Below are 288,358 nucleotides of genomic sequence, written 5' to 3'. Positions count from 1 at the left end.
GCACGCAGTTGTACAGCTGCAACCCAACTAAGATTTGAATTGCTGTTTGAAGTAAAAACTCACCAGTCTGAAGCAATGGTGATAGAAACCTTGTATGAAACTCATAACTGCCTCATGATAATGATGTAATAAAGGATAATGATAAATACTACATGTATCTCAATCATGCTCAGCAACGTCTGTTTTCTGCTCACACATCGCAACTCAAGGTGTATGTATTTAAGCGCAATTCTTGGAGGAATTTATAGTACAAAATAAATATTTCTTTGTATATTGGGCAAATCTGATTTTAAATAGCGAACTGTATGTTCAGGAAATCTAAAAAGTAAATCACAAATTTATTTATTGATTAAATCAATTTAAAAGAACAATTCAATTTAGAACTCCATTGGATACCTTGAATTTTTAACTACTAAAACTGGACACTGTTTGAAAAATCTAATTAAATGTTATTATATTCTTTGAAAATCTTATTTTGATGGTGATATAGTATTATAGTTGTAGTGAAACATATATATATACACATATATATATACATATATATATATACATATATAAACTGGACACTGTTTGAAAAATCTAATTAAATGTTATTATATTCTTTTAAAATCTTATTTTGATGGTGATATAGTATTATAGTTGTAGTGAAACATATATATATACACATATATATATACATATATATATACATATATATATACACATATATATACATATATATATACATATATATATACATATATATATATATATACATATATATATATATACACACTAGTTTATGACATTTTCATATAATATTTACATGAAAAACTGTTTGATTTACGATATGGTTGTTTTGTGAACTTATATAAAATAATATGAAGCTTTTGCACGTAGAAGAACTTTAGTTATATGCATCGAGAACCTTATTTCTGAAAAATAGCGTAAATGAAAAAATGAATTAGACTGCAGTATTTTTATTTATTATTACCTTATTTGTGTTTTAGTTAAATTATCTTTTACTTTGCAAAATGTAAAAGAGAGTTCATAACATTATATTGTATAATTAAGAATAAAATGTATATAAGTTTTTTTTTTAAAGAATAGTATTTTGTTATATATTTTTATTGATGTAACGTTTGCGGTAATAATTATTATAATAAAGTCATTCCCTTTAGAAAAGCTACACCTTGATATCAATTGACACAAATAATTAGAGTAGGAACAATGTATTATATATTTTAACCTAACTTATATAACAATTATAGTTGACAAAATTATTGAAGTTCTTCTGTGGATTATAACAAGGTGCTTTTTATGTGCAATTAGACGGTTTTATATGAAGAAATCTGTTGTTTATTTGGTTCCATTGGATTTAATGAATCTCTATATTATTGTATACAGTAGTATCCCATCTTTTGGACACCCCTAAGGGGACACTTTCCCACAAAACTACTACAAGAAGTTTTAATATAATTATACGGCCATTGTATTTTGTTATGTTGATTAAATTGTAGTAAGTATTTTTTTAGTATTTATGATTTTAAATCGTATCCTTTAAGCTCTGTCTACACTATCAAACTAGTTTGACAAAAAAAGGTGCTATGTGCCAAACTATGGTAGTGTGATGATGTCATATTACTACCATTTTTTGTCACATAAAGTTTGATAGTGTAGACAGAGTTTTAGTCTTGTCTTGTTTGATTTTCAAATACAGAATCCTACTAAAAGAACCAAACAAATTGTCCACAGCAGGGGTGTCCTCTGAATAGGTTAAAACATCATTTCCACAGCCCCACGAACGTTTCATTGTAAACTTTCACAGTGCCCCCCCCCCCCCCTTCCCCCGAATAGGGTTGGATGTCCCAAATGATAGGGTTCTACTGTGTTATTTATGTGCCATTTTGTGTTTTACATTATTATTTAGATTTTGTCTAATATTTTATCTAGTATATTGGATATAATCGAATTGTACTTTTTAGTTTTTACAGAATGTGCAATTAAATAACAATAACAAATTTGACGAAAGTAACAAACTATACACAGAATACTATATAGAAACAAAAGATGTTGTTCTCCAATAATATGTTCTCGTTTCTAATACACCCAACCAATTTCCTGAAAGTTTTTTTATGTAACTTATATTTGGATTTAGAAAATGATGATTTGTTTATGGAACGCCAGATGACATCACCTGATAAAAGGTGTATTTTATCTTTCTTTTTTTTTTAATTAGGAAACCCACACATTTCATTACTTCTGAAAGCAAAATGATGTATGCTATTTACTTTCTGTTTGCATTATGTATATTTTTTGTTCACAATATTTATTATAATGGAAGAAAAATATAAAGATTCGGGTTTTAAATATAAAGTGTTTTGACTAACCAGTAGTATTCGTAATTATTTCGTACTATACGTAATTACTGCAATTGTCTTTGTGGTGATGCGCGTCTGTGGAGGCTGTGGCCGCGACAATGGCGTTGTTAATGATTATAATACCAAAATTATGTTGGTCATATGAAGCTATGTCATTGGCAAGGAGGAGTTTAATTACATAAAATTGCAATGATAAGTTATATGTTATAACTCATCCCTGTAGTCTCACTGTACCTGTGTGTATTATTCTTTGATGTCGTTCCTGTTTTTGTTGAGGTGTTTGTGGGGAAGGTGGCGTATACGATGACGACATGCAGAAGGTTATGAGACTAAAAAACAATATTATGCAAGTACTACTTATTTATTGTCACCATTGGCGGTAAAGTGACGTAAACAATGACGCAATCAATTTGAAACAATTGTTTGGGTTTTTTTATTTAAAAAAATTGTTGTTTATTTAAAAAAAGTCAAACTAGCTAATAAATAAAGATACCTGCCCAGAGCGGGTACCAACCTTATCCCTCTCCCGCCATATTGAATCTAAAAATGATAGGTAAGTCTTATTTATAGTAGGCCTATAAAAACTTCTGTATTTTTTCCATCCATGTGACGTGTATGGATTATACATTTTCTGAAACAGTGCATTAACCGGGTGTTTACTATAATCCCAGACAATCATTACCAATCAAATTGATACCCTAAACAAAACGAATACACTTGCGTGCATACACGATTTATAATTGCTTCCGGATTGGCTGAAAGTTTCACGGTAACGTTCGTTAACTACGGAGCGCCATAATTAGCAATTCTGTGCATGAAACAATAAGCAGTCGGATCTATAAAAGAAATCTTAATGTAACGTTGTTGAGCACGCGTTTAATTTATTAAAACTCTTGATACTCGTATGATAGGTAAACTTTGTTCTGTTATAGCAGATTTTTTAAACCTTTTTGAACAATTCACTCTGGAGAATCAAACATCCGATCCCGAGTCAATATATGGCGACTTATACGGACCTTTAGTTTACTCTTTATGTTAATGTTTCCTATATATTGGTAATTTCTATCGTCTCTTGTGAATTAATTATTAATGCCTTGTTGAAAATAGGATTTGGCTTGTATCATAAAGGTTTTCGTAAAATAGACCTATTAACCCGTGTGAAATTCTCAACTTGATTGTTCTAATATAATGCTACTTTAAGAATTATGAATTATTAAAGGTGATCAAAAAATGGTTGAATAGACAGAACTTTAAAACAATTATCTTTCTCATAAGTAAAATAATGTACTGTGTAATTGTTAATAATGAAATAATAATAATGAATGTTGAGTTGAATAGTGACAATAGTAGGCCTATTCAATAAGGTGGAGCCGTGTAAATCAATATTCTGCTATTTAACGAATACATATTATAAATGGGGTACTTTTAAAAAGGCATGCCTTCCAATTTTGGGCGCGGAGTTGAAACGTTATACAGGTATATACGATAGGGTGCATATTTGAGTTGGTTTTCGAATGTACACAACCCACTTGAAACTTTAAATTAGAACTATTACATAGTATAGCACGTTTACCGTGCAATAGGACTACTATTGAGCGGAACTGATAGGAAGTTAACCAATCAAATACCAAATATCATGCGTTATCAAATTTATACAACCTATTATTGTAAGGACAGTAGAGGTTGAAAAAGATAGCACCATACTCTGAATACCCTTTCGTTATTTAAGGGTTAACACACTGAATTGAATGACTGTTCACTTTCCATCAAATACAAAGTACACTCGGATGTATTTATTCAATTCAATTTGTCCAGCTACTCTGCTTTGTGCTACTTTCTTTGAACTTTAGAGTCTAAAAACTATTGTTAAATATTTAATAATTGGTTTGTAATACTAAAGAACTTTTATGTTGCAGAATTTATAACATAAATGTAGTTGGTATTAGACTAAAATAAAGTTTACAAACCTCGACAGTAGGTACAAAATAATCCGACATTTTGTGGGCCAGTTCGTTCGGGTAAACCAAATTTAGCGATAACTAACCGACTTACCCGGGTAAACAGGGACTTTTAGAATGAATGAACGTGCACACGGCGGCCACGTCCACATGGGTCGTAGTCGACTGTTCTCGTCGACAGATATATGAACATTTACATTAAGTTGACGTTGACGTGCCAGTGAACGTATGACGTAATGACATCCACTAGTACTCATGTCAGAGGACGAACGTCAAAATGCCACTGAACAAGTGCTCCAATTTGCCAGTCGACGTACCAGTTGCCTAGCGCATGCGCCGATCATAAAAATGACGTAATACGGTAGCAGTCGACATACCGTAGTCGATGTAAAATCTAAAAGTCCCTAATAAGGTCTGAATGAGCTCATGGGTGTATATGCTGTAAATGAATTGAGTAAGATGAGATCAGAATCCAAACTGTTCATCATGGTTATTACGCATCTCACACATATCCCGTGCAGGTATACCACACCAAACTGTTCATCATGGTTATTACGCATTTCACACATATCCCGTGCAGGTATACCACAAACAGATTTCTCACCACATCAACATTCATATATCCTTCTTGGAAGGAAATTATCTAATATCACGATACTAGTTTTAGTTGAACCATAAAACCACCAATTATATAGGATAATGGTAATTGTTTGTTTGATTAAAAACAAACAATTACCATTGTGACAAGTGTCCGCTCCATCACATGTCCCTCAAGTGAAACAAAAACTAGACTTATATGCACGCCTATAGACAAACATCACATTTGTAGTATCTCCTCTTTACCCTCACGCTGTCAACGGATTACCACGCCAGTTTTTGGTTAAGTAAAATCGTGTTAACTCCTTCCTCATCTCCTTCTTTATTTTGTTTTCAGTTACGATTTTGAGACATGTGTATTTGGCCCTTTCACAGTATCCCAATGTTCCTTTTTGTATGTTTTCCTTTCACGTGTATGTTGCAACGATGACTTGTTATTCATATTAAATAACTTTATAACCAATACTGGTTTATTTCTATTTCTTTTTCTCTGTTTTTGTTTATCGGGCTCACATGTGTCAAAAGGCCCATATAGACAAACACCACATTTGTATTTTACAGATTTAACTTAAAAGTATGTATTAAGACATTTTTAATATGGCCCTGTTTCTGCTGCCAACTAAATACCGTATATTATACGGTATTTTTTGAATACCGTATATATACGGTATATTTTTGGCAGCAGAAACTGCGCTCATAAAAAATATACCGTATTTTGTATACCGTATTTTCCCCACAAAATTTGTGGATAAAATACGGTATTTACAAATTTATACCGTATTTTTTGTACCCGTTTCTGCTGCCAATAAAAAATACCGTATTTTTTTTTTTACATGACAAAAGGTCAACATTCGTGTTTTTATTTCTGTCGCTGTCAGCTGCTTTACACACGTGTATAGATATATTCGGCGAAAATGTGGAGCGAAGACGTCACAATTTTACTAAATAAATGTGTGTGGGGAAGCTAAAATTTCTGGCCAACTAAAAGGTAATAAAAGGGACAACCACATTTATAAAGACATTTCTAAAAAAATAAAGCAGGAGTAATGGAATAGACTGGTCTCCAAAGCAAGTAAACTCAAAGCTGAAGAGCCTGCGAAAGCAGTACAACATTGCAAAATACAATAACTCGGGGAGGGAACGAATTAATTGTCCCCATTACGATGCTTTCTGTGCTCTCACAACATCTCTATCACTAGGGCTAGGCTGTTGAAAGTGAAACGTAAAACTTCCTTTATTGCGACTTTTAATTATCGATCAAATAAATGAATGGCAATTGGGGTAAAAAAGATGAAATTTAACACGACCACCCAAGAAGTATTGTTAGCAGAAACGGGGTACTAAAAAATACGGTATAAAAAATACCGTATTTTATACCGTATTTTTATACCGTATTTTGAGCAGTTGCAGCAGAAACAGGCCCTAAGATTCACTTTTAAACATAACAATTTAAGCCTGTCTTTAGACTACTGTAGGCCTATATTATTTCCACTTTATGGGAACTTTCTCAAGTTTTGTGTCAGCATCAGGTTTGATAATCATTCTTGATGATTTCATTATGTGACTTTTCAAACGTTCGTGCCGACTTTAGTCCACTCTGGACTTCTGATGACCTTATTGTATATGGCGGAAGGATATAGTCAGATCGGGATCCAACAGACCAGCCGATTGACTTCACCCTTTTCCTATGTCTTCATTGTTTTATTTGCTGCAACCGGAGCCAACGAACAATATTATAGTTATTAACCAACAATCAGAAGACACTTATTCGAAATCCATCTGCAGTCATATCACTTTTTTTAATTGTAAGACTGTCAAAAACATGACATAGTAGTCCAACAGTTGAGGTTCACACTTAATGTGATTTACCACAACATGAACTTCATTAACTTAGGCTATTTCTTTCTTCTTTTTTTTTAATGCGGCTGACATCTTGGTAATTGTAGTACCGCCCGGCGTGCGCAAATGATTGAATATCACGTTCAGAAAGTTTGATGTTTGAATTTCCAGTAGACCTACCATGTATTCTGTTACACATGGAACCCTCCATTGCATTTTCTTGCGAACAAAATTCGTATTAATCGAATAAAGAGTAAATATGACAACTGGAACATATCTACGATGTCATTTAATGTATTTTTGCGCGACTAGAAAGAGTTTGCTATGCGCATGCGTATTCTTATTCCCATGTACTTTTTAAGATGCGAAAAAAATGCACAGCCAATCAGATCTCTTGAAATCACGCGGAAAACTGAATTATGCGATTATAAATATAGAATTATGTTTGAAAATACTGTATACATTTGGAAAGCAGACAAATGATCTGTCAAAAGATACGTCACACATTGAAAGAAATTACCGGAACATTACCTTGAACTTTGACATAGCAAAAAGTTGGTAAGTGAAATGAAGAATGTACGCCCTACATAGATATCTCACAGATTTCAACGTACATCCATGCATAGATCAATCACAAAAAGGCAAAGATTAATTATTTTAATAATTTCTTGATCCATCGTATTCGCGTAATATAGGCCCTACCTAATTCATTCCATCTTGCCTACAACTCCCCTCACCTAAATTTAACAGTAATGGGATTCAGTGTAACTTCTATAACCTCTCAACCCTTCCTAAATTATCAACGCCACATTATCAATATAAATATCAATATGAATAGGATAATCCGATCTTATTAATACAATGCATCATGTTTTAAGAAATAGATAGTCTCGATGCTAAAGATAATAATAAACATATTAAATTAATTGTTTTAATTATGGTAATTTTTTGTTTTACGTACATGCCTTTAGTCCAGATTATGATTTTTGTGATGACAACAGGTGTTTTTCGAGCACAAGTTGCTATATTCACGGAACGTCCCGCCCACTTTATATAAGCAATTGGTCTAGCACCAAAATGCTTCCAGTTGTCGGTTGATGCCCTCTCGGACCTCCAGTAAGGCACTTCCCTGCGTGTACTATCTAAGTACACTCGCTCGCGGTTTGCCCTTTCTATTCGACAGGATAATTCTATAACTGGTTCTGTGATTTTATACTTAATAATGCAGTGTTTTGTTTTATTAGGAGTCTTGTGCCTGTTTGCTCTGAGCGCAGCCGAGCCATGGCCTTATACTTATGGTGCAGTACAGGGTATGTAAATGTTAAACATTTTTTTCTGATTCTTAGTTTTTTCAATCTCGTACCGGAAAAAAGTTTATCATGAAAACTACATATCCGGAACGATATTTATTAACATGTATATACAGGATTTCATAATTCAGAAATAAGTTACAAATGCTTTTTAATGTGGTCCTGTTTAAAACTATATCGGACGACATAATTATTGTTTACTATGATTTCAATGTACAATATTACATATCTGATTTTTTTTAATCGTTTATAGAGGTGTATTGTCTCGCATTCCCATTTTTAAATTCATTCCTTTATATTGTCTTATTTTTAACAATAATTAAATATTTCCGGTTCCATTATTGCACGTACATTCAACAAGTCAACATAATTTTCCAGAAGTCGTTTAGTTATACTATACAGTACGTAGTCGCTAAATTCACAAATACTGTATGCATAATTGGTATCAGTAGTAGGAGGTAATGTTTGTATTGGCTTTAATGTAATAAAATCAGTAGGAAAACAAAGACGTGTGGTTTGCTAGATGAATCAACGGCCACTTGTAACCACATAATCAAACTTTTAATGACATCATCAAATTTGTAATCACATCATCGAACTTGTAATCTCATAAATCATTACTCCTAATTTATTTGATGTTAAAAACACAAAAGTTACCTCTTAACTAAACCTTTTTCACAACTGCCTTGTCACTAGCCTTGTGGCGGCTAGCAAGGACAATACTCATAGAAAAATGATTAAACAAACTGCAATGTTTCCTATAGGTATAGGAAACTATTGTGGTAGATTTGCGATCAATGGGACTTTATGTATGATTGATAAACTACTGAGAAACAAACGAGAAAATCAAACTAGTTTGACAAAGTTTTACAAGAAAGTGCGAAGTGCCCAAATATGGTAGTGATATGACATCATCATGTCCATATATGGGCACATCACTTTTTGGGAAGCAACAAATGAGGAAACGTCTACATCCAAACGTCACTTGTTTTAAGGTTGTGGCTAAAAAAACTACATAAGAGTTCGTTCATAACAATATTATTCGTAATTGGCTGAGAGTTTTTAAAAACACCTATACATTTTATAGATGTTTTTTTATTTCTCGTCTAACTACCATATCTACAAATTATTATTTAAATGGCATGCAGTAAAGAAATGATGTTTCACTACTCGGCAAAAGTAAATTGCTTATGGAAAGCGGTTTCTGTGGGTTTCTTGAATTATGCAAAATCAATTTGATCGTTCGATAAACATCTATCTATCTTTTCAATTACGACAATTTCAAAAGTAGGCCTACACTAAGCCACTTCCCTTACAGAACCCATGTTATTCCTACTTTATCAACACAAAAATGTGGTTTATTCATTTATATTTTAATGTAATTTCACATACACAGGCCTACTTTTATTGGTACAGTATAGTTCTTTGTGTTATGGCATTTGAGTTCTTCACGACGAACTGTGAATATATCTTGTCTTATAATGGGTTAATAGCACATATCAACTTAATGACATGATAACATGTCGGGTGACAGGTGTTCGTGTTACTCCTTTAAGGTGTTCCCAGGCTTCCATTTGTCCGGATTCTTGACAGTGAAAATGTTCTTATTTCTCGTACAGTTTGAGTATTTTCCGCCATTTCCAATCGTTGATTAAGCCTACCGCGACTACTACAGTACTAGCCTAACTATCATTATTATCATCGTCATTATTGTCGTCATAATCTTGTCTTAAATAACAACAATATTACTACGTCACAATTGATATCAGGAAGAACATCTTAGCAACATTACACCTTAAATACTTTGATTACCTGTTTAAGAATCTTTACTTTAGCCTATTGGAATGTAACTTAATATATACGTTCTACAAGCTAAACGTCTTGTGGAGTGTTGAACAACGGTATAATTGTGGATATGAAATTACGTAATTTCGTGGAAATTTCTTCAAATTTATTCCCAGTGAGTTTGACTACCTTGTCCTACATCCTCGTTACAACGAGAGATAGTTATAATAATTCAATTTGAAATTAGTGTTGACAGTATTATAAAATACCTTTTAATGTGGAAGATACTTCCAGCTAGGCTCCTGTTTGCAGTGAATTACATTACTGCTGAGTGACTGCCGTGCTAGCTGAATAAAACAATGGTACCCAGTATTCCAAGTCCATGTACAACTTGATGTATGCCTACACTAGACGTAGTTTATTCTTTAAAGATGCACTCTTTTCATAAAATTCAAAAGGTTAATTTTTTTTTTCAATAGTCTTTTAGCTTTAACATTTTCATTTTTTGTTGTCAATCTTGTATTCGTAAAATTGTATGGCATTTAAAAATCAGATTCAATCTTTTGGCAAAGTACCCTTTAGGTTTTTTATACCTCAAAATAAAACCAAACCCAAAAGTTCGTTCTTTACAGACATTTTAAAATTCTTCAATTTTGTATAAGTAGGGGGAGAATAGTTATTAGTTTGCTCTTCTCAGGTTATATAGAATAACCAAATATATATAGGCCTACAACAATGATTCGTTGTAATAAAAGTTGAGAACGTCGATTGCACATATGTAAGCTTGTATATGCGAGACATTGGCTTACATTTGAATATTAACAAACTTATGTGAGATTGTGAAATTTTGATGTAGGACTGGACTTCTTTTCATAAAAATCTCTTAGATATTTACCGCATAATAATTACAATTTTTGTTATCCCAATTATGACGTGACAATGTCTGTACCAAACAGTAATCCTATCTTATGATATATAATACAATATCCAGGGTGGCCTTATGTCTTAGTTTAAGTTTTCCTTGAGGATTGCCTGTAAAACTATGGGAAGCTAAATACGGGTCCTTGAGTTGGCTAGAAGATCAACTGTGGCTTAAAGCCCGGCCAAGGCTCTTCCAGTTATATAGTTATTAAACAGATGTTCCCTGGTGTCCAAACTCTTATTATTGCCTATAAATGAAAACAAATATCGGTATCTCAAATACACATATAATTATTTAATATCTCCGTCCAACCAATTTCAACTGACCCTAACCTCCAATGGTTACTATTTATATGATAGCGCATGCGCCATTTCTTAGTTATCGTCTGCGCGCCCCTGATTTTCGATGCCACGTCTTCGATAGGCTGCAAAGCTCAATGGGTCTTTGATCTCATATAGTCATATTAAACTTTACTTGTTTCCGGGATCAGATTCAAATCCCTAAATTCGCTGTAATTGCCTCCGTTGTTCTGCTGTTTAAATCTCGGCACAGTAGTTTAATTCCTTCTTGTTTTGTATTGTATTGTCTGATTCATTTCATTCAGCAGCTGTTTGTTACTTTTTTTAAAGTAAAATGGTTCTGTGACCGAGTTTTACTCAATTAATACAGCTAAATTAATATAAAGACTGCCCAAATAAGAATCTGGGTGCTATTTACAACCCGCAATATGTCCTTATTATATAATTTAATTTACTCTAATATTTCATTGCGCTTGGTGAGAAATTTCTATTAATTTAACATTATTATTTTTTTTATGCCTATTAGAGTTTAAAATATACTGTAAGTGTATTATAATTATGTTTGTGTAAAAAAAAGTTATATCTTCATAGAATATAAGCAAAGAAAAAACATATTAATGAAAACGTTACATATAAAATTATTATATTGTAAAAGATATTTACAAAACTATGCATTTTTATACAAGAAATAAAAGTGGGCGAACTCCCCACAAAAAAGAAAAAAATTCATTGCGCTCATTCAAGTTCCGCTGTCTAGTTTTGTAATTTAAAGCCAGATGAAATTCACATTTAGACCTACAGTACCTAGGTTTTTTATTTGCATAAAAACAAAATGTTGGCCAATCATAAATTTACTTTTATCATTTTCCAAAATGGCCATATACCACTTTTACCTAAATGGCCATACCACTTTTACCTAAAATGCACCTAAACTGCCCCTTTTTTCAGAAATGTACCAAAACGGTATAATAACGTTTCATTAAACTAACGTTAAATTATATATGAGAATTAATGACGTTTATTTATGTTGTTTGTAGATTGTGCAAGTGCATCTGTTTGTGAGTCCGATGGATCGCCCGTTTGCGGCACAAATCAGGTGACATACGATAATTACTGTGAATTACTAAAAGCCGTATGTGAAGAACCCCGAGTCAATCAGTATGTCACTGTACGATATGAAGGAACCTGTGGATGTAAGTAGGTTTAGGCCCCATTCTTTTCTACTTTGTGTTTGTGCGCCAGACAGTGTCAAATTTACGGTTGTTAGTCGCGTGCAAACGCGACTCTATAGCTCACTATGTCGGTCGGTTGGTCGGTCGTTTGGTCGGTTGCTCGGTAAACACTAACTCAAGTTTGCGCACGCGACTGCAGCCAAGTATATGGCCTTGTTAATCTATAAACCAATGGCGTGAAGTGTACACCAATGTATTATGTAGTTAGCGTAATGCCAACTTTTTCCCCACTTGTATGCAACGCAGGGCGTAAGCGCAACTCTGAGTAATTTAACCAATCCCGTTGCGATGGATAATGCTTTATCGTGCCGTCAAATTACTTACGTCTTGCGCTACATCCTAGTGGATTGTTATCAATCACCAACTGATGTGTATCATCCAAACTGTTGCTTTTGGTCAACTCCCTTGCACGCTATTGGTCAGTTTCGTCCAAGCTGGTAGGCACTGCACTGCTGGCTGCCGTGGGTCCGTGGAAGGCCTAATCCGAATTTCCTTTTTTTAAGGACGATAAATACCCTTATCTTTGCTTTATTTTCTGATGTTGCATAATGTTTTTCCTCAATTCACCAACCGCTCCAAGATCAATCAAAACCACTGCTTAGTGCGTTTCTAGAAAATGTCCAATATTTTTATGAACGGACGACTGGTGTGCATTGACTGATACTGGTATCTAGTTCTGAAAGCGTTATAACATTTTTACAGCTATATAAATTTATTATTGCTAAGAAAAAATACGAACTGTTGATGTTATGGGCAATAATACACTAATAATTCTGATAATATTTTTCAAACAATATCTTTTGTTTTATAGATCCCCGATCTTGTCTATGGGAAGGACAGGAATATGGCTATGGTCGGGCAGTTGAAGGCAACTGTGGAAACATGTGGTAAGTTAACACATTGATAATATTCTTTTACGGTTATTGATGATAGAGATGACGCGGTGTTATGGGGGAAAATTCGGATGCGGATTGTAATTCATCGAAAAATTCATGAAATCAGACAATAAAAATGAAATAGTCATGATGACAGTGTTGATGATTCAACTAATGACAATTGTTACAATCTTAACGAAAGAAACCTGTCAATTTAATTTTCAGTATCTGCCAAGGAGGACGAAATCGTTGGTATTGTAACCCATGTCGTAAGTAGATACGTTTTGATACAGTAGGCCTACTAACTTTTAATTCGTCTATCCAATTGTATTATTATACAATCGACCTGTTTGACAATATGGTATAGAGAGGAAGCATGAGAATTAAATAAACAATTTCAGTAATAATATTTGTGAAAATATTACGGTAGAGACCCCCCCCCCCCCCAGGGGTGTCCCAGAGGAATGGTTCTACTCTATACTGTTATTTGGTATCATAAATGCCGCCCTCATTTTTCAATATAGGCTGCTCTTAAATAATAGTAGAATAGTATATGAATAGTAGTTTAATGTATAAATAAGTTTAAATATTTCAAATAATGTTGTCTTTACAGCCGACCCACGTGATTCCAACTGTGCTGCCCCAAGAAGTTGTCCCGACTACGGTGTATATTGCAACTTTTTGAGACCAATAGACCCTAATGGTTGCCAAGCACCAAACTGCGAGTGTATGGCCTATGAAATTTACCTATACCTCTACCACTTACAAATCTGGTTCGACCAGTTTAAGCCCAGAGAGGATGAAAGTGGCGCTAGTGGGGAAGGCTCCGGATCTGGAGCTGACTTGGAAACTCTTTTCGCCGAAGCCAAGTTTAGTCCATCTTTCTTGCCAAAAAGTATCAACAAACGTGATCTAGAAGCCGATCTTCGAAGGATGATGAAAGATCTCTTTTAAATTCTTCCTAAATTACAAATTATTTTTTTCAGTTACAACTTTTTTTCATTCCATTTTGGGTAATACGGGATATTCATTTGAGAAGCCGCATACTGTTATTTGGGAAGATCGACATGACGCAATCAATTTTTAAAAATAGATATTTACAAATGTCTGCTGTACATTGTTAAATAATTGTCAAATTTAAATGTAAATGAAATATGATATTCCGAGACATCATTCACAAACGACGGCCGTCGTACGTAGGTACGTAAGCCTACGTGTTGTTGACACCCTTACCTCAGTTCTAGATGAACTGTCAATTTTGTACATATGTTTTTCTATTAATACCGCACTTTTAAAAAAAACATGATTATCCGGCTATTAGAACTATATTTTATTAGAATAATTAAGAACAATCTATGTAATTCAATATGAAATATTCTGTTATGAATAGTTTGATCAGGAATCGAATCGTTTCAAATGACGCTATGAGAACAGAAAGATGGTGAGTTAGATCTGAAAGGATTAGGTTTCTTTAGAAAAGTTATAATAAATGTTAAATGTATCCATTCCAATATCCCTGTAGGTTATAACGTAAGTTTATTTAGTAGAAGACTGTGGCTGATTCTCGTAACTTTGAGTGTCTCTGCGCTCTATGTTTAACACATGGCTCTCTCACTGAGAAAGATCATTCACTATAGCTTGGTACCCACTTGGATGTAACGCAACGACGTAGGCGCAATGCAAGTGAGTTGCCTAATCACAAGCGATAGTTCGGATGGGCCATTGCGTCGTGATTCGCCGTGTGCTCACTTGCGTTGTGCGTCCTAGTGGTAACCAAACTTAAAGAGCGTCGCTTGGGGCAAGCTTTCGTTTCGGGCAGTGGCGTAACTGCTATGAGCGTTCACTGGCTAAACCCATGGATCTTATAGGGGTCCCTCAGCAGTGTCCAGATGCATTAAAATGTGTCGAAAAAAAGGCTAAAAACACCCGAGGCCTCCAGCGTTGGAGGGCCACTTGAGGTTCCTAAGCCAGGGGCCTCAGGCCTCTGCGTTACGCCACTGGTTTTGGGACGGTAGACGACGGAGACGGGTAACATCATGACGAGGGGTGGAACGTGCATTATCGTCTCCAGCGTCTACCTCGAAACGAAACCTCGCCACTTACGTTACGTCACGTCACGTCACACAGACGATTAAGAGTCATGCTTTACTGTAGATAGTATTTCTTTTTTTTTAAATGCCAATATAATAATTTTCTACAAACGGATATACATTTCATATTTTTCTATATTCAACATTAATCCTCATAGTTTTTGTCTTCAGTTATATCTTTATTTTATTTTTTAAAAGCATCGACTTGCGTGCGCTAAGTTCTTACTTGAACGAGTTCAATTCAATTTTGATGTTTATAATAAATAAAATAACACGTTCCCAACTTGTATATATAATGTATGAATTATTTCTACGATTTACATATTGAATTTTGTGAAGGTTGTTAGGTAAAGCGAATGCATCACAATTCCTGATAATGGGTTCATTGCAGGTGCGTTATTTTTTTTTTCAAAATCAGTATTGTTATGAATTTTCATGACATTGTTTAAAACTTAAGAGTAGTCATGACGCGTGTAGTGATATGTTATGACAGAAATGAGGCGAATCGTGGCATTTAAAACACAGATTTGTGGAGATGACAATTGTAGAAAACCCGCGTGCCTCAGTGATATGTTACTAATGATGCGATCACACCAACTAAAGTAGGTTTCCGGAAAGAAAATAATTTGACCAATCACAATAAAATGGATCATCAAAAATTACTGCCATCGCTTGTGATTGATCAAGTTTACTTGTGATGAGCACACGTCGTACTAGCCAGGGGAGTTTTGACTTAGTATTAGTAAAAAGATACATATTTTGGCACATATGGCGTTTTATACGTATACCATGTAAACTCCTGTATTTTAGACAAACATCGAAAAGCTTCGAAATAAGTACACACTTCGGGCAAGTCTAACGTCGTGCTTGTTTTGCGTCCTTAGTTGAAAGTGGAAAGATATACAGTACAACAAAACTCTAAAAACCTTTGTTTTGTTTTGATCATTTTGTATTTATTCAAATTATTTAGAAATCAGTAATTTTTGCTTTGGCGTTACTTTATGGTGCCAACCTCTTTTAGTATCCCTCCCTAAATGATGATTCCTTGCCAGTTTTTGAAGGCTTTTGGTGGTTTAATTTATCACATCAGCTGAAGACGAATACTTAGGCTTACTCGTTTTAGAGAACCTTAGAAATGGAGGGTGAGGTAGGCAACAGATCATTTGTTATATACAACTTATTCAGTGCTTTCTACATTCAAACTCTACTTCCAAGTGCTTAGAAGGGCCTCGTTGGCAAGGAATGTTGAAAATACTATCATGGGCCTTTATCCAACAACTGTGTTTTCCATTGCAATTACTCTTAGCTACGCTAAGTGCGTTAGTGGCGCTACACTCATTTCTGAGAGTTAAGCCGAAGCGAGTTTGTTGTACTGGGTTTCTGCATCCTTGCTGGTTGTTGCGTCCATAGAATGCTGACAGGATGTTGATAGTGGTGCCAGATGGGCAACGGATGTCCACTTGCTTGTTTTCACAAGCAAACACTAAGTAAACAAAGAATACAAAAATACTCATGGTATAAGGTGCTTTCACACTTGAAAGCTCACGCCTGGAAGTTTATTGGACTAGGCTAGATAAGCGTTAAATTGGAATAAAGTGCATCGTAAAACGGTTTAAAACTCCGTCTACACTATTATACTAGTTTGACAAAAAACGTGTGATGTGCCCAAATATGGTAGTGATGTGCTCATTATTATAAACATCGTTTATTTGCGCTATATAAATCTATCTATTATTAAATATGGTAGTAAAATCATCTTGTCCATATATTGGCACATCATCATTTTTTTTTGTCAAATAAAGTTTGATAGCCATGGTGGAAGTAAGCCTTTTCCTTCGTTATTTAACTTAACACAGCTGAGGGGACATTATTTGTTTTGAGATGACTACCTAATTCGTAAATTCATGTATGAATACTATATTTATTCGAGTAAACGCCCCGTAATTGAACTTACCGATTGTTCCTCTGACGCATCTGTATTCAACTTGCAGAGCAGACGATCCACGGCAGTTCCTGTCGAAGATGTTGTTCTTTGCTTTCACCCAACAGTTTCGCTTTCCTTGACACTGGTTCCTTACTACATCAAATGATCGTCTGGCTGAGCAAATTGGTTTCCATGGATCGAAGCTGTTGGTACACAGACTACCAAAGTTGGCGCCATAAATAGCATAGAGAACGTTTATCGTTTTACCAGCACCACAACGGATATCTATTTGCTTTCCTTCACAAGCCCCGACTACAAAATAAATAAAAACATAAATTATAGTATGTACTTTAAAATATTATGTACGACAAGCGTAACGCAACAAAGTTAATTGAGAAGAAGCGACGCAACCAACACAGATATCCCGCTGGAAATGCTCGGTAGGCCTACGTTTGTGTGGCTAACAGTTCGGATCTTGCATGTAATATGCCTGTTCCAATAATGCAAAGTGTTATAGTATAGCTCAAATGTCTACCAGGAGCTTTAATTTAGCTAAACAACTATAACTTGTGGCACGTATCCAGTTAAAATAGGGAGGTCTGTAAAGTGCCTGAAAATTTTGAAATGAAAGGAAACACTTACCGATTTCATAATCTACGCATGCGTAGTGAATAGTGAGCGATTTAAAGACTCCAACACATGGATCTCCAAAAACAGAATTTTTAGCTTTTACCCAGCAGTCCTTCTTGCCTTGGCACTCTTTGCGCACAACTTGTAGAGACTTTGCAGACTCGCATCCCCGAGTAGGTTTGCCATAGACGTGTGGGCTTCCACAATCTCCACCTATTGGTGATCCGTAGCGAGCATACAAAATATTAATTTCTTTATTTCCACAGCGAATATCAATCTGTTGATGTTCACACTTTGTTACTGAAAAGAGAGTTTTAAAATAAGTGTAATGATTATATTAATTGTTTGGCATGTCATGTACTAAGTAACAGGTGCGTATGTTTTATGTGCACATTTACAAGTGTTTGGAAGGATCAGTTACTGCACTAGTGGCTAATCTGGATCTGTAATCAGAAATTACTGTAGGCCTATGCATGCGCGCGCACTCAATCATTCATTTGTTCAGTATTTTATTCAATAAAAAGATTAGTATTCGTTCGTACGTGCATTTTTTTGCGTAGGGGATTATTCACCATTTTCCATATAAACGACGACGCTTGTAAGTTATATGTGTTTTCACGTATGATACAGTATTGCAAAAGGCATAAATAAAAAGAATGGACATAATGTACGTGACGGTTTGTTTGTTTGTTGTTTGATTGTTTGTTGTTTATTTGCCTCGTAAAAATACAAATAATAGATAAGGCTTCCGCAGAGGGAAACTGTACTTTGTAAATGTGAATAACACATGCAGAGAACTAGACAGTTGTGTGAAGTTGTTTCAGCTGAACTCCAAAACGGTGAGTATAATTTATTTGAAAATTATGTTTTAGGCCTATAAACCAAGTTAGGAAGTGTTTACCAATTCTAACTTTAACCTCCCATTGCATGCAATAGGCTAACAATAGCACTCCCGTCAACTGACATGCATGCCCAGCATTGTTATTTTTCAGAGCATATGTTTAGTTATAGTTAATTGTTTGGTTTTACAAAATTGAATCATATTGAATTATAACGATTCACTATTACGAGATAACAAATTTTCACCCAAGTAACTTCGGCAGCCTATTTACTACCATTTGAACACTGAGGTTGTTCTGATATCAAACCTCGAAAAAGAAGCACATCTCGAATAAAAAAACCTTTGCCCATCCAGGAGACCCAAACAATTAAGAAGCACATGGGCTTCTTTTCGAGGTTTTACGGTATATGCAAGTTCAATTGATCCTCAATTCTAAACCATAGTATGTTTATGGTTACAATTATTTTAGCTATTCTAATAATACAATTAATATATAGCAGTACCTTTTACCACTGAACGAGGAGTGCCTGTGGCGTGTGCAGCAACGATGAAGCAACAGAGGAGGATAATAGATTTCAAAGCCATATTCTAAAATCAATAATAGATGAAAATAAATAATATAAATGACAGCATCCATGTATTTACGACATAATGTGAGCATCATTCCATTAATGCTCGTAAAACTATAAATCATAAAAGTCAAAATATACAGTAAAGAAAGAAAATAAAAATATATTTACCAATGTTGGTATATTTACCAAGAACGTGGATGAATCGTTGAACTTAAGTAACGATCGTCTGATAACTGGTGCTCCTTTTATATCAAAACGAAGGCAATCAACCTATTTTTTCTATAATTTTATTTTCATCGAGTAGTTAGAAGTTATTGTTTTATTTATGAAACATATGCTTTAAGTGCCCATTAGATTTCAACTTGACCAATATTGTGTTTTGTATAGCACGCCTCCTGTATCTCTTCCATTATAGGATATGGTCAAGAGCAAGTGTGCGTATTGTTGTTATAATTTTCACGAGAAAGTACTTTATTATCATTTATCGTTTCTATAATAATCCAAGATTATTAATACAAAGAAATGACGATTTACACTGTAAGTGTCAATGTTGCAAAACTGCAAGTCACATTGTGGTATCATTTTCTAAAAAGCTTTGATTTTTAATTACAATTGGTCATATTTTTTGCCCAATTCTGACGTAATTTGTACTTTATACTAAGTACATTGATAATACGTGCGAACAAATTAGCAAGTAATTCTCTAGATTACAAGTCTGGCGTCCATACCTCTAGGCCACTAAGCTTGCTCTGATAGTTGGGGTTAGAGTAGGGCAAAACATCTGACCAATTACTCAACACCCTGACGCAAATCTACTCCACAGTAGTTACAAATAATTACAATTTTAATCATACAAACAAATTTAAAATGTGGCAACGTGAGGTTGATATAAATGCTTTCTCACAGTTCTAGTTAGTCTGGGTTTTGACTTAATAGTAGTAAAAGGATAATTATTTTGTCATATATTGCGTTTCATACGTATACTACTTGAGCTTGTGAAGTATTTCAGACAAAAATCTAAATAAAAAAATAAAAAATAAAACAATGTACTACCATTTAGGGCCTCAATGAACTATATACTACAGCACTTTTTTTCACTGTGACGTCACTGACAATTTTCCGAATAATTTCAAGTTAATAATAACATCTAGAGTGATTAGCTGACTTGTTTTGGTTTGTGCATTTTATTGTCAATCATTCCGATTAAATATTTACTGAAGTGACGACGTATTGTTGCATTCAACATTTATTGCACGTTTTTATCTTTTAAGAGTATGAATTAGCCTCAGAGATTATTATCAATACTACACTAGTTACAGTCAAGTAATTTCATACGCAACAGTGTTCACTTTTACATTATGGATATTTGTCAGCCTACATGTTCAGAATCATTTTGCTCTCATCTTTATTTACTCATCTTTTCCAATGGAAATATTTTTATCCGTGACACCATTAAAAGATATATGATTAAAGCTCCGTTCACACTGAGCCGGAATTGCTGTGACCGGATGGAACATCATGAAAATGTGTGACGTGTTTAATAATAGAATCGTTCACACTAACGCATTCCAGATTTCATACAAAGGTGTAATAATGTTTGATCGTAAGACGTAACGTACTGTAGTTTTAACGCAAGCGCGTTCACACGCTAGATAAAGTCGGTTTTCCACTTACTTATTCTCACTAACCGATTTACTAATGCGCATGCGTATTATCATTTAGTTTTTGTAACGTACGGATAAAAATGTTCCCTTAATAGTCCATTGAATAGGTGTGTTTCTCTAAATCTACTCTGTCTACACTATCAAACTAATTTGACAAAACAAACTGTGATGAGCCCAAATATGGTTAGTGATATGACGTCATCGTGTCCATATATGGGCCTATCACATTTTCTTTGTCACAGAAAGATTGTGTAGATAGAGCTTTGGAAAAACTTTTTTAAATATTCTAAACAATTTCCATAATAATATCATGCGTTTTATTCGATGTATCTTTTTATTTTATTTATATGACGTTATATCTCAATTGACATCATGGTTCATCAACCTGTTTGGTAACAACATGAAACACTGATTTATTCGATTATACAACATTTCTAATTGTGTTAGCACCTTAGCATACTTCATTTTTCATAATAACAAATCAAATACGACAATACAAATAAAGAAATGATCAATGCCGTACGGTAAATGTATATTGATCGCTGTTTATAATTACATTTTGTATTGTGTTGAGATACAAAAGGTAAATAATTGACTTCGGTTAAGTTGATAAGTATGTGTTCTCGGTCTTAGAATGCCTCTATTAGAAAGGTAATCGACCCGCGGTATTTAGTAATAGCATTAGCCTTTAGTGTTGTTTACAACCCAATCATCCTAATTTTTGAAGTATTACAATAGGTATAAATCAGCAGTACGTCATCCATAATTCAGTAAGAATGTTTTTGTGACTCAACCAAAATTCCTTCTAGAAATAGAACCTTTTTTTATCTATATATATAAATTATGGTTAATTCTGACATAGGCGAGCACAAGGGAAAAATTTCGGGACAAATCTCTACCTTGGATACCTACCTGATCTATCTCAGAGGATACCGTGAAATGTAAATTTGATAACATTAGTTTTCACCTATTACGATAATTTCTATATTTCTATCGAGCGACTATGAGTTCACTCTCTAGTATTTTAAATTTTGCTATAAGTTAAAATGTATTAACATGTGTGTGGGTCATTGCTACATTATTAGGGTTAAGCTACATACTTCCGCCTCCTAAACCAACCCACCCCGACACCTAATACTACTGTCATTAGGGGAGTGATTGGCATAACACCACCGCCCCCAATATTGAAATTACATCTTAAACCCCGCACCAAACGCTACCAAATCATCGTGTGATTTAAAAAAAAGGAAAGGTCAAAACATTCACTTCCGGTTGATTGAATGTATGACGTGCTTACTATTAACTTAATCTTGATTAAGAATAAGAATAATTTCTATAATCAATTTGCTTGTAAAATTCAATGACCTTATCTTTTTCTAGAATATAATTTACAAGTAAGGATGTATTATTTATATCCCTGTGGTTACTCTGGACGTGTTTCCAACGTGTTGCCAGAGTGACAACGACAACACCACGCTTGAACGGTCGACGTTTTTAGGAACTCTTCCGTGATTAACGCACAGATTTAGACAACGCGCGCAATAATGTTCTCCACCTTTAAGAAATAGAAAATTCAATTAACGTGTCCAGGTTGTATCAATATCTTACTAATTTGAACACGTGGAATTATTATAATTTTTTTTGTTTGAAACTTGTTAGCTAACACCTCGTACATGTAACCGGTGATATTTAATGGATTTCAATATACTTCGTCTTTCATTTATGCAACATCGTCATTTGCATGCAGACGCGTTTTGTGACATTTCATGTATTGGTAAGTTATACGTCCGTTTTTTGATTATTTCTATAATTATTATATGTTAAGTAACATTATTTAACGGTCTTGTAACGCGGTCTTCAATTTTACTTGTTGCTATTTTGATATAAATTTCTTCCTAACTTTTAGAACCAGTAACTCTAAACTGGTATAGTCTTACCTTTGCGTTTAAATTTGATAACACCAGTTATTTACTTATTTTTATAGGTAACTACTACAGTATTTGTAATAAAAATAGCATTTCCCGTTTTTGTAATATTGATTTTTCTTTTGATATATCCTTTTTTCATGTCTCTAAAGATGTATTGTCCCCAAAAACATGAAAAATAAAGATTAATGAAATCAGACTTTGAATAGATTAATTTGATTAAAATTACAAAATAATAAATAAAAAACAGGGAAAAATAATGTTTTCACTTATAAAATGACAAAACAAATGGCTGAATCCGATCGAAAACCCATTGGCTAGCAGCCAATTTGACTTCTTTTTTTCGATTCAATTTTTGGTCAAAGTAACTAACTATTTGGTGACATTAAAAAGGCAAATTAAGAAAAAAAAATTTTTCAGGGGGACAATACATCTTTAAGTTTGCTTATAATGTTGGTAAATATCCTATCTTTATAACATTTGGTGGCATGAGAAAAAGTTCTGTAGCACCACTTTTAAAAAGTTACCGCTGTTGTTGCAAAGATTTACATTTATAATCAACCATTTTACACCCCGGAGCTACTTTTTAACTTCTCAAATAAGATGAGTTTTTGTCTAGATTGACTAGATAGTGGGTATTCTAAAATGTATACGTAGTATTCTATATTGATTGAACTACATTGGAAATATCTAAAATTTCTATTTAAAAATAATATTTGCGTCGACTAACCCCGGCGCTGACAACAATTTAGAATTCTCACTTTTAGTCGGTTTACCATAATATTTATTTTTACCTTATTACGTTATTTTACAAAAAAAGAGTAATATTAGTCCAGTACTATAACAAAGCATACCGTACAGCTTTATCAGCTTGTAAAATTTAATATAAAATTTGCAAGAGCAATATAAAAGTAATATCAATATAAATTAATCATGAGGCTTATAAAAATGACAATGAATATAATTGGAAACGAATCGAGAAACGAAGTAAATGCAACCATGACAGACTTAGTACACTAACCTTCCCTGTTGACGAGTCAGCGCTTTAACTTTCCAATCGGTAGACCTGGTTCGAATCCCAGCGCGGTCTTTTGTTATTTTTGTTCATGATAGTAAGATATTATTATTATTTAGAAGGTTAGACTAATATGTATGTGTTGTTGGTTCGAATCCTAGCGCGGTCGTTTCGCTTTTTCATATAGTAAGCTATTATTATTTAGAAGGTTAGATTAATATGTATGTGTTGTTGGTTCGAATCCCAGCGCGGTCATTTCGCTTTTTCATATAGTAAGTTATTATTATTTTATAGAAGGTTATGTTAAATTAACATGTATGTGCTATGGTATGGTCCTGTTGCAGTCAGCAGACACGATACAGCATTATGTGTATGATCGATAGACATAATGCCGTACTAGAATCATGTGACTGATTAAGAAAGTACTTATTCGTTTTAATCAATGCCATAATAATTCTAGAAACAATTCAAAGGTTTATATTGATTGAATTTTTATAATGGTTATCTTTACAGGTGTTACTAAGACACCTATGTTATATCTATTATCATAACAATGTTTTTACTTGCGCCCATCAATAGATTTGCAGATGTCTTGCATCGTATAATTACAGCCAATGTACTTCCAAAAAATTCGAGTTTTTAATTATTTATGTTTTCGTCAAAACACATACTAATGTATACAGACGTCACTCATTTCTCGTTTTCCATCGGTATTAATTATTTTTACAAATGGCTTATTAAGCTCGATTGGACTCGACTTGTCCGTCAATAGAGGCACTATAGACTCTTTTTATACCGTTTTTGTTGCATAACATTGTTTTAATATTAATGCTAATGGTTATAGCGACTAGGCCTATATCCAGTGAGCAAAATATTACTTAAAATTACTGTCCGTCAGACGTATAACAGTCAACTTGGCGGTTTTGCAAATAATTGTAAATAAAAAATAAATAATGATTTTGGAACACACTATGAGTGTATAATTGTAGATTTAAGAACAAACCCCACTTTAATATGTGCATTCTGCGACAGGATATGTTCACGAAATGATATTTGCAATAACACAACTTTCCTATAACTACTTTAGGCAACATATTGGTTCAAAACATTTTACCGTTTTCAAACACATTAACTGTATGTATTCTACTAATATAATAATGCGTGACATAATTACGTATAATATTAACACGAACTGATGCTCAAGGCCTTAAACACGATATCTATGATTACGCTATGCGCCGTAGTACGCATAACAAATGATCGGTAAGTGGGCGCCTTGTATATTTGGAACGTGCGCAATAAAGTTTAGAACTTAACTTTAGCTATTTAGATTTAAAAAAAAAACAACTACAGTATTTAGAATGACGAAGAAGATTAAGTTCTCTTTTCGGATTCCTTTTAAGATTAGTTTTCTGTAAGATGAAAAAACGGTTAGTCTCGTCTGAGCTTGATATACGACAAATACTTAGAAGAAATGTTGGATGTAGTAATTTTGAAGACTAGCTCTCGAATTCGTTACTCTAAACTCGCTACCACATCATGTAAATAAGCAATAAATTTTATTTGATAGCAACCTTAAATTTTTGAAATAGAAAAAAGCGTTAATTGACATAGCGGTACGGAGAATGTTCAATGTACAAGAAAAAACTTAGATTACGTTTAAACTGTCTACAATTGGTTCTTTAAATGTTGCGGTTTAAACAAAAATATCATCATTTATTATAATTGTATACTGTTATACGATTGTTGAAGTTTCGAGTGTTAGCGTGTTTTCTCATTGTGTTACTTTTGATATATAAATTATTTTCTGAAACATAGTTAATCAAGTCAATACAATCATTACAGTTTCGCAGTATTAATATACATAAACCGTGGTTCAGTAATATCTATTCAAACGAGTGAACATATAGTAATTCCATCGTCTGTCCTACATTATAATCATCATGATACAATAATATTTATTGTTTAAGCTTGTATATATAATTATATCAGACGATAAATAATTAATGATTATTGTACGGTTTATCACGTGCTTCAGGATTCTTCATTAAACAGCAGTACGGGTAACAGCAAATTGAATCTGCTTTTTTTTCAAACCGCAACTGTTAGTGTAGACTAGATTTTAATAATTGCAATACAGATCTCTTAATTAATGGAATAAATGCACAAATAATTAAATGATGGTGTAAAGTGTTTGGTTCTTTCTATAATCTGCCGATTAGCCTAGTCTACACTAGCAAACTCCGAGTTTCAAAGTTTGTTATAGAGTGTAGACCAGTTGGGCAAACTATAAAACAAGTCTCTAACCTGACCAAACTCTGGGTTTGGCAAGATAAGTTTACTAATTCTTTGTGTCAACTACACCTACGCGAGCAAACTTGAAAAAACTCTGGATTTGTCAAGATAAATTTACTAATTCGTGGTGTTAACTACACCTTCACTTAGCAAACTTGACCAAACTTCAAGTTTGGTAAGATACATTTTCCAATTCGTGGTGTCAACTACATCTACACTAGCAAACTTGACCAACTCTACTCTGGGTTTAGCAAGATACTTTTTCCAATTCCTGGTGTCAACTACACCTACACTAGCAAATCTTGCAAACTTTTATTGACAAATAATCTCTTATAAACTATTTAATACTGTGATATATTACATGATTTTGGTGAGTCTGTTGTGTGTGTTTTTCTGTATACGCCCCATAAATAAATAATTCTATCTAGCTAAACGTAACATATCAAAGGAAGTTGCTGATCAAAGGTTTATAGAGTAAATGTAAAATTAAATTGTTGTTTATAAACATACGAACGTACGAGTAAAATGATTTTGTGAGTGGACGTAATGTCATAACAATTTTCTAATCATATTTAATTTGCATGCAAACTGGTATTTCAAGGTAAACCTTAGTTCCGGATCATCTTTTTTGTGATTAAGTTGATCTGTTATTAAATTATAATGTGATTTAGTCTCTGAATTATTCAGTATTAATTTTCAATATGAATGAACCTTTTTTTGGAATTGTTTTTTTATCAAATTATTAAATTTATTTATTGACAGAATCTGATATCCACCCGCTTTCCAAAATGTTTTAATATCATTTTTTTTTTACATAATTACATGTAAGTTAATATTTGATAAAAAATAAATTGAATATGCCATTTTAATGTTGCATATTAGTAATTCACTTTGACCAAAAATTGGACAAATACATTTTTACATACAAAACTGTAATTTAAAGCCAAAATAAATGTCAAATTGACTGCTAGCCAATGACTTCTTGTTCGTTTTTCATGTTTTTGTGAGACAATACAACTTCATTTATATAGTATATGATACTATGTGATACATGTGAAGAACAAATATTCCTATGATACTGGAGAAATATAGATAAGTACAATGAGTCGGGTGATATTAATGGGTTTAATAAATTATATTTTATTTTATTTACATATTAGATAGTGAAAATGTGGAAGAATACGATGGTAGTATCAAACGCATTAAAGTATGTTCTTTTTAGCTTATTGGTTGTACTGTGTTCAACAATGAATTCTGTGAGTACAGTTTATTTTGAATTTATTATTATGGCCTATAAAAACCAAAACGTTCGATAGAAACATCAATATCAACCTATAAACGATTCTATTTTTTCATTACATGTTTTATTTTTTAGGATGGCGAAGGAACAAACACCCTTTCGAGTGAGTAATGTATTAATAATAACCATTTTAATTAAATGTATGAGTAGGGCCTAATCATTTTGCGTCAGGGTAATAAAAAAAAGGCAGACTTGTTAAATACGCAGCTCCCGTTTACGAATGGAAATTGCTCGAACCCATCCCTATCCCTGGTATCATACCGAATGACCACTATACGCTCATTCTTGAGTAACATGCTTGGGACACGAGCCATCGGGTACTATAAGGTAATAACTGTTCTATTTAAAGAAACAATCTATGTTTTGTTTACCAATTAAAATAAAGCACGAATGACGTCATATCATTTTCTTCTTAACCTACTAAAACATATGGCACTTAAACTTAAGTGAGTTCATTATATACAAGGCTACGTGTGTTACAAAAAAAACTTAAAACCTTATTTCTAGTATTATTATGCGTAATAATTTTTTAAATATTATACAGATTCATTATAGAATAGAACCTGTACAAAGGCGATACATTGGGTCATAAAGTGTTTCCTTCGGGTTCATTATTGAAATACAAATTTTAAAAAGTAGTCCATTTAAAAATTAGCCGATTTAATACAGAGTACAGTAGGCTTAGATATATTTACCCCGGGTGAGTTGGCTTTACCCACCAAAGTTAGCGATAACTGTGAGTACCCTATGAAATTAGGTCTACAGATGTGGACATCGAAATGACCATTAATTTGTCATTGGCAGAAATTAAAATCGAAGATTCTATGACCAAGAAAGAAGATTATCTTAACAAAATATACATACGAACATGGAGTGCTCGCCCACGACCAATAGGAAAACGGACACTAGTACTTTACGGTCAGGTAGGCCTATATGTTATACAGTTTGCTTCCACCAGAGAAAATACTTTCCCCCACTTCAACATATAAGTAGTAGGCATAAGCATGGAAAGAGGTTATTATCTCTATATGACTAGATTCATTAGTCTGCATTTTACTTAGTTTCGACTTCAAAATCAACATCAACATTCTTAATGTTAGTTTTCTGTTTTCTACTTTTTTTTTGTTTTCTTTATTTCTGTGTATCCTGTCTTTTGTTCGTCACACATGAGCACTCGTCCGACTTAAGTTTCAAACAAACTTTTCACTCTTATAGGAGATTTTTTGAAATTTATTACAATACGTTTTCATCATGATTTTTAGTATTTTTCCAAAGAAGAAAATAATGTTATTTTCGACCGTTTGGTTCAATACAATGTGAGGCTTAATAAGCACCTCTATTAATGTAGTTGGTATATATAGTTACATAAGTATGCTAACTATGTCATTGTCTTCCAATTCTTGAAAGAGAAACGACTACAACTTTTAACGTGAATTGTTATTATTTTTCCATTTTGTAGCGTAGCTCACAAAGTAGATCTGATTTTCCAGGTAAGTTTTAAGTAATAATTAAATTGGTTAGAAATAAGAACTAAAAGAACATAGAATAAATAACATGAAATAAAAGAACATGAATAAAAGAACATGGAATAAAAGAACATAAAAAATAAATAACATGATGAAATAAAAAGAACATGAAATAAAATAACATGAAATAGCAAGAATATGACATAAGGAAAAATGAAATAAATAACATAAAATAAATGAACATAAAATAAATGAACATAAAATAAAAGAACATGGAATAAAAGAACATAAAAAATAAATAACATGATGAAATAAAAAGAACATGAAATAAAATAACATGAAATAGCAAGAATATGACATAAGGAAAAATGAAATAAATAACATAAAATAAATGAACATAAAATAAATGAACATAAAATAAATGAACATGAAATAAAAAAACATGAAATAAAAGAACATGAAATAAAAAGAACATGAAATAAAAGAATGGGAAATAAAAGAACAAAATAAAAGATCATGAAATAAATGAACATAAAATAAATGAACATGAAATAAAAAGAACATGAAATAAAAAGAACATGAAATAAAAAGAACATAAAATAAAAGAACATGAACTAACGAACTTGGTCCAGAATGAAATTATAAAATTAGAAACATTACAAATATAACTATGTTTAATTATTCAACGTAACGCTTACTATACAGGTTAAATGGGGTTAATGTATTCACCAATATACCGATGGGATATCAAATTATGAATCTATCAGCGTTGGATGGTAAATTAATGAGCTACTAACTTATTATTCACCATTCTGATTGCTTATGTTATTGGATTACAATCGAAAAATCAAACACACAAATCACAATTATGCTCAATTAAAGATTTAATCCTCCGTTAAATAAAAAAGACATAAGAAATTGATAATAAGTAAAGAACCTTAACGATAAGATGTAGGGCTGCTGTCACCCGGGCCTCGCAAGATGGTTCAGTAGAGGCAGATTACTTGGGCTTGAGCGACAACAAATGCTAATCTTGCAAATAAACATGAAGAAAAATAATTATATTACCGTAGAAGATTTTACCAAAGTCAATAACTGTAGGATATTATACAATGTAAACAACACTTTACAATATTAAATTTTAAAACTTGTATTAAATTAATTCGCTGCGTCCGTTTTGAGGGCTGGAAGCTGTAGGGCCATTCAAAAAGGCAGCGCTGCAGTAATAATAAGGTTTGCGAACGTGGATTAGTCACCAGCCTAGCATTGCACATTAATGTTTACACAATGCTGAAGATGCAATATTACCATTGAATATCACCATTAAATATCACTTTTCACGTGATACTTAATTCACTTGGGTATCTTATAATCAATTTTATTTATTATGAAAAAGTTTATATTTTATTGTTTTACTATTATGTTATATTTCTTTTTATTATTTATTTATTATTTTACTTTACAGTGAACGTCATAAATACAGTTTAACGAGATAATAGAATGTATAAAATATTTATAGTATAAAGTTATGGTATAATTATGTTTTTAGTTCATATTAATAATTTCCTTCAATTAAGAATTAACAAGAGCGTGCTGAGTTATACTATACAAAACATCTTATGATTCAAACCAATTAGCCTATTATATATTTATTATATCGACATTGTATTGTGTTTGCGATAATCATGATGATGTAAATGTAGACACAGTTCGTGTCTGTAAACCTGAAAGTGGGAGTTAATATCGAACACGAACTTCACAGTGAACTATTAAAACTAATCCAATAATTATTAAAATCTATATTAAATGATTATACCGTCATTTAGTATTGTATATTTTACAATAATGTACGATTATCTCGCAAAGGCCTGTTATTGCGCGAATGAACTACTCCCAAAATGCACAACATTTTAAATAGCATACACCCTGTATTGCAAAACACATGAAGCATTCCAGGTGTAAGCCTCGAATTTTGCTCCAAAAAGTAGACATGAGCATCTGCCATTTCAACTAATTTACATACTATAGGCCATACGCCTAATTTATAATAATTCATCATCAAACAAACAGCAATATGTGCACCTTTATTGAATTTCATTAATGAGGTGATGTATACTTTTTCATATTGGTATATTAATTTATTATTATATATTAATTAAAGAAAAGGGCAATGCTGTGTTTATCAGTAGCTGATCTCAGCGGAGATATGAGCAAAATAAGCAAGAAGGTAAATCAAAATGATAAAGTAAAACTGTCAGAAAGTTTCGGATAACACTACTCATTCGCCAGGGCAAGGATTTTTTTATTTTAATTTTATTCATTTCGGCAATAAACATAAAATAATAATTACAAAAAAATAGAAATATATATCCCTGGCTCCCTTTGTCATATTCCTTTTATTCCTGTCCACCCAGGCAGCACTTGCCAGCTTTATACTATGACGTTATCCAAATTCCTTCACTTGCACTGATGAAGGGCTAGTGTTGCCCGAAAGCTCTGTTAACTTTTCTGGCTGTTTACTTTATCGTTTTGATTTAGCTTTTCGCTTTTTATTTTTGTATCCCCATTGAGATCCAGCCACTGATACCCACAGCATTGTCATTTTTTTCAGTAATTTGCCTTTGAATTTATATATATATATATATATATATATATATATATATATATATATGATTTATATATATATATATATATATATATATATATATATATATATATATATATATATATATATATATAAATCATACTGTAAATTATAGAAACAGTGCTCATATTTGGAACATGATCTCATAATCGCGTCGAGCATAGCTCATTGGCGAAAGTTCCGTATTTTTTAGTTGTATGAAAAAATGTCTCTGGCAGGATTCGAACCTGCAACCTCTCGCTTACAGGGCGAGTATCATACCACTAGACCACAGAGCCATGTATGGTATTATCACAGATTTTTACCCACCAGATACATTCTCTCATACAACAAATGCCCTCACAATCAGTGGAGGCTTAACAAGTCAGAATAAATTCCAACTTTAATTCGCAACGGTTTTTTAAATAATATTGTGTATATGTAAATCAATGATGTTGCGTAGCACTGTGTAAATTATATATAAATCATGAGAAATGAGATCATGTTCCAAATATGAGCACTGTTTCTATAATTTACAGTATGATTTATATATAATTTACACAGTGCTACGCAACATCATTGATTTATATATATATATATATATACACGGCTTCGTGTCTTGTACTTTATATATATATATATAAATATATAAATATATATATATATATATATATATATATATATATATATATATATATATATATATATATATATATATATATATATATATATATATATATATATATATATATACGAAGTACAAGACACGAAGCCGAGGAGAGACAAAAGCATTAAACAAAACGCTGTCACCGGTAAGGTGTGTCTCTTCAACACAAACATGACAAATAACAAGAATATATACTAAAATAAAACATTTCACAAGATACAAAAAAAAAGGATTTAAAAAGTTAAAAAGTTTCTCTCCGACATTTAAAATATAGTTACTATGATATTTATATAACAATATTTATTTAAATTTATTTGAATAAACGCCTCCCTCGAATAAACGTAGCCCCTCCCCATTAGAACATCATTTGAATAACCCAATAACACATTTCCGTTTGTAGTAGAATAGGCCTTATCATTGATTGACATGATCTACAATTTACCAAGCATTTTAATACATTTTTTACTGTATTTTCACTTCTCGATATTAATTGTGTTGTATTTTTTAAAATCTATGGGGTATTTATTTGATTATACATGTTAACACCAAAAAACAATAAACGCCTCCCCCAAATCAACGCCTCACTCGAATAAATGCCCCTAAAAACACTCGTGTTTATTCGAATAAATACGGTAATTAAATTGAAAGAGTGTCTCTATTTAAATTTCAGGAGAGGATAAAGGTGAAAGTGTGTTATTTGACAAAAACCCGCGAAGAATTCCACTGGAACATTTTCTAAAATCGCCCTTCAATGACGAGGTAAGTTTTTATTCAATCAATCAATGTTGAACTATATATTGTATTAAAACAAGGCCATATACATGGCTGCAGTCGCATGCTCAAATTTGAGTTAATGTTTACCGACCGACCGACCAACCGACCGACATAGTGAGCTGTAGAATCGCGACAAAAACGACCGATTCAGTGAGGACTCTTCATAACATGCGGATTTTCTACGCTACAGTAGCATGACATGATGTAACAATCGAGTTGTTCTGGAAAAGGGGTCTTAAGTAAGATTACGTTTCGTTTATTTGAATTAATGACGTTGTTAAGAATTGGTGAGAATATTGTACTTCGACACGCATGCGTCAAATGTGATGTGTGTTATTAACTGCCGAATATTCACTATTACTAGAATTTACTAAAACAATACATGTTCGTCATTTCTAGGATAGAATTCTGGATTCAAATATGAATGTATTTGGTAAGCAATTAATTTACATTTATTCCAATATAATATCTTTGAACATGGAGGTATAGAAGCATGCATGTTAAATATTAAAATATCCACACACTTATTCTTGGCAACAAAACTACCAGAAAGATAAATCGTAAAGTACAGGCGGTAGATGGAGACATTTAAATTTTTGGGAACAGTCCATGCAGAATTTTTTAAATAAATGAAATGAAAGCCCTCAACGTTGTGACATATGTAATCATTGTATCCAGTTGTCTCAAGATCATGCATAGTTAAATTAAATAAATACATTTAATTAAATAACCATGCCTTTATATTCTACAAAAAATGATCTCATTTCTATATTTATCATGACCAAACAACTTGGATGTTATCTCCCGCGGTAACTTTAAATATCGTCTTATTTTTTTAACTAGGAGGACAATCGAATCAACCACAAAGTGACGATTCCGAGCCATCAGATCATTTAGAGTGGCCGGATGTGTTATCAAAAGGCGCCAATCTGATTCAAGCAAGACCACTTGACCATTTGGATCCTACTAGGAGACTGTCCGTAGTAGACTCCGATAGGAATATTTTAGATGGATTTAACAAACGCGTCTGGACGGCACGAAGACCACCATCCTGGACACGTGCATTGAAAACCGGTAAGTTGATTATAATACAAAGTGACACTTGTGTCTAGTCATTGTTCCTTTTATGTAGTCTAGGTTCTAGGCCGAAATTAGTAAAAGAAAAATATTTTGGCACATATGGCGTTTCATACGTATAATACATGAGCTCGTATTCAGACAAAAATTCAAACGCCGACTGGTGGACAAACATTAATGTGGCATACATTACTTTTAGCTTTTTTATTCTTTTACTTTTAATTGATTTACAGCATTTTGGAATGCTATTTAGTATTTTGTTGATTTGTTTTCGACTTTAAATGTGAATAGACAAAGCGATCGTTTTGATTTTTACCCTCTAAAACTAGTTTTTTGCTCAAGTATAGTTTATAAAACGCTGCATGTGCCAAAATATTTTTCTTTTGCACAAATATTAAGCCGAATCGCCGTCTATACAACCAAGTAAAGTTTTAGCGAAACCAACCCAATTGAAAAGCTTGAGATATGCTTTGTATTTGTTATTAAATTGATAAACAAGACCAGAATATTACAATGATGTCTCCACACTTTCAAACTTTATGTGACAACAAAATGTGATGTGCCCATATATGGACATGATGACGTCATATCACTACCGGTACCATATTTTTGCCCATCACACTTTTTTTTTAAACTAGAAAAACAGAGACCGAGCTTAAACAGTAGTGTTATTATTATTATTATTATTATTTCATAATATTGTTTTCAATTCAGAAACCATTCAAGGACGAAAAGGACAAGAAGGAACACGACGTACCAAAATATCAGGTATGTAATATTAAAATTAATACGAACACATTACAAAGACATTATCTTGACATTGCGCCCTCTGTGATAAACCTTAAAAGAAACTTTTATATAAACTATAGTCAAGGTTTAATAGACTTGTTATATCCAGACCCAATTAAGCACTCCTTAAACAAATATCTTGGTGGTTGTATAAACGAACAATTATAAAGATATTATCTTGACATTGCGCCCTCTGTGATAAACCTTGAAAGAAACTTATACTGTTTCTAAGTTTTATCCTAAGTTGTATCCAGACCCATTAAGCACTCCTTACAATGAGTGACCGGGAAGCGAACATTTTGTTTTTAAAAACGTTCTGTAAAAATTCTAGAATAGGTTATGCCAACGATTTTCTGCGCCCAGTTCTATGGCTGAATGGTATACTATACTGAAGTTCGAAACCCATCATACTGTTTTTTATTTGTTTATATTTCAGAGAAATATTTAGTTTATATGTTCATATAACGTTTGCGGTACACCACGCATATATTTATTCTGAAGAGAACTGTTAAGTTTCTCGACGTTTCGATCAACAAGCTTTGATCAAAACATAAATGACCGAAACGTCGAGAAACGCAACATTTCTAAAACTATAGGCTATACGTGGTGTACTGCAAACGTTATTATCAAGATATTGATTTCGCCATGCAAACCTTCAAACAATATATAAAGGTTATGTTCAGTTATAAGCATATATTTTGCAATGTTTCGAATTTTCAGAGAACATCTTTGGGAACAAAATTAGGTGACCGCGGGAGAGCTTCTTGTAAAAAAAGAACTATACATTTTTAATAATCGGCCTATTGTTTTTCAGAAGTTCTTATGAGATTACGGCAGCTTGGAGTGTTATCATGGACATAGTATTTACAGCATTACAAATATGTCTACTACTGCAATATTTTTTATTTTAAGACATCTATAATATTATAAAAAATAATGTATTGTTTTTTCTTCATGGTTAATTATTATAAAATTATTATAAATATTTTGTATTTTCAATTGTATAATGTTTAGATTAGCATATATTTAAATGGTCATTATTAGGCTTAAAGGTGTATTGTCCCCTGAAAAAATAATTATCAAAATTTTGTTGTTGAATATGCCATTTTAATGTCACATAATAGTTATTCACTTGGACCAAAAATTAGATTTAAAAAAAATGATTTACCTGAAAAACCGTAATTTAAAGCATAGTCAAATTGGCTGCCAGCCAATGAATTTATTTTGTCATTTTATAAGGGAAAACATTCTTTTTCGTTTTTATTCTACGGAAGTAACTTTATTAAAACTACAAAATAACCTATTTAAAGTCTGATTTAATTAATCTTCATTTTCATATTTTTAGGGACAATACATCTTTAAACCGAAACAAAAATTTATTATTTGAATCGGCTACTGTGTTGCACCCTCACTCTTGTGTTTTTAATTTGCAAGGCGTAAACCATCTTAATCCTTACTTAATGTTCCTTATTTGCATATCCATGGGTTTAATTATTTAGGTTAGATATTCACACTTTTACACGCATAAGTTACTTCCAATATTTAATACCCGCTGGCGTTCCATAGAGTATAAAAAAAGTGCTGTAACTGTTCTCAATGAACCAGCTAAGATGGAAACTACCGGAAGTGCCTGGCAAATAACAGCACTAAGAACATTATGATTAGATAAAGTAGCTGAACAATAAGCCGAGATAAAAGTAGTCCTAATCTTGATTATTTATGTGAGTTGATTAAATGATTTAGTTAATACACGTATTTGTTATGAAATAAAATAGTACGGTATAAAGTCTCTGCTCCTTAATACATATTTAAATAAGTACATATAAATATATAAAGAATATGTATTGGTTATATTACAATATAAGATAGAGTCTCTACAAACTTGATTCATTAACTATTGGGTATTCGTTTAGTTTATGTTTGTAAAATTGTACATTTTAAAGAAAGTTGTATTATTTTAAGATTATTGCAAAAACCAAGTTGTGTTACTGTTTGTGTTACTTCGTTGTAAATGTTAATGCTTCTGCTTTATAGACTCACCGTAACCAGTCGAAAAAATAAAAGGGTAGACATTTCAAAATATATATTAAGTTAACATGCGTAGAACATGTGCTGTGCGTCTGCGCATGTCAAATTATGATATAGTAACCAGTTATGTCGAAAAATAAAAGTGTAGACATTGGCCAATTTTAGGAAAAAATGAATTTAAAAAGTTCGTATTGAGGTAACATGCGCAGCACATATTCTGTGCGCTTGCGCATGTCAAACTGTGATATAGTAACTAGTTATAGCAAGAAAATAAGGGTTGTAATTTTTCGTAAGAATCTCTGTAAGGGATTTTTTTCCAAAAATGGACAATTATCGACTTCTTAAAAATATATATTGAGGTAAAATGCGTAGAACATGTTATGTGCGTTCTTGCATGTCACATTATGATAGAGTAACCAGTTATGTAGAGAAAAAAATGGTCAACATTTGGTTATTTTCCGTAAAAATTCCTGTACTAAAGTACAGGTTTTTTTTCGAAAATTAAAAAAATATCGACTTTTCTAAATATTTATTGAAATAATATGCGCATAACACATTATGTGATAATGATATTATTGTAACCAGTTATATCAAAAAATAAAACGGTCGAAATTTTGTTATTTTTCCATAAATATCACTGTACTGCAGTACAGGATTTTTTCGAAAATTGACAAAATATCGACTTTTCAAAATATATATTATTGAGGTAACATGCGCAGACGCACATAACGTGTTCTACGTATGTTACCTCAATAATATATATTTTGACATGCGCAGACGCACATAACGTGTTCTACGCATGTCAAATTATGATATAGTAAATTTGGTATTGAAGTATGAGATAATAACCAGTTATGTCAACAAATATTTGTAAAAACCACTATAGGCCTACTAGTACAGGAATATTTTCGAAAAAAATGACAAACTATTTTTAAAATATTTAAAAATCAATTATTATGCGATAATATTGCCATATATGCGCATATTATTGCGTTACCATTACCTTATAATGTCATAGTAACTAATTATGTAGATAAGTAAAAGGGTCGAAATTTTTCAAATTTTTGGATAAAAAATGCTTATAGTGATTTGAAAATGTCAATTATTATGCGATAATATTGCTCTATAATGCGCATATATTTCTGTTTATCATATTTAATAAGGTTGATCCATCCAGCAATTGCTGATCATTAGGGACCCTCAGAGGTTCACACGACAAACATATACACAAGATGCTTTACATAAACAAAGTCTTATTACAAGTCTTTGGGAGTGGAGTTGTAATTTTGTCCTTAGAAAAATCCTGACATGTGACGGGACTTGAACCCAGGACCATTGGAGTGATAGCCAAGCATCATAACCACCAAGCCACAACTCCACTATTATCGAGAGGCATACTAACAAGTTTTATCGGAAAATAAAAAATAATCCCTTTTTACAGTAGGCCTACAAGAATTTTTGTATGTTTTGAGTATTTTGTTTTTACTTCACTTGGTAGCCTATACTGCTTAGCTTCTTTGTCTGTTGTCTCTAGTCTTGTATGTTCAGAATGTTGGCGCTAAAATTATCTTACAATAATGTTGCTTAAATTGTGATTACAAATATATTCCAGTTAACAAACACTTTTTTTGCCAATATGTCACTGTTCATTAATTCTAAATAATGCTATTTATAGTTTATTCATTTAAATGTTATTAAACAGAATTCACATGTTGTGGTGATTCTTAAATCTTGTTTCACAAAAATAATATGTTCATAAATGACTATTATTTACATTTAATCTTTCTATTTATATCATTTTAACCTATCAATAGGGAGGTTTCGCAACCTTACGAATACGATAACGACAACGGATACGTCACGCACACGTATTCGTTTTCGTAAGCCAGTAAAAATCTGTTTCGCATGGCAACGAAATATCGAGGCGCGTCCAAAATATGACTGCGGTAAATTTGAGCGAAGCGCAGTGCACGTGTTGCTTGGTGCTTTGCTGCCTAGGCCTAGCGTAACATCAAAGCGAGTGAAGACTTTAAAAACTGCTATTTATCTAAATTGACCTGGCATTTTAGTAAATTACTTTAGTAAATGACTTTCAATAAGGGTATAATTATATTATAGTCATGAATCATTCCTGATTCAAATGAAAAATGTGCAAAATAGATCAAAAACTATACTCGTTTTGTAGTTACGAATATGACTGGTGATTTACGAAAAGTTTCACAAATGTGTGACGTATCCGTTTTCGTTATCGTATTCGTAAGGTTGCGAAACCTCCCTATTATCTATGAAACACATAATCAATTCTGAATGGAGTAAACTTCAGTCTATGGAACGCCAACTTGTACTAAATCGTCTGAAGATGTATATTCAATGGTGACTTATATGTAATTTAAACTTACTCGCTAATCTAGTTGCAATTGGTTTGCCCTATCGTTCAGTTATTATTTAGGTATTCTAGATATTTTCAGGGCATTTTCTCGTTTCTTGACATAATACAGCCCCGTAGTTGATTGATCGACAAGTGCAATTTTAGTTTAGTCCGTATCAAGACATTAAACTATTCTATTTCAAGTGATACGTAGGCCTACTCATTTGAGCCCATTAAATGTTCATAAAAGAAAATACGGCACTACAATAACCATTTAGGCCTAGGCCTATTAAAACAAGAAATGTGATATGCGCAGAATGTCTTTAAAACCTGTTTTTCACTAGACGAATATTATAGTCAAATGGTTGTTTCTTTTTTCGATGGAATCATGAACACGCATGCACATTAAACCCTTCGATCTTGGAGAGTAAATTCGCCTAGTGAGAAAACAGGTTTAATATAGCTGTTTTTTTAATTATATCATAACAATGTGTAGTGACCTAAACTTGTGTTCTGTTTAAATAAAGTAAAACCTAATCTTAATTTTGATATGCATATCTTGATAAACTTCAGTAAAAAATAAGATCACGTAGACATATACATTTAAAAAGTGAAATGTTTCTTGTGTTTACAACTAAAAATATGAAGTAGACAGCGTTTATTCGTAATCTTTTTTACCAAATGGAAAAGATGGACGCAGATTTGTTCTTCCACCACCGCCGCCTCCACTGGTGCTTCTTGTTTTGCTGCCTGAGGAAGGTCGTTTAAATTGCACACCACGTGACCCCAAAGCGCGCTTTCCAAATGGTAGTATACGCAAGCACGCGTTGTGTGAACACGAGCTTGTCTGTTTTGGTTTTTTCTTGATACGAAGACATCGATCTCCAGGACAGTTACCTCGTTTTGACACATCAGTTCCGTCACTGCTTCTAGTCGTTTCGTATTCCATATCGTCTTCAGTAACTGCAACATTCGACTCAGACGGCGAGTCATTGCCTTCGTATGGTTTCATCTGTAAAGCCTCGTTAGCTAGTAAATCCTCTGCAGCTGCTTTTATTATATAGGCCAGCACATGCTTCTCTCTTAAATTGTGTAAAAATAACGCACGGTCGAATCCTTGTTGAAAAATATCGTTTTCTAAATCTGTAAAAAAAAAAGAAACCTGTAATAATGTAATTTTCTTCGTCTGACGATAAAAATGACAGCCTATAAGGAGACTGATGGATCAGGATGAACTCTTAATCATCTTATTGAATGTCTCCACTCGTATTATCGATTAATATGTGATATACATTCATTGAGAAAATGGTTTAATTTGGGAAGTGTAAAATAAAGGTAGGCTAACATCTTCTATGCAAAAGTTATCAAACTATAACGATCAATACCTTATTAACATTGAATTAAGAAGAAAAGTTTCTGCAAACTTTTTCACGAAGTAATCTAATGCAATTACGAAAGTCTGTCGACAGATTTTATACAATGTAGTTATTTTTATGTAACAAAATTTGCCAAATCAATTGCGCTACCTGGGTTCCTCAGTGCTGTTGGTGTTTCGTCTGTGAGAACTGTACATGGCCATAATAATGCCAAGCATAGAATAACTAACTGCATGATTTATTTGTTTACAAATCTGCAAGATAAAATAGGACAGTGATGTGATGCACCTCGTTCTAGTACGATGTCATGCCTAACAACAGAAAACAGTGAGGAAGCTTCAAGTAAAGTAACAGGGTAATCGAGACAATGGCATGATACAAGAGTTATGATACTGTACGATAACCTTGTGTCTTCGTATACAAGATCCAGCAATTTGTTATTGTTCAGTATCAAAATTGATATGTGTTTACATTGCAACAATTATGGCAAACGTTGGAAGACATTTGGAATAATTAGAATAATGCTTAGACTGAGTTTTGACTTAATATTAGTAACAAGATAAATATTTTGGCACATATGGCGTTTCATATGTATACTAATTGAGCTTGTAAACTTGTATTTATATGTATATCGAAACTTCGACTGGTGAACTAACATAAATAAGACAATAAGTACAGACTTAGGGCAAGTCTATAGAACGCGGTGCACAATTAGGCCTATAGTGGATGGCCGTGCTAAACGGTCAATAATTTGACAAGTGTAATGTCAAGAGAGCTGTCACTTACTAGATAGGCCTACATCTCAACTGACTATCGCAAGTCAGTTAGACACAAGTATATTATGTATTAAATAACATAGAAGCAGGTGGCTGATCATCGACTGATTTCTCTCACAATCATCCAAAATTAAATGAACCTAACAATTGTCGAAACATTTATTAATTTTTGCTAATCGAATCTGATCACAATTATTTTCAGATGACGTATGTTTTAATATTGCTAAATTACCATTTCTTTGGCCACCTGAGACGTTTACAAGAACGAGTTATCGAACTCATCACTTAACTAATTATGTTCTGTTGACGAATGAACAATTCTAGATAAATTGATAACGCTAAATTCCTATTTAGATTGTTTTGATTTCAAAGAATCTATAAAAATATTTTGAATAGCACAGTCTACAATAATGCGAAGCCGCAAATATATGCACTATGTATTGTGTGAAACTTATTTAACGGTCATTAAGCTCTGTCTACACTATCAAACTAGTTTTACCCCCAAAAAAGTGTGACGTGCCCAAATATGGTAGTGCTAATTGACGTCATAGTGGCACATCTCTTTTTTTTTGTCTGATAATGTAGACAGAGCTTTGGTAGACATATTAATAATACTTATATTGGTAGGCTTCTGTTTTTTAATGTTATCTAAACGCTAGTAAAGGCCAACGTACACAGACGAATTACGGTAAAGGTAAGTGGAAAACCACATAGCTGTCCCACATAGAATCAATATCTATCCTAAATGGAAAGCGCCCGTCCGCTCCGCGTTCTATGTTAATGGTCATTAGAAATAACATAGATTTTATATTTGAATTACCGTTACCGCTCGTCTGTGTAAATTAATCTTAACGATAGGCCTATAAATAATTTATATAGATTGAACGATTTTTAATAATATATGGATGCCTTTAGAAAACTGTGTTCTGTGGACTAAAATATTTCCTTTGAATAAAAGTATGCAATGCAATGCAAACGTTCAATGGATGTTATCAAAGAACTTATAACACAAGAATCTCCTGTTCTTCAATTTGCATTCAAAACACAGTATCGGAAGTACAGGGTTAAAAGGTCAAACTGGGCGACGCCATTTCACAGCATGGAGCAGCTCCCCCTCCAAACTAGGAAGTCAATTACTTTTACCCCCCCCCCTCCCCCTAGAGTATTAGCAGATCCTCTCTATGATTTTGACTTTCTAATTTGATGCGGGCGCCCTACTCCTCAGTCAATTACTCTATCCCCCCCCCCCCCCTAGAGCATTAGCAGATCCCCTCTATGATTTTGACTTTCTAATTTGATGCGGGCGCCCTACTCCATCCCACAATGCCTTTCGAAATTGTTACGCGCTTCGGACGAACAGGAGATTCTTGTGTTATAAGTTCTTTGATGTTATTGTATTGTGATAGTCCTACACATTCTTGTTTACAATCACGACATTGCTGCCCGCTATAAACAAATTATTGACCATTTAACTTTGATGCACATAGCTTAATTCATCATTCAATTTATCAAGGAGATAAATCAAATTCGTCGAGTTGTTTCTTTTCATTTATTAACTCCATTATCCTATTTGGCTTGTAATTATTATTGTTATACGATGATTCCACCATTTCAATTTCAATGCGTTCGATTTGGATTGTTTGGTTACATATTATTACTTTAGATCATGATAGATTTATTTGATATTTTAAGTTTTAAGTGATATGAGTTTCAACTTAAGCTCTGTCTAAACTATCAAACTTTAACTGACCAAACAATGTGATGTGTCCATGGACATGATGACATCATATCACCATATTTGTCAAACTAGCTTTAGAAAAGTTATTCTAAAGCGTGGTTCCCACTAGCGACGCAACGCAAGGACGTAACGCAACGCAAGTGAATTGACCAATCACAAGCGATGGCTTATTCGCTTGTGATTGCTAACTGTCTATAACTTCGCTTGTCGTTGGTTAAAACGCTTGCGTTGCGTTTACGTCCTTGCGTTACGTTCTAGTGGGAACCAAGCTTTAATGACAATTGTTGGTCACAACAGGTCAAGAAGTTACTCGTTTCTACTGAATTTGGTTATAGCTGTAGAAAAGTTGAAAGAATATTGAAATTGAAAAACAAAAATGTATTCCAAAGTATAGTTTACATCATAAGTTAAGGTTCTTTTCTCTTTATAAAAAAAAAATATGTTTAAGTTATCATTTGACTAATACCATTAATTTTAATCAAAGAAAATTATTGACTAAGTTACGTTTAGAGATAGAGCATGAAATTGAAAAGGAAATATGGGAAGGCTTAGAAGAGAACGTGTAAAGTATGTAAAAATAATATTGTTGAGGATGAATTTCATTTTATTTTATACATTTCATAATGATTTAAGAAACAAATTTATTCCAAGATTTATACATGTTTATCCTTCTATACTAGCTGTGTTTATAACTTTCAAACACAAACTTTACTTATAAGTTAGGAAAGTACGTTTACTTTGCTTTGAGAGAAGAAATAATTCTTTTAGGTTTTGGTCTATTAGTTGCTGTATTAGGGCCATATAAATGAATTGAATAAATTCCATGAAACGGAAAGAAGAAAAGCACATAATATTGATATCAGAATATTTGTTACAATTGTTATCTGTTTATGCGATTATTACTAAGTGCTTTTTAAAAATTTATTTAGTCAAAAAACAAAATATAAATGACAAACGGACAAAAGATAAAGATGATTTCGTAAGAGAAGACCGGAAAAAGTCATACATGATATTTTTCCATTCAAGTTAGTTTCTTTTGAATTTACGACGTGTATATACACCGAAGTATAGTATAAAGAGTGAAGATTGTCACTTGGGAATCTTAACAGCGTCACACATTGTAGAGAACGGTAAAACATCAACCAGTTTTAAAATGTGATACATAGATGCTATTCTTATTAGACTTGACAAAACTCAAACTAACAGTAACCCATGTGGAGAAGTTGTATGAGAGCAGACAAGAAACTGAAATTCATGTTTGTTATCGCTAGACATGATACAGTATCATGTTGATATTAGATATGAACCTCATTCCACAAAATGTATATCCCAAACATTTTTTGTAATGGTTTATAAATATGAGTGTATTGAATATTTTGCCCGGTGAAAAGTCAGTAAAATTTAATACATACAACATTTAGAAAAGTCATAAAGAGAAATATTTCACGGTTTACAGTAGAAATTATGAAAGTATATCGTGTGTGATGTTTTTTATACATTATATTTCTTAACTGCATTACGTTTAATATATGAAATAGAATATTCGAAATAGCATAATTTGCATTACAAAAATAACTAAATTGTAGAAAAAGAATAAGACAATGAAACATTAAACGGTTGCTTTGATTACGAGATACTTGTGTATAACATTGTTAAAATGTATTTCTACCAAAAAGAGTACCAACTTCGTAATTGTGATAAAAGAAGATTCATCAATATTTATTACTGAAAGGTTTAATCAACAAATTAAATACAATGCAAAATTATATAATCGCAAATTTACTTAAACTACAACACCGGTATTTTTGGATATAATCCTAATTTCATTTGTATTTCAAACAAAACATTTTACAATTATTTAATTGCACAGTAAAGGCTTTACAATTATAAATAATGTACTAAAATCAGTGAGGTAATGAAGAGGCATCAACCCGCTTGACTAAAATCGATAATTATGCATTTTGTACGCGCGCGTAAATTACAACATTTTGAAGCGGCATTAAAACAATATCACTTACCTAATAATGAATGTATAGAAATATGAAAAAGTTGAATCCAAATAAAAGATGTTCAGTTTGGTTAAAAGATTCCACCAGTGACTGCAGGTAGCAAATGAGCATTGCTTTTATTACACCACAGGTGCACATGCGCAGTATGAATCATCATTATCATCATCAATACGATGAGCAGCGGTGCTCTCTGCGGCGGTGGTGTGATATCTTTAATAGAGGAAATCATACAGGCTGGCTGCAAGCTATTTTTCGATAATTGTGGTATCAACCGTTTTAATGTTTGAATACGTCAACTGATTACGTTTGTCTTAATAATTCTGTGAAATTGACCAATATGATTATATACAATAATGTGTCAAAAAATCAATTTTGTTGTGAATTAAAGTAAGTTTGACACTAACTAAGAAAGTTAGGACTCGTAAATAGTACTGCTACCATGTCATTGTATTTAAGGTTATTATTGTTATCAACCAATCGACCCATCATTTTATGTAGCGAGGACCACTCGCGACCGACAAACGAAGTAAACGAAATTATTGTTGAAAAAATAACTCGACTTACAACGTTCACTCGCGAGTCTCTACACGAATATTAGATCCCTAGTAATCAATCAATCATCGACATTTTTATTCTATAATCAATATAAAAACATATACAAATACAATACAAATAATATGATAATGGAATGGGATACAAAATAAGCACAAGTGCTTTAAGCATATAACCCTAACAAAACAGATGAAACATTATTTTGTACAAACAAGAAAAGAACAACCCAAAATAACATAATGTGATTTACTTAACCTAAATATTTCTATTGTTATAATGTTGCTTTAATCTCTGTTTAAACAAACTTAGAGTGGGGGATTGTTTTATATAATCTGTTAAATTATTCCAAATATGTGTTCCTTTGTAGGAAATACATTGCTGTCCGACTTTGGTGCGTTTTAGTTGTGGTAATCAAACAATAATTCAATCGATTGATTGATTGATTAATTATCTACCAATCAGTTGGTTGGTTAACAATACAAATCGATTAATAAGTTGATTGATCAGTTGTTTTCTTTATCTGACATTAAACTGATTATTAGAAATCTGGCGAGGAATCCAGTCTTCTATTAAAACAATTCTCATCAACAAACGTCACACAGGATCTAATAATGAAAAAATACGCTATGTTAATCTTCAAAAATGAAGATCAGAATGCGCAAGCTTGGGGGGGGGGGGGGGGGAAGCGGCACCCAAGTATGTCCTTAACTGAAAAAAAACAAACATTCTCTCAAGGCAAGAAACTTTTGTGTTGATATATTATACATTTAAAAAGACGATTAGCACACAAGTGCCCACGCATGCGATGTACGACGTACGTGTACGTTAAGCCAGCACCTGGTTTGTATTAAGCAATAATATAAAATACTAGTCTTTAAAATACCTGTCATAATATAAGCAATTTAAAGTGTTGAATTGTTTCCTCGTTGACCCATATCTATAAGTACAGTTCCTGTTTGCTCCTCTCTTTGAGAGCCTAGTCGTTCAGCAACACCGCCAAGGGGCTAGGAAGCGACGAACAATCCCAATTCTATATTCATGTCTATTTTAGAAAGCCCATCATTTATACAGGTGACAAGATACAAGTATATAATACGTCGATGGCGCAGCGTTTACGTGAGGTCTGTATCAGTGAGCCGCGAGTTACTTTGCTTTCTAAAGAAGTTAGCTTACAAGTTAATTTATCAAAATCAATTGGCAGCGCAGACAGATAAATAAAACAGTTAATGTCATTTTGTTATTATCTTTCCTTATTATGTCTTGAAGAGAATTATACAACATTCAAACATTTTCTACACATGTTTAACAACCTTTGATTTGATGATTAAATGTGTTAGTACTGTAAGTTGTTGATTTGCCGACGCATCGTCGCCATTAATTTCAATTACGACGTGACGTAAAGTTGACGCATACGTAATTGTCAGAACTTAAACGCGTAGGCCTACGCCATGCCAACGTTCTTTTTCTTGTTGGTTTAACATATGCTGCGTCTGATTCATACAGATGCGGAGTTATATCTAAATTAACGACACGGAAAAATAAAAGAGATAAACGATAAAGCAAGCACTTCCGTGTCGGAGTAACTCTGATATGATTCTAATCCGTCCAATGCCTATAGTACGTATGAACACAACTTAAACTTGGTTCTCACTAGCGACGCGACGCAATGCACGGACGTATTGCAACGTAAGTGATTTGACCAATCACAATCGATGGATTATTTGAACAGTGGCTTGTCATTGGTCAACTCGCTTGCGTTGCGCGTACGTCTTTGCGTTGCGTCTTTGTGGGAACCACGCTTTAAATAGCTACCGTAGCTCTACAAATCGCATAGGTAATTATAATCGGTCTAAATTTTCATCATAATGAAGCATTCCTTTTCTTCCAAAGATTATACTTAATTTGAAAATACCATGATCCAGTAAACTCACTGTTGATATGAAAAATTATTTTTACTTTTATAACGGTGAATTACATTCATTATATTAAATTGTACTGAATTAGCTCCACGGTATAATAATAATACGCATTTACAGTATTAAGCTATAAATCTAAGATATTTCCTGAAACATGGATATATTAATGATATTAATATTATACGTCTTAATAAGCAGCTGCCAACAGATTGATCGGAGGAGGAAAGAGGAGGATTCGATCATTTCACACCTGCGTGTTTGTGAAGATCTTGTTAGGTCATCACACGGGTGACGCGGCGGAGACTTTTCGATAGTCAACGCACGGCGAAAACATACGAACATTTGCGCATGTCTACAAATAATCAGTGCTGTGTGACAAAACAAAACAATCTGACGCACGTCCTAGTAGTAGTAGACGCAACGCCAATGCACCGCAAGTAATTTGATCTCACGACGCGCGATGGACAATCCAACTGTCGCTTGTGATTGGTCGTCGCACTTACGTTGCGCCAACGTTATTAGGTTACATTAGTGGCGGCGCGGCGGAGACGAATTCATTATGATCATTTGAGCATATCTACGCCAAGTTATGATTAATTTACTTACGCTTTCCATAGGTTGTTTTCATTATTTCGTCTGTTTAAACTTGGACGCAACGAAACGACGTAAGTGAGTTGATTGGTCAAAAATACTTGCGGTGCGCTACTAACATTATTGTATGAAATAATTTTCTTCATTGCTATTTTATTTTGTGCGTGTTTTTTCCGTTCTTCATTTGATATTGATAGTTTGGGAGACAGTTTATATATTATATTTTCTCCGTGTAACAGAATATTCCTATTTCTTCCCTCGATCGCAGCCGTTCATAATACATTTTTGATAACTTGCGCGCGATAAACGTGGGCATCAATGCTAATTATTGTCGTTATAACAGCTTCCTTTTATCGTGTATTGATTGTTCACCAGGTGACTGCAAACTCAGCTGGTTAATCCGAAGAAAGATGATTGGATTTTCATTTTGTATTTTCTTAAATTTCAATTACACTATTGTCACCAGTCGTTAGAAACTAATTTACGGCAACGTTGCAGCTATACGCTAAACGGCGTTTAATGTTTTCTAATTCTTTAAAGAGCCGTTGACTCATTGTCACTCATGGTGCAATGTATTTGATGTTTTTGTTTTAATGATGATGATGATGATGATGATGATTAACCGGGAAAAGGTGTAGCCAATTATTGGTCATGTATCTTTGAGTGGTCTATTACTATACTGTTCCATGGACTAAAAATAGTATTTAGTCCATGATATTCATAAGCCGATAATCTACCATTAACCTTACCACCAGGCGCCATTATAATACATATATAAATATATGTGTTGCTATGATACAGTATTGGAAAACTCATGTTATGTGGAGATACAGTAAATCATAATGACGTCACCCTACTGCCTAACTGAAGTGAGTGAAAAAGTACTGTATTGTGAGATTTTTTCTTTTTAAATACTAACATCCTTTAATTTATTTTTAGCGAAGTTGTTAAATTTAGGTGGGTTATTGTTCAGCATGAAAAGCTACTGAAAGTGTGTACAGTACCATATCAATTCGGCAATTATTAACTCCCTGGGAAAAAGGCTTAGTCTAAATTCGTTTTAAGTCTTCCCTGTCACCTCAGGGAAGAGAATTTCACACTTCCTTGGCAAACTGGACTGCATTTAAGTGGTTAACATCAGCGCGAAAGATTTAGAAGTATAATATTATTATGCGCGATAAAAATTTTGTAAATTTAGATGGAGCCAATATATTGGATCTGTATGATGTTTTATTTTGGTATATTAATTGGAATATCGGTTCATTTTATTATTAGATCGAATAGTTTCAATTTGATTCAAATTGGATCAATTGTTTAAAATAAATTCAATTCATTTTAAGTTTAATTATAGTTTATAGTAAGAAAATATTTACGAAAAACAATGAAATAATCTGACCACAAAATCACCATTTCGATGCTTTTGCATATAAGCAGTTCAGATTGAGTGCTTTGTGTTTAAGTTATCAAAAATTGAGTATGACGCAGACAATTTCGTGCGAAAGTAAATAGCAACACTTTGCAATTTGCCGACTTACGTCAGAAGACAAAGCATTATAAAAAAAAATGGTTCAATCAAGTAAGGTGTCTTAACTTATAAATCTATAATACGAGAAGTTGTGGACATATTTATTTCCTGAACAAAGATGGATTGTACTGTGTGATCATTGTTCTAAAGATAATAGTAATTATTGATGATGAATCAAACGTATTAATAACAAATAATATGATTTTCTAAAATAGCGCATTTGTAAAATCATAGTTGGACTTAAGATACCAAAACAATGGTCCAAATTAAGAGACAAAAATAGGCTTATTGTAATTTTATTAATTATTATTAATATTGTTGTATTCGCCCCAAGGGTCTATGTATATAATAAATGTCCTAGTCCCTGTTCCTAGGAAGGAAGGAAAGAAAGAAGAAAGAAAGAAAGAAAAGGAAAGAAAGGACATTATTAATAATTCATGTTTCGATTTACTGTATATGACCATTTTCAAGAATCTAATGAGCATGACTCATCTATTTCCATATTCCATTTCTAATTATTTACAAAAGGATAACCAAATGCATTGAGATGTATAGTTTTATTTTATACACTAAAGACCTTCGAAAATATCATTTTATTTTACATACACGTAAACAATTCCATCATGGACGAATATAACGAGATGCATTATTGCAATTTTTACAAAGAAATCTTCCTCAATAAGGAAGATTAGATTAAAATTACTTTTGCTATACAGAAAACGAGTCGAAACATTACAAAAAAAAAAGATTTTATTGGATCGTTTAAGTATCACCAAATGAATAACAACTGTCTTACAAATAAAATAGAATTATGGTAAATAAATTTAAAATGACCTTTTGAAGATCAACAGAATTATGATTCATAAAAAATATATTCATTTTATTATCACATAAACGTATAAAATATGCATTCAACAGCACTGTGTAATTTTATAGTACGTTGTTTTCTATTTTTCCACTAATATGCAATATTGTTATAGACAAAGGGAAAACTTCACAAGAACTTTGAAACGAACTAAGAAAAACTCTACCAAAAAAGAGAGTCAAACCTAGTACCGTTTTCAGGTCGACCCGAGTTTCGATTTAGGTCAGCCGGGTATCGATTCAGGAAACCTCGAGTATCGACTCAAAGTCACTACGAGTATCTGTTCAGGGTCGCCCCGGGTATCGGTCAGCAGTTCTGAGTATCGCTTCTGGTCACCCGAGTATCGATTAAGGTCAGCTTGGATCGCTACGAGTATCGGTTCAGGTCACCCCGAGTATCGAATCGGGTCACCCCGAGTATCTGTTCAGGCCGCACAGAATATCGGGTCAGGCCGCCCTGAGTATCGCTACTGGACGCTCCGAGCTACACATTCAGGTCCCCCCGAGTATCGAGTTAGGTTGACACGAGTCTCGATTCAGGTCGCTCTCCGAGTATCGAGTTAGGTCAGCCGGGTATCGATTCAGGACAACTCGAGTATCGATTCAAAGTCACTACGAGTATCAGTTCAGGTCGCCACGAGTATCGGGTAAGGTCGATATGAGTTTCCATTCAGGTCACCCGAGTTTCAGGTAACCTCGAGTATCAAACTCAATCGCTTCTGGTCGCTACGAGTATCAGTTTAGGTCGATCCTAGTGTCAATTCAGGTCACCTCGAGTATCGATTCGGGTTGCTCCGAGTATCGCTTCGGGTTGCTCCGAGTATCGGTTCGGGTTCCTGAAATCATTTAATGTTGAAATTACTACTAAGCTGTGTATACTATTATATTTGGTGCAATTACGGTCCAACATTAAAAAGAACATTTTAAAGATTTTATTCTATAATGGGATAAAGCACGTTGTTTTTGGAACTCTTTTTCCAAATTTGCCGCTAAGTAGTACTTATGACCAGCAAAGTTGCAACAACACCATCCCACGCCTTTACAAAAGGCAGATTTTATTACTTTTTCCAAATGTGTTGGCGTTACATTTAAATGTATGTATACTTTCCTGTGATTGGCCAGAAATGTAACGTCTCTGATTGGTTAATAGTTTCAATACTACCAAATTATAGTCACTAATAAAAGTTTGAAAAAAAAAAATTTTCGTCACTTAAAAAGGTAAACGTCAAATGAAATACTCCGGAGAGCAGGACAGTTGTAAATATATGTATGACATCAGTAACTGAATACCGTCAATAACATTGTTAGAATGAAAAAATATGAAAAATTCAAAAAAAATAGGAATATATTTCAAAACAAATCGATGCTTAGGCCTACATTATTATTTGCGATTTGATGGAGTGAACCATTATGGACAAAAGCTTTAAATTTCTGGTTTAAATCCGATGGCATGCATTTTAGTTGTTACCGTAGCTTAAATCGCAAGACCTTCTGTACGGGCCTCGTTGTAAGAGTTTGTATAGGCCTACACTATGTGCTATTCGTGTCCTTTAAACGGATTACCAGCTATTAAGACATCAATTAATTACAATACGCCCAAAGGGATATCTTAAAAATAAGACAAGAACAAATAATATAAGAGAATATAATTCGAAAATAAACTATTCATAAATGTGAAGTGCCCAGTGATGAAATTACTTGATTAGGGCAGTAATAACTCAATTAACGACGTAACAGAATGAATTAATACTTAATGTAAATACTATGTGTATATAACGACATTGTCACACTTACATCATAATACTTGTGTATTTTATCACTTTATAAAGAGCGTCACTTTCGTCAACATCGATGTGACGTCAACGTAATCAACTGATTGTATAACGTTCACCTGCTTGCTGTTCCGCCTACACTTTAGAATACTATACCTGTACAGCATTCAACACTCGGTGAAACCTTTGCTTCCATTATCGGAAACTATACCTGTACAGAATTCAACACTCGGTGAAACCTTTGCTTCCATTATCGGAAACTATACCTGTACAGAATTCAACACTCAGTGAAACCTTGCTTCCATTATCGGAAACTATTCCTGTACAGAATTCAACACTCAGTGAAACCTTTGCTTCCATTATCGGAAACTATACCTGTACAGAATTCAACACTCAGTGAAACTTTTGCTTCCATTATCGGAAACTATACCTGTACAGAATTCAACACTTTTGTTTCCATTATCGGAAACTATGCGCTTTTACGATTAGTTCCACTGAAACGTGTCATATTGCAAACAGTTGGCCGTTTACTTGTTTTATTTATATGTATCTTGGTTGATATTATGGAGTTATTGTAGTAATTAAGGTTTGGGCATCTTTCAAATCCGGGTAGAGAGCTAAAGGCCAATTTACACAGACGAGCGGTAACGGCAATACAAATATAGAATCAAATGTTATTCCTTATGACCATTTACACCCAACGCGGAGCGGACGGGCGGTTTCCGCTCAGGATAGTTACCGATTCTACGCGGGAACAGCTACGCGGTTTTCCGCTAAAGCTTGGTTCCCACTAGAACGTAACGCAAGGACGTAAACGCAACGCAAGCGTTTTAACCAATGACAAGCGAAGTTATAGACCGTTAGCAATCACAAGCGAATAAGCCATCGCTTGTGATTGGTCAATTCACTTGCGTTGCGTTACGTCCTTGTGTTGCGTCGCTAGTGGGAACCACGCTTTACCGTTACCTCTCGTTTGTGTAAATTGGCCTTAACTCGTTGAAAGTGTTGGTAATAATGAAAACACAATACGTTCGTATATAGAACAAAAAACTACAGTACAATACATTAGTGATTGTAATTAAAAACTAAAATGAGAAATAAAATACTTTATTTTACAAGTATCATTATACACTGTAGTGTCTACATACAAATCAACTTCAACCCTGCTTATGGTAATACAATGTGATCAGATATCTAAGAAAATTAAGGCTGTGAGAAATAATAATTCTATTTCATGATAGACTCAGTTAGTAGGACCAGCTGTAATGGTTTTAGCTATGTAGTATACAGAAATCAATTGTAATTTGGATTTAACCAAAAAAAAGATACAAAATAATTCTCTTTCAGAACACGACATGTTGACAAATGCATCCCAATACAAACATATATCTATAATTAAAGATAACCTCTTTCCTCAAATAATGACGTTTTATGACCTTTTTATTTGCTTACGAATATAAACCCATTACAGTCCGTCCTCTGTGGAACCCAAACCTAGTTTGAACTAAGCAAAGAAACAGTTTTTATTAATTTATAACTTTCCTGTATTTTTCCAACACATATCTATGGTACATTATTGCATTTGAGTTTCCTGTGAATTTTCCTGATATTTTTAGGAGCAGGGGGTCACCTTCTCATTCCGCCAGACATTTTTTTAGCTTGCCACAAATTAAACTTGCTAAACGCCCTTTCCAATAAAGCATCTAAATGTAGAGTAAGCTATAAAGAAACATAAAAATATTTTTATTAGAAATTAAACATTAAAAAACAAAATTTAAATTATATATTAGTTTATTTTAGTTACCATTTTTTTTTCTTATTTTGAGTTTAATAAGCCTACTAAAAGTTTACATTATGTTTCATTTAATTTTCTTATAATACTGTCTAAAGCTCTGTTTACACTATCAAACTTTTTTGACAAAAAAATGTGATGTGCCCAAAATATGGTAGTGATATACTTAAATATGGTAGTGATATGACATCATCAGGTCCATATATGGGCACATCACATTTTTTTGTCACATAAAGTTTGATAGTGTAGACAGAGCTTAATAAATTACATTTTACATAATTACATATTTTCATATACAATATGACCCTTCCATTGATCCCTCCCCTTAATTTCAAGAGAAACTGTCCAATAACATGAACGAGAGAAAATATATGTACACTAATACCAACACATATTCAGGGGACACCTCTATTAAAGGAACACTTTTTTGTGTCCTAATGGTGTCTCCTTCATGTATTGGCTTTTATACTTTTCCTATATCATTATTTAAATAATGTAAAAAAGGTATAAATAGAAAGGATTCAAAATTCCGAATATGTTTCAGTAATTGGTGAAATCACATTATTACAAAAGAGCCACAGCAATAACTGATATTTTGAGGCGTTACATTTATAGAAAAATTTGAATGGCAATAAAACAGAATGTTCAACCAAATAACACACAAAGTAGATGTTTCCCTTTGGGATTACTAAAACCACAGGAACAAAACGAAAAGCCGCATGGCATCGGAAACCACTTACGTTTCCACCAATATGTTGTCTTGCCAAATCTATTTTAAACGGTTTTAATTTTTTCTCTTTGAATTGTTCCAAATTGGCTTTCATGCGGCATAGCCGGTCTTCTAACGTTTTATTGGTAACCGGGAAACAAGCCCAGAAGTGTCGTAGAAGCTCTGAGAGGCTGGTGTACAGACGTTTCATCTCTCGTTGGATGTCTTGAGTGTAGAGAGCTAAAAATTAATTTTTGTTAATAGCTACATAATAATTATAATACCACATTTCTATAGAGCCCTTTCTATGAATAATCATACTCAAAAGCGCTTTACATAACACATTATTACCCTGGTAATTTTAAGGATCAAACACATTTGGAAACATACTCCCACAATGCAGTTAGTAATCAGCGCAAAGTTGTGTCCTGATCTAACCGGGTACCCATTTAATACACCTGGGTAGATAAAGGCAAATGTAAGTAAAGTGTCATGGATACAAGCAATGCGGCGAGAGTTGGATTCGAACCAAAATCTCACGATCAGTAATCCAGCATCCAACACACTGCGCCACACGCCCTCACATAAATCTTAATCAAGGGTACTGTTACAATAAGCCGTTATTTGAGTTTTTCAATAAAAAAAAATACCATAGAATGAAACGAGGTCATCCGGCAAAAATAAGTAAAACAATTTTTCAATAATAGTAACATACAATGCAATGGTTTCTGTGCGCTGGATGCCATTAACAGGCCTCCTGGGGTCAGCTCACTCATAACTGAACTTGACAAATTGCTTGGAACAACCTGCAAATAAGAATAACAACAACAGAATATATCGTAAATCAAGTAATTTTACTTTTACAAATTTTTACAGATTAAAATTTATTGTAATTTATTTATTTTTATTCTGAAAAGACAACATTTCGTTTTACGGTTGATAAAATGAAAAATCTCATGAGATAAAAAAGGTGATGTCCAAACAATATTATTATTATTTAATATAAAAATATAATTTTAAACATAAAACCAAAATAATTGCAAATAAATTAGGTAAAGCCCTTATATAAAAAAAATTAAATGACATGATTAAATTTATTTTCTTTTCTACATTCTTTTTCCCAGTCAGGTGGAAGCTTCAATTTCAACAGATTTCTTTCCAAGTAAACTTTAAAAATTGAATCGTTTAAAATATTTGTTAAAATAAATTTCTAATTTTATTAGCAAAAAAAGTTAATAATACAACGATCCCTTTGCAGATCATAATGAAGCTATAATGGGATTGAGTGCAAGTAATGTGATTTCATATTTTTTGGGCTTTTCTATATTTTTTATCATTGGAAAAAATGTTAAAATTAAATAAAAAATTCCAGCTTAAGATACTATCTTTAAAGACCTTTATGTAAGAATTGTGTACAGCTCTCAGGACAATTAAACACTATAATAATTTCCAGTACAAGCATTTAAATGTTTATCTTAAAATGGTGACAGATATTGTACCCTAGTGGAGCCTATAAATGTTGGATGAACACATCACAATGAAGATAAACTATTCATTAGAGTATTATGCATAAAGTGTAGATACTCCCAACTGACTGTAATAGCCACACATTACGTAAGGTTGAATGACAGGGCCAGAGAAAATGTTAAGTGCTTTAAGCTATTCAACGTGGAATGCAATAAATAAATTGAATATCATTAATGTCTATATTGGATGAAAGTAGAGAGCCGATAGGAAAGGCTGAAGAATTTAGGTGTATCAGTTATATAGCTATAAATAATATCATTGTTATTCAATTTTTGTCTATTGCCCTGGGTGAAATGCTACTACATTATAAGCTATGCTGTCTACTTTCTCAAAACTAGACATAGTAGAGAGCTTTTGATTTGCGATACACTACAGTTTTTGTGCTGTCGGTCAACTCCTAAATATAGAATCTGCCAAAACTGTCCAGATGAATCAAGCGAGGAAGCACCCCAAGACCACACCAACACCCCTGTCCCAAAATCAGCTCTTTTTCCAAGTTACAAAACGTCCCATATTCTTTTAATTTCTATTCAAAACAATAAAATAAAAGAAATTGGGTGGATTCAGAGGTGGTGCCTGGGTGGATTCAGGGGTGGTGCCTGGGTGGATTCAGAGGTGGTGCCTGGGTGGATTCAAAAGTGGTGCCTGGGTGGATTCAGAGGTGGTGCCTGGGTGGATTCAGAGGTGGTGCCTGGGTGGATTCAGAAGTGGTGCCTGGGTGGATTCATAGGTGGTGCCTGGGTGGATTCATAGGTGGTGCCTGGGTGGATTCAGGGGTGGTGCCTGGGTGGATTCAGAGGTGGTGCCTGGGTGGATGCAGAGGTGGTGCCTGGGTGAATTCAGAGGTAATACCTGGGTGGGTTCGGAGGTGGTGTCTGGGTGGATTCAGAGGTGGTGCTTGGGTGGATTCAGAGGTGGTGTCTGTGTGGATTCAGAGGTGGTGCCTGGGTGGAATCAGAGTTGGTCCCAGTCAGCTCAGTCCCTCTTTTGAAAGGGCTTTTAAGAAATGTTTTAAGGAGCAGAAATAACATGTTTCCTTTTCTTCAGTTCAGTTCTTCAGTTTTCTATAAAAAAAAACCGTTCATGCTAAATGCACTACCCATTGAAATCCGAAACTCAACATCTGACCACAAAAATCTGTTATGGCTAGACACTGTCGGAGTGTTTCAACATTTTCCCACTTTAATGCTCCTATTTTTGTAATAAATATGTTTATATTTATATATATTTTTATCATAATTATTAGTCTGTTTATTTTCTTTTTTGTGAATCTTCTCTTTTTCTTGTTTGTATTGTTATCGTATTAGTATTGCGGCCCTCATGTCAGCCTAGGTTGTTTTGAATCAACAAACAAAATTTAACAAAAAAAATTTTGTTTTGAACAGCCCTTTTCTCAGATCCTATATCCACAGTTGATCTGAATTCAAAGCAATACTTACTCCAATTAAATTAGACCTGAGAGGCATCGCCATTTCAGCTTGCATAGCGGATGTTGCTTGAACAACATCGTCTGTAGTCTCATAACTAACATTAGTAAGTGGCATAGGTCCATGATAATACCGCTCCGTCCTTTCAAGACGTAATGATACAGGGCGCGCTGATTCTTGCGTAGATAAGTCCTCGTAGGTTGTGGAAGCTTTTAATCGGATGCGTTTAACAGCCGACTGATCTGTAGTGGAATTATTTTTGAAATGATTTGGTTCATTGCTATTGTCTTTTGATTTATCTTTATTGGTTTGTTTTGCTAAAATGGACGTTTCAGATCTGTAGGAACAAAAAGAAACAGAATAGAAAAACATATATATAAATATACCATAGAAAAAAAATTACATAAATGTATCTTCAGATCACCAGAGTAAAATGCCTAAAATCAAAGGATTCTAATGAAATACACAAAAAAATGCATTACATACATACATACATTTTACAAAAGTATTGTTTACTATAATAATAATAATAATAATCTAGGCTTATATAGCACATTCTGCAAAGCCTGCGCTTAACAGTAAAACTAGAAATTGCAAAGTGCAAATTAGTGCTGAAAATAGATTTATATAACATAGTTTTGATGGTACAGGACACAAAACAACGTCTATATTAGAACGCTTCTCATTGGACAACAAAAGACCTCCCATGAACTATGCAGTGTACAATCGTACAATCGTACAATCGTACAACCGTAGGTCCAGTGTACACAACTTGCTCGTGGGCACTTTAAAGAACCTAGTACATCTTTCGAGACGAGTAGGGGGTTACCCCGGTGTATTAGTACATCACAGCCACTGATCACCAACTGGGCCCTCTGGGAGACCAGTCTTTGACTGAAGAGGTTACCCAGTATAAATATATATTTCAATCAATCAATCAATCAATCATCGCCTGCAATAATTAATTTCACCGGCATAGAGCAAAAGCTGTAAACTTGGCCTAGGTCGTCTTAAGCCAACTTTTTTTAGACACACCATGACCTTTCGGATCTGACAAGAAATGAAGTGTAACAGGAGCTGAAATTGCTGTCCAGAATATGAATGGCTGCTACACAAATGGCAGAAAATTTTGAGTAAAAAAGTCAAGTTTTGACAAAAATTCGGGTCAAATTGTTTACCATTTCCATTATAGAAATAAAATATAAGCAAAATAGAGATATAGGTAGCTTACTCTGTGACGCTTAGTACCCTGGTGCTGTGGTGGTTGAACCTTTTGATGAGGGCGGCATCTACAGATGTGCTTGTTGAGGGTTGCTTATCGACTGAACTTCCATAGCCCTGAAACAATAATAAAGTATTATGATCACTGAATAGACTCGAGTGAGTCAAATGGTCGAGCAGTAAAGGCAGGGGTGCCATTTACCGTACAAAAGAGTCAACAATATTGGCATGGGTTCGAGGCCAACTCACTCCTAATGCTGGTGGTGGAAGAGAAACCTTGTTCCACTGTACAGTGTACAGTTAAAAGAACCAAATTCATCATTCGAAATGAGTAGCGGGTTACACCGGTGGATGGAATTCACAAAATAACCCCTGTATCAGGAGGATTACCACATATCTGATAGGACAGTGATTAATTTACTATTGGTAATCCTTGGCCACATAAAAGACATAAAATAAAATATGAACAAAATAATTTAAATAAAAATAATACAAATTTTTAAAATAGCAATATTTCACTTACAGGCACATGTGTTATATCTTCCATTCTATCAATATTCAATAACGGGTCATTTATCTGATGCTCTATGTCATGTTGCATCTCTAAAATAAAATGGTTAAAAGTTGTGTTTTAATTCTGAGGTCCTGGCTTCAAATCCCCTGCCTTTTAGAAGAATTTGGGTGCTAGCTAGCCTGTAATTTGATTGTCACAATGTAAATGTCATTTAACTGAATATCAACTGACATTCATTTGTCCAGCTGGAAGGGAATTACCCTCTATAAATAAAGTTGAGATAAAATAAATAAAACAAACCTCTTTCATCACTCTTAGCACATTCAGCAAACAAATCTTTGCTTCCTGTGTTAATCCGATCACGGTGGAAATAATGTGATTGAAAGAACCGCTTCCAGAACTCAACTTCACTGATCTCACCTGGAACCTTCTCCATGTGTGTCTTTTTGACTATCGAAAAAAAAAAAAATCAAAAAATTATCTACAAAACAACTAGTAATATCATTTGATTTATATTATACAGATATTGACTGCTTAGAGGTTAAATATAAAATTTGACATCCCCGAGGGAATGATATTAAGTTTGAGGGAATATATATTTCCCGAAGCGCCAGCTGAGGGAAATATATATTCCCCGAGAACTTAATATCATTCCCGAGGGGATGTCAAATCTTATATTTAACCGATATAAAAGGCAATATCTGTTATATTATATAGCCAAGAACAAGTCTGCTGGGTTGGGTGAAGCTAGGCTAGGCCTCCTATAGTATTTGTATTGTATTTAAACAAGCCTGCCTAGACACCTTACCTTGCGAAGAATAATATACAGATAATTACTAATTAATGATTCCTTGGCAATAAAATATTCACTTAGGCCTAGGTCGTTTAAATTAACAGAAGAATTTCCATCAATAAGCCTATTAAAAATAATAATATTATAATCAGGTAGGCCGAATAAACAATTCGTCTTCTTCTCGATCTTCGAGGAGCCGAATCACCGGATGTTCAGCGCGTACTACTTACTAGGTTACTACCGTGAGTATTGACCAATCACAAACGGTGTTTCATCACATTTAGGGTGGACTTATAACAAATGAGGGCGCTATGTATGCATAGTTTAAATAGTTTAGAAGATTAATTTCTTCAAGCAACTTCCGTGGCGCAACGGTTGAAGCGTTGTCTTGCGATGGAGTGACAATTCCACCCGAGTTCAAGATCGAGTTGATGACTTTTGTTTATTTATCGGCAACGCGAGTGTTGGCACACGAAAATTACACAGTCAATATCATCGTACTCGAGAATCTATATGTTTAATGACAGGGGACACGATAATTACGCGAAAATTACACAGTCAATATCATCGTTCTCGAGGATATATACGATTTACGATCCTCGCAGCGGTAGTCATGTGATGCAGTTTCAACCAATCACGTTAGCGTATTTACATAGGCTATGTAATATTAATATATATATACTATTTATTTAATAAAGTAGGACCATTATTTATGGGACAACTTTGTGATCCAACAAAGTGGCTGTATAGTGTTGACAAATATAGGAGTGTCCCCTGAATAGAGACATTTGCCGTAGTGTTAGAACAGGTGTAGTGTTTGACATATAAAGGGGTGTCCCTTGAATAGTGGTGTTTTCCGTAGTGTTAGAATAGGTGTATTGTTGACACATATAGGGGTTTCCCCTGAATAGGGGCTTGACGTAGTGTTAAAACAGGTGTAGTGTTTGACATATAAAGGGGTGTCCCCCTGAATAGAGGTGTTTTCCGTAGTGTTAGAATAGGTGTATTGTTGACACATATAGGGGTGTCCCCTGAATAGAGACATTTACCGTAGTGTTAGAATAGGTGTATTGTTGACACATATAGGGGTGTCCTCTGAATAGAGACATTTGCCGTAGTGTTAGAATAGGTGTATTGTTGACACATATAGGGGTGTCCTCTGAATAGAGACATTTGCCGTAGTGTTAGAACAGGTGTAGTGTTTGACATATAAAGGGGTGTCCCCCTGAATAGAGGTGTTTTCCGTAGTGTTAGAACAGGTGTAGTGTTGACACATATAGGGGTGTCCCCTGAATAGGGGCTTGACGTAGTGTTAGAACATATATTTCCTCTTGTTCATCTTAAATGAAAGTATCCACTAGGTGTCCCAAAAGAGGGGTTATTACTAACTCTATTTTTATAAATGAAACATAAACTGTTCTATGGAATCTCACCAGCTGGGTATGTTTTGAAGATAGCCTGAATGTCATCCACTGTTAGATTATATTTCACCCCATTGCATCCATCCGCCTGTGGTTTGATGTCAGCTAAGAACGCTGCTGATACACCAACTTGTTGGTTATTTTTCATTCCTTCAACTTGCTACAATAACAACAAAATTGTTCAACTGTTTTATATATAATACCTTATTTATTTTATTATTATTATTATTAATATTTCTTTATACTGGGTAGCCTCTTCAGTCAAAGACTGTTCTCTCAGAGGTCCCAGTGGCTGTGTGTGACAGTGGCTGTGTGTGTACTAGTACACCGGGGTAACCTTTTATTCATCTTGGAAGTGCATATGGGCTAGATGTGTACACTGGACCTACGGTTTATATAGTAGTCCTTATCCAACTATTTTTGGGTGTATGGTAAACAGGAAAATTGATTGAACACAGCTAGAAAACAACTTGGACAAATGATGTAATGCGTAATTTACGCCCTAGGTTGCTTCCTATCAATGTAAATGAACCTACTTCTTTTCTTGATGACCAAAACTCTTCAGCGGTTATCACGCCACTTACTACTAAATCTTTGTATAGATTATATAGTTTAGGGTCTTCTTTTAGCATTCTATGGAATAAATGATCAAGATTTATTTTTTTTTACCTTACAAAAATGTGCATAAAAAACAACAAAAAGAGAATAAACAAAAGATAAATTTTTTTCTTAAATTTCTGTTGAAAAGAATTTTTTAAATTTCATAAAGCTCTCTCTACACTATCAAACTTGATGTCACAAAAAATGTGATGTGCCAATAATATGGACATGATGATGTTATTTCACTACAATATTTGGACATATCCCTGCCATATTTGGACATAACCCTGCCATATTTGGACATATCACTGCCATATTTGGACATATCACTGTGATATTTGGGCATATCATACTTTTGTCATATAGATAGTGTAGACAGATCTTAAGACCTAATTAAAATTGTTCTACCAACCTGTTTTTCTCTTCTAATTCTTTATTTGTTTTATTCTTAAACTTTGGTAGAATTTGTTGAAGTAACTCTTTGACTGAATTTCGATCTTGTAGCTGTGCACTTTGACCTTCTCGGTTGTTGAACAGAAACGTGGCCGCCTTGTCATCATGCAGTACTATCTGTAACTGAATCTTGGGCTTGCCTTCTGGGCTTATCTTTTGCTCTGTGAAACAAAAAAGCATTAAAGTATATTTTTCATATATAAATTTAAAAATCAGACATTTTAGAATAGAACTATTGAAATAAAGGGCACACATGAAAAGCGTTTTGGGGTTAAAGTTTAGGGTTGAGCTTTATGTCGTGTTATGGTTAAGGATATAAGGTTATCAAGCTTTGGTTTCATCAATAACACTGAAAAACAGTTTGAAATTTTATGCTCAATTTGAATTGAGTATTTTGAATTGTGAAAAACTGCGCATAACAATATAGGTTCAATATAAATTTGTTGATGCAAAAATGTGCACAAAAAAAACAAAAAGAATAATATAAATAATAATAAATTAATTTCCTAAAGCTCTGCCTACACTATTAAACTTTATGTGACAAAAAATGTGATGTGCCTATATATGGACATGATGATGTCATTAAAAAAAAATGACCATAATTTTAAAAGTAAATGATGTTAAAAAGAGAAAAAACATGTCATGCAGAATGTTGAGACTTACGGCGTATATCTGCATAGAGGTAGCTGATAGCAAAATGATCAGCATGTTGGCCTTGCCATGCTAATCGTTCTGCCATTAAATAAAGACTTCCGTCAGTTTTCTTGTGTTTCACTTGACCGACAATCAACAGTACATCTTCAGATGATGTCATCCTATTATGTGACAGATAGAATAACCATTCCGTTTACATCCAAATAATAATGATATGTAGGGTCTAATTATTTATTTAAAGATGTATTGTCACTCAAAAAAATTAAGATTAATGATGCATTTTCCCCAAAAAACTTGAATAATAAAGATAAAAAATTAGACTTTCAATATTATTTTGTATTTTTAAGTTAATCACTGTCATAGAAGAAAACGGAAATGTTTTCACTTATAAAATGACAAAATAAATGGTGAAATTCAACCAAAAACCTATTGTATTGACTGGCAGCCAATTTGACTATTTTTCGCTTTAAATTACAGTTTTTTAGGTAAAGATTTTCTTTTTGGTCCAATTTTTGGTCAAATTGGATAATATAACTATTAGGCCTAGGAGTAGGTGAGATTAAAATGGCATGTTAAAAAAAAATGTAAGCCTAGCTAGGCCTAGGTCTATCTATATAAGTAGGCTATATCATTCTGTATTAATATTTTACTAAAACATATTTGCAAAACAAAAATGTGCAATAAATATTATTTTAACATAATATTAAAAATTAGCTAAAACTAAAATTAAGTTCAGGCTAATTAATATATGGCACAAACCTTGATCGTTTTACTACCTAGGTCTATCGTATAGGCCTAAAAGGAGAACGGAACAAGTTGAATCGGGCAGGGGGAGTAAGTGAGATGGAAACTTGAAAGCAACACTCACTACCACAACGAGTAGGGCCTAGCCTAGCAAGGCTGGCCTAAAAGTAGTATTATTTAACAGGGTTGTATCGCCCTTTATCTGATGAAATACTTAACGCATAGCAAGGTAACATTGATAGTCTGTAATTATGTTTTGAATAATAAATGCAACCTAGGATATTTCAATCACTAAGCCTTCCTTCCTGATCGATTTTCGTCACACAACTTTTATGAGCGCTGACATGTTTTTTTTTTCTTCATCTAGTCTTTCAATTCCAGGCCACATGCATTTCCATTTTCATTGTCTGGTGGTTTAAAAGGCTAGACCCTTTCTCAACAAAATATTCCCAACAACCACTAAACTCTATATTTATTTCAAAAATAAATATTTGTGTATATAGATAAATAATAATTTTAGTATTTTGATTTAAACTTAAATAAATAGTATGATAATTTGTTTATATCTAATTGTATATTTATGTAAAATGAGAGAGGTATATAAGAGCGTAAGCCGTCGCTATGGCAATGGACATCAATAATAAGCATCGACTTAAAGTCCTTACACAGAGGGAACAACAAGTTATAATAAAGGAGTAGAGAACTAGGAAAAGTAATCGCAATAATCTTTTAGTTTTAAGGAGGCCTAAATTTTTAATGGCTTCAACGACTCTTCCATCTCTCGAGGGTAAGTTATGTAACTTAATCGTGTATTATCGAGGCTGGTTTTGTTGTTTCAATTAATTAAATAACTATAGTAACTACACAAAAATAAGCTATAGTCTAGGCCTTCCAGTAGCCTGTAGGCATAGAGGCCTACAACACTAAATTATTGTGTAGTTTTAGTAGTCCACTAAATATTCCTACTGGTATGTTTTGAGAAAAATGTTGTTATTTTATATAATTATTTTTATCTTAAAATATTTTACAATATGAACACAAATATTATTTAAATAAATATCTAAAATTTTAAAATATCTAATAATATTTGTCATATAAAAAAGGACTTTTTTTTCTTTTAATCAACAGCTCTTCTTGGAAGAGAAAAGAAAAGCAATGTATCATTTGGAACTACTCAACAAAGACCACTGTTCCCTGGAAATTTACCACCGAACCGTATGGGGGCTGAATTAGGGTTAGAAGAAGCACCACATCGGGCGCCAGGGACTTATGACAATGCAGAGGTAACAACCAGTCATTTTAACATAATGGAATTTGCGCTATATAAATGAAAAAATATTATTAGATGTTTATGATTGTCCTCTCCGTTTATGATTGTCCTCTTGCTGCTTTGTTTAAGTTGAATAACCAACTCGTACTCGCAGCAAGTGTTTGCTTCACGTTCCTTGTGGTCGTGTTGAATGCACAAAACGAGGTATCTTTCAGCGGTTACCTAACACATTTAATAGGTTACTTGTTACTTGTTTGGATATTGATTTATTTTATGATAGTTTAAATGTATTTTAGGGTAAAATTGTTAAATCTCTTTAATGCTGTAATCTCTGTTTATGTTTGTGTTGTTTATTTGAATACATTTTATAGTTTATTATGTTTAGATTCAACCTGTTAGTGGCGGTTTCATCGCTGTTGGTTGACAACTGAATAAAAAAAACAAAAAAAAAACAAAAAAACCATCTAAACCTTTAAGGTTATAGGACCTCAGTCCTCAGTTTGTCTACCCTCTTCTTTTTATTTTGTATTTATATATGCATTTATTTATATTTTTGGAGGAAAATAAAAATATAATAATAATTATATAAATGTTGATACATTTTTTACATTATTTTTAATTAAATGTAGAAAAGATTCAAGATGATAGACACATATAAATAAATACATTGTAGACAAAAAATTACTGAAAATTGGTAACATTGTATCTTATTCTCCACAGAAAACTACATTCCTGTATGAAATTGATAAACAAGTAACAAGTAAACAAGGGTATTCAATGGGTGCAAGGACAAATCCAAGGTTTAATAAAGAATTTCAGGTAAGAAATTAATTAAACATGTAAATAAGTAACTATTTGGGTGTTAATGTGTATATCACTATCAGGGGGTTTACGAAATTGGCAACAAAATAGTGGGTGGGATAATATTTGAATTGCAATTGACCAAAGTATTCAATAGTCTAAATAAATGGGTGGGATTATACCGGGGATTATACTCAAACACAGGATTATTGCTTACACTAATGCCACCTAAACAAAAAGAATATACTATCGTTTTATATTTTATTTATCTGTGTTTCTTTGAAAGTTGTTTTTTAAAAAAATGATTTTATTTATATGTTTTAGACTGTCACACCTTGTCCAACAACTTATCAGAAGTCGACCACCTTGCCAAGGACGTTCAAGCCAGCTTTCAAGTCATTCCATGTTGGTGGTGACAGGTTTTTTCGCAAGCAAATAGACCCAGAATTAACACCTGGGTAAGATAAATATACCATACTTACTGTTTGTTTAAAGCTCTGTCTACTCCTATCAAACTAGTTTGACAAAAAAAGTGTGATGTGCCAAAATATGTTAGTGATATCATCACATCATCATGTCCATATATAGGCAAATCACAATTTTTTGTCACATAAAGTTTGTTAGTGTAGACCATGAGCTTAAAATATTGTTTTGATGCTATTCATAAAAGAAACAATAAATGTCCTTGACATTTGAGGTTAAGAAATGAACAGTAACCCTATCAACGTTCAAAATATGATTGGATAAGCATGGACATGATAAGGTGTTTAAAAAGGCTCGCCTAGAAACCAGTGTAAGAGAACTTCAGTCCTAATCATTAATTGCTAAGGTTTACATTATAAATATACTTGTTTTTTCAGAGCTGGAACGTACGAACATGACGTTCCAAAAAACAGGAAAGTAGCTTATCACGGGACATTTGGCGGACCTCAACATCTCAAAATTCAACCAGATGACTCGATATTACTGCCAGAGCACTGTAAAGGAACTACAACAAAGAGTCGTTTAATGTCGTATAAAGATAAACGAAAATTCGCAATACGTGAAGCATATTTAAGTCTATACTATTAATTTAATTTGTCATCTTGTAAATAATGTGTATACTTTGGTGATGATACGAACAATGTATTGTAATCATGATTATGAATAAAGTATCAATACCCAAAGATTTAATATGCAGTATTTTAGTTTTTTCTCTATAAATTAGAACTAACTAAATTTCTGCCATATACAATACAAAGAAAAAGACAAAACAAAATATAAAAGGCAAGGAAAGACCAAACAGGTGCTAAACACCTATGCTAGTTGGTCAACCCAGAACAGTGCACAGAAATAAACAAAATAATTACATTTTACAATTAAAGCATTTACAAGAAAGCGACCAACTACAAACATTTTTAACATCAAAATTATTTTTAAAATAAGTACAGGTATTGAAATAATTTAATAATTTGGTTTTAAAAGTATTAACAGATATATCTAAGTTCCAAATTTCACCGGATAAGTTATTACAAATTCTGGTAACACATGGGATATGATTAAAAAGAAGATTCTGTTCTGCAGCGACGAATATCAAAACGAGTGCCAACAGAAGGGCTACGAGTAACACGTTAAATAAATTGTCAGTTTTACCAGTAATCTGTAAAACTAACCACCAAAGTCCAATTCCGCTAACTAATATCATTCTTATATAGCGCTTCACATTATTACTCCGGTCATTTTTTTGGATAAAACATGTATGGAACACTCTCATAATGTTGTTTTTGTATCAGCGAAGTTTTGTTTTGACCTTACCAGGTACACATTTGTATACCTGGACGGAGAGAGGCAAGGATACAAGCAATGCATAATCAGTAGTCCAACACCACACTGTTAAATTTTGTTAAAACTAACAAATAAGTACCCATGGCATTAAAATTATTTACCATTTTTTAATTTAAGTGATGAACAATGTTAAACATAAAAATGAAGAAACATATAGAAATATTGTTAACATTGTGCTAAGCAAATTTATTTGATAAATAAAAAACGTAGCATCAGTCGCTAGAACTTATAAAATTAAAATCACAAAATGATTTACTTGCATAACATCATTTACTAAACGCAATTTCCCAACCCGCCCCAGATACTTATCCTATATAGTACAATATATTGCATGTTTGTATAAAGTTTGTTTCACAATATAAGCATTAAAACTAAACTGTTGCTAGCATAATAAAAATGTTATAAGGTATCCCTCAAAAAACAAACTATTTTTGACATGAGACTTAAATTCCTGTATAAAGTACTGTGTAAACACCAGCCTTTAATTATAGACCACATGGGCACTGGTATTTTTACTTGTGAAAATAATGTTTGGTCTTTGCTTGTCCACATCTATAATTTTTGTACTAACTAACCTCCTGGCCAAACAAGCCATCTATCCTTTGGCATTTGGTTGAATAAAACATAATAAAAATGTCCGTCAGAAATCAATTTCTTAGAAAAATTTGTTTTAGAAAATGTTATCCACGATATTCGAACATGTATTGTTTTTCATAATAATTTGCATTTTTTCTCCTACTCTACACTCAAAAAATAAATTTCATGCAATCATCTATGTAATCTATGATACTTTTTACTAAATATGAACTAAACATAAAAATTAAAAACTGCATAATTTGGCAACTGTAACAAAAATATTAATGTAAGCTTTATACATGCACTGTAATAGCTGTTATTGGTTTTATCATAAAATCATATAAATATCAAATGTACAAAAATACAATTTTTTTAAGCTAAACTAACTCTAGTTAAAAATCACAAAACAATCGGTCCTAGAATAACAAATTACCGATACAAAATAATCAGTATTTTGTGAATAAAGTGGGATAAATAAATAAACAAAAACCTGAGAATTCTCCCACAAATACAATCATTTTACGGGGATGTTACTACATTTTTGTTTGTTTATCTCTACACAGAAAAAGCTAACTTATTTGACTAAAACACATCATAACATATAATTAAACTAATTATCAACAATTGTAAAATAATAGCACCACAAAAAATAAAAGATTTAGTGTTTGACATAATTTAAAACTCATCGTGCTTGATAAGAGCTTCTCCAAAATCTGTGACTTGGCTGCCGACAAAAAGATCATACTGATCCATAATTTCTTGTTTGGTCAGTTTCTTATCCTGGAAATAAACAAAAGTAAACCAATAAATGCACTGATTATGTTTAAATAATGAGAGTGAAGACTGTTAAACTATTGAGTTTATTCTATAAAGCTTGGTTCCCACTAGAACGTAACGCAAGGACGTAAACGCAACGCAAGCGTTTTAACCAATGACAAGCGAAGTTATAGACCGTTAGCAATCACAAGCGAACAAGCGTTGCGTTACGTCCTTGTGTTGCGTCGCTAGTGGGAACCACGCTTAAGTATGCAGTAAAAACATGTATGGGGTTGTACAGTATAGTTCCAACATACAGTATATTGTGCAAAACCATTCCAAAACCAGGGCCATAGCCAGCAAGAGGCAGACGAGGCACTCAATTTTCACCACCCACCCCAAATCCACAGCACAGATCGTCATATTTAGGCTATATGCATTATCATTCATATAACCTTGTTTATAATTATATTCAAAGTAAATTTGCCTTGTCTGTTTTTAACCTCTCACTGTGGCCTTGAAAGCCAAAGCTAAATAGAACTTCTGCCAACTGACTACAAGTATGGTCGTCTGTCTTTAATTTTACACCCTTCAGATGGAGTGTTAAGCCTTTGGTCTTAGATTCATAAAGTACATTGGCAGATCCAGGATTTCGAAATAGGGCCTAACAATTGTTAAAAGTGTCTTGCCTTCGCATTGAAATTATCTAAATTTAGTGAAGGAAGTGGTGGGGTGGGGGGTTGGATGTCTGCCTATGAAGTGTGCATAACATACTCAAAAAGAAAAAGACAAGACAACAATAAGCATTGTCGTAGCCACGAGAATTAATTAGTGCGGTGGTCACAACGAGAGGGAACAAGCACTTGTGTGAGCCACAGGGTTGTGAAGGGCCTTAGAGTTAAAAAGTGGTCAGTTGGAAACTGTACCAACCGTACTGGTAGCTACGGCCTGGAGAAAATTTTCTACACTGGTGATGAATAAATGACTTACATTATCTTTGTCTGACTCATGTACTAAATGCCTTGCTTCTGCTTCAGCATGGTCGTAGTCTCTGGGCATAATCCAGTCACCAACTTCGGCCCTGTCCATGATTCCATCGTTGTTCTTGTCACGGTACTCTCCAAATTGTTCACGTTCTGTCTTTACCCAATCTGGTTCGTCTTCTCCGTTTTGAGACACAAACATATCGCCTGTAGGTCATAAAATATATTAATGTGTTTTTACACCACAAAATAAAAAGCTCTGTCTACACTATCAAACTAGTTTGACAAAAAAAGTGTAATGTGCTCAAATATGGTGGTGATATGCCAAAATATGGTAATGATATGACATCATCATGTCCATGGGCACATCACATTTTTTTGTCACATAAAGTTTGATAGTGTAGACAGAGCTTTAAGCTAAAATGAAGAGTCCTTGAGGCATTGGTGACCATTTGTACCTGGCTGCTTAAAATAATCTGTAGCAGAGCATTTATCAGGGAAGAAATGAAAGTCTTACCAATATATTCTTCAAGCGAGACATATCCATCATTGTCTTTATCAATATCGTCCATTGTCTCATCAATGACAACATCTCGCATGTGATCAAACTCCTCAGGATGAAGGAATGCAGAAAACTCTTCTTTGTTTAAGCTTCCGTCCCTACTGGTATCAGCGCCAACCCATCTCCTTTTGTCTCTTTTGATCATTTCTCTGAAGTCAATCTGCTCGGCTTCATCAAGTTTCAATAGTTCTTCCTCTGTTAAAAGTAAAACAATCTTTGTCAATACTACACAGAATACATGTTTATTATATACATCAACATTTTCATTTTTTACACTTTTTTACACAGCGCATAGAGACTATTTGTATTTTGCCCTATATAATTATAAATTTAAAACCATTACATTTTCTATATAGGAAAAGGTGTACTGAAGTATTTCCTCTGTTAATTATAATTAATCTATTTATATCAATTCTTAAAAAACGAAACACAGAATTGATACAGTATGTCTTAAGTTGGCAGAGGCTGTCCATTTGAGGATCACATGACTTTACTGTAGAACATGTAATTATCCAGTAACACAACTTTACCTAAAAAGTGGAAAACTTTGAGTTTACCAGGTAAAAGGCCTAATAATAGTAATAAACACATTTAAATAATTTAAGCTTTAAAATTAATTGTTCTTACCAGGTAAGCCACTGTATGATGTTTTGTTATATTCATCAAATGTAATTATATCATCGCCATCTACATTGTGGCCTGCCCATTGTGCGTCAACATCTTTAAATACATATGATTTCTGAAATAAAATGATAATTGAATAATAATTAATACCTGTCATAATATTATGTATCTGATTTCCTGTGGTTAGATAAAGGATGTTTCAGACTAGGTCTGCTTAATTTATGAGTCAATCAGAATAGTATAATTTTGGTGGGAAACTTTTGGAGGCAACATTTGGTCCTCCTCAGAAGCCCCTAATTTGCATGTCAAGTATAAGTAGTAAAATGTTATAGATATAAGAGGAGAAGAGAATATAAGATGATAGTAGAAAGCAATAGAGAAGAAAGGTCTATTCTGATAGAAAGTTGTATTAATTCTGAGTTACAAGAAATACAAGTTTTGTATGTGGAATCATTTTGGCAGTCAGTGTACGGTCTCGTAGATTTAATACGCCAGAGAAAGCATATGCTCGGAACCGACTATATAAAACCCACTACAATACCGTACTAGTGAGTGGCAAAGCGGTTAAGACAGTGGAAGGAACCGTAATATCTATCCATAACATCAGTAAGGGTTTGAGCCTTTACCCACTCCATGGTTAAACGAGTCTTCTCGTTCTGTAAACCGTAGGTCCAGTGTACACATATGGCCCATGTGCATTTTAAAGAACCTAGTACATTTTTTGAGAGTAGGGGGTTACCACGGTGTACTAGTATACACACAGCCACTGTCACACACAGACACTTATCATAACTCATCATGAGGGCCCCTTGATTGTCAGCATATGCTGATTAGGGTCACCCTCTATAAATAAGGTTAGATAAAAATAATCACATGTTTATTCATTCATTGAATATAATATGAAAAGGACCTAACAAATAAATCTACAGTTTGGTTCACACTAGGATGCAACACACCCATGATAAAATTCCTGTTTAATTATAATTTAAATATTTTACCTGTTGTTTTTCAATCCATATTTTCAATTCTTGGACATCCAACTTGCCATCACCATCATTATCAATTTTTTCAACAATTTTACTGAAGTGAAAACGATGTATACTGATAAAATTAGCAACTTTATGATTATAGTAATAAATAAATTATAAATTTTAATATTTTATATCAATCTGGTTTTACCTTTAATATTTATTATTATAGTTTTTTTTTGTATGTAATATTATAATTCTTAAATAAATTGAAATTCTTTTTGAAAAACCAATTCTTTATTATGTTTAAAAACAAATATATTACCATTTTTTTTTAGTCTATAATACATAACTGTACTGTAAAATTTAATTCAACTATTTTACTGTAGGTAGTTTTTCACACAAGATTATCTTTGTGTTATCAGTTCAAATTTGTTTTGAATTCATATTTCATTTCATAAAAAATATATAATTAATTATTACAAGTGGATGCTTGCATAAATTACATAAATAACCAGTCTCTTTTTGTGTCATATTAAGGTACTTTACTCAACTGCCTTACTGTGACTTAGATTAGATTGCTAGTATCAGTTCACATTTGTTTTGAATTCCTATTAATATTTAATTTCATTAAAAAATGTATGATTAATAAAAAAGATGTGACAGTGTATGCTTGCATAAATTAACTAAATAAATTCTCTTTCTGTTTTTAGTGGAGGATCTAGGATTTTGAAATAGGGAAGGGGGGGGGGGGGCGGGCTGGTCGCCTAAAAAATGGTGAAATGATGGCCTGAGGTTAATTTGATGTCCTATCTTTTGCATTACAACAATTTGTGAAAAATTAGCCCCCCCCCCCCCGCCCCCCCTGGATCCACCCCTGGTTTTATAAAGCTTTATTTTGCAGACAATGGATGAGAGATTGTCATTCCATCATTAAAGATTCTGTAGCATGGAGACTATAAAATTACCTTTTTCCCACAAACTTTATACCTCTATAGTGTGCAATATTATAATTTTGAAATTTTAACTCATTTATTTAAGATTATTTACTATAATTTTATCTTTTTCTTATTATACACAATTGTATTACCAGTACCTTCTGCTTGTGCAGAAATTAAACTACCTTCTACTGTTTCCTCAGCAGCCAACGTGGCAAAATCTTTAAGGCATTAAAAGTGACCTGCCACGGGAAATTAGATCACTGTGTAACCATAGCAACAATAGTTTGATTGGTTGATACAATAGGTGGGTGTAGACGTTTATTATTACTGAATACTGTACTTTCCTCACAGCAAACCATTGATGCAATTAAAATTATTTTATACCATTTAAATAAAAAATAGCTTGCACTGTGAAAGAGTTAAGTCTACAGTATCAAACTTAGTTTGACAAAAAAAGTGTGATGTGCCCAAATATCGTAGTGACATCATGTCCATATATGGGTACATCATATTTTTTGTCACAGAAAGTTTGATACAGTAGTGTAGACAGTACAGAGCTTTAGTGCTCTGTAATTATTTTTTTTCTGGCTCTTTTATTTTATGAACTTGATACCCACAGTATTGACATTTTTATATCTCCTCCATTGAGATACACAGCCACTGATACCCATAGTATTGACATTTTTTCAGCAATTTGCCTTTTGAATAATTATAAAATAATATATTTATATAATATTTTCTGTTGATTGTTCAGCGCTTGTTATTATTATACAGTTCAGTTGTATATTTCAGCTTTTGTTTATGGTTTAACATGCATTATATGAAAATGCAGAATCAGGTAGCATATGTTTTCCATGCAGAATAACTTGTCTGTCTAATTATGTAAATTAGTTACAATTCATTTACATACTTATTATATTGTTTTTTTTATTTAAATTCATGAATGCTATAATAAATCTATTATTATAGATTGTATATCCATGCAACAATATTTAAATGTGGAGAAAGTGTACAAGATTATTAATTAATTTCTTGGTGTCAAAATTATTTAACTTCATTCCTAAGTAGAAATTATGAACAAATGAAATTAATGATTAGTGATGAATATGAATGAATGTAGAACTTTGATTGTTTAAATACCCATAAACAATAAACAAATGTATCTTTATGAAGTTAAAGAGTGCAATCAACATTGTTGATTATTATAATGCTTTCATTCATTAAGTACACAAAGAAATAATAATAATAATAATAAATACATTTGGTTGGTTAATGTGATAAATAATGCTATTAAGATATGACATGCTACAGTATAATATCAATTATTATTAGTAATATTAATACTAGTTATTATTAATATTTATTAGTCTAGTAGTAAACATACCCAAGTCTGGCTTTGCTTTCTTCTGGGCTGAGATCTTCGAATGTTCTTGCCTCTTCTTCTCCTAAAAATGCATCGTGATCATAATCATTATTGTGACCATCACCATCAAAATGATCTTCATGACTTAATTTAGGGTCTTTAACACGTTCTTTACCATGATTGTCTGCAGGCTTGGCTGAAACCATCCAAACTAGAAGGCAGGCTAGGCTGAGGTGGATGATCCTCTTCATCTTTCTTGATTGTAGTAAAGAAGGAGGACAAATCGATCGAGCCAACTTGATTGAGATGTCAATTATTTTGCTCTCTGAGGTGAGCCTGCAGAAACTGTATCTGTCAACGAATTTGAGGAAGTCTTTACACTATTGGAATATTGTTTAAGATTGTTACAGAACAACTGCCAGTATATACCTTCTTGGCTATTTATTTTCACAGTCTAATTTTATAATATAGGAATTAGATAAACATCGTACTTACCAATTTCTGTATACGTGTGTGTGTATACTTCGTGTCAATGTGCCAGCGTGGAAAAATAATTGACTAATCACAAGAGATAAGCTGAGCCACGTGTAAACTGATAGCAAATCAGCTGCAAGGTTCTACAATTCTTGTTGTTCTAGACGAACAGAAACCAAATGTATATATAAAAAATGTTTTTATTGGTCAGATATTGGAGGGTTGACAGCGGAGTGTACTCAAGCGTTTTGATTGGTCTATTCTAGCCACGTTTCAATCTCCCAGGGAGTTGTGTAATCAATCTTTTGCAGGCGCGGGAGGAAATTATAAAAGAAAAACTTGGGTCTTGTAATAATAGTTGAATTGATTGATGATATATGTATACTTCCGGTATTACTTTATTATTACGAATAAAAAGCAGACCTTTGTTCCATCGGATAGATCAAAAGAACAATTAGATATGAACTTAAATAATGTTTTAAGAATATTGTATGTATATGGATGTATCGTCCCCCCAACAAAAACATGAAGCAAGTTATTTACTTCTCTGTGGAAGAAAGAATCAATAAATATTTTCACTCATAAGAAGACAAAAGAAACGGTTAATTTAAACCAAAAACCATTGTCTGACAGACAATTTAGGTATTTTTTTATTTCAATTACTGTACATTTGTTTCATTTCGATCCAGTTTTTGGTCAAAGTGAATATAACTATTATGTGACATTAAAATGGCATATTCAACAAAACAATTTTTTTTAAATATTTTTTTAGGGGGATATATATCTTACTATTAGAATAATATAGGCCTACTCCCGATCCGGGCCTCTATAATAGGCCTATAAGATTTCAGACATGATCATAATTATTTCCCCTACCTATCATATGTAGCCTAGTGATGTAGTTTTGTTCTCTATTATACCAGCGAGTAACTCACCAATTACAGGATGGGTCAAATATGGAGCTATCATTACCACCATGGATATGTCAGGGCCAAAACCATGTTTTATGCAACTTTATCTTTTATAAAAGTCCGAGAGGATTTGAAAAAAACATTCATAGAGGCCTATTCATTTTTGTCTTCACCAAATTTCCCATATTTGCCAATGGTACATGGTATCAAAACGGAAAATAAAAGACCATGTTGTAAGTTGTACATTGATTAAATATTTGTTTGTACATTATTAAAATATTATCGAAATATTAATTATTATTATAATAATAATAATAATAATAATAATAATAATAATAATAAATTTAATTTATAAAGCGCTTCATAATGACAGAAACAAACTCTAAGCGCTGTACATAAAACATAAACATCAGCTTAACCTAAAACAATCAATACTACGCTCGCGCTAAGGTCAAATTTTCGTTCGCCAAAATGGCGAAAGGTTTTGAAAAACATTAGCCAAATTGAAAATCCTTTAGCCAAATTTAAAAAACCATAAAAATTCGCAAAAATGTTTATTAAATAAATAATGCATGTATTTGTTATTTTACTTCTTTTACATTTATATTATTATTATTTATCCCAATGAAGCTGATTTTCGTTACCGCGATTTTAACACGTTCGTGAAATTTCAAAAAGTGACGTGTCTTTGAAGTTAAAAATATACTATTTCTTATGAACCCATGAGAATAAAAATTATATGCCTGGAAAGATCTTGTTTAAGGGATTATTTTTATATATTTTTAATCTATGTTTATTAAATATTTTAATAGAAAACACGAGTTAAAAATGAGGTACAAAAGCCGGCGAGCCGAAATCTGCGCGCTAAAAATAACTTTGGAAAACACCTACCCATTTTCGCACCCGATCGCACGAGGTCCATAATAGGTGGTGGAGTAATTTTTGTTGCATGTTATCAGGCTTTAAATACTCTTTATTTTGATATGTAAATCGGTTATTATTATTATGTACATCCGCCTCATATGTCAATTTTAACGATAACAATTTTTTAGCCTTTCTCATCAAAATCTGGCTAATTTAGTAATGAATTAAAGCTAATTTATATTTCTGTTTGATAAACCACATCGTTTTATTTGACTTTGCGTGGACCTGGTGCGAAGAAGCCAACAAGACCAACCACTGAAAAAAATAATCCCTACCATAAATATCAGTGTTTACCATTTTCCTTACGGGGGATTCAGTTCTCCGCTTATTACTAAATTACCGTCGCCTAGGTATTAGCGCGTTAATTAATGATTGGATAACCCCCGCACAGTGGACTGTTCCATTTTCTGAACTAGTATTCGCCGCACACGAGGCATGTCGAAAAATGTCGCCTCTCATCATGGAATACTTGCTTCGAAACGTCAATTTTACCGATTTATTAAATTATTTAATAAGTGGAATATTTATCAATCTATTATATAAAACAAGTACGTTAGGAAGAAATGTACCACAGAAATTTAAGAAACTTTGAATTTGCTATGCAGCGGCCGTAACCCATTCTATGTAGGCGGCCGAAACGCGCTTTGGCCAGGGTTGCCGTTGTAGTATACGTTGTTTCTTAGCTATTAAGCGCAACTTTCGGTTAGAATAATCGAAAGGGAAATAAAATTAAACATGTTAACATTATACTATTGAGGTAATTACTTTGTTAAATTTAAAATTCCCCTTTTTAAATAACAGAACAGCCTCGTTTACGGAAGTATTCGTCCACATGTTTCTGTTTACATTTTCTTCTCGAAGTTCATTTTCTACGTCGAAGAATAGGGACTTCCCCTTTTATTCGCTCATCATCACGTCGACGACGATCGACCGGCCACGAACCAATCACATTAACTGTGTGTCATTAAAACGTCATCGAGGCACGCTCTGCGCATGTTTAAACAGAACTAAAAAAATGAACACGGCGATCGTGACGTCGTCACATAAAATGCTGTTGTGGTAAAAAGTGTACCCGAGTCAGAAAGTACCGAAGTGTGGCGAATTCTCGCTTCCATAAGAAGTCACGCCGACCAGGCTAGGCCTAGGCTTGGAAATGTATTTTCGCCAATTTGGCGAACGAGGCAATAATTATTTTCGCCAAATGGAGACTCCAGTCGCCATTGGCGAATTGGCGAGCGGTTAGCGCGAGCCTAGCAATACCAATAATTTAAAACTTTACACAATAAAAAAAAGACATATTATTATTATGTACTATTAGTATAGGCCATAATATAATGTTGTTATTATGATTTAATTAATGATTTTCCACCACTTTACTAGGTAGGCCCCTAATAGTTTCCGAGTTACTTCTTTTTGGAGTTAAGTGTGTTATTTATTAGCTATAGATTTTATGAGCATTTACAAGATAATTCCGAAAAAAAAGAAAAGAAGATTCCATGCGATTCTATTTTCTCGTGTTCTGTGAAGCATAACATAATTAAACCTATACTCTGACCTTTCGTTTTGCTCCTCCTATTGGTTGATTGATTCCCGGTTTTCCCAATTACAGATTTTAAACCGCTCGTTTATGAACAAATCTGTCGCGAAGGATACTGTAATTTGTCGGTTATTTATGTTTTTTTAGATAACATAGGTTTGTATGATTATAGATTATAATTTACCGATAACTGTTTTATGAAAATATGAGCTATATTTTAAAGTAATAACTGATAAATAGGTAGCAATGTGTTATTTTGTCAATTCATTTCCTTTATCGAGGCTTTAGAGGCCTAACTAGGCCTCGTGTTTCCCCTTTGTTCGTGTTGTTTTTGTCTTCTTGTGCTAGCCGGCGGCGAGTGATGGTGGTTGTGTGCTCTGTAAGATGTCCTGTACAGTTGTGTATAGGCCTAGGCCTAGTTAGGCTAGCCTACGCATCGGCATTATTATATTTATATATAACCTCCTATTCAGTCTCTCAGATTTGGTGGGCCTACAATAAGCTATATAATAAGTTTAAGCTTTATAATTTAAACTGAAAAATAAAGTTTAGTATTAATGAGGTTTAACACACACACACAGCAGAGCAGTACTGTTTAATGCAATATTTTTTAATTATATAGGCTATAGGCCTACAAGGCCTATATGCCATGCTAACTGGCTAACTAGGATTTTATGATTCTAGCCTGGCTAGTCACTAGTGTAGAAAGAACAAAATAATAAGAATATTAATTCAATTAGAGTTGGTATAATTTCCTACTTTAATTACTACAGACAGTAAGTATCATAAACAGTTTATTTCTTTTTATAGACAATATATCAATTCATAATGCCAATATCAGATTTAGGAGGATGGATGTTACCATCACAACCATGTTTCCAAGTGTATGGTACAAAGAGGAAAAACACAGAAAACGAAGATGAAATGACAGCAGTAGTACAACCAGAACCATTGGTAGGATTTGGTGATGTCATAATAAGTTGGTATTTAAAAAAAACAATGTATAGCTATAATAACATGATTGCCCAATTGACCCAAAGCAAATGTTTATTTAAACAAATTCTAATTCAATTAAAAATTAGTAAATTTATTGAATAAATTCTACTCTAATATTATTTAGATTATATTTGTCCAGCTGAAAGCCAGGATTACCATATATACTGTATATATATAAATCCAAAGGCAAATTACTGAACAAATGACAATGCTGTGTGTATCAGTGGCTGGATCTCAATGGAGATACAAAAAAAAAAGTGAAAAGCGATAAAGTAAAACATTAGCAGAGCTTTCGGGCAACACTAGCCCTTCATAAGTGCAAGATATATATATATATATTACTTTATCGTTTTGATTACTTTTTGCTTGTTTTATTTCTATCTCCAATTGAGATCCAGCCACTGATATCCACAAAATTGTCATTTTGTTAGTAATTTTCCCTTGGATTTTTATTTGATATATAATTCATTTCTATTATTACTGTATTCATAAATTATAAATTATGTTTTAAAATTGCAGGTGTTTCCATTTGCTAAAAGAAGGTGCTTTTTACCAAACCAAAATCAACAGGAAGTAAATACAGACACGTCATTCACAAATAACCTAGAAATGATGGATAATACAGTAGATATGGAAGCAACTTCAATAGAACATCAACAACCAAGTTTTCAACAATTTGAAATGTGTCCACAAAAAAAATTAGAATCTCAGGAATTTGGACGACAAAGAGAACTTCTCATCAAACGTACAGAAAAGTTAGAAGAACAACTGAAATTTATACAAGTACGACTTCCTTGTTTATAACTACAACGTTCATGTTTAGTTTATTTTCTTCACTTCAACTTTAGTTACTAGTAATTTATTGCAAGGCAATCTAACAACATAATGCTGAGCTCTGGAGATCAAAGGGTTTATCTGTGGCTGTGACACGATTAGATCATCCACAACCTTTAACAGACACGCCATGGAGGATATGTACATAGTACAGTATTGTTGGTATTTGTCGCAGCCAGACATAAGATCAAAGGACTGTTACGAGTTCCTATCTTGGCAAGGCGAGCTTAGTGTCCTGTTAGATTATCTTGGTTTTGTTATCGCAGTATGTATTTGAATGTCATTTTACTATTATTGTTAGTATTACAATCTCTCCAGGGGCCAGGCTGTTACTCTTTTTGTCATACTGTATTTTGTTGTACAATTTGTGTTATGATGACTTTAAAAATCAGTATAGCGCCCTCTATTCTGTCATGAAGAAATCGATAGTATTACAGTACTACTGCATTAAACTGTCTATCAATTTCCAACATAAAGTAAAATAAAACAATTACTTATTATACTTTAATATAATAGTAATCTACTTACTTGATTGAAAAGGCTAAATTATTCATACCATTTTTTTTGCAGGAACAAGAGGTAGAGAGTAATGATTATTGGGCGGCACCATCTGATAGTCAACTTACAATGCAAGATGAATTAGAACAAGCCAGGATACAGATGGAATCAGACTTTGCCCCTGACCCATATCAGTATAGCCAAGCTGGACCAGATACACTGCCAATGATGGGGTAAGGGCGATCTATCTCATTGTCTTAAAACCCTTTAGGGCACAACGTTTTTAAGAAAAGCACATTATAGTATACAGTGTTTTTTTTTTTAATTTATAGGATAGAATGAGTAATTATTAAAACTGTTTGAGAAATGAATTATGTTATGATTGGTACTATAATCTAACTTTTACATTTTTTTCAATTTTGCAATTTTATTTTATCAACCATCATCACTTGCAATATAATTTATGCAATAGTTTATGTTTTTTTGTTTTTTTAAATCACTTGTTATTTTGTTATGTATATGTTACAAAAATGATACAAAATTTAAAAAAACAAAAAAACTTTTACATATTTATTTTATAGTTTTGATACCTTCACATAAATATTCTAAATTGTTTTTTTTTTAGATATGATGTTAGAACCAAAGTACGGTGCTACTGCAAACCAACGTGGGAGGGCGTCATGAATCAAAACTGCTACATTTGATGATATTTCAAAGTATTAAATTATTTGTTTATTGTTGCGAGCCTTTTATGTGGAGCCAGAGAGTTCCCCTTTTTGAAATGTAGAAAATTGTTTGCTCTGAGTCTATCACACAAAGGCAATCTAATAACAGGACGTTGAGCTCCGGAGATAAAAAGGGTTTTCTGTGGCTGCGACACAATCAGTTCCCACTCCCATAACGGATACTGCGCATCACAGAGAGCAAGTACTGTTGCTATTTGTCGCATGCCAGATCAAAGGACTGTTACAAGTTCCTATCTTGGCAAGGTGGGCGCACTAACTGTTGTTAGATTGCCTTGATCACACGTCAGAAATGATAATGCGTGTGTGCTCTGTTGCATGTGAGTGCAATTGTCTCAGTTCAATATTCTGTAATTACTTTGGCTACCTCAATTACAACACATTACTTTGATTGTGTGTGTAGAACAAAATTACTTTATCTGTTAAAAAATGTAAAGAATAAATACTGTAAGTGTAAAGAGATTGAATGTTTAAAAGAAGTCAGTTGGAATGACACTGTATTACATAATGTATCTATGGTATTCTGGACACATAGGTACAGTATTGAGTACAATTGTAATTTGTAAAAAAAAAAAGAAAAAACATGTCGGATACTATTATATAATTCCATATTGTGAAAAAAAAAATACATTTACATATTATGATAATTTTTTTTTTCAATTTTATGGTGTTTTTTTACAAAATATTTTGTATGACTATTAACACATTGCTGCATAATTTCATTCATAAAGAATTTTAAAACTCTCAGAGGTCATCGTAAAAACAACAGCCTGAGATATATTTTCTGCTGTTAAAGATGTATTGTCCCCCAAAAACATTTAAAAAAAATTAAGATTAATTAAATCAAACTTTGAATAGGTTATTTTGTAGTTTTCATAAATTTCTGTAAAAAATAATGTTTTCTCATCTAAAATGACAAAATAAATGGTCAAACCCTTTGGCTGGCAGCCAATTTGAACAATTTTTTTGCTTTAAATTACAGTTTTTTCAGGTAAATAATTTTTTTTCAATCCAATTTTTTTTTTGTGAATAACTATCATGTGACATTTACATAGCATATTTAAAAAAAAAAAAATGTAAAAATAATTTTTCAGGGGGACAATACTTCTTTAAAAAAATATTTTCAAATAATTATTTTATAAGACATTACTAGTTTGTATAACTGTAAAGAGTTATTGGTTAGGTCTCATTATTCTTACCTTGATTTACGTTTAAGAAATACAAAAGAATTGTGATTATGTTTTCCCTTAGGTTATAAACCTATTTTATGTTATGTATTTAAGATGTGATTATATGTTTTATTTTGAAACTAAAATGTGATTTAGTTAATATAAAACCATAAAAGTAATTTCATACGTGCTCAACAATGCAAAGAGAAAAAAATGATTAATGTTATACTAATTCATGTTATTAGACTTAAATTACAAGCATTGGAACGGTTTCCATAAGGTGGTGTTAACTCAGTTTTATAATTATTAATGTGTGTGTGTGTTATTATAATATTCATTATTGTTATGATTTATTGTTGATTCTGTTAAATGATTGTGTGTTTTAGTTATTATAGCAGATGACTGCTTGTAAATACATTTTTTTATTTCAAATATCACGCATGTTTGTTTGTTCTAAGCAATGATATTTTGTTTGTTTTGTTATTTTTAGTACTGTATTACTTAGAATGGTTTTGTGTTTATTTTTAGCTACAGCATACATTGCTGGACAACGCCTGTAGTCTTGTCATACCTTTTTTTTTTTGTATTTTTAGATGATTTAGACATATTTTGTACATATAATTTGATCTGGGGTGTTATGTTTTGGAGTAGGTGGGAATGACCATTGTATGACTGTAGCAAGGCAATCTAACAACCGGACACTGAACTCGCCTTCCCAAGATAGGAACAGTTTTTTGATCTTATGTCTGGCTGTGACAAATACTAACAGTTTTCTCCGCGGCGCGCTTGGAAACTGATCGTATCGCAGCCACATATAACCCCTTTGATCTCCGGAGCTCAGCGTCCTGTTAGATTGCCTTGATTGTAGTGAGAAGCGTTGTAGTTGTGTATCGAATACAGTGAGGGTTCGACGGCCACTGTATTTAGTGAGGTTGTGTGTTACTCTATGGTTGTAAAAAGTGATAAAATACGAATAAAAAGGGAAAGCTATTGCTTCTGGAAAGTAAACTGGCATATTGTTTTCTGTCTTTTTTAACAAATTTCTAACTTACTCAAACAAATTGAGGTTTGAAAACATGATTTTAAAATTGAACATTTTAATTAAATAACGGAATGTAACATTTGAAGGAACACTATTTCATAAAATGGAAACTTAAAATAAAAATAATTATAAATTCAGAATAAAAATATGAAATGATGCTTGCATACATTGTTAATTCAAGGAATGTAAAATTGAAATACTGTATATAAAAACATTAATTCAACAAAATAATAGAGAAACTTGACTTGTGACTTGATCATATAAATGTGTTCAATTTAAACTAGACCTACATAGCAAGTATGAATTTAATTTGCACAATTGTCATAATATTTACTTTACAGGAGAACCTTGTTTTATATAAGTATAATATTATGTACTTTAATTATTTGTTTACCTTTCTAAAGCTGGTAATAAAAAATGAGAATAATTTATTTAAAAAATATTTACGAGAGGATCGTCCGAACTGTCGCCTTGTGATTTTCGTCGTTGCGCTACGTCCAAATAGGAACCAGGCTTTTAAATAATTTGACCAATCATGACTTGATGGATCATCAAAACTGTCGCTTGTGATTGGTCAACTCACGTTGCGCTTACGGCGTTGCTGATTTGCGTCCAAGTAATAACCAAGCTTTAGCTCAGTCAACAACACTATCAAACTTTATGGGATAAAAATGTGATGTGCCCATATGGACATAATGGCGTCATCACTACCATATGGGTACATCACATTCTTGTTTTTGTCAAACTAGTTTGATAGTGTACACAGAGTTTGTTTTTGTCGAACTAGTTTGATAGTGTACACAGAGTTTAAGGATAAACATAACCATCATCAATTTACTACGTTAGAACAGAGAGTTGTATAAAAAGACCTTTGACAGCATTGTTGCTTTAACTCACTCTATATACAAACTTCATTATTAAATAATCGAATACTGGATAATCTAATAAAGGATTTAAAGTTAAGCTAAATGTTATAGTGCCTGTGGCGATACGTAATGTTATGATTGAATGAATTTCACGTTAAGCTCAAGAGCGTGAGCTAATTCAATGTTAATTGCTTTTAGATACGCATGGTTTGGCATAATAATTACCTGATTCTCCATAAACCTGACTCGTAATAAGATAATATTCGGTATTTATCAATATTTGTTTTGGATTTCTTAGTAGAGTGCAAATTACATTTTCAAATCAAATAAAATGTTAATAAATTGAAATGTAAAAAGAGAAAAATATTGATCATAAAAAATGTATTGAAAATTAAAAAAAAAAACACTAAATATTATTTCAATATTACAATTACCACTTTTGCCTTTCTTTGGTTTTATCATCTAATTCGATATTTTATATTTAAATATCTACAATCCAAATAAAGCTCGTACTAATAACATCTAAGGCCTATTTCTGATCTTAAGTAAGCTAGCTATTATTAAAAACAAGTCTATAAGTTAAGCCTATCCGAAAAAAAAGAGAAACTCGCCAAACGAAGATACTGCAGTCTGTTGAAACTGTATCTCTATACCATGGAGAAAAATGTTTATTCCATGGCCCTGCTTATTATACTTAGGGCAAACGCAAAAAGATACAGCGATATTTTCTTCAACAAAATAGGACGGTCGTCGTATGAATAGAGATACACACGGAAAATGATATTAAACAACAAAGAAATCCTTCTTTTCATACTCCCGTGTAATTTTGTCATAAGCGTAAGTGCTCCAGTCACATTGTGCATTACAATCATATTTGTCTTGGCAGTCTATTTGCCTGGCATGAGGGTTAACATTAGCCGCAAAATACCAATCGTGGAACGCCTCTTGAGGAGACTGATCGTTAAATACTGCTTTATTCCATTTATGGTCACATTGAGACTGATCTTCCACAAAGCAAGACGTCACATACATGCCGTCTTTCTTTGACGCCTGTACTGGTGAAATGAGGTTAATGAATTCGCTTTGATATCGATTGATATTCGCCTGCTCTGCCTTGCATTTGGACGGATGACATCTTGTGTTTAGAATGTACCACAGAGACCAGGCGTTATGCATCGAATCGAGAATGAATATCTTTGATTTTATGTGAGGGTAGACGAACTCTGGGAAGAAGCATTGCCACTGTGCTTCACTTTGAACCTTTGACGCAAGACAAGCCTTGTTAAGTGATCCTGTGAAAACATAAAGGTTTTATAATGTTGTCATAAAATAAAATAAAAATAGTCTTTGTGGTTATGCCAGGCTTTCAAGGTCCCGGATTGTAACTCATCAGTCGGACTAATTCCACTCTACTCCTTTAGGCTCAAATAAGACTAATATAGTTTATAAGCATAATAGTAATATTTGCCATCCTGTAATTAGCGAATTTCTTTGTTGGATGCGTATGACATTTTTAAAAAGACCTAATTCGTCACTTGATTGACTATTCTATTTTCCTTTGTTTAAATTGCAAACATAGTTTTAGTAGGCCTATTGCTGGACCCAGGCTCTGGATCCACCTCCATTTGAACAAACATCATTATTGAGCACATGTAAATCACTATTCAAAACTCACATTTTCTGATATTATAGGCCTATTAATCGAACGATTGATTGATTGATGGCGTAACCTAATTACTTGAATTATGGAAAAACTTTAAAATATTTCTTTTAGTATTATTGACGCACTTTCGAAAGATTTTGCTAATTAAGATGTTTTAAAAAATGAATATTTATATTATGTTTAATTGGATAAAACAACAGCATCGGTTTAACGAGAGGTCGTGCACGTAACTGCTGTAAGCCCTAACTATGATGCATTACTTGGTAAGGTAATCTTGCTGAAAATGTTGATGAAACGAGCCAATTCAGTAACATAACTATGTCTATGACGTATTGCCTGACGTGCTAGCCGAGTAAATTAGTAATTCCAAATAGCCGACGTACAAATCGAAAAGTTGTTTCCCTTAAAGATGTATCATCCCCCAAAAACATGATTAATTAAATCAGACTTTGAATAGGTTATTTTGTATTTAATAAAGTTAATCACTTCCGTAGAAAAAGAACGAAAAATAAATCATGTTTACACTTATAAAATGAAAAAAAATAATGGCTGGCAGCCAATTTGACTATTTTTTGCTTTAAATTACAATTTTTTTCAGGTAAATATTTTTTTTCGATACAATTTTTTGGTCAAAATGGATAAATATTATGTGACATTAAAATTGCATATTCAACAAAACATTTTTAAAGAATTGTTTTTTTGAGGAGGACAATACATCTTTAAGCTTGGCCTAATTACCTGTTAAAACTTGATGTAAATTGTAAACTCGTTGTAAAGAAACCATAAAGTTCTGGTAGTTTGATGTGTTACGTATCATTGGTAGGAATCCACCATCTGCAAGAGCATGGAACTTAACACTCGGGTCGAACATGTTCCGAACGTGATCCGAATGGGCAAATACTGCTAAGCCGCCACCTAATATAAATAATATGATAATATAATGGTAATAATATTTAAAATAATTACATTTTGAATAAGAAATGACATGCATAATGATAAATAAATCAATATGAAAATTAAATTCAGTATGGAATAATTAAAATTTCAGGTCCTATTCTCCGAGATTATTATTTATTTCGAAATTGAATTAACCGATCCAAAATTCTATAAAAGCAGACACAGTGGAAGGATGGAATATTACACCACACGACGATAATGCATTTTTCTTTATATTGCTGTTGATTTAATTATTCTTAATTAAATTAATTCAACATTCAAATAAAAGATTATCTAGTGGTAGGTTATGCCATGGTTGCATTGGTTAGGCCTAGCCATTAAAACATAGCCATAGAGCATGCAACGGTTATATTTTGTCAATCGGATGGACAAAGTACAATATTATCTGGTTTAAGCTCTGTCCACACTATAAAACTAGTTTGACAAAAAAACGTATGATGTGCCCATGTTAATGATATGCTTAAATATGGTAGTGATATGACATTATCATATCCATATATTGGCACTTCACATTTGTTTGTCACATAAAGTTTGATAGTGTAGACAGAGCTTAATATAGTATCAATAGCAATAATAATTGCCGGAATTCATTTCTAGTATAGGTAAAAACACAACTGCAACATCATGGTAGTATGTTTCCAGGCGGGTTTGATACAAACAAGTGGTAATTGAAGCGCTAAGAGGCTTATAAGATCGACGTACTATTATTATTATTATTATTATTATTAGTGGGAGAACACTGATACAGGTATTAATTATAAAATAAATTACTTGATGCACCGCCGAATATCACCCTTGTTGCCGAGTCAAGACCTTCCGTGTCCTTCAGGTGCTTCATTACAGTATCTAGTATCCTTATTCCTCGTAAGTACAAGTTCTTATTTTTGTAATTTACTGGAAATGATAGATTGCCTAAGGAAAAAATACATATTGTGTTAGTGAAGGTAAAGCATAAGTGACAAAGATTAGTGATAGGATATGATGACACGTACTGTTATATTCATAAATCAGAATATAATAAATCAAACGCTCAGAAACTAAGCGAAATACAAATTCAGAGAGCTATTTAATATTTTGTTGACGACTTAAGCTCTGTCTACGCTAGTCTACAAACTAGTTTGACAAAAAAAGTGTGATTTGCCCAAATACGGTAAGTAATATGTTTAAATAATAATGGTAGTGATATGACATCATCATGTCCATATATGGGCACATCGCATTTTTTGTCTACACTATCAAACTAGTTCGACAAAAAAGTGGGATGTGCTCAATATCGTAATGATATGCCAAAATATGGTAGTGCTAAGATATCACCATGTCCATATATGGCCCCATCACATTTTTTGTCTACACTACCAAACTAGTTCGACAAAAAAGTGTGATGTACTCAAATATGGTAGTGGTATGCCATATGATATGTGGTATGGTAGGGCTAAAATATCATCATGTCCATATTTGGCCGCATCACATTTCTGGTCACATAAAGTATGATAGTACAGACAGAACTTTAGAAAAATATCAACACGGGGCAGGTTTCAAAAAGTCTTCCCAGAATACCCTGTGTGTTGGATACGGGCAGTAATAGCAAACATTTGGAAAACCAGGAAAAAGTGAAATTAATTTCACCCTTCCCTGGGAAAACAAATCCGTACAAACGCTTTCTCTTATGAGATACAGATAACTCGAGATTTTATTAAGCTTTTTTAACGTCAGCAATATATCGATATTTATGGAAATCAATAAGCATGGTCTGTTGGTTAAGGCCTATAGTTTAAAAGCAACCAGGATAAAAAACAGTGGACGATGTCGTGCTAACAAACATCAGCAACAACCATCATTGTAAGTGTACTTGGAACATTCTTACAAACTAATAGGAAAGTACTATTAGACTGCACTTACCAGAAAATGAACCACCATCACAATATTTTATCAATACAGCATTCCAGTTGTAAAAATCTGGATTTACAAGTCTATCATTCGACAGTATACCGTTAAAGTCCACTTTATCAGGACCGTAGGTAGTGGAGCCTAATGTAGTGAGACTTCTTTCATAGCAGTCTGTAACATTCCAACACCAGTCACCACCTTCTAAAATGATCACCCACGATTTTTCGTCTTCTTCTCCAGCTGAAATTAGATGATAGCATATTAACTAATACCCTTTCACACCAAAAGAAAAACTCCGGAGACACTCCCGAGTTGACGCCCCGGTGTTTTTGGTGTAAGGGGTGTTAGGTACAATTGTCTGGTCAATAGACAAACGAATTTAGATAAAGGTTCTTTTGCTCACGGATGATCTAAGGTTCTAAAGCAGGTAGAGGTGTAGGTCTACCCTTGAAAGTACATTTATCATGGTGTTAACATGGATATTTGAGTGTCTCTTATAGGAGCGCTCCTAATACTTTAGCAGGGAAGAATGAATTTAATTGAATATCATTTCACTCTTTCCTGTTTAATAGTATTATTTTTATTTCATTGGCCGTTGAAAGTTATGTACTTTAATTATTTTCTTTATCATTCTCTGTGTGTTTTATGGAGTCTCGAAATTCAATATTTTAACATGTTAGGACTGCTTTTAATAAAACATTTTTAAAAACATTAACAGAAACATTTTCATGGTTAAACCATCGTGTCCAGCAGAACAGCTCTCTAATTATAATGATGTAAATAGAGACATCAGTTGTCAAGAGAAGAGTGGACGGACGCAAACACTAATAAATCATGGTCAATTAGAAGTCAGCTAATTAAAACGAACGTCACTTAGTTTATTAAGAGTACTATCCATCAATATTGGATAAGTACACTTGCTATCTTATGGAATTCTTGTACAAGTTCAGTTACAAAGTGATGGGTGTGATATCTCAAGATCATGTACAAACTGACAATTGTAATCAGATGAGACAATGTGAGAAAACCGTGAGAGGTATAAATTTCGCCAAAATGATTATAATTGGCAATAACTGAAGAATTAAGATGAAAAAGATGAATTAATTGGGAGGTTTCAATTTGCGACAAACTTGAAATTAAGAACGAATACGTCATTTATTTTATTCAACCCTATTTATAGAGGGTGACCCTGAACAGTGTATGCTGACAATCAAGGGGCCCTCATGATGAGTTATGACAATTGTATGTGTGTGACAGTGGCTGTATATAGTATGCCTACACCGGGGAAAACCCCCTACTCGTCTCGAAAGATATACTAGGTTCTTTAAAGTGCACATGAGCTAGATTTGTACACTGGACCGACGGTTTATAGTCTTTATCCTCTAGAAGTCTTGTTCTACCATCACCCCAGCGCAGTTCTGTCCGGGCGTGACCAACGGCACAATAGGTCATATGTCCTGTCGCAAATTAAAAGCTTCCTAACGTAATAATGAGTAGGCTTAATACCTTTTCTTATATAGTAACCAGGCGGAGATCCATCAAGACAGAAAGCACCTCGACGATTGGCCACTTCCATCGGCAACGTCACCAGCTCCCCGTGCTTCTCGACGTCACTTATTGCGTATATCCACAACACGAACCAGATTACCCAGCAGACAATGATCGCAGTGGCCATAGTATACGGGCTGCAGAAACATCTTCGACATCTAAACTTCATCTTCTTATTCCTTAGTGACTTCGCTGCGTTTTTATTCCTATCTAGTTTTACATAGCCTTCCTCAACAGCACGGATATGTGGAGCCATGCCTTCACAATCTAAAAGGTAGCCTATTAGTTTCTGTCACCTGTAAAGATCATTAAATATGAGCGTTATTCATAAGCATTTTCCAATATTTGTCATTGTAAATTGCACCCATGTAGCCTGTACATGGCCATTGTATTATTGCATTGTGAATTGCCTATTATAGCTTTTGTTACGAGCAATAACCATTTTCATATAATTATCCTTAATCTTCTTATCTTTTCATCATCGATTTATTATAGTGTTAACATCAATACAACGTGAATTGGTTTTGTGGTGATAGTTTAGACACTGATAATGATACAAAACATTGGCATGATAATTATGATAATCTTTATCAGCCTATACTTCAATATAATAAATAACCGATCCTCGGTACTGTAAAACAGTATCACAGGCACATTCTGTGATACAGTGCATGTATCACATGAGTAGCCTGTATCATATGCCATACGCCTAACCTAACCATAAAATTAATACATGCACCATATATGATAATGTTACACTGATTACAGAATTTGGCTGAATATACGGTAACATGATGTCATTATGGAGATACAGCAGGGGTCTCTGTACGGCGAATCGGGTGTTCATTAACGATATAAAAATGATTATTATAATTACAGTATTATCATCCATTTTTGTCTAGGTGAAGAGGGAAGATACTTTATATTCCTCCCCTGAGTTTATAGACTCTCTACCCAGACAAGGACACGAACAGAATAAAACAACAATAACCACTTTTTCATAAGTACGTTTTTTTAAAAATCAATTTTTATCCTCATTTTATTGCAATCTATATATTTTAACTAATTGTATTTTTAAAAATGTAAATAAATGTAATTGTGGTTTCTTTTTAACATCAAAATAATCTTAGCCTATGTATATACTGTTTAAAAGATATGTATTTTTTAGCAATGTACCTTATAAATAAGAGAAATATATAAATGTGCATATATATATTATTATATTTATAACAGAGAACTATAAGCTTATAGGTCAAGTTCAATATTGAATATCGAAACGTGGCAGGCTGAAGGCGCTTGACCTTTGACAAGATCGCCTAAATTTTTAATATATTAACTTTACAATACTTAGTATTGTATATTCTGGTACAGCCGCTCCATAATCTCTTTGCTTTTCTTCCTTATATCTATATTTTTTAATTTATACTAACAAATATCTTTTTTATTAATATAATAATAATAATATATCAAAAATTTATTAAATAATATTCATCGCATAATATGCAATCTACGATAATTTAATTAATTGATATAACAAATTTATTAAATACATAACATCATTGGAATAAAAAGAACAAATCACATATCTACACATAATCATAACATCGTATACTCTATCTCTAACAATTTATTCAATCTTCTATCGACTAAAGCCGAAGTATAGTCGTTATCTCGGGACCGTTCTATGGCCACCACCAGGTAGGCTTACTTCATTAAGGCTTCTATGAATGGATGTACTGGTTGGGAGCAGGAACGCTAGTAGACCAAACCCAGTACCGTTTTGATTACGATCAATCGGGAAATTACCTCATGACGTAATAGGGACGAACCCACACAAGACAAAAAAAGTATATTATACAGTAGTTTTCTTATATTCGTAAAAATAGATAAATATGAGATAAAATAAATTATGTGGACGTGATTTGTAACAATATAAACAATTATCTGTAAACAGGAAAATGAAATCTTAAATTAAATATTGCCGTTTTTTTTCTATCAAGCTTCATTCGTACAAATAGACAGATTGGTAATAAACATTATTCAAACAATAAACATAATTTGTGATAAGCTATAGGTAATAAAAACATGAAAGCCGATATAGAATTGTATGTACGTGATTTGTAAGCAATATAGAGAATCTGTAAACGAGATGTCCTTTTAGACTTACAACTTCATGATTGCTGAACAAATTATTCTCATGAGTTTGGTAATTGGTCTACGTGTTTTTACATTATTTGGAGTGCAATTATATAATGTAGTCTATAACCAGGTGCGTGTAGAATAGCGGTATTAAGTCACGGCTGTGATTGTAATATTTAGTTTTTACTCTAATATACTCCTTACTCAGCGTGTTTACATTCTCAGTGTGGACATGCAGTAAAGGAGTATAATCTATGGATGTCGAGAAAACGAAAATTGTTTTTAATATACCAAAATAATATCATACTGAGTTTTATGAAATTAATATGATATCAAGGGAGTTATAAAATGATGCATATTCAAAATGTAATTTTGATTTTAGATTATATGGTTGTTTGGTAAATTTACACAGTGAAAAATCAATATAACATTTGACAATATCATATTAATTTTTTGTTTACACATTATTTGACGATTTCTTAAATAGGAAGAAATGATAGTGTTAATAACACACATTGTTTATGTATGTCGACGGATGGGGGAGGGGGACTGTGTTGGCTATATACCATCTGTTAAAAATAATATAATAATCAAATAATAATTTACATATTTTTACATATTCTTACTTCCCAGGACTTGTCAATGCTTGGTTGGCACTGCGCTAAAGACGCATCGCAAGGACGTAAATGGTTTGACCAATCACGAGCGACGGATTATTCGAAATGGCGCTTGTCAATTGGTCAACTAACTTGCATTGCGTCTATACGTAATTGCGTTACGTCTCCGGGAACCAATCGTTTATACTGTTTATAGGGTAATTTTTCTCATTTATTGGACAATAAATATAAATAAATTACTATCATTAAACTAAAGGAAACGAGAGATGATATACGTCAGTATTTGTCTATTTGTGTAACGAAACAGGTGTACTTACTGCAGTAATGTACATTTAAACAGTGAATAATCTTGTATGACGCTATAGTAAGAATATTAATTGTGGTAAGGCACTGTTTAGAACTGTAAACATATGCATATTTGAGACAGACTGGCTATACGGTATTAAGATTGGTATAAATGTACTCACTTTAAGACTTCTACTCTAATAATAGTTTTATATAATACATACTATACATAAATAATAACTGTAATATTTTTGTATAATAGTGAACAATGAACAAGACAGTATCACTACAGCATGAAATCGATGTCTTTTTACATGCGGACATACACATCCTTGCTAAAAAACGGTGGCGAACACAAAGTAAAGCCCTGTCTACACTATCAATGTTTAGGTGACCAAAACATGAGATGTGCGCATATATGGACATGATGATGTCATATCACTACCATATTTGGGTATATCACTACCATATTTGGGCACATCATACTTTTTAGTTTAATAGTGTAGACAGAGCTTGTAGACTGATGATGAAACGTTGTATAATAGGAGAATTTATAGTACCATATAAGTACAATGCATCGAATAATATTATTCTAGTATAAACTATAGTGATATTGCGATTTTGCCTGATAACACCTGAAGGCTCGCAAGTCATTAACTGAACAAAAATGCCATAGATTGCAATCTCGCTATAAAATTAAGTTATGGTTTGATTTCTGACGATTGTAATGTTCATCTAGAATGTTTACATGTTATGAAGCCCAGACTGAAAAACCTCAATTAACCTTTTACGAACAAAGAAAATGTATTCTTAAGCCCTGTCTACACTATCAAACTAGTTTGGAAAAAAAAGTGTATGTATTCAAATATGGTGGTGATATGCCCAAATATGGTAGTGATATGCCATCATAATGTCCATATATGGGCACATCACATTTTTTGTCAGTGCAGACAAGGCTTTATAATTACTGTTTTGTTTTGATTCTTTTTCTATCCCGGTGATAATTATTACTTATACTTTTATTATAAATGAGAGGAGATTATGCCTACTAGATCATCTGATTACAGTCGTCGATTGGAAGAGCTATGATAATCACAATTAAAAATATAATTTGGTTACTTGGTATTTGGTTTCACACCAAATCTGGTTTTTTTTTTATTCCAGAAGAGTTGACACACTCATCAGGTGAAATAGAAAACTTGATTATAATGTATTTGTATAATTGAAGAAAAAATTGTTTAAATGCATCCAAAATGTCAGATCTCTGATCCATCCAACATGCTGATCATTATGGACCCTCAAACAATACAAACAGTAAATACAAAATAAACTATAAAAATACAAAATTAACAAATATATAAAAAATATATATATGTGGTCTAACGGTTAGGACATCTGCATATCAAGCAGGCGGTCCGAGTTCGAGTCTCGGTTGGGGCGACTTTTTCTCATTCTCACAGATTTCCTCATCTTTATCGTTTCAAATTAATTAATTAAATTTCAGTATATTACCGGGCGGTTTAGAATTAATGTTCTATGCCTATATATATATATGCCTAAATATACATAGTAGGCTATCAGAGAGAGAGAAAGAAAGATGTATTTTGTCAAAAGAGATTTAAAGGAGAAGAAATTGTAAGAGTTACGAATTCTTATGGGTAGAGAGTATTAAAGAAAGATTTTAAGACGCTCAAGGAGCTGTAGTGCTAGTGCTATGTTTGTTGATAACCATGTTCCCTCCTTCTATGAGTACATTCGGAAATCAATTTTTTGTTTCAAAACAAAAATTGAAAAAAGCTGTAATACTTTAATTACATGTATTTTTTCTCGTATTCTAAAAGATTAAAAGTTGCATAGAAAATGGATAGAACTTTTGTATATATAATCTCATGTATACTTTTACGTGTGTTAACTAGTATCAGTATAGCCATAATAATGTGTTGTTTTTAAACTATAGTAATCAATAATATAATAATGTCTACAGTCTACATCCAATAAATCCCAAAACATAATCCACATGTATTTTAAGAGGCACTATATGTCAACAAATAATTATTAGTCCTCTCTCCATGACGGTTGTCACATAATGCTTTGTATTATTTTTTATTGTATTTATATGTTTCATATGGACAGTTTGTCTGAAATAAAGTTGAATTGAATTGAAACTACAGTAAAAGAAAGTTTAAAGATTTCAAGGTAAGGACGAGGGATAAGAAGATCTCCTTTAGTAATTTGCCTAGTGTTGGAAGTAACTTAAGTTAACAGCTGACAGATAGTAAGTGGAGCAGAGTTAAATGTTCAACCATTTTTGTCTAATTATATAGATTGAGGTTTCACCAATGTGAAAATACAAACAATTATAAAAGCTGGTTCAGACGTACTTTCACAACATGCTGTAGGCCTATCACACGTGTACTGTTCTAATAATATGATAAGAACCTATACTGCTATATTGCATTATTGATATTGTAATATCAAATGTACCGACCGACACTTTATGAATATTAATAACATGCATGCTTTACAATAAAGATAATATAATAAACTGCCTAGAGACACTTGTACTGTACTAAAACAAGCAGTGAATTAATTCCCAGATCCTCAAACAATTTTTAATTAAGAGGCAAATTTAAATATTGTTGCAAGTTCTTAATTATTATTATTAATCAAACAAACGCATGCGGTAGGCCAATTTAATCATTTAGTTGTGTAAAATATTAAAAAATATTCGACCCAATTTGTTGGGAAATTTGACATGCAAAGAAGAGAGACGTGTAATCTAAGATAGGATGGCAAAGGGTTATTTGAAAGGTGATTGGTGATTGGTCAATAACCAGATAGAGACTTAATGACGATAATTAAGACTTCATAATTCAGTCTACTAATCTATAATGTATAGCATGCCTTGTCTACACTATCAAACTTTATGTGACAACAAATCTGATGTGCCCTTATATGGACATGATGATGTCATCCTTTCAACATTACTTCATTTTGTATTAAAGGATGTTATGATGATGATCAGATTCTCATATTACGTGTACATACTATCAGCTGAATAACCCCAAGACACTTTCCAATGTCGGTTAAGTATCCCCCAAGATACTCAAATCAAATACGGTTAAGTCTCGCACTGTCAACACTGTAATCGTGTACATCTACATTAGGTAATATACATATTTATATAAAGGTAAACGAAAAGATGTTATTATCTAATACGGTATGATATCATTAAAGGAGGTATATATAATGTACATATTTATGTTGTTTTATATCGTTATCGAGTCATATAAGGTAAAATAATGCAAAACACCGCAGGACGCGCACGTACAAAAGTCGTGTATGTTTTATCAACGTCTGACTCGCGTGTCAAACGTTTTTTGACGATATATCAATTTAATCAACATACAACATTCAAATATATATAATGCATTAGTTGGCCCGTTTGACTGTTAAATTAAACATACATAATTTTGTTTAAAACAACTGGTGAATATAAATAATTAGTTATAAAAATTAAAAATACATCTTGCATATAATACATGTAAATATAGTTAACCTTTATGTTTATGCTCACCTTTCAGTACGGTATTTAATTCCAGTGGTGTCGGTGCTCCATAACAATCTGTATTGAAATAATTAGTCAGTTTATGTCGGGCACGGGAGTATAATAAATCCGTTTTGCATATGAAAGCCAGGAACACAATAGGTTTAGATGAGCTGATGACAGATGGTTAGATTTATACAAAAACCTGTTCACTGTTTGTACTCAAAAAGTCTGCTGCATCACCCAATCGATATTCAATCACTTACGCGCGCCTCTCATGTTCCGAAGTGATTGATCAACACAAGATGCACAGCTCGAAAGATCGATAAATTGAATGACGTCATTAATAGATAGCGCAGAAAGTCGAATTACTATATTGCTTTTTAACGACGCATAAAAGTGTCGATTAGGTGTTTACCGTCGTGTAACATCCAGAGCCTATATGGTCTGACTTTTATCTTGCCGACAGAAAAGTAAGACGCGCGCTGGAGCAATTTCAATGACTACTCATACATCTTCATATGCTCATATTAGGTCACTCGTAAGGTTTTCTTTTTATTATTTGTTGAGCATGCGTAAACGGATAATCTGGATAGATTACAACGTTATATATCTGTCAAGTGTACGCATTTTCGACATGTAGCTAACAATCTACAAATTACTACGAGGTATTAGGGAAATTGCAATTTTAAACGATGCATGCAATTTAAAATGCAAGTATATGTTAGAGAATGTCTCTTAGGTCGTTCATTCATTTATTCATCCACGTACCCATCTATACTTTTACACACACGCGCGCCATCCACGTACCCATCTATACTTTTACACACACACGCGCCGCCTATTTATAAGGCAATCCCACCTCTCTGCCAGTCACTAAATAATCCAGAGATATGTATCTATTAATATTATCATTTCGTCACCCATCTCCGTGCATTGGATCATCTACCCATTCTTCTTTCTTTGATTTCGTTGATTCTATGTTTGTCTGTCTACCCGTCTGTTTCTAAATGTCCATCCATTCTAACTCGCATCCATCATCCCGGCCAATACATTTCTTTATTATTCACATTTATTCTATTCTCTGTCCAACTGTTTACAAATATAATCAGTTTGTCTGTCTGTCCCTCATCCATAAAACTGGTCCTTTCTTATAAGACATGGTAGATATATTCAAGAACCTAGACGATTTTTTTAAGTAGTTTTTCTCCGTGCATTAAAGGATAGGCCGATACGTTTTCCATTGATTAAGTGTACCGTAAAAATCGACTCTTTCTTACAATTATCATTTAACACGTCGGTTAATAAAATGTTAAGTGGTTTTATATTTTGTGTAATTGATTCATTTTCCGGCTGATTTAGCTCCTAAACGCCTTAATCAATCGATTACTCTGGGATCACCGGCGGTCGATCGAGAAGTAGCCTAGCTGCACGTGTTGGTATGTTTGCTGCCCCATGAGTAAAAACGATTCATTTGTAATCGTTGTGAAAATCATAAAGAATTTTGCCATGAATAAATAATCATATGCAGCTGCAATACATTGAAGAACCTCATCGCACGAGTTCAGTTTTAGATATTATGGAGTCTTAATTCTAGAACTTAATGTCTCGAAACGAAATTGGTATTGATTATACGTAGCTTCTATAATAAACAAAGATGGAAATGGTTTAAGTGATTTTGACAAAGAATCATTAATCAAAACAAAAGGGTTGGTATATTCTATCTACTCGATTTGATATCCTTAAAACTTTCTTTTATCGCCTTCAGGCTACCCAACCCAAAGTTCAATTGATTTGATATCCTCAAAACCTCGCCTCCAGGCTATATAACCAAATATTAAATCACCCAAAAAATTCATCTTTCATATATTTGGGCCAATTTAAAGGTGTGTGGAAAACGAGGGTATCTTACAGACGGATCCGGGATTTTGAAATAAGGGTGGGGGCCTAAAAGTAGCGAAATGAAGTTCTGAATTTAATGTCCCATCTTTTGCATTACAACTTGTGAAATTTAGAGGGGAAATCCGCCCCGGCCCCTCTAAATGCGCCCATGTCTTATAAGGAATTCATAAGTTGGTTTTCATAATCTAGTTTTCTAGACACCTCGATTTATTTTAACCTCAGATTTTCGTTTAAAGCCAGGCCTGACGTAGGCCTATAATCAGCTTATTGATGGGAAGTGTTTCTTCTTTCCTTTCAATCGATTCTTTACATCTAATACACACACCACGCATCTTTCAATATGTTTTAATATCTTTTTAATTTATTTCACTATCATGTGAATTACATCTGTGCTGGTATTTTGCGAGAAGCTAATGAAGCATCGTTTCGTAGGCGGATATTTATTTAATGTTTCCTATATCACGTACGTGATATATCAATGATATTTCTGTAACGAATGCTTATTAGTATTTGTAAAGATATATACAGTATACTGTAGGCTTATATGATTATACATACACGAAATACGTACATATGATGAAATACAGATCGTTAGGCCTAATATTTTTAGGGAACCGCAGTGACGTCAAATGATCTAATCGATGCTCAACGCATTGTTTAGGGCTATGTTCACAAACACATAGAAAGTGTACCCTATATTATTAGGTCACCTTTGGGACCCACCAAAATGTCCCATAAATAAGGATGTCCCCAGAATAGGGGTTGACTATAGCGTTAAAAAAAAATTCATTCGTTTCATGGGAAACTCTTACTTCTAATCGTGGTATCCTCTTAATAGGAGTGTCCAAAATTACGAGTTCTACTGTCTTTTACATTTTTTAATATATGCATATACTGTACATGTATATTAAGTGTAGGGCTATAAATTATGTTAGTTGCGCGGATTTGAAAACTTGTTTTAATTTATGCTTATGCCTGAAAAAGAAAACAAAATAAAACTGTGTATGTATTTTTAAAGTACTTTTACTGATAAATACTGTACATAACGCTTTCAGTAAAAACAAATTAACAATTTTTGTAAACATTTTTTTACATTAATATAAAAGGTTCAAACATTATCATAAAAAAATCAGATTTTTAGTAACACAAGCATCTTATATGTACACTCTTTCAAAGATAAAGATTTCTTTTATCTTATTATCTTCTTATCATATTATGTATACTGTACATGTAGGCCTACAGTATAATTACACTCTCTCAAGTATCCATGACATGAAAGCTAATAGAGGTATGAAAACAAGACTTGGCAGTTCATCAATTTGAATCTTCAGCCTAAAATGAGAAGTAAAAACAAAATAGTGTAAAAAATCCTAAAAATCAACATATCAGGACAGGCGTTGATGGTATTTGGATAAGATAAGCAAGCTTAGTCTGATATTAATGCACTTGTCAATTGTATGACCCACTATACGACCCCCGGGAGAGGTGTGTCATTTGTCCGATGTCCGTCATACCTTATGAATGACACACCTGTGCGTTAAAAATATGACTTACCTTTAGGTGACCATGAAACACCCATTTTGACACACCCATTTTGACGCACTGTGACCATGTTGTTTATGATATGGAGGGTGGTAAAGTGACGGACATTGACACACCATTGTTCATTGACTGCGTCAATAATTATTTGTAAATGACGCACCCATGACGCACCTCTCCCGGGGGTCGTATAGTGGGTCGTATAGTGGGTCATACAATTGGCAAGTGCATAATGATTAATATAATGAGGAGAAAGATAATATGATGATGATGAATGATGATGATGACATACATGAGGACAATATTCATGAGGAAGATAAAATTGATAATGATAATTGATGATAAGGAAGAATGAACATGATATTGATGATGACAATGATGATTTTAAATATATTTCTAAAATATCATTTTCCCCAGATTCATTTTTTGTTGTAAAACTATTAAATACACACTATAAAATCAACATTTATATTAAAATAATTAAATACTGGTATGTAGATAACTCATATATGCTTACTCGAATACTGTTAACTTCTCTCCTTAATTCTGTTATTACAGCAGCCAATGCTTCTGGGTTTACTCCCTGTTCACAAAGCCTAACGCAAATTGACAGTGTTTCTGCATCTAAACCAGTGTTAAGTAGGTTAGACATCTCCTGTAAACCTAAAAGAATAAAACGTAATGTTCATCAATTCACAGATACCTCCCACCCACTCTATCACACTTTCTTACCCATTCTTTTTTCAACTTCCTTTCACTCGGCCTACAGTAGTCTAGGCCTAGCATACCATTCTTGAGGCAACACCAAGCCGGACAAAACAGCGACCGATCCTCATTAGGCTAGCTGTCTAGGCCTAGCCAGGGCCTAGTAGTGCCGTGAATCTAGCTCTAACACACTAACCGAATATTTTGTTACAATAGACTTAATAAAGTGTTACTTTTTATTTTGACTTTAAAATCTTACACACTTACAATCCATTGCCTGGCGTGATGAATCAAAATTTACGTCTTTTTTATCCGCCATATTTCGGTGTCTAAATAGACGTCTTTAGTAAATTTCATCAACATAATAATATTCTTGATATTGTACCATTGTTATTTTAATCTTTTTTTAATACTCAAAATACTAAAAAAATAAATATTTACACCATTATATTTTGTTAGTACATAGTCTAATCATTTATGCTAAATCTTAAATTATTAATAAATAATCAAAAGACATTTTGCTAATGTCAACCTAATATCGTCTTTTGATTGGTTCGTCAATCAGTTTTGGCCTACTGCTGTATTTTTGGCGACATTTTTAAATGTGGTTAACAAAGTTTACCGCCACAAACCTTGTCCCTAATTAAACTTATTTTAATGGTATTGCGTATATGTATGTAGGTAAGTATATAGGATATAAAATGTTTTTAGGCCTAGCTAGTAGGCCTATCAAAATCATTCAATCATTATTGTATTGTTGCTAGCCCGAGATAGGGCCTGGGGATATAGTACTAGGCCTAGGCCTAACTAGGCCTATTAGTAGTCTGGATGTACCACCATGGTCTAATGAAGTTCGTTTAGTAGTAGGCCTAGGCTAGGTATAGTATTAGTAAGTAGGAAGAAGGTCTAGCTGTACTTCAGAGTGTCCTATGATGAGTATGATAGGCCTAGAACTGTTGTAGTAGCGGTGTCAGATGAAATCGGCCGTGCTTGAAATCGGTCGCGTTTGAAATCGGTCACGATAAAATCAACATCCGGTATTTTGTATGGAGCACCGCTAGATACGCTTTTTATCATAATAGCTACGTTTGATATCTGTCGTGTTTTATTTTGGGCTAATTTGTATTGTAGTAGATACATTTTTTATGAAAACGCTAATTATGTTTTTTAGTTAATTTTGAATAGCAGACGCGCCTATTGCATATTTTTTAATCACAGTTAATTACGAAACTCATTCTATACCTGCAAGTGGATACCAGCTCAATGAGGTTTATGCAATAAAGGAAGATGATGCATGATGATGATTTTTGCATTCGATATCCGCCACTCTGACGTGAGCATGGTTGTAGAATACTAATAATAAAATATATAGATAATATGCCGTTATAAATCAATCTCCCGGCCCTACAGTAGGACTGATGTACAATGATAGATGTGAGAATAATAATGTAGGCCTATGGATAATAAAGGTGGACACGATTCTCAAAGAGGTAATCTGCACTGATATTTAAACATTAACATTTAGATTTACGAACGGCGTATGGATGTGAGACACTGAGTTTTATTTACTTAATTATTTACATTAAATGATTATTATAAATGAAGAAATAAAAGATATTCAAATTAAAATCTCTAGTATCGCCGACGTATACACGAAAACATGTGCAGGAGGCCTATAGACGTTTCAAACGTATGGTTATTAGTAATAGACGTCATCTTTACCTGGTCATGGACAACGATCGTACATGTTTTGTCCATGATTTGACACACTAACAAGTGCATGTTTTTTAAAATGGGGAAACCCCGTCTGCAAAATGACGTATTGTTAGAGGAAACAGGTGCACGATCATAAAAGACGCATCACCGACATGGCTTATTCGAGGGTTTATGTCAGTAACTCGCCTTTTAACCATCCGCATATATTGATCCTTTTACTAAAAACTATTTTAAACAATAGAAATAAAAATATACACGTGATTTGCCTCAACAATAATCATTAGCCCTACACTTAATATTATCCTACATAATGTATATAAATAAAATAGAAATAAAAATAAGGTGATTGAATAGTAGGCTATGTTGTTAATGTTAACGACATGGATATGATAATCTGCCACAGTATGCATAAGTATAAAAATGGATACGCTGGCTTTACGGGCTATACTGTACATTGTAAAAATTATTGTTTTAAAATAAATTGTTCACTTTTACGTAATTTTTTGCATAATAAAAGACAGACGTATATAATATATTAATTACTTACAGTACATATAAATAGAGGTAAATTATTATATGCCTAATATAATATTTAAACATGTTTAGAAATGGCCATTTTGAAAAGACACAGTCCTTCTTCGAGACCTGTGAAACCAAATAAAAAATATCCACATAAATATTAATAATGAATAAAGTAAAGAAAATGAATATCCCGCTAGCATGCATCCCACTCCATACAAAATAGCGCGACCAATTTCAAACGCGACCGATATCATCAAAAGTATACTGTAGCTCTAGTGGCGCGCCATACAAAATACCAGAAGTTGATTTTATCGCGACCGATTTCAAACGCGACCGATTTCAGACGCGATCGATTTCATCGTAAACTGTTGTAGCTGCCACCACCACCATATTATTATTATACAGTAGATATCGTCTAGTCTACCTGCCATATAATATACCAGATTATATGCCCGGGCCTAGGCTAGTAGTAATATATATAGGGCCTAGGGGAGCTGAGTCTCACATTTTATAATTACGGTATTATGTGACAATAAAGTATATCTATCTATGTCTATGTCTATATAATTTTAAACAAGTATTAAATACATACAGTAATGTTATTCAACTCAGCTGTTTATTTTTAACTTTTATTAGTCTAAAATAAGTACCAACGTCCGTCCTATCCTAGATAGCTAAGTACTGTACTATCAGACAGTTGAATAAACACTTTTCTTTTTACAGCAGAACAGAGTTAAGAAATGACCACTTAATAACCATGGATGAAAATAGTGTATCTTGTTCAGATGTGTCAATCAACCCTTTTGAAGCTGAGAGCACTGATAGCCTTCACTTGTCCAAGTTTAGTCCATCTATTTTCAAAATAAAAACACCGTCATCTACAAAGGTAACAAACTTCAAATTGAATAAGAAAGAATGTTTGAGAAAACAATTTAATAAAGAGTTTAAAAACCTGTAGATTACTAAGTAAAATTCAAACTGATTTTCCTACTGTATTAAGGCTGTGTTTCCGCAGCCAAAGATTAACTGATAATTAACCCATAATAATTAACTAATAATAATTAACCAATAAACTGCCTGTGGAAACAGGGTTTAACCGATTGCGATCGAGACGAATTAACCGATAATTATCTGATTCAAATCGGATATTTATTGGATAAATGAATTGATTTTTAACCTTTGACCTGAGGACAAATTGTTGTGTTATGATTGGGCACTTGGTTGTTTGGTAATGACTGATTATGTGCACATTATTTTAAAATGAATTACCTGATTGGTTAAAACATTAAACAATAATTTTTATTTTGGCTACAGAAACACAGCCTTAGTCGCACGTACATTAATAAAAATAGTGAGAGTTTGAAATGTCTGTTCGATTACTGTATGTAACAATATATTTTTCAATTTATTTATTTCATCATAAAAGTACAAAACATAAAAATACAGAAAAGAAGAGTTCAAAATCCTAATGAGGTGTTAATACCAAAAAGCAAAAATAAATCAATGTCAATTGGCTCACCAAAATGGAAAATGAAAAGAGATATACAATATAATTAAACTACAGTACAATAAAATGATTAATAAATAATTTTAAATTGCTGATTTGTTTATGGATTTTAATTCTAAAATCATGGTGACATTTCTTTAATAAAATATATATATATATATAACCTGCACTGATGAAGGGCTAGTGTTGCCCGAAAGCTCTGCTAACTTTTCTGGCTGTTTTACTTTATCGTTTTGATTTAGCTTTTCGCTTTTTTTTTGTATCTCCATTGAGATCCAGCCACTAACACCCCACAGCATTGTCATTTTTTTCAGTAATTTGCCTTTTGGATTTATATATATAATAACCTGATATATTTTCTATTAAAGAAATCACCCAAGTTTCGGTGGTCAATCGATCAACTGGCTATTTTGAAACCAGCTGACATAGATGAAACCCCACAGCAGGACACAAACCTAGATCAAGACACTGAACAACGTCTTCAGCAGGCTATTGACCAGGTATATTACACCACCATGCTTTATACTTGATTGAGTGGTACAGTACCAGGCCCTGCTTGCTTGAGTGACTCTCGCCTAAGCATAACTACTGTATATGGGGTCTTTCTCGAGACAAGAAACTTGTTTTCTTCTAGAGAAGACCCCAAATGATGGCTTATTACTATGTTTTCATTTATGTACACACCTATAATTATATTATACTGTATAATGCCATTGTTGAATAAATAAATGTTTTTTTTTAACTTGATATACAAAAGCAAAACAGAGGATTTACGCAAACTGTATTGGCTAAATTCACTTTAGGATCTACAGTAAACTAGCATGTACTGTGCATAAGTATATTTTTTGGAATTGAGAGGAACAATATGATTGTAAAAACAAAACAGAGGGCTTCCACCTTAAAAACATACTACTGTTGTTACTACATTCTATTTTTAACAATAAAACGCATTGTCTTAGTTTTTCAGTCAGAAACAAGTAGCTCCTTCGCCTTGGTCTTCTGGCAAACTTGTAAAACATGTTACGTTTTCACCACATCCACCAAGTACAAACTGTAAGTATACAACTCAAAATATTTAAAGACATTACCCCAGATTGTACTTATACAATGTCTGTTAAATTGTGAAGAGGTATAAAATAGATACCTCCATTGTTAAGCTAGCATACTGTTATACATTACAATAGTTTGCATTGATTCTATTTTTAGATTATGAATCAGCTGACAACTCTGGTGCTTCGTCATGTGACACATCCTTTACCAATAACAAACCAAATATGGTTGATGGTATGTCTTTCAAAAGTTATTAAATCATTTTATCCTTCTAAAAATATTTAATATACTACCTGTACTAATAATATAATGTAAACTATACACTTTTTTTAGATGCATTACTGTTATGAATTTTCAGTATTTAACATGTAACATTATTTTAGATCTAACAGATTTTACTACTTGAATACAGTTCAGCAAGTGTATTTGGTTTAATATATTAATCTTAATTATGATTATACTTTTATTGTTTTCTTTTTTTAACCTTTGCCAATAGCATCTTCTCAAACTTGCTTAACACTGCCGTTGGATTTTGATCTACATGCATTGCTTTGTAAGTAAATATTAACAATTTACAAGTTATTGGTTTACTGACACTGAATATATATTCTCACACTGAAGTATAAAACCAGTGCGCCTTTGCACAAGTAAGACCAAATTGTCTAAAAAGTGATAGATAATGTAGGTCTAACAAACCTCACAAGTCTCCATATTACAAGTGATTTCTAGTATCCCACTGGTGCAATTTCTCCCAGTTGTTTAGGATATGAAAAGAAAAACAACAAAATGCGATAGTCCATAAATTTACCATAACATACTAGTAGTAGGCCCATTTTGGTTGATTAAATATGTATTGTCCCTTGAAACACAAAAAATGAAGGTCAAAATATTCTAAATTTAAATTGGCCACATGAAAGTAATATTAAAGTTATTCACTTTAAGTTGAAAATTTGAGCCAAAAACAACAAGTTTACGTAATTAACAGGTAAATTAATTTGATTACATTTCGTCTGGAAAATCGTCGCGAGCGAAAGTAAACAAAGATTTCAAACCACGAATATGCATTATGCATGATGCTAATTAGGATTGTTTACAACTCGTCACGATTGAGAAGGTGTTTTCACACAGATCGCGAGAAAGTTTTATGATTATGCATACAGTGTAGCCAAACAAGCGCGTTGCATTATGAGATATGATTTGATTGAAAAAACGTCTGTATTTCAGTTAAATGATTTTTTTTTTTTCAACTTATTTTTGCTGAAAAGTTAATAACTGTTATGATACTTTTAAAGGACCCACCTTTTTTCGAAATATTAAAACAAATATTTTTTGGGGAATTAGTCAAAGGGACAATACATCTTTAAAAGGCAACTTTTTTGGCAATTCATTTGCCACCTTTACGTATATAACAAACATACATAGCTTATTTAAAAAATGTCCATTGTTTTCCTAAGCTGATGCCTAAGGTTTTGTTAATAGCACCCTCTATTTTTCCATGCATATTTAGCAAAAGTTATAATGCCCTGAAACTCAAAACTTTATTTTGCTTTTAGATCAGCAGCACATATTTGTAAAAGAGAGTGCATTCAAATTTATTATATTAAAACAATAAATTAAACTTAATATTAAAATTACGAAATGAATGGTAATTAATTATTTGACTACACTTTTAAAAAGTCTTCCATTATATTTTTTTTACATTTTGGTATACCTCCAATGCTAATTAAACTGATTTTCTCCTGAAGATGGTCGGATAGCATAACAACCAAATTGCCAATAAATTCTCAACCATACCTACCATTATTAGTTATTCAGACTAAATATACATTTTAGTTGTCTCAAAGGTTCAAAATTCTTTCATCAGGCATTTTAGAAAACCAGAAATGTTAGGTATTTTGTTTATGCCCCACGTCTCTCGTGAACGACAATGTCAATTAGTTTTACATTCATCTGAATAACGGATGAAACTAAGCCAGGACTGTTTAAAGCACCTTGATTGGTCCTAACATTGATCATTGATCTCATCCCACCTTGACTAGAGGAAAGGCATGGGCCAATACATCTGAGGCAGATACTACGCCATCACACTCACACATACTCGTGTATTATTGTTGTTACAGTGCGCCACCTTGCGCCCTATCGAGAGACATTGTTTTCACTTAGCAGTGGCGGATCTAGGATCTGACGAGGGGGGGTGGCCACGAAAGTGGCAAACGAGGTGCTACGCACCGAGCGGGGTAGGGTTCCGGAGGGGGTGTCCCCCTCCCGAGGCTCCGAAAATTTTTGAAAAAATAGATGCTTACACACTGTTTAATAGGCTAGAGAAACTGTTTCCATCACACTTAATAACAAATATTACATAATGTAAATTTAAATACATCCTTCCTAAATACTGTACGGATCTTTTTCGACGAACTAATAATAAACTTTGATCGAAAAACCTTCAAACAAAATGAACATTTGGTAATGCGGTACTCCGAAAATGCCTCGATAGAGAGTGCATGTGTTGTGTGTACCGTGTTTTGGTGGTCTGTTAACCTCAGAGATATATACCCTACAGCCGGGTGAATAACTCAATGTAATTTGGTATACAATGATCGCAGTAATCGCCGTGTCTATAACACAAATAAAAAAACGCCAAATACGCCACATACTTTTTTCGGCCGTCCCGCCGTGTACATACAAGACATTTCATGTTTATTTTATGCCTATAAAATAATAAAAGAACACCATGTTTCTCGTTTATTTTTATCGTTTATACTGCATACCATAATATTATACAAAAAACTTTCATGCGCGAGAAAAAAGTTCCCGATATTACACTCCACTCAGGGGTGTAAATATACCACGCTAACGCTTGTGCACACACGGACCACCAGGGCGGCGGAAATTAACTGCAATGGAAAATGGTGTATTTTGGAGAGTGATGACGTCAGCATTAAAACGAGGAGCGAGCTTGACAACGTGACGCTGGTAGTTTTAGGAGTGCGTGTGTTTTGAAAGTGGGTACTTTCCGAAGATTGTAAATCGTGTTTTCTTTTTAAACTCTTGAATTCATAATAGTAATTGAACTCTTAGCTCTTTCACTGTGTAGGCCTATTTACACACAACTATTAATGCTAACCCTAGCTCTAGTAGGGCCTAGCTAGGCCTAGTACTCTTCTTAATTAAAAGATTAATCCACGTCTAGCGACGGTCAATCGCGATTAGGTTGCATCTTTTTTTTTTTTTTTTGAGAATTAAGGGGGGTGGCTAGCCACCCTATTCACCCCCCCTAGATCCGCCACTGCTTAGTATTAGTTGGTTCGTGTTATACTATATAGGCCTAGTGTCGGTTGATATTATATTTGTTTATATTAACGTGTTCATAATACATAAAATTGATGAGTCTTTATTGCCGCTAGATGAAGAGGCTGACATCAGTCAGCAGCGCTGGTTCCAAATGCCTAATGGAACCCATGCTCCATTCAGCACCAAATATTCCCAGATGGTCTCCCATAAGCTCTAACCAGGCCCAACGCTGCTTAACTTCGGTGATCTGACAAGAACCGATGTTTCAACAGGGTAAAGCCATAACCCAATCATAAATAACATGTATTTTTTATTAGGTTATATGCATTATCATGTAATATAACTACATTGTTTATTATTGTTCTCAGCTTCCTTCTACAGTTACCAACAAGGCAGCATGAATGAGATTTTATCAACGTCATCCCTCCGTCGTAAATTGTTTTTACCAGCAGGTTCAACGACTTCTGAATCTAGTCCTAGTATGAACTATATCCAGTCCAGCCAATGTGAGAGTGCCGTGTTTCCTGAAAAATTGTTATCGCTTTCGCCAATCAATTCAGTTAAACAGAGAGCTACAGCTCCCGGTCGAGAGACACCAAACACACCTGCTTCAGCTAAGGTAAGATTTTAGAATTGTTCATTTTTTTTACTGTATAGCATAACAATTAAAAAATATATTTTCATATTAATAAAGATTGTAGCTTTAAACATTAAAAAAAAATGTTATTGGAAGTTTGAAAAAAAGATTCAATGACAGAAAAATTTTAATCTTTCGTACAAAATATATTTTCATTGCTGTGTAAAACGACGGCGATTTTCCACAAACTATGCGCTGAAACATTTGTGGCTTGAAAAAAAAATATGATGATATGTCAAAAGCGCCTTGCGCAGCTTACAACAAGAAGTAAAATGTCGAGATAATATTTATTGTGTTTGATGTTAGCCTACATGGTTATGTGTTAGGCCTATGTGGTTTGAGGAGCTTGCCGAAAATTATCGTAAACATACCAAATGCAATTGATGCGGTGTGTAGTAATATAATAATACCACATTTCTATAGCGCCCTTTTCATGAGTAATCATGCTCAAAGGCGCTTTACATAGCATTGTTACCGGGCCATTTTTTTTTTATTAAACATGTATGTTATACTCCCATTACTCGGCGCAAGTGTCTTGATCTAACCGATAACCATTTTATACACCTGGGAGGAGAGAGGCAAATGTAAGTAAATTACCTTGCCTAAGGATACAAGCAATGCGGTGAGAGTTGGATTCGAACCACGACCTCACGGTCAGTGATCCAGGAACTGGGCTGAATTTTGGTGGATCATCAGCATGCACTTAATACCTTCCAAATAAATTATAATGCAATTTCCAGGGAAGCACAGGTACATATTCTTAAAGCCCCATTCCCTACGTTTTTTAGATCTAATTTAAGATCACAAACTATATTTAATGTAAAAATAATACTATATGGTCCTATTGCGATAACTTTTTTCGTCTTTAAAACGGTTAAAAATGTGAAAAATAAGTCGATTCTAATAATTATAGCGGCCCGCTATAAATCCCAAAATGCATTGCGCGCGGATTGATATTTTTGTTTTTCACCTGTAATTCGCCCACTTTTCGATCGATCGTGAGGCCAAAACAAATGGAAGACTCCTAACTTTTCAGCGAAAATACCGGGTTTTCCCCAATTTGTATCAACGGAGTCTGGCAAAAATAGAAAGACAATTAATGCAGCAACTATACAACGTCAGGCTAGGTATATAGCTCGCGTACGATGTTCGTACGTTACCGATGTTTACCAGCTAGGCCTACAAAACTAAGCCTAGCTAGGCTAGGCCTAAGACCGTCCACGAGAGGTCGATCGCCGCGAGCTACTTAGGTAGTGCATTGTTTCTCACTTTTTATCATAATTTACCATAAAACGTACATTTAAGACAAGGAATGACATGGTTTAATGTTTTTAAAGTGATATATATGTATTATTTTCCAAAAAACGTCCAAAATTGCAGGGAAGGGGTCTTTAAAAATTGTTCTTACCTCATACTATTTTATTACGTTGGTCCAGCTGGATTTGCTTCCGGGAACCGGATTTTAGGCCACAAAATAAAAAAGCTAAAACCTCTTTTGAGTATTAGTGCCTAGTCGCACATGGTCATGTCACATTTATGCAGCCAAATTACTTTCTTATAAAATTGTTCATGTTTCATTTTAAAAAAAATGATGATGTATACAGTAGAACCTCCATTTTACGTACGGTACGGGACCGAAAGGCGTACGTAAAACAAAGGATTCGTAAAATCAAGGTTGACCTTAAATTGACCCCAAATACGTAGAGACCGTAGCTATAAAGGCTACCCTGTTTGTCTACTTTACTGAACAGCATGCAGGTTGTCACTAGCTAGGCCTTGCCTAGACTATTCAGGCCAGGCTAGCAGGCCTAGCAAGATGTGAGGCCTAAGAAAAGTACAGTACTGTACAGTATATACAGGCTGTGAGATGTTTAAATAAAGTGTGAGATGTTTAAATAAAGTGTAAAATATCAATGTTCTTTTATTTTCTATCAATAAAAACAGTCGCTGCTTAAATGCACGTGCGTAGCTTGTCTCAAACACACAGCAGAATTCCTCTCACACACGTACACACACACAGCCACAGCTTTGTTGTGCTTTGTTGTTGTTAAATTGCGCCCTCAATGTAAGAAAATGATGACGTCATCGGTTATTTTAAGCGTACGTAAAATCAAGGGAACGTAAAATCAGGGTACGTAAAACACAGGTTCTACTGTATCCTACTTTATATCATTTTTTATCAATTATTTCCATGTTTAAAACCATTAAAAATAAGTACCTATTTTCATATAATAATATCGAATTCTCAACAATTTTGAATTGTAGAGATAGATAGATATGGAATGGATATGTATTGGTAACCTGACTGTCCAATAGAACTATTAGTCATGAAATTATTCTGCCTATTCAACTCATAAATATTCACTATTTTTAATAACTACTGTTCTAAAGTAATTTTTTTTTTATTAATTGCCTGCTTCAAACTTGAATCGAATGTGTCAGATTTTGGAATAAAGCAACAGTTTTACAATCACGCATTAGTCAGTAATATCACATGATGTTCTGACTGATTGAGTTACAGTATGACTTGTTAGAACATATATTATACATGTCTTTAACAATTAAATTATAGTGCAGATTAAAGGGGGATTCTGGGTTTAAAATTGCTTTTAAATATCGTTTATTTATTAAATACAAAATATTATAACAATATAGACATGTCAGAATGAAGAAGTAATAACGAGAAATTAAAAAAATTAAATTTCATATACATTTTAGGGTAAATTCATGGAAAGTCTGTTTTTCAGCAGCTTAGGGAAGCTCATTAATATTCATGAGATATTCACAAAATCACGTCATCAGTGGATTCCAAACTCGCGACGTCAAGCTTCTTGTACGTTGTGTTCTCTCTCCCCTGTCAAACGACGACCACCCGATCATTGTGAAATACATTTTTTGTAGATTTTCTGAGCTGGGCCTAAAGTGTAGCATATATTTATTTGACATTTAATGAAATACAAAATTTAGTACAGATTACGGAGTAGTACAGATCGTATATCGGCTTCACGTACTAGGCTAGGCCTAGCCTAAATCATTTCATTCATAGGTGAGAGCCATTTCTGACTAGGGATTCCATGCCACGATGGCTACGTTAAAACATTGGGGCCATTATGGGCCTAGCTAGCCTACTACTAAACGATTGGCCCATAAATAACAAAACTCAGTGGATTCCAAACCCATCCTATCAACCAAACTCCTAAACAATCTAAACTTAAAACGTTCTACAAAATCGGTTGTAAATATTGAGGCAAAACAAAGGTCCGATCGCCGTCCGCACGTATAGTGTCCCGATCGTCTAATTAATAAGTAGGCCTAAAAAAATAGGCCTAGGCCTAGTTTACTCTCCAAAAAAGCGGATACTGCATCAAGCAAGTAGACCTCCTAGCCGATCCGGCCCAGTTAAAAATTGAGCTAGCTAGTGTTGTAGTAGACCCTATGCGAATTGATACTACCAGGCCTTTTACTATATAGGCTACACTTGTTAAAATTAGCAATACTTATGTTTATACAAATATTCTAACTCTCTCATTCGAGCTATATTATCTATACCATTCCGGTAAGTCGAGTCGACCTTCAATCAAATACTGTACATCGTTCATGTTGTGATTATAGACGGGGTATACTCGACCCGACCAGTTTGGTATTGTATACTGTATCTGCTTATCACGTGACGATGCCAGGCATGGGGCAGAGAGAGCACGTGTATCGTCGTCTCGCTCTCCTCCTCGCTCAGCAGGAATGTATACGTTACGCTTCATTGATTTTGAAGGCTTTCCCTAAGTCAGTGCGAAAATCGGCAAACGTAAAGTGCAAACCTATCTAATTTTTCACTGTTTTGATGGATTTTCATAGAAAATTGACTTTATAAATGGAAAGACCAACTAAAATTACATCAGATAAGTATAATTTTACAAAAGTAATTGATATGGTTAATGATAACGAGTCGTCGGAAGATTGACCATTTCACGAATTTCCTATTCTGTAACCACAGTGTGATTTTGCCGTAGCTGCACTTGTAATCTGGCCTGATTTCACAGCCCTCGTTCTGCTTCACTGGGCGCTTATATAAATTGAAACTTTTACCGTTCAAGAGACAAACAAATATATTTTACATTTTTTACTATTCATTTTAAACCCGGAACCCCCCTTTAAATGAAAAATGTTCATGCTGCTTGTTATGTTACAGTATATTAATAATAATAAAAAAGTTTAGTTTAGTTTAGTACAATGACATTGTTGTTAAACAATCCAGTTGAATTCAACTAAAAGTAAAAGCAAATACTTCAAACAGTAAAACAACACAGTAAAATAGTACATTTTGGAAATACGTTTTAACTTTTAATATGACTAAACTAAGTCTGACTTTAGTCAAACAACTAAGTGTGGTGTTTTCATAACTAAGAATGCCTTGCATCAATGACTTTATAAAGGTCATTACACAAAGCAATATTTATATATAGCTGTAATGGAAAATCTAACATAGTTAAAAAAAAAACAAGCATTTAAGGAGTGGTAAAATCAGTTGTGATTATCATGAAAACTTTCTATAAATAATTGGTATTCACTTTGCCTTTTTGGTTATGGAGTTGTTTATTATCTTCGGTTTGTATGCTATTGTAGCAATTATTCAACATCAGGATCCGTATCAAGTGTTTCAGATTGCTGTAATTTGTACATTTCGCATCTGGCTTTTGGAAATGTTATTAGATACGAGTATAGGTGTGTATGTACTGTGGATCGGAGCTTGGGCAATAGAATTTATTCAAACAACAACGTGTGGTGTTTCCATAACAAAGAATGCCAAGCATCATTAATGATTTGAAAGAAGTCATCAATGAATCAATATGTATCAGATATCTATACAGTATCTGCAATGGAAAATCCAACATAGGCCTAGTTCCATAATCAATGTCTCTAGGGTAATTGCTGTAAACAAACAAGAATTTAAGAAGTGGTAAAACCGGTCATGAAAACTAAATTTTCTAATGATAATTGGTATTCATTTTGTCATTTTGATTATGGAGTTATTAAGATTATTAATGATCTTTGGTTTTTCTGCTATTGGAAGAATTATTCAACATCAGGATCCGTATCAAGTGTTTCAGATTGCTGTAATTAATACATTTAGCTTCTGGCTTTGTAAAATGTTATTAGAAACAACTTTTGGTGTGTATGTACTATGGATCGGAGCTTGGGCAATAGAATTTATCATACATAAATGGAAAAGTAATTTTGATATTGGCCCAATAAGCATTTCGTTTGCTGTTTTTATATTTAACTATTACCGACGTGACCAATTGGAAACTATATTATTTGAATGGATCATCTTGTCAATTCTACTTATCTTAAACATAGAGCCACAATTTTACCTAACACAGTGTATGATTGCACTTTTAGTTTTCATCTATCAATCCATTTGGGAGTCTGTACTATGTATTGAACTTTTTTTAATAGACATTTTTTTTAATTATTGGAGAATTAATTATTATATTCAACCATTGAGGTTTAAGATTGCTGTTTATATCCTCCGTTACCGATGTAACTCATTATGGGAAGCTATAGGATGGATTGTACTTTTAGCAATAGAATTTATATTTATGAGAGCCGAGGATATTAAATCAATTAGAAAACGTGTAGATGGAATTGCAGATATGTTACTTAAATGCGTAATGTCAACTCAACACCTTGACATTGCTAGAAATAGAATTCAACAGAAACAATGTGATGCTGTTTATCAACAATTACCATGGATATCACGTCATGTATATTTAGTAGGAAGTTTCTTTGAATCGATGCCTAAAGAAGTTTGTGCAGATATAGATTTAATGTATAATTATACTCAGTATCCAGTTGTATTGTGGCCATTTGAAATAGAAAGGATGTATCACAAAGGTGGTTATGTAATAGCTGAGCAGAATCCAAATGAACCAGTTTATTTAAAGCTTAAAGTAAACAGTAACAGACCTTTGCATGAGTCTTTAATAAATACTGTTAAGGATGGATATATAGTGAACAATGATTTCATAGAGACTAGCAAACTTACTGGATTAGATCCTTCTTCTTCTTTTCGAAGACATGGTCCTTCACTGAAAGTATTGTGTAGTAATTCCAAACCTAGTGAAATTACATTCAGTTTGCAATGCCAGTCATGGCCGTTGTTTTCTCAAGAATTTTTCACAAGAAAAAGACTAAATAACTGGCCATCAAGTGGGGTATTAAAAAAGGTTTCTGATCTTGATCTTCTGGTTGTTGGAGTTGGACACCCATGTACCGCATCAAAAGAAATTGAATGGAGATTGTCATTTTCTGTTGCAGAAAAAGAACTCTGTTTTGAACTTAGTAAACCATATTCAATGTGCATATGTGCCCTTAGAGCAATAAGAAAAAGGCATCTTGACTTGTATAGTGAATCTGATTCTCCAACACCATTCTGTTCTTACTTTATTAAGACGGCTTGCTTCTGGATGTGTGAGACAGTTCCTCCTAAAGGTCATAGTACTATGGACTTGATCAGGAAGACGCTTGATTGGCTGATAGATTGCTTTCAACAAAAATGCCTTCCTCATTATTTTATTCCTGAACAAAATTTAATTGGACATTTATCAAAGGAACGTTGTGAAGATGTGATAGTCTTTTTAAAGAAAGTTAAAGAAGATATTTGGTGTAAAGTTATGTCAAGTATTGCTATTGATAATGATCCCTTTATGGATACTTTCCTGGAAAAGGACATCTCAACGACCAATAGTAATGACTTTACAAGAATTGAGTCTAAATTGCTACACAACCAATTTGCATTGAAGGATATTAAAAAAATGACGGTCAAAACAACTTATTACATAAACAGAAAAGTAAATATAGTTTTAACTACATTACGTTTTCCAATCTTGCAATTGGCTGAATTAGAGAATCATGAATTTCTTTCATTAGAAACACAGAAACTAGATGACATATTATTTTCAATCTCATCATGTATTGACGAGTTAGTACCAAAAGGCTACAGCATCATTTTTAAACATCATTTGTATTGTACATTAGGGGATGAATATACAATGTTGTTAGCAGCATTTCAGCCTAATGCCTCTAATAATCTTGATAATCACCTCCATTGGCCATTATGCTATTATATATTAGGATCAGAGATGGTGTGCCCTAATTGGTGTTGTACCAACTACAAATGTATAAGTACCCAAATTAATGTGATTAAATGTTATTACTTAATGGGTAAACATGAACAAGTGAAAGAGATGCTAGCAAATTTTGAACCAGTACTTGATGAAATAAAAAGAGACAGGCATATGTTATGTAGGTTGAAAAAAATATGGGTTACAAAAGCATTCTCTGGTACTACTGGTTGGTCCATTGATGAGGATATATCTGAATTTCTCAACTTACAACAATTACATAATGAATTTTGGATAAACCCAATATTTTTTATATGTTATATAAAAGCAAAAATTTTGCTTGAGAATGAAGACATTGAAAGGAGATTTGCAAATTTAGATGACATGAAATTTTGTTTAGATATATGTTTTGGCATGCGTGAACAAGAAGTGACACAGTCATTGATTGATGTTGTAGAAATTAAATTCCGTTAAACCAGCAATTAAAGGTGCACAGACCGTCACAAGTTTTCTCAATTATGTGAGCATCTAACTAGACAATTAAAAACAATTCGATAATAAAAAGTTACATACATCAAAATTATTGAATGGATCATCATTTGTTACAGGTGTGTGGTCAAAACAGTTTAATTGTTTGATGATGTGTAACCAATTGTCTTGTCTTTTTTAGTGTCTAGTTGTTTCCAAAGATACCACATTGTTTTTATACCATTTCAGTGTATTAAACAAATTATATGTATCAGTGATTACATTTAATTAAGTGAAAAGCTAAGGGTGGAGATGTTTTCAGTATTTCAAGCATCAATGATTTTAAAAGGGAATATCAGTGGCCCTGTTTCTGCTGCCAAATAAATACCGTATTTAATACGGTATTTTTTGAATACCGTATATATATGGTATTTTTTTGGCAGCGGAAATGGCGCTCATAAAAAAATACCGTATTTTGTATACCGTATTTTCCCCACCAAATTTGTTGATAAAATATGGTATTTTCAAATATATACCGTATTTTCTGTAACCATTTCTGCTGCCAATAAAAAATACTTGAAAAAAAATTGAAAGTGAGGCGTAGAACTTTGTGTATTGCGACTTTTAATTATCGACCAAATAAATGAATGGAAATTTGGGTAAAAAGAATGAATTTTGAGCAGTTGCAGCAGAAACAGGCCCAATGTGGTAATAGTTTATTTTATTTTATTTTATTTCGTTTTCTTTCAGTAGGGTAGCCCTCTAAGTAATAAAATAAAACTGCTCTTCCGAGGGGCCCTACGGCACATTTAAACAAAATTTGAAAACAACTTAAACTAAACTTAAACTAAACTTCAATGCATGTTCTCATTATTATTATAACTTTTATACCATATTTAAATATATTTCACTGCAACCATCCTAGACCACCGGCAACAATAAATGAATCTTAACAAGTGATTTAAAACGGTTATAATTGTTTTGTTTTCTTAATTCATAAGGTAGGCCATTCCAGAGTGAACTTCCATAATAAACAAAACTACGTTTGTATATTTCGAGGTTACAGTACATCTGGGCAAATACAACAGATTATTTTCATAGTTTCTGGTTTGAATATTGTGTACACTACTAATATATTGCAAAACATCACATAAGTATGAAGGTACAGATTCTTGTAAACATCTAAATATTGTACAAATTGTATGATATTCAATTCTTGTCTTAATTGTTAGCCAACCTAAATCATAATGCATTTGTCTAACAGGATTTCGAATATCAGCACCTAGTATTAATCGTGCAGTTCTATTTTGTACCCTTTGCAATTTTAAAATATGGGCGTTTGAACCAGTACCCCAGAGTGTTGAACAATAGTCAATATGTGATAAAAATAGAGCATTGTATAATCTTTTAATAATTTTAGGAGATGTAAAACTTTTCAATCTATAAAATAGGTGTAGAATTTTTGATAGTTTTGCACATATAGAATCAATATTTACTTTCCATGAAAGTTGTTCATCAAATGTAAGTCCCAAATATTTAAACGTTTCAACTTTCTCAATCGGAATGTTGTCAACAATTACTGTTTCATCTGTTGTTTTATTAACACGTGCATTAGTACCAAAAAGCATGTATTTGGTTTTATCAATGTTTAGAGTTAATTTATGTATATCTAACCATTGTTTTACATTTTCCAACTGTTCAGTTAAAACTGTTGTAAGCTCTTCATTTGATTTACATGCATAAAAAAGCGCAGTGTCGTCTGCATAGAGGACTGTTTTACAAATCCCATCAACACTATAATGTAAGTCATTTATGTATAAAATAAACAACAAAGGGCCAAGAATTGAGCCTTTTGGTACCCCATAGTTGACATTTAAAATTTCAGATTTTTTCCCATTAAAATTAACAAATTGTTTGATTTTTTAAATAATTACTGAACCATGCAAGCTCAGTGTTTATCATTCCGAAGGTGCATAATTTACGTAATAAAATACCGTGGTCTACTGTATCAAACGCCTTTTTTAGATCAAGAAAAATTGCTCCAGTTACCAAGCCATTATCAATATTTTTATATATATAATTGCATACATCTATCAGTGTAGTAGAAGTTGAATGTAACGACCTAAAACCAGATTGATTTTTACATAATAAATTAAACTCATTTATATGATTCATAACTTGATTATGGATGCATCTTTCAAAAACTTTCATAACAATAGGTATAACAGATATTGGACGGTAGTTGTTAAGTTCATGTTTACATCCTCCTTTATGAAGCGGAGTAACCTTAGCACATTTCCATTCACTTGGAATAACACCAGATCTTAATGACCAGTTAAACAAAAAGGCAAGACTTTGAGAAATTTGTGAAGATGCAATTTTAAGTAACCTAGCGGAAATCCCATCAATTCCAGTAGCTTTTCCAATTTCTAACTTTTCCAACAAAGCTTCAATTTCATTTCCATTAATATCTTTAAAGTTGAAACGTTGTTGAAATTGTGATAACGATTTAACGGTAATATCGTTTTGGTTGTCATTAAAATGTGATGCAAGTTCATTAGAAATTGAACAAAAATATGTATTAAAATGATTAGCAATATCAGTTGGATTGTTTATTTCATTACCGTTTACATTGAGGGTTGTTTTAGTTTGTTTCTTTTTATTGGGTAAAAAGTCTTTCATGGTTTTCCATAATGTTTTAGTGTCATTAACACATTGACTGCCAAGGCATTTTCCGTAATTTCTGTCCCAGTGCCAAGTCCCGTTTATTGAGTGTGAGGGCGCCATCGTATCAACCATATTCAATGCATGAGGGAATAAACACAAACAAACATATGACATTTATTTTTAGATTATCGTTTACGTACATCATTCATAAACTGCCATGCGATAATTCCTGTTCCAATCACCACTGCCAGCGATTCTACATACAATACAAAAGTGCTACGATTTTGACGTAGTATTACGTCTTGGCAAGTAGCGACACGCAATTTTTGACGTATAAATACGCCGTGGCAGTGAACGTGTTAACATTATCCTTTAATTTATTTTTTATATTTATAGTCGCGTTTTAGTGATTTAGACAAATTATTTTATTTATTTCTTGCCTTTTTGTAAGAATTCCAATCATCTATGTTCTTAGTTTTTTCGGCTTTTTGTTTTAAATAATCACGGTCACGAGAAAGGGAAACAAATTCGTCTGTAAGCCATGGAATATCTGTTCCGTTCCTCCTGACCGTCACCATAGGAGCATGAATATCACAAATATCAGTAAAAATGTGTTTCCAAATGTCCCAAGCCTCGTTAGCGTCCTCGGACGCCTCACAAATACTCCACGGAGCAGATGCAAGATCAGAAATAAACAACTCTTCGTTAAATTTCCGGAAGGTTCTCGTATGTAAAATACGCGGGGGCAATTTTATATTAATTTTTTTACGTATTGCATATATCAATGAGTGATCGCTAATTCCAATTGGTACAACTCCAGTTTTGGTTATAAAGTCATCCCTATTTGAAAAAATTAAATCAATACAACTACTACTGTTTTCCATTACGCGCGTTGGAGTTTTAATATACTGGTTTAATTGGAAAATTTGGTGGAGGGTTTTAATGTTCCGAGAATGCTGTTTATCAAATATATTCCAATTTAAGTCACCAACAAAAATAATCTCTCTTATACTATCTAGGATAAAAGATATTTGATCATGCATTATATCAACAAATCCAGTACACGAATTTGGTGGTCTATAAACATTACCTATAACGAACGGTTTAGTGTTAACCGGCTTAATTTTTATCCATACCGATTCAATTGTATTTTCACCAAAATCAATGACATCAAAATCAACATTTTCATTTACATAGATAGCCACCCCACCTCTGTGTCTATTTCTGTCTGTTCTAACTAATAGGTATCCTGGGATTGCAAGTTCACTATTATGTATGTTTTGATCTAGCCAGGTTTCACTAATTCCTAAAACATGGAAACGGCATTCCGAAAGTAAACTCTGAACATGGTCCACCTTATTATAGAGACTTCTGACATTTAAATGACCAATTTTAAAACCCTTTGTACAATTAATCTCGCATAATTTGCATAGTATGCCAAAAGCAGGATAAACAATAGAGTCGTTACGTAATTCAGCGTCGTCTACGTCGTTGTCTAAAAGGCTTCCCGTACTATGTTCGTTTAACAATTGAATTGGTTGAAATGGTTTATTACATGCGTTACAAATAAAATCTAAAATCATCTTATCTACATAAAATACAATACAAATTTAGGACATTTAAAATACTCTTACACATTACCTTTTACATTTAGGTAATTGTTTAAGATCGGAAGTTCTGGATAAAACAACTTTCTCGTTACTGCCAGTGATTATGGTATGTATGCGACCATCTTGTGTCCAAACTGCAGATACCACTGATGCATAGTTTTGCTTTACAGTACGTAGTAAACTTGATCTTTTGCTCGTAAGGTTTTCATGAATGTAGATATGGCTCCCCTTTAATTTTTTCTTTGCTCTATATACTTCATTTCTAACATTATACGAACTAAACTTTACTATTATTCCTCTTGCTCTTCCGTTTTTCTTAACTTTTGGCCCCAATCTATGACTCCTTTCTATGCATGTTTTATCTACTTCTACGCTTAGCTTTTTCTTAAACAAATCCAAAACAATATTGTCTGTTATCTCACCTTGTTTCTCTTCTATTCCTTGAATAATCAAACAGTTCCTTCTTGAATATTGTTCTGCTTCATCAAGCTCATTTTGTAAGTTCTCTACCTGTTGTTCTACTTTGCTGAGACGATCTTTAGTATCGTCAAGTTCGAAACGTATTGCTTCAATTGCTGCATCTGTTACAATTTGTGTAATGCTTTCAATCAGCTGGTGTTTAACAATGCTCGCAATTTTCTCGGCTAGGTCATTGAAAATACTCGTATTTCCTTTAATTATATTGGAGATTTCATTTTGTACAGTAATAGTAAGCGGTTCCACATCAATGATAGGTGCTGTATCAGTGTTCAGTTCGCAACACTCCTTACCGCTGTCCTTTTTACCACCTTTCCTTGTATTCTTTCCGGCCATGATGGTGTATTAATACGTACATATACAGCAGAAAAACACCGGCAAATAAATGCTAGGCTACAGGAGTGCCCTAACACAACAACTGTCCTGCGGGAAATTTGAACTGTCACCGCGTAGTGAGGCTGAAAATGTAGTGAGGCTAGAGAGAGCTTTAGTTAGTTAATAAAAATATTATTCATTTACTTTCTCTAATCTCCATTTTCAGTCTTGTTATATTCTGCTTATCCTATAATGAATATTTTAATTTTAATAGAAATGTGATAATTTTCATTGGTGATAGCTCAATTATTAAAATGTAGATTATTATTCAAATTAAAATCAGTGTTTTAAATTACTTTTCAATTTATAGACAAATGACAATGGGAGGAGACCCCGGGGTATCTTCCCCCCCCCCCCGGGGGTTGTTGTTATTTTAGCGAAACATATAAAGAATTATGAAAATAAATAACAACAAATTGCGTCAGGTCTAGGCCTAACCTTGTACCACCGGGGAGTCGCCGTTATTATTCGCGAAAACAAAAAAACGCTTACGAAATGAATAGCAATAGATCGCGTCAGGCTTAGGCCCTAGCCAAGGCTTATTAGATAGATGCCCCAAAATCTGAATTCCACAAAAACAGGCGCTTCCTTATTTAGGCCTAATCCCTAATCAAATACTGTAGATAAATTATTAGCCTAGACCTTACTACTTGTTGCTCGATATAATGTTCGTGTTCTTTTGCGCGAGAGTTTTTTAGCGTATTCGCGAATTCCGGATTTTTCGTTTCACAACTGTGCGGCAAGCATGTAGTGCATGGCCGGCAAGAACAGACACGTGTTTATGGGTTAACTGAAGTTCAGCAACCTGAAGTTATCCCAGGGACGTGTAATTATTGTAGCATGCTCGGCGATCATAAACGAACGAACTTGCCCGGTCTCACTGAACCATGCGCATGTTTTTAAATTTTTTTTAATAGTTCGTAGAGTACAAAAATGTAAAACTAGTAACATAATATAATTAAAGCAGGGTGACAAAACATTCAGCAATTAAAAATGATTTTGTTTGGGTCTATGTAGTTGTACATTTTTAATTACTGCGTACTTGTTTGTATTTTTAATCTGTGCAAAATAAAACGCTTGAATGGTCGCTATGTGAACTTTAAACTTGTAGTTGTACACTGTGCTGTGTAGCACGTTGTTCGCCATGACTCACAAGCTGTAACAATGAATACCAGGGCTGGGTAGGCCTGGTATTGTGTTACAAATAAAGTAACGTACGTAACCACGGAAACATTTGCTGTAGTCTTTTGTCTTTATCTATATGAGGCTAGCTTGTCTGTTATTAACGATGTGCTAGGTAAAATGTTTTAGTACAAATTTTAGTTCGGCCTAGGCCTAATATAAATATCGTAATGATTAATAAATAATAGTGGTGGTCGGCAGCCTGTAAATCCTGGTCGGAAATGTTGAGTGCTGGTCGGGGCCGACCAGCGTGGTGACATCCCTGAATTGAGTTTGAACAATACCATGAAAGCCCCAGTGGTGTAATGGTTAGGACATCTGCATATCAAGCAGGCGGTCCGAGTTCAAGTCTCGGTTGGGGAGACTTTTTCTCATTCTCACAGATTTCCTCATCTTTATCGTTTAAAATTAATTTATTAAATTTCAGTATATCACTGGGCGGTTTAGAATTAATGTTCTTTGCCTGATTTGTTTATATACATAAATATATATATACTTTTGTACTGTCGGTTCCAAAATTTCAAATGAAGTTTATAACATAGCGCGAATTAGCTTGAGCACCACAGCTTACAACAAAGACTGAAATGTTGAGATGATGAATGGTGTTTGATGTTAGCCTATTGTTATGAGTTAGGCCTAATCTTGCTGAAAATGATCGTAAACTTACCAAACACAATTGATGTGGGGCTAAAATTACGGTGACGTGCGAAACCCTGAACTGTGCTGTATTTCGGTGGATCATCAGCGCGCAAGTTTACCTTCCAAATCTACAGGTCCATATTCTTAAAATTTTTCTTACCTCATCCTCACCATGGTGGGCTGAGGCGGTAGACTATTTTGTTATGTTGATCCAGCTAAACTGGATTTTAGGACGCGAAATAAAATGTTTGCAGAACATGTAGAACATCTTTTTTAGTTTTTTAGTTTTAGTCGGACATGGGCTTGTCACATTTGTGCAGCTAAGTTTCCAAAGTACTTTCTTAAATTTGTCGTATCATTTAAAAAAAAATGTTTCTACATGTTACTGTATGCTACTTTATTAATTTTTACCAACTATATTTCCATGTTTAAAACCATTACAAATAGTACTATTTTCATATAATGATAATATCGCATTCTTAATAATTTACAATTTGTAGATAGATACCTGTATGGAATGGAAGTGTATTGTTAGCCTGACTGTCCCATGAAATTATTCTGCCCATTCAACTCATAAATATTCATTATTTGTAACTACTGTACTATTATAAAGTAAATTTTTTTTATTAATTGCCTGCTTCAATCTTCTTGAATTGAATGTGTCAGATTTTGGAGTAGCGCAGCAGACAGCACACACTACAGGTTTGTTTTTCAATCACGCATTAGTCAGTCAGCACACTATCATGTCGTACAAAGTTCTGACTGATTGAGTGATGTACTACATGACTTGTTAGAAACACATTCTGTATAGCATTCATTTGTGGTTACAACATACATTATCCATGTCTTAAATTATAGTGTAGATTAAATGAAACATGTTCATGTTGCTTGTTATATTAATAATATAAAAAAAACACAGTACAGATTTTTATAAAACTCAAAGAAAATAAATAAACGACACAGAAAAATAGTACATTTTGGAAAAGGGTTTTGAAATATAATATGTCTTTTATTCTGACTTTATTCAAACAACAACGTGTGGTGTTTCCATAACAAAGAATGCCAAGCATCATTAATGATTTTAAAGAAGTCATCAATGAATCAATATGTATATCTATACAGTATCTGCAATGGAAAATCCAACATAGTTCCATAATCAATGTCTCTAGGGTAATTGCTGTAAACAAACAAGAATTTAAGAAGTGGTAAAACCGGTCATGATTATCACGAAAACTAAATTTTCTAATGATAATTGGTATTCATTTTGTCATTTTGATTATGGAGTTATTAAGATTATTAATGATCTTTGGTTTTTCTGCTATTGGAAGAATGGTTCAACGTCAGGATCCGTATCAAGTGTTTCAGATTGCTGTAATTAATACATTTAGCTTCTGGCTTTGTAAAATGTTATTAGAAACAACTTTTGGTGTGTATGTACTATGGATCGGAGCTTGGGCAATAGAATTTATCATACCTAAATGGAAAAGTAATTTTGATATTGGCCCAATAAGCATTTCGATTGCTGTTTTTATATTTAACTATTACCGACGTGACCCATTGGAAACTATAGTATTTGAATGGATCATCTTGTCAATTCTACTTATCTTAAACAGAGAGCCAAAATTTTACCAAACACAGTGTATGATTGCACTTTTAGTTCTCATCTATCAACCGTTTTCGGAGTCTTTACTATGTATTGAAATTATTTTAATAGACTGTTTCTTAAATTATTGGAGAATTAATTATCATATTCAACCATTGAGGTTTAAGATTGCTGTTTATATCCTCTATTATCAATGTAACTCATTATGGGAAGCTATAATATGGATTGTACTTTTGGCAATAGAATTTATATTTATGAGACATGAGGATAATAAATCAGTTAGAAAATGTGTAGATAAAGTTGCAAATATGTTACTTGAATACGTAATGTCAACTCAACACCTTGACATTGCTAGAAATAGACTTAAACAGAAACAATTTGATGCTGTTTATCAACAATTACCTTGGATATCACGTCATGTATATTTAGTAGGAAGTTACTTTGAATCAATGCCTGCAGAAGTTTGTGCAGATATAGATTTTATGTGTAATTATACTCGCTCTCCAGTTGTATTGTGGCCATTTGAACTAGAAAGGATGTATCATAAAGGTGGTTATGTAATAGCTGAGCAGAATCTAAAAGAACCAGTTTATTTGAAGCTTATAGTAAGTAGCAACAGACCTTTACATAAATCTTTGATAAATACTGTTAAGGATGGATATGTAGTGAACAATGATTTCATAGAGGCTACCAAACTTACTGGATTTGATCCTTCTTCTTCTTTTCGAAGACATGGTCCTTCAATGAAAGTATTGTGTAGTAATTCCAAACCTCAAGATTATACATTCAGTTTGGAATGTCAGTCATGGCCCTGGTTTTCTCAAGAATTTTTTAAAAGAAAAAGACAATATAATTGGCCATCAAGTGGGGTATTAAAAAAGATTTCTGATCTTGATCTTCTGGTTGTTGGAGTTGGACACTCACGCACCGCATCAAAAGAAATTGAATGGAGATTGTCATTTTCTGTAGCAGAAAAAGAACTCTGTTTTTAACTTAGTAAACCATATTTAATGTGCATATGTGCCCTTAGAGCAATAAGAAAAAGGCATCTTGACTTGTATAGTGAATCTGATCGACCAACACCATTCTGTTCTTACTTTATCAAGACAGCTTGCTTCTGGATGTGTGAGACAGTTCCTTCGAAAGGTCATAGCGCTATGGACTTGATAAGGAAGACGCTTGATTGGCTGATAGATTGCTTTCAACAAAAACACCTTTCTCATTATTTCATTCTGCAACAAAATTTAATTGGACATTTATCAAAGGAACGTTGTGAAGATGTGATAGTCTTTTTAAAGAAAGTTAAAGAAGATATTTGGTGTAGAGTTATATCAAGTATTGCTATTGATAATGATCCCTTTATGAGTACTTTCCTGGAAAAGGACATCTCAATGACCAATAGTAGTGATTTTACAAGAGTTGAGTCTAAATTGCTACACAACCCATTTGCACTTGGGGATATTAAAAAAATGGCGGTCAAAGCAACTTATTACATAAATAAGAAAGCAAATACAGTTTTAACTTTACATTTTTCAATCTTGAAATTGGCTGAATTCCATAATTATTATTTTTTGAATGAATTTCTTTCATTAGAAACACAGACACTAGATGACATATTGTTTTCAATCTCATCATGTATTGATGAGTTAGTGCCAAAAGGCTACAGCATCATTTTTAATCATCATTTGTATTGTATGTTAGGGGATGAATATACAGTGTTGTTGGCAGCATTACAGCCTAATGCCTGTCATAATCTTGATAATCACCTCCATAAGCCATTAGCTTATTATATATCAGGATCAAATCTTGTGTACCCTGATGGTTGGACTGACCACAGATGCATAGGTGAACAAATTAATAGGATTAAATATTATTACTTAATGGGTAAACATGAAAAAGTGAAAGAGATGCTGGCAAATTTTGAACCAGTACTTGATGAAATAAAAAGAGACGCGGATATGTTATGTAGGTTGAGAAAAATATGGGTTGCAAAAGCATTCTCTGATGCTACTGGTTGGTCTATTGATGAGGATATATCTGAACTTCTCAACTTACATAATGAATTTTGGATAAACCCAATATTTTTTGTATGTTATATAAAAGCCAAAATTTTGCTTGAGAATGAAAACATTGATAGGAGATTTGCAAATGTAGATGACATGAAATTTTGTTTAGATATGTGTGTTGATGTGATGCTTGAACAAGAAGTGACACAGTCATTGATTGAAATTGTAGAAAGTAAATTAAATTAGACAAAGCCATAATATTGTCTCAAACCTAATCTAATAAGTTGTGGCGCAGTGTGTTAGGCATTGGACTCCTGATCACAGGATCAAGAGTCTGAGACCAATTTTCGTCGCATAACTGCATTCCGTTAAACTAGCAAGTTTTAAATTGCTAGTTTAACGGAATGCAGTTATGCACAGACCGACACAGGTTTTCTCAATTATGTGAGCAACTAACTAGACAGTTAGAAACCATTTGATGAAAAAATGGTACATAAACTGTACATCAAAATAATTTAATAAATATTATCATTTTTTACTGGTCAAAACAGTTTAAACTGGTTTATGACGTGTAACCAAAAATGGTGAGCAACTTGGCCCATTTTAGAGGTTTTAGTGTCTAGTTGTTTGCAAAGATAACACATTGTTATGATACCATTTCAGTGTATTAAACAAATTATATGTATCAGTGATTACATACAATTAAGGGTGGAGATGTTTTCAGTATTTCAAGCATCAATGATTTTAAAAGGGAATATCAATGTGGTAATCAATGTAAAAATTATTCATTTACTTTCTCTCATCTCCATTTTCAGTCTTGTTATATTCTGCTTATCCTATAATGAATATTTTACTTTTAATAGAAATGTGATAATTTTCATTGGTGATAGCTCAATTATTAAATGTAGATTATTATTCAAATTGAAATCAGTGTTTAATTACTTTTCAATTTATAGACAAATGACAAATACTGTATTTTTTTTCTAATTTTTGAGAATTAAACAAAAGATGTGAAAAATGTGTGTTAATATTTTTCTCTTTAATAGATTAATTAAAAGTAAAAGTCTGTTTGATACATAAAATACAATCAAATCATATAAAATTTTAAAAAAAAACACATTTTTTTCTCTAGAAGTCTGTATTTTAATAAACAGACTTCTGGAAAAAACACATTTATTTAAATATCTTAAATACTCTAGGGGTCGGACTGGACTTTTTATAGCCAAACAACACTAGTGTACTAGGATACCAGTGTACTACTACCTGTATTCATATACAATGAATTCCATGCATCATTGATTTCAAAAGAGTTAGCAATGAGGTTAACAGGAAATTATAAAGTTGTATTGTAAAATCCACAGTTCCATCCATATTATACCTGTCTATAAAACAAACTAGCATTTTGGAAGTTGTGCCAAATACATTTAGATTGTGAAAAATTCATATTAACATTTATCTTATCAGGGGTACCCCAGGGGTCAGTTCTTGGCCCTCTTTTGTTTCTATTGTATGTGAGTGATCTTGAATATGGTATAGAATCTTCAATTTTTCAATTTGCAGATGACAATACCATTTCAAGACCTATTCATGAATTAGAAGACTGTATAAAGTTACAGAGTGATTTAAATAAGATTTATGAATGGTCAGTTTTAAATAAACTACCATTAAATGCATCAAAATGTGCAGCAATTAGTTTATCCAGGTGTAAAGATCCCATCATATTTGCTTACGATATCAATTCCGATTCAACGGAAAGAGTCCATGAATTCAAACTACTTGGTGTATATATCAACAGTAAATTAACATGCCACTCTCATGTAGATTTTGTTTGTAGTAAGGCAAGCAAACTTCTTGGTTTTGTTTCAAGATGTAGTAAAGCAATGTCTTGGATGGCAATGCTAAATCTTTACAAAGCACTAATACTACCTGTTGTGACTTACTGTTGTTGTATGTGGGCACCTACTGAAATATCTCATATGTATAGACTTGAAAGGGTTCAGAGAAAGGCCACTAGAATAATTATGTACAGAAAAGAAGGAAATTGGGACACTTCATATTTATATAGGTTAAAGACCCTAAATATTTTAAGTATTGAAGATATGTTTAAAGTGTATAGACTCACATTAGGTTTTAAAATAATGCATGGCCTCTGTCCATCATCCTTTAATGAGTTTGTGAGATCAAGTGAGAGGTGTGAAGGGCGGTTAATACATTGGAAGGCAAAGACCAATACATTTTTAAATTTATCATTTTCCCTAGATTATGGGAGCAACTTCCCAATGAAATTAAACAATGTGCTACAATTTCAGACTTTAAAGCCCAACTCATCAAACATTTGATCTCAAAATATTAAGTTGTAATTGTTTATATTGTTTATTCAATGCAGCTTATTTTTAATTGGTGTATCTCATTATAACTTTGCTTTGTTTTATTTTGACTTAATTTGTGCTACTTAGTTTTGTTATTGTATTTTATAAGTAATGATGGAGTAAGAGCAGTTTTCTGTTTGGGCTCATGCCTATTACTTGCTCCTGGCAAGATGAATTGTAAAATGTACTTTATGAACTTTTGCCGAATAAATATTATTATTATTATCTTCCCTTTGTATTGCCTTTGTGAATATGTTTACTATAATTGAAGCAGTTTCTGCTGTTTGTAGAATTCTTCAAAACAAGTATGCTTATGCACTGTTTAAGGTTACTGTTGATATACTTCTATTCTACCTATGCAAAACATTATTGGAAACAACTACAGGTGTATATGTACTATTTATTGGACCTTGGATAATAGAATGTCTCTTAAACTTGAAATGTGTTGATAAATATAACCAAGACAATGTAGATGAAGTTGCGAATGAGCTTCTTAACCGGACAATGGCTTCTCAATTTCTTGACGTTGCTTACAATCGAATAGAACAGAAAATATTGGATGTTGCTTTCAGACAACAGTTATCATGGCTGCCACATCAACAGTATAATGTAGGGAGTAGATTTGAAGCAATGCCGGCAACATTTTGTGGAGATCAAGATATAATGTTAATTTCTAACAATACTCCAATTGTGCTGTGGCAGTTTGAACCAGAAAGGATGCATCATGAAGGTGGTTATGTAATAGCTGAGCTGAATCCAAATGAACCAGTTTATTTAAAGCTTAAAGTAAACAGTAACATACCTTTGCATGCGTCCTTAATCAATATTGTTGATGATGAGGGGTATATAGTGACCAATGAGATTATAAAGGCTGGCAGATTCAATCCAGTTAATGCCTCTACTACACCTAGAAGACATGGACCTTCAATGGAAGTATCCTATAATGATACCTATACGCAAGATGTGACATGCTGTTTGAAATGCCAGTCATGGCCGTTGTTTTCTGAAGAATTTTTCACAAGAAAAAGACTAAATAACTGGCCATCAAGTGAGTTATTAAGAAAGATTTCTGATCTTAATATTCTGGTCGTGGGTGTTGGTCATCCAAATAGCTCGTCAAAAGAAATTGAATGGAGATTGTCATTTTCTCTAGCTGAAAGAGAACTTTGTTTTGAACTTTGTGAACCATATGCCATGTGCATGTGTGCTCTTAAAGCAATAAAGAACAGGCATCTTGATTTATACAGTGAATCTGATACACCAACACCATTCTGTTCTTACTTCATCAAGACTGCTTGCTTCTGGATGTGTGAGATGATTTCTTCTAAAGGTCATAGCACTATGTACTTGATCAGGAAGACGCTTGATTGGCTAATATATTGCTACCAACATAAGTACATTCCTCATTATTTTATTCCTCAACAAAACTTAATTGGACATTTACCAAAAGATCGCTGTGAAGATGTGATAGTTCTATTGAAGGCAGTTAAAAGAGATCTTTGGTGTAAAGTTATGTCTGGTATAGCAGTTATGGATACATCCTTTGTGGATACTTGTCTGCAGATACTGAACCTCCCAAAGACCAATAGTTTTACAGACTATACAAGAATGGAAAGTACCTTACTAAAGAACCCATTTGCACTTGATGCTATAGACAAATTGCTACTGAAGACAAAGGATGTTTATGTTGAAGAACAATTAAATCGTTTAACTACATTACATTTTTCAGCATTTGATTTAATTCTACTAGCATGTATGTCGAATCTTGGATTTCATCCAATTGAAGCACTAAAACTCAAACTAGATGATATACTTTTATCAGTGTTAGCATGTATTGATGAGTTAGTACCAAAAGGCTACAGGAGCGTTTTTAAACATCATTTTTATTGTACATTAGGTGATGAATATACAATGTTGTTGGCAGCATTTCAGCACATTATCTCTTATGAACATTTTGCTAATTATTGCCAAAAGCCATTAGAATATTATACATTAGGATCAAACCTTGTGTACCCTGATGGATGGACTGACCACAATTGTGTAGGTACCCAAATTAATGTGATTAAATATTATTACTTAATGAGTAAACAGGAAAAATTGATGGAGATGCTGGCCAAGTTTGAACCAGTACTTGATGAAATAAAAAGAGACAAAGATCTATTGAATAAACTTAGAAAAATATCAATAGATCGTACAATATATTTGGACACTACTGCTTGGGCTATTGACGAGGATGTATGTAAACTTGTTAAGAGTTCTCGTACACTGTTTAGCATGAATCCAATAATTTTTATATTTTATATAAAAGCAAAAATATTTCTTGAGGATGGAAACATTGAACATGCATCTGCAAATTTAAATGAAATGAAGTTTTGTTTAATAGGAATCAATGACGTTATTGACGATAAAGTTACACAGTCATTAATTGGAATCGTGGAAACTAAACTAAAAAACAAAGCAATATTGTAAACAGTATCTCCCAACTTGTGAGAATTAAAGTATACTGTCTCAACTCTGTCTACACTATCAAACTAGTTTGACAAAATTCCCAAATATCGTAGTGATAATATGCCCAAATATTGTGTCAATATATGGGCACATCACATTTTTTGTGACATAAAGTTTGATACTGTAGACAGTACTACTGTATGTGCGTAATATTTATTTAAGAAAAAAATGTGATTTTAATAAATTGCAAAAAAAATAAATGAAATAATTTTGTAATTATTTTTGTGTTGTTTGGTGGGCAAAAGGTTCGTCTAGTACTGGGTATACGCAGTGAAAGGGTTTATTGCTATTTATTTTGCTTATCCTTACTCATGTAATAATGAGGATTTGTTGTTTTAGACTTGAGATGATCCAAATCATTGTTACAGTAGCTAGTATGTTGTTAGTAATTCTTTCCAGTCAGATTATTAATCTGATAGTTTATTTACCTTGATGCATGGAGATAATATTAAAGCACTAAAGTTCATTGCAAAAGTATTATAGTATATATAAACAAAATCTTTTTCAGAATGTGTTATTTACAAAATTTGTACCAATTGTTTATTCTGGTATTTTTGATAAAAGACTGTAGTGTTTGCAACATATAGAAACAAAATAGAATAGAACATTCTGGAAGTATGTTGTAATCTACTAGTCAGTCAGACTTTGTACCAGGTAAAACTCAATGATTTACAAAGGGCATATTAATAATGCCATACTTGTATATAGCTGTTTTAATATCTACAATATTGGTACAAAATTAGTTTATATTGGAAGAATTTGGCGAGGAGTTGTTGCTTTGAAAAATCCAAATTTGTATTTATAACTGCCATTCCCATTGTTTTGCATTTTTGTAGGATGTTGTTTTCAATAATTGAAGTAAAAAATATGTTTATGCAGAGTTTAATAATGGTATTACCAAGTATTGTTGTACTTTTGACACTAGGAATTATCGTTAAACACAGATTTATCAGACATGTGGTGAATATATCAAACCAAGAAGACGTTGATCAAATTGCAATTAAGCTTCTTAGAAGCTTTATGTCAACTCGGTATATTAGCATTGCTTACAGTAGAATTCAACAGAAATTATAAGATGTTGGTTTTAGAAATTTTTGTCAGTTGCCAGTTCAACTGTATTAAGTGGGAAGTATGTTTGAAGCAATGCCTAAAAGAGTTTGTGGAGATCAAGATATCATGTGCAGTGGTGGAAATACTTCCATTGTGTTGTGGCAATTTGAACCAGAAAGGATGTATCATAATGGTGGTTATGTAATAGCTGAGCAGAATCCAATGAACCAGTTTATTTGAAGCCTAAAATAAAACAGCAACAACCTTGAGTCATTCATATCCTTATTAGATACTGCTGGTAATGGGTATTTAGAGATCAATGATTTTATAAATCTGTTTAAACATGATTCAATAAAACAAATGAGAAGACATGGTCCTTCGTTTGAACTGTCCTATAGTAATTCTAGACGTGTGCAAGATGTGACATTATGTTTGAAATGCCAGTCATGGCCGTTGTCTACCATGGATTTTTTCACAAGAAAAAGACGAAGTAACTGGCCATCAAGTGAGTTATTAAGGAAAATTTCTGATCTTGAACTTCTTGTTATTGGTATAGGACACCCAAGTACTGCATCAAAAGATACTGAATGGCGATTATCATTTTCTCTAGCTGAAAGTGAACTCTGTTTTGAACTTTGTGAACCATATGCCAGGTGCATGTGTGCTCTTAAAGCCATAAAAAAACATCTTCATTTGTACAGTGAATCTGATCCACCAACACCATTCTGTTCTTACTTCATCAAGACAGCTTGCTTTTGGATGTGTGAGACAGTTCCTTCTAAAGGTCATAGCACTGGACTTAATCAGGAAGACACTTGATTGGCTGATACGTTGCTATCAACAGAAATACCTTCCTCATTATTTCATTCCTCCAAAAAATATAATTGGACATTTATCAAAGGAACGCAGTGAAGATGTGATAGTTTTATTAAAGGATTTTCAAAAAGGTCTTTGGAGTAGAGTAATGTCAAGTGTTATTGCAGTTTTTGATCAAAGGTTTTCCTTTATGGATACTTTACTCAAGATGCTGAACCTGCCAAAGAATAATAGTTTTAGTGACTATACAAGTCTAGAGTCTACCCTACTAAAGAACCCATCTGCACTTGATGCTATTAAGATATTTCTGCAAACCTTAACTAATGATTTTGACACTGAGTGTCAATTATATAATTTAACTTTATTAGAATTTTTTTGTGGATTTAATGTAGAAGGAATTGTATTTGAGGAATCTATATTTTATAACTTTGTTTCACTTAGCCTCCAACTAGATGATATACTTTTTTTCAATCTTAGCATGTATTGACGAGTTAGTTCCAAAAGGTTACAGAATCAGTTTTATACATAATTTATGTTGCTGTTTAGGTGATCAATATACAGAATTATTATCAATAATACAGCACACTTTTCTTGTTGGTTTACATGCTTATTTTCTGCATAAGCCATTAGCTTATTATACATTAGGATCAAACCTTGTGTACCCTGATGGTTGGACTGACCACAAATGTGTAGGTACCCAAATTAATGTCATTAAATAATATTATTGGGTAAACAGGAAACATTTTTGGAGATGCTGACAAAGTTTCAACCAGTACTTGATGAAATAAAAAGAGACAAGGATGTGTTTTAGACTGAGAAAAGTACTTGTAACACAAATACGATTTGATGGTATTGATAAGGATATATCTGAACTTGTCAACAATTTACATCAACCATTTGTTATAAACCCTATAGTTTTCATATTGTATATACAAGCAAAAATAATGCTTAAGGACAGAAACATTGAAAGTGCATTTGCAAATTTAAATGACATGAAGTTTATTTTAAATTTCATTTATGACGATAGTGTGGAAAAAGATAGGACACAGTGGTTAATTGAAATTGTGGAAAATAAACTAAACAATGCCATATTGTAGATACCGTACTGTACCAAAAAAAAATTGACAACAGAGATAAATTTTTTCAAAGTATCATTCTTCTCATGTTTCAATACTATTTATGTTATGTTTTGCTTATCCTTATGTGAATCAACTTATATGTATTATGTACAGTATATTACAAAATCATCATTAAAAATAAATCACAACATGTTTTGATCGTAGCCTATTGTTGGGTGAATAAGACATGAGTGAACAAATAGGAGTCAACAAGATATCACACTAAAAGGATACAGAATTAAAATACAAACAAAACATATCAACCTCATCTGCCTCATTAACATGTATACAAGGAATGGTATACAATAACAAAAAGTACAAGAATACTCAGTTAAATATATTACTGTATTACAATAAATTATGAAGGATTTAAAATGTACATTATACCTTGCAATGTGAAAGTTCAAATCTTAACACCAGAAAAAGTGATATTATTTAATATACTGTATTTATTTGAATAAACGCCCCGCTTTGAATAAATTGCCTCTCCTCGAATAAACTATACCCAGCCCCTTCACCCCCCACCCCATTAAACATCATTTTCTTGTCACTAGTGCAGCTCAGGTTTTGAAATATGTACCGCAGGACTGGCACAATATATAAGCTGAGCCAGTTTAGTGGAACACGCTTGTTATTAATAAAATAAAAAAAGACCACAGTACAATTTTGTTATAAAACAATCCATTATAATTAAAACTGAAAGCAAATAAATAAATGACACAGAAAAATAGCACGTTTTAAAAATTATGTGTATGTATTATTACGACTTTAGTGAAACGACTAAGTGTGGTGTTTCCGTATTAAACAAAGAATGCATCAATGGTTTTAAAGAAGTCATCAACGAAACTATATATATAGCTGCAATGGAAAATCCAACATAGTTCCATAATCAATGTTTCTATGGTAATTAGTATAAACAAGCATTTAGGGAGTGGCAAAATCAGTCTTGGTTATCACAAACAACTTCAATTTTCTGAAAATAATTGTGCATTTTTTTAGTATGGAGTTATTGAAATTATTAGTGATCTTCAGTTTTTTTGTTATTGAAGGAATTATTCAACATGAGAATGCGTATCAAGTGTTTAAATTGTATGTATTTTATACAATTCACTTCTGGCTTTGTGAAATGTTATTAGATACGATAGGTGTGTATGTACTATGGATTGGAGCCCGGGCATTAGAATTTTTCATACATAAATGGAAAATTAATTTTCATATTGGCCCAATAAGCATTTCGATTGCTGTTTTTATATTTAACTTTTACCTACGTGACCAATCGGAGACTATATTATTTGAATGGATCATCTTGTCAATAACATTGCTCTTAAACGTAGAGCCAAATTTTCGCCTAACACAGTGTATGATTGCACTTTTAGTTTTCATTTATCGATCGTATTCGGAGTCTTTACTATGGATTGTACTTTTTTTAATTGAATATTTCTTAGATTGTTGGAAAATTGATTGTCATATTCATCCACTACGATTTGAGATTGCTATTTTTATCCTTTTCTACCGATGTAACTCATTATGGGAAGCTATAGGATGGATTGTACTTTTGGCAATAGAATTTATATTTATGAGAGCTGAGGATATTAAATCAATTAGAAAACGTGTAGATGAAGTTGCAAATATGTTACTTGAATGCGTAATGTCAACTCAACACCTTGACATTGCTAGAAATAGACTTAAACAGAAACAATTTGATGCTGTTTATCAACAATTACCTTGGATATCACGTCATGTATATTTAGTAGGAAGTTACTTTGAATCAATGCCTAAAGAAGTTTGTGCAGATATAGATTTTATGTGTAATTATACTCGCTATCCAGTTGTATTGTGGCCATTTGAAATAGAAAGGATGTATCATCTAGGTGGTTATGTAATAGCTGAGCAGAATCTAAAAGAACCAGTTTATTTAAAGCTTAACGTAAACAGTAACAGACCTTTGCATGAGTCTTTAATAAATACTGTTAAGGATGGATATTTAGTGAACAATGATTTCATAGAGGCTACCAAACTTACTGGATTCGATCCTTTTTCTTCTTTTCGAAGACATGGTCCTTCAATGAAAGTATTGTGTAGTAATTCCAAACCTCAAGATTATACATTCTGCTTGAAATGCCAGTCATGGCCCTGGTTTTCTCAAGAATTTTTTAAAAGAAAAAGACAATATAATTGGCCATCAAGTGGGGTATTAAAAACGATTTCTGATCTTGATCTTCTGGTTGTTGGAGTTGGAGACCCACGCACCGCATCAAAAGAAATTGAATGGAGATTGTCATTTTCTGTAGCAGAAAAAGAACTCTGTTTTGAACTTAGTAAACCATATTTAATGTGCATATGTGCCCTTAGAGCAATAAGAAAAAGACATCTTGACTTGTATAGTGAATATGATCGACCAACACCATTCTGTTCTTACTTTATTAAGACAGCTTGCTTCTGGATGTGTGAGACAGCTCCTTCTAAAGGTCATAGCACTATGGACTTGATAAGGAAGACGCTTGATTGGCTGATAGATTGCTTTCAACAAAAACACCTTCCTCATTATTTCATTCCGCAACAAAATTTAATTGGACATTTATCAAAGGAACGTTGTGAAGATGTGATAGTCTTTTTAAAGAAAGTTAAAGAAGATATTTGGTGTAGAGTTATATCAAGTATTGCTATTGATAATGATCCCTTTATGAGTACTTTCCTGGAAAAGGACATCTCAACAACCAATAGTAGTGATTTTACAAGACTTGAGTCTAAATTGCTAAAGAACCAATTTGCATTTAAGGATATTATAAAAATGACGGAGAAAGTAAATGGTTACATAAGCATGAAAGTAAATACAGTTTTAACTACATTACGTTTTCCAATCTTGCAATTGGTTGAATTAAAGGATTATGAATTTCTTTCATTAGAAACACAGAAACTAGATGACATATTATTTTCAATCTCATCATGTATTGATGAGTTAGTGCCAAAAGGCTACAGCATCATTTTTAATCATCATTTGTATTGTACGTTAGGGGATGGATATACAATGTTGTTAGCAGCATTACAGCCTAATGCCTGTCATAATCTTGATAATCACCTCCATAAGCCATTAGCTTATTATATATTAGGATCAAACCTTGTGTACCCTGATGGTTGGACTGACCAAAGATGCATAGGTGAACAAATTAATAGGATTAAATATTATTACTTAATGGGTAAACATGAAAAAGTGAAAGAGATGCTGGCAAATTTTGAACCAGTACTTGATGAAATAAAAAGAGACAGGCATATGTTATGTAGGTTGAGAAAAATATGGGTTGCAAAAGAATTCTCTGATACTACTGGTTGGTTCATTGATGAAGATATATCTGAATTTCTCAACTTACACAATGAATTTTGTATAAACCCAATATTTTTTATATGTTATATAAAAGCAACAATTTTGCTTGAGAATGAAGACATTGAAAGGAGATTTGCAAATTTAGATGACATGAAATTTTGTTTAGATGTATGTTTTTCGATGAGGGAACGAGAAGTGACACAGTCATTGATTGAAGTTGTACAAGGTAAATTAAGTTAGACAAAGCTGAAACCTAATCTAATGGGTGTGGCTCAGTGTGTTAGGCTGATCACAGGATCCAACAGGATCCAACACCATCACGCTAATGGTGAGCAACTTAGCCCATTTTAGAGGTTTTAGTATCTAGTTGTTTCCAAAGATTCTTCTATGTTTTGATACCATTTCAGTGTATTAAACAAATTATATATTGTAACAGTGAAAAGCTAAGGGTGGAGATGTTTTCAGTATTTCAAGCATCATTGATTTTAAAAGGGAATGTCAATGTGGTAATAGTTAATACAAATATTATTCATGTTTACTTTCTTTATAATAATGAGTATTTTACTTTTAATAATTTTCATTGGTGAGATATACTGTAGCTTAATTATTTAAACTTAGATTATTATTCAAATTAAAATCAGTGTTTAATTACTTTTCAATTTGTAGGATAAATGACAAATACTGTTTTTTTTTCTAATTTGGAGAATTAAACAAAAGATATGTGAAAAATGTGTGTTAATATTTTTCTCTTTAAATAGATTAATTAAAAGTAAAAGTCTGTTTGATACATAAAATACAATTAAATAATAAAAAAATTAAACAAGAAATATTACACAAAACGCTGCTTGGCATTGAACTGAATACCATCTAGAGACAACGTGACTTCATGGCGGTACAAGTGAGAAATTCTTCTCAGTCTGTTGATTCGCGTCAACCAATCATAGAGCGAGAATCCAAAATCATTCAACCGTGAGCCCTCATAGGCTCTCTTTTCCAGAAATTTTTTGGGTCCAGCAGCTGGGATCTATAAATTAAAGTCGAGTTTACAAAGTTGCAAAACTGTCGGCCTTAGATACTATAACTGCTGCTTGCTTTAGCTTCTGAATTAGTAGTCCTCATGAGACGTAGCTGGCTAGAGCAGCAGCGTGAAAAAAACAGATTTTTTTCACTAAAAGTCTGTATTTTAATATAGACTTCTGGAAAATACAAATTTCTTTAAATATCTTAAAGCTCAGGTACAGGCATGAAATTTAAATATAATATCTGGTTAATTGTACATAAATCAAATATTTGTAAAATATAATATCGGAGATCTGAGTTTTCTAGACGCCCCTTCCATCTAGATGATATACTTTTTTCAATCTTAGCATGTTAGTTCCAAAAGGTTACAGAATCATTTTTATACATAATTTATGTTGTTGTTTAGGTGATGGATATACAGAATTATTAGCAATAATACAGCACACTTTTCTTGTTGGTTTACATGCTTATTTTCTGCATAAACCACTAGCTTATTATACATTAGGATCAAACCTTGTGTACCCTGATGGATGGACTGACCACAAATGTGTAGGTACACAAATTAATGTCATTAAATATTATTATTTAATGGGTAAACAGGAAACATTTTTGGAGATGCTGACAAAGTTTCAACCAGTACTTGATGAAATAAAAAGAGACAAGGATGTGTTTTAGACTGAGAAAAGTACTTGTAACACAAATACGATTTGATGGTATTGATAAGGATATATCTGAACTTGTCAACAATTTACATCAACCATTTGTTATAAACCCTGTAGTTTTCATATTGTATACAAGCAAAAATAATGCTTAGGATAGAAACATTGAAAGTGCATTTGCAAATTTAAATGACATTAAGATTATTTGAAATTTCATTTATGACGATAGTGTGGAAAAAGATAGGACACAGTCGTTAATTGAAATTGTGGAAAATAAACTAAACAATGCCATATTGTAGATACTGTACCAAAAAAATTGACAACAGAGATAAATTTTTTCAAAGTATCATTCTTCTCATGTTTCAATACTGTTTAATTATGTTATGTTTTGCCTATCCTCATGTAAATCATATAGATAAGAGATAATTATTTTAATTGATGTTTTATTGGGGAGGTGTTCCGGGCGTTTATTCAAATAAATACCATCCTAATTGGTATAATTAATACATTATTCCGTGACACAGTGGCCTAAGAAGGAAGACGTTTTAGACGACTTGCAACATGGACAGAAGTCCTGACGGGACACAGATAGCGCACAGTATACATAAAGTCCTGGCAGCTTACTCAACAACTCGGCTATCGGGGTTTCATTCAATTTCAAAACAAAAGCTCTTATCATCAATTCTCTCGATGTAATGTAATTTTATACAATTATTTCCCACAATTTACTCCTATGTTTCATAAATGTATTTAATTTGATCTTTATGTACTACTATACCTTCACACGCGCGGTCCGAAAATAAACAAAAAACCAAAATGGCTATCGCCACCAAGCACCAACGGCCAACTTAGTTGAAACAGGTAGTTGAAACCAACACCTTACCGTGAACCCGGAAATTACTTCTACCGCGCGTAGAGTTAAAATTTACCGATTGAAATCAGAAAATTTCTTATAAAACCCTTTATAATATCTTCCTAAGATAGAAATATGGAACAATAGCGTCGATGTGAAAACCAATGTTATCAAATCTATGTTTCGCGGTACATCTGAGATAGATAAGGTAGGTATCCAAGGCGGAGATTTGTACCGAAGTTTTTGCATTGTGCTCGCCTATGTCAGAATTAACCATAATTTATATATAGATTATAAAATCATCATTAAAAATAAATTACAATCTGTTTTGATCGTAGCCTATTGTTGGGTGAATAAGACATGAGTGAACAAATAGGAGTCAACATTATTAAAATACAAACAAAAACATATCAACATCTGCCTCATTGGCATGTACACTAGGAATGGTATACAGTAACAAAAAGTACAAGAATGCTCAGTTAAATATATTAATACTGTATTACAATAAATTATGAAGGATTTAAAATGTACATTATACCTTGTGTAATGTGAAAGTTCAAATCTTAACACCAGAAATAGTGATATTATTTAATATACTGTATTTATTCGAATAAATGCCCCGCTTTAAATAAATTCCCCCTCCTCGAATAAACTTGCCCAGCACCCCCCTCCCCCCACATTGAATATCATTTGAATGAACGCAGCCCACATAGAACATCATTTCCAATACCTAGACCCCACCCCCTGTCTTGAATAAATAAATCTTTTCAGTGCAGCTCAGGTTTCGAAATGATATGTACCGCAGGACACAATAAGATGAGACAGTTATGTGGGACATGGTACACTGATTATGAACACAAAAGAGTGCACAAACTCAACGAGTGTGCTATGCATATACTGCATATGGGGCGAATAGTTTTTGTCATTCCACAGATTTTCTCAGATAGTTTCATATTAATTAATTTAATTAAACTGAACAGTTTAGAATTAATGTTCTGTCCCTGTTGTATATAAATTTGTCTCAAAACTGTTTAGACAGGCATTCTAGTATGCATTATAAATACAATTTACTGTAGATCAGTTTGGCAGACATTTTTAATTTTGATGGCAATCTTGGATTTTGAGTCGCATACTGAATTAATATGTGATCAGGAGGGTATATTTACTCTAAAATGTTTGTAAAGGTTATTTAATAGGCATTATAAATACAGTTTATATCAATTTGGCAGCCATAAAAATTCTGATGGCAATCTGTGGCTGCCATCGTGGCCAAAATTCGGGCCACAAAAAAACTTATTTCAAGAAGTGTACAGTGTTAGGATGGCAAATCTGCTAACCTTGACAGGAAATAATGGCAGGTTTTTCTTAGCTTGAATAATACTATTATATGTACCAATGTTCATTGCAAAAGTATTATTGCTGGATAATACTTTACTACTATGGAACCTATTGTAATTCTATAGTCAAACTTTACTAAATAATTTACATTGTTGTATTGAAGCAGTTCTATATATAGCTGTATTGTAAAGTCCACCAAAACGTTTATATTGGAACAAACATTTGGAGTGGCAAACAAGTTATTCCTTTAGTTTTGTCTTTTTCAGTATGCTTTTATTAACTGTAAAAGATTTGTTTATGCTGATTATATTAAGTATGCTGTTACTATGTACTGTATATTTTGCATTTGGAATAATTATTCGTATTTGCTTAAGTAGTGCAATATCTAAGAGGAATAAATCAATACAAGAAGACGTTGATCAAATTGCAGTTCTGCTTCTTAGAAACATGATGTTATCTCGATATCTTCACATTGCTTTCAGTAGAATTAACCAGAAAGTATCAGATGTTGTTTATAGAGGATTTTATCATATGTCCTTTAAAGAGTATTATGTAGGGAGTGCGTTTGAAGCAATGCCTCTAAGCACGTGTGGAGATAGTGATTTCATGGTAACATCGTTGGAATTTCCTGTTGTGCTGTGGCCATTTGAACCAGAAAGGATGTATCATGAGGTTGGTTATGTAATAGCTGAGCAGAATCCAAATCAACCAGTTTATTTAAAGCTTAAAGTATTGAGCAATAGAACTGTACACGAGTCCTTAATAATGGTTAAGGATGGATATATAGTGACCGATTATTTAATAGCGGACTATAATCTAATCAATCCTGTAAGGAGACATGGTCCTTCAATAGAAATATCATTTAGTGGTAACTATAGTGATAACTATACACATGATTTCACAGTGTGTTTGAAATGCCAGTCATGGCCCTTGTATTCTGAAGAATTTTTTTCAAGAAAAAGACTATATAACTGGCCATCAAGTGAGTTATTAAGAAAGATTTCTAAACTTAATCTTTTTGTCGTTAATATTGGACACCCAAGTAGCACATCAAACGATACTGAATGGAGATTATCATTTTCTCAAGCTGAAAGAGAACTGTGTTTTGAACTTTATGAGCCATATGCCAGGTGCATGTGTGCCTTTAAAGCAATGAAAAAGCATCTTATTTTGTATAGTAAAACTGATTCACCAACACCATTCTGTTCTTACTTTATTAAGACAGCTTGCTTCTGGATGTGTGAGACAGTTCCTTCTAAAGGTCATAGCACTATGGACTTGATCAGGAAGACACTTGATTGGCTGATAGATTGCTATCAAAAGAAATACCTTCCTCATTATTTTATTCCTCAACAAAATTTAATTGGACATTTATCAAATGAACATTGTGACCATGTGACAGTTATGTTAATAGAAGTTAAAAGACATCTTTGGTGTAATGTAATGCAAAGTGTCAGCGCACTTGAAAACAGTAACTTTATGAACGCTTCTTCTTTTAATGACTTTAAAAGTCGAAAGTGTACCCTACTAAAGAGCTCATTTGCGCTTGATGCTATTATTAAATTGGTACGGCAAGGGACTGATCTTTACGTTGAGAAACAATTATATTATTTAACTGCATTAGAATTTTCAGGATTAAGGTTTGAAGAAATTCAACATGGGGAATCCACATTGTTTGTTAGTTTACTTAACCTCCATTCCTATGACAATATACTTTTTTCAATCTTAGCATGTATCAATGAGTTAGTACCAAAAGGTTACAGAATCATATTTATACATAATTTATGTTGTATGTTCGGTGACGAATATACACAATTATTGGCAGCATTACAGAAAGCACATCCCTCTTATCATATCTCAGATAATTTTATGCAAAAACCATTAGATTATTATACATTAGGATCAAAGCTTGTGTACCCTGATGGTTGGACTGACCACAGATCTATAAGTACCCAAATTCATGTGATTAAATATTATTACTTAATGGGTAAACATGAAAAACTAAAAGAGATCCTGGCAAAGTTTGAACCAGTACTTGATGAAATAAAAAGAGACAAAGAAATGTGGTGTAGACTGAGAAAAGTATTGGTATTAAAAAAGATGATTTTTGGTACTACTCCTTGGGCTATTGATGAAGAAATAGCTGAACTTCTCAAAAATTGTTCTTGTGGATTTTGGATGAATCCAATCATTTTTATATTATATTTAAAAGCAAAAATAATACTTAAAAATGGAGACATTGAAGGTGCATCTGTATATGTAAATGACATGAAGTTTTGTTTAAGTTTTAAATTAAGATGGGGTATGAAAGTAGCACAGTCAATAATTAAAATCATAGAAACGAAATTAAACAAAGCATTGGCAGATCAAGATCAGTGACATTTTAATTTATGGTTGGCAAAGTTTAAAGTTATAAATTCCAAATTTCATAGGTGGTAAGAAAGGGTACTACCGGTAGTACATACAATTCTAAAGACTATAGACAGACTTTATTTCATGTAAATACAAACGTTTGAAAAACAAAATATGTGTGCAAAAAAAATTATTCATTCACTTTCTTTAATCTTCATTTTCAGTCTTGTTTATATTCTGCTTATCCTATGAGTAATACCTTTTCAAGAAATTATCTCTCATTATTGATAATAGCTCAATTATTTAAACCTAGATTATTATTCAAATCAAAATCACTTTTCCATTATAGGATAAATGACAAATACTGTATTCTTTTCTAATTTTGGAGAATTAAACAAAGGATATATGAAAAATGTGTGTTAATAGTTTTCTCATTCATAGATTAATTAAAAGTAAAAGTCTGCTTGATACATAAAATAATATAAAATTAAAAAAAAAACCACTTTTTTTTCTCCAGAAGTCTGTATTTTAAAATACAGACTTCTTCTGGGGAAAAAATGTTGTTTAAATATCTTAAACTAGGGGTCAGACTGAACTTTTTATAGCCAAACAATACTAGTGTGCTAGGATACCAGTATGCTACTGTTTTCATAATAAAGAATATCATGCATCAAAAGGAGTTAGCAATGAGGTTAACATGAAATACCTATATTATAAAGCTGTATAAAATCCACAGTTCCATCCATATTATACCTGTTTATAGAACAAACGAGCATTTTGGAAGTTGTGCCAAATAAATTTAGATTGTGAAAAATTCATATTAACATTTATTTTCCATTTGTATTGCCTTTGTGAATATGTTTACTATAATTGAAGCAGTTTCTGCTGTTTGTAGAATTCTTCAAAACAAGTATATTTATGCACTGTTTAAGATTACTGTTGATATACTTCTATTCTACCTATGCAAAACATTATTGGAAACAACTACAGGTGTATATGTACTATTTATTGGACCTTGGATAATAGAATGTCTCTTAAACTTGAAATGTATTGATAAATATAACCAAGACAATGTAGATGAAGTTGCGAATGAGCTTCTTAACCGGACAGTGGCTTCTCAATTTCTTGACGTTGCTTACAATAGAATAGAACAGAAAATATTGGATGTTGCTTTCAGACAACAGTTATCATGGCTGCCACATCAACAGTATAATGTAGGGAGTAGATTTGAAGCAATGCCTGCAACATTTTGTGGAGATCAAGATATCATGTTAATTTTTAACAATACTCCAATTGTGCTGTGGCAGTTTGAACCAGAAAGGATGCATCATGAAGGTGGTTATGTAATAGCTGAGCTGAATCCAAATGAACCAGTTTATTTAAAGCTTAAAGTAAACAGTAACATACCTTTGCATGCGCCCTTAATCAATATTGTTGATGATGAGGGGTATATAGTGACCAATGAGATTATAAAGGCTGGCAGATTCAATCCAGTTAATGCCTCTACTACACCTAGAAGACATGGACCTTCAATGGAAGTATCCTATAATGATAACTATACGCAAGATGTGACATGCTGTTTGAAATGCCAGTCATGGCCGTTGTTTTCTGAAGAATTTTTCACAAGAAAAAGACTAAATAACTGGCCATCAAGTGAGTTATTAAGAAAGATTTCTGATCTTAAAATTCTGGTTGTGGGTGTTGGTCATCCAAGTAGCTCGTCAAAAGAAATTTAATGGAGATTGTCATTTTCTCTAGCTGAAAGAGAACTTTGTTTTGAACTTTGTGAACCATATGCCAGGTGCATGTGTGCCCTTAAAGCAATAAAGAACAGGTATCTTGATTTATACAGTGAATCTGATACACCAACACCATTCTGTTCTTACTTCATCAAGACTGCTTGCTTCTGGATGTGTGAGATGATTTCTTCTAAAGGTCATAGCACTATGTACTTGATCAGGAAGACGCTTGATTGGCTAATATATTGCTACCAACATAAGTACATTCCTCATTATTTTATTCCTCAACAAAACTTAATTGGACATTTACCAAAAGATCGCTGTGAAGATGTGATAGTTCTATTGAAGGCAGTTAAAAGAGATCTTTGGTGTAAAGTTATGTCTGGTATAGCAGTTATGGATACATCCTTTGTGGATACTTGTCTGCAGATACTGAACCTCCCAAAGACCAATAGTTTTACAGACTATACAAGAATGGAAAGTACCTTACTAAAGAACCCATTTGCACTTGATGCTATAAACAAATTGCTACTGAAGACAAAGGATGTTTATGTTGAAAAACAATTAAATCGTTTAACTACATTACATTTTTCAGCATTTGATTTAATTCTACTAGCATGTACAGTATGTCGAATCTTGGATTTCATCCAATTGAAGCACTAAAACTCAAACTAGATGATATACTTTTATCAGTGTTAGCATGTATTGACGAGTTAGTACCAAATGGCTACAGCAGCATTTTTATACATCATTTGTATTGTACATTAGGTGATGAATATACAATGATGTTGGCTGCATTTCAGCACATTATCTCTTATGAACATTTTGCTAATTATTGCCAAAAGCTATTAGAATATTATACATTAGGATCAAACCTTGTGTACCCTGATGGATGGACTGACCACAAATGTGTAGGTACTCAAATTAATGTCATTAAATATTATTACTTAATGGGTAAACAGGAAAAACTGAAAGAGATGCTGGTAAAGTTTGAACCAGTACTTGATGAAATAAAAAGAGACAAAGATCTATTGAATAAACTTAGAAAAATATCAATAGATCGTACAATATATTTGGACACTACTGCTTGGGCTATTGACGAGGATGTATGTAAACTTGTTAAGAGTTCTCGTACACTGTTTAGCATGAATCCAATAATTTTCATATTTTATATAAAAGCAAAAATATTTCTTGAAGATGGAAACATTGAACATGCATCTGCAAATTTAAATGAAATGAAGTTTTGTTTAATAGGAATCAATGACGTTATTGACGATAAAGTTACACAGTCATTAATTGGAATCGTGGAAACTAAACTAAAAAACAAAGCAATATTGTAAACAGTATCTCCCAACTTGTGAGAATTAAAGTATACTGTCTCAACTCTGTCTACACTATCAAACTAGTTTGACAAAATTCCCAAATATCGTAGTGATAATATGCCCAAATATTGTGTCAATATATGGGCACATCACATTTTTTGTGACATAAAGTTTGATAGTGTAGACACTGACAGTACTACTGTATGTGCGTAATATTTATTTAAGAAAAAAATGTGATTTTAATAAATTGCAAAAAAAATAAATGAAATAATTTTGTAATTATTTTTGTGTTGTTTGGTGGGCAAAAGGTTCGTCTAGTACTGGGTATACGCAGTGAAAGGGTTTATTGCTATTTATTTTGCTTATCCTTACTCATGTAATAATGAGGATTTGTTGTTTTAGACTTGAGATAATCCAAATCAGCTAGTATGTTGTTAGTAATTCTTTCCAGTCAGATTAATCTGATAGTTTATTTACCTTGATGCATGGAGATAATATTAAAGCACTAACGTTCATTGCAAAAGTATTATTGTTGGATAACACTTACTAAAACTAAACAAATAAATTATACAGTACTTTGTAGAGTTTACAAAAAAAATCTTTTTCAGAATGTGTTATTTTACATAATTTGTACCAATTGTTTATTCTGGTATTTTTGATAAAAGACTGTAGTGTCTGCAACATATAGAAACAAAATAGAATAGAACATTCTGGAAGTATGTTGTAATCTACTAGATGGTTAAAACTCAATGATTTACAAAGGGCATATTAATAATGCCATACTTGTATATAGCTGTTTTAATATCTACAATATTGGTACAAAATTAGTTTATATTGGAAGACTTTGGCAAGGAGTTGTTGCTTTGAACAATCCAAATTTGTATTTATTAACTGCCATTTCCATTGTTTTGCATTTTTGAGGATGTTGTTTTCAATAACTGAAGTAGAAAATATGCTTATGCAGTCGAGTTTAATAATGGTACTTCTACCAAGTATTGTTGTACTTTTGACACTAGGAATATTGCTAAACACAGATTTATCAGACATGTGGTGAATAAATCAAACCAAGAAGACGTTGATCAAATTGCAGTTAAGCTTCTTAGAAGCTTTATGTCAACTCAGTATATTAGCATTGCTTACAGTAGAATTCAACAGAAATTATAAGATGTTGGTTTTAGAAATTGTTGTCAGTTGCCAGTTCAACTGTATTATGTGGGAAGTATGTTTGAAGCAATGCCTAAAAGAGTTTGTGGAGATCAAGATATCATGTGCAGTGGTGGAAATACTTCCATTGTGTTGTGGCAATTTGAACCAGAAAGGATGTATCATAATGGTGGTTATGTAATAGCTGAGCAGAATCCAAATGAACCAGTTTATTTGAAGCCTAAAATAAAACAGCAACAACCTTGAGTCATTCATATCCTTATTAGATACTGCTGGTAATGGGTATTTAGAGATCAATGATTTTATAAATCTGTTTAAACATGATTCAATAAAACAAATGAGAAGACATGGTCCTTCGTTTGAACTGTCCTATAGTAATTCTAGACGTGTGCAAGATGTGACATTATGTTTGAAATGCCAGTCATGGCCGTTGTCTACCATGGATTTTTTCACAAGAAAAAGACGAAGTAACTGGCCATCAAGTGAGTTATTAAGGAAAATTTCTGATCTTGAACTTCTTGTTGTTGGTATAGGACACCCAAGTACTACATCAAAAGATACTGAATGGCGATTATCATTTTCTCTAGCTGAAAGAGAACTCTGTTTTGAACTTTGTGAACCATATGCCAGGTGCATGTGTGCTCTTAAAGCCATAAAAAAAACATATTCATTTGTACAGTGAATCTGATCCACCAACACCATTCTGTTCTTACTTCATCAAGACAGCTTGCTTTTGGATGTGTGAGACAGTTCCTTCTAAAGGTCATAGCACTATGAACTTAATCAGGAAGACACTTGATTGGCTGATACGTTGCTATCAACAGAAAGACCTTCCTCATTATTTCATTCCTCAACAAAATTTAATTGGACATTTATCAAATGGACATTGTGACCATGTGATAGTTATGTTAATAGAAGTTAAAAGACATCTTTGGTGTAGCGTAGTGCAAAGTGTCAGCGCAGTTGAAAATAGTAACTTTGTGGATGCTTCTCTCAAGATTCTGAACCTGCCAAAGACTAATAGTTTTAGTGACTTTACAAGTCTGAAGTCTACCCTACTAAATGAATCCCTTGCCCTTGGTGCTATTATTAAATTTGTACGGCAATGTGATGATGCTTACGTTAAGAAACAATTATATTGTTTAACTTCATTACTATTTTCAGGAATAAGATTAGACCAAATTCAACATGAGAAATCTACATTGTTTGTTAATTTATTTAACCTCCATTCCAATGACAATATACTTTTTTCAATCTTAGCATGTATTAATGAGTTAGTACCAAAAGGTTACAGGATCATATTTATACATAATTTATGTTGTATGTTCGGTGATGAATATACACAATTATTGGCAGCATTACAGAAAGCACATCCCTCTTATCAATTCTCAGATAATTATATGCAAAAGCCATTAGCCTATTATACATTAGGATCAAACCTTGTGTACCCTGATGGTTGGACTGACCACAAATGTGTAGGTACACAAATTAATGTTATTAAATATTATTACTTAATGGGTAAACATGAAAAATTGATGGAGATGCTGGCAAAGTTTGAACCAGTACTTGATGAAATAAAAAGAGACAAAGATATGTGTTGTAGACTGTAAAGTGTCTGTAACACCACCTACCAAATTTGGTACCTCTTGGGCTGTTGATAAGGATATATTTGAACTTGTCAACCATTTTGATAGAGCATTTGTTATAAACACTGTAGTTTTCATATTGTATTTACAAGCAAAAATATTCCTTATCGATAGAAACATTGAAAGTGCATTTGCAAATTTGAATGACATGAAATTTGTTTTAAATGTAATTCATGACAGCTGTATTGAGGAAAGATATGTGATACAGTCATTAATTGAAATTGTGGAAACTAAACTAAACAATGCAATATTGTAGATATTATCACCCAACTCTTGAGAAAATCGAATAAAGAAATAAATTTGTTAAAAATATCCTTCTTCTCATGTTTTATTAGTATTTATGTTAATGAATATATGCCTATTAAGTAAAACAACACAACTATTATTTTTAATTTTTATTTGTAATAATTCTTTACGTTAAACCATTAATAAATATGTACGTGTCAACAAATCTTCATCTGGCAATGACTAGTGGTTGCTAGGATTAGCTTTGCTAGTTGTACAGCAGCGCCCCCACTAGTAACCTTGGTTTACAAGTGAAATGAGTTGGTCATATGTGAGAAAGCGAGAACCCACCGTCATCCCTATTCATGGTACATTTGTTTTTTTCTGATCCATAAAGATTCTTTTAGTATTGTGCATTTTTTTTCTGATATTTTTGTTATGTCCCAGTTGGGGTGTGGCTAAATCTGTTCATATGATCCGGTTCTGTTTTTCAAGTTGCTAATGTTCAATCTTTCTTGTGTTCTTCCATCCTGGTTTTTAACTTTCTTCCAGTTTCTCTAACATATACAGCTTCACAGCTTAGACATCCTATTTCATAAACTACTCCACAAGTACTGTCCTTCGAGATTTTATCTTAGCAACCACTAACATTATAGTCATTGCCAGATGAAGATTTGTTGACAAGTCGAAATGTCGCACACCTACGCATTTATCAATAGTTTAACGTAAAGAATTTTATACAGATACTGTATATAGATTTTTAAAATATTATTTCATATCTAAGCTATAGATGATGTATAGTATATTTTGTACCAAACAGGTTTGGAGATAATAATTCAGAGATAAACTCTATTTTTCTTAGTGTGAAATAGACTCTGTAACACCATTCCAACTCTGAAACCATAATAAAGTCTGGTTCACACTAATGTATTATTATCAATATCTATTTTTGGTTTTCTTTACTGCTGTAGAGTCAATTTTCATCCAGTCCAAAATCAACTCCATCTTCTAAAAAGTATCATTCGTTAGTATCGTCAGATATTGACTCTCCTCTAATTTCACCAATAAAGATGGACTTGCTTGAGAATCTTTCAGATAATAACAGAGGTAGGTTAGCTTGTGAAGAAAAAATAAAATTATTTATTTATTTATATTGATTTACACAGTGCTATGCAACACAATTGATTTGTATATATGTATGTGTGTGTGTATGTATATAGCTCTGCTAACTTTTCTGGCTGTTTACTTTATCGTTTTGATTTAGTTTTTCGCTTTTTTTGTATCTCCATTGAGATCCAGCCACTGATACCCACAGCATTGTCATTTTTTTCAGTTATTTGTCTTTGGATTTATATATATTTGTATATATATATTTATATATTCTTTGCCTGATTTGTTTATATATAAATATTGTATATTTATATATATATATATATGTAACTGAAAATAGTCTATATAGGCTATATATTTATATTATATTTCCTCATCTTTATCGTTTCAAATTAATTAATTAACATTTCAGTATATCGCCGGGCTGTTTAGAATTAATGTTTATTGTCTGATGAGTTTGTGTGTATGTATGTATGTATATATGTATATATACATATATATAGGTGTGTGTGTACATATATACATATATATACAAATAAATAAAATAATTAAATTAATGTTAATGTTCTTTGCCTGATTTGTTTATATATATAAATATGTATATTTATATATGTGTGTAACTAAAAATAGTCTATATAGGCTATATATTTATATTATATTTCCTCATCTTTATCGTTTCAAATTAATTAATTAAAATTTCAGTATATCGCCGGGCGGTTTAGAACTAATGTTCTTTGCCTGTCGTGTTTATATATTATATTAATGAAATGTATTATTTGTAACTCGTACTTACTTTTTTTAATACCTTATTCAGTTGTTTTATTATTGAATGAAAGAAAGAAAATAAATGTTTACGTTGAGTTGAGTTGAGTTGAAGAACTGTAACAAATGGCCATAAGTGAAAATATCTATTTTTTTTTTTAATAGACCCTTTGTATTGCCAAAATATTACAGACTGCAGATCAGTGCTATCCATAATCAGCCCTACATTTATATAAACAAAAAGACAACCTTGTATCCAAAAGATTATGGAACATTGCAGTATCAAAGCATCATGCCCAGAATTGTCAAACTTCTTATGAAAAAGTGTAGATGTAGATGTGCTCAGCAGAAGTGTACTCTAAGTTGCTTCCACCCGATATTCAATTAAAAACTTCCACATCGCTTTATTGTATATCATTATCAACATTTAGTACTGGTTAAAGGTCTTGTACCATCCATATTCACTGTTGTGAAATCTAAAGCGCTAGAATAGTCTGCACTATCAAATTTTAGGTGACAAAATATGTGATTAGATTAGTATTTTCTAGCTACATATCTCAAGAAGATACATTTTTTCTTATTCAAATTTATTCAGCTGTTATATTATATTTAGTGTAATATTAACATATTAATACATTATTATATACAGTGTGGATGCATCCAATAGAAAACACACCATGTGGAAAGACTAAGTTCTACCTACCACCTCCTGGAATATCACCGATTCCTTGCTTCTCAGGCAATGTATCAACATTAGGCAGTAGTGGTAAAGGTAAACAAACAGTTATTATTTGAATTTTATTACACCATATAAAATAGTCCACTTGAAAACAGGTAGTTGTTCTTAGTCCACTGCTAGTTCACTGACTCTCTGTACTCACTAAAATATAGCTATTATGGTTTACTTATCAACAAAAGACTACTGGTATTAATTGGTTATCTGTGGTCTTTTTGGGAATTCTTTTTCAGGTAAGGAAAATAAATTTGGATCAATGCCAAAAAAATCAAATCTGAAAGTGGCAAACTCAGGCAATCTTCCAAGAGGTGCCGTAGCTAAGCTAAACCTGATGACAGTGTTGGATAGACATGCTGGTTGTACCACCAACAAATATCTTAAAGAAGTCAACATGCAGACACCAGTCAGCAAATTATCAAAGGAAGTATTAATGCCAGAAATGTTACTACCAATAGAACCTGTATTGGACAGTAATACAGAGAAAAGGGAAGTTAGTGATAAAGAGCACCAAGACTTGCAGATGGCTTCTTCCGCAACCACAGGATATGAGAATCAACGGAAACTGTCGCAAGTTGATGCTAGCATGTTGGACTTTGACGCATCACCAGATACATTTGACAGTGACACCAATGCAGCTGAGGAGTACCTAACAAGTACTATGAGAAAAGACTATTTTTCAGAAGTGCCAAAAGAGAAGAGAGAAGAATGTAGCTTTCCAGTCAATAGTTTGTCAGACAACGATGTTGGTTGCCATTTGAATGCTGTTCAGAAGTACCTGACAAGTACCATGAGAAATGACTACTTTTCAGAAATGGCAAAATGTAATGAAAACAATGAAGAATTTAGCTTTCCAGTGAATAGTTTAACAGAAAATGATGACGGTTGCTTTTTAGGTAAAGAGAGTGCAGTTGATATGAGCTTCTGTCCAGAGAATGAAATGGATATATCACAAGAAAGTCTTTTACTTCCAGAAAGTGACCATCGCTTGGGAACTCCAGTTAGTGAATGTAATAATATGCCAAGCCTTAACTCAATCTCTGGTCATAATCAGCCCATTGACTCGGGAGTTAATGGCATGACCAACAGTGGGTCAATACAAGACGATTGTAAGATGGCGTCGGAGAGATGCGACATGGAAATGAGTATGATTGAAGGAGGTTACAATGCTAATACCCCACCAGCATCAACACTACCTGTATAATGTAAGATTCATTACTAAAGATTGTATTAACAGAGGATTAGAAATGAATGTTTCTTGAGGAATATGTTTAAAGGGTCTTTCACTCCTGTTCCGGCACGGTTCCAGTCCTACGCGGTTTCAGTCTGGCGCCGGCAAATCAAGTCGAACGTCAAGATTTAGTTTCCATGACGCGGCTATGCTCCAATCAATATGTCAATTGCGTAAAAACGAAACATTGATGTTCAATTTGATTAGACGGCGCCAGACTGGAACAGGTGTGAAAGACCCTTAAGAGTATTGTTAGTGAATATGTTCAGTTAAAATAAACACCTCAGATTCAATGATTTGCTATGGTTTATGGTCGGACAGTGACATTTTTTAATTGTCTTATATCATAGCCTTATCAATAGCCATTTTCAACTTTTAAATTATTATTGAATGCCGTATGCAACCGGTTCTTTCCTTTCTTTTGTTGTTTTTTAAACAATACTTATTCTTTAATCATTAATACTCATTCCTTCCACGTTTTATACTTTATGTACTGTACATCATGAATAAATTACATTTTCAACATTCCAAGCTATCATACCTTAAAGAAGTTGTAGATAAATTTTATATGTAAATTAATAACATTAATGTTAAGTATCAATTAAAAACGTTAAATTTTGTATTAAAAGATTAAAATTGAAGTAGTGTGTAAATTACCTCAAGACCTAAGATTTATGCAAATTAGGTGATAGCAAAACAATATTTCTACTCAAATACCAAAATAACGATCTGAAGAAAAATCAGTTTCTGTTGATTATAACTGATATTGATTAATGAATAATTAATGAACGGGTCTCAAGTGAAAGCTGGTGCTATAGTATAAATAAATGTTTTTTTTCAATAATGTATGAAACTGTTATTTATTCAATATACAATTTCCCGAAATATTTGTCTTTGTTTAGGCAGTTTCCCCAAAATAGAACACGCAACATTCAGACCACCAAGCTTAGGACAAACAACAAAATTAATAGTTAAATTATAACAATATTTAAATACATTTAATAAAACCTCTATAAATCGATAACTACAAACCAATGACGTTATATTTCAAATAAGATAAGCAAGGTATTTGTGTTTTTACCCTTTTCCTAAATAAATTTAATAATGTACTATTTTCTTCATATAACTGTATCTGATAGGAACCAACTTCTGTTTTATTACTCTTTCCTTCATCATTCCATTTTAAATAATTAAGTGCTTGGCTAGCTGTATATTTTTGGAATCATGGCACCACTTGTACATATTTCTCTTGTATCAATATAAGCTTCTGTATGAAGTATATTTGGCGAGTCCACCAGGGCTAGTTTGGTTATATTTATGTCAGTGACAGTTTTTAACGTTCATACTAAATCAAACGTTGATCCAGCATTGGATGCTAATTCCCAAATCTTGGCCTCTAGTTTCAGTTGGCATCATCTGAAATTGAAGAAAAGAAAAACTTATTTTTTTGAGGAACATACCCTACTGCCTAAACAAGTTATTAAATCCTAGTGTAGATCATATATATATTTATAGGGTGGAATTGAGAACAGATGTCATCAAATTTTCTTAAGTACCAGTACGTATGGAATCTTTAATTGGAAGGAAAGCGTAGTTGCATGCTATTTGATTGGTAATCTCCCGAGGTTTGACAGGGGTCTCTTGTGAAATTTAGGAGAATTTCCAGAAAATTTTCTTCACACGATGAAAACCTGGTTACAAGTCGTTACTTTTTGCACCTGTGAAAGCATTAGGTTATCAATTTTCTCCTGTCATATAGAGAAGAATTTTGTAATATACATCAACTGGCAATATTACCTTTGTTCGTTTGATTGCTCTGTGACATATCATCAACTAATTCCTCCACTATTAACTTCCCTTTTGGCTCTGTAACTCCTTCATCTACAACTTTACTACCGTCATCACAACTAATTTCCTCAATCAACATTCTTCTCATTGGCTGTGGTTCATGAGGATTAATAATGAGACTGTCTAATGCTGTACTGCCATCATCAAGATCAACCAGAGATGAATCATGAATTGGTTCTCTCTTTGTGAACAGAGGTTCTGCAGCGTTTTCTGGTGTGGGTTCACTGGCATGGATCTCCTCTGTGATGGGTTCACTGGCATGGAGCTCCTCTATGATGGGTTTTTTCAGTGTTGGTAACTCTTCATCTTCGTTTAATATTTGAATAACGGGTTGGAAACATTCCTGGAATAACCAAAATTGTATATTATTTCTTTTAAATAAATCAAAGAATAAAGTTCAATTGTACAGCAAAAACAGTGTTATTACAAGACTTACTTTAGGTGCTGTATCTTGAATATCTATTTCCACTTCTTCTAAATCTGGAAGGTCCTGTAATTAAAAAAAACAAAACCATTCAAAATTCCAAGGGAACAATTTACTGTAATATATATGTATAACACTACAAACAACTTTTTTCAGGTTTGATTTTTAGCTCCAAATACTTTAATTCTGGTTGAAGAAAAATGTGGCTACAGTGTTGTTACTGTAGTTATTATATAGTAATTCGTACTCCAGGGACTTGAACCAAGGCAATCTATGTGTTGCCTTGCTTCATCACACTTGGTATTACTGTATTTATTACAAAGTGATGGTATTTCCATATTTGAAACATAGCCGTATGATAGCTTACATCAATGTTAATCTTTTCATCTTGGAGTTTGATGGTTTCAACATCATCGTCCATTTCTGTTATGAAAACTGGTTCCTTTGATGCACCATCTTCAAGACATTCTGAATAAAATACATCAAGATAGTTTGTTTCATAAAGGAATTATTTAAAGCAGAAAAGACAAAGATTAAATACAGCTAAAGTGCTTTAAAATAATTATATATGCTGGTCACCGACTTTTAAATGTAAATTAGGCTGTCAGCGACAAGCTCATTAACTTGTGCGCATGACGGTCTACTTCATAACAAAATGTCTATTATTAATTATGGTTTCACCTTGTAAGAAGAATTTGGGACGCTGAGCACCACAGTCAAAGAAGTCACTAAGAAAGATTACCTACCTTTGCAATTGACATCAAATGTTAATTGGATATCTTCATCTGGTGGGTAGAACTTCTCTTGTGCAACCACTGGCTTAGGTCCTGTATCACCATTTGCCTGGAAGACAAAACATTAGTTATGTAACTTATGTAACTGCAGATATGCATGATTGACTGCCGGTGATTTTTTAAAAATTTCATTTTTTTTAAATTTAATTTTTTTATTTTATGTCTTCTGGCACATGGTATCCCCCTGAACAGGAGCTATTTTGTTTACTAGTTCACCAAGGTAACCCCCTACTTGTCTCGAATGATGAACTGGGTTCTTTAAAGTGCACATCGTCCTTATCTGACTTTTCTATTAAATGGTCATTTCCCTTCTTCCCTAATTGTCATAAATGGAGTGCACTCCTACCTACATTTGTACCTCAAAAATAAATTATATCTATACCACTAAATAATGCAATAACATACCTCAGCAATCTCCTCCCGTTCTTTTCTCAGCAATTCTGCTCGTCTTCTAATTTCAGTCAAAGCTTAAATACAAAAGGAAATGAAAATTACCATTTATTTAAAATACTGTAAATTTATAACATAATTGATAAAAACATATCGGGTATAGATGTAGCACCTGTTTTACATTGATCTAGTTTTTACAAATAAAAGGTTAAAAACATACATAAAAACTCTTAAAACTTGCTAATAAAAATCACAATACAAAAACATAATGTATATATATATATATATATACATTGCGTGTGTACAACTGAGGAGTAGTGCTGTTCCGCCGTATCACGCCAAGAATGTTAAAGAGTCGCTATCCAATCGAGTTTGAACAATACCATGAAAGCCCCAGTGGTCTAATGGTTAGGACATCTGCATACCAAGCAGGCGGTCCGAGACTTGGTTGGGGCGACTTTTTCACATTCTCACAGATTTCCTCATCTTTATCATCTCAAATTAATTAATTAAATTTCAGTATATCACCGGGCGGTTTAGAATTAATGTTCTTTGCCTAAGGTATATATATATACATTGCACGATATAAAGAGTGAAAGAACAAAATCGAAACATGGTTACTTATAAAGTGGCAAAAAAATAGTTTAAAAAGACAATCTCTAAATGAATCCCTAAATAAAATAATATTATTACTAAATAATAAATCATTCAAATATCAAGTTTAACATTATATATTACAGTAAATTTAAGATAATAATTTAATTATAATAATAATAATCATCCTACCATCAATGCTAGCTTGGATTTTAGCCTGTTCCTTTGCAGCCCATCTTTCTCTTTCAGCTTTCTCAGCCTCACGACCACCTATTGCCCTAAAAAAGATTTTCATTTTTTAATGCACTAGGTAACAAAGACACAATTAAATTTTGAAATTGATTTCTTCTTTATACTGGGTGAGCCCCAAGAATTTTTATCGTGCACATTTAAAACAATTTTTTTATTTATTTATACTGGTGACCTCTGCAGTCAAAGACTGTTCTTTCAGATGGCCCAGTTATGTGTCAGTGTCTGTGTGTGACAGTTGCTGTGTGTGGACTAGTACACCGCGGTAACCCCTTACTCGTCCCGAAAGATGTACTAGGCTCTTTGAAGTGCACATGAGCCAGATGTGTACACTGGAATGGAACTATGGTTTATATATATTATATATGTTCTACCACCAGAACCATGGAACGAGTGAGCCTCGATCACTTGCCGATGTTATGGTTATGTAATTATGGTTCCACTGTCTTAACCGCTCGGCCACTCACTTGCTATGTACAATATATACACAGGACCAAAATAATTATTTACATTACACTTTTACTCCAAGGCAATAAAAGCGATATCTGTCAGTAAACAATTTTTTACTTTATATTAATTTATATGCATGAACAATATCAATATTCATCATGAAAAACACTCCTGAATCACATGCTATGTAAACTTACCATGCTTCTGTGCAGGCCCTATCTTTGGGGAATACTGGCCGGTCATCTAAATATGTTAATGTTTTCTGTAAGTAGAAAGTGTTGTACACTATAAATTGTATAATTTTTTAAATATTTGACATATTAATGCTACTGAATTAATGGTACTGTATAATAATAAGAGGGACCCCTATCCTTTACAACATGTTATATAAAGTAGTACAGTAAAATATTCTCTGCAATATCATGGAATATTTGGATAGACAAGAGATGAAAAAGAATTCACAAAATAAAAAAATTTATATTTGACACAAAAAAATGTACAAACCACTTTTAGGATGAGTGTCTTTCTATAATTCTTTGTGTGTTTGATAATTGGATTTCCCATCAGGTTTAAAACTCGCTGAAAAAAAAAGGGAAAAATGTTTATCAAAATAAAACTTTTACGGATTGAATCTAACGCTATGTACAGTAATGTTAAATAATGTACTGTTATCAGCTAAAACGCATCATTAAAATTTGAACATGATAGCACAAATACTTATTATAGTACAAAAATATATATTTACCAGGCTTTCCATACTTCCAAGTACATCAAAAATATCTGGATCATCGAGTCGGTTATGTGACATGTCCAGAACACTAAGGTTTTTACATTCTTTTAAATGTTCAATATCTTCGGCTTTTACAAGTTTATTATGAGCAATGTTGAGGGTGTTGAGAACAGGAAGACAACCTAAAAAAATGAAATAAGAAAACTTTTAATGGTTGATAAACTGCAGACACAACAAGGACATACGAGCAACATAAGTAATTTAATCATAAAGTGAAAGGAGTATGCTGAACATCACCTATAAAGATAGGAAAAGCAATAAATTTGTCAGGGAGCAAACCGATATTCAAGACATACTCGAAACTGTGAAAAGAAAAAAGTGGACATGGGCAGGTCATGTTTCCAAAAAAACGAGTCCTAGACTTGGGTACCCCGAGTAAAAATGATACATAACATTACCAAGATTTTCGATCTTTGTGATGAGGTTATTGCTGACATTGAGAGTGTCCAACACCTGAAGGTCTTCTAAGTTCTCCAGCTTGTCAATCAGGTTCTGCTGCAAGAACAGACATCGCAGCTCTTTCTGGTTACTCAGGTTCTCAATTGTCTTAAACCCATTACACTCGAGGTAAACTGCCTTCAAGCCAGTATATTTCTCAAGACCTTCAAGCTTTGTGTAACCTACAAGAGAAATGTAACCATTTTTATTACTTCATTTCCTACTTATTTTTAACAGTTAGGAATGTTACATGATCTTCAATCAATCCACCATTTTAATCTCTGTATTGGATGTAAATGTGCAACTTTTAGCTGGCATTGCAAGATGTGCTTCTAATTCCCTATCAGGATCTCATTCATATATATATTTTATTTCACCTTATTTACAGAGGGTGACCCTAAACAGCGTATGCTGACAATCAAGGGGCCCTCTAGATGAGAGTGACAGTGGCTGTATGTATACTAGTACACCGGGGTAACCCCCTACTCGTCTTGAAAGGTGTACTAGGTTCTTTTAAGTGCACATGAGCCAGATGTGTACACTTATTACACTCCTTATCCGAGAAGACTCGTTCTACCACCAGAACCATGGAGCAAGTGAGGCTTGAACCCATGCCGATATTAATATGGCAAGGTACTACAGTTCCACTGTCTTAACCGCTTGGCCACTCACTCAATATTCTTTTTGACTGGTTGTTTCTGCTCCAAAATTGGGGAGGTGCGACATTTGTCCAATGTGTGTCAGACCTTATGCGTTTAAAAAAAGTGACTTACCTTTAAGTGACCATAACGCACCAATATTGATTCACCCATGTTGTTGTTCATGATATGGTGGATGGTAAAGTGATTTTTTGGCGTACTGCGTCAATAATTAGTTTAAATGATGCACCAAAGATGTACCTTTCCTGGGGGGTCTATAGTGGGTCATACAGTGGACAAGTGTATAATTGTTCCGTTATTTAATACACAATTACTTGCTTAGGACGAATATCAATCCTAACAATATTGAATTAATTTGTTTAATTGAAGAAACATACCTTTATAATGGAGATACAGCACATCATTAAGCTCTGGCGTTCTGTAAAGACCATTTGCCTTGCAATGGTCTTTTAAGGCCTTCTCTGTGATTCTACACAAAAAAATATCTCAAAGTTAACCAAAACTATTATTGATAAATTGTTGTATTTAAATAGAGTAATTTTTATATACTGTAGTTCACCTCAGTCCTGTGACAGTGAGTGAGCTAGCCTACCTACCTGGGATATTTATTTTTATCTTTTTGTTTTTCTTCTTCCATTTGTTTCCTTTCCTCTTCATCTGTTTTATTTTCTGTTACTGGTATTACAGCAGGAACCTCCTTGATACCTTTTTCCTTCATTGTGATCTCTTCTTGTTGATCATTATTCTCAATTTCTACAATGGATGGCATCGTGTTCTCCTTCGATCCCTCTTGGTTTCGCCTATTTTATGATTTCTGTTAAACAAACTAGAAAAAAATTACAAAAACAATACTAGGCCTAGGACTAATTAGGAAGATGTACATCTCCCTGGCCTAATAATATAGGCTAGCATATAATAAAAATGATTTAAATAGGCCTAGCCTAGGCCTAATTGAATTGTAATACTAGCTAGGCCTACCTAGGCTATATGCTATTGTATTGTAAAGCGCTTTGAACAGTTTTATTGAAATGGCGCTATATAAATGTATTATTATTACAAACGCATACAATTATACCTAGGCCTACTACTATAGCCATTAGGAATTTAGGATGATGGCCTGCTGCTGGGCTTGGATAGATAGGCCTCTAAGGCCTAGCTAGTTAGTATAGGCCTAGGCTAGGCTAGTAGGCTAGGCTAAGAATAGGCAGGCTACCTCTAGGCCTAGTAGCTAGCCTTTATTGATGCTTGTTTAGGATAACCTTGTTTTAAGAAGGCTAGCTTATGTTATAATAGATAATAAGAAATGTATTATTTGAATAAATATTGTTTAATTCATAACCCTACATACCAAATATTTAAAAATTAATTTCTTCTTTCCATCAGCAGAAAACTTCCGCCGTACACTATACTACGAAGTGTGGTGTGTGTAGCGTACATGTACTGCTTGGCAACAATAAACATTATTCATTATACTATAGAGGGCGCTAAGGACAAACATTATAGCAGCTACAGTATATCTAAAAATGAGTCGCCAAAATAAAATTTCATTATTGACTACTGTATATGACATCACATGTGATTAAGTGTAAGAAGGACATCATTTATCTTTTCTTGAGTTACACTTATTTTCAGTTTTCACTTAATTTTGTTTACCATTCTGAAAACCTAAAAAACACCCTACTAAAACACCCACCTCCCATCCCGCATTCTTCTCTCTCGGCTGCTGTGGCTGTGTGTGGGGACATTCCCCTTCCATCCGCGCATGTACGCAAACTGCGCGTGCTGCGCACACGCGTTATTTGCTAGGTGATATCCAATGTTATGACAACAAAGTTTAGTCCCCGGCCCCCATCATAAATCCATACATTTTTAGCAAAAGAACTTCGTAATAAATAGGCCTAGGCTTAAAAGATGTCTAGTAAAAAGTACGAACACAGTTTCTGGGATATTGATCAGTATCGAATTATCATAGAACGAATAGAAAACGGTTTTAAGTAAGTTAAGTTTATTATTATTTGAAGTACTATAGAAAATAAAAAAAAAATATTGTAAAAATAAAATTGTAATGTTATTGATGATTATTGATTATGTAAATACTGTTCCATTGTGTAGGTCATGTGATGATTTTATGTCAATGATACAAGAGAGGGCGGAGTTAGAAGTGCAATACGCAAAGAAACTGAGACGATGGGAAGAAAAATGGACAACTAATGTATTGAAAAAAGGTACGCAAACAGGTTGACGGCTACTGTAAAATAGTCTGATTATATCTAGGTACTATAGAAAGTTATTTTTCACAAAATATGCATAATAGTCAGGATGGCCGAGCGGTCTAAGGCGCTGCGTTCAGGTCGCAGTCTACTCTTGTAGGCGTGGGTTCGAATCCCACTTCTGACACCATTTTTTTTTTATCATTTTAAATTACGTATTACGCTTTGAAAACAGGTAAACAATGTTTATTATAGGTATTCACTTGATTTAAACCAACTTTTCATATTTTCAAATTAATAACAATAATTATTTCTCAGAAAAGATGCATGGATAGGCCTCCACGTCAATGTGTTTCCCCATAGAGATATTCTATGGTTTCCCCGAAGAAAGGGAACATGTAGTCAGGATGGCCGAGCGGTCTAAGGCGCTGCGTTCAGGTCGCAGTCTACTCTTGTAGGCGTGGGTTCGAATCCCACTTCTGACAATTATGTTTTATTATACAGTATTACGTTATTTTTTTGATTTAAAAACATCTCAATATCCTTTTAATTGACACCTGCATTTCGTGTTATGAATAACCTAAGCTATTTATTGTGGGAAAAAAGGCCTTACCAGGGTAAAACAAACAGAGGGCATGTAGTCAAGTCAGGATGGCCGAGTGGTCTAAGGCTGCGTTCAGGTCGCAGTCTACTCTTGTAGGCGTGGGTTCGAATCCCACTTCTGACACTAATCTTTTAGTATCATTTTAGGCCTATATTATGTTATTTTGCTCAGAAACCACCTATTCTGATTCAAACCGACATTTCTTCAATATAACAGAGTTCATGAATATTATAGGTCTTGATCTTAATGTGTCGTTCAAAAATAATTGGCGTGTAGCCTTTTAATTGACACCTGCATTTTGTGTTATGAATAACAAAAGCTATTTATTTGGCGAAAACGCCTTACCAGGGTAAAAAAAAGCGGGCAGTCAGGATGGCCGAGCGGTCTAAGGCGCTGCGTTCAGGTCGCAGTCTACTCTTGTAGGCGTGGGTTCGAATCCCACTTCTGACACTAATCTTTTCGTATCCTTTTCTATTATGTTATTTTGCTTAGAAACCACCTATTCTGATTCAAACCGACATTTCTTCAATATATAACGGAGTTCACGAATATTATAGCTCTTTACCGTGTTAATTTTTCCAATTAATATAAGGATTTATTTCCCAAATAAAAACATTCATGAACTTACCACCACGTCAATGTGTTTTCCCCAAATAAGTGGACACCGGATCAGGATGGCCGAGCGGTCTAATCTTGTAGGCGTGGGTTCGAATCCCACTTCTGACACTAATGTTTGTTATACAGTATTACATTATTATTTTGATTTAAAAACATCTCAATATAACACCTGCATTTCGTGTTATGAATAAAAAAAACCATTTAATTTGGATAAAATGCTTAACCAAGGGTAATGAGTTTTAAAATAAAACCGGGGGATGTAGTCAGGATGGCCGAGCGGTCTAAGTCGAATCCCACTTCTGACAATATTTTTTTCTAAAAAATAACGTAATACAGTATTACGTTATTTTGATTTAAAACATCTAAATATCCTTTTAATAGCACCCGCGTGATTAATTTAAACCAACATTTCGTTTGTTGAAATTATTAAAGCTATTTATTTTTTACTAGAGTAATAAGTTTTACAAAAATTAGACAGAGGCATGTAGTCAGGATGGCCGAGCGGTCTAAGGCGCTGCGTTCAGGTCGCAGTCTACTCTTGTAGGCGTGGGTTCGAATCCCACTTCTGACAATATTTTTTTTATTATACGGTACTACGTTATTTTGATTTAAAAACATCTAAATATCCTTTTAATTATGAGCACCCACGTGATTGAAACCAACATTCGTTTATTGAAATTAATCAAGCTATTTATTTTTTTACCAGGGTAATGAGTTTTACAAAAAAATACAGTGGCATGTTGTCAGGATGGCCGAGTGGTCGCAGTCTACTCTTGTAGGCGTGGGTTCAAATCCCACTCCTGACTCTAATATTTTTTTTTTAAATTATACGGTATCACGTTATTTTTATTTAAAAACATCTAAATATCCTTTTAAAGCTCGTGTACAGGCATGAATTTTAAATATAATATAGACTGGTTGATTGTACATAAATCAAATATTTGTAACAAAAATCATGACGAAAAAACATAAATTTCCCTTAAAATGGTCAAATACAAAATTTGGCAAAATTGTTCTATAAAAACCAGGAACACTTTATTTCAGTAGTTAGGTAGTTAACCTAATGCAATAACATGTCTGGTGTCTCCCTAGAAGGTGAACAAAGATGGTGGATATACGGTGGATAATTTTTGCTATAGCATGAAAATAAAGCTCTAAAGTTGAATAAAAATACAAGAAACGTTAAATTCAAGTTATATTATTTATATTTAATCATCTGATAACATTTTAATTTTAAACAACCTAAATATCCTTTTAATAATAGGCACCCACATTATTAAAACCAACATTTTGTGTTATGGAATTATTAATAGAGCTATTTATTTATTTTGGAACAAATAGACCTTACCATGGGTAATGTGTTTCATTTTTAAAAAGGTATGCAGTCAGCCCGAGCGGTCTAAAGCGCTATATACTTTCTATCTTTAATCTCATTGTTTTCATGATCACTATTTACCATTATATTGAAAATATCCATTTGTTGTTTCAGGTTATGAGTATGGTTCGACGTTAGAAGCACTATGTTCATGTATACAAGAAGCTGGACACAGAGCCAATTTACACGAGCAATGTCAGAAAAGGCTTCTAGGAGACGAAGGACCCTTTTCTTTCATGCAAAAGTAGGTATCAGAATAGGCGTGGCATGTGTGGACGACAGGTGCGAAGAATAATCAAAATAAAATACACTGTATTCAAAAAGGCAATCTAACAACAGGACACAGAGCTCGCCTTACCAAGATAGGAAAGTGTGCGAAAATATTTGTAACTGTACATTACACTCTGCGGCGCGTAGTGTCTGTTAAAGATGTATTGTCGCTTTGACTAATTCCAAAAAAATAAAAGATTTCGAAAAAAAGTGGGTCATTTTGAAGTATCATTAACTTTCACCAAAAATTAGTCAAAAAAAAAACATTTAACTGAAATACAGACGTTTTTTTGTTCAAAAAATAACTTTGACTTAACCTCCAGTCAAGGTTTTCGATAGGCCTATTTATCATAATGCAAAGCTCTTGTTTGGATACTTGCATAATCATAAACTTCCTCGCGATCTGTGTGAAAATACCTTCTTAACCGTGACGAGTTTTTGAGTTCTACGAGAATTCAATCCATTTGTGAGAATTCTATCAAATCCAAGAGTGAATTCAAATTAAAAAACGAATTATATTTATCCTATTTCAGTTAACATGAAATAAAAATGGATTGAATGTTTGCAAGTTTGTGCTAACGTTAATTTTATTTTTGTAGATGGAAAAAGTCACATTGTCATAAAACAATATTTAGTGGAGTCCAAGAAATAAGAAAATTCGAAGAAGAATTCTCAGATGCACAAAGTGGCTATATGAGGTTGTTATCGAAAATCAGAAAAGCTAAAAAAGTAATTATTTCATTTGTATATTTTTGTTAATACAGTATTAATTAGATAATCGTTACAATACGGGACGCCGTTTGGGACATAATTATCTAAACGGCGCCCCGTAACAGACAATATTAAATTAAGTGTAATACACTTCTAAATTATGTAGGCCTATTTGTATATTTTTTTCTTGGTGCAATTTTCTATTTTCTATTGACTCCTCGCTACCTGGCGTTATAATTGAAAACAAAATAAAATAAATTTACGTTTTTAATAAAACGCAATTGTATCTAATTTTGTAGGCGTATCACATGGCTATAATTTCAGCGCACAAAGCCAATAAGTTCGCCGAAGAAGAAAGTAAAAAAGAAGGGATTGGAACGGAAACGAAAAATAAATTATACAAACGAGCAGAACAATTTGCAAAACATCGAGACTCTGCAAAGGAATTCTACCTTAAAGGCATATTGATGTGTAATGGCAACATCAAGAACAAATACTATAAGGTATAAATAGAATAATGACAAGAGTCACGTGGCATGAGAAGCACTCAATAAGTGCGTTAAGTTTGGTTCCCACTAGAACGTAACGCAAGGACGTAAACGCAACGCAAGCGTTTTAACCAATGACAAGCGAAGTTATAGACAGTTAGCAATCACAAGCGAATAAGCCATCGCTTGTGATTGGTCAATTCACTTGTTGCGTTGCGTTACGTCCTTGCGTTGCGTCGCTAGTGGGAACCACGCTTTAGTTTGGTTCCCACTAGCAATGTAAGAAAATGCCATTCTAATAATTGTGTTTGCCCTCGCCTGCGTGAAAGCAAACCTACGATGTTTTGCAGCACTATTGCGTCGTCGGTTCCCACTTGTGATTACGCAGACGTACATCACTATGTCAATACGTCGCTGCGTTGCGTTCTAGTGGCTACCACGCTTATATAAACAAAAGAAATAAATATATAATTCGAACTCGGGCATTTCCACCTAAGTCAAGAAAAATACTAAGTTAAAAATAGAATAATGTCAATAGTCACGTGGCATGAGAAGCACACAATAAATGGTACGCGTTAATGGTTCCTACTAGTGACGCAACCTAAGCGCCGTAAGCAAATGCCATTCCAATAAATGTGTTTGCCTCCGCCTGCGTGAAATCAAACCCACGATGTTTGCAGCACTAATTGCGTCGTCGGTTCCTATGATTACGCAATTAGCACTTTGCGTCGATACATCGCTGCGTGGCGTTCTAGTGGGAACCACGCTTTAAGCAATAAAGAAGTCAAATACATTACGGTATATATAAAAAAAAACTAATGTAAACTTCGGAGTCTAATTGATGCACTACAGCATTTTTGCATACAATAACACGAATAGGCCCTAATACTCGCAATTCACACGAATATTTGACATTGAGAGAATCTAGTTTTATCGGGTACACAATCACAGCGCAGTAATCAGATGGATATGCAAGTGATGATCCGAGCTAACATTTTCCAATTTTCTACTTAAAATTATGTATATTAATTATTATAAAACCTTGTTCTCTTGAAATGTTTTTTTCTTCTTCAGAAAATGTTGGCGCAATTTGATAAATGTCAGTTACTTGAAAAGGAAAGGCTTGGAACCTTAAAGGAGGAGATGCTTAAGTTTGTCAACGCACTTGATATATCCGCTTTACCTGGGTAAGTATTATACAGAAAACATTCAACTTATACGTTTAGTTTAGCACGCGTCTACAGTGGTGTATCGGAGCTTATGAGGGCCCCTGAGCAGTGCGCAGCGGTAAACAAAAAAACATCCATTAGGCCTAACATAATGTCGAAACAAAGCGTTGGAGGGCCACTTGCGCACATCTGCGTTACGTCTTCGATACTGCGCGGTACCGTATTCTTCATTATGCGTGATTACTGACGTAATGCATAATATACATACGTAGCAAGCTGGGTAGGCCTAATTGTTCATGTACCGGTGAATCGATTCGACGGGTCCTCCTAAATACCAAGACCTACCAAGACCTTCCAAGAACTACCAAGACCTACCAAGACCTGTCAATTTAAAGTATTAATTTAACGAAATATGATATATATAGACTTCTAATAGCATTTCCAACAATTAAACCTCAATTTCAGCGCGATATAGACACCAAAAATGTTACAAAAATGTTAAATAATCATAAATCGACAAGCTTCGCGAAACGAACTAAGTTTTTGATGCATACATGCGTCACAATGTACGTATTGCGTCAACTAGAGTATGGCTCACTAACACTCGACGCAGCTCTCCTGTCGTAGGCCTACTGTCTACATTAAAAATTGTTGGTGTCTATATCACGCTAAAATTGAGGTTTTATTGTTGAAAAAGCTATTAGAAGTCTACATATATCATATTTCGTTAAAATAAAACCTTAAAATTAACAGGTCTTGGTAGTTCTTGGTAGGTCATACTAGTTGACGCAATGCGGACATTTGTGACGCAATGTATGCATCAACTCAGTTCGTTTCGCGAACGCGAAGCTTGTCGATTATTTAACATTTTTGGTGTCTATCGCGCTAAAATTGAGGTTTTATTGTTGGAAATGCTATTAGAAGTCTATATATACTGTATCATATTTCGTTAAATTAACACTTTAAATTGACAGGTCTTGGTAGTTCTTGGTAGGTCTTGGTAGGTCTTGGTATTTAGGAGGACCCGATTCGACTAATAACAAGCAATCGTTGCTATTTTTAGATATGAAGATGTTTATCAGAAAATAAAGAGTACAGTTGCATTGGCAAATGCTGCCGACGACGTTCAAACGTGGAGCGACACCCATGGAGGGACATTGACACCCTACTGGCCAGTGTTTGAGGTAAATTAGAGTGGAGCGACACCCATGGAGGGACATTGACACCCTACTGGCCAGTGTTTGAGGTAAATTAGAGTGGAGCGACACCCATGGAGGGACATTGACACCTTACTGGCCAGTGTTTGAGGTAAATTAGAGTGGAGCGACACCCATGGAGGGACATTGGCACCTTACTGGCCAGTGTTTGAGGTAAATTGGAGTGGAGCGACACCCATGGAGGGACATTGGCACCTTACTGGCCAGTGTTTGAGGTAAATTAGAGTGGAGCGACACCCATGGAGGGACATTGACACCCTACTGGCCAGTGTTTGAGGTAAATTAGAGTGGAGCGACACCCATGGAGGGACATTGACACCTTACTGGCCAGTGTTTGAGGTAAATTAGAGTGGAGCGACACCCATGGAGGGACATTGGCACCTTACTGGCCAGTGTTTGAGGTAAATTTGAGTGGAGCGACACCCATGGAGGGACATTGGCACCTTACTGGCCAGTGTTTGAGGTAAATTAGAGTGGAGCGACACCCATGGAGGGACATTGACACCTTACTGGCCAGTGTTTGAGGTAAATTAGAGTGGAGCGACACCCATGGAGGGACATTGGCACCTTACTGGCCAGTGTTTGAGGTAAATTGGAGTGGAGCGACACCCATGGAGGGACATTGGCACCTTACTGGCCAGTGTTTGAGGTAAATTAGAGTGGAGCGACACCCATGGAGGGGGACATTGACACCCTACTGGCCAGTGTTTGAGGTAAATTAGAGTGGAGCGACACCCATGGAGGGACATTGACACCTTACTGGCCAGTGTTTGAGGTAAATTAGAGTGGAGCGACACCCATGGAGGGACATTGGCACCTTACTGGCCAGTGTTTGAGGTAAATTTGAGTGGAGCGACACCCATGGAGGGACATTGGCACCTTACTGGCCAGTGTTTGAGGTAAATTAGAGTGGAGCGACACCCATGGAGGGACATTGGCACCTTACTGGCCAGTGTTTGAGGTAAATTAGAGTGGAGCGACACCCATGGAGGGACATTGGCACCTTACTGGCCAGTGTTTGAGGTAAATTAGACAGGCAAACCGGAATAGTTTCGTACCAGTATCAGTTGAACCAACCAGAAGCATCGGTGGTTCAGTGGTAGAATTCTCGCCTGCCACGCGGGGGACCCGGGTTCAATTCCCGGCCGATGCAATTTTATGCTAGTTTGTATAGTAACAGAATAATGTTTTAGATGTTTATATTTTTTTAGGATATTGATGTTAACCACCTTGACTCTGATAAAATCAATATGTTATTGAAAAATGGTGGAAAGGATGAAGATCAGTAAGTTATTGCAATATACTATATTATAATTTTGTTTGTGTTCTTTGTTTTATTTATTGATTTCATCATCTCATTCAACAGCGGGAAACTCACCCCTTACAGAATGGAATGGAATAAAATATACTATATATATCTTAAGACCTAACGTTTTTATCAGCGGAACGCGCACTTAATATGTCTAAGTATGTATAAACAAGAAATAATATTTCTTACAAATTATAATTAATAATTTAAAAGATGATTTATTATAAATTATTCTAGTTTAACAATCAGTACTATAAAATATTATTAAAACAATAATATTTAAAAGTTCAGATAATGGAACATTCCACGTCCTTGTAGACAAATTATATCCCGTATGTGTGTAGTTGTAATTTCTCAGCAGTTGTCCAGGGCACTTAAGTTTTGCTAAATCCTGGCGGAAACTAAAGTCACTTTGCGACGTGGCATCTCAAACTTTTTAAGGACAAATGACGAATTGCATATCAACCTTTTTAGGCCTAGTTTAAATATTCTGAAACCTTGTTTATCGCTTTAAAAACACACAATATAGTATAGGCCTACAAAATTATTAATATACTTTATCAATTAATGTATTAAGAGATATTGGATTTGTTTCTGTTATATTTTTAAAAAAGGGTCGATTAGAATATTCGATTTTTATTGAAAATTATATTGTAATGTTTCTTAATTTTGTCGAAGGCATCGGTGGTTCAGTGGTAGAATTCTCGCCTGCCACGCGGGGGACCCGGGTTCAATTCCCGGCCGATGCAAATTTTTTCTTTCTTTAGGCTATTATTTCTCCAAGGCGATTAAGATTTGTTTTGACTAATCCTGTCACAACAAATTACATACACAATTTAAATATTCTATTATTCTTGAGCATTTGTTTTACCTAGACATAAAAGTACAACCTAAACATAAAATAATTAAAATGTTATAATCAATTATTTATTTACTTATATTTTACATATGGTATCTGTTAAACGGTCTTTTTCGAACTTGTTTTTATTTATTTTATTTTATTTATTAGTATATAGTTGTAATGTGTCTTTTATCTCTGGAAGGCATCGGTGGTTCAGTGGTAGAATTCTCGCCTGCCACGCGGGGGACCCGGGTTCAATTCCCGGCCGATGCAATTTTTTCTTTATTAAATCTCCAGAACAATTAAGTTTCCCTTGACCTAATATTATTAATTAGATACCAGGCCTACTTATGATAATAATAATAATAATTAATAATTATAATAAGAAAAATATAATAATATTTATTTGTTACTCTCCTTTAAAACGGAGGAACTCTCTCGTACTAAGAGGTTTGACCCATACAAAATGTTTACAGTTATTACAATATAGGCCTATATTGCACTGATGAAGGGCTAGTGTTGCCCGCCGAAAGCCCTGCTAACTTTGTTGGCTGTTTTAATTATCGTTTTGATTTAGCTTTTCGCTTTTTTTTTGTATCTCCATTGAGATCCAGCCACTGATACCCACAGCATTGTCATTTTTTCAGTATATACAGGTACAAAAATTTAATAATGGTCCACAATTACATAATATTAGGCAGCACAAATTCTACTGATATCTGTTACTATAATATGCCTATGTTTCTATTAAAAAAATTATTTGTATTACAATATAATTGTAATGTTTCGTGTCTATTCCGAAGGCATCGGTGGTTCAGTGGTAGAATTCTCGCCTGCCACGCGGGGGACCCGGGTTCAATTCCCGGCCGATGCAAATTTTTTTAAATTCTACATGTAATTGTTTTGCGAAAATATATTTATCTTTTTCATGTTTTTAGTCATACTTACGTATTTTTTATTCATACGATGACAACATTTTTAATTTTCATTTTTTTATAACATTTTCGAATTAAAATAAAATGCCATACTAGCGTAAATCTTCTAATATAGTAACCCACTACTCTAATAGAACCCAGAGTCACTTATGATGCAGCCGTAAAACTTAAGTAAAACTTATGATGCAGCCGTATTTTGAAAATAAGGAGATGTTGATCTCGGGAGTGGGGGAGGATTGAGTGTTTTTGAGTTTACCTTAGAGTTCAACCTAATTTGTTTATTTGTACTTTTTTATTATTTTGCTATAAGTTGCTGACCGGAAAAGTTGGGGTGGGTTACTATGTTCAGGTGGTGTCTAATTTAAGATTAGTAATCGTAACCAATACTCTAATAGTAACCCCCTTCTAATTGTAACCCACCCTAAAAAACAATCAAAGAATAATAACCCAGAGTTACAATTAGAAGATTTACGGAAAACATTCTTATGTTCCTGTTTTATTTTGTTTTCGCAGGTGGTACAATATTTTTCAGTCAGATTTTGAAGAACAGGATAGTGTAGATAAATCATGGAAAGGTAATGCTTGGTTCCCACTGTATACATTTTTAATATTTAACGCAACGTAAAGCTCTGTCCACACTATCAAATTTTATGTTACAAAAAAATGTGATCTTCACATATATTGACATGATGACGTAATATCACTACCGTATTTTGGCATATCACTACCATTTTGGCACATTTTTTGGGTCAAACTAGTTTTATAGTGTAGACAGAGCTAAGGTGACTTGACTAATCATACTGCGATGGATCATCCAAGCTATCGCTTATGATTGGTCAACTCACTTGCGTTGCGTACGTGGCAAGTGGGAATCAAGCTTATGTGTTAAAATAGATGACAATGTACAATGTGAGAGGAAAACCTGGATATTGGAATATTCTTATGACACATTATATTTTGTTTTCCTGTTTTAATCCTGATAGACATTGTTTGTTTATTTCCACAAACAAAGTATAATGAGCTTAAATAAAATTTGTAGGCCTAGGCCTAAAAGTAAAATAAGTTTGTGGAAGGTATGGTCACCGGTTAAATAGGTCACAAACAAAACTAATAACGCGTTGAACATGGGTAATTGTATCGAGGCAGAAAGAATAATAACGCTTATTTTGTTATTCTTTTGGGATCAAACACGTATGGAAACATACTCCTATAATGCAGCAAGTAATCAGCGCAAAGTTGTGGATACACACATTCTCCGTCTCTGGTTTTTTCTCCGGTGGTACACCAGCTAGGCCTACTACATACGTACCGTAATTATTTATCAGTCATTTATTTTTGTCTTAGACTATGTAACCAAACACTTAATCGAGACTGACAGAAAGCGAGTTTCTCAAAACTTAGCCATATCAGCAGTCCAGCAACGACTTCTTTCACTGGCACACCAGAAAGCCACTCAGCCAAGCGTCACGTCAACCCAACGATCACAGAGTACCAGTGACGCAAAACCACCAGTCGACCACCAGGATGTACCATCTCCTGTGACATCACACGTCTTTGAGCAACACAGCAGCTCTCACTGGAGCACTGATACCTCTGGCAGTAAAATAAATTCTGCTCACACTAATCATTCTCATGATCAACGTAGTTGGTTACCAAATAGTCGGTCATGCGTAGTCCATAGTTCTGAAGCTCGTGATCAGTTCCGTCGTACTGTCAGTCGAGAGACTGGCAGTGATATACCTGGAAAAAATAGTTTGAATAAAATAAATGATGACGTCGCAAAAAAGACCAAGTCGTATAGAAGCTTTCATATAATATCGCTGCCTTCAGACCAAACAGAACACAATGTCCAAGCATTATGGAACTTTGAACCTGGCCAACATGATGAACTGGCTCTTCAAAGAGGTTGGTACAGCACCATGCTTGATCAGATTATTTGCTTTTTGGTCTCTTTTTTTTAAAATTACAGATATTAATTTGTTGCCAATCACTTTATCTTATTGAACCATAGAACAATGCGTAATGTAACTTTATAATTTTTTCGTCTCTCGGTCATCTCGATAACCTCTCTGTCTAAAACCACAACAAACATAAAAATCACTTTAGAACTCCATCCCATACAAAGTCATGGTTCGTACACTTTTATTGGCAGTGCTTGGTAGGGCAGGCCCATGTTTGGGATTTAGGAGGACCCGTTTTTAAGGACCACAATGTAAACTAATTCTTTGCAAGGGCCATAGAGATTATGATGTTTTTATGTTTTTATTTTTTTTTAATGCGCCTTGAGCACTCTTGAGTGGTATGTGCGCTATAAAAATCCTGTTATTATTATTATTATTATTAGAGACTATGATGAAAATATCTATCTCTATGCAAAGATTAATTGATTTGCCTTGAATCTATTTTCTTTCTTGTACTGTATATATAATAAATTCGATAAAAACAGGTCTAACAAAGTTCTTGTAGCTCAATACGTCATTTATCTGTCATTTTTCAGGTGAAGTCTTTTCCCAAATCGGTCCTACCAATGACGATGGCTGGGCGTATGGTCGTATCGGCAGTAAAATTGGTCTCTTTCCAGCTGGTTACGTTCGTATATTAAAGCCTCATTCAGAGGATCACCTGTCAAACGTCAACATTGTGACGTCAACTCTGTCTAACAATATTTCATCCATTGCACATTTGATGTAAAACGTCTTGTCGAGATATATATAAAGAATTAAAAAGAATCTATTTATTAATACATAAATTGTGTTTGCCTGCGCCCATTTTCTTTAAATTCCCAATTTTGTTCAAGAAGTTGATTTTTACTTTCCCTGAATAAAATGAAATGATTACGTCATCATGAATTTGTATAATACAGAAGTATAGCGTAAGGAGCGATAACGTTATCGTTCAAAGTTCAACAACACGAGCTATTGAGAATGTGAGGCATCGGTGGTTCAGTGGTAGAATTCTCGCCTGCCACGCGGGGGACCCGGGTTCAATTCCCGGCCGATGCAATGTTTTTTCTTTATTATTTCTCCAGGGCAGTTTAGTTTTCCTTTGACCTGAACTTGTCACAATTTACACAATTTAAACATCGAACATTAGTTCCACAAATTATAACCTAAACAATATACAAATTAGTGTTATTATTTATAGTTCAGTTCCCGGCCGATGCAATTTTTATACAGCATTTTTATTAATTGCACATTTTCAATTATCCTCTTTTTATAACTTTTCACGCTGCTGCTCTAGCCCGCTACGTCACACGAGATGACTCATTCATTAGATGAAATCAAGCAGCAGTATAGTACTACACTTTGAAATTTTTGTTAAAATGGAAACTCGACTATAATTTATAGGTACCACCTGTTGAATCCAAAAAACGGCTGGGAAAAGAGTCTAATGACAAATCCCAAAGCATTTCTGGTATTTATGAGTCCCATGATATTACTATAATTCACTGTAATTATTATCAAAACAGTCCATTGAAGTTTTTGTTTGTAATAGGATACTTGAAGTATCTAGGCTTGACGAAGTGACCCCCAGACTTGACCTTAGCAATAACAATAAGCAAGCAGCGTTTTTTTGTAAGAAATATTCTTGTTTATATATATTATTAATATACAAATGTTACACGTTTAATTAATGATCCAATTAATTTATGAACCAATTGTCATGGCAAATTTTATTTCCGTTAAATTAAAATAATAGTAGGCCTACATTATAGTAATTAAAGATGTATTGTTCCCCACCTAAAACATGAACAATTTAGATCTGAATAAAATCAGACTTTAAATAGGCTATTTTAATAAAGTTACTTCTGTAAAAAAATAAAAAATAAATAAAACTATTGTCTGACAGACAATTTAAGTATTTTGGCTTTACATTATATTTTTTCAGTTCTTGGTCAAACTATTACGTGACATTAACATGTCATAGGCCTATTCACAATTTAAGGGGACAAATGTCTTTAATGGATATATTAATCAGTCTAGGCTGGGGCTGGGGGGGGGGGAGACTAATATAATAAATAAATAAGCAAGTAAAGTAAAGGCCATACAATAATACTATTATATATAACATGTAGCATCGGTGGTTCAGTGGTAGAATTCTCGCCTGCCACGCGGGGGACCCGGGTTCAATTCCCGGCCGATGCAAATTTTTTTTAATTACTACTATGTAATTGTTTTGCGAAAATATATTTATCTATTTTATGTTTTTAGTCACACTTACGTATTTTTTATTCATACGATAACAACATTTTTAATTTTCAATTTTTTATAACATTTTCGAATTAAAGTAAAGTGCCGTACTAGCGTAAATCTTCTAATAGTAACCCACTACTCTAATAGAACCCAGAGTCACTTATGATGCAGCCGTAAAACTTAAATAAAACTTATGATGCAGCCGTATTTTGAAAATAAGGAGATGTTTGATCTCGGGAGTGGGGGAGGATTGAGTGTTTTTGAGTTTATCTTAGAGTTCAACCAAATTTGTTTATTCGTACTGTTTTATTATTTTGCTATAAGTTGCTGACCGGAAAAGTTGGGGTGGGTTACTATGTTCAGGTGGTGTCTAATTTAAGATTAGTAATAGTAACCCAATACTCTAATAGTAACCCCCCCCCCCCCACCTTCTAATTGTAACCCACCCTAAAAAACAATCAAAGAATAATAACCCAGAGTTACAATTAGAAGATCTACGGAAAACATTCTTATGTCCCTGTTTATTTTGTTTTCGCAGGTCCTACAATATTTTTCAGTCAGATTTTGAAGAACATGATAGTGTAGATAAATCATGGAAAGGTAATGCTTGGGTTCCCACTGTATACATTTTAATATTTAACGCAACGTAAAGCTCTGTCCACACTATCAAATTTTATGTTACAAAAAATGTGATCTTCACATATATTGACATGATGACGTCATATCACTACGGTATTTTGGCATATCACTACCATTTGGGCACATTTTTTGGGTCAAACTAGTTTTATAGTGTAGACAGAGCTAAGGTGACTTGACTAATCATACTGCGATGGATCATCCAAGCTATCGCTTATGATTGGTCAACTCACTTGCGTTGGGTACGTGGCAAGTGGGAATCAAGCTTATGTGTTAAAATAGATGACAATGTACAATGTGAGAGGAAAACCTGGATATTGGAATATTCTTATGACACATTATATTTTGTTTTCCTGTTTTAATCCTGATAGACATTGTTTGTTTATTTCCACAAACAAAGTATAATGAGCTTAAATAAAATTTGTAGGCCTAGGCCTAAAAGTAAAATAAGTTTGTGGAAGGCATGGTCACCGGTTAAATAGGTCACAAACAAAACTAATAACGCGTTGAACATGGGTAATTTTATCGAGGCAGAAAGAATAATAGCGCTTATTTTTTTGGGATCAAACACGTATGGAAACATACTCCCATAATGCAATCAGTAATTAGTAATGGCTGGGCGTATGGTCGTATCGGCAGTAAAATTGGTCTCTTTCCAGCTGGTTACGTTCGTATATTAAAGCCTCATTCAGAGGATCACCTGTCAAACGTCAACATTGTGACGTCAACTCTGTCTAACAATATTTCATCCATTGCACATTCGATGTAAAACGTCTTGTCGAGATGTATATAAAGAATTAAAAAGAATCTATTTATTAATACATAAATTTTCTTTCAATTCCCAATTTTGTTCAAGAAGTTGATTTTTACTTTCCCTGAAAAAAAGGAAATGATTATGTCATCATGAATTTGTATAAATTTGAATTTGTTCAAAGTTCAACAACACGAGATATCGAGAATGTGAGGCATCGGTGGTACAGTGGTAGAATTCTCGCCTGCCACGCGGGGGACCCGGGTTCAATTCCCGGCCGATGCAATGTTTTTTCTTTATTAATACTCCAGGACAATTTACACAATTTAAATATCGAACATTAGTTCCACAAATTATAACCTAAACAATATAACAATTAGAGTTATTATTTATAGTTCAGTTCCCGGCCGATGCAATTTTTATACAGCATTTTTATTAATGGCACATTTTCAATTATCCTCTTTTTATAACTTTTTAATATATATTATTAATATACAAATGTTACACGTTTAATTAATGATCCAATTAATTTATGAACCAATTGTCATGGCAAATTTCCGTTAAATAAAAATAATAGTAGGCCTACATCTATTATATAAATTTACGTAAGGGCAAAATTCGGTAAATCGCGCGTTATTTCTAGAATGTTTACTCGATGGTATATAAAGTTGGTTCGTACTTTCGGTACTGATTTTAACCGCCTGATGTAACCCTGTTTACTAATTAAATTGAGTTCGATAATTAGTTATTGACGATTAAAACGAATTTAGGTTCAACGATTTGCCCCAAATAGGGGTGTTTTTCGATCGTGGTATACACTGTCTAATGGATGTCCGTCTTGAAAAATACCCGCAGACGATAATACGAGGATGCTTCGCATTTTCCTATCTCCTCCTACGATAATTGTTTTTAATGGCTGAAAACCGGTTGAACAGCTCGAGTACAGCATCATAATGTTGAAGACAGGCCGATTTTCTTTAAAAAATACTATTTTGATAGATTTAATATACGTTAATACAAATGTATTGATTTGCGATGAATGGAACATTCCAATCTCTGTTCCACAAGTGTCTATTCCGTCAGGCGTCGTAAAGGCAACTACTGTATACTCATAACAGAAATTCGATCCATTTTTTTTTTCAATCTGTGCTGCAGAGGTTGGATATAAATTTTTTTTAAACGGATAAAGAGCTAGCGTTTTCACTCGCCGTATATTATGTATAAAATCTTTATTATTGCAGTTAAACCACCCACATCATCACCCTTCCCTCACTGGCATGAGTAGCGTTGTAAAACCAGTAGAGGATAGGCCTACGGTACATCACATGCCCTAAACGCAGAACAACTTTGGTGGGTAGGGTAAGAACCAACTTTTAAGTATGAATTGGCTCTAAGAAACAATTGAAAACCATTAGGCCTACTAATTAAGTTGAGTTAGATAATTTAATATTTATTGACGATTAAATCGAATTTATGATTTTCCCGAATAGAGGTGGTTTTCACAAATTGTTTTACATTATATAAATATACACGTCGTAGTGATGTATCGTTACATGTAGGGCCTACTGTACTATTTCAATCGACTAGGACGGTGATAGTTTCAACAAAGTATTACGTCGCAATGTTTTACTGTGTTTAGTGGTATATTATTTGTAAAACATGAAAACAATAATAATAATAATAATAACTGGTACTTGATATAGCGCATTATGCTGAAAGCCTCAATGCGCTTTACAAAGACAGAACAATTTAGAAATTTACAAATTAAAAAGTGGGTTTTGAGGAGAGATTTGAAGACACTGGTGGAAGTAGCCTGACGGATTTCAATAGGCAACGCATTCCATAGAGAAACAGATGCCGAAGAAAATGAACGATTTCCATAAAACTTAGTGGAAGGATGAAATATATGGGCAAGAAGAGACTCAGATCTAGATCTCCGAGACCGCTTAGGAACATAAGGTTGAATAAGTTCAATTATATTTCGTTACTAAATGGATAAAGAATAATATTTAAAAATTGTTCCTCTTTGCACCCATCCTCTTCCCCATCCCTCAACCCTAATGTTACATACAAAACACAAATTAAGTTTGTTTAAATTTGACTTAAACAATTGGTTTCTCTTTCGGAAGTAATTCCCATGGTGCTAATTTTAGTTGAGTACATAAATCACAGTGTCTATTTATTCGTTCCTGTAGCTGTAAACGACATGTATTATTGTCCTGCGATACGTACATTTGAAATCGCCAGTTTTTTAACGCTGAAATTATTATGTATTCGCGAACCATCTGTGGGCACGACCTAGATGGTACGCGAGCGAAGCGAGCGTACCATTTAGTTATAGTAATTAAAGATGTATTGTTCCCCACCTAAAACATGAACAATTTAGATCTGAATAAAATCAGACTTTAAATAGGCCATTTTAATAAAGTTACTTCTGTAAAAAAATAAAAAATAAATAAAACTATTGTCTGACAGACAATTTAATTATTTTGGCTTTAGATTATATTTTGTCAGTTCTTGATCAAACTAATAGTTTATTACGTGACATTAAAAGTGTACAGGCCTATTCACAATTTTAGGGGAAAAAATGTCTTTAATGGATATATTAATCAGTCTAGGCCTATAGTACAGGCTATATGTGACATTTATCCTATGTAACCTTGAAAAAATTCTAATAAAAGGTCTTTTGGTATTTTCTTGTAGCTTTAGGTGTGAATAAATACCAAAAAATTTGCAGCCTTCTAGTTGCTGCGTTAGTGAGATATTGAGGGTCAAAGGTCAGTGACCTTTTTGTGGCATTTGATGGCTTATAACTCCTCAATTCCTGGGTTTAAAAAGACAACTGTGGTGTCTACATCTATGTTTTAGTGGTCAAACAACAAAATAAAGTTTTTGCAAATTTCGGGTTACTTGTGCCATTGGTCAGATAGTCGGGTCAAAGGTCATTGACCTTTATTCATTAATAACTACTACTAGTTTAGGACCTGGGTAAGATTTGTATGCATTCAATTTAGGAGAGAATATCTCAACTGTTATAGGATAATTAGACCCCAAGGAACAACATGGGATATGTGCCAAATTCGTTATCGGGGGCGAACATGCCCAAAATCGGGGTCAAAGGTTAGAAATGTGTGGTTCTTATATCTCGACAACCAAATCATACAGATTTGCTTTTGGTGTCAAATTGTTCAGAAAATACATATTTATATTCAGTCTAACACAACGTTTACCCCAAAAAATGACCGGAAATGCTTTTGCTGACCTTTGACCAAACTTACTTACTTAATGTCATCCCACTATTAAGTGGGTGCCATGATAATTTGTCTCCACACATCTCTATCAAGCATGCTCTTTCTCAGTTCACTCAGGTCTAGTTTGGTATCTTTCAACAGAATGTCGAGCGAAGTCAGTTGAGGTCTTCCCACTTTCCTTTTCTCTTCTGGTTCCCAAAGGAGAACTCTTGAGGCAGGCTCAGAGCTTCTTATAACATGACCGGCAAGGCCCATGCGACGTCTTTGAATGATGGTCGTAAGACGGGGAAGGTTGGCATATAGTGTCTTGTTGGTGGCGTGTGAGGACCATGGGATGTTTTGGACTTTCCTCCTCAGCATGCGGGTGTATGCTCCATCCAATGATTTTGAGAGCGATGAAGTAAGACTCCATGTCTCACAGCCGTAAAGAAGAATGGCTTCAAATGTTGACTTAAAGAGGCGGATTTTTGTGGACTTGTTGATACGAGATGCCCATATTTTTTGAAAGACTGTTCAGCGCACCCCATGCTTGACCAAGTCTTGCTTCGAAATCATGGTTAGTGGATGAACAGTAGCTTCCGAGGTAGCTGAAATCCTCTACTTGTTCTATTGCTGATCCATCCAGTGCGAGAGTTATAGAAGGTGATGAGGGGTTAAATGTATGAATTGGGTCTTCTTGATGTTTAAGTATAAACCTATAGCTTCTGTGGCTTGTTGAATTCTGTGCAGTAGATTTTCGGCAACATGTATGGAATCTTCAAGAATGGCGATGTCATCGGCAAAGTCCAGGTCTGGTAGTACTTCAGCTGGATGTCTTCTACTACGGCGGAGGGTGAGACCGTCTGATGATGTAGTTGCTGATCGCACTACATAGTCAAGGCAGACAATAAACAAGAATGGAGCAAGAGGGTCTCCTTGAACTACGCCAGAGTCGATGTTGAAGCAATCAGTCTCACCATCTGGAGTCAGGACAACTGCTGATGTATTGATATACATTACTCTGATGGCTTCTACAATTTTATGAGGGATGCCGTATGCTAAGAGGATCTTCATCATGATGTTGCGATTGATGGAATCGAAGGCTTTGCGAAAGTCAATAAAGATAATGACTGCCTCTTTGTGATGGTTCTTAACCTCTTCAACAATTCTCCTCAGTGCAAGAATGTGCGTAGTTGTTGATCGTGCCTGACGAAAGCCATTCTGGTTGGGGCGTAAAACTTCATTAATCACAGGACGTATCCTATTTAAAATCAGGCGATTGTAGATCTTTGCAGCCAATTTTGATAATGAAATATCCCTGTAGTTATCTGGTTTTGAAAGATCACCTTTTTTCGGGATATGAACGAAATTCCCCATTCTGATGGCCTGTTTCCATCAAGAATTTGATTGCAGAAAGAAGTGAGAGCTTTCTGGGTGCCAGGTAATTTCCATATTTTGATGGGAAGACCGTCAAGACCAGGTGCTTTGCCAGATTTCATCTGTTTGCAGGCAATTTACACCTCGGCCTCGGAGAACCTCTCGGAGCTTATCTGGTGGTTAAGTTGAAGATTTTGACGATATCCATGTCATCTACCACTGAAGTCTCCACCGATAGTAGTTTGTGGAAGTGAGTTTTCCATGCTAGAAGACGATCCTCTCCCATGATGCAGGCACTTTGAGATCTCTTCCCTGAGAGTTGTTTGACAAGTTGCCATGCAGATCTTAAGCTGTTGGCCGATGCTGGTTGACCGAAAAAAATGACCAAAAAAACACATTTTCTGGTTAAATTATTCTTTAAAATGTCAATGGACACACTGTATGGTATAAAATGGAAGCATATACAATATGCTACCCATTGCTACCCAACTTGTATTGAAATTTTTAATTAGAAATATAACTTTATGGAAAATGTGCATAATTGACTTCAGTATTTAGAATTATTATTAATTTATCTTTATCAACTGGTACGACCTTTCCTGATGATTTGAAGTTGGGTCTAGTTACATTTATTTTAAAGAAACCTTCACTGGATCATACTTGCATGGCAAATTTTCGATCTATTTCTAATGTCGCTTTTTTATCTAATTGATCCTTGAGAAATGCGTTGCTTTAGATCTCATACATTTTCTTGACGACAATAATCTGTTCGACCCTCTTCAATCAGCATATAGAAAGCACCACAGTACAGAGTCAGCCATTCTCTAGGTGCATAATGATATTATTTTAACTCTGAATAAAGGTAATTGTCTTTTTTCTGTGTACCTCGACCTGTCGGCAGCTTCTGATACCATGGACTATTCCATTCTTATTGCAAGACTCTCGTCTATTGGTATCCGTGGATCTGCTCTAAATTGGTTCAAGTCATATTTGTCTTCTAGGAAGCAGCAGGTCCGGATTGGTAATGTCAAATCCACCTCTATCGACCTAAAATGCGGTGTTCCTCAAGGATCAATACTGGGTCCAGTATTGTTTTTAGTTTACATCTCGCCCATGAGTGATATCATTAAGAGACATTGTGTCCAATATCATGTGTACGCAGATGATACACAACTGTACATCAGCTTTAATCCAGCAGAGTTTAATGAGGCGAAATCGGTTATCGAAGCTTGTGTTGTTGATGTTCAGGATTGGCTAACTAAAAACATGCTCTTTTTAAACCTGGTAAAACAGAAATCTTATGTCTTCATTCAAAACACTTCAAGAAATTGGCCATTGCTAGAAACATCAATCACATCATCGTTGGAGGTTAGATATATCGGAGTTGTATTTGACTCAGCAACGATTATGTCCAGACATATCAACAACATTAGTCAAACTGATACCTACCACCTTCGTAACATAAGACCAATTCGCAAACACACTCCTCGCTTATTAGACTTGTCCATGCACTAATAACATCACAGTTAGATTACTGCAATGCCATTTTGTTTGGTCTACCAAATAAAGAACTTAATAAACTACAACTAATTCTTTTCTTTTTTATACCAAATATTTCATTACAACGCTAGAATTATTTCACCTAAAATAAACTTACATTAATTTATACTCATTTTTGTCTAAATTTAATAAAATATGCATATTTTCCAAAAATAACATCACATAATTAAATACAAGTTGGGTAGCAATGGGTAGCATATGTATATGCTTTCATTTGATACTATACAGTGTGTCCATTGACATTTTAAATATTTAACCCGAAAATGTGTTTTTTGGTCAAAGGTCAGTAAAAGCATTTCCGGTCATTTTTTTGGGTAAAAGTTGTGTTAGACCGAATATAAATATGTATATTCTGAACAATTTGACACCAAAAGCAAATCTGTATGACAAGTGGTTGTCGAGATATAAGAACCACACATTTCTAACCCTTGACCCCGATTTTGGGCATCTTCGCCCCAGATAACGAATTTGACACATATCCCATATTGTTCCTTGGGGTCAAATTATCCTATAACAGTTGAGATATTCTCTCCTAAATTGAATGCATACAAATCTTACTCAGGTCCTACACTAGCAGTAGTTATTAATGAATAAAGGTCAATGACCTTTGACCCGACTATCTGACCAATGGCACAAGTAACCCGAAATTTCCAAAAACTTTATTTTGTTGTTTGACCACTAAAACATAGATGTAGAAACCACATTTGTCTTTTTAAACCCAGGAGTTGAGGAGTTATGAGCCATCAAATGCCACAAAAAGGTCACTGACCTTTGACCCTCAATATCTCACTAACGCAGCAACTAGAAGGCTGCAAAAATTTTTTGGTAATTATTGACACCTAAAGCTACAAGAAAATACCAAAAGACCTTTTATTAGAATTTTTTCAAGGTCAAACCATATATAGCCTCTACTACTAGGCCAGACTGGCCTAGGCTGAGGGAGCGGGCTATTATAATAAAATAAATAAGCAAGTAAAGTAAAGATTATACAATAATACTGTTTTCTATAACATGTAGCATCGGTGGTTCAGTGGTAGAATTCTCGCCTGCCACGCGGGGGACCCGGGTTCAATTCCCGGCCGATGCAAATTTTTTTTGACACCCAACAAAACTATAATGTCGCCCTCTATAGTAACCGGCTTTCACATTTTTTCCATGATTTGGTTTTCACATGCTAGGCCCACCACACATTTTACTTGCCTGGAGAGAGTATAATACTTGACTTGGTAACTCGTTAGCTAGCTGGCGCTCATGAAAATATATTGAACAACATGGCGGAAACTACTGGTAGTACTGTGGAAATTGAGAGCCAAAATGAAGGTAAATCTTGTGTGATGTTTGTTTATATATTTAATAATGTGAACTCGAGTGATTGATTATGTCATTTTGTCTTTAAAAGAGCGATTCTGGCCGGTACGGAATATACAATCTGTGATTGACCAACCTGTATCCAAATTGACAGACGATAGAACTTTGTTGCTAGGCCTAGGCCTAGGCCTAGCCTAATAGCCAAGATGTCGTATTTCATTTGCGGCACTGGAACGTTACATTTGGTTACTTAATTTTAGATTTTTTCTTCAACATAAGCATTGCTAGGGCCTAAGATAGGACTATCTATGCAGGATGCTAGCCTATATTAGTCTTCATTATAATATGAATAAATAAATTGAACGTGCATATAGGCCTAGGCCTAGACCTAGCCTAGGCTAGGCCTATAATCAATTCACTCACAAAAGGAAAATCAAAATTTTTCTTTTTTAATGACAGATCCAGCTAAGGCCCAGGCCTAACTCCCCAACCCCCACCCCATCATGACATATTTTTGCAGTGGTTACTCTTCAATTTCAATGTTCCATGTCTAAATTTAAGTAGCCCGATGTTGAAAATCCCGCTATAGTAAGTTGATGAAATCAAAAGAACACTTTTACTGACCTTTGTGCATTGTGATCTGTTTGTTAAACTAAATCCCTATGCTTAAATTTTAACCGTAAAAACGCCATGCATTATGAGTTTGACTTTCTTAATCAATATACCATGTCAGATGTTGACTGCATTCAGTAGGTCCGAAAATTCATCTGAAATAAGTAATGAAGAAGTAAAAATGTAGACATTTTGGTGACAGACAGTAAAGTCAACATACCATAATGTCAGTAAGTACTTACTTACACAAAGCTGATAAGCAAACAAAAGATAAGGTACTATTATTATTGAACATTATACAGTCAATAACATCCTCATATGATACCCCAACCTTGCCTTCCAAATGCATGAAAACAATTTTAGTCTGTGTAATACTAATAGTTGTATGCTTTTAACACCTTTTTTCCCCTCAATGTTTGAATAGACCAACATCGTCTTCTGTTGTCTCCCGACCTTTAGCTGACAGATCCACAGATGACAACCCCTTTTAGCACTATCTACAATGTGTACAACACCAATAAAACAGTTAAAATGACATGTATTTGTCTATACATTGAAGTATTACATAAAATTACTTTAATTTAGGGTAGGGTGAGTGTTAAGCTCTGTCTACACTATCAAACTTTATGTGACAAAAATGTGATGTGCATGCCCTATATATGGATGTGATGATGTCATATCACTACCATATTTAGCTATATCACTACCATATTTGGCCATATCACTACCATATTTGAGCCCATCACACTTTTGTCACTAGTTTGATAAGTGCAGATAGAGGTTTAAGGAGGTAGGGAGAAGGGGATATTTTAATGAGTATGGTCAAGGAAGTGTTTAAAGAAGGCAGGGGATATTTAAAGAAGGTGTTATTAAAAAAATGTATAAACCAACCTTTTTTGTTTTCTTTGATGAAATTTTAATGGGAAACAAATCTTTTGAGGTCTAATGATAAGATAACATCTACTGTATGAATCCACTAAGGAAATCCAGCTTGTTATACTGCATTGTAATTACTGTATGACACTTGACAGAATAAGGATGGAGCTATCTAAATAAATTGTATGTGCTTTATAATGATTTCTGCAATCAATAGCGTCGATTAAATTTATGAACCAATAAAATGAACTAACATTGTCTGCAACTATCTGAGATGATAAAACAAGTGCATAGATCAATGGTGTGTGTAGAAATTTAGGCCCTCAAGGTCATTATGCTAATAGGTTTAGGGGTCAAGTTGAATTCATTTCCTACTTGGAAATGTTGTTAATTTTTATCAACAAATAGGCCAAGTATTAGTACTAGTGTGAATTAAAGTGACTTGATGTATACACTACAGTAGGCCTGCCTATACCAAAGATCTGAATGACAAACAATGTAGTATCTGCAAATAATTTGTGATACAACAAGTACTGCAGTACGGTTCCAGGCTTTGTGATTTCAGGTGTGTGATCACATTGTAGGGACATTACTGAGGTGTGTGATCACAACGTACATTACTGAGGTGTGTGATCGTGCTTCATCCTATTACCTCAGAACTCCTGAGGATATATTTCGTTCATTTGCATTAGGTGTGGCGGTCAATTGTTATAATTTGTTATTAACATTGCAAGAATTTTTTATTTTAATCATTGAGTTTCATTTTCAACTTTTTAGTATCATACCTGGTTAATTTTTCAATAAAAAATTAATGAATAATAATGAACTAACTGTAACAAGATATATAATATGCAGAAGGTTCCAGGTTCGAATCTCGGTTGTGTGCGGCTTTTTCTCATTCTCACAGATTTCCTCATCTTTATCATTTCAAATTTTTTCATTTTCAGTATATCACCGGGTGGTTTAGAACTACTGTTCTGTGCTTTAAAAAAAAATATACTGTATATTATTAATTATTATATCGCATAAAAATCATTAACAGCCTGAATGATTTTGTACTATTTTCTAAAATTCAAAATTTCAGAACATTTAATATTAAAAAATTATAGCTCGTAAAAATATACACTATCTTTCGAGTACTGATGTAAGTCAGCAGTACATGTAAATTTATAATTTATAAAAAGGTCACATATATTGAAAATTCATTTTAAAATGCTGTCACAAACTACAGTACTTCAAAACTGACATAATGACAGTCTGCAGTAGCTAAGAGTTAAAGCCTTGTTGAGAGCTACTAGTCGCTGAAATAATGTTAAAATTCAGTATTATATTATCATTGATAAGTAGTTTTTTTTTTAACTGTAGCCTTTAGTATAGTCTTTGAAAAGGAAGTCGTTTTGGCAATTTATGGAGGCCAAGTATATTCTGTGCACATATGTGTATCATGTATGTAATTACAGTAGTGGATTTGTTAGTCCAGTGAGGCTAGTTGTATGCTAATAATATGCTCCTAATGGCCTCTATTAATATGCCTGTATATTACTAACTATGCTAGGAACTTTTTGCACACTTTCTCCTACAGCTATGGGATGATAATGATATGTTGGGAATAACGATATATTGCTTTGCATAACAATTAATATCATACTGTATCTGTATAGAATAGGTTGATGTAATCCAATGATTTTAATCCGTTTAGTTACAAATTCCTTTGTAGGTATAATAAATATTGATGGTACTATTATGTAATTGTAATTTCATCATAAATAATAATTATGATTGACACTGGCCAGTATACAGTAGTTTAAGTACACTAATTTTGTTCTGAACCAAACTGAAACTGTTTTTAAAATTTCAACTCTGCACCTATTCATTTATTCATCGTTATTGCAATCAATATATGAAAAAATATAAGATTGGGATATTTACAATTCATTTTAAAAAGCAAGAAATATATAAATATAAAAAAGTACCGTAAAAAAAAGTCACAAACAGCAAAAAACAAAGCCGGGTATCCAACTGTGCAAGGAAAAGGCAACTACCAAACATTAAAGATACCGGTGTTGATAAAAGGCAACTACCAAACATTAAAGATACCGGTGTTGATAAAAGGCAACTACCAAACATTAAAGATACCGGTGTTGATAAAAGGCAACTACCAAACATTAAAGATACCGGTGTTGATAAAAGGCAACTACCAAACATTAAAGATACCGGTGTTGATAAAAGGCAACTAACTACCAAACATTAAAGATACCGGTGTTGATAAAAGGCAACTACCAAACATTAAAGATACCGGTGTTGATAAAAGGCAACTACCAAACATTAAAGATACCGGTGTTGATAAAAGGCAACTAACTACCAAACATTAAAGATACCGGTGTTGATAAAAGGCAACTACCAAACATTAAAGATACCGGTGTTGATAAAAGGCAACTACCAAACATTAAAGATACCGGTGTTGATAAAGGGCAACTACCAAACATTAATAATACCAGTGTTGATAAAAGGCAACTAACTACCAAACATTAAAGATACCGGTGTTGATAAATGGCAACTACCAAACATTAAAAATACCGGTGTTGATAAAAGGCAACTACCAAACATTAAAGATACCGGTGTTGATAAAAGGCAACTACCAAACATTAAAGATACCGGTGTTGATAAAAGGCAACTACCGAACATTAAAGATACCGGTGTTGATAAAAGGCAACTAACTACCAAACATTAAAGATACCGGTGTTGATAAAAGGCAACTACCAAACATTAAAGATACCGGTGTTGATAAAAGGCAACTACCAAACATTAAAGATACCGGTGTTGATAAATGGCAACTACCAAACATTAAAGATACCAGTGTTGATAAAAGGCAACTAACTACCAAACATTAAAGATACCGGTGTTGATTTAAGGCAACTAACTACCAAACATTAAAGATACCGGTGTTGATTTAAGGCAACTAACTACCAAACATTAAAGATACCGGTGTTGATAAAAGGCAACTACCAAACATTAAAGATACCGGTGTTGATAAAAGGCAACTACCAAACATTAAAGATACCAGTGTTGATAAAAGGCAACTACCAAACATTAAAGATACCAGTGTTGATAAAAGGCAACTAACTACCAAACATTAAAGATACCGGTGTTGATTTAAGGCAACTAACTACCAAACATTAAAGATACCGGTGTTGATTTAAGGCAACTAACTACCAAACATTAAAGATACTGGTGTTGATAAAAGGCAACTACCAAACATTAAAGATACCGGTGTTGATAAAAGGCAACTACCAAACATTAAAGATACCAGTGTTGATAAAAGGCAACTAACTAACATTAAAGATACTGGTGTTGATAAAAGGCAACTACCAAACATTAAAGATACCGGTGTTGATAAAAGGCAACTACCAAACATTAAAGATACCAGTGTTGATAAAAGGCAACTACCAAACATTAAAGATACCGGTGTTGATAAAAGGCAACTACCAAACATTAAAGATACCGGTGTTGATAAAAGGCAACTACCAAACATTAAAGATACCGGTGTTGATAATAAAGTTCTTTGATCTATATGGTATTGTACTACTACTTGATAAAAAATTCAGTGACTGATCTCAATTGGTATGGAACAATGTGTGGTGACTTGGTGTTTTCAGTTTTCCTTGCACAATCGAGTACGACGAGCTTTTAAAGCAAGGGAATAATTAAAAAAGAAAGGGACCTAACAAAGTAATAATAATGATTTCCCTTGAATATGGGTTGGCCGTAGTGTCCCCTTAATTTTATATGTGTGTCCCCTAAATAGGGTGTGTCCCATAGGAGGGGTTAATGTATTATTGTTTACTAAATTGTAATACACAAAGTGTGAACTAAGCTCTAAGATTTAATGACATTTTACAATGAAGTTCAATAGATAGAAAATAGATAAAATGCATTGAGTTAAGTATACAGAATAGTCAGTTAAATATTCAAGAAAATAATATTATGATAAATTATTCCCCCAGCTATTGATTTGATAAGTAGATTTTTATTTTTGGTTTTGCTTTGCTGATTAGTTGCACTGTATACTGTAATTATTCAACCATATGGGAATTTGTGTATACATACTAAAGGTCAAAGTTCATAGAAATACTGTACAACATGCATCCTTATGCATAACTTTGTATAAATGCACAGCATGTGTTTAAAAAAGAAAAACACCTGTTGTTATTGGAATCATAATTCTATTAATCTCAGTCTACACTATCAAACTTTAATATGTGACTGACATTGACAACAAAATGTGATGTGCCCATATTATGGACATGATGATGTCATATCACTATTATATTTGGACACATCCCACTTTTTTTTTCTAAAACCTTTTCTGTAAAACTAGATACGAAATGCCATTGCCAAACGTTTAACTGTTAATTTTTAATTAAAAATCAATTACTACTGTACAACAAAAACTTCGTGCCTAGCTTACCTGGATAAAATACATTAAACAAATGATGACGATGTTAGGTGGCTATGTCCCACTTGAGGATGCTATGGTATAGACTATACCATTATCCAAAGGGGATGTGATATTTTAATGTATGTATTAGGACTGTAATGTATTTCCTCTCTTCGGAGAGAGAGAGGCTAATATTGGTTTATCGAGGTAAGCCAGGCACGATAGACTACCACAGATTTGTGTATTTTAGCTTAAAAACACTAGCGACTATTACTGTACTAAGTAGATCATTTTTAAATTTTTCTTATAATATTAATTATACATTTAACATCAATTTAAAAGTGAAATAGATAATAATTAGGTTTCTGTTGCATGGATTTCCCATCAACATTTTCATGACATGTGAACATGGAAGATTGAGCAGACAAAGAGATGAAAGCAAATGACATGTCATTAGTAAGGATTACATCACTATCAATAGATTCAATTGATTTGCAATTTTAACTGAAAGAAAGGAATGCACAATAGCAACTGTGGCATCGGTAATTGGATTAGTTCAGTTTTAAGTCTATACCGTAACCTGATTAATTTTTTACATGATTTTCAGAGTTTATATCGTGCCTAGCTTACCTGGATATTCTCCGAGAAGAGAGCTACTGTACAAGTCAAGATAATAAATGGTGTTTCCAGGGTTGTTGTGTGGGTGGGAGGGAAAGATGTGGTTATGCATCGACAGTGTTTCTAGGATTTTTGTTGGGGATTGGGAGGGAGTGGGAGGTTGTGGTTGCAAGGGAGGATATGTAGAGATGCATTAAGCAGTGATGAATAATATAAGCTACTTACAATGAACTGAATTAAATTGTTTCATCGTAAATTTAGGCTTTATCATTGACAACATCTAGTGGAGTTGTAGCTTGGTTGTTGTAGCATGCTTGCCTTTCAATCCCAAGGTTAAGGGTTCAATCCTGACCTACTGTTACAGCTACAGTAAAGTTGTTTTTCATGACTGTTGCGTTAAAATAGAGACTTTATTAGCTTGAATCCATCCTATAATTAGCTATAGTTGCTTGCTGTAGTGTTAGTACACATTGTATAATATTAAAATAATAGTTTTTTTTTCACTCTCTTGTAAAGGTGGATTCTCTTTGGCTGAATTCAATTTGAGGTTATTGTTTTACAGAACATCTGGTTTTCAAAGAGTCTTCATAGATTACTAAATTTATATACACGATAATGTCTCAAAATCAATTTTGGCTTTGGCTATTTGTTGGAGGTGAAAGTAATAGTTTTAGGCTTTAGTTACCCATACAGTACATACTATTACTAATGGACCTCTGTATCTTATTCTTTAAATTATGATTGTAAACATTGAATAAGGTACACATAGTAATTACAGTAGTATTATTTCACATTTTGCTATGATGTCTAGGTTCTTGAAAATTCTGAGTGAAGTCTACCCGAAAGAATATTGCATCCGTTTTTATTCAAAACAAAGGCAAAACAAAGTGGTAAATTAGTTAGAGTTCCTGTCACAATTTTAGCTAGCGTGCCATCGGAAATCAGCTCGAAACTTTGCTCACAGGAACTGAACCAACTAAGGTATGATAAATCGCAGCAATAACAAATTAAACCAATCATAACATCAGCCATTATATTATTTACAGTTCTGTTTGAAATATTATATAGTACAACAAAAGCATTAATATTTTGTACTGTATAGCTATAACTATAAAAGTTTCGCTACATGGATCTTTCGCGAATCGGCTACTTGGCCATTTTTGCAACATAAAACTTTTTAGCGAATTTGAAAAATATAGTAATAAGTAATAAAGTAAATACTGTAACAAGATCGCGTATGAGCGACCTTTATGGTTTAAAGATGCTAATACATAAGCTATTGTATACAGTAGTAGGCCTACTGAAAATTATTCGCGGCATGAAACTTTCGCAAATTTCAATCACTCGCGAAAAGTTTAATGTGTGCGCAAAATTTTCTGGTTTTACAGTAGAGAGTAAGTGTAGAACTTTCAATAGAAGAGTAAAACATTTGATAGTACACATCACATTTTTTTGTCACATGAAGTTTGATAGTGTAGACTGCAGAGCTTTAGGAAGTTTGGGCAACCTCTATAATTATACGTATGGGTAAAATTTGTGTACTACGTCGGTGTTGGTGCAAATGTGTGAAAGATTTTTATGGAGAATGTTCATAAGTTTGTATTGATTAATTAATTAATAATAATAACTAAACAATTTGTAACAGTTAGTAATACAGTAACAACATTTCAGAGGAATTGGAATACAATAACACATTGTTAAAGAATTGTTGGACAGCAGTGGATCGATCTTAACGTGCGTGTCCCACTAATTAGCCAAAAACTATTTAAAGAAAGTTAATTTGTTCCGGCAGGTAATTAAATCTTCCGGTATTTTGCAAAATGATGATCATATTCAATGAGGCATACAAATAAAAGGCACCCTGGAAAGGAAAAAAGTGGATTTTAAAAACTTTACGATGAGTCATGTATTTCATTCAACAGGAAGTATATGGGGCTTTTATTTGTTTCATGTGTAGTCCATTCAGTACACTTGACTTCCCTGACAAAAGGTCAGCCCAAGCCACAGACTACCTGCTATGTGGTAAAACTTTTGTTGATTGTTTAGTACCACAAATCAGCACAGAAAATCTGTTAGTATTTTGCTTCTTTACCTGACTGATACTAGTATATCTGACAGTTGAGCATGTTCCTTGGGAAAAGAAAAAAAACAAATTTGAAAGAATAGAATTTTCTTTCCCTTTTGAAAAGAGACCTTTACCAATAAAAAAAAAAGTGATCTTAAAATTAAATACGGTTTTAAAAACCCCATCGATTTCAGTCTTGATGGCTAAGAATAGTTTTTAAACCAGTTTTTGCGGAATAACATTTTGTCTGAATGTAATCACGGTCTGAATTTATTACGTTCTTAATTGCCGTGAACATTTTACTTGGAACTGTTCGTGGATAATAATGACGTTATTCTGCAACAAACCACAAATGATCACCGAATGAGAATCCAGTTTTAATTTAATAAATAGTAACTTGCTAAATCTCTTTGATGTTGCAAACAAACTAGTCTCAATGAATAATTTGTTTTAAAAATTGGCCCTTTATGAATCCCAATTACCGGAAATCAGAAAAAGCTACCTGTAAAAAGCCATCAATGCTCAGTACCTTCCTAGAACCCACATAAAAGCTACTGAGGTGGAAAAGACGCCCGTTTTTAGGCAATTGTTTGTGATGTTTTTTGGTAGAATTATGGCTTCCTAGGAAACAAATCCATGTTTTGATGTACGTAATCCAGGGCTTGTTGTCGCTCATGGCTGTTTGACACATAGGGGGTCGTTATTAATAAGCCTACTTTACCATAATTAATACCATGACCTTATTCTACTTTAACATTTACACAAATATTATTTTTGTTATGATTTCCTGATAGCGTATCATTGTTTAGTCCTCAAATCAAAGTAAATTCTATAATTAATGCTATGACCTTATTCTACTTTTTACATTGTAATGACACAATTTTTTTATGATTTTCCTGATAATAGATTGTTTACACTTAATAGTCCACTTAAATCTAAAAAGTAATACCACTGGTTACATCTTTCACTTCAAATTAAATTGTTACGGATTTCCTTGTATCATTATACAATACAATGTCACAAAATTTAGATTACCTCTTTTTAGCCAAATTGAATGTTAATTTTGGTATTCGGTTTTCCTTATTGGAATACATTTATCATTTACTGGTCCTTTTCTATGAAAATTCATTTTTCTAATCATTATTAATATTAAATAGTGCAGTTAAAACCCATGTGAAGTCATATTAATTAATAGTCTGTCAAAAATAGATCAGAAAGTTCATAATTTGATTAAAAAAGTGTTAGGTTATGGTGGCGAAGGGGAGCATACAGCCCTAGACCAAGGCAATCTAACAAGGCACTGAGCTCGTCTTGCCAAGGACTCCTAAAAGTCTTTTGATCTTATGTCTGGCTTCGACAAACAATACTGTACGATATACAGTACATATTCTCCACGGCGCAGTGTCTGACATTTGCGATTAGCAGCAAAATTTCTTGATATCTCCAATCACTACTGACTGCATCACAATGCGTGCATGTCTGGTCGAGGATATTACAGTAGTAACAGTGTACAATATGATAAGTGACGCATTTTTCAATTTAGCCATTTAATGATAACGATGTCGGCAGGTTGCTTTGCTTAAACATATCCAATTTACAATACCTGTGTCTGCTCATTATCAACATCTTCCACTACGTTACCAGAATACAAAAGATTTGATCATTACAAATATAGACTAAATATAATTCAAGTAGGTCACGCATTTTCCAGACAGATGTTGGCGTAAGCAGCTAAATATTATTATTAGGTCAACATATTTTATAATTTCTAAGTGCCTGGATGATACAGTATGTGATTCCTAGGTTAACATTTTAACTAAATATTGTAATAATTGTACTGTATTTGTTGATGACGTTTTTACAATAATAAACGAAAATAATGTGCGTTAAAAAATAATTAAACAAATTAAAACTCATTGAAGTTGAAGTAGTGTTTTGAAATCAAACATATAAATTAAATTAGTTTTGACAAAATTATATTAATGTAGTATTTTTTAAGGCATAAAGTTATGGTTGTGTTCACTAGTACACAAATACAGTATTAATTATTAATTATTATAGACATCAGATACGCTTTTCGGCATATTGAGTTGGGATTTCCAATATGCTATCACGGTGTGTTACATTCATGTTTTGATATCGGAGACTTATTGTGAAATATTACTGGAGATATCAAAGTTTCTGCAAATCATTGATTTTTCACGGGTGTCCTACATTACTTGACTAATAATATATTATAGAACCGTTACTTTCATTAGAATTCTAAACTCGTGCTATAAGATGATTTAACATTTCGGGCAGTGGAAATATACGAGTGTAACATTTTAATAATGATGGTGTCTGTATTGGAAAAGCTACAACAGTTGACATGTGAGGTCATGATATAAGACAGAAAAACCAATAAATAAGAATTGGTTATATTTTGGTAATGTTTAAACGACCTTGTGAATTTTAATAAAATGTTATAACCTTGAAATTTGCGTGTTAACAGCTCGTAATGAAAGCCTATCAATAAATTTATAGCTGAAAATTAGCATTATACAGTAGGAATATTGTACTCTTTAAAAATAACTTTATGAGGATGCATAATATTATTCCAGCATCATTGCAGACAGAGAAAGAGTGCCCTCTATTGGCAGATCTGTTAAAATAATTATAATGCTTTAATGATATGTTGTATTTGATGCATATTAATGGCATGGTCTACTTGCCTTTACAAGCTCTGTGAAATATGCAATATTTTCTAACAAATTGTGAAATTGCTTCTTTCTTTAGTAGTACTCTAGAATACAAAATATAAAAATTATTTCAAATTTGTAAGTGCTAATTAAGCCCTCTGTGAAGCTAATTAATTAGTTTTATGTAGTATTTAATATCACATGGGTTGAACCTTAGGTATTTGGTAAAACCAACCTCCATATTTTGTATTGGGCATGTGTGATGTAGATTGTCTACCAGGTGGACACCATTTACAGTAGCTGGACCACGATGATATACTATTCCTTAGGCTAGACAAAAATGAAAAATGATTGGGCTGAACCAAAATGAGTCACTATAGTGTTTAGCTGAAACAAAATGAGTCGCCATAGAGCTGGAGCAAATTGACGTTTTACTGGACTGGCCCAAAATGGGGAAAGCATTTGGCTCGACCAAAACGTTGGACCATTCCTCAGGCTAGACCAAAATGAAAAAAGATTAAGCTGGACCAAAATGAGTCACCATAGAGGTGGAGCAAATTGACACATCACTGGACTGGCCCAAAATGGGGAAAGAAACGCACCATTTGGCTGGACCAAAAGACATCATTTGGCTGGCCTGACATGAGATACTATTAAACTGGAGTACAAAAATGAAACACTGTTTGGATGTTATACATTAATAGGTCTACTAGTGTAATACCTGTCATTTCATCCATAAGATTGATTACATTGCATTGATGCCTACTTATCAACACTTCAGGTATGCTGATCAATATTTTGTAAAATGCATTCGATATAACGATAAACTCAAGCATATCACAGATGCACATATTTTGACTGGCTAAATATTTTGCAGAGAAGAAGATGTAGGCATTGATACCAATGATGGATGCGATTATATTTGCATTTGAAAGTGTTATATTCCATAGATATTACTGTGAATTTTATAGAGGCTATAACTATGTAGGTAGATGTGTTATAATCAATGTTAAATATTCTGTTCAGTGCAACAAGCTATTTACTAATAAATGTTTTCAAATCCACACCCTAAACTCCAGTAAAACCTCTATTAAGGGACAACTTCCGGATTAAAGTTTTTGATTATGGGTGTCCCTTAAATAGGAATTGACTGTAATGTTAAAACATTGCCCCTTTTTCTTTTCACTGGTAAGTCATCTCTTAATTGGAGGTCTTCTTGAAGAGTGGTGTCCAAAAGAGGGATTTCCCAAAAAGAAAAGTTTACTATATTACATGAAAAAAAATCAACTGTGCAATGTTTACTCCTTAATTTCATGGCCGTACATTAGAGTACTATACTCTACAAGCAGCTTGATAACTATAAAATTAATAAATAAGATTAACACTTTGTTGTGTTATATTTTTACAGATACTGTAGTTGATTTCACCATATAAATAACACACCACAGCAGCATCCTTTCACTATTAATATTAATGCGCATACATTGTTTTGGGACAAACTAGACTTTATTTTGTTCAATGTAACATTTCAACAATACAAACAAATGGTTTGAAATTCTGGACCATAACAAACTGATAACTATTATTGTCAGTTATGGATGAGTTAGTTGTTGTGGTCTTTTGTAAAACTGTACCTGTTTACCTTCTCTGATATGCCTCATTCGCTATGTATCTGATTGGCATTTAAATTTACAGGTTCACTTAGCGACAAATACTACGTTTTCACCATACGCTGTCCTGTGTGAACATGTGCAGAAGATCGAGTGGAGTTAACGTAAAATCCATGCTATATAGTTTGCTCGCTCACGTGAAAAGGAATTTGTATCGAGTCACTATTAGCCTTTTATAAACACTTGGCCAATTATAACACCTGTCATAAAAGAATCATATTATTGTTGTTTTAATCTAGTTCACATACAATATCTCGTTTGAAAGTAGTGGTAGAGTAGGTTAGTGCTTTTTTGTCCCACAGGTTTAGGTTCGAATCCATTTAAGATTTCATAAAAAGACAGATTATCATAGATGATACATGACAATGGTATATTATGAGATGCCTTATTTGTTATTATTATAATAAACTATTTTAATATGAAGGGCTAGTGTTGCCCGAAAGCTATGCTGCTTAAGCTTTTTGCTTATTTTATTTTGTATAGCTCCATTAAAATCCAGCCACTGATACCCACAGCATTGTCATTATTTTCAGTAATTTGCCTTTAAATTAATATGTAATAATACAGTTATTAATTATTATTGGAAAATAATAATGCAATGTTTTACCTTCAAATCCTGTTTTAAAACCTTATCACAACATAGTAGCATCAAGTACACAATGCAAATTGTAAATGCCCTTATGTTTTCCGTTAAAAAAAATTATCTATTAATAATTATTATTAACAGTAAATTTATGCAAATTTGACACGCCTCTTAAATTGAAACCACATAAAATATTGTAACGACAAAGCACAATTGTTGTTTATCTCGTATTTGTATGGTATCACATTTTGGTTGGTTGGATGATAATCTTGGTATAAGGGGTCTTTATTTGATGCTAATAACGTGTGGGATTGTCTTTGTTATTGCTAGCTTAAGGATCATCCAGCAATAAAAGGTAGTTTAGTTTATCTATGCTAAGCTTGCCGAGTAACAGACACGAGTGCAATCTATTTCATCATAACTGCACGCAAGTTATTTGTTACTGAACTCGGCGTAAATTGAGTTCTTGCAATTAAAAGGTAAAATGGTTAGTTTTTTTCTGAGTAATCATTTTGTTTTGAGGATGTTTCCATCAAATCGTTGCACCAATTGGAATATATTACATCTTGGATAATTTAAGTGAATAACTAAAAGGGTAAAACATATGATTCAGTTATCTAGTTTAGTACAACATTAGTAACTGTTCATTTTGAAGGAGTTTCTAACATATTGTTCAAAAAACCAATTCTTAATGTTAGTTTTTTTTGCCGAGTATATATACTGTAACTGCTCGTTTTGCCGGCGTTTTCTGTCATATCGTTAAGTGAATCAATTTAAAGATAAAAAATGGCTGAATAACTGCTCGTTTTTTAAGGGTAATTCCATCATGTCTTTTACCATAAGTAGTTGCTTTTTTTTTAAAACATAGTCTAGATATTTTGAATTGTTTTAGAAGTTAAAATATGGTTGATTTTCTTGGCTAAAGATAACTGCTATTACAGTAAGTATATTGCTTTCAATATGTACCATTGCATGCAAACCAGTTGTACAGATTCCTTGTGGGCCTGTCAATAACTCCCTTTTTAAACTACTAAATTTTATGGATGTGATTTATTGTTGTCTATTAGCACTTTATGCCATTGTAGAAGTATTCAATGGTTTCTTTCAATTGCTGTTTTTTAATTGAATACTTTATCTACTGACAACAAAACAAACTTTTCACACAGAACTTCGGCAATATTGCGGTAAGCAAGCCGGCGTTATTGCCGGTCTAAACCCATTCACACAAAAGGTAATATTACGGTAATTTTACCGTCTTCTGTGTGAAAGGCCACAGTGAAAAGGCGCAATATTTTAAAGATTACAGTCTTCATAAAATAGAGGTCGCACTTTTAGAGAAAAAAAAAATGGCGGGCACCGGCGACAAAACATGCCATGCGCGCACATGTTTGCTGATGTTGTTTTGTGTGTCCGTCGTTTAGTTTTATTGGTTTTTATTTACGATGCATAAAATCTATATTTTTGCCCAACACCACTCCGTGCTAAACTGCCCGATCGTGATGGCCATTCTACAGAAACAAAATCTATTAGGCCTACAAATAGACGCGAATTTAATTATCAGAAGCTGTTATGAGCTAGCACCGGGGAGCGCGCACCGGAGGATGTTCCTGCTAGAACTATGCTAACTAGGGCCTAGGCTTACGTATACAACGTTACAGCAAGTTAAATAATCTTTGGACCAATGGCAATATATGTTATATTTTTTTTATTATTGGCCGTATTCTTCCATTGTATTATTTACAAACTAACCTAAAAATATATATATGGATATAATCTAATAATTTGGCCTAAAGTAATTGCCACAGTCTTTCTCAATCAAGGAAAATGTCCCGAATTTATCCTTGCTTCACTGCGTAAGCAGGCGTTATATCGTGGACTCTTTCACACAGATCAGGCTTACGACCGTGACGGTAATATTACCGCGATTTTACTAGGTCCAGAGGCGGTCTAAAGGAAGCCGGCATTAAGGGGTTTTTACCCTTTCACACATAAGCCGGCGTTCGCGAATTACCGCAATATTACCGTCTTACAGCTCTGTCTGAAAGGGGCTTTAGACAAATTGTTCGTGCTTCTCTTGTGATATATTATATAACATCAAATAAATTTCCCCAAACATTCTTTCTACTGAATCTCCACATAATTTATATATGGGTGTTTCCATAAATTAAGGGGCCAGTGGGTATTTTAGTATTGGTGATAGTTAGTTTGCTGTTTACTCTAAATTGGTAATAGTTATTTAAAAAATGATTTTATCATATGATAGAACAATAATATGGGTTAATACTATTACATGTAGGAAAAAAAAAATTGAAAAAAAAAACGATTTAAAAAAAAATATATCGTGGTGTCTAGCTCATTTTATTAAAATATGTGTGACATTTAAATACACTGACATATCAGAGTTTAAAAAATATACTACAGCAATAGTTATTTTGTATTTATTTATCATCACAATAGAGTACAAAGCAACGTTAAATATAAGCTAATTACAATTTCCCACGATTTTTTGTTTTCCACACAACGGTCCGCGACGTCCAGCATCACAACGTAACATTTCGTGTCTCACTTTGTTACGTTGTTAGTACGATCTTTATTAGTGAACAGACACAAGAAGTACCACTATAATGACGAAAATCGAATTACATTCACTTCAACAGATCACTGAAATTTACCTTACACAATGTTCTACAAAATGGCGATTTTATTTAGTCAGTTACAGACGAAAAACTATTTTTTTAGAACATTTCGTGTCTCGTATATTCGTTACGTAGTTATTCATAGACCATCGGTGGTGAACGCCGCGAGAGCTATTTCTGAAGTTGAAGGTCACGTGATTCAAGAAGCAGGCGAACTAAAGTCTCGGCAAAAAAATCATCGCTAGGATCCGCGAACAGATATGTCTATAATTGATTAATATTTAACAAATTAATGAGCAAAATTGCAAAACATTTTCCACTAGGCAGGTTACAGCGTAACATCGTAGAAGATACGCCGTGTCTTGTTACGTAGTGTACTAGACCTTATACTGGTGTAGTATTTTGCAAATAATTAGCAATTAGTTACCATAAAATCTTTAAATTTTACATTATGTGTTTGCTATTTGGTTATTGCTTCTATATGACACAGAAAAATAAAAAGTTATTTAATTATTGTCACAAGAAATAGGGATAAAAGTCCATAGTTTACAACCACTTTCAGAATAAAAACAAATTCGTCGTTTTTGACTATTCTATTTGTTACTGTGGGAAAAAAAAGAATTGTATTTGGTTCATTTCAGTTATAATAAAAAACATATTACACAAAATAATGTGTAATATTAGTACATAATTTTGTTTATTTATTTAACGTTGCTATTCAACAAGATAAAATATGAATTAAATGTTTACTATAATATACATTTAAAATACCCTCCACTATAGTGAGCGAGTCCAAGCAACTTGGTTGTCGCGTATGCGCGCCTATCATATTTGGGCGATTTCACTTGATGTGTAGGGAATATTTAAGTTGTTTCAATCTACGGAAGATATACTAAGGTTTTATAAATTTAATAATAATTAATAACTTTATTTAAATTGATAAAAACAATTACATATAGTATAAACGCAAGGCTGTGGATAACAATTTATTATGAACGAAATCAAATCAAAACAACAAAGAACAATAGGTTCTCCTAATAGTAATAGGATAGTATTACCACGTGCTTGGGCAATGAACTCTGCTCCACATTGCGATAACTTTATTTTTAGCTGGCTCGGCGACTCCGAAGCTGAAAGGGGTGACTGGTATTTCTACAGGTCTGTACGATAATTATTAAGGGTTTTCCGAAATATCACGTGCTTGGCTAATGAACTCTCCTCCACATTGAGATCGGCGACTCCGGCGGTATTTCTACAGCGACAGTGTATACTCCATGTACGATAATTATTAATAGGGTTTTCCGAAACACCACGTGCTTGGCTAATAAAATTCTCCTCCAAATTGAGATCGCGTTTATTTTTAGCTGTTCAGTTTGATGAACCTTTATTTTTTAATTTTTATTGAAAACCAACGTGATTGCTGGCTCGGCGACTCCCGGTGCTCAAATGGGGTGACTGGTATCATTTCGGTCATGGTTCGGTGAACCTTTATTTTGTTGGCCAAAACCCACACGCTTCCTTCGTCGGCTCCCTACAAAGAGATCGCGCTTAGTTTAATGGGGAACCTTTATTTACTCTTCGTTTTAAATATATTCCATAGACTTCAACATTATAACTAGTCTACTGTTTTCCCGATGTGGTTTTGAAAACAATTATAAAAGAATGAGAAATAAAGTCAACAGACATTTTACAACATTTAAAAATAATACGTAAAAAACATTTATACCCAGTATAACTAAGACAAAATAATCAGTAACATATTAATTTTATTATAATAATAAAATGATAATAATAAATATTTGATGAATAAAATTAATATTTTAAACTAATAATCTGAAAAGAAAGCAATAGTTTTAGTCAAATCAATTTATGAGCATAACTCAAGAAAGACAAGTGTTCATTTATTGTTTTATAATTAATAATAATAAATATTATAATCCATCAACATAAGATAAGAAAACTCTTTCTTTAGTATAGTAGGCCTAACATATTTTATAATAATAATAGATATATTTATTTTTATTTAAATTGGTATAATTTATATTAAAAATACTTAATTACATACTTTATATTTCTATATGATGATGAATCAAATTTAACCCAGATGGGCAAATCTAATGTTTCATTGTCATTTTTTTCATCTATACAGATCAGCAGTTTATCAACAATGTTACCGTTCCAATTGAGAACTGCATTTAACCCAAAAATAGAGATGCCGCATCAACAAAAAGACCAACCAAAGAAACATCAGCCCACAGACGGTTCTCGAATATACAGTAATTTCAGCATAAAAAAAAATTACATAACTGAAATTAAATTATTAAACAGGGTTACTGTACATCAGGTGGTTAAAATCAGCACTGAAAGTACGAACCAACTTTATATACCATTGAGTAAACATTTTAAAAGTAATGCGCGATTTACCAAATTTTTCCCTTACGTAAATTTATATAGATTATACGTTTTAATGATTGAACAAGAGTGTTAATGCGAAGTATATCCAAATGTATTCTCAATGATTTTACTGTAAATGACTATTAATAGTATATTTTAGCAGTTTGTTGTGTGCAGTAGTAATTACAGTTGTCACACTTTAAAAATAATGTAGTAGTTCTTGTTGACTTATTTAAGTGAACTTTTTGGTGTCTCTGTTACACGTGGAAACTTCAATTTTTTATTGCATGAATTATATTGTTTTATTGATTAAAAGATAGTATTTGATATACTATTTTTACCAGTTTATCAATTGTATGCAGTAGTAACCACATTTGTTACACTTTAAAAATGGCTGCATATCAAACCATTTCATAAAACATTGTGACGAGTTAAAGTGAACATTTGGTGTCTCCGTTACACGTGAAATCTTCCATTTATATTTCATGAACCATATTGTTTTATTTCCACATAGAGGTATGATCCTGATTTGACTTGTTGCTAGTAAATGTATATACTTGAGGTATATTCTGTTCATTTCTGTATTGTTTACATGTAATTTTTAAACAGCAGTGACTTTACAAATCTTTTATATAGAAATTAAGTCAACTTTAACGGCTTTGCATAATTATTTCATAAGCTATTTTTTAAATTTGAAAAGGTGTGATTTAAATGATATTTTTCTGCATTGAAGATGTTCCCAAAAGCTATTTAAAAATCCAATTTAAACAGTTTTAGGTTATTAATAATAACTTATAAAAGGGGTAGATAATGTGATTTTGGTGTCTCCGTTACACGTGAAATTTGCTATGCATGTTGATACTATATAAATGCTGTTACATAGAGACAACAGATTTAATGTGTATTTTGCTTTTTTTTTTAGTTCAAGTACATGATATACTATTTAGAATTGATTATTAGACTTAGAATGTCACACTTTGAAATTCTGACCCTAATGTCACACCTTGGCCCCTTTATTTATGGAAACACCCATATTGATTGAATTGATTGATTGAAATATATATTTATACTGGATAACCTCTTCAGTCAAAGACTGACCTCCCTCCCAGAGGGCCCATTTATGATCAGTGGCTGTGATGTACTAATACACCGGGGTAAGCCCCTACTCGTCTCGAAAGATGTACTAGGTTCTTTAAAGTGCACACGAGCTAGATGTGTACACTGGACCTATGGTTTATAGTCCTTATCCGAGAAGACTCGTTCTACCACCACAACCATGGAGTGAGTGAGCCTCGAACCCCTGCCGATGTTATGGCTACGTAATTACGGTTCCACTGTTTTAACCGCTCGGCCACTCACTGTACATACTATGTACAGTAATCCATAGGCAAATACTGTAATACAGCGTCACATATGTATCACACATTGTACCTGTATTAATTTCACAGTATGTTATTGTTACAGTTCGGTAAGGCCTATTGCCTATGATACAGGCGGCATGTGGTATGCATGTGACACGGGACTTGCATAATTTGTGATTCATTTCTGTACAGTGTATATACAGTACCGATAATTGGCTAAAATTTGGTAAAGAAATGTCTTTAATAAATTACAAAAAATGAATAAATTTTTATATTTTTTGTATTGCAATATTATGGTCTCACTTAACTTATTAGATTCTATTTTACTAGTGGTGAATTCATTTCAGTTTTTTAGTATGGTACAATCACATAAATTTACAACATTTTACCAATTTGCCAAAAAGACATAATATAATATGACGTCAAAATGTTGAGCCCAGCATGATGTCATGTCATAGAGAATATTATTATTAAATTTTCTTTTGCCTACTGTGTATTGTACAGTGTAATATTATGTGACCTTGTTTTTGAAGTGGACAGCATATTTCGTCATACTGCTCAAGTGAAGTACCTAGTACAATATGTTTATAATAATAGTGTATATTTTGCTATAAGGATATCCTTTTCAAAATAGAATTTAATTTTCTCTAATACCACCATCTCCACTATTAAAAATATTAACATTTTTCTTCAGTCAATTTGTAAACAAATTTTATTCAACAATGGAGTGATTTTATATAAGTTTTATAAAAAATATTATTTGTTTACTAATTACTATTGTACTAAATGTCAACAAGCATTCATGCCTGATAATACATTAAAAATGTATGGTGTTTGCCTTTCAAATAGATTATTATTGTTATTAGTTATTTTTGTTTGCACATTCATTGTACAATATCCTCTGGGTTTAGTACTTAATATGATCTTAACATGTCCAAGAGCATGTGTATTTAAACTGGTCTTTCATTGATACCTTTCTTTTGTATAAAATTAACCTTGATACGTTGCTATTGTACAAAATCCTCCTCTTCATGCTTCGTGTATATCGACCACCACAGATTCTTTTATAACTTTTTTGTTACGTTTACGTAATCCACAACCTTGTCCTTATTCAACTAAATGCACAATATTTGTTTTTTTGCTACTGTTGTTTAAATACCATCATTATTGTCTCTTCTTTTCACTTTATTGTTCATCAAAAAAGCCAATCTTGACCCAAATCCAAACCAGATTGATATAAAAGGAAATCCTCAACAACATTTGTGGTAATTTATTTCTGGATATATCATACCTCAGATCTGCTGAACTTCACTCGCTACAGTATTTAAACGATTTCTAAAAACTTCTTTAAACTAACATTAATTATAGGATTTACTGTATCACGGATACATTGTTGTAAATTAAAGGTATGTGTACTACTTACTACTAAACAATATTAAGGTAAAACCAACAAAATGTTCTTTTAATAGGGATGTCCCCTAAATGGGGATGTCCCTTAAATAGGCATATCCCTTAAATAGGCATATCCCTTAAATAGGGATGTCCCTTAAATAGGCATGTCCCTTGAAAATGGTGTCCCTTGAATAAGTGTGTCTCTTGAATAGTGGTGTCCCTTGAATAGGTGTGTTCCTTGAATAGGGTGTCCCTTGAATAAGTGTGACCCTTGAATAGGTGTGTCCCTTGAATAGGTGTGTCCCTTGAATAGTGTGTGTCCATTGAATAGTGTATGTCCATTGAATAGTGTATGTCCCTTGAATAGGCGTGTCCCTTGAATAGGTGTGTCCCTTGAATAGGGTGTCCCTTGAATAAGTGTGTCCCTTGAATAGGCGTTGAATGGTTGTAAATCATGTTTCGCACTTTGTTTTTAAAGTGTCTACATAATAGTGTTGGCTATTTTAACTGTGCTGGACATCAGTGATAGCCTTTAAGTGCAACACACTGCTAGTCAGGCTTTCGTGACCTGTCGCCTTATATCTACAAGTGTATAATGTAATTTCACTCTTCCCTGGTACTATTACTTCTGTACACTAGTAGGAATTAGGTGGCATCTAATTATGACTACTGTACAGATAATAATTAGATTCAAATGAAGTCTCTCTTCAGTTCAACGATGACTTGATTTACCGCTTGACTTGGCAATACTATTCACTATTTCTTCATTCAGTTCTCCTCAATGGCATAAACAGGAAACGAGAAACCTGTAAAGAAATCGGCCACGTCTTCCTGTGTAGGTTTCCACCAACCACATCCTACTCGGTGGTGCCAAAACAACGATCAAATTCTTCCCGAAATCAGAATGTTTATTACATATAAAATAGTAAAAAAAATAGTCCATGATTTCATTTTAGCTGTGAAAAAAAGGAATTGTGCAAGTCTACTGTGTTCCCCCTGGATTTACCCATGATGTGTTTAACGGACAGTGGCCAAAATACTACTGTAAATCAGGAGATATTTTTCAATGATTAGTTATTTCAGTTTTCTGTTTGCTAGAATATAGAAAGAAAAATAGTATAGAAATGACGATAAGACGTTTATATTTTATAATTCTGTATCATAAAATGAACAATTTCTAGTTACATGTTTAAATAATTTTGTAACATGTAGTACAATGAATGTACAGTATCAGTATAGTGTACAAACCCATCCATATAAAATATGGTAATCGGAAAATACTAGATGACTAAGAACAATCTAATATAAAATTCACACCACCACAATAAATGGAACAGTCCAATTCCTGACTTCTGCCATTCAAATCTGTCGCAAAGTTCAATATTAATTCAAATGTTTCTGCTACAATTATTGATATTCGCACACTGTTGAGCGTTTGTAACCTTGATGATTGTTCTGGCTTCGTATTGACCCGTCCAGATCATTCGTCGTTCACATATTTGTCCGAGCTTGAAGCCTGTACATGTTGTTTGTATTTTTAACAAGGCTGACCTTAACAAACCATCCATGTTTAAGAAGTTTGATTATTTATGGGCAGGTATGTTTTGATATTTTGTACACATTTTTGTTATGAGAATATTCAATATAATTATAAATAATGCTTACAAAATTAGCATTTATTTATACCTAAATAGAACTTTTACGGTTTTCCTCACTTGGTGTTACACCCCCCAACCGCTCGGACTCACCCCCAACCCCTCAGACTCACCCCCAACCCCTCGGACTCACCCCCAACCCTTCGGACTCGCCCCCAACCCCTCGGACTCACCCTCAACCCCTCGGACTCGCCCCCAACCCCTCGGACTCGCCCCCAACCCCTCGGACTCGCCCCCCCCCTTTTTTTCTCCATCCCTATCTCATATACTGTACTGTATCCTAATAAAAGTCAAGAAGTAGAATATTATATTCTACTACAGTAAACTCACTGTACAGTATACTGTAACAAGTGAAAGGTGGCATTTGATGGGTGGAGCTAATAAGTGACAAAGTGTCAGAATTGACACTGTCATTTTTTAACGTAGGTCATAGACAGGTCAGCATAAATTCTTTACCATATTGTATTGTATTATAAAGTTATGCAACAAAATTTGACTTTGCAATCAAATGATTTTTAATTTGTGGTTATTGGAGAATTAATAGAAGTTTCAATTTTATTTATTCTTTAAAATCACATTTATTTTATAACTAGGCTTACATCAAAAGTTGTAGAACAAATCACAAAGAATTAAATAACATGAAAATTAATATATAATTCAAAAATATAAATTATATTTTCAAAATCTAATAGTATAGTTAGACGAAATGATGGTTTCTTTGCTTACCGTAACTTTTCTCAGTTGACAATTATTTTTTGTCCACTTAAAATATGAACTGAGTTTAGAAAGACAAAATATTGGGTGGTTTTTGTCCTAAGGCTTTCTTTGAAAACAAAAACTAGACTGATTAAATTTGGCTGATTTTTAACTGCGATATGGTTAAGGAGGATTACCAGTATTGCCTTGACCAGAATTCCGAGTTGATTCAAAGTTCTTTTTTTTTCCTTTTTTGTAATAAAAAGGATTAACATTTTTATTGTATGGATTTGTCGTTTTTGTGCTACTATTTTGACTTTATTTATTTTTAAATTAAACAAATTATTCACAATATTTTGCATGAATGTCATTGTCATACAAAGTTAGAAAAATCAATATCATTCCAACCTAATCTTTTTCATTGTCATCATCTTTATTGTCATAAGTTTATCATAATTGCGCTCTTTATCATCATCTGCCTTGTAATTATCATTATCATCTCGATTAATGTTTTTTTAAAATTTTATTTGATTATCAATTTTTATAATTGATAAAGTAGATTACTTATAAACTATAAATGTTTAAACCAAGTTTAAAGTTTATTGTTTCACACAATACAATATACAATATATACAGAACATAAATTAATAAATATAATTGTGGGAGGAGGACGCATGTATTGTCTATTAGAGTCCAGTACTACAGTTACGTAAAGTACTAAAGTAATGGTGTACAGTAGTAATATATGAGGTTGTCATTTTGACTCTGATGGTCCTGACAAAATAATGACAGCTTTTAATGTATTCACAGCATGTACAAGTGTGAATTTCTAAAGGGCGTGTTTCTAATAGTATAATAAACAAACAAATTAGGCTTTCATAACCGACACTACCGCCTTACAGACTTAACAATATTTTAATTTGAGAGGTATTGAAAGTTTTATCGGTTGATTAGCTGATTCCTGAGCTTTTTCTCTTTGTGCATTCATACAGCACTCCGGTTTCGTGCTTCAATTATTATGCCTGATTACGAGTAGATGCAAAATATTCTACGCTTTTGTGTAACGATATTGTCCATTTGTGTATTGATGATTTCGTGATGATCTAATTTTAACAAATGTTTTTGTTGAATGTTCATTGTGACTTGATGAACATGACTACTTGTAATGTTGCTGAAAGGGCAAAGGTCATTCTATCAATCAATTTAGAATGCTTGTAGAGTTATCAAAGGAATATTACATTCTAATTTGAACTATTTAATTGTGATAGCAATGTCCTATTTTTGTTATTAATATCTTACACGTCCTTAATTCTTTACAAAAGAATTTTTATTTCAATCATATGAATAAAAAATAAGTAACTAGACGAAAATAAATCAAATATTTCAAAACCGAACTTAATACTGAAATCTGAAAACTCTCCCAAAAATTAATTGAAATCTTTCAATAGGGACATTGGCTAAGACCGCCAACTTAAGAACAAGTTGGGTCATGTAAATTAATTGTACGCATGCGAGACACAGTTTTTTTTTTGGTTTCTAGGTCCAGACGACGACCGACAATGCATTAATTCATAGGACTTTAGGTCAATACAAATCAAAAGCTCCCTCAATGACATTCGTCAAACAGTGCAATTTGCCATCAGTCCAATTACTTTGTTGCATAGACAACCAAGCCTATAAAGACATAATTTGTGGACATTTAAAAATATAATAAATGAATACGATGAAAACAGTTATTCTTTATGATGTTCTTCATGCTTTAAAAAAATCACATAAGTTTGTGCCTAAATATTAATGTTGTAATTTAATGTGATTACTCAGTTGTACAGTCACCGATACGACCCACTCGGTGGTCACAGGACCTTAGACACTGACATACTTATTTACTGAACCTGAAAATGTTGTGTTAAGATACGTATCGGCACATCAAAGTAAGACTGATACTGTGCACAATAAGGGGATTATGCTCAACTAAGATTTGTCCTTTCCTAGTTTTGTTGAATTCATTGAAATAATAGATTTTTTTGTTTTAATGTTAACAATCTATTCAAGAGAAGAAATCAATGGTAGGACGGTCGATAATCCTGTTGATATCGACATGTTTTCATTTTTTTGTGTATTTTGTGGGTAAAGTGGTAAAGTTTCAATAAATATACAATCTATAAGGATTGTCCTAGTATCTACAGTAATTCACGTCCTGGTATCATGGAAAATGATTCTTGACAACACAATTCAATTTTTAAATTTTTCCCAAAACACTTTTAAAAATTACAGCAAGACAGTAGATATACTGTTAATCTCTGATGTCAACACTATCAAACTTTATGTTAAAATGTAATGTGCCTTTACAGTATATGGACACGATGATGTCATATCAGTACCATTAGGCATGTCACTACCATATTTGAGCATCACATATTTTTTGAAAATTAGTTTGATAGTGTAGACAGAGCTTTAATTTCTATGATAATTTCTTTGCAGACTTTTTTTGTTAGAAACCATGGTTATAATTTTAAATCTATTAAGAATTTTACTCATTTATTAAAAAAAAAAACATAGTACAGTAGGTACAGTAGCTTATAATATTTTATTTGAAAAGTTTTTGAATAAAATTGGTCAACGGTTTTAGTGTTCTCTATGTTTTTGACTTATTTTTACCATGAACTAAACAATGTACATAACATTATCATCAGTGTTTACAAGTACCATAATGTCTTGTCAAACCTAGCCAAGTTTCACTTGTTACTGTGAACTTGTGTCCGCCGGCTGTTTACAAAAGCTCAGCCATTTTGGTTTGTTTAAAACCAGCCAAGTTTCTAGGCTGATATCACGACCTTCCTTCCTGTTATAAAGGGCCATGCATCTGAAGTCACTTTATTAATCTCCCAATCCACCCTTTTTCAACGTGATGCCAATTTGATCATTGGATAGATATAACAAGATACCAAATTTAACATACTGTACAAAGTTAGGTAATAAGTTTCAAACTATAAGTTAAGTAGTCTTGTTTTAATGCATTAGTTTATACAGTTTTATTAATTTTTATTGAAGCTGATTATTCCTTATTTCCTTCATAAGACCTTTTATAAGAATTAGTTTGTGAATAAGTTTTTATAATAAGATAAAACATTTCATCATCATTGAGTTTGGAAAGATAAATGTCTAATCAACTGTTACTCTATTTGTTTAGTAAACAGCAACGTTTCACGACCTATCCAGAAGAATAACAGTATCCATATTTGTATTCATTATCATTGATTTCACTGATTTTGATTGTGATCATGATTATTACTATGATGATAATTATTATCATGATAAGTATTGTTAAATTTGTTTTTCTGTATAATAGTGAAAGTCTATTTCGTGCCTGCTTACCTGGATAAACCGACAATAGCCCTGCTCTCCAATGGAGTGCTTTGATACAAAAAGTTACATTATTTAATAATAGTAAAAATATTGTATTCTTTCAGGTGCATATAATGGCAATGAGGCCGAAGCACCAAGCCTAAACGACGCCTCTAAACCAACAAGTGACACCGAACCCCAAGACACGCCTTCACACCATATCGTAGACGAAAGTGGAGACTCCCTAGTACCTTTACAAAACACCTTTTCTACCACAGATTCCGACACCGGAATCACAGACTCCGAAGCCGGAATAACTGATTCGGAGCCCATAGTCACCGACTCGGAAGCAGGAGCTACTGATTCAGAAGTAGGTGGCGCTACTGATTCTGAAATTTTACCAGAAGACCCAAGTAAACCAGAGCAAACTGAGACCATCCCTGCTGACGGCACACCAGTTGATGGTACACCAGTGGACATACCAAGTAAAGAAACAGCTGAGAAAGTACCAGACACTACTCAAGGTGCCGCCAAAGAAGGTAAGAACATTAGCAACTATCAATGTAAAATGGTGATGTTTTTCTAAGGTTTCTTGCAGTTTACTACCATCAGTATTTAAAGGATATGAAGCTGATTTTGGACAACGTAGCCTCTGTTAATATACCTTCTGACAGAGCAACATATCTTCTCAAATCTCATGCTTACTTAACCAACCAGCATTGTTATTTCATCAACTATAGAAAGAATCAATATATTTTGTAGTGGCTGAATCAATTGGTTTGTAACCATGCAATAAAGATCATACATTAATACTTAGCAGCTATGTAGTTGTTCGTATTAAATACTAATAAAATGTGTATTCATTAATGAAGGGCATTGTAAAGAAAACATTTGTCTTATCTATCTAGGTGCTATTTCATAATAGTTATTACTTCCTTTGGGAAGTCTGGTTTAACCCCAGAATTGAGGAAATGGGACGAATACGGAATACATAGGATTGTTGTTTCCCTTGTTGAATTCTGAAAATAACATCAGTCTCTGGTTTCTGTAGTTTTGTTTTGTGTTTCTGACAATTAACATTAGTAATATTTAATAATAAAATAAATTTGTATTATATCAGTATTCAGTAGAACCCCTATTAAGGGTACATTTAAGGACCCCAAAAATGTCCCCCTGAATAGGGATATCCCCTTAATAGGGATGTCCCAGGGTTTCCACTGTAATACATTACACTATTTTAGATTGCCTGCCTGTTGACTTCACCAGATTCTCGTTTATATGTTTCGTGCAGTATCATAGGAAAATTCCATAATACAGTACAGTACATCAACACATGTGTCACATGTCGCCTGTCGGTCCGTCCAGAGGTTGACTTACCCTTCCCTTTCCCACCTCAATTATTAGCATTGTAACTACGGTTATGTTGTGTTTATATTTCACCCAATTCTCTGTAATTATCTAGATTTCAGTGCTGTCATAGGAAAATTCCATAATACATTATCACATGTGTTTCACATATCGCCTAGTATCATACTGTAGACCATCACCTAACCTTAAGGCATCACATACTATGAGAAACTGCATGCCTGAATAACGGATGCTGTACTACTAGACAAATATTATTACTTTACTTTGGTTTTATTTTGTGGAGACACAGCAAGCCCGTAGCTAGAGGGTTTCGAACCCCCTTTTTCTGAAGTGCCCATATCAACAGAAAAAGTGCAAGTAAATAGGCCTAACTTAAATAGCAAATTATTTTCATTTACTAAGCTAGGCCTAAATCTGTTTTCTTCAGTTGCTTACGCTTGTACTTGCCCCAATTCATGCAAAAAAGAACCACCTGTAAAAATCCTGGTTACAGGCTTGTCCACATCATTTTATGTATTTTTTTTTTCATTTATTGATTGGCCTTGTCATTTTAAATATTGCTGGTGGTACAATATCATTATTGATGCAACCTGTATCACAATCTCATTATTAATTCTTTTTGTGAATTCCAGCTGTTCAAAGGAATACTACAAAATGTCGATAAACACACCAGCATAATTATTTGATGAATACTGTGAATTTTCGTTTCATGCTTGTTTTGGAATTTAATCTGGACACAGTTTTCTTGCTATCGGGCTGGCTACTTGCTCGTAGTAATGGCATTTGTGGTAGCCCGAAACAGACCTCACAAAATCATATTGTATTGAACAGGCTTATGAAATATTGTCTGATCTGTTGTCTGCCAATATATTGGTTGGATAGGTTGCCATTTTTTCTCTTGTCAAAATGGCTAAATTGAATAAAATAAAATTCTTTTTTTTTTTCCGCATTGTACAGTACATTGCCTTGCCTTTGGATTGCGCTAACTTTTAAATTCAATTTAAAGCACTGATTGGCCTTTAAATTGATAGACATTTTCTACGAATGGAAATGGCTTTAGGAATTTAAAAATAACAAAATGATTACTTAAGACACTACGTGAATGCTGTAATTTCTCTGTTTAATAAAGACAGCAAATTATATTAAGCAACGTTTATTTGTTCCTGTAAAGAACCTAAGTCATGGGTCATGTGATCTGTCACCTGGTCATAGTCATGTGATTGAGCCGATCTTTAAATGATTGAAGTTATTATTGTACAATAACACTACTTTAACAGTAATTAACATATTATTTTATTGTATGATGTACTTGGCAGACACGGTCGTTGAATATTTATTCATTCGTTTTATGAGAAAATTAACCTACTGGCATAGCAGCAATACTAACTAGCATTATTTAATGTATAACATTGTAAGGAAAATACTGAATGCATAATATTAAATAATATTTAACCATCAAAAACATTTTATATTACTGGGTGGTTTATAACTAATGTTCTGTGCCTGTGTGTCAATAAATACACTGATATAAATTTAACATTATCCCTTATTATTTATAAATAGATAAACTATAGAGGGCAGCATACATTATATCAAGAATATGTAATTTCTTCTGATATTTTGTACTGTATGTTAATTAGATGCAATTGTAAGATAATTACAGTCTTTCTCGAGTCAGCTGATCTCAACTACTTGTTCGCTATGTTGATTAATTAAAGTATAGTTGTCTGTAATTAGTTTTTATTCAGAGATTTTGTTAATTGGGCACTTTAGGATGGTTATTGATACTAACAAATGTAAAATAGAACTTAAATGTTGTATGGTGGCTACTATTATATAAAATGATATGTAGGATGTGACTTTACAAAGCCTGGGTTCCCACTAGGACGTAATGCAACGACGTAAAAGCGACAAAGGAATTTAACCAATCACAACCAATGGATTATCCAAATTTTCACTTGGGATTGGTCAACTTGCTTGTGTTGCGCTTGCGTCCTTGCGTTGTGCCCTAGTGGGAACCAAGCTTAAATTACAATAGAACCCCCATTAAGGAGACACCACATTCAGGAACCAACAATGTGTCCCCTGAATGGGGGTTGACTGTAGTGTTATACATATTGCCCATCATTCATTTCATGGTAAAGTGTCCCCTTAATAGTTGTTTGACCACTGAATAGTTAATACTTCATTATGAAAATCATGTTCAGAAGAATAAATATTATATTATATTTGATATTGAATAATATTAACACTAAATAAATTGTAAAATCGTTAAATTTAGATCTAGTGTACTACTAGTACTATATTGTAATCAAAATTAATTGCTTTGATAGAATGTACAGTAAAATGGCCTCATCTTATTCTATAGGACAGAATAACAATAATCATCTTCTGGTTTTAACTCTTCTCATTGTACTGTACGATCCCTTTTCATGAATCATCACACAAGTGAGACACTATAATAGAACATAGAATAAAACACATTATAATAACAGTGGGTGTCTCACTATTGCCATTATCTAATATATTTCTAAAATTGAAAGTAATTGTTATAATCACATGATGAGGATGCAATAGGTGTGAATTGTTAATATGTTTTTGTTGATGCTGTCATCATATTTCATTTATTGTGTTGACTGAAATTAAAATTCATAATTACTGATTTAATCAAATTATTATTAAAACATATTATTATTAAAACATCAAACCTAACCTGCTGCCCACTCTCGGTAGATTTCCATAATGAAATCACCATATCTACCATTTTTTATTTAGGTGAGTTAAAATGGCATGGTCATCCTTTATTGTTCCATTTTATAAATTTGAATGCCACACCCAAACTTTACAATTAAATCTTCTATGAAATATTTCTCTAAATATTTTAAACTTACTGTATCTATTTATTACATTACATATCTATATTAAATATCTATATTAAATATATTACATATTAAATATCTATATTTCACATATTTATATTTCACATATCTATATTTCACATATCTATATTTCAATACCAAAAGCTTAGTAAGAATCAGCACGCTCCTTCGGCCACAAAACATGTCCTCCATCCACAAACTAATGACATTAGAGCAACCAGACTGTTTATTGTCAATAAACAGTCTAGCTGTGACTGCAATACAGTCTTTGGCGTATAATGTTGTCACCGCTTCGCAAGAGGAAACTTAACATGAATGTGTTTATCTTCTGATAAGAATTGTTTGTTCGCGATGTTGAAGAAAGAGCACAACTGGCCGAGAAAGCACGCTATATTTTTAATTTTTAAATTCAGACAAAGGAAATAGCATGTAGCCACTTTACTATGTCAATACATTGCACTTGGTCATTATGTTTTTCTCTCTTTGTTATCTAATGTTAATATTTAATGTTATAGGCATCGATTTGATTAATTTTTACTAGTATCAACATTTAATTAAAGAATCAATTTGCCACACCTAACTCGGATGATAACAATATTGATATTGGTTTCGATATTTTAAACGTCGTTCATTGTAGGCTTAATTGATTGTTTTTTTAACTTTGAGAAATTTAATTTTAAACTTAACCTGCGATTACTATGTTTACAATAGAATTATTTCAACATTCACGAAAAATGTTAATTCAACCTTTATTTCATTTTCTACTACATGAGAAATAATAAGAATAATATTGCTAGGTATTACGAGTATTGGATGCGTATTATATTGTCAATAAACATAACATATACATAATTATGCATTAAAAAGGGGAAAACAGTATTTTTATTAATGCATCGTATCCGGTTTGATCTCATCTACTGTAAGTCGGCAATTACTGTTTTACCAGCAGGGTAGCAATTTGACAGATTATGCTTTAAGAGATTTATCAATACAACAAGGTTAAAGGTTATGACCCCACATTTATGTTGATTATCTCGCTAAAGGTCAAGCTTTAAATAGTGTGTCTGACTTGAGGTTGTTGGAATGTGATTGGAGATTCCTTACTAGCTGTGTGAGCAGCATGAGAAGCAGATAGATTGGTAACAATACATACAAGTCTGGTAAGCCAGGCTAAGGCAAGAAGCTGTATAAGTGGATAAGAATTGATTACAGTATAGTGCATAATTACTCGCTGCTCATTTTCGTTGTTGGGTTATCACGTCGAGTCATCTAAACAATCATCTGTTTTTGGAATATGAAGCTGTAGAAAAATTTTGGATCATAGTTTTGATGATGAGAAGTTCATAGCATTGTGTCTTTCAGTAAAACAATGAGATTATTATTAATCTTTAGGATTAGCTGGTTTAAGGATTAGTAAATGTTCTCAACAAGAGGGTAAGTCACTGCTTATCAAACAAACAATGTACACACACTATAATAATATTGTTTGTCATATTTGATGACTACACCTTCAAGATGAGCATATTTCATAGATAGTTCCTTCTTGATAGGTAAGCAGATAGTAGACAATACAAAATGATATTGTCTGAGAAATGCATATACTGTATTTGCTTTGATTGAAAGATATTGTGGTAGTACTGTAGCCACCTGAAGATTTTCTATTTTGAAGTTAGTGAAAAGATGGTGGTTTGTAACTTTTTTTAGGGAGGACGGGATACAGAAAATGGTGCATCTTGATTGGTGTTGAGTGTGTCTAATATCCAATAGAGTTAATGTTACTGTAGGTAAATAGACGTGTGTGTACTTCAAATAGAGTAGGTTAGGCCATGATATTGTGTACCCTATAAAACCAGAGTAAGGAATAGTTTCCTGGTGAGTTGATCATGGCACTGTGCTGTCTTAGAGGGCCTGTTTCCAACTAAACTAATACTGTGTTGAAACACTAGTTCTCGTCAGATCATGAAAGTTAAGCACCATTAGGCTGAGTCGGGGTGGGAGACCATCTAGCAATGGCAGCAAGTGCTGTATATTGTACCAGTGTGAGTGATGGTGTAATGATAATATCGTACTAGAATGGGTTTGAGCCTATCCGTACCATACTGATTGCATCCTTAGGCAAGATTTTTTCTCATTGCCTCGTGCTTCGGATGGGATGTAAAGTCTTTGGTCCTGTGTAGATATAGAACTTTGTACACTATTCGGAAAGAGTAGGGGGTCGTCTCCCGATGTACTGATCTGGTAGGCGCTGCACTGCGGTTGCCGTGGGTCCGTGTAGGGCCTAATCCGAATTTCCTCAGTTTCCAGTTAAGTTTGAGGACCAAGAATAATTCATTTAATATAAAGCTTAGTTACCAGTGAGATTCAATGCAAATATGTGCAACATAAGTAAATTTACTAACACTAACAGACAGATCAAATGATCAATCACTTGTACTAAGTAAAATTGCTTTGAAGGAACCAATCTTATGAAAATTAAATAAATTTCTACTTCACATTTTTATCTGAATCATAGCCTAGGTCTTTTCCAATATCCATATTGGGTACTATACAAGTACAACACAATACAAGTGTAGTGCTGCCTTCATACAATATTCACAATTCATACATAAATAATATTATCTTTTTATTTTGAATGCTAATTTGATATGATTCACAATTGTACCGTCTAAAAATGAACTTGAGTTTGCTTTACACTCCGACGTTGTTTACATTTCATGAGTGCATTGAAAGTCTACCAACTGCAGTGTAGTGAAATAATATAAAGGGGACTTTGAATACGACAGATAGATCAATCAATGTTAGCCCTGTGATCACGAGGAGGAAAATCAGTCTATTGTCTGGTATAATGTGAAGCTAGATAGGTAGCAGTAGTAGGAATTGGATCGTAATGCGACAATGCCAAGTAAAGGTTTAAAGACTACAACGGTTAAACATTCATGTCCATTGGGTAAGATCTTGTGTTCTTGCTTATTATTTCATACTGTACTATTAAAATACAATAGCCAATATCTACTGTATGTGTTCAATATAGTACGATTCAGGAATATTTCAATTCAAGTCATTTAAATGTATCTACTTTATAATTTATTTTAAATTGAAAACTTCAGATTTTGTTTGTGACTGAAAAAAGTGTTGGAACCGCAGTGGTACTCTCCTTCCCTGAATCCTATAGCGAATTTTATTAGGTGCTGTAGGTGCTGTTTGTACTTAGGTGTGTAGAAGTTTACCAAATTTAAGCGTGTTGTAAATCGCACTCCTCAAGGGCAGTTTAGGAGTGTTAGGTGAGTGATCGCACTCACTCGCCATAAAAGACAAGGCTTGAATTGGCCTTTAATCCAGACTCTCTTTCTGGCCTGCTTTTGTTCACTGCCAGACAAGCACTCTTAGACTTGGCCTGCTTGAGGCCCAACCATTTTGTGAAGTCAGATCGGTAGTTACGAGCCTACGCCCCAGTTTTATAATCCTGTTGTCTTATGAGTTCTGACAGATTTATGTATTGCAAGTGATGATTCTATACTACAGTAACTGACTATAAAGCAGCTGCTGCAATACAACTATTCAATATATTGCAGACATGATGGAGCGCAATACTTCAATAACAAATAAACATTTCATTACAAACTCAAAAGCATTTACTACACACGACACCTGCAGGTGAACAACTATTTAATAACTGCGATAATGATTCTAAATTTACCATTGGAATATTAATTAATACACTGTATACAACATTCTGACCGATTCATAGATTTTTATTATAGTAGAACCACTATAAAGGCGACACCTTGTGACTCAACAGGGTACCTCCCACCCCCTTCTTTAAATAGCCTGGGGTGTCATCTGAATCTCTAGGCTGACTGTAAATTGTTAAAACGACCTTTTCATGGGAAAGTGTACCTTTAATTACGGTCTCCCAAAGAAGAGTTTAGCTACTGTATCTTGTTTTATAGTTCACAATCATTGTCCTGCCCTTATTTATAGGCCTTATGTCCAAGTCACTCACGATACAAATTCCCATGCATACGTAGCACTACAAATATTTTACAATGGAAAGATAGTTAAATTGTAATCAATTCATTGTTGTTGTTACTGTGCATACAGGTAAACAAAAGGATTTTATTATTCATTCGGTTTTATTTTCAATATCGTTATTGATTTACATTTTTATTACCTCCTGCTACACCTATTGTAAAATTAGTGTCTGAACTGTAGTTATGCAACGCAATGCCGACAAACTGGCATTTCAACACGTTTTTTACAAACAATACCATAATGAAAGTGGTGTAACTCAGGGAGCAAAAGCACCTGGTTTAGCACACCTAAGGGTCCTCCAACGCTGGGTGGTTGTGCGGCTCATGCTCTCGGGTTCTTTAATCTCTGGGAGCTCCTGGGTTTAGCCAGGGAGTGCTCATAGCCGTTGCACCACTAAATACCGGCATACTTTTGAATGTACAGTACAAACAGATTTGTAATTAACACAAATAATCAATGCTTAGGATTTAATTTCTACAAACATATATGTTGTAATAAAAACTCAAAATAAAGTATTTATATTGCTAATTGGCAGCAAACAGATGTCTGCTTTCACAAGAACACAAACCAACAACTTTATTTCTATCATTTACTTTATACTGGACTTATAGTCTATAAACATTTGAGTAGCTGCTTGCTATAATAAAGATAGGATTCCAAATGGAAGAATTTGTGAACACTTTGGCAGACAAAGTAGCATTGGCATGTGCATTTTAATACATAATAAAAATAAAAATTCCAATTTTTTACTATCAGGCAATACCGTAGATGCTTTACTTGGAAAATTCATTATCAATATTCTTGATGATTTAGAATTAATTTATTCCTTGCCATGGTTTTCAATAATACAATCAAAATTGTCCTAAAAACAGCATAATTTAAAATTCAATAAATATTATAATTTACGAAATGGCAAGAAAAACCAATTAACAAATTGTAATTCATCACAGACATTGCCACCATTATTAGAGCATTTGTAATAAAGAATTGTCAATGAAATTGATAAAATAGTTGGTAAAACGGTATGTTTTAAGGCAAGTAAGTGGCCGAGTGGTTAACATCGGCAAGAGTCCCACTCGCTCCATGGTTCTGGTGGTAGAACAAGTTATTCTCGGATAAGGACTATAAACCATAGGTCCAGTGTACACATCTAGCTCATGTGCACTTGAACCTAGTACATCTTTTGAGTAACCACTGTGCAATTGGGACTGGACAGATTTAGAGAGGTTTTACCACGTGTTGTTTGTCCCATCCTTCAATAATGTGTACATTTTAGTGAAAATTTGAATATATAAAAGGTTGTTATTACGTTAAATTGCAACTGTAATTCAAATTATTGGTTTTAACAGGTAATTTGAAATACTGTATTCACTAGTGCTAATTCTAGCAATTAATAATTATGTAAATATTATATTATATAATTATTAATGCATTATGCCTTTTCTGTGTAAGTTTAATATTTGTTTGAATTTTTGAAATTCCTCATTGATTTCTGTTCGTATTTTCATCGTTGTTATTGATTGGTGATATTTGCGATTAAAACGCTAGACCTCTCGTTGACTCGTGAATTAGTCAATACAGTATGATTGGAATTTGTTAATGTTAAGTTGCAGTAGGCAGTAGTAGATAGTGTTTTTATAGCTTACCAAAACGAAACGAGTCCATGAAATATAGGAGTAATCTCAAATTGTTTACATAAATTAAGGTACAGTATATTAGTACTAAATTACATATACTGGACGATTGTATTAGTGTTTGTTATGGCTGATAAAGAATAACACTTTCCTTTTCCATAACAATGATTTTGTACTACTGAACTAGATAGCTTTATGTTTTTTAGCCCATATAGATGTAGACCTAACGAGGCTCCCTCAGACTGCCTAAACTTTTTACTGGACAACTGGGCACAATCAGATTGGGATAGCCTAGCCATGTGCAACCATCCCAGGTTCATACTACACTACTAAATCTGCAGGAGATATTTTTAATACTTGGATTAATTCAATACCGTATTTATTTCAAATACGCCTCCCTCAAGTAAAAGCCCTCCTAAAAACCCTCCTGACCTAATTGGATCTGTGTATAATTGGCATACAACACTGCTTATTTTGTATTTAACTGGACTTTTTACCACGAAGCAAAAGAATTTATCAAACATCGGTGTACAAACTAGCATTTTGAGGACCATGGGCTTATATTTGGTTTTAGTCCTAATTAACATGCACAGTATTTATGTTTGTCATGCAATCATTCTTTAGTCTGCAATGTGTAAAATTCTCACTGTTGGAGCAGTGGGTATTTGAGTATGTGTCTGTACATGTTTAAAGACCCCTTCCCTGCAATTTTGGACGTTTTTTGGAAAATAATACATATATATCACTTTAAAAACATTAAACCATGTCATTCCTTGTCTTAAATGTACGTTTTATGGTAAATTATGATAAAAAGTGAGAAACAATGCACTACCTAAGTAGCTCGCGGCGATCGACCTCTCGTGGACGGTCTTAGGCCTAGCCTAGCTAGGCTTAGTTTTGTAGGCCTAGCTGGTAAACATCGATAACGTACGAACATCGTACGCTAGCTATATACCTAGCCTGACGTTGTATAGTTGCTGCATTAATTGTCTTTCTATTTTTGCCAGACTCCGTTGATACAAATTGGGGAAAACCCGGTATTTTCGCTGAAAAGTTAGGAGTCTTCCATTTGTTTTGACTTCACGATCGATCGAAAAGTGGGCGAATTACAGGTGAAAAACAAAAATATCAATCCGCGCGCAATGCATTTTGGGATTTATAGCGGGCCTCTATAATTATTAGAATCGATTTATTTTTCACATTTTTAACCGTTTAAAGACGAAAAAAGTTATCGCAATAGGACCATATAGTATTATTTTTACATTAAATATAGTTTGTGATCTTAAAATAGATCTAAAAAACGTAGGGAATGGGGCTTTAAAATACAGTTTGCATCAGTGTTAAACCATGGAGTAAAGATTTACTCCATGGTTAAACAGTACATTTCTATCTACAAAATTATTCCCTCTCAGCGGGTAATTTGTTTTGTGTGATAATTGTGATTGCTTGGTGATGATTATGGCTGGCATTGATGAGGATTGGAAATCTTGCAGTTGGCCTCCGGGCAAGAATTAAAGGACACATGGCCGCCGCAGTGAGGAATTATTTCACCACTACTTTCTGAATTCATTGTTTTAATGGAGTCGTATCAACAGTGGAGTCTGCTGCTATGCAAATTATAGATTTCTACTTGATTTTATTCATGCAATATGTTTGCAGTGGTCACTCAGAATATGAAATCAATATACTGTACAAAGTTAAATTTGTTATAATACGATATTAAAATAAAAGATTAAAAATATTTTCTTGACTCTCGCAGATTACGCATCTTCAAAATGATGTATTCTATACTATGATAGAGTTTACATAAATCTTTCCTGACATTGATGTGTTGTTTGTACAGGTATAGGATGCTGTGTGAGTATTAGTACGGAAGATGTATGTCGGTTCTACTCTATGGTTTTTCATCCTCACAGGGTCAGACACTTCATTTTTTTAGGTAGATCACCTTAGCAATAGTTCAGTGCTATTTAATATACTCAGTTAGCAGCATTGCCTATGCGAACGTAAGGTGCGAAAAGATATTTGTTGCTTTACATTTTACTTTCATGTTTCTAAAATTTCTTAGATAGAAAACAGGGTTGCACATTTTGCAATATACCTGATTATAATATGGTTGTCTAGCAAGACAAGTTTTGGCTGAGTATAATTAATTACTCAAGTAGCCTGTCGCTAGACTAGCCAATGTATGCAAGGAGTCAATCAATAGTCAAACGCATCTCATCATGATTTCCCATGTGACCAGGCCAGTAGCCATATAATTTAACTATACGATACCTGGATGTTTACTTGTGTATTCTACAGCTATGGATACTGGCAGCCGTACTAAAAGCCTTGGGACAGTACTGGGTTGAGTGTACAGTCAGTAGGTGAAAGTTTATCGGAAGACTTTGATAGTTGGTAACCTAGCCTACCAATAGCTATTACAACTACTGTACATGCTTATACTTTATTTAATATGCTCTAAATTCTATGACATGAATACAATCGATATTATTTATATTATTAATGCTCTAAAAATTATACTTGAGATATTGAAGTTATTAATTAGTTTACCAGATACAATTGTTATAATAACAATAAAGCTCTATCTATACACTATCAAATTTATATGACAAAAAAATGTGATGTGCCCATATATGGACATGGTGATGTCATATCACTCGCATCACACTTTTGATATTGTAGACAAAGCTTTTGAATCCTCCTTTTGGACACCTATTCAGAGGTCACCCCTATTGAATGTATCCCATTGTTTTTTCAAAGCCGATTCTGAATAATTTGGTATTTTGCTTATTGTTTTTAAACTGATTTCTTTATCTCCAATATGGGTTCTACTTAATACCAGAGAACGCATTCATATTTAAACAGACTTTTTTTTTTAATTATGAGAAAAATATTTATTTTAAACACATATCCTGGTGGAGGCACCAGGATTTTTAAATTCTTACAAATTAATTTATTGAAAGTGAGCATTGTATTTGATTTACAGTAGCTTGATGATTAAACAATGTCTGGAACCGTAATAAAATATTCTAATATTGTAGTAATGTCTTATTTGCTGAAAACATTAGAACATCATAAATGAATACATTAATGTTAAAATGACTACTGCTTTTCATGTCATTTATTGTCTACATTATTCACTGATTTCAGCTGCTAGATTTCATTTCATAGTTTTGTTTTTGTGAGTTTGAAAGAGTATTTCATCAACAGCAATACTAAGTGACTGTCTCAGCCTCAGGAGACTTTGCCATACATAATGTACATCTATAAATAACATTTATTTTCAGTGTGTATTGTGATACTTTTGACAGAAAATATGAGAATTTTATCAGTTGATTGTAGGTACTGTTAAGGGAAATTTTGTTATTTGTTAATGCAACTTTAATACCACGTTTTAAAGATTGTCCCCCTGAAAAATAAAAATGTTTGCTTGACTATGCCATTTTAATGTCACATAGATATTCACTTTGACCAAAAATTGGATACCGTATTTTCCGGAGTATAGGTCGACCCCAAGTATAAGTCGACCCCCAACTTTGACCTAGAATATCGTTGATTTTGGTATGACCTGAATATAAGTCGACCCCCAAAATCGGCTAATAACACAACTTACTTTAAAGTTCAAAGAAGGCTAGAAATGTATGAAATGTGGTTGTTTGTTTATACAATTATTAAAGTGTAGGCCTAATCAATATCGGACGGACGTAATCACAACGGCTTCGCCGCCGTCTTCGCCAGCCTATAATAAATGACAGCGATGTAGCGTTACAGTACTTGCCATCAGCGATGTTTTTTCGCGTCACTCGAATAAATTAAAACGAGTTTTTCGTTAGGAGGCTTATTAATTGTACAGGCGAGTAGTTGTAAATCGCGTTATCTGTAAATGTACACGCGCCGGACTGAGGAGAATTTATTTTATGAATAGACATGCGCAGTAATTGTAATTACGAACAAACAAACAAACTGCGCATGTGTATAGATGAAAATATCGCGCAATAACAAACATGCTGCATGGACATTCCAACATCGTGTAGTTCGTTTTGTGGTGTGTGTTACGATGTTTTCGCGAGTGAATACGAAGCATATGAAACACAAACGAAAACTATTTATTCTTAATTATTTTAATAAAAGCGTAATATAAACATCAAAATTAATCTTTGTTATATATTAATAGTACTTGTACCAGTACTTGTTGGAGTTGTATTATTTTGTACAATGTAGGTATTATTAAATTGAAAACTCCTGTGAGTGATTGATGATAGGCCACTGACCTTGCTAGGCCTTGACAGCTGACGGCTTTTGAACGAATTTTTTCGGCTTGATTTTTTTTCAAAAATCGCATGGTCGGAGTATAAGTCGACCCCCTGATTTTGCAATTAAAATTTTCCCACAAAGTCTCGACCTATACTCCGGAAAATACGGTAAGAAAAAAATGGTTTACCTAAAAAAGTAATTTAACGTCAAATTGACTGGAATTCAAAGGATTTTTGGTTGAATTTAACTGTTTTTTTGTGTCTTTTTATTAGTGCAAACATTATTTTTGTAAAGTTTTTTCCAACGGAAGTGATTAATTGAAACTGAAATGGCCTATTCAAAGTTTTTTTGGAATACATCTTTAAGAGTATAGTATTTTAAATGAATTAGTACATTTTTTAAGCTGTATGCATCAAAAGTACTTTTAAGCTACCACTTTTTTTTAGTGAATTTTAAATACAACAAGTAAACAATCGGTCTAGATCCTGCAGTAAATTGAATTACTGCAGTAACAACCTATAACGTCACTAGTACTAATTCCATTTGGTAGCATTAGAATAGAACAAAGAAGCGTTGCTAATGTTGTTAAGCTTCCCGTTTATATCATATCTCTATGATCAACAGTTTTCAGACCTTTAGACTACTACTTATTATCACCAAATGTTAATGTTACACGAACGTGACCAGTCAGAGGCTTCCAAACCGACCAAAATTCATCAATGTCTGACTCAACTACTGAATATAAAGTGAGCAAATATTGTTTTAGAGGGGTAGCTTAATTTATTTAGAACACACTGGTTGTGACTCACAGCAATGTTTGATGTATTTTTTAAGCCAACTATTGTTGATAATTAATCGTTGCAGTTTGATTCTTAGCACATGCATCACCATATTGAATGTATTGAACATGTGTAAGCAATGCGTACAACTTGAGCATGTGTAAACATTTTGTTTTCAGTGTAGGACATCAGAGGTATGATCTCTTTTCATCAATTATTATGGTATGTAGGTGAAACTGCTATTCAGGTGTCACCTTCAGGACCCAACAAAATGTCCTCTTAATAGGGGTGTTCCCTTTATAGGGGTGTTCCCTTTATAGGGGTGTTCCCTTAATAGGGGTGTTCCCTTTATAGGGGTGTTCCCTTTATAGGGGTGTTCCCTTTATAGGGGTGTTCCCTTAATAGGGGTGTTCCCTTAATAGGGGTGTTCCCTTAATAGGGGTGTTCCCTTAATAGGGGTGTTCCCTTAATAGGGGTGTTCCCTTTATAGGGGTGTTCCCTTAATAGGGGTGTTCCCTTTATAGGGGTGTTCCCTTAATAGGGGTGTTCCCTTAATAGGGGTGTTCCCTTAATAGGGGTGTTCCCTTTATAGGGATGTTCCCTTTATAGGGGTTGCAGATATGCCTCTTATTTGTTTCAAAGAAAAGTGTCCCCTTAATAGGTCTGCCTATTGTAATCCTATAATGATGACATCACATCTATTGGTGCCTGCATGGCGTTTTAACTACTGTAGTCACTAGAACATTAATATTAAATACCACTATAACTATAAGAATATTTTACTATGAAAATATAACCATTAGATACTTTAATTTATGTGTGCTATGCTTAGTTGATGTTGCAATACCCAATAGAGCCTATGTCATTGTGTAATAACTGCATTAATTCAACCCATTACTAGATTGCAGTATTCGGTATTATTGTCACATTGTAATACTGTATGTCCAGGGATATAGGTACAGATGTCTAGGGATTTGTGTAGAAAAATAAGGATGGGCAGGGAAAATATAAACAGTGCTTTTTAATAATAGGTACCCAACATTGTTTTCGGCTGATCCAGGATTTTGAAAAAACAAGCACGAATGTGTGATACTCGGGGTACAGCAAAAAAAGCTGTAATGACGTCATAAGATGGGATGTGACATCACATACACATCAATAAGCTTGCAACTACTGTAATATGGCTATACTGTACCATCTTCGAGACGTCAGATGACTGCATCCGGTTTGAAATTAAACTATAACTTTGAGGACAAGTCCCTGTAGTATACCCATGCCAAATCCCAGCTCAATACTACAACGAATAAGGAAGGAGTAGTACTTTATAAATCGCACTTTTTACTCAATATTGTCAGGTGGAAGAGAAGATAAGAGAGTCCTAGACTCGGGTACCCCGAGTAAAAAGGGCGGGAGGTGGGGGAATGTGCCTAAACATTGATATGAAGTTCTGAATTTAATTTTATGTCTTGCATAATACAATTTTCGAAATTTTGAATCCCCACCCCCTTGGAGTGGTTGCTGTGGTAAAATTAAGCTGTGTGGAAGACTTCAAAAAAATGTAAGCTTTAGATTGGGTGGAGGACTCCAAAGGTGGTATCTTTGCCCACGTCAGCCAAGCACAAAAACCTCCACCCAATCTAAACAGTGGGTGAGTGGCCGAGCGAGTGGAACCGTAATTATGTAGCCATAACATCGGCAGGGGTTCGAGTAGGGGGTTACCCCGGTGTACTAGTACATCACAGCCACTGATCACCAACTGGGGCCTCTGGGAGACCAGTCTTTGACTGAAGAGGTTACCCAGTATAAATATATATTTCAATCAATCAATCAAACAATTACACTGATTCTGATTTGAAATAGTTATTAATATTAATATATTTCATCATTCAAGAATTGAATCCGTGATTTATTGAAGACACTCTATACTTACTTAAAAACTAGAGTATTGATTCAAGACAGATCCAGTTTTATTGATTTCTTTAAGTAGTTGAAAGTCTATTTTCTTTTAAACCTTTCACATTTCACTACTTAATTCTGTCAGTGATGCTCATCAAAAACTTCCTTAAAACAGTAAATTATGAAATGTGATCCAGGTATGACACCTATGTCAAAAGATCAAATTACAATCAGTAGCTTATGTTTACAAGAGAATCAGTCTTTTCATAGATTTTTCTGTATGTTGTTTAGTGGCCTGATTAGTGTGATATCTTCGGTTCATACAGTAGTGTTGTCAGCATTGTAGGTTGAAACGTTATTTTTTAGGGTTGTCCGCATTAAGCCGTGTTGTCATGATGCTGTACCTTTAGCTGGGTAGGTTAGTAGTCTTTTTTGTTATTCACACTAAAGTAGTTGTCAAGATTCTAGACCAACATGCCATCATGGTGGTCATTCTTTTAAATTAAAATTTAAGTTCTCACGCACAAATTGGATGAGGGACTCATTTGGTCGAAAAGCTATTATATTATGGAATTCGTTATCGGAGGATGTAGTAGCTTCAAGATCAACCAATCAATTTAAGTCCGGTCTTGAACGGGCATGGTCCAACCACCCTCTTAAATTTGCGCCATATTCAAGAGTTGATGTAATTATCAAGAGGGGCTTATAGGCATAGCCTAGCCTCGACTCCGGACCCAGCATTGCTGAGCTCCGGAAACAAGTAAACAAGTAAGTAAGTAAACAAGTAAACCTGTTTCCCAGATCATAAAGCTATGTTGTCACTGATACCTTTCATATGGCAAGTCAGTAGTCACTTTAGCTTATTAGTTTTCAAGATTCTAGAGCAAACTACCATTATGGTACCTGTAATTAGAAAGCTATGCTGTCATTGATATCTTTAGCAAGTCAGTAGTCTCATGGTACCTGTGCACTGATGAGCAGTCTCTCCAGGGTTGTCAGTACAAGGCGATGTTGCCATTGTGACTTTCACTAAAACCTATATTATAAATGTTCCATGGTGTTTTTCAACCATGTTACGATCATCATCTAGGTTATATGCTGACAATGGCATATTTAACAGCATGTTATATCGTTCCTTACTACTGTCATACTGGGAAGAATTTGTAGAGAGCTGTGTATTCTTTCAACTGTACATACTGTCACTGTTTAATATGTGTATATACCAGCGCAAGTACTTTGATCTTAATACTGGGTCTTCTGAAGTCTATCAAAAGCATGCCCCCTGAATTTTCACTATGCTGGTGCCAGCAAACTAAAGCTCTGTCTACACAATCAAACTTTATGTGAAAAACAAATGTGATACCAATATAATGGACATGATGATGTCATATCACTACCATATTTAGGCATATCATTACCATATTTGGGCACACTTTTTTTGAAAAAAAACCAGTTTGATAGTGTAGCTTTAGACCTGACATGTAAATAACTCTTTTCTATGTAAAAAAAATTGAAACTCCTTATGTATTGCACATTCACCTTTAGCAAAGAATATATATCACAAGAATGAGTATTCCGCGATTTTTGCATGAGAAATTTGTAACAGAAAGCTCCAGTGAGTGATACCCGTCCTCATAAGGGCGGATTTATACATACTAGATAAGACTTGATTTAATAGATATTATACATGTCACATTAAATAGAATTATGATAATATATTTTGCAATTGTAAACTATGTTATAATACATATTTATTAACAAACTAGTGTACATTCACTTTTACAGACAATTATTTACTAACATGCTTCTAAAAGGCCTAACACAGCAACACCAAAAATCAACGAATCGTTACTCAGCACGGCCTATTCTTTACCATTGCCGCATACTACTCTACGCCCGGTAAATTAAGTATTGTTTTTATGATATAAATTAGTATAAAATACATGTTATTAATAGGACAAAATGTCAAATGTCATTAACATTTATTTGTTTTACCAGAAACAAGTTAAATATAGGAATATTATTAAACTATCCTTTATGAAAACGCCTAAACACCAACACGCCCGGTCACGCTATCGTATCGCCCGGTTGATAAAGCAAACTGTTTATACGACAGTTTTTACTAAATAAATTGCATAAAACGAACAATTAAATATCCAAATAGTATTTAACATGATGTTGGCATGTAGTTGATTTTTTATCATGAAAATACTACCGGTGGTCCAGCCTTTGATTAGTGAAACCGTCACAAAAAGTTGTATACATCCCAGATACATCCACACTTATGGCGGCGCCCTACCACATGGACAATATTACTGTTACAGGGAAAATCGCGGATTACTCATTCTTGTGATATATATTCTTTGCCTTTAGGCACTACCTAGCCTATTAAATATCATGCTGTTTCTATGCTTCCTAGGTACAAGATTTGTAATATACACAGTGATGTACACATGTTACTTTAGTTTCGTTTATCATTTCTCCTTGTATGCTATTAGCTAATTACAACATGGATTAGACACTTTCCTGTCCTCTTTAATTAAAATGAGGTTAACGCTGTCTTACACGATTATTCTCCAAACCCAAATGACATCGTTTTGTAATTAAACTGGCTAGCCACTAATTGTAATTATTAATTAAGTTTTAATTAACAGAACGTTCTATACCTGTTATTTTTGTCAATTAACCTAATTTATACTTAAAAGTTTAAATTTGAAGAATAAAGCCTTGTTCACACTGACATAAAAAATTGAAGTAATTAAGTCATGGGTACTTTGCACTTGGATTATTCACATGTTTAGTTTCATCATGGTTTTGCCTTGATGTAACTTTTTAACTTTTAATAGTAACATGGTTAGTACCTTATGTTGAAAGTTATACTAAACAGAAAGTGGTTGTTAAGTATCAGTTAGCTTGGTCAGTTTAATTGAAGACACCCTATTTAACCAAATTCAATTAGTCCAGTCTAATATCAGGCTGAACTTAAGCTCTGTTTAAACTATCAAACTTTGACCAAAAAAATGTGATGTGCCCATGGACATGATGATGTCAAATAACTACCGTATTTGGGTATATCACTACCATACGGTTTGTATCACATTTTTTTGTCACAAACTTTGATAATGTATTCAATAAACAAACAACATCTTTTTATGATCTTATATTTTCAAACAGACCCATCATTTCATATTAATGTTGACTATGTTTTATTATTTGTATTGTATTTTACAATATGTTTTTTAATAATTATACTGTATATTGTTTATTTTACAGTATATCGGTTCATATTTTTAAAACAAATATTGCAGATAATAGTCTCAAGTTGTGCTGAATATCTGAGAATTTACATTCTCTTTGTAAAGTTTTGAATAAAATGCTTTTAATGATGTTTTTCTTTCATTATCCAATCCAATAGATGTTGACAAATGTATTGTTGTTAATGTGATGGAATTATACATTTTATGTCATTTAAATAAGCACTGTAATATTACCAAATATCATTTGCCAATTTATGCAATTGCATGTGTTTTTTTACATATTTATTTCTTATTAATACATCATTAAACTAATAATCATTTCTTTTTCACGCATTTCTTTAAAAAACAAAACATTAAAACTTTTTCTTTTCACCTGCTTTATTTTTAGTAACTGGACTGAAAACGCGCCACGTTCATTTTGCGAATGGTGAGCCTTACTGGCACCTTTTGTTGGATCATTTTGTACTCTGTCGTCACTTTTAACATTTAAAAATACTTTGCATGTACCCATAACATTTTGATTAAATTCAGCCCTTTTTTAAAAATTATTTTTTTTGGGTCTTATCTTTCAGTTTAAGTAACTGTTACTATTATCAATTAAATGCTGTAAAAACCTATGGTATTTTATGTTGTTGATTTCGGTATTTTTAAAAAACAGAACATTTTGTGAAGAGTGGCAAAAAAGGTCATAGCACCAACTGCTAGACATTTTTACTGCAGTAATCAACCATTGATGCAGTAATTTCAAAACAAGATCTAAAACATTTAGTACATGCAGAGTGTACGAGTATGAATTTTGTGCATAATGTTCAATATGTGTTTTTTTTGTTGGTGATACTTATTTTGCTTTGTTGTCTTTCTGTTGTCTGGTTTTATTAGCTGTCACTATCAGTCACTTGGCACGTTCACATTGTTTAATTTCATCATGATCAACTCAGAATATGAAAATAGCTCTCATAAACCTTTGGGAGTGGTGTGGGAAAGATTTTCTGTGGGAAATTTTGCCATTTTTTAATCAGACCTACTGTTTTATTGGGCAACAGCACAGTCTTATTATTGGCACCCTCTATGGTACTACTGTGGTCAACCTGCTGACCATTAACTACTTGACCATTACAAGTGGTCATTCATTCTAAAGGTTTATCTTCACTTGATCCTTTAATATTCACTCTAAGGTCAGGATTTCTTACAAAGCACTATTCTGAATTTTAAAATTTTTTTTTATTTATAGATTTCCTAAATTTAAACAAAAATATGGTCAACTTTTCCAAACCAATCTTCCTATAGCAAAATGAGCAAGCAAATAAAATCTTAAATAAAATGCAATTGTTAAAACCCAAGACACAATTTGGAAAAGCCCTATTATTGTGTCTAATTTTTGGAAAGTTGACTAAAGATTGCTTTGGTTTGATTCCTTTAAATATTATTTCCTATCCACACCATTCCTTTTTTTATATACCAATCCTAATTTATCCTAACACTTTCCCTTATCATTGTATATATTCATTAGATTTAATTTTTTTTTTTCGATTGTTCAATATTTTCCACAATGCGTGTGTTAATATCAATTTCTAGATACCAACGTGATGATGATTGTAGGTGTGTTATTGAAATGAATATATTAAGTATATTTTTTTATTAACTTTAACAGGAGGTTCAATTGTAACAGATATTATAATATGCATCTTTGCAAGGCTAATGTTTATAATAATCACTGTACTATAATATCTGCAGGGCTTTGGGTATCCTGTAAGCCACATACGCCTACCTTAATAAAGAGTAATAGATTAATATATACTGCAACAGACTGATTGTGAAAGACGAACGGGAAATGGAGTAAGAGTAAAATCTATAATCTCAAGGTTGTTCTCATTTTTACATCTATACTATACAGTAATATTACTACAATATCATAATGAAGTTTTAAAAAAAGGCTATATACCTTATTATATCCTCTGGTTTAATCCACTCCCTAGAAAATGAAAATGGGCCCATATTGGGATGTATACCCAGGGAAAGCCTGGTTCACGAAAAAAAAAAATTATTGCTAAGCATTTCTTATAAAAACTCATCTTTAACTGGCTAAAGAGAGGACTACACCCCGACCAAAAGTCAATACTGGGACTGTACCCGGGGATATGAATGTTTGTGACATAAATTATGACAGCTGTATATCCTTAATTCAATTGTCATGTAGATTTTAATAAAAATTTTTATATTACATAATCTATATGTCTCAAGGTCAGAATTCAATTGTTAAAATGTATTCACAATATAAAATAGCCATTGTAGGCAATTAATCGAAAGATCTGAGGCCATAACATACTTTCTCATTTGTGGACCTTCATTTATGATATTTAAGGGTACAGTGGTCTGATCTGTGCTTACACTACAGTCGTAACTTAGTTTTACCGAAACCAACATCCACTAATGGCTCTATATTATAGTTATAATGACATTATCATAATATATCCTTGATACAAGTGCTATGTCTCTCTGCAAGTGGTAATCTCGCATACATTTAATACACTTCACATGAAGTCTATCTAATGATGTATTTTACTATTACAACCAAATGTATTGAATTCATCAACAGCTTTCAGTTACCAATTAGTAGCTAGCCAGGATTTTTTCAGGGGTTCTTTTTGCCGAAGTGCCTTTTATCAACCTAGAGACTAGTAACAGTGGAAGTGGTGGTAAATATGCCGAACTAGCCTACGTAATTTTGATTGTTTGTCTTTTTTTGTGGAAAAAAGGCCCGCCCTATATCCTGGCTACAGGCTTGTTTTCGTCAAATTTTAGTAATTTATAATATCCTGGATTTATAAAGCACCTAATGTTGTGAAACCAAGCACTGTACGTTGTATTACGCTGGTCAATATGGGATTGGCCACGTATGGAACATATACCCATGATGCAGCTTGTGATCAGCTCAAAGTTGTGTCTTGATCTAACCAGGTACCCATTTGTACACCTGGGTGGAGCGAGGTGAATGTATAGTAGAGTGTCTTCTTGCCTAAGGATACAAGTAATGCGACAAGAGTTGGATTTGAACCCACAATCTCACTATCAGTAGTCGGACACTGTGCCACACTACCGGTGCATGTTCTGCAGATTTATACAAAGACACAACCCATTAATACATCTGACTTTATTGCGTAGACAAGGTCTAATGAATATGATAATTTTTGTCATTCAATATCCCATTAAACAGCTGTCATATTTGTTATCACAAGAATTGAACTATGTCCTTTGACTTTGTTTAAAAAATTTCAAAATATCTAGTTATTTATTATTTTTATTTTAAAATTTAAAGGATTGAAATGAAGGCAAACCTCATTTATTTAAGGATGCAAACAAGTTACATTAATAATATAATAGTAGTAGTTATTATTTATTAATATAGTTATTGTAAAATCATCTTTTGCTAAAATAAATGATCAAACTATGTCATTTCACTAAGTAAAAGGGTAAATCATAGTGTAAATAGGGTATTGCATTTGTGTATTACCTTTTTGCTTGCTTCCGAAATAATCTAAAGAAATTGTGTTCTGTTCGTTGCTGTTCAACTTGCATAATTTTAACTCGTTTGTCAAAAATGTGCTAAAATAAATTGGCTTATAACAATGTGTAGAATCCATTGCTTATCCTGCAAGCTTGTACCTAACGTAGGCTGTGTAATGATCCATTAACATGCCTCCTTGTCTGGTCCTGATTATTACGGAACCATAATATAAATAAAGCTGATCATAGGCAGCTGTAGCAATATCCAGGCACTACTTGTATACATTGTAGTCCTATTTAAATAGGATTGCGATATGCAGACAAGCCTGTAAAAATATTGGAGAAGCCTGTTCCTATATTTGGGAAGCCTGGTCCTATGTTTTGGAAGCCTGGTCCTATATTTGGGAAGCCTGGTCCTATATTTGGGAAGCCTGGTCCTATATTTTGGAAGCCTGGTCCTATATTTAGGAAGCCTGGTCCTATATTTAGGAAGCCTGGGCCTATATTTAGGAAGCCTGTCCCATATTTGGAAAGCCTGACTGATCTTATATTTGGGAAGCCTGGTCCTATATTTAGTAAGCCTGGTCCTATATTTAGGAAGCCTGGTCCTATATTTGGAAATCCTGGTCCTATATTTAGTAAGCCTGGTCATATATTTAGGAAGCCTGGTCCTATATTTAGGAAGCCTGGTCCTATGTTTGGGATGCCTTGTCCTATATTTGGGAAGCCTAGTCCTATATTTGGGAAGCCTGGTCCTATATTTGGGAAGCCTGGTCCTATATTTGGGAAGCCTGGCCATTTGTTGTTAACGATGCCTAGATATTGGCGAGATATTTGAATTCCAAAAAGTTGGTACAGTATCTATTTAAATAAGAATTTTTATAGTAATTATCATAAATTGCTTTTTGTATTAAGCTGATGATGTGTTTTTTAATTTTTAAACTCATTGTGTATGTACAGTAATCATTGTGTTTTTATAATACCTAATGAAACCTAGTACAGTATGATGTAATTTACATGTCACTATATGAACATGTTCACTGTCCAAAAAGACCTTTTTTTACAGTGCTCTTTCGTTTTCCTTTTCCAGATACTGACGACAAAAAAGAAGAAGATAAAGACAAAACCACTGACAGTGACAATCAAGCAAAGCATAGACGACCTGGTAGGTATTACCTAACCCCATCCTTTACAATGGATCCGGGGGGTGGTGTCTGTGAAATCCAGACACCTCATCCCTACCTGGTAGGTATTACCTAACCCCATCCCTTACAATGGATCCGGGGGGTGGTGTCTGTGAAATCCAGACACCTCATCCCTACCTGGTAGGTATTACCTAACCCCATCCCTTACAATGGATCCGGGGAGGGGGGGGGGGTGCTGTCTGTGGAATCCAGACACCTCATCCCTACCTGGTAAGTATTACCTAACCCCATCCCTTACAATGGATCCGGGGGAGGGGGGGGGGGGGTGCTGTCCATGTAATCCAGACACCTCATCCCTACCTGGTAAGTATTACCTAACCCCATCCCTTACAACGGATCCAGGGGGTGGTGTCTGTGAAATCCAGATACCCCATCCCCCCCACCCCTAATAAATCTACTTTGTTTTTTGTGTATATAATAATTGTGAAGTGTGTTTTTTTTCTCTCTCACTTAAATTAAATAATCATATTATTTATATATACTGCAGATTGGATATATCTTTTATTTGGAGGACCAAACTTAAAGCCTTGGCTTAATGCATCCTCTTCACACAATTATATTTATTAATTTAGCAAATCATCTGTATATTTTCTTATATTATATTCTGTGAAACACTAAACTTGAAACTTGAATTTTTAACCCCAGGTTCTTGTAATAATAATACGTCGTTCTTTTAGTGCTTAATGCACAAGGCCATATTATTATCCCGGTCATGTTTGGATCAAATGCGTCTGCAAACATACTCCCATAATGCTACTACTACTTATACACCGCCATGCTATGGCCAGGTTTATCAGATAACCAACCTATATTTAACAAAAAAATGTATATAAAACTCCCTAAACATCCCTCCCCTTCCCGCCATCTTTCAGCCTCAATGAGTACAGTAGATGGCTTCAGTAGTCAGTTTTGTCAGTCTACACAATCAAACTTTATGGGACAAAAAAAATGTAATGTGCCCATGGACATGATGTTATATCACAACCATATTTGGGCATATCACTACCATATTTGGGTGCATCACACTTTTTTTGTCAAACTAGTTTGATAGTGAAGACAGAGAATTACAGGAAAAAATACTCTTTTATGTTGGTAGCAGAATATGAACAGTCATTGGTTGATGTTTAAGGTTGTGTTGGCTGATGCTAGGAATCACTAGAGCTGTTAATAATATGAGCTGTGTGAATACTTGTGTAGTACATACATTAGCAAGTATGTATGTAAAATTAATGATGTGGAGCATGACGACAAAATAATGATGTAAAATGTTGGAAGCTTATGTATCGAGTGTGTTGTAATTCATCATTGTAGTAATAATTATGTGGATCTAGGGTGGGTGGTGTGATGTTTTTAGAATGAATATATATTATATGAGGATTGTTGGTGAGGCTACTATTGAAGTGATGTGAAAAATTTGATTAAAGAAGCTAGTTGGTGAAGCTACTGTGCCATAGGAGGTAACAATTACTACAGGGCCTTTAATAGCTACCAGAACGGTTGGTAAGGTTTCAACCTGACCACTTTTTAACAGAAATGTTGACAACTGGAAGGTGTTTGAGGGCTACACGTTGTAGAACAAAACGCTTTCTTAATTATTTTATTCCGTACTCAATTAGACATTTTAATAACCGTTGTTATGTCGTTGAATTTTGTTGCTATGTAATTTTATTGTATTAACCTTTTAACTTTGAGAAATTGTATGTCACATGAATCCGTATGGACAGATTAAATGAACTATGAACTGCATGGGCTGGAAAGGGAATTATTCCCTTTTTTGCGACCACCTCACCACTTTATTTTCCTGGATATGGCACTGTACTAAGGCTTGTTGGCTAGTTACTAAATGTTGTATCTACTGTATAGACTTATCAGACAATTTAGAATGTTTTGCCCCACCTCAAATTAGTGCAAATGCATCATCATCATGATAAAGCTATTTCCAACTGTTTATTTTAGTATCGACATGTCAAATTCCAAATTATTATAAAGATAAATGGACAAGTTAATGAAACCAAATTAATACTTTGACTATTAAAGTATCTTAAAATTTTTTCGTTGTATTGTTTGGTTGTTTAAAAGAGATTTGAGATTGGTACTTATAATTCATAGCTTTGTGTAGGTAATGTCGGTAATTTATCACCTTACAATAGAGAATTGTCAATTTATAACAAGTTGTCATTAATTTTCTGTTTATCAGGGCATCATTTATAAGGAGCGCCTGCGCGACCGCGCTCCTCCGCGCTCCTCAACAGGCTTCGAGGAGAGCAATTTATCGCGCTCCTTAATTTTCAAAATAGAGCCTAGATTTTGACAGTGTTGACTTTTCTGTCAAGAGGCCTAAAAACACGTGGATTTTTAAAAGTTAAAACCAATCTAGGCCTAGGCTAATAATATATAAGCTAAGTTATAAAGCTACAAGCCTAATGGCAGTCCCTCGTTTTTAAGGATCGCGAGCGCGATCGCAATCAACAACCTTCGAAAAGGAGAGCAATTCATCGCGCTCCATCTCACAGTGCGAGGTACCAACAAAGGGGATTCCCCTGCCTGCGCGCATTCAAGGGCGAGTTTACTTCATCGCCTCATAGTGCAACCAGTACGGTGTCATAGAAACACCTCCTTTACAGGAAGATCAAGTCCCAACCAATAATTTTTCCCTTTATGTTTTTATGGAACGAGTTAATAAAATATATTTAATTTTAAAAGGAAACATTAATATAGGAGGCCTAAATATAATGTTTATTATTTAAAAAAGCTTAGCTGCTGGTTGCTTTAATTAAGTCATTTTGAAGATGGATTATTTCTTCGAAAGTTCTAACCAATTTTGGTCACTCAAATCCTCCTCAAAACACGTGCTGATGTGTGACGTCAGCATCTTCTAGAAGCTCTCTCAGCCCTCCCCTATTGTGCGTGCGCCCATGTGTGACACATGTAAACACGATCAAATATCTTTCTTAATTATTTTAAAATGACACTTTGTAACTTATTATCAATATTTTAATGCCTGTTGCATGTTAGAATTGTATAATTTATGAATTGCAGGTAAATACTTTTCAGGTTTTCTGTCTGATTTCTAGGCCAACAAGCTAGGCTAAAGCCTAGGCATATGATATAGTTGGCCAGGACAGGATTCTCCAGGCTCCTGAAACCCAATCTACCCAGGCAGGCCATAAAAAAAAAATTGGCTTGAGTTTTTTGTACTGTAGAATAATACGATCCCCACGGAAAATATTGGGCGCTAGTTCCGTTTCGCACCTGTTTTTATTTCGACTTCTTTTTGACTCCAAATTGTTAAGCAGCTTATTGTGAATACTACACCTTAAAATTGGGCCTTATAAGTACTTTTATGAAGAAGAATCACATAAAAAGTAACAAATAAAACCTTAAATTGATGATTTTACAGACATGTTTCTCGCGCATACCGTTCGCGAATTTAGCATACTCGAAGTTCAATATTTTCGTTTCTATGGAGCGCCAAAAGAGCAACAACAATAGATGGTTAAAATCTCAGTGGAATGCGTCTTCTTTTAATGCATTTTTTATTGAAATACACGTTTAATTTTAATATATTTTGTCAATAAAATGCTGTAACATTTTACTGCTAATAATTTGCTGTTTTCAAATAGCAACCACCCCTAGCTAGGCCTAAGAGTAAGACTAAGACTAACAGGAATATTATTTAGATCAGATATACCCCTACAGTACATGTAATATGATGATGAATTTGTCGATTTTCATTCCTAAAAGTTCCTGCAAAAACCATGTACAGTATCAACAGTAATATTTTTGTTGCATTGACATTGACAAAATATGATAAAATTGAACGTAATTTTCACCAATAAATGCATTAAATATACGCAATTTACTGAGTTTTTAGCCCTCTATTATGATTGCTCTGTTGGCGCTCCATAAAAACAACAACATTGAACATGGAGTATGCGAAATTCACGAACCGATGTTCGAGAAAGACGTCTGTAAATTCATCAATTTAAAGGATTTGTTTTTTACTTTTTGTGTGATCTCCTTCGTAAAAGTATTTTTGAGGCCTCATTCTAAGGTGTGGTACTCACGATAAAGTTACTTAACCAATTTTGAGTCGAAATAAACGACAGGTGCGAAACGGAACTAGCGCCAAATATTGTGTGTAAAGGTGGGTGTGGGGGATTTTAGGGGAGAGGTACAGTATACATTTGTTGTGCCCGGGGGGGGGGGGGGGGGTTATCCCCTGTCGGGCAAAAAAATGTGTACAAAAAATTAATAAGGGCCAGCCATTTTTAATAAGGGCGACCATCCTTCAACTTCAACATAAATATTTGAGGAGAGCGATTTAAAATTTTTGCAAGGAGAGCGAATTGCTCTCCTCGGTGATTTGAGGAGAGCGATTTGTTGCTCTCCTGGGTTTTGCATACGTGATGCCCTGGTTTATTAAAATTGACATAATACTAATGATAGTATAGTATAAATCTGCAGCCTTTTACTTTTATAACTTGAGCAACATAGTTATTTTGCACTGCTAAAAATATTATTAGTAATATTTTATTTTTCCTAATTGTTTGTCGCTTGGTAGGACTATCGTAATAAAATCATAAAATGTTTTTCCTCAACAATGTTTTCTATAAATAGTGATGTTTTGCGTAATGAACAATAAAATTAAATCCTTTATTTTTAAAGTCAGGGAAAAAAATAGTTTAGTTTAAAAAGTGGTATTAACTTTTTTTTTCTATTTTATTAATTAAATTTATTTTGTTTAAAGTCAGAACCTACAAATAGCCTTTTTTTCTATTTTACTAATTAAATTTAGATGTACTTCCATTGATAGTAAATTGGTGTTCCTGGAATACACATGAATGGTTGTGAATCATGCCCTCTGTATTGCCTCACATCAAACCTCAAATACCACTATTAAATTGATTAATAATTCCTACAAACTGGCTATTTGACCCTGTGACCTTTCCATCAAAATCAGTTTACATGAATCTAGCGACCTAGATTTACAGTAAACAAAAATCTTATGCATTTGTCCACAAGCATGTTCAATCAAATAGGTATAATATTTGATAATTTTGTAAATAAATTAAATGTTATATTCTTGTTTGGCTAAATGATTATAAATCTATCTACTGTATAATAAAAAGTAATTCTATAAGGGACCAACAACTGCCATAATTTGTAAGGGACCAACAACTGCAGTAATTTTATAAGGTACAGTATCAACAACTGCAGTAATTTTATAAGGTACCAACAACTGCAGTAATTTTATAAGGGACCAACAACTGCAGTAATTTGTATACTCTAAATTAACTAGTTTAGGCAATATTATTAAAAACCTTTATGGGTAATTTCGACTGCCTTTAAGCTTCTACAGTACATAGAAACACACTAAAAAAAATGTAGTTTACTGCAGTAATTGCATGAGAACAATTTTGACATGATCATAAAATTATGTACTCTATTCAAAATTGTTTTTTTATTTCATTTTTTTTTATTTCTGAGTATATTATTAGAAATCTTTAGTAACAATCTTCTTTCTATTAAGTCATTAAATCTTTAAATCACATTGCCTCTAACTTGGGAAAAGTAAATCGGATTGTATGTCAGATAAGATTTTCAACGAATCTTGAAAAAAAAATATATGTTTTGACGGAAATGTTGTGTGTGTTAATAGTTTGAAGTGTGTCTTGAGAGAACAGTTTAAGAAAATCGCTTTATCACATGATCACATTTGACCCGTGATAATTGCGACAAATGTTCGTTTTTCCCCTTTTTTTTTTTTCCATGAAAGTTGTACAGTATTACTTTCAATCAGTTTTTTTGCATAAAAAAATCAAAAGCAAGAAGTTACTGTAAAAAACTGTGACTGGGACTCAATTTAGCGTAGGGAAAAATTGCTTAAATCCATTACTATATTTTTGTGTAGTAATCAAAGAATAACGCTATGATTGAGAAACGCCCAGATTGAAAAAAAAAACTCAATTCCTTGATCTGTTTTTCATTAGATTTGAAAGCAGTATACTTACTACAAGAGAAACGCCCTGATTTTGTCAAATGTAAATCCTCGATCAGTTTGCAATTAAATTACTTTTGAAGATATTTTTTTAGATGATACTATTTTTCATTAATGTACTATTTCAGAATTTTATTTTTAGATTAAGAATTAGGTTATGAGATTCATTTCTTTGTAGTTTAGTTTCTGATGTATTTAAAAAAAATACTTAATTTTCATTCAATAGACAATATTATTTTGAAATAAAATTGATTGATGTAAGGAATAAATTTGAATTTAATTCTAAACTATTTCATGATACAGTAGAACCGCTATTAAAGGGACACCTTAGGAAACTAACAAGCGTTCCCTCAATAGATTTTCTTTAGTAGTGTTAAACATTTTTTTCTCTTGTTTGTATTGTTGTCCCCTTAATAGAGGCTGGCCTTAGAAAACACCCTTTCCTTCTTTTCAGTGAAAATTGTCCCCTTTATATTATATAGTGCCCCAGCTGAATAGGGAGGTAAGCCTTAGTGTGTTGGCATTTCCCTTGTTCGTTTCAAGGGAAATTCCCCCCCCCCCCCTTATGTTAATAGGGGTGTTTGAAATGAGAGGTTCTACTATATGCCAACTTGGTGATTGCCTACCTACCTAGCTAAATAAGGATTACTCTGTACATCGCAATTATCTATCCCTCTTCAAATCCAGTCATATGGAACTGTTGAGAAATTTGATAAGTAGGTGTGGTTTATACCTGATGGAGAACAGGAAGTTAGAGTGATCATACTAATAATATTCAAATGTAGGATGGGACAGAAAGGTGAGAAATAGATAGGTGCGATGTGATAATTGGGTACCATCAATATTTCAACAGGAAAAGCGTTAGATAGTAGTAGAGTGCCTGTGATGACACACATGAACAGCTTTCCACACATATCTATTTCATCTGTTAATGTATGTTTCAACATTTTTTATCAAAATATCCTGAGGGAAAATAAAACAAAAACGTACAGTATGATGGAGGTTGATGTGTCCTGATGTACAGTATAGCCTTGATTTATTAATAATATCATATTTTGTAAATATAGTAAACTAATTTTGATATAATAGATCTATGACATAGAAAACTATTAAAGATTGTTACCATTGTCTTATATAGGTGCACAGAGTTTTTGCTATTTGCCTTAAAAATTCATGTAAAATCTGGATTTAATATTGAAAGATTCAAGAAGCATAGCTTGTGGCTGCACCTTCACTTTTTGAAGAAAGGGTTCATTTCCTTAGATATTGCGTTATCTAATCGTTATTATTTATTTCACCTTATTTATAGTGTGACCCTAAACAGCGTATGCTGACAATCAAGGGGCCCTCTTGATGAGTGTGACAGTGGTTGTGTGTTACAGTGCCTGTGTGTATACTAGTAGTACACCGGGGTAACCCCATACTCGTCTCGAAAGATGTACTGGGTTCTTTAAAATGCACATGAGCCAGATGTGTACACTGGACCTACGGTTTATAGTCCTTTTATCCAAGAAGACTTTTTTTAAATTTTTTGTAAATACATTCCATTATAAACTGTATCTTAAGTATAGGTAATTCTATGTTAAAAATAAGTTTATTTATTTTACAGTTATAGATGCCTCGAAATTAAAGGACAAATCTGTTTATTTATTTTACAGTTATAGATGCCTCGAAATTAAAGGACAAATCTGTTTATTTATTTTACAGTTATAGATGCCTCGAAATTAAAGGACAAATCTGTTCGTCAACAGAAATATAGAAACAAGCAATTACAACTACAAAAGCAGGCGATAGACCAACAAAAACAAACTAAGGAACAGAAACGACAAGCCGTTGAAGAACGTAGAAAGAAACAGGAGGAAGAAAAGAAGGTATTTTGTAGTTGGTGGTCTTGCTAGTTTTGATCATTGAAATGTGTCTAAAAGGCACGCAATAATGAGTCAAATATTAATGAAACATACAGTATAAAAAAATATTTAAAAAAATGATTTTGTCCATTATGGTTTTTGTTCTGTTTCACCACCTGTGTGAGTGATATGGATACTTCACAGTAAAATCTCCTGATTAATAGCAATGATGCACCTTTGAGACACGACAAAGTCTCTCCTTAATTGCCTCATACCCTTTTCACGTCTTCGCAAGTGGTAACCAGGTTTGATCTCTCAATTTATTACACGTTTCCATAAGCGCATGCAAACCGTAAGAAATCTCGGGAGAAAGCATAGTTGTGCGCTATTTGATTACTATGATTGGTCAGTTTAATACAAGGGCAAGACACGCACACGCAGTAACATCTTGGAACAAGTGTTTTCTTCCAAAATTTCACAGGAGTCCCTTGTGAAATCTTGAGAGTGTCTTTGCAAACCTGGTTAAAACGTGTTATAAGTAGTTTTTTTTTTTAAGGTGTGAAAAGGGCATTAGTGTTAAAACATACATTGCCCCTTGTTCATTGTTCTCTTAATAGGGTGTTCCAAAGGAGGATTTCTACTTGATTTAATAACTGCATTAACTGTACTAGATACATGTTAAACTCACTAATATAAACTAAAAGATATAAAACCAGACAGGGAGAGTGAATCATAACTGATGCATTGTCTATTATTGCTAGCAGTAGGTGACTCATTCTGAACTATCACTAACCTGGTCAATTGTTTGTATTTTGTTCTGCTTCGTTTAAAATTATAAGTTATTTTGAAGCTCATTCAAAATATTAAACCATTGATAATCGTGAAAACTAATTGTTTTTTATCTTAGGTTCATCGGGAATCTATAGTACGTCGGTCAATAGAACGATCGCAGAGTGCAGGTAGCCGTGAGAAAAGGCGATCGTGGGACCCGACTAAAGAGGTTCCTGTGAGTGCGCCACCTAGAGGTCGCAGTATGGAACGATTAAACGACACACCAGAGGTTGTACCAGCCGGTGGGGGTGTCAACAAAAGACTATCTTCTTCCGTTTCAACACTATGGAATCCTGTGCAGCTTGTACGACTTGGACCTAACGAAAACGACTGGTTTGAAGTACACACACCACGACCAAAGGAACTAAGGAGCCCTTCACCAGGCATTGATGATTCCAATAGCACGTACACCCCTCGCCATCACTCGTCATCCCCTAATCTTGCATGTAAGCGTTAACTAAACTAACATCCATAAAGTAGTGCTTTAATAATACTATTCTTTTTAGAACCTTGTAAATAAGATTGTTAGGTTTAAGTATAATAGATTTAATAATCCTTTGAGGTCATAACGTTATAAAAGTTTAAATTGTTTGGTTGGGCACCAGTACTACAAACAACATTAAAGCATATATCCTATGACCTGTGATAGTTTACTCTTACCCAGGTGATTTTAACCTTTGACCTCAAAGGGTTAGCTCACAAAATTTAGCTTGAATAGGTATATTTACATTTACAGTATTTGCTTTTAAAGTTGCTAGCTTTCAAGCATTGCTTTTGGCATTATAAAGCTTGTGTAAAAATAACTTAAATTATTTATTTATAGTTTTTATTTTTTAGAAAATATTATTTTAAAATTTAAAAAATATTTATTTTTGTTCAGTTTAGAGTTTACCGTAAGTAACATATTGCAGTAAAGACATAGTTTATAATCATAATTGTTAAAGTCTGTTCCCCATGTTTAGCATAAGTTTTTATTTATTTTTTTTTCTTTGCTTTAATAGATTATTTTAGTAGATAGTGGAAGACTATACCTATCTCTATCAGGTTTAGCCTAGCCTTTCCTAGAATAAAAAAAGGACCCTTTTTTATAATTTGTTCTTAGTTAATTCTTACCAAACTCATCTATTCCATCTTATTTTTGTTCGAAATGTCACTATTATTTTTATACTTGATTTTTCTCTACTTTTAGTAAATACAACTTGGGTGCGAAGTACCCTAGCAGCCTTAATCGAACTCCCTCCACACGTTCAAGGTTCATCCTAAGTTCTGCTTTAAATTATCATTTCAAATTCTATTTTCTTTTGCTTTTCACTATTCCGTTATATCTTTTTATTTTCAATTTTTATCTTCAATATTATTATTTTGCAAAGATCTTCAAACAATTTGCTTCGTACCATTCTCATCCATCCTTTATTTATGTTGCTACATCTTTCTGTTATTGTTTTATATATTTTTATTCTCTCATGTTAAGTAGTGGCGGTGCAGAATCTAAAAAGGACAGCTAGCGCAATTTTAGAATTACTGCCTTATTTCTAGTAAAATGAGATTAGTTTAAGTCTTGGGATTTTCAATTCACTGTTTAAACTAGTGTATTTTGTTACAAATCCTAAATAGTTAGATATTTAGTTTAGTTAATGCTATTATTTATAATAGGGTTCCCTCTAGACTTGCAATATGCATTTCAGCTGTTATAGTACGTCAGTCAACACATTGGGTTTGCCAAATTTATAAAAGTATTTTTTTTTTAGGAAAAATTGTTTTTATAAGCTAGCCAAATATCGATAGGATATTGATTTATAGTAGAATTAATTTTTAGTTAAAATAGAATTTTCACCATCATCCTTGCTTTCATCATCAGCATCGTCATCATCTTCAATATCATCATTATTGTCCTCATTTGCAATATCATGACATTCATCATTATCATCATCATTGCATTCATCATAATCATTATTATTATCAACATCATTGTCAATTGTTATCATCATTGTTAATATCATCCCACATAGCGTAGGGTATTATTATTTGATTTTAGTTATTAACACAGTGTTTATAATATAAAAATCAATACGCTTATTACTTTAGTATAAAAAATTGATAGTTTGATCAGCTTAACTGTAAGTCTACCGCTTAATTTAATGTTTTATTTCTCTATATATAACATTTAATAATATTGTTTTGAAATATATATTATATAGCATGTATATTTAACCAATATGTATATACATTGATGTTTGATATATATTTGATATCTTTGTTTATTTTATTTAGATTCATTTTATGTTGCTACCTAACCTTTTTGATTGCTTTTTTTACGTTTGAACGTATACATTCAGATTGTGATTGTGTCAGTTTTGTATTGCTCATAATCATACCATCAGAAAGCAAAGCAGAATTTTCCCATTTTAAAATGATTTATAGAAACTAATAATCGCTCCGTTTTTTAATTGATGCTGTCATTTAATCTCCTAACAATAAATCCATTTTTTTTAAATGTCTCAATTAGCTTAGTTCGATAGATTTATTTTGTGATACATAAAAACAAAAATATTATTAGTTGCTGCAATCAATTTAAAAATAATGCCCTACTAACTTTTTTTTTCAAAGAAGAATAACAAAAGATTAGAAGTCAAATATAAGTCACTATACTAAATCTATTTTAAATTCTAAAACATAACAATGGGTAATTTAATATTTATATGTCACCACTATTTAATTCTTCAGTTTTCTTATTTTAGACTTTTAAAGTATGATTTAATATTAACAATATATTTAAATATCTTAGGTAAACAAATACACATCTTTAGTAATTCTGGAAAGAACACTAAAATTCTATTACACTCCAATTGTAATAATTTCTTTGACTGAAAAGTTTCACCCTGTAATTAACAGTTTTTGAGGGTGTTGAATACTTGGAGGATTTTGAGGACATTTTAGAGGAGGAACACGTCGGCGAGGCATTTCCACAAAAACACAGATATGCATGCAGCACGGCAAGCAGTCGTAGCCGAATATGTAACTTTGATGGATTTTATGATTTGAAGTGTCCTTTCCTCTTGTAATCTCTCAACCTGTTCTCTCTTCTACTTTTTGCTGTTGGGTCTCTTATTGCTGATCCTCTTAGCAACTTGCTCTTCTCATGATCCTTGCTTTAATTATTAAAAATCATGTTTGTTGTGTGCCATCATAGATATATAGTGAGTGCACACTCTAGACTGTGCTTTACAAAAAGGCTAAATTTGTTCTTTTTACACACGATTTTTATGAAAACACAAGTTTTTCTTTAATTGAATTTATCTAGATTTATACTAACATCTCGGTTTTAGTTTGTCTTATTGTAAACAATTTAATCATTACATTTAAATAATTAATATTAAATTAAACTTAGTTTCTATGTTGTCAAAAAGTGGCAACTGCTCAGAGATGAATATTACGAGTTTATTTTCTTTCTAATTATATTTCCCTCTTTCCTTATTAGGTTTTGGGTTCTCAAGTCACAATAGCTAGTTTTCATTTCTTTAGTTAGCAGTGTACATCTTGTTGTCTAGTAACACTGTAGTATTGTGTCCCACATTGTTATATTGTTCTGATTACAAGTTATATGTTTATTGAGGGTATATCTTATTAGGTTTCCAAATGATAACTTTGTTTGGTGGTGGTTACCCATTCTTATTAATTAAGTCTCTTCTTTTGCTCTTTTGTATTTTCTCCCAAGTTGTTAGTCAAATTTGGAACCTTTTTCATTAAAAATATCTGTACTGCGTCTGATAATAGTGGGTGTTCTTTAGGTGATGGTGTTCCTTGTATTTTGTTATTTATAGTAGACCTCTAATTACCATCCAAATTTTTTTAATAACACATTAGTTTTGGTGGCCTATTTTTGAGGTTCTATTCGTAAATATTCGGGGTCCTGAGTAGCCAACCAATGGGATGCTTTGCTAGTACGAGGATTGCTATGATATGTTTGAATGCTTTACAGTGTTCTGCATGGCTATATTGTATCGAGCCGAGGGGTGTATGTTACGTATTGTTTCCGTTGATTGTAAACATTAGATTGTATAATACTGTATTTTAACATAAACACTGAAAGAAAGCAACCTATTTTCATATTTACATTTTTAAAATAATTATTACCCTCTAAAAACTACTTTCTTATCTTTAATTATTTTATGTAGATTGCTTTTTTTTTAAATTTTACAAATAGTGTAAGGCTTGGGTACCACTTGGACGCAATGGAAGGATGGAAAGTGTGCTGCAAGTAAATTGACCAATCGCGACGCTATGGATCATCCAAACTATCGCTTGTCATTGGTCAACTCACTTGCGTTGGACTTGTGTTCTTGTGTTGCGTCTAAGTGGAAACTAAGCTTGAAATAGAATAACAAAAATAATGCGCCCTACTTTTCTTGAAAACCAGATTTAATTTCAGTAATATTTTCTTTTCAAATTGTGGTCAGTTGCTAATTCTCTAACCCAATACAAACTGGTTTGCATGCTTTGATGTGTGAAGAACTGTTATATTAGTTTTTTAACATTAAATACAGATTACAGATTTAGCAACTGTATCATAAATTGACTTTAACAACCCCCTCCTCCTTTCCACCGACATAACATTTCCCTGCTTAACAACAACGTTAACAAAGTGAAATTTACCAATCAGTTGATCACAAATTAATTGTTTAATTATCTAATTCAGGCCTACATAATCTGCCTCATTTAAATATTGCCATCACATTAAACATAGTTTAGTAACTCATCAGCTTTCCACAACACTACATACTAGGAAGCAACAGAGCGTAACAAACATGCCGACTTACAAACTAAGTAGCATTGTGATAGCTTCCGTAAATACCCAAAATTCATGAATTTGCTGTTGGTTGTAATAGCTATCACAATGCAAATTAGTTTGTTAGTGTACAAAGGTGTTTGTTTATTACGTTGCTTTGATGCTATGTAGTAGTAGTACAAATATAAAGGTCCCATTAAAACATTTTTATCATTCAATTTTCAAAACGCAATAACTCGTATATCAATCCCATTCCTACATCATTCTATATCCACATTCAATACAATATTATTATTAAAATATTATTTCAAATTTTTAATTTTAAATTAACTTTAATTATTTGTTTTGATCAATTTTAGATGCCACTAGGAGGCGATATCGTGGTGAGTCTATCTCATTACCATCATCATTCCCCGATCACATGACCGTATTGTCTTGGTTTTTTTGTCTATGTTTACGAGATTGTTATCACAGTGCTGTGTGTTGTACTTGCTGTATTATGGTTCTTTATTGGATGGGTTTTGTGTAGATTTTTCTTGATAGTTTTTACAGTTTTGTCATTCTATCTTGTAGTATGTCATTCTTATCTTGTAGTTTTTCATCATAGTTATATGTATATTGTCGTTGTAAAAGACAAAAGACAAACATATATGTATTCATATACAATAATTATATTTAAGCTATATCTGTTGTTTCTTTTTATATAAATTTCTTTAGAAACCTAAATATATATTACTGAGTATAAATTATTATGCTTTTTCTTACAATTTGGGACCATATATTTATTTATTTTAAAACCCAACTTTAATAGGGTAAAGTTCTAACATAAATTTAATTTTAATGATCGGCAAAAGTTAAAGTCTCTAAAAGGTAACCAACTATATTGTAAATTCATATACACATAAATCTATTTTAAAATAATAATTTAGGAATGCCTCGAAATACTTTTTAATAATAATAATTGGTTGAAAAAATATATACAGCAAAATGATTATTACTTTGCATAATGAATGAATTTTATTTGCTTTCAAATCATAAATTTTACTATTATTTCTAATAATAATCTGATAATTTTAAACAGAATATTTTAAAATCTAACATTTGTAATGGCTTACCTTTTTTTATACATTGGGATTGTTTTGTCGGCATGCAGGTGAAATCATGAATATTTAAAATATTCTGAAAGCTAAATTTTGTTTTTCTTATTACATTTTCCTTCTCTTTGCTTCTTATTATCTAAAATAATTTTTTCTTTTCTTGCTACTTTTTTGATTTACTTCTCAAAATTAACATATACAACTGTCTTGTATCATTTTATAGCTGCAACTTCCCAGAATAAGTCATCACCAGGCACACCTATACGAAGGACTCCAAGCGGTAGTCGTGGGCGCAGTACAGAAAGAAAGACGCCTTCTCCGGCACAGTCAGCAGCTAAAGCTTCACCACCTGAAGCAACAGCTAACAAGGTAAATATAAGAACTCTTAAAGGTAACGGTATTCATTCTGGTCCTCAAGCTTAACTGGAAACTGAGGAAATTTGGTTTAGACTCTCCACGAACCCACAGCAGCCAGCAGTGCAGCCCCTACCATATCAGCTCACAGGGAGACGGCCTCCTACCCATTTTAAATAGCGTACCAAGTTCTTTAACATACACTATATGTACACAAGACCAATGGCTTTACATCCCATCCGAAGGACGAGGCAATTATAGTAAAGCATTTTGCCTAAGTATGGCACAGATAGGCTTGAACCCATGCCTATCATGCTAGTTCGATATTATCATTACCATCACTCTCAGTGTATACATTCAGAACACAACCAGGCCATCCGGTGTTTCAATGCAGTATGGCCATATACTGTATTTAAAGTAACTATAACAAAATCTACTTTGTGTTAAACAAGTCTACTCGGAATAAATCCACCAATTTTTTTTCTTGTGCCATTATAAATTAATACAATTTTTCCTTACAGACTCAAAGACCGGCTTCACCTAAAGGTATTCGAGCACCCTCTCCTAAACCCTCAGCGGGTACACCAACTAGTTCTAATAATTCCAGTATGCATGTTAGACAACCATCGCTAAGATTGAAGAAGAACGCAACAACGGTAGACAGCAAGAGTCCAGCTGATAAAAATAGTAAAACACCAGGTCAGTTCACATCAGTATTTATATTTACTTTCCAGATATTGCCTTTGCCTATGTTGTTACTGTAACCATCTAAATATACACTATCAAAATGTATGGACATGATGATGTCATCACAACCATATTTTGTCACATCACACTAGTTTGATAGTTTAGATAGAGCTTTAGTAAAGTTAGCTTTGCTGTGTATACTATGTGTTTCCAAAAAAGTTTGAGAATGACTTTATGATACAACTAGTAATGCTAATCAAGTACTAAGTTGAGTCAATATAATGTAGCAAAGATAATTGGTCATTACAATGCAATAAACTTGCAGAGTGCTAATCAGGCCTATTAGTTCACACTGAAACAAAGAAATTACAGTTGTTAAACAACTAGATCCTGTTAATGTTATGTATTTATTGTATTATTAGTGTATTATTTCCTGTATTTTACAGTATCCAAATCAAGTCAGCCTCCTCCAATTAAAAAGGCATTGACACCAGCAAAATCATCTCCAACACGAACCCCTAGAACTCCAAGTACTAATAAAACTCCAGTATCCAGTAAAACACCAACTACTCGAACATCGGGCGCTAAAACCCCAACAAGCCTAAGGACGTCGACTGCAAAAACACCAGCCGCCAACAAATCAACGCCTAAACCAGCAGCTACACCCAAAACGGCAACAACGCCCAAAACTGCAACAACGCCCAAAACCACAGCACCACCCAAAACAGCAACAGCTCCCCCCAAAGCAGCGACAGCACCCAAAGCCGCAGCTACTGCACCTAAAGTTCAAGAAAACAAAGAGCCTCCAAAAGCAACAACACCAAAAGAGGAGGCACTTCCTAAATTTGACGCTCCACAACCTGTAGAACAGGATAGAAAAAGTAGGTAGATGACAAATATATCCCAAAGTATTGGCAAAAAATGGTATAATCCCTGTCCCACAGCTCAACATGACACTGTATTTATTTATTAACAATTTTGCAAATAGCCCAAGAGGAAGGCTCAAAACAGAAGTGAGTACCTCTTGTATTTATTGTGTGTTGTATAATATTTAACAACGGTTGTACAACTATTTTGTAGGTCCTGTTTCTGAAACAAGTAGCCCACCACCTGAATTAACAGCTGAGGAAAGGGCAAAACAGGCTTTGGCAGAGAAGAGGCGGCAAATGAGAGAGAAAGCTGAAAGGGAGGCAGAACTAGAAAGACAACGTATAGAACAAGAAAAGTAAGTCTTTTGTGCATTTTATTATTATCGTTGTTGGCAAAATGTGTCGGAAATTCTGTTTGTAGATAAGTCTATTATTAATTAAGATTCAGCACTTTTGGGATCCAAAAAAAAAAGGATAGTGTGGGGTGTCCCCTGAATAGGGTTGTCCCAAAGGAAGGGATTTACTGTATATTGTATTTCATTGAATTCAATTTGTAGTTATTCACACGTTAATATTTAAACCTCTTAGAAAAGACGAGGAAGAACGACTAAAGAGAGAGGAAGAGGAAAGAATAAGAGAAGAAGAGGAGCAACAAAGAATAGCAGTGGAATACAGAAAGGCAGAGGAGGAACGGTTACAAAAGGCAATAGAAGAACAGGAAAAAAGGGAAGAAGAAGAAAAATTACAGCAAGAAGAAGATGAGAAAAGAGTAAAGTTTATATCTTGCAATTTAACATAATAAAATTGTTATTATTTACCCCGGTTATTATTTTGATCAAATACGAATGGAAACATAATCCCATAATGCAAACTTATCGCAGTGTGGATATGTACATTGATGTACCTTCTCATTAGTGTTGGAAATCTTTGGTCACTGTAATTTAATTTTTTTGACATTATTTAATTTTTATATTTTTAGAAGGAAGAGGAAGAACGAGTCAAGGCAGAAGAAAAGAAAAGAAGGGAAGAAGAATTAACAGAAAAATTAAAGAAGGAAGAAGAAGCACGAGATGCAAGGAAGAAGGTACCATCATTTATTTACTTTAAAAAAAAAATTATTTTGGTTGTTTAGTGCTGTGCATGTAGTAAGCATATGTCTTTGGCACCATCAGCGAGATATCAATGCTTAATTATAGCACCATGGTTTTAACATTTTCAGCATTTTGTAAAACATTTTTTTTCTTTTATTACAGCGTGTAGATGAAATTATGAAAAGAGCAAGAAGAACCACGCCAGTAGCAAAAAATGATGTAAGTGTTTATATGGACATGTTGCGTATCTTCTCGTTATCTTTTTGTTTTGTTGTTGTTAGTGTTCCATGAAATTAAATTTGGTAGAATTTTTAGATTAGCTGGAAGAAGATAAGATGTAGTATTAACCATCATTCATTCATTCTTTCAGGATGAACGTGACAATAGAGATGAAGATAAAGATATCGATACACAAGCAGAAAACGAGAATGGAATAGAAGGAAATATATATTTAAACAATGATAATGATAAATATAGAAATTATATTGAGAATGGATCAGCGGTAGCCAGTCATGAAGCTCTGTCAGGTGAGATGGACGAGAGGGTGATGGTAGAGGATGACACCACTTCTGGGGAAGGGGAAGAAGTGGCACCAGAGGGGGGTTACCTTGAGGAATCTTCTGAAGGTGTGAAAGAGTATGAAAGTGAAGAGTTGAAAGAGGATGAGGAGACAGAGGAGAAAGAGAGTGAAGAAGATGATCAGAAAGACAGTGAAGCAGTGGGTGACCAAGAGGATGAAGGAAGGGATAAGAAAGAAGATGGAAAAGAAGAGGAAGAGGTACAAAGTGATCAGGGATCTGATGATCTGTTCTTTGAGAAAGCTGTGACAGAGGAAGTTGGTGAGAAAGAAAAAGATGCTTTGTTGGTAGAGAATAAAGACATTGAGACATTAAAAGTTAGGGATGATAGTTGTGAGTGGGAAGACCAGGAGGAAGCATTAGTAGGTGAGGTTCAACAACCGGTAAGGTTTGCTGAGATTGTTGCTGCTGATGACACCCCTGAAAATGGCGAGATCCCAGTTTTTGAGGCCGTTGGTGTTGAGAGTGAGTTATCTGCTAATAAAGAGGCTGTAGATCTGCTTGGTGAGAAAGATAGTGCAGATGGTGCTGTGTTCTCTATACCAAAACCTGAAAGTGATGTTGAGTTTGATCCTTTAGGTACCGATGTAGATAATGGCCTAGGTGGTAAGTATGAAGGTAGCAGTGTTGATGAAGATGATGTAGTACAGGATTTACATCAATATGATGTGAAGAAAGCTTTCAATCTTGCAGTTTGTCGTCAAGAAAGTGATGCTACTGAAGATGATGATTCCACTGCTGCACAAGCAGGAGATGTTGACACCTCAACTGGTGAGATTGATATCTCCCCAGTAGAGTTAAACCCTTCAGCTGGTGATGCCGACATCAGACACCCATGTGATCTTGACCCAACAGGTTCTGATTTTGATACTTGGTCTAACCCGAATGATGATGAGGATAGAGTTGAAATGACATATGATCCACAAGGTTTGCAAGACATCAATGAAGAATCTCCAGAAGAGGATGAAGATATTAAGGATGAAGTGAAAGAAACTGCACATGAAAATATAGGAGATGAAGATGATGAAGAAGAGGAGGAGGAAGAGAATGAGTTATTGCAATCTAACTCATCTGAAAGGTTTGTTGTCATTGATGAAAAATCTTTAGAAAAAGGTGATGAGAATTCTGATGATGGGTCTTTCAAAGGCGAGGAAATCCCAGAAGATAGTAACCAATTACTTCCCATAAGTGATCATAGTGAAAATATTCCAGAGGATGAAATAGAACAGAGTGATCATGATGATGAAGAGGTTGTTGAGGCACCTAAAGATGTTGGCACTATTCCAGAAATTACCTTAGATGAAGTAGAATATGTCCATCAAAATAGTTCTGATGATGAAGTAGGTAAAGAAGATGAACCAGTTGCGGTACAACGTACTGGTGATAGTGAGGATGAGGGCATGGGTGATAGTGGCTTGGAAGCTGCTACATATGAGGACCAAGTTGCTCAGGAGAAAGAAGTGCTGGAAGAGGATGATGAAGAAGAGAAGAAAGTTGGAGATGAAATAGAAGAAGAGGATGAAATTGAAGACGAGAAGGAGGAACAAGAGGTTAAGGAGGAAGATGTAGTTGGTCAAGAGAAAGTTGCCATTGATGAGAATGATGATAAATTAGAAAGTGAAATCTCTGATCAAACAATAGATCAGGTCGAACCTGAACAAGTAGTTTCAAATTTAGATGATGCAGCTATAGAAAACTTTGAATCTAATGAGGCAGAAATTCCTGAGGAGGAATCTAAAGAACTTAGTCCCAGAGTAGATGCTCTTGAACAATATGATGATGATGATGATGATAATAATGAAGATGATACTAAACCTGTTGAATCTAATATTGCAGAAGGTGTTGCTGAAGATGATGTTGATTCACATTCTAGTTCAGATGATAGTCAAATTGAGTCCCCTAATGTTCAGAAATCTGCCTTTTTTGAGGGAGATCAGGGAAATTTAGATTACCGTGATAGATTGTTTGACCAAAGTTCTGAAAAACTAAAAGATGATTCATCTAGTAGTTCTGATAGTGAAAATGAGCATAGAATGAAATTTAATAAAGATGGTCAGGGTCATACTTTCCAGGCTGATGCTAGCTTAGGATATCTTGCAGATGAGGAGCGTGCTCAGAGTAGTAGTCCTGACATTGCATCTCGTAGCCCTAGAGTTGATGATGATGAAAAGTTGGATTTTAATAGTAGTGCTTCAGAGACGGAAGAAGCTGCTGATTCCTTCCCTGAAGTATCAAGTCTAAATGCAACCAGGGGTAGTCCAATAGTTGATATCAGTGTCCAGTCTGAAGACATTGTTGATCAAGAAAGTGATAGAGTTGTTGGTGATGTAGAAGAGACTCCTGAAGTGGATGTAGGTGAAGAGGTAGAAGGTGAGGGATGTGAGAGTGGTGAGCCTAGTAGTAGTGGAGATTTATTGGATACTGATAGTAGTCTTGCTGATGTTAGGCCCCAGTTTGAAGATGAGGAAACCCCTGATGAGGAAGAACAGTTGTCGTATGATGATGAGAGTTCGTCTGACCGTGAAGGTGTTGAAAAGGTTGATGGTGGTTCAGAGGATGTAAAGGTTTTGGGGCAAACACCTTCAGAAATCCTTGTAAAAAACCAATTCCTCTCTGGAGAAGACCACAATGGGAATTATAGTGATGAGGATGAGGATGATGTAGATAGTGTCAAAGAGGTAGAAGAGCATGTAGACCGAGGGGAGAATGGTATGGGTGGGCGGCAACTAACTTCATCTCCCTCAACTAACTCCACCTCATCTTCTGAGGGCAGCTACACTGCTAATCCTGTAGAATATCATAAAAATGATGATTTAACACATGTCAATGATTTACCAAATACATTTCAACAACATCCTGCCAAACACATTGGAGCCGATCAGGATCATTTCCCTGCCAAGGGCTTAGATGCAGTCATGGAGGTCGACGATGATGGCTTGAATGGCCGATCAGCACAGGCTGATGACAATGAGGAAGAAGTGTCGGTCAGCACTGAATTGTGAACGCCATTGCCATACGCATCAGGTACTTCCATGTAGCCTCAACACTGCCCTTTTTTATTTTACTTCTTTTGCTTGATCAACTGGTTATAGTAGATTTTCAGTTCTTTTTCTTTATTTTTAATCTATCCCTGTGTGTCTGTATTAGTTTGTTCACATTGTTTTTAGTGACGTTTCATTCTTCTGTCGTTGCATTGTACATTTAGAACACGTTGCAGTTTTGTGAGTGAATTTGCCATTTCGTGCATCACGCTTTCACTTTTATTAATCAAAAACCGAATTTGACCAATTTTACTGTCAAACTAAACTTTCTCAATGTACCAAATTTTTTATTTTTTTAATGTTTTAAAATTCCAATTCTTTCCCTTTATTATTTTTAAAAAAATTTAGTTCTTTTAATTATAATTAATTCTAATAATTATAATGAATCCTGCTCAATAAGTGTCAAATTAAGAGAAATCAAGAAACAGTGTTCGTCTGTGATACCTGTAGTTCTAGTTTTGCACCTAATTGTATTTACATTTTACTTATATGTTACCAAGAACATCAATAGATTAACGTAACTGTCGTCGTTAAATATAATTTTTTTTATGTTTGCATTGTCATTAGTTTATTTTTAAATAGATTTTTCTTTATTTTTACTTATTTATTTGTTTTTATACTTCATTTTGTAGGTTTCTCTTTTTTCTTTCATATAGTTTTCTCTTAATTTCCATCCGAGCCAAGTGATGTTGTTCTCCAAAGCTGTGTCCATCCACTCCTGTTATTTCAGTGCTGATGCCACATTGAACATTCCATACATTCAGTACATACTAACATGTTCATGTCATACATAACACTAAACAATGATCATGTGATAAAAAGCCCGCCCTCAGAACTCTACTTAATTTTTGCATGGTATGCATGTATTAGTCCTTTAACCTTTAACCTTTTGGCCGTACATAACATCAAAGTATTGCATAGTTTATTTGCATTAGTTTATTTTTTCACTTACAGATTAGAGATATTTGAGATTTAGTATTTATCATTTTAGTAAGCTAATCATAGATTAATACTGTGGTAGAATTTTGCATATTATACACATTGGTTTGGTTCAAATCTTAACACAAGTCATTAAGTATAAGATTTTAATATGTTGTGTAATCTTGAGTTTGTTGGGTAAAGTACCACTCAAAAAGTAACCTTTTTACTAGCACTTTCATCCATTTAGCTCATTTCATGCGAGGTTTAATTTTGGGGCATATTTACAATTCATTTTTATACATTTGAAAGTGAACACATTATTTTGTTTGGTAGATATTTATATAATTTTTATCAACAATGACATGATTCTGAGTCCTCTAGGATGCTTTGTATAGGTTGCATGGTCCAGCCTTCATAGATAGTATATCACTTATAAATTTGTTTTCTTTTAATTTAGTTTTTTGCTTGAATTAGTAGTTTGAACATAACAGTGTTAGATAATCAGGGAAAAAATGTGATTTGGTGGATTATTATCTTGGACAACAAATTGGATTGTTTTAAAATTAAATTCAAGATTTCTTCATATATTTCACTACCATATTTACTAACTTTATCTTGTAAATTGATCATCCATTTTACAAGTTGTAACCATAACTAGACATGTAACTCGTCACTTTGACGAGTTTGGTTATCCGCCGCGCAAGTGGTGCAACATTAACATTAAGGGGATAGGTTGAGGACAAAAGGAAGTGTTCACGTTGGCATTATGACCTGAACTGAAGAATATGATCTGTTGTTATTGCTGAATTTTATTATTTAAATTCATATATAGTATACACAGTATAATCTGTATCCATATCACATACAGTGTAGAATAGGTGAAATTACGGGACCCGCTATTTATTGCAATTTTTAACATGTTGACGGTTTTAAAATGAAACGCGAAGTTAGCAATTCCGAAAGGAAATTATCTCAGCAACAACGTATTAGCGTGTAGAAGAAATTTGAATACGTTAAATATTGATGCGCGCTCTTTTAAATGTAATGAATTATGACGCAAAAGATGAAAATACGACCTTTTTTATTTAACTGGCCATATGATGATGTCACAACATCCGATTGGCAACATTTTTACATAATTTCATATCTGCAATCCAATAGCTTCCAGAAAAAGTTTTAATCGTGATTATCACATTTTATTCTTACGAGCTATAACAGATTAAAATTTACTGTAAAGATGAAATTGATGCCACACGTGATTTAAATTTTTAGGCATGATGACGTCAAAAAAATTAAAATATTTTTAACTCATGCGAAAGATAGTTGATTGACCTAGACAATATCAAAATCGGGGTGAAAATGGAAAACGGATAAGTGGAGATGCGCTCTATTCAATGTGATGAGCTATGACGAAAGATATAAAAATACTAAATTTTATATTCGCGTGGCCATACGATGACGTCACAATGTCCGGTTAGCCATATTAATACCTGATCCGATATCTACAACTCATCTACTTCCAGAATATGTCATCCACAAAAATTTGACCGTCTAGTTTAGAAATTACGACTTTTTAAAAAAAGGAATATTTTAAACGAATTTTTTAACCTTTTTATAAAAAACGCGCGCAAATTGTCCAATTCGACGTGCTCGTATGACGTATCTTTAAGTCGAAATTGTTTAAAATTTGGTAAAATTACTAGAAAAGGCTGGAAAAACATAAATCACGCGAAAAAAATACGTTTTCAATGCTACGTGCGCATCGCACACGTAGAAATGTGCGCACGCGTGGGAATTTTTGACATGCTTAAAACGACATGAAACGCGTAGAAAGTTGATTATAAATTAATTTTGCGCATTTTGAAATTTTAAATGTGCGTGCGCGCGTAACTTTGTGTAAAACACGCAATTTTTTTTCAACAGAAATTTAGCGCATGATATAAATTAAACTTTTGAATAGTTTTACTTTAAAATGTTATTTGGTTTTCGACATATGTTAAATACGATAAAATCGTTAAATCGCGCGTACGTCACGTTGCGCAATTGTAAACATCATGAAAAGCTTCGCTTGACGACGTTACATAAATGTCAAAATGTTAACATAGTTAACAAAATGTTATGTTTGCGAGTTTTAGAGAAAAGCGTTACACAAAAATCATACAGAAAGAAAGAAGAAGAATAAAAAGTTGATGATGATGATGATGATGATGATTTCGTACAATCACAAGAGGTTATCCTGCAACTTCGTTGCGGATAACCAATTAATCAATATGAATGCATTTCATTTCATCTAAAAATGATTTATCAAAGAACTTTTGATAACATTAATATAATTTGTTTTGCTTTGCACTGCAACAATATTTCTTTTTGCATGATATTTTATTAATTCATCTGAATTGCTTACTTTTTTCACTGTAGTATGTTTCTTCACGGTGTGTGGGTATTGAGTATGGTTTGCTTGTAGTGGTTATGGTGTAAATCAATGCTAACATAAACATTTACCCTCCGCCTTCCCCTTCTGGCTTACGCCCCTATTATATGTGTTGTCTTGTGATGGAAAGAGTTTAATGGTTTGTGTGCTACTAACAACATATTATATAAATTTTAAATAATAATATAATAAATATTATTTTTACTATAGAAATGTGTAAAATAGTACAGTAGAACCCCTTTTAAGGGAACATCTTTGAGACCCAACAATAGGGATGTCCCCTGAATAGGGATGTCCCCTGAATAGGGATGTCCCCTGAATAGGGATGTCCCCTGAATAGGGATGTCCCCTGAATAGGTATGTCCCCTGAATAAGGATGTCTCCACCCCCTCCCCCTGAATAGTGGTGTCCTCTGAATAGCGGTGTCCCCTGAATAAGGATGTCCCCCCCCCATCCCCCTGAATAGTGGTGTCCTCTGAATAAGGATGTGTCCCCTGAATAAGGATGTTCCCCCCTCCTCCCTGAATAGTGGTGTCCTCTGAATAGCGGTGTCCCCACAATAGCAGTGTCCTCTCAATAGCGGTGTCCTCTCAACAGGAGTGTCCCCCCGATGTCCCAAAGGAGGAGTTCTACTGTATTTCCCTTTTCTCTAATTTACACATTATTTAGTTGGCTTTAACATAATATTAATAAAAATATATTTAAATATTGACATACTAGTTTATATTTGATATTTGTTATTGTTTACAGATGCTGTGTGAGAAAGATCGAAGTCATATGAGCAGTAATCCACTAATCACGATGGGTAACCTCTGACAACAACCAAAAGACCATCAGTGATCAAAGAGACTCCATCTTTCAATGGATTACTGAATACCATATCAAATAAATCTAATAAACTGTTCATCAGCATCATATGAATGGCCAAGCCATATATGATCAAGAGGTCGTCATGCTTGACTGCCCATGCACATCTTTTTTGTGTTTTTATGTGGAATTTGTTTGACTTCTTCCTTATAAATATATTGATGACATGTACAGACGGAAGAAGCAGTGTAAATGTGTCGACAAAATACTTGAAAAGGTGTGATATTATATTATTACACATGACTCCATAGTTATTTTGCATGAGTACTTTTTTTTTATTTGACAATAAAAACTAACCATAAGGTTATATTCCATTGATGTATTGTGTATTGTTAAATAAAAATGCATTTTAATGATGTGTAACTTCACGGAGGACTTCAACCTGTGATGATTTTAAAGTTTTACTTTATTTTGTTGTTCTGATGGCTTTTGAGAAGGATCTTGCCAAGTGCAGTGATTGGCTGCCGTCAGAATCGGCAAAACATACATCACTTCTATGTCAGACTAGAGATAAATTTGCAAAAAAAAAACCCTGTGAATAGATTATACAATAGTAAAGGCTGTGGAATCTGTGTTAGGATCAAATTCCCTTTGTTTAGCTGAGCAAGTCTGTTCGTTAAAATAAAGCTCATCTTAATTAAACAATGGCAAGAACAGCAAATGTAAGAAACTGATAAAGCTTGTGTAATGTGTGTTAAGTATACTAGGTTTACAATGAATTTACCGTGTTTAAATTTTTTCCATTGGTGTTTAAAAAAATGTTTAAATATACAAGGCCCGTTGAATATTATAATGACTATACTGTGTTGTATACAAACACTGATTAAACAATTCATTTAATTTAGTGTACTATTAAAAAATGAGTGTACTAGATTAGAAAAAAAAGAAATAAATGTCTAGCCAATAATTATTATACAAATACTCTGTTGCAATATTTATTATCATGTTCAAGCTGATCATGAAGCGTAATTATGTGAATATTAATTAAGGGGCAAAGGTTGCATGACCCTTATGAATATTAATGAGGGACTGTATATTAATGAGGGAGACTGTATACAGCCAAGGAGTGTACTGCAATCGTATGAACTAGTATGTTATATATAAGAATTTTTAAAGTGGTTTATTTTGTGTTGGATCGTGTTAAGATGCAGAATTCTTGGGTTATTGTCAGTGGGCCATTATCATGCTTAAATAAAAACTATGAAAATAATGCAATCCAACAGAAATGTAACCAACTTTATGTAAGATAACTAATCAATTAAAAATTAGTGATATATTTATTTCTTCATGTATGTAAATTGTTCTTTAATTAGTTTTAAATACATTTTTTGGTGTTTATAAAGTCTGGCTTATAAGTTTAATAATGTAATTTCTCGTTTCATTTCTGTTGGTAACTAAGCTTGGTGTAAATTGGCACCGATTTGATTTGATAACTAAAGATTTAAAAGATGTTACTGAATTCAAATAGCATAGTACTGTTAAAAATCAACTTAGCAAAAGCTGGCCTGCTCCAGCGAAGTGCGTAATAACATTTGATGTTGTCTTACAGCTTTCTGTAGTGATGTTGTCATGTACAAAAAAGGTATAAAAGCAAAGATTCAAATGAAAAACAGTAGAAATAAAACATGTGGAATTTGTCCTGCTGGGACTGCATTTATGTCAACAAAGAGATTTAAAGAGAATGTGTTGTCGCTTTTTTTGTTGTATTACAATCACTAAGATGCAATTTTTGTTCCAAGTTCCTCAATTCTGTTGCATCAGATTCTCTCGGTATATTTTGAAGGCAGCAAAAATGGTGCACGAAATAGACGGTATATACTATTTTGGAATATACCGTATAATATAATAATAATGCAGTTAGTAATCAGCACAAAGTTATGTCTTGATCTAACCAGGTTGCCATTTATACACCTGGGTGGAGAGAGGCAAACATAATTAAAGTATCTTGTCTAAGGATACAAGCAATGCGGCGGGAGTTGGATTCGAACCTCGATCTCACGATCAGTCCAACACACTGCACCACACGCCCTTACAGACCTATTCATTACGCCTATTTTATGAATGCTGCCATAAAAATATACCGTATATCATTCACAGCAAGAACAGGGCCAAATTCAATATTTTACTGTTTCCACAACCCTGCCCCGTTCTATATTCAAGGCCTTATATCCATTTATCATCCACTGTTAAACTTACCAGGCAAATTCCACTTCTGACACCACCTTGGAATCCATTACCTTATTTTATACGTAATTCGTTAAGTTGAAACAGCTTTTTGGTAAAGAGCACCTCTATTCATATTATTACTGTTACGTAGTTCCTCAAGTCCTCAATCCGGACAAGACAAGTTTTGAGATTGTGTCAGGCGTAGTCTTTAGGTTGTCGGGAGGACATGGTTAATTTTATCCTGAATTTTATTCATGCACAATTATAGGAATTATAATCTAAGTCTTCTATTCAGGATTGTGCAATTTGCAAGACTATGTTGATTATTGCAGCTTTGACAGAAAAATAAAAATTCTTAAAATAACATTTCACAAAGATTTTATTCAAAACTGTACGACAAAACTATGGTGAAATGACAAGAATAAATTGTATAAAATGTTCACCTATTGTGAATCAACTTAACTATTGAGGTTTAGTCATTACATAGTACAGAGCTGGCGACCATGGCACTGTACACTGTTATTATCCATCTTTCGTTTTACAGTACTGTACTACTGTATCTTGTGTTGAGACAATTCATTTCCACTGGTTTATATATAGGGATATTAGATCATTTTCCTTCATTGAATGTTTTTACAACATTGATACTTGCACTCATTATTTTAAGGTTTAAAAAAAAGGAATTACCTAAACAAAAAAGGTCAGAATCAGATTATATAGGCTTGATCTTAAAGTGTAGACCAATGAGAGAGAAAACAAAGCACTTAAGGTCCTGTACCAGATAGTAGAATGTTCTTAGCCCTTCTGCATCCCTGAAATTAAACAGAAAATACAAATGTTCTATATATAGTGGAGCTGTAGCTTGGTGGTTAACATGCTTGCCTTCTTGCCTAAGGTCCAGGGTTCAATCCTGACCCTACAGTACTGTAGTACCAGGGTTGTAACTCACGACTTAGTACGCACGATAAATAAATAGTTTATCCATCCTGTAATTATCGAGTTACTCACTGTATGTTGGATGCATATGCAAATTTAAATGATGTTAAAAACATGGCTCACAAAATGAATTAAACAATTAAAGTCCAATATATCCCCTACTTACTTGCTATTATTTACATCAATTAAAGATCCAATTTTGCTTGTTGTAAATGAGATATGTTCATCACCCATGACAATTTCTAACTCTTGCCTTCCAACTCTGTCTGGAGGTGGCCACAGTCCATCGTCTTCTTGCATCACTTCACTGTCTTCTACCAGCCTCTTCAGTTCCTGCGTTACAGCTTTGTGTACAAATGCCTATAATAAATACAATTTACAGGTTATATTACACTTTATTAGCGAGAGATTCCCGTAACCTGTACCCACACACATTGTGGCTAGACTATAGTATTATCCTTGATCTTAACCCATTAGAGACTGGTGTGGATGTGTGTTGGTAAAGACAAGTAGGATCCAGACAAGTATGCCAAGTTATTTTGGTCTAAAAAACACCAAATTTTTATGTAAATGTAGGCTAGTAGTAGGGCCTTAGGCATATTTAGTTAATGTAGAGTAGACTAGACCTGAACTGGCGTCAGATGAAATCGGTCGCGATAAAATCAACCTCCGGTATTTTGTATGGCGCGCCGCTAGAGCTATACGTTTGATGATATCGGTCGCGTTTGAAATCGGTCGCGTTATTTGCATGGGACGCACTAGATACATTTTTAATGAAAACGCCAATTATGTTTTTAGTCATTTTGAATATAGAATTTCTAATACCTCGACCGTTATTATTTTTTTAGTACAGTAAATATAAATATTTATCTCATTATTTATAAATAATTTGTGTTTTCATTTTATCTTACCTCTTACCTAGGTGTTGTGAATAATTGTAATGTGTTCGTTTAGAAAATATTGTTTAAGTTTTTGAAGATTAGCATGCCACTGTTAAAAAGTTTTGAAAATTTTGAAATAATTTATAGTAGACGCGCCTATTATGCAATAAAGGAAGATGATGTACGACGATGATTTTTACGTTCGATATCCGCCACTCTTACGTAAGCATGGTTTTAGGATAATACTAATAAAATAATATGCCGTTATAAATCACGGGCAGGAGGCATATAGATGTTTCAAACGTATGGTTATTAGTAATAGGCCTATCTTTATCTGGCCATGGACAACGATCGTACGTGTTTTGTCGATGATTTGACACACTACTATAGTGCTTGTTTTTTTTTAAAAAGGGAATCCCCGTCAGCAAAATAACGTGCAGTTAACGGCTGCACTATCATAGAAGGCGCATCCACGATATGGCTGATTTCGGGGTTTATTTCAGTAACTCACCTTTTAACGATCTGCATATAATAATCATTTTTACTAGAAATTATTTTAGGCCTAAACATTAGAAATAAAAATATACACGTGATTTGCCTCAACAATAATCATTATATACTTAATAATATCCTACATAACGTACGGACATAAATTAAATTGAAATTAAAATAAGGTGATCCAATAGTAAGTTGTTAACGACATGGATATTATATATCTGCCACAGTATGAATAAGTATAAAAATGGATACGCTGGCTTTACGGGCTATACATTGTAACAATTAAATTGTTTTAAAATAAATTGTTCTCTTTTACGTTTTGCATTATTTGCATAAAAAAAGACACAGACGTATATTCTCAGTACATAATAAAATAGTAGGTAAATTATTATATGCCTTAAATAAAATATTTAAACGTGTTTCGAAATGGCCATTTTGAAAAGACCGTCCTTCTCCGAGACCTGTGAAATAAAAAAAAATGATTGATAATAAATATTTATTAACCAAAATAAAAAATATCCACATAAATAATCTAGTTTCTACATAAAAAATTTCAATTAAATCTAGATTATATAAATTTTCAAGAAGAAAATGTATATCCCGCTAGCATGTATCTCGCTCCATACAAAATAGCGCGACCGATATCATCAAACGTATAGCTCTAGCGGCGCGCCATACAAAATACCGGAATTTGATTTTATCGCGACCGATTTCATCGTAAACCCCTAAACTTACCTCTTTTCTGATCATAACATCGTTTTTGTAATTGGAATTATTTGCATATCGAAGTTTTCCTGTTGTGGAAGAAATGTAATTCATGAAAAATGTTATAAATTCCAATGAAAAGGGGAAAATAATAATACGCAATGTTATGTTTGTTATGTTTGGCCTAGTAGGCCTAGTGATAAGAGGGGTAAGAGAGACGCCTCCAACAAACACTTCGACAAGCCACGTACGGGATCAGGTAAATAGGATACTTTTTAGGTACGCCTCGCGTTGTACGGCTTGGTACTGTAGCCTGTGGAAAACCCCCTTAATCACAAGTTTAAAAGTAATAATTTTCTTTTTATATAAAATAGATTTGTTCCTTATGTAACAAACATTCTTACCATCTGGTCTAAACTCAAATTCAAGAAATTCGTGGCCAAATTTTCCTTTATGACCAACATAATATCGAAGATAAAACTCACTGTTACCGCCAGACGCCATGCTTGGTTAAAAAATCAATTTGATGGGGCGCCCTCATAATATTGTACTTATTTTTATTATCTTTTCTACATGAATTTTAGAGGCTTCCAAAACGGATGCCTTGAAAACTAAGATCTAGAAAACTAACTTTTTTTAATTTTTTTAATTTATTAATATCTGCTAGATAGCTTTTATTAAACCAAAAATATAGACTTTTAACTCAAAATATTTTTTGGTGGGTATCATGACTGTAATAACCTCAGAAACTGACCAAGTACGTTATAAAAGTGGTATGTAAATTACAGGTTACTGTACAAAATCTTTAAAACAAAGTTATAACCAGTTAAGTTTATTTTACAACATAGAATATGCTAAGGTTAGTGTATGTTGCAATAAACATTGTTTCGATGTCAGGTTTACATACATTTAATTTCATATGAAATCTGTCATGAGCTTTCGCAATGCGGCTTGAGGTTGGTATGCTGGTTTCTCACAATATAACCAGCAACGTATACAAGTGTGTTAAGTTCTGTTATGTCAATTTATCTAAACAACTTAGACAATCATCTGCTCTAATGGAGCCATCGTGTTCAATTACATCTGTGGTGGTTTTGCGTATGCCCGATGTTGTCTATGGCACCAGTTGGAGTGTTGCTTGGTCAATATGGACAAGTTGCATGCTGATCGGAATCCGGCATACAATTGGAATTACCCAAAGGAATCATTAGTTTGTTACACGTATTTCTTTTCAAGATGTTTGAAACTCATGGGCCATCGGATTGTATCTGTAACCATCTCTTCCTCTAACAATTGAAAACAGATTCTCCAGGAAATCTTGGTTTAACCTTCCCGCTAAAACGAACTTGAAGCCATCCGTTGATACAAGCTACTTTTTTTGTTGAGCCGTCATTCATAACATTCTTCCCAAAACTTTACATGAAATGAATCTTTCGTAGCAGCCCGCTTTTAGATGTTCGCATTCTTTGTATGTCGAGCATTGCATGAGTCAAAGAGCTTGTCCATCCTTGAAAAATTCAACAATGTGGTCCCATTTTATGACATTTCCATCCACAACCAGTTCGTGGTTCTTCAGGTTGTTGCGGACACTTTTTATCAAATGTGGAGGATCGAACAATGTGTACACCTTGTGTTGGTGAATGGTAATGATAAAAGTAAGGCTTAGTTTCACATACACCCATGATATTGTTGGCCTACATTCGTCTATATTGTTAGACCCTTGGTCAACTATAACTGCCTTTACAGTTAAACCAGCAGCCTTAAATAAACGACGAACGCATTCTTTCAGACGGCAAGCCAATGTACCCCCGGGCGTTGCCCCATTCGCCAAAAATAGCCAAGTGGTTGCTTCCATTTCGAAGTCAACCCTCGTAACATAAAAACGAGGGCCTGTGTTGCAACCTTTTTTGTTATGCCAATGCTGCCGAAGTCTTCCAGACCTTCAATACGATCGTTGTTCTTATCGAAATGTATGACTTATTTTATAGACATTTCGTCGATTGCCAAAACGCATACGCGCTCTCGATAATCCAAGTTTGTTACTTGTTTTTTCAACGATGAAAATGTGACATCATTGAAACCTGGCCCTATCTTTATATTACGTAGCCACATTTTGAGGGATTTTGGATGCGGTAGGTTGAATTTTTTCTACAAAACTTATAGACTCTGGCCCCTTGATAGCGCAATGCCATTGCAAACAGTTTGTGTGATGTGGTATACATACGCCCCGTTGGTTTTCTTTTAAATGTTTTCAATTGATCGGAAAAAAATCTAAAGTTCTCTTTGGCATACACTTAGCCTTACCGATGATATTATCAACCATGTGACATTTTTTTAGGTCTTTAATGGTGGACTTGCTTCTTCACTTGTGCTTTAAGTCGCAATCGAAACATTGGACGTATAATTATGTTTTAATTGTAAACACTGATTATACATAACTATTAAACAGTTCTTTTGTTACAAAACAATGAATATAATGATATATGATGAAGGAGGTCTACTTACTTGTTGTACATCCTTCACCTACACAATGTGCTGAAGTAGGAGTTAAAAGATATTGATGATGCGTATGTGTGATTGCAATGAGAACGAACATGCAACAACAAAAAGTGTCCATCCAGAATAAATATTGTAAAAATACATAAAAAAATTATTTATGACATTGTTGATTTGTACTTAACTATTATTTCCAACAGTTAACCAGGGAAGAGTTAAATTACTTAACTCTTCCCTGTGTTAACAGATTGAAATACATCTTCGACGATCTTTGTTGGCAGTTTTCGACTAATTGTCAAAGTGCGTGGTGGGTTCGGAATGTTAAATAATGTGGGCACCGCATTCCACACTAATCGTCCCGGAAACTCCAAAACTTGTGAATTTTCAAAATGAAGGCTACATAATGGAAATTGCGGCGGTGAATGTAGGAACTTGTTTTTTTAAATCAATTTTCTGAACGTTTTGTGTTTACGGCCCATCTAGCACACCTGAATTATTGATATACGGTATAATGGGTATAATTTTATTAATAATGATAAAATGACTCAATGAATGATACTCATATGCCTATTTTTTACTAATAATAACTTGATCAAATTGATAATGTTAAAGGCATAGACTACATAAATATTAGGCCTATCCTATATAGGCTTAAGTATAATAATACTGTATAAATATAGGCCTACCCTACTATGGCCTAGGTCAATAAAATATAAATTAACAGGCACAGAATAAATTATAAACCGCCAGGTGATATGCAGATGTTATCAATAGGCCTAGGCATAAAATTTATATATAAAATATTAAAATCAGTAAAAAGCCCAAAGAATTGATTTAAGCCTCATCTAGGCCTAGACTAGGCCTAGGTAAGCCATAAATAGGCTAGTCAACTTGTTAGCTAACATTTTACCTGTTTTTATCTTTAGGAAAATTGAAAAAACTAAGTTCTGGATTACTCTTTGCATTGCTTTTGTAATTAATTGCTGCACAGTATCTGCCTCTACTTTTTATATTTTATCCTTCATAATTAATAACTATTTATTAATAATTTATTTAGACTTAGTTTCTTCCTCCATTCAAATGAATAAGTGATCGTCACGCTGTGAAAGTTCGAAACTTGTCTAAGCGTGAGAGCCATATGGCTCTGACGCTGTCACGCATTTCGCGTAGAGTGTTCCATCTTTACTTTTCTAAGATCTTTGTTTTGACTTCCTAGTTTGGAGAGGGCGCTGCTCCATGCTGTGAAATGGCGTAGCCCAGTTTTGACCTTTTAACCCGTGTTTTCGGGGATCGAACTATTTAACAGAAGATTCTTGTGTTATAAGTTCTTTGGCGAAATTCGCGAGAAGGCTTTAGAAGTAATTAATAGTAAGTTGTGTAGAATGTTATGTTATGTGCGAAATAGAAACACGTCTGTAAAAACTTATTCTAAGGTGTAATATTTAGGAGAAAGTTAATGGATCGATCCAAGTAGGTTAACAAATTTGGAGTCGCAATATACAAGAAAGGTGCGAAAAAGGGAAGGAGGAGGTGGGGAGGAGGCCACAAGATTAAAAACATCTCGCCAGCAAAGTAACAGGCTGGCTGAACAGTGTTGTTTATACTTCGTCGAGTTGCAATAGACACGTTTCGCGCTCGCGAGGTCACCGTCAGTTTGACCTTTTAGTGGGTATACAATGGTAAACAAACACAGCGAGAGAGGTATGTAAAGCATGGGAGAACTGAGAGATGATCATCTTAAAAAGCAATCGTCAAAACTAGCCTTTGATGGAATGGCATGGTAAGGATGTTATTTATTTTCTAAACTTATGTTTTATATTCACTGTAGAATTATTTGGGCATTTGGTTCGGAATCATCGACTTTATTTATGTATATTGTCATTTTTGGTTTGACACATAGGATTATATTACTATTTTACGGTGCATTTAGCACTTTGACTGCCAAACACGAAGATCTTCGTTTTTGGAAACACAACGCTTGACTGCCAAACACGAAGATCTTCGTTTTTCGCGTTTTTTTACAAAATCCGGTAGATAGGTTAATTATTGGTATATTATATAAATAGGGACACTATATATTCGGTCTGGACCGTGAATATTTTACTTTTTGAAAGTAACTAATCTGGTTACGAACGATTGTCAAAATGGTATCTGTCGAAATAACATACACTCAGGGGCGCAGCCAGTGGGGGGGTCACGGGGGTCCTGACCCCCCCCTTTTTTTTAGAAAAAATAAATAAAAACATGAGACAACAATACAGATCAAATCATCCTGGAGATACTGTGGAAGATTACTACCGAGCAGTATTACCAAATCAACTTCTTGATTACAAACCGAGTTAAAAACCCGTTTTTCTGCCGATAACAGGCCATGCTTTAAAATATTTGGCGTAGCACCCGAGTCTATAGTGAAGTGTAATGTTGAAGAAGTCTTCAAAGAACTTGAATTTGGTACGATGATCTGCCAAGACACGAACATCTTCATTCCGAGCTTCAGTGATGGAAGCGACTGTGTAAAATTAGCGGATCCAAATGTGTTCCCGAATGTGCGTGCACTTCTTCTAATCGCGTAGGCCTATGCCCGTAACGTCTGCTGAAGCTGAGCGGAGTTTTTCGACTTTATGGAGAACGAAAACCTGTTTGGGAAATCACATGTCTTATGAGCAGCTTTCGGGATTGTGCCTCATGAACATACACTTTAACATGAACATTAATACAGAGAATGTCATTCGCAAATTCTGTCTCCAAGCCAAGAAGAATGTTCCAAACTTATGTTTAAAGATGCATCACGCGATGTCAAGAGCGCCGTTATAGTAACTAACGTAAAATGTATGATAATAATTTAGAAGTTAGTTATTACAATTATGTATAAGCTATCACCTATACTATACATTCGAACAAAATAGGTATATTTTTAAACAAAATATTGTATGTACTGGGTATGATAAGCGTCTCACATACACATGGAGCCAAGATAGCTTCTTGGACTTGCACAGTGTATGAACTCTAACCTTACGGTTCTCATTTAATAATATCACTCCCTCCATGCTATCATTCTAATTTCTTTTTTCAAACTTTTGCATCTCTACGTTCATTTCATGCAACTTTTGTATTGGTGAAAAGGGAGGAATTCAAATAATTCCTCCTCTGAGTTTACAGCCTCTCTACACAAATCAACAAACAAGCAAGAAAAACTTGTGTTTGTCTGTGGCAGCCTGGAATATAAAAATGTTATGTAATGAAAATGAGAGTTGTTTTTTGTTTTCTTTGTTTCAGTTTATTAGTGTTAACATTGTCATATTTGTGTGTGCGTAAACCGATTCAAATGATCTAGATTGCCCTAGACCGCCAAAGCTTCCAGGGGGCGAAGCCCCCTGGACCCCAACCGGGGGCCCTTGGCGGCCCCCTGGCTCCAAGCCCATGGTTGCTCGCTTCGCTCGCAAAATACTCACATATTGGTTGACCCCCCCTTTAATTCTTTGCTGGCTGCGCCCCTGACACATACATAGTTTCAATCAGCTTTAATAAAAACATCGAATTGGGCTATAAACGCTGGCGGTGGCAGTTTCTAACTGGAAAAACCTCTGGCAGTCAAAGTGTTAATACATGTTAACTGTTGATTTTATTTACAAATGTTGCGTAAATATATTAATTATTATCTTTCATTCTTCTTCATGCTCCTATTGCATCTTCCATGTATTATGTGATGTTCTTCGGTGCTTAAACAGACACCCAAGCCTCCTAGGCCTAGTAGACGAAGTACCGCATCAGGCAACGCCACCGGGCGGGCGGAGAGACACGAGCACATCGTGGACGTACCTTTCCTTGAAAAATTTCCAAGATTTTGCGCCACTATCCTTCGGAGCCGACGCAAACCACTCAGCAAGTGTTTGAAAATTAAAAACAGGAATATTATTCAGTGATTTTGTGTAGTTAAATTCACGATTTATCCAACATATACAACATTTATGATGCACCTTGCAACAAAAGCACTCGGCAGTCGCCATTTCGCTATGCTTCAACACGCACTAGGCGAGAGGTGTTCGGTTTGTTTACAAATCTATACCCACTATTTCTGATTGGTCGCGAGCGCGAAACGTGTCTATTGAAGTCGGAACGCGTCAATACAAATAGCGAACCTGAGAGGATCAACCAGCCACACGTTATCCTATATCTCATTGTTTTGTTGGTTGATTTGTTATTTTTTTATTGTCAACTGTTCACATTGTGTACGTGCTTGTTATGCAAAATAATAATAATAATAATAACAATAATAATAATAATAATAATACAGTATGACAATCTGTAAATACATTATATAGTTATTACATTGTCACAATTTGTAGGAATAAACGAAAAGAAAAACCAACATCATGAAATATAAATGTGAACATTGTGGAGATAAATTTGAGTTCAGTGATTTGGAGAAACATTTAGGAATACATACAGACAGACAAGTTAAAATGTGAACGCTACCAGGAGACACCATTATATGAAGATGATTTTAAAACACAACTGAGTGATGTAGATATAGATGAAACTGAACATTGTGGGAATAATGTGAGAATAAACACAGAAGAGGCACCATGTGAGTGTGAACATTGTGGAAAGAAATTTAACCAGAGTGGGCATTTGAAAAGGCACTTGAGAGTACACACAGGAGAGACACCATATGAATGTTAACATTGTGGAAAGAAATTTAACCAAAGTGGGAATTTAAAAACGCATTTGAGAATACACACAGGAGAGACACCATATGAATGTGAAAATTGTGGGAAGAAATTTAAAGAAAGTGGGAGTTTGAAAATGCATTTGAGAGTTCACACAGGAGAGGCACCATATGAATGTGAACATTGTGGGAAGAAATTTAAAGAAAGTTGGAGTTTAAAAGTTCACTTGAGAGCACACACGGGAGAGACACCATATGAATGTGAACATTATGGAAAGAAATTTAAACAGAGTGGCGATTTGAAAAAGCACTTGAGAGTACACACGGGAGAGACACCATATGAATGTGAACATTGTGGAAAGAAATTTAAACAGAGTGGAGATTTGAAAAAGCACTTGAGAGTACACACGGGAGAGACACCATATGAATGTGAACATTGTGGAAAGAAATTAAAAACAAGAGGGAATTTCAACAAGCATTTGAGAATACACACAGAAGAGACACCTTATGAATGTGAACATCGTGGGAAGAAATTTAACCATAGAGGGGATTTAAAAAAAACATTTGATAAGACACACAAAAGAGACACCATATGAATGTGAACATTGAGGGAAGAAATTTAAACAAAGTTGTAGTTTGAAAACGCATTTGAGAGTGCACACAGGAGAGACACCATATGAATGTGAACATTGTGGGAAGAAATTTAAAGAAAGTTGGAGTTTAAAAGTGCACTTGAGAGCACACACAAGAGAGACACCATGTGAACATTGTGGAAAGAAATTTAAACAGAGTGGCGATTTGAAAAAGCACTTGAGAGTACACACGGCAGAGACACCATATGAATGTGAACATTGTGGAAAGAAATTTAAACAAAGTTGTAATTTGAAAATGCATTTGAGAGTACACACAGGAGAGGCACCATATCAATGTGAACATTGTAGGAAGAAATTTAACCGAAGAGGGAATTTGAACATGCATTTGAGAATACATAGAAGAGACACCATATGAATGTGAACATCGTGGGAAGAAATTAAACCATAGAGGGGATTTAAAAAAAACATTTGATAAGACACACAAAAGAGACACCATATGAATGTGAACATTATGGAAAGAAATTTAAAATAAGTGTGAAATTGAAAATGCATTTGAGAATACACACAGGAGAGACACCATATGAATGTGAACATTGTGGAAAGAAATTTAACCATAGAGGGGATTTGAATAAACATTTGAGAACCCACACAAAAGAGACACCATATGAATGTGAACATTGCAGAAAGAAATTTAACCATAGAGTGAATTTGAAAAAACATTTGAGAACCCACACAAAAGAGACATCACATGAATGTGAACATTGTGGGAAGAAATTTAAAGAAAGTAGGAATTTAACAGTGCACTTGAGAGTACACACAAAAGAGACACCATATGAATGTGAACATTGTGGGAAGACATTTAAACAGAGTGGGAATTTGAAAACGCATTTTAGAGTGCACACAGGAGAGACACCATATGAATGTGAACATTGTGGAATGAAATTTAACCTAAGTGGGAATTTGAACGTGCATTTGAGAGTACACACAGGAGAGACACCATATGAATGTGAAAATTGTGGGAAGAAATTTAAAACAAATTGGAATTTGAAAAAACATTTGAGAACCCACACAAAAGAGACATCACATGAATGTGAACATTGTGGGAAGAAATTTAAAGAAAGTAGGAATTTAACAGTGCACTTGAGAGTACACACAAAAGAGACACCATATGAATGTGAACATTGTGGGAAGACATTTAAACAGAGTGGGAATTTGAAAAAGCACTTGAGAGTACACACAGGAGAGACACCATATGAATGTGAACATGGAAAGAAATTTAAACTTTAATACTTACTGTGATTGGCTTCTTTCATACAAAAGTGTCTTAGTATCTTTTTGTAGAATTATCTTGGAGGCTTGTTTATATGAAAAAGATAAGTAACTATTAAATAAAATTACCAGAAGAGCCAGGCGTGTTATTGGAGTTGATGTATCCGTACCTAATTTCAACTATGATGCAGGTGTTCTCTCCTTGGTAAAACGTATACTCTCCCAAACCGATAACCCCCTCCATAAGGAATACACTTTTCTTCCATCTAATATTCATATCCGTCTGCCTCGAAGCCGTACTAAACGCTACAATAAATCATTTGTCCCACAATCTATTGTCATCAAATTTGTCCAACGCTAACTCACGGAGAAAACACCTGGATCGTAGACTTTTTGACTTTTTGATATTTTATATGTGATTTTATATTGATTTGTATTTTGTATGTATATTTGTTACTATCTCTGCAGTGTATATAAGAGGAAGCTTGCTAAAAGTTTTTGGTCAAAGAAAATCACTCCAGGAACAGCGGAGTTGTGATGCAAAATTTTAAAGCTTGATCAATCAAAATCGGGATTTTTGCATAATTTACGCTGCAAATAAAACTAAATTAGCTACATAAACTTTAAAGTCCGGCGCTAATATTTAGAAAATTTATTTTTAATTTTTATATAAAAATAGAATTTGTTTTGATCTTATTAAATCTTTTTAGACAAAAAGAAATCGACCCACTAGTTCAAAAGTTCCTGGTTTTCCACCACATCCGAGCTTCCGCTAAGGAAATGGGTGCCGTCAAACTTTTTAATATGCATTCATATGGTGCTTCTCCTGTGTGTATTCTCAAATGCTTTTTCAAATTCCCACTTGTGACAAGTGGAAATTTGAAAAGAATGAGAATGCACACAGGAGAGGCACCATATGAATGTTGTGACATTGTGGAGAAGACTTCTTTTCAAATAAATTGCTAGTAACTACAATACAATATAGATTTTTAGACATTCCCTGCCAATTTCACATTTGTCAAGTAATTAGGGGTTTTAAAGTTCATTGGCAATCATACACATGTGTTTTTCTTACTGTGGAGCCAAAATTTGGAACGAAATTGATAAACACAAAAGTTAGTTTAGCTTTCCCCAAATAAACAATTTCAAAAGATTAATTTCTTCTTAATTTAAGCCTGAGTTTTATAATTGTTAGCTTTTCTGTTTTATTTTATCTACTAACTTTAAATCTATTAATCCATTAATATACAATTTATATACCTTTTTTTTCTTTTTCAATGTATAATTTTCTTGTTTGTTCATCAGTTTGATAAACTGTGATAATGTATAGTAGTTTTATTTCTTTCATACGGCCTCATGGAAGGGTGTCTAGAAAACTAAGATCTACAAAACTAAGATTTTTTTTAATGGTTGGTTGTACCATTACTGTATATCAAGGGTAATTTATGTTTAGTGACTTTTTAATGGTTAAAATTAGATTATTCTATTACCACTAAAGAGGGTTTATTTCTAACAATTTAATTTTTTTAAATTTTATTTTATTCAATCGAAACCAACAGCGATAATTACCGCCACTAACAGGTTTGATACAAACAAAGCCAGGACTGTTTAAAGCACCTTGATTGGTCCTGACATTGATCAAGGGCTTCTCTCGTCCAGTGATTTCTAGTTGATTTTACAACCAGACCATTTAGTATTATTTATTATTAAATATTTTCAGTGATTTTTTCAATAATTTGCTTGCTTCTTGTACTTATTTAGCATATTACATTATGTAATAAACAAATAAATGTTTTTTGCTTAAACAATAAGCTATTTATGAAAAAGGGTATTACTATCCTCCATTTATTTTCTCACAAATGCATTTAAATTCAAGGTAAAATGCAATTTTTTTATTTATTTATTTTTTTTTTTTAGTAATTGGCCAGATTAATTTATAGATATATTGTCCCCCTGAAAACATAATTATTCTTTTTTTTAATATGCCATTTTATGTCACCAAAAGTTGGATCTGAAACAAATGTTTTTACCTAAAAAACTGTAATTTAAAGCAAAAAATTTTCAAATTGGCTGCCAGCCAATGGGTTTTTGGTTGAATTTAACCAATTATTTTGTCATTTTATAAGTGAAAACATTAATTTTTTTTAAACTTTATTAAAACTACAAATATTCTATTCAAATTCTAATTTTAGTAATCTTTATTTTATCTTTATTCATTGATTGTCACAATTTGTAGGAATAAACGAAAAACCAACATCATGAAATATAAATGTGAACATTGTGGAGATAAATTTGAGTTCAGTGATTTGAAGAAACATTTAGGAATACATACACAGACAGACAAGTTAAAATGTGAACACTACCAGGAGACACCATTATATGAAGATGATTTTAAAACACAACTGAGTGATGTAGATATAGATGAAGACGAAACTGAACATTGTGGGAATAATGTGAGAATACATACAGGAGAGGCACCTTATGAATGTGAACATTGTGGAAAGAAATTTAACCAGAGTGGGCATTTCAAAACGCATTTGAGAATACACACAGGAGAGACACCATGTGAATGTGAACATTGTGGGAAGAAATTTAAAACAAGTGGGGATTTAAAAAAGCACTTGAGAGTACACACGGGAGAGACACCATATGAATGTGAACATTGTGGGAAGAAATTTAAACAGAGTGGGAATTTGAAAAAGCACTTAAGAGTACACACGGGAGAGATGACATATGAATGTGAACATTGTGGGAAGAAATTTAGCCGAAGTGGGAAATTGAACATACATTTGAGAGTACACACAGGAGAGACACCATATGAATGTGAACATTGTGGGAAGAAATTTAAAACAAATTGGAATTTGAAAACGCACTTGAGATTACACACAGGAGAGAGACCATATGAATGTGAACATTGTGGGAAGAAATTTAACCATAGTGGGCATTTCAAAACGCATTTGAGAATACACACAGGAGAGACACCATGTGAATGTGAACATTGTGAGAAGAAATTTAAAACAAGTGGGGATTTAAAAAAGCACTTGAGAGTACACACGGGAGAGACACCATATGAATGTGAACATTGTGGGAAGAAATTTAAACAGAGTGGGAATTTGAAAAAGCACTTAAGAGTACACACGGGAGAGATGACATATGAATGTGAACATTGTGGGAAGAAATTTAACCGAAGTGGGAAATTGAACGTACATTTGAGAGTACACACAGGAGAGACACCATATGAATGTGAACATTGTGGGAAGAAATTTAAAATAAGTGGGAATTTGAAAAAGCACTTGAGAGTACACACAGGAGAGACACCATATGAATGTGAACATTGTGGGAAGAAATTTAAAACAAGTTGTAGTTTGAAAACGCATTTGAGAGTACACACAGGAGAGACACCATATGAATGTGAAAATTGTTGGAAGAAATTTAAAACAAGTGGGAGTTTGAAAACGCACTTGAGAGTACACACAGGAGAGACACCATATGAATGTGAACTTTGTGGGAAGAAATTTAAAGAAAGTTCTAGTTTGAAAATGCATTTGAGAATACACACAGGAGAGACACCATATGAATGTGAACATTGTGGGAAGAAATTTAACCGAAGTGGGAATTTGAACATGCATTTGAGAATACACACAGGAGAGGCACCATATGAATGTGAACATTGTGGGAAGAAATTTAAAACAAGTGGGAATTTGAACGAGCATTTGAGAATACATACAGGAGAGACACCATATGAATGTGAACATTGTGGGAAGAAATTTAAAACAAGTGGGAATTTGAACATGCATTTGAGAATACATACAGGAGAGACACCATATGAATGTGAACATTGTGGGAAGAAATTTAACCATAGAGGGGATTTGAAAAAACATTTGAGAACACATACAGGAGAGGCACCATATGAATGTGAACATTGTGGGAAGAAATTTAAAACAAGTGGGAGTTTGAACATGCATTTGAGAATACATACAGGAGAGACACCATATGAATGTGAACATTGTGGAAAGAAATTCAAAGACGGTGGAAATTTGAAAAAACATTTGAGAACACACACAAGAGACACCATATGAATGTGAACATTGTGGGAAGAAATTTAAACAAAGTTGTAGTTTGAAAACGCATTTGAGAATACACACAGGAGAGGCACCATATGAATGTGAACATTGTGGGAAGAAATTTAAAACAAGTGGGAATTTGAACATGCATTTGAGAATACATACAGGAGAGGCACCATATGAATGTGAACATTGTGGGAAGAAATTTAAAACAAGTGGGAATTTCAAAACGCATTTGAGAATACACACAGGAGAAACACCGTATGAATGTGAACATTGTGGAAAGAAATTCAAAGACGGTGGAACTTTGAAAAAACATGTGCATATACACACAAGAGAGACACCATATGAATGTGAACATTGTGGAAAGAAATTTAACCGAATTGGGAATTTGAAAACGCATTTGAGAACACACACAGGGGAGACACATATGAATGTGAACATTGTGGAAAGAAATTTAAAGAAAGTGGGAGTTTGAAAAACCACTTAAAAGTACACACAGGAGAGACACCATATGAATGTGAACATTGTGGAAAGAAATTTAACCATAGAGGAGATTTGAAAAAAACATTTGAGAACACACACAAGAGACACCATATGAATGTGAACATTGTGGGAAGAAATTTAAACAAAGTTGTAGTTTGAAAACGCATTTGAGAATACACACAGGAGAGGCACCATATGAATGTGAACATTGTGGGAAGAAATTTAAAACAAGTGGGAATTTGAACATGCATTTGAGAATACATACAGGAGAGGCACCATATGAATGTGAACATTGTGGGAAGAAATTTAAAACAAGTGGGAATTTCAAAACGCATTTGAGAATACACACAGGAGAAACACCGTATGAATGTGAACATTGTGGAAAGAAATTCAAAGACGGTGGAACTTTGAAAAAACATGTGCGTATACACACAAGAGAGACACCATATGAATGTGAACATTGTGGAAAGAAATTTAACCGAATTGGGAATTTGAAAACGCATTTGAGAACACACACAGGGGAGACACATATGAATGTGAACATTGTGGAAAGACATTTAAAGAAAGTAGGAATTTAACAGTTCACTTGAGAGTACACATGGGAGAGACGACATATGAATTTGAACATTGTAGAAAGAAATTTAACCATAGAGGGGATTTGAAAAAACATTTGAGAACCCACACAAAAGAGACACCATATGAATGTGAACATTGTGGGAAGAAATTTAAAGAAAGTGGGAGTTTGAAAAACCACTTAAAAGTACACACAGGAGAGACACCATATGAATGTGAACATTGTGGAAAGAAATTTAACCATAGAGGAGATTTGAAAAAAAACATTTGAGAACACACACAAGAGACACCATATGAATGTGAATATTATGGGAAGAAATTTAACCATAGAGGAGATTTGAAAAAACATTTGAGAACACACACAATTAGAGACACCATATGTGAATATTATGGGAAGAAATTTAAAGAAAGTAGGAATTTAACAGTGCACTTGAGAGTACACACAGGAGAGACACCATATGAATGTGAACATTGTGGGAAGAAATTTAAACAGAGTGGGAATTTGAAAAATCATTTGAAAGTACACACAGGAGAGACACCATATGAATGTGAACATGGAAAGAAATTTAAACTTTAATACTTACTGTGATTGGCTTCTTTGATACAAAAGTGTCTTAGTATCTTTTTGTAGAATTATCTTGGAGGCTTTTTTATATGAAAAAGATAAGGAACTATTAAATAAAATTACCAGAAGGGCCAGGCAGGTTGTTGGAGTTGATGTGTCCGTACTTAATTTCAACTATGATGTAGGTGTTCTCTCCTTGGTAAAACGTATACTCTCCCAAACAGACCACCCCCTCCATAAGGAATTCACTTTTCTTTCACCTAATATTCGTATCCGTCTGCCTCGACCCACTAGTTCAAAAGTTCCTGATTTTCCACCATATTCGAGCTTCCGCTAAGGAAATGGGTGCCGTCAAACTTTTTAATATGCATTCATATGGTGCCTCTCCTGTGTGTATTCTCAAATGCGTTTTCAAATTCCCACTTGTGACAAGTGGAATTTTGAAAAGAATGAGAATGCACACTGGAGAGGCACCATATGAATGTTGTGGCATTGTGGAAATTTGAAGATATTTCTATACTTTGCAAACTAATGAGAAGACTTCTTTTCAAATAAATTGCTAGTAACTACAATACAATATAGATTTTTAGACATTCCCTGCCAATTTCACATTTGTCAAGTAATTAGGGGTTTTAAAGTTCATTGGCAATCATACAGATAATGTGTTTTTCTTACCGTGGAACCAAAATTTGGAACGAAAGTGATAAACACAAAAAAGTTAGTTTAGCTTTCCCCAAATAAACAATTTCAAAAGATTAATTTCTTCTTAATTTAAGCCTGTTTTGTTGTAGTGAGTTTTATAATTGTTAGCTTTTCTGTTTTATTTTATCTACTAACTTTAAATCTATTAATCCATTAATATACAATTTATATACCTTTTTTTTCTTTTTCAATGTATAATTTTCTTGTTTGTTCATCAGTTTTAATGGTTAGAATTAGATTATTCTATTACCACTAAAGGGGGCTTATTTCTAACAATTTTAGAATTTGTTGGTGATTTAGTATTATTTATTATTAAATATTTTCAGTGATTTCTTTAATAATTTGCTTGCTTCTTGTACTTATTTAGCATATTACATTATGTAATAAAATTTGTTTTCTGTCGATTACCATTATTGAAATGCTTGATATTCGTAAAACTAAACCTACTCTGTTTCACAGACGTCGTGTCTTAGATGATTAATAACATATTAAAGTATAGTGTTTAATGTTTGGTAGGGCCCTCTCCGGAGGTGGGGAGGCGGAGTTAATTTGAGGGATGTGTTTATTCGAGGGATACGTTTATTTTTTTTTTAATCATATGGTAACATTTAGAATCAAATAAAATCCTGTAATTGCTATGAAAAGTGGTAAAAAATGCTTGATAAATTGTAAATAACTGTTCATTTATCATTTAGAATTAAATTGTGATATTAAATTAAAATGGATTTAGTGTAGGCCTAGTACTTTCGAAAGTTTTGATAATTTTGTATATGGTAAGAGAACTAAATAAACGCAAACAGAAGAAAAAACGATTGCAAAAGAAACGTAAAAGCATGGATACAGCGGCGAAAATCCCATGGAGCATACCATGATCTAATAAAGGAACTGGAAGTAGAGGACATAGAATTTTAATTTTGGTATTCTGATTTTAACTGAACTGGTGCTAAAAGCAAGTGTATTCACTGGTCACCAAACCAAGAATGTTAATTGTCCTGTGACTGTACAGTACCCGGCCCCATAGGTCACTAGTATCCCCAATGAGATTAATAAACAACCTGTTTATCTATATTTTAATATATAATTTATATGATTGATTATGACTTTAAAAACACTTTATAATCTTTGTATTCCATTCAACTCCGAACTAAAGTTGTTTCAGGTATCTATAATCAAAAGATATATAGTGAACTATACTGCTATAATATTCAGACGTTGATCCCTACCAAGCCAAATTCCTGCCCATCGGATTGGCTACTGGTGTAAAAAACGGCGTCAGTTTCATTAATAATAGGACATCCAGTAGAACTTTTATATACAAGAGAACAGTTAAAATAATAGATTTGACCCTAAAGGTGACTGGAAACAGGCACTTTCCATCAATCAATACAGTGTCCCTTTGGAAGACAGAAGAAAAAAAACCGAAAGTGGGACTACTGGAGCTTTAGACGGCTTGCAACATGGGCAGAAGTATCCCAGGGTCTTAACTCGGCTATGGGGGTTTCACTCGATTTCAAACAAAAAGTCGTATCCATGTAATTCTATATAACTATTCCCCACAATACTTGGATGCTTTATGGCGTATATTTAATTTGATCTTTATTAATCTGCAGTATAATTTAGGGGTGTTAATAAAATCTGAAAAAAAAAATAGGAGTACAAAAAACTCATTGAATAAAAATGTTGCTACTTCTCTTTAATATACTCTTATATAATATCTAAATGCAAATTAGTGGAAACAAATGTTAATATCAAATAAATAAATATACCAGGCTGTATGTTCTTATTGAGTTGTGTGGAAGAAAATATTGTGTCGGAAAACATGTTTCTGGTATTCTTTTCAATTTGATATTGCTTTTTCGAAACTACCATATGTAAACTAATAATAATTATTAATAAATATTATTAATAATGTCCTTGTGGTAGTAGGGCCATTCTCACAACAGGGTGATGACATATGGGAAAACAGAGACAGGTGATGGTCACTTTACAAAAAAAAGTTATTTTTGTTTTAATGAGTTATTTGTACTTTACATTCACAACACACACTATAATAATTATTATTATACCAGGTTTATTAAGTAAGAGCTACAGACCTATATTTAAATTGTAATTGTTTTTGTTTTTTTTTCAAATTTGCAAATGTTTTTATCACCACTATCACAAATAAATTAATACTAAGTAATTTGAAATTAGATTTATTTGTTTATTACATGGATGTAATATGCTAGATAAGTACAAGAAGCAAGCAAATTATTAAATAAATCACTGAAAATATTTAATAATAAATAATTTACTAAAATGGTCTGGTTGTAAAATCAACTGGATGAATTGCCATTTCTTTATACTGTAATTGTGTGTATGATATTATGTGTAGACAACAATGGCCTGTATATACCACCAGAAAATCTAAAATTGTTTACTGAAAACTAGACTACACCTTAGAAATAAACCACTTTTAGTGGTAATAGAATGATCTAATTCTAACCTTTCCCGTCCAACAAAAAAGTGTCTTCCATATTATCCCATTAATTCCCCTCATGCAATTCCTCGCCGATCTTGGTTTCGCAAACTTCAAATGCGCAACCTTACTTTTGGAAGGAGAAATACGTACCCATGTTAAAGTCAATCGGTGAGTAGGTACTTACTGTGTATAGCCCTAGCTTTAGTTAGCTGGGGAGCTGAGAGAGTAGGACGGGGAGGGATAGTGAGCTGGGGGAGTGAGAGAGTGGTTGGATTATTAATTTTTTTAGTAATTTTCAGTATTAGTGTTGATGATATGATTATGTAAATACATACTATTTCAGTATTTTTTGTTGGGTTTGTTCACCAGTAGACTTATTTAATAAAAAGACAATCATTAGTTTTTAAAGTATATACTTTTAAAATATGTAAATATTTTCCGTCCCGTCCCGTCATGCTTCTGTACATCTTTCTCGTCATCATCACTACTAACAAAAAGCTAAATTAAGATGGCGAAAACAAACAAATAGGCTTACTACTACTGCTTGCGATCATTCTAAAGTCATTTTATTCAATTCAATTCAAAACAACATTTATTTCTTTCAAATTATATACATTTTAAATCTTTTTTTCTAATTTTTCAAAGTGATTTTTTTTATAGACTGAACTAATTTTTTTGTCAACAAATCATAGTAGGCCTATAATATAACAAAAATGAGTTGCAAGTACAATATACTTTAATAAACAATATTACTGTATACATTA

The 288,358-nt window shown here is 33.4% G+C and overlaps 19 protein-coding genes and 14 non-coding genes across 45 annotated transcripts in view; 25 read left to right on the top strand and 8 right to left on the bottom strand.

The window, feature by feature from the left end:
- LOC140055051 (uncharacterized) overlaps nucleotides 1-474 on the top strand; it is a 34,584-nt gene extending 34,110 nt beyond the window's left edge. For both annotated transcript variants that reach the window (XM_072100223.1, XM_072100222.1), the window contains one exon: nucleotides 1-474. This exon is cut by the window's left edge and continues 629 nt beyond it. The gene's annotated coding sequence lies outside the window, so the exon portion shown is untranslated.
- Nucleotides 475-7,828: 7,354 nt separating this feature from the next.
- On the top strand, nucleotides 7,829-15,550 carry LOC140054049 (agrin-like). Its single transcript, XM_072098868.1, has 5 exons — nucleotides 7,829-8,064; nucleotides 12,108-12,263; nucleotides 13,114-13,189; nucleotides 13,403-13,446; nucleotides 13,791-15,550. Exons 1-5 carry the CDS (start codon nucleotides 7,977-7,979, stop codon nucleotides 14,129-14,131), a joined length of 705 nt encoding a protein of 234 aa, XP_071954969.1. The 5' UTR covers nucleotides 7,829-7,976; the 3' UTR covers nucleotides 14,132-15,550.
- A 315-nt stretch (nucleotides 15,551-15,865) lies between these two features.
- Nucleotides 15,866-19,247, bottom strand: LOC140055384 (L-rhamnose-binding lectin CSL3-like). Its single transcript, XM_072100723.1, has 4 exons — nucleotides 19,166-19,247; nucleotides 17,834-18,121; nucleotides 17,222-17,503; nucleotides 15,866-16,750 (listed from the first exon to the last, which is right to left on the bottom strand). Exons 1-4 carry the CDS (start codon nucleotides 19,245-19,247, stop codon nucleotides 16,449-16,451), a joined length of 954 nt encoding a protein of 317 aa, XP_071956824.1. The 3' UTR covers nucleotides 15,866-16,448.
- A 3,111-nt stretch (nucleotides 19,248-22,358) lies between these two features.
- On the top strand, nucleotides 22,359-37,265 carry LOC140054047 (uncharacterized). The gene is made up of 10 exons (XM_072098866.1): nucleotides 22,359-22,672; nucleotides 27,294-27,389; nucleotides 27,509-27,536; nucleotides 28,238-28,356; nucleotides 28,893-28,923; nucleotides 32,860-32,948; nucleotides 33,363-33,396; nucleotides 33,807-34,037; nucleotides 34,755-34,808; nucleotides 35,644-37,265. Exons 1-10 carry the CDS (start codon nucleotides 22,640-22,642, stop codon nucleotides 35,688-35,690), a joined length of 762 nt encoding a protein of 253 aa, XP_071954967.1. The 5' UTR covers nucleotides 22,359-22,639; the 3' UTR covers nucleotides 35,691-37,265.
- Nucleotides 31,750-31,821, bottom strand: Trnat-ugu (transfer RNA threonine (anticodon UGU)). Its single transcript has one exon. It is a non-coding gene; the product is annotated as a tRNA-Thr (tRNA).
- Nucleotides 37,266-37,854: 589 nt separating the features above from the next.
- On the bottom strand, nucleotides 37,855-45,204 carry LOC140054052 (uncharacterized). The gene is made up of 3 exons (XM_072098872.1): nucleotides 45,134-45,204; nucleotides 40,752-40,855; nucleotides 37,855-40,368 (listed from the first exon to the last, which is right to left on the bottom strand). Exons 2-3 carry the CDS (start codon nucleotides 40,834-40,836, stop codon nucleotides 39,884-39,886), a joined length of 570 nt encoding a protein of 189 aa, XP_071954973.1. The 5' UTR covers nucleotides 40,837-40,855; nucleotides 45,134-45,204; the 3' UTR covers nucleotides 37,855-39,883.
- Nucleotides 45,205-53,416: 8,212 nt separating this feature from the next.
- Nucleotides 53,417-64,546, bottom strand: LOC140054041 (general transcription factor IIH subunit 1-like). 3 transcript variants are annotated; one of them, XM_072098856.1, is made up of 12 exons: nucleotides 64,215-64,546; nucleotides 63,465-63,616; nucleotides 62,761-62,962; nucleotides 62,285-62,381; nucleotides 61,761-61,908; nucleotides 59,835-59,984; nucleotides 59,544-59,623; nucleotides 59,031-59,137; nucleotides 57,812-58,136; nucleotides 55,561-55,651; nucleotides 54,877-55,085; nucleotides 53,417-54,063 (listed from the first exon to the last, which is right to left on the bottom strand). In XM_072098856.1, the coding sequence occupies exons 2-12, from the start codon at nucleotides 63,613-63,615 to the stop codon at nucleotides 53,971-53,973; spliced, it is 1,653 nt and encodes a 550-aa protein (XP_071954957.1). In that variant the 5' UTR covers nucleotide 63,616; nucleotides 64,215-64,546; the 3' UTR covers nucleotides 53,417-53,970. The 3 variants fall into 3 exon arrangements, with proteins under 3 accessions (XP_071954957.1, XP_071954959.1, XP_071954960.1); XM_072098858.1 differs by having other exon boundaries at nucleotides 64,324-64,546; XM_072098859.1 differs by having other exon boundaries at nucleotides 64,474-64,536.
- Nucleotides 64,547-64,836: 290 nt separating this feature from the next.
- LOC140054050 (ciliary microtubule-associated protein 3-like) lies at nucleotides 64,837-67,406 on the top strand. Its single transcript, XM_072098870.1, has 5 exons — nucleotides 64,837-64,986; nucleotides 65,328-65,482; nucleotides 66,190-66,288; nucleotides 66,595-66,728; nucleotides 67,131-67,406. The coding sequence occupies exons 1-5, from the start codon at nucleotides 64,956-64,958 to the stop codon at nucleotides 67,339-67,341; spliced, it is 630 nt and encodes a 209-aa protein (XP_071954971.1). The 5' UTR covers nucleotides 64,837-64,955; the 3' UTR covers nucleotides 67,342-67,406.
- Nucleotides 67,407-68,265: 859 nt separating this feature from the next.
- On the bottom strand, nucleotides 68,266-75,420 carry LOC140054045 (calumenin-like). 2 transcript variants are annotated; one of them, XM_072098865.1, is made up of 8 exons: nucleotides 75,363-75,420; nucleotides 75,043-75,218; nucleotides 74,889-74,949; nucleotides 72,594-72,675; nucleotides 71,599-71,710; nucleotides 70,927-71,166; nucleotides 70,417-70,616; nucleotides 68,266-69,450 (listed from the first exon to the last, which is right to left on the bottom strand). In XM_072098865.1, the coding sequence occupies exons 2-8, from the start codon at nucleotides 75,116-75,118 to the stop codon at nucleotides 69,346-69,348; spliced, it is 876 nt and encodes a 291-aa protein (XP_071954966.1). In that variant the 5' UTR covers nucleotides 75,119-75,218; nucleotides 75,363-75,420; the 3' UTR covers nucleotides 68,266-69,345. The 2 variants fall into 2 exon arrangements, with proteins under 2 accessions (XP_071954966.1, XP_071954965.1); XM_072098864.1 differs by having other exon boundaries at nucleotides 74,889-75,218.
- Nucleotides 75,421-78,782: 3,362 nt separating this feature from the next.
- On the top strand, nucleotides 78,783-83,959 carry LOC140054051 (uncharacterized). Its single transcript, XM_072098871.1, has 5 exons — nucleotides 78,783-78,869; nucleotides 79,524-79,667; nucleotides 80,229-80,492; nucleotides 81,114-81,274; nucleotides 81,667-83,959. The coding sequence occupies exons 2-5, from the start codon at nucleotides 79,542-79,544 to the stop codon at nucleotides 81,743-81,745; spliced, it is 630 nt and encodes a 209-aa protein (XP_071954972.1). The 5' UTR covers nucleotides 78,783-78,869; nucleotides 79,524-79,541; the 3' UTR covers nucleotides 81,746-83,959.
- On the bottom strand, nucleotides 83,952-97,572 carry LOC140054044 (uncharacterized). The gene is made up of 6 exons (XM_072098863.1): nucleotides 97,517-97,572; nucleotides 90,875-91,212; nucleotides 89,381-89,608; nucleotides 88,253-88,393; nucleotides 87,263-87,439; nucleotides 83,952-86,153 (listed from the first exon to the last, which is right to left on the bottom strand). Exons 2-6 carry the CDS (start codon nucleotides 91,170-91,172, stop codon nucleotides 85,645-85,647), a joined length of 1,353 nt encoding a protein of 450 aa, XP_071954964.1. The 5' UTR covers nucleotides 91,173-91,212; nucleotides 97,517-97,572; the 3' UTR covers nucleotides 83,952-85,644.
- A 4,655-nt stretch (nucleotides 97,573-102,227) lies between these two features.
- LOC140055383 (protein aurora borealis-like) lies at nucleotides 102,228-107,006 on the top strand. Its single transcript, XM_072100722.1, has 6 exons — nucleotides 102,228-102,331; nucleotides 104,615-104,774; nucleotides 105,764-105,895; nucleotides 106,355-106,448; nucleotides 106,602-106,679; nucleotides 106,942-107,006. Exons 2-6 carry the CDS (start codon nucleotides 104,646-104,648, stop codon nucleotides 107,004-107,006), a joined length of 498 nt encoding a protein of 165 aa, XP_071956823.1. The 5' UTR covers nucleotides 102,228-102,331; nucleotides 104,615-104,645.
- A 3,106-nt stretch (nucleotides 107,007-110,112) lies between these two features.
- On the top strand, nucleotides 110,113-156,440 carry LOC140054043 (uncharacterized). Its single transcript, XM_072098862.1, has 4 exons — nucleotides 110,113-110,355; nucleotides 152,994-153,129; nucleotides 154,544-154,666; nucleotides 154,864-156,440. The coding sequence occupies exons 1-4, from the start codon at nucleotides 110,134-110,136 to the stop codon at nucleotides 155,829-155,831; spliced, it is 1,449 nt and encodes a 482-aa protein (XP_071954963.1). The 5' UTR covers nucleotides 110,113-110,133; the 3' UTR covers nucleotides 155,832-156,440.
- LOC140054042 (dynein axonemal assembly factor 1-like) lies at nucleotides 156,431-164,143 on the bottom strand. 2 transcript variants are annotated; one of them, XM_072098860.1, is made up of 14 exons: nucleotides 163,843-164,143; nucleotides 163,091-163,320; nucleotides 162,872-162,963; nucleotides 161,796-162,017; nucleotides 161,353-161,519; nucleotides 161,112-161,186; nucleotides 160,805-160,869; nucleotides 160,101-160,186; nucleotides 159,330-159,391; nucleotides 158,877-158,973; nucleotides 158,498-158,598; nucleotides 158,143-158,196; nucleotides 157,656-158,049; nucleotides 156,431-157,274 (listed from the first exon to the last, which is right to left on the bottom strand). In XM_072098860.1, the coding sequence occupies exons 2-14, from the start codon at nucleotides 163,261-163,263 to the stop codon at nucleotides 157,261-157,263; spliced, it is 1,602 nt and encodes a 533-aa protein (XP_071954961.1). In that variant the 5' UTR covers nucleotides 163,264-163,320; nucleotides 163,843-164,143; the 3' UTR covers nucleotides 156,431-157,260. The 2 variants fall into 2 exon arrangements, with proteins under 2 accessions (XP_071954961.1, XP_071954962.1); XM_072098861.1 differs by having other exon boundaries at nucleotides 163,091-163,308; nucleotides 163,843-163,934.
- Nucleotides 164,144-164,405: 262 nt separating this feature from the next.
- Nucleotides 164,406-176,976, top strand: LOC140055382 (protein kinase C and casein kinase substrate in neurons protein 3-like). Its single transcript, XM_072100721.1, has 11 exons — nucleotides 164,406-164,488; nucleotides 164,607-164,719; nucleotides 167,416-167,545; nucleotides 168,171-168,300; nucleotides 168,582-168,785; nucleotides 169,845-169,957; nucleotides 171,003-171,123; nucleotides 172,368-172,441; nucleotides 174,755-174,816; nucleotides 175,586-176,146; nucleotides 176,739-176,976. Exons 1-11 carry the CDS (start codon nucleotides 164,406-164,408, stop codon nucleotides 176,930-176,932), a joined length of 1,785 nt encoding a protein of 594 aa, XP_071956822.1. The 3' UTR covers nucleotides 176,933-176,976.
- Nucleotides 164,808-164,891, top strand: Trnal-cag (transfer RNA leucine (anticodon CAG)). The gene has a single exon. It is a non-coding gene; the product is annotated as a tRNA-Leu (tRNA).
- Nucleotides 165,106-165,189, top strand: Trnal-cag (transfer RNA leucine (anticodon CAG)). The gene has a single exon. It is a non-coding gene; the product is annotated as a tRNA-Leu (tRNA).
- On the top strand, nucleotides 165,350-165,431 carry Trnal-cag (transfer RNA leucine (anticodon CAG)). The gene has a single exon. It is a non-coding gene; the product is annotated as a tRNA-Leu (tRNA).
- Trnal-cag (transfer RNA leucine (anticodon CAG)) lies at nucleotides 165,675-165,758 on the top strand. The gene has a single exon. It is a non-coding gene; the product is annotated as a tRNA-Leu (tRNA).
- Nucleotides 166,414-166,497, top strand: Trnal-cag (transfer RNA leucine (anticodon CAG)). Its single transcript has one exon. It is a non-coding gene; the product is annotated as a tRNA-Leu (tRNA).
- Trnag-gcc (transfer RNA glycine (anticodon GCC)) lies at nucleotides 172,239-172,309 on the top strand. The gene has a single exon. It is a non-coding gene; the product is annotated as a tRNA-Gly (tRNA).
- Nucleotides 173,144-173,214, top strand: Trnag-gcc (transfer RNA glycine (anticodon GCC)). The gene has a single exon. It is a non-coding gene; the product is annotated as a tRNA-Gly (tRNA).
- Nucleotides 173,509-173,579, top strand: Trnag-gcc (transfer RNA glycine (anticodon GCC)). The gene has a single exon. It is a non-coding gene; the product is annotated as a tRNA-Gly (tRNA).
- Trnag-gcc (transfer RNA glycine (anticodon GCC)) lies at nucleotides 174,110-174,180 on the top strand. Its single transcript has one exon. It is a non-coding gene; the product is annotated as a tRNA-Gly (tRNA).
- A 196-nt stretch (nucleotides 176,977-177,172) lies between the features above and the next one.
- Trnag-gcc (transfer RNA glycine (anticodon GCC)) lies at nucleotides 177,173-177,243 on the top strand. Its single transcript has one exon. It is a non-coding gene; the product is annotated as a tRNA-Gly (tRNA).
- Nucleotides 177,244-178,315: 1,072 nt separating this feature from the next.
- On the top strand, nucleotides 178,316-178,386 carry Trnag-gcc (transfer RNA glycine (anticodon GCC)). Its single transcript has one exon. It is a non-coding gene; the product is annotated as a tRNA-Gly (tRNA).
- Nucleotides 178,387-180,035: 1,649 nt separating this feature from the next.
- Trnag-gcc (transfer RNA glycine (anticodon GCC)) lies at nucleotides 180,036-180,106 on the top strand. Its single transcript has one exon. It is a non-coding gene; the product is annotated as a tRNA-Gly (tRNA).
- A 6,898-nt stretch (nucleotides 180,107-187,004) lies between these two features.
- On the top strand, nucleotides 187,005-187,075 carry Trnag-gcc (transfer RNA glycine (anticodon GCC)). The gene has a single exon. It is a non-coding gene; the product is annotated as a tRNA-Gly (tRNA).
- Nucleotides 187,076-187,192: 117 nt separating this feature from the next.
- Nucleotides 187,193-265,415, top strand: LOC140054039 (uncharacterized). Of its 8 annotated transcripts, none has more exons than XM_072098850.1 (16): nucleotides 187,193-187,308; nucleotides 214,441-214,854; nucleotides 239,015-239,089; nucleotides 246,838-247,001; nucleotides 247,885-248,254; nucleotides 250,701-250,823; nucleotides 252,954-252,977; nucleotides 253,915-254,060; nucleotides 254,567-254,744; nucleotides 255,179-255,613; nucleotides 255,813-255,957; nucleotides 256,190-256,370; nucleotides 256,581-256,685; nucleotides 256,855-256,911; nucleotides 257,063-257,219; nucleotides 264,414-265,415. In XM_072098850.1, the coding sequence occupies exons 1-16, from the start codon at nucleotides 187,260-187,262 to the stop codon at nucleotides 264,422-264,424; spliced, it is 2,634 nt and encodes an 877-aa protein (XP_071954951.1). In that variant the 5' UTR covers nucleotides 187,193-187,259; the 3' UTR covers nucleotides 264,425-265,415. The 8 variants fall into 8 exon arrangements, with proteins under 8 accessions (XP_071954951.1, XP_071954947.1, XP_071954950.1 ...); XM_072098846.1 differs by lacking the exon at nucleotides 187,193-187,308 and adding an exon at nucleotides 205,668-205,838; XM_072098849.1 differs by lacking the exons at nucleotides 187,193-187,308; nucleotides 250,701-250,823 and adding exons at nucleotides 205,668-205,838; nucleotides 248,998-249,060.
- A 1,642-nt stretch (nucleotides 265,416-267,057) lies between these two features.
- LOC140054053 (protein mago nashi homolog) lies at nucleotides 267,058-270,243 on the bottom strand. Its single transcript, XM_072098873.1, has 4 exons — nucleotides 270,121-270,243; nucleotides 269,747-269,805; nucleotides 267,799-267,992; nucleotides 267,058-267,508 (listed from the first exon to the last, which is right to left on the bottom strand). The coding sequence occupies exons 1-4, from the start codon at nucleotides 270,218-270,220 to the stop codon at nucleotides 267,409-267,411; spliced, it is 453 nt and encodes a 150-aa protein (XP_071954974.1). The 5' UTR covers nucleotides 270,221-270,243; the 3' UTR covers nucleotides 267,058-267,408.
- A 3,284-nt stretch (nucleotides 270,244-273,527) lies between these two features.
- Nucleotides 273,528-283,021, top strand: LOC140054040 (uncharacterized). Its single transcript, XM_072098855.1, has 2 exons — nucleotides 273,528-273,580; nucleotides 280,980-283,021. The coding sequence occupies exon 2, from the start codon at nucleotides 281,002-281,004 to the stop codon at nucleotides 282,820-282,822; it is 1,821 nt and encodes a 606-aa protein (XP_071954956.1). The 5' UTR covers nucleotides 273,528-273,580; nucleotides 280,980-281,001; the 3' UTR covers nucleotides 282,823-283,021.
- On the top strand, nucleotides 276,790-277,997 carry LOC140055381 (uncharacterized). The gene is made up of 2 exons (XM_072100720.1): nucleotides 276,790-277,460; nucleotides 277,492-277,997. Exons 1-2 carry the CDS (start codon nucleotides 277,019-277,021, stop codon nucleotides 277,887-277,889), a joined length of 840 nt encoding a protein of 279 aa, XP_071956821.1. The 5' UTR covers nucleotides 276,790-277,018; the 3' UTR covers nucleotides 277,890-277,997.
- LOC140054048 (uncharacterized) lies at nucleotides 277,902-278,805 on the top strand. The gene has a single exon (XM_072098867.1). It carries the CDS (start codon nucleotides 278,021-278,023, stop codon nucleotides 278,759-278,761), a length of 741 nt encoding a protein of 246 aa, XP_071954968.1. The 5' UTR covers nucleotides 277,902-278,020; the 3' UTR covers nucleotides 278,762-278,805.
- Nucleotides 283,022-288,358: the final 5,337 nt, after the last annotated feature.

Source organism: Antedon mediterranea, chromosome 7 (genome assembly GCF_964355755.1).
Source record: "Antedon mediterranea chromosome 7, ecAntMedi1.1, whole genome shotgun sequence".
In the NCBI taxonomy this organism is placed as follows: Eukaryota; Metazoa; Echinodermata; class Crinoidea; order Comatulida; family Antedonidae; genus Antedon; species Antedon mediterranea.
Note: the sequence above shows the minus strand (reverse complement) of the source record. Positions and strands in the feature narration are given on the sequence as shown.

Coding starts and splice junctions, on each gene's coding strand:
- LOC140054053 (XM_072098873.1), bottom strand. CDS start 270,220: ATGGCGTCTGGCGGTAACAGTGAGTTTTATCTTCGATATTATGTTGGT. Junction 269,806..270,120: donor ATTTGAGTTTAGACCAGATG/GTAAGAATGTTT, acceptor CTTCCACAACAG/GAAAACTTCGATATGCAAAT. Junction 267,509..267,798: donor ATTGATGTAAATAATAGCAA/GTAAGTAGGGGA, acceptor GTTTAATTTCAG/GGATGCAGAAGGGCTAAGAA.
- LOC140054045 (XM_072098864.1), bottom strand. CDS start 75,118: ATGAAGAGGATCATCCACCTCAGCCTAGCCTGCCTTCTAGTTTGGATG. Junction 72,676..74,888: donor GAAAGCAAAGCCAGACTTGG/GTATGTTTACTA, acceptor TTTTCACTTCAG/TAAAATTGTTGAAAAAATTG. Junction 69,451..70,416: donor ATGAGTCAGACAAAGATAAT/GTAAGTCATTTA, acceptor GTTTATTTCCAG/GATAAGAAACTGACCAAACA.
- LOC140054043 (XM_072098862.1), top strand. CDS start 110,134: ATGAATGAGATTTTATCAACGTCATCCCTCCGTCGTAAATTGTTTTTA. Junction 110,356..152,993: donor ACACACCTGCTTCAGCTAAG/GTAAGATTTTAG, acceptor TTACTGCTGTAG/AGTCAATTTTCATCCAGTCC. Junction 154,667..154,863: donor ATTAGGCAGTAGTGGTAAAG/GTAAACAAACAG, acceptor ATTCTTTTTCAG/GTAAGGAAAATAAATTTGGA.
- LOC140054044 (XM_072098863.1), bottom strand. CDS start 91,172: ATGGCTCCACATATCCGTGCTGTTGAGGAAGGCTATGTAAAACTAGAT. Junction 88,394..89,380: donor TGATGGTGGTTCATTTTCTG/GTAAGTGCAGTC, acceptor TTTTTTCCTTAG/GCAATCTATCATTTCCAGTA. Junction 87,440..88,252: donor GATATTCGGCGGTGCATCAA/GTAATTTATTTT, acceptor TATTTATATTAG/GTGGCGGCTTAGCAGTATTT.
- LOC140054052 (XM_072098872.1), bottom strand. CDS start 40,836: ATGCAGTTAGTTATTCTATGCTTGGCATTATTATGGCCATGTACAGTT. Junction 40,369..40,751: donor AACAGCACTGAGGAACCCAG/GTAGCGCAATTG, acceptor TTTTTTTTACAG/ATTTAGAAAACGATATTTTT.
- LOC140054049 (XM_072098868.1), top strand. CDS start 7,977: ATGCAGTGTTTTGTTTTATTAGGAGTCTTGTGCCTGTTTGCTCTGAGC. Junction 8,065..12,107: donor TACTTATGGTGCAGTACAGG/GTATGTAAATGT, acceptor TGTTGTTTGTAG/ATTGTGCAAGTGCATCTGTT. Junction 13,447..13,790: donor TTGGTATTGTAACCCATGTC/GTAAGTAGATAC, acceptor TTGTCTTTACAG/CCGACCCACGTGATTCCAAC.
- LOC140054042 (XM_072098860.1), bottom strand. CDS start 163,263: ATGCCATCCATTGTAGAAATTGAGAATAATGATCAACAAGAAGAGATC. Junction 161,520..161,795: donor CACAAAGATCGAAAATCTTG/GTAATGTTATGT, acceptor TCATTTTTTTAG/GTTGTCTTCCTGTTCTCAAC. Junction 159,392..160,100: donor AATCCAAGCTAGCATTGATG/GTAGGATGATTA, acceptor TTTGTATTTAAG/CTTTGACTGAAATTAGAAGA.
- LOC140054048 (XM_072098867.1), top strand. CDS start 278,021: ATGCATTTGAGAATACACACAGGAGAGACACCATATGAATGTGAACAT.
- LOC140055383 (XM_072100722.1), top strand. CDS start 104,646: ATGGATGAAAATAGTGTATCTTGTTCAGATGTGTCAATCAACCCTTTT. Junction 105,896..106,354: donor TTCAGCAGGCTATTGACCAG/GTATATTACACC, acceptor GCATTGTCTTAG/TTTTTCAGTCAGAAACAAGT. Junction 106,680..106,941: donor CAAACCAAATATGGTTGATG/GTATGTCTTTCA, acceptor CTTTGCCAATAG/CATCTTCTCAAACTTGCTTA.
- LOC140054050 (XM_072098870.1), top strand. CDS start 64,956: ATGGCTTCAACGACTCTTCCATCTCTCGAGG. Junction 64,987..65,327: donor GACTCTTCCATCTCTCGAGG/GTAAGTTATGTA, acceptor TTTAATCAACAG/CTCTTCTTGGAAGAGAAAAG. Junction 66,729..67,130: donor GACCCAGAATTAACACCTGG/GTAAGATAAATA, acceptor TTGTTTTTTCAG/AGCTGGAACGTACGAACATG.
- LOC140054041 (XM_072098856.1), bottom strand. CDS start 63,615: ATGACATCATCTGAAGATGTACTGTTGATTGTCGGTCAAGTGAAACAC. Junction 59,985..61,760: donor CTTCAAAACATACCCAGCTG/GTGAGATTCCAT, acceptor TTTTTTCGATAG/TCAAAAAGACACACATGGAG. Junction 59,624..59,834: donor TGCTAAGAGTGATGAAAGAG/GTTTGTTTTATT, acceptor ATTTTATTTTAG/AGATGCAACATGACATAGAG.
- LOC140054051 (XM_072098871.1), top strand. CDS start 79,542: ATGCCAATATCAGATTTAGGAGGATGGATGTTACCATCACAACCATGT. Junction 80,493..81,113: donor AACAACTGAAATTTATACAA/GTACGACTTCCT, acceptor TTTTTTTTGCAG/GAACAAGAGGTAGAGAGTAA. Junction 81,275..81,666: donor GATACACTGCCAATGATGGG/GTAAGGGCGATC, acceptor TTTTTTTTTTAG/ATATGATGTTAGAACCAAAG.
- LOC140054047 (XM_072098866.1), top strand. CDS start 22,640: ATGCAGACGCGTTTTGTGACATTTCATGTATTG. Junction 27,390..27,508: donor TGTGTTCAACAATGAATTCT/GTGAGTACAGTT, acceptor TTTATTTTTTAG/GATGGCGAAGGAACAAACAC. Junction 28,924..32,859: donor AAGTAGATCTGATTTTCCAG/GTAAGTTTTAAG, acceptor TTTAAATTTCAG/GAGAGGATAAAGGTGAAAGT.
- LOC140055384 (XM_072100723.1), bottom strand. CDS start 19,247: ATGGCTTTGAAATCTATTATCCTCCTCTGTTGCTTCATCGTTGCTGCA. Junction 18,122..19,165: donor TCCTCGTTCAGTGGTAAAAG/GTACTGCTATAT, acceptor CTCTCTTTTCAG/TAACAAAGTGTGAACATCAA. Junction 17,504..17,833: donor ATGCGTAGATTATGAAATCG/GTAAGTGTTTCC, acceptor TTTATTTTGTAG/TCGGGGCTTGTGAAGGAAAG.
- LOC140055381 (XM_072100720.1), top strand. CDS start 277,019: ATGCATTTGAGAGTTCACACAGGAGAGGCACCATATGAATGTGAACAT. Junction 277,461..277,491: donor AACATTTGATAAGACACACA/AAAGAGACACCA, acceptor GTGAACATTGAG/GGAAGAAATTTAAACAAAGT.
- LOC140054040 (XM_072098855.1), top strand. CDS start 281,002: ATGAAATATAAATGTGAACATTGTGGAGATAAATTTGAGTTCAGTGAT.
- LOC140055382 (XM_072100721.1), top strand. CDS start 164,406: ATGTCTAGTAAAAAGTACGAACACAGTTTCTGGGATATTGATCAGTAT. Junction 168,786..169,844: donor TCAAGAACAAATACTATAAG/GTATAAATAGAA, acceptor TTTCTTCTTCAG/AAAATGTTGGCGCAATTTGA. Junction 176,147..176,738: donor TGAACTGGCTCTTCAAAGAG/GTTGGTACAGCA, acceptor GTCATTTTTCAG/GTGAAGTCTTTTCCCAAATC.
- LOC140054039 (XM_072098846.1), top strand. CDS start 205,685: ATGCCGCATCAACAAAAAGACCAACCAAAGAAACATCAGCCCACAGAC. Junction 256,686..256,854: donor CACGAGATGCAAGGAAGAAG/GTACCATCATTT, acceptor CTTTTATTACAG/CGTGTAGATGAAATTATGAA. Junction 256,912..257,062: donor CGCCAGTAGCAAAAAATGAT/GTAAGTGTTTAT, acceptor TCATTCTTTCAG/GATGAACGTGACAATAGAGA.